We start from the raw sequence: 266,877 nt of genomic DNA on the forward strand, positions 1-266,877 counted from the left end.
ATTAAGCAGCTTGCCCAGAGTCACAAAGTCCGTCAGTGCTGAGGGCAGGATTCACACTCCTGTGACGGGGGCAGGAGCTTCTCTGCCAGATGGAGGACGCGGTTGCAAGGAAGGGTGAGCAGGGGCACTGCCGGGGGCGTGCTGCTCTGAGGTCAGCGGTGGGCATGTACCTGGTGTGGGGCTGCCGTCCGCCCCCTGCGAAGGGCTTCCTCAAGTCCGACCTGAACTCCTCTTCTTGCAGCGGAAGCTCTGCCCATGATCAGGGTAACCGAGACGTGCACCTAAAATTCAGGGGGGCCGAGGTGAGGCCACCAAGCCTCTGGACAAATGGAGGGGTTGGGGTATGGGATGCGCCGTGCACACATACCTTCCTCTCCTCTGAGCCCCCCCTTGGAAACGAGACTCCAGAAAAGGGGGTGTGTGTCTCCTGGTCAAGAAGGGAGTGAAGCCACTGGCAGTGGGTGGAGGCTGGACAGCCCCCTCGCACCTGTGAAGGTGTGTCAGCCCCTTGGTCAGTTCCTGGTCACCACCCAGCTAGCCCACCTGCCCACCTGTTGGTCAGTTGGTTTGTCAGTCCCCAGCTGCTTTTGATCTAGGCCATCGGCTGTGACCCTCCAACACAGGTGTCAGCCAGCACTGGGGACTGGCAGGAACCTCTGGCCGTCACTCGTGGACTGGCAGCTGGAAAAGCATGGTGCATTACCTGTTTGTCTTGAGGGGCTGAGGTGGGAGAAGGCGAAGGAGGAGCGAGTAGGGAAGGGATCGTGGCAAGACAGTGAGGGGGCGAGAGCAAGACGGAGGAGGTGGAGTTGACATCGGTTTGGGGCCGGTAGCAATATTGGTGACAGTGGTGCTGGTGCTGGTAATGATGTAGGTAGTGGTGACACCGGTGGTGACAGTGGTGGCAAGGGTGGTGGTGGGAATAGCAATGGTGGTGACAGTAGTACTGGTGGTGGTGGTGGTGGTGGTAATGGTGGTGGTAGTGGTAGTGGTGGTGGTAGTGGTGGTGGTGGTGGTAAAGGTGGGGTGATGGTGGGGGGTGTGATGGTGGTGGTGTTGTAATGGTGAGGGTAATGGTAGTGGTAATATTGTCGGCAATGGTGGTGGTGGTAGTGGTGGTGGTGATTGATCGTGGTGGTGGGGGTAATGGTGGTGGTGGTGATGGTGGTGGTGATGGTAGTGGTGGCGGTAAAGGTGCAGTAATGGTGGTGGTGATGATGGTGGTAGTAGTGGTATTGCTGGTAATGTGGTGGTGGTAGTGTTGGTACAGGTGGGGTGGTGGTGGGGATAATGGTGACAATGGCAGTGGTGGTGGTGTGGTAATGGTGGGGGTAATGGTAGTGGTAGTGTTGTTGGTAATGGTGGTGGTGGTGGTAGTGGTGGTGATGATGGTGGTAATGGCGGTGGTGATGGTGGCGGTGTGGTAAGGGTAGTGGTAGTGTTATTGGTAAAGATGGTGGTGGTGTGGTGGTAATGGTAGTGGTAGTGTTGGTAAAGGTGGTGGTAGAGGTGGTGGTGGTGGTGCTGGTGGTGGTGGTGGCGGTGTAGTAATGGTAGTGGTAGTGCTGGTAAAGGTGGTGGTAGAGGTGGTGGTGGTGGTGCTGGTGCTGGTGGTGTGGTGGTAATGATAGGTGTGATGGTGGTGATGGTGGTGGTGGTGGTGTGGTAATGGTAGTGGTAGTGTTGGTAGGTGGTGGTGGTGATGGTGGTGGTGGTGCTGGTGGTGTGGTGGTAATGGTAGGTGTGGTGGTGGTGGTGGCGGTGTGGTAATGGTAGTGGTAGTGTTGGTAAAGGTGGTGGTGGTGGTGGAGGCGGTGGTGGTGTGATGGTAATGGTAGGTGTGGTGGTGGTGGTGGTGGTGGAGGCGGTGTTGGTGTGGTGGTAATGGTAGGTGTGGTGGTGGTGGTGGTGGTAGAGGTGCTGGTGGTGTGGTGGTAATGGTAGGTGTGGTGGTGGTGGTGGTGGTAGAGGTGCTGGTGGTGTGGTGGTAATGGTAGGTGTGGTGGTGGTGGTGGTGGTAGAGGTGCTGGTGGTGTGGTGGTAATGGTAGGTGTGGTGGTGGTGGTGGTAGAGGTGGTGGTGGTGTGGTGGTAATGGTAGGTGTGGTGGTGGTGGTGGTGGTGGTAGAGGTGGTGGTGGTGTGGTGGTAATGGTAGGTGTGGTGGTGGTGGTGGTGGTAGTGTGACTGCCTGAGATGGCAGTTGCGAATGCTGCTAACGGTAGTGAGGAGGTGCTGTACCAGTGGGCAGGGCAGCTGCACAGCAACCATGTCCTTCAGTATCCCCAATGACAGATGCACGAGGCCGTGGGGTTCTTGTTGGAGGCCCCTGCACCTGGGCGGGCCCTCGTCCTCCCTCAAGCTCCGTGCCCTGAGCTGCACTCCTGCCACTTCTTGGCACTGTCTTCCCAGCCCCTAGTGGTAGCTGTGGTAGGGGGTAGGGGAGCGTCCAGCAGCGAGCACATGGAAATATACTCCAGCCCTTCCTAGGGGCCCATGGGTATTGGGCCCAGCTGAGACCTGGGGGGGCCACCCAGACTTGAGGCACCCATAGATGCACGCTAAGGAGCAATCGCATCGCACACTTGAAGATACGTACACGTGGCTCCTCACCCAGAAACACGTACACATGCATGTGCACGAACACACCAAGCCCACGTGCCTAATCGCCATGCAAGAATGCACAGACAGTCGCACCCATAAGTACACACACGGCCAGATCGCTAGTGCGAGGACACGAGGGATGCGCCGCCACCAGCCCGCACATGCGCAAAGTTGCATACACTCCTTGGCTAAGTGAAACCAGCAGAATCCAAGTTCGGCCAATTGGAGACTCCCCGGCCCTGGAAGCCCCGGCTGCCGCCGCCAAGAGCCGCGGTCAATTAACTTCTCGCTGCAGCCAGGCTCCCTGACCCGCCCCGGCCGCCCGGCCCCCCTCCCCTCCCCTCCTCCCGCCGCCCCTGCGCCTCCCCCTCCCGCAGCCTCGCACAGCTCAGCTGCTGTAGGATCTGAGGGGCTGTGGCCCCTGCGTGGAGGTCCTGAGGACCACAGACCTGCCCTGGGGGTTCTGAGGGGCCCCCTTAACCCCAGGTGGGTCATGCTCAGGCAGCAGCAGGGCTGGGCATGCGGAGCTCGTCCCCAGGCGGAATGTGGCCTCTGCCCTCCAGTTCCTGCCGAGGCAGGGGAACAGAGCCCCGGACCCTCTCCAGCACCATCGGCCCAGGGTGAGCCGCCCCCCTGCCCCCTGCCTGCCCTGAGGTTGCCTTTTCCTTCCTTAAATGACACGGGTGAATCCCAGTGGGCACTGCCAGTGCCCAGGGGCTGTCAGCCGGAAGGACAGGCCTGCCACAGGGACAGCGGCAGGGCCAGGGGCCCGCCGGGCAGCTGCGCACGGGATGCCTGGTGGACGGAGCTTCTAGAAGAACCCGTGATGGGGGGGCTCAAGGGCGCTCTGCCCAGCCCAGGCCGCCTGCCAGCGCTGCCTCCACTGCCCTGCTCGTGGACCACAGAGCACCGGGAGCTGGCGCAGGGGCCGAGGCTGGGGTGGGGGCGGGAAACCGGGACCCCCAGGGTCCCCGGGGTGCCGGGCCTTGAAGGAATCCAGGCTGAGCCTTTCTCCCCGTGGTTCTCCCCTCCTCAGCCCCCCTCCCCCAGTCAGCAGCCAGGCTCTTGTGAAGATCGATTCTGGAACATTCCATCCCGTTCCCATGTACCTCTGGGGAACGGAGGGAACAGAATCTCAGTGGATGCTGCCTGCAGGGTCACTGGCGGGCAGACAGGGACAGTTCTCTCCCTCCCCCTCCCCGGCCCCGCCTTCTCTGCTGCCCCTGGGCAGGCCCCATCCCTCAGCGCCCCTGCTTCCCATCTGCAAAGTGAGGGCTGCGTAAGGCAGAGTCCCCAGATGCTGGCGTCAGGCCCTTGGCAGGGGGTGATGCTCTGGGAGGTTGGGATGGTTCTGGGACCAGCCTGTTAGGCTGGGCAATCCTGACTGCAGTCTGACCTTGGCCTTCCCAGGTGGATGTGGATGACGTCATGACCAAGGAGGAGCAGATAATCCTGCTGCACCGAGCCCAGGCACAGTGTGAGAAGAGGCTCAAGGAAGTCCTGAGGAGGCCAGGTGGGCTGGGGCCAGGTGCGGAGGGCCTGGGGCACGGTCAGGAGAGGCAGGGCCAGGCCAGGGTGGGAGCTTGGGATGGCAGGTCTGCATCATGTGAGGCCAGGTGACCAGGCCAGGCTAGGGCGGGGCCAGGTAAGGGGGGGCCAGGCCAAAGGGAAGACCAGGCTCAGGGCAGGGCAGAAGGCCAGGGCAGCAAGGCCAGGGCAGTAAGGCAGGCCAGGCGGGCGCAGCAGGCTCTGGCAGCCATTGGGTCATTTGAGGCTTGAGCTCAGGGCTTTGTGCTGCAGGCCACCAGCCCTAAGACACCCCCTGCCCTGCACATGCACATACACGTGCCACTTGATTGGGACAAGGGACGAAAGAGCCATTGGCAGGCTCGGGCCCAGAGACGGCAGGGCCTCCTTTCTAGGGGCAGGATAAGGGGGGTGTGGGGACAGGTAAAGGCCAAATCACACACACCCCCCCATGCTTAGCTGGGGTGGGACAAGCCAGGGCCAGGGAGTGCTGACTCAGGCCCCAGACCCCCGTGGGCAGGGGTAGGCTTCCTGGAGGAAGAGGCATCTAAGCCAAGTCCAGACTGGCTGCAGTAGGACTTTGGAGGAAGCCACTGGGCAGAGGGCAAGGAAGGAGGCAGAGACCTCCAGGGTGGGGAGGATGACAGGCCTGTGGGCTGGGGGGACTGGGGGGACGGTGACCTGTAACTCTGTCCCACTCTCAGGCCCCGGGGTTAAGGAGGGGGCAGAGGTGCCAGACCAGGGTGGGAGGGCTCTGTCCGCCGGCACACCTCCCCCAGGAGACCCCCGCCGCAGGGAGGGCAGGGCACACACCCGGCTTTACTGCTCCTGCGTCCCCTTCACGCCGCACGCCCCTCACCGCCTTCCTGGAGTCCATTTCCTGGAAGCAGAGACGGGCCTCGTTAGCGCCCATTCAGGCCTCCGGTCAGTGTCAATGTCAAGGACTGGAAGAGGCCCAGGCCCCCGGCTGCCCAACGTGCACGTGCAGCTGCTTCCTCTGAGCTGGCCCCTGGGGAGGGTGGAGGGAGGGTGGATGCGCTCACAGCCCCTCCCCCGGGGCGCAGGCACACAGCGTCCAGCGCCCACTCCCAGGAGGCCCTGGCGGCACACACCCCCGCCAGCGGCCCTGGCTGCTGGCTCAGTCACGCCAAGGTCTCGGGGGTCAAGTGGCCCCTCTCTGGGCCCTGAACCCAGCGCTCTTCCTGGTCGTGGAAGCCTGGAGGCGCCTCTCTGTCCCCTCCCCAACCACAGCAGGGCCCCTTTCTTGCCGCTGCCCCCACCCGCGGTGCCCGGGGTGAGCAGGAAGGCAGGAGGTGGGCTTGTGCCCCCGTGCGCGGTCCCCCTACTGCCCGTCCCGCTGCGCCCTGCGCCCCCTGGCGGGGCCTTCGCCTCGGCCTAAGTGCTGCTCTGCCACCCGGGGGCAGGACCCTCCCTGCGTCCCCTCTCCTGGGAAGCCCGTGCTGACCGTCACCGTTCTCTGCTCACTCCCCCACCTGGCGGGTGGCGCAAAGCACCTCCTCACCCATCGTCTCAGGCCTCCCAGCCGCCCTGTGGGCCAGGAGGGCAGGAGAAGAGCACCTTGAGCCGGGGGTCGGGGGGCCGCGCTGGAGGGTGCTAAGGGCTACTGCCTGGGGGTGGTGACGCCACGACTGCCCTGACCTCCCCAGCCGACATAACAGAGCCAGACAAGAGGTGGACGGCGGCGGCGGCTCCAGGGAAGCCCCGGAAAGAGAAGGCGTCTGGGAAGCTGCACCCCGAGTCTGAGGAGGACACGGAGGTGCCCCATGGCAGCGGGCACCGGGGTACGTCGGCACCTCCACCTACAGTGGGCTCAGCCCCCTGTCCCACGCTGCTCCATTCCACGAGGGGTGAGGTGGCGGCCCCCTCCCCAGCGGGCAGGGCCGGGAGGAGCAGAACTGAGGGGGCGAGGTGTGGAGGGGGCCGGGGTGAAGGGGCGCAGGCCGCGGGGAGATGTGGGCCGAGAACCCGGCCCAGCTCCAGCCCCACCCCCCGAGTGGACCCAGTGCCACAGCCCCACCTACGGGAGAAAGAGGCGGCAGCCTGGGAGACAGGGAGAGAGGCGGGGAGAGACAGGCAGGGAGAGACAGAGAGAGAGGTGGGGAGAGACACAGGGGCAGAGAGAGAGACAGAGAGACACAGAGGGGCACAGAGAGAGGCAGAGACAGAGAGAGGCAGGGAGAGACAGAGATAGAGGAGCAAGGAGGGACAGAGGGGTAGGGAAAGAGAGAGAGGCGGGTAGAGATACAGAGACAGAGGGGCAGGGAGAGACACAGAGGGTCAGGGAGAGACAGAGGGGCAGGGAGACACAGAGGCAGGGAGAGACACAGGAGCAGGGAGGGACACAGAGAGAGGGACAGGGAGAGACACAGGCAGGGAGAGGCAGTCACTGAGGCTCCAGGGCTCAGCATGTCTGGGGAGGGGCTCTGAGACCCGGGGGGGGGGGTACCTGGAGACAAAGCCGGGAGGAGGCTGGCCGCAGAGGGGTGGGGCAGGAGGCAGTGGACAACGAGGAGGCGGGGGGAGGGGCTGCAAGGCAGCGGTGTCCCTGGGGAGGTGAGGACGGACAAACATGGAGCCGAGGCTCCGGCCGCAGGGCCAGCTTGAACTGGCTGGGTGGTGGGCAGCAGATTCCAGATGGGCCACATCTGGGAGGCTGTGGTCACCCTGTGGCTCCCCGGGGACCAGAGGGAATTGTGGGCCTGGCCGGGCGGGCCCAGGAACAGAGGGCCTTTCACCAGGCCGGGCGGGTCCAGCCGCCGGGCAGCCCTCCAGGGCGGCTGGAGAGTCCTGTGGTTGGAGACCTGCGAGGGCAGGCAAGAGCTGGGCCCTGCAAGGCCACTCGGCTCCTCGGGCACCCTGCCCTACATGCCACCCTTAGCGCTCAGATCCGGGGGGGGGGCCAGAACCTTCTAGCAGGTGCTTGGGACAGGCCTTGGATGGTGGTGAAAGGGCAGGCTCATCTGGCCAGTGCCCACTGCCCTGCAAGGAAACGGAGGGGCGAAGAGTGGGGCACCTGCTGGGGCCAGGGGGTTTTTGGAGTCTGGCTGGTCCTGGAAACCAGACCTCCAGCATCTTGTCCATGGTCCCTGGGGAAGGGACCCTGCCCTCCTCTAGGGACACCTAAGGTGGGAGCAAGAGCAGAAGGGGAAGGGGGTGGCCTGCCCTGGGCGGCTTGGCCTCAGCACTTGGCTCCCTGGAAAGGGGGCAGGGCTGGAGGGGATTCTCCAGGGAATGGCTGGTACATGGGCTGCCACAGCGAGCCCTTGGGCCTCCCGGGCATGCTCCAAGCATGAATTCTCCGGTCCGGGGCCCGCCCGTCCCTGCAGAAACCAGAGCCCACAGCTGTAGGCCTCCCCGTGGCCACTGCTGTACCTGCTTTCCCCCCTCTGGTCCCCTCACCGCCTGTCTGTCTGTGGGCACAGGGCATCCCTGCATGCCCGAGTGGGACCACATCCTCTGCTGGCCCCTGGGGCCGCCGGGCGAAGTGGTGGCTGTGCCCTGTCCTGACTACATCTACGACTTCAACCACAAAGGTGAGGCCGGCCCCGGGGAGCGTGGGGGGGGCGGGCCGCGCAGGGTGGCCGGGACCCAGCATCGCGGTCGCCCGTGGCCCCTGACCCCCTCGGCCTTCCCGCGCCCTCCCGCGGCCTGCAGGCCATGCCTACCGCCGCTGCGACCGCAACGGCAGCTGGGAGCTGGTGCCCGGGCACAACCGGACGTGGGCCAACTACAGCGAGTGCGTCAAGTTCCTGACCAACGAGACGCGTGAGCGGGTGCGAGCCCCCCTCCCGCCCTGGCCCCTGGCCGCCTCCAGCCCGCTGGTGACCCCGGCCCTGGCCCCTGCCCTCTGCCCTGATGCCCCCCACCCTGGACTCCCGGGGTGCTGACGGAGCCTCCCCGCCGCACAGGAGGTGTTCGACCGCCTGGGCATGATCTACACCGTGGGCTACTCCGTGTCGCTGGCCTCCCTCAGCGTGGCGGTGCTCATCCTGGTCTACTTCAGGTGGGCGGGGCGTGCCGTGGGGGCGGGGCCGGGCGTGAGGCGTGCCGTGGGGGCGGGGCCGGGGAGGCAGAGGGGCTGTAGGAGCAGGATGGCGGTGGGCGGGGCGTCGGGGCAGGACCGTGGGGCGGGGCGTAGGGGCGTAGGGGCAGGGCCGTAGGGCGCGTGCCGTGGGGGCGGGGCCGGCCGGGGCTCCGCCCTGCGCCCCTCACCCCATGGCCCCGCCCCCCAGGCGGCTGCACTGCACGCGCAACTACATCCACCTGCACCTGTTCGCGTCCTTCATGCTGCGCGCCGTGAGCATCTTCGTCAAGGACGCCGTGCTCTACTCGGGCGCCGCGCTCGACGAGGCCGAGCGCCTCACGGAGGAGGAGCTGCGCGCCATCGCCCAGGCGCCCCCGCCACCCACGGTCCCCGCTGCAGGCTACGTGAGTGCCCCGGCCACCACCCCGGCTTCCGGCAGCCCCCACCCTACCTCCCGGCCCTCACCCGCACCCACCTGGCCGCATGGGTGCCTCCCGCCTTACAGGGCGCCGCACACCGCAGCGTGCGCCCCCCCCCCCCATGTCCTGAAACTCTCCTGCCTCAGCCGGGACCCCCCCAAGACCCCACCTCGGCACCTTGTCCCCAGTTACTGCTTTAGCACGTTCCCGTGTGCCCCTGGCATCTTTCCTTTTCCCCTCCCACAGCCCCTGCCCTTGATACAGGAGCCCCCCAGGCAGCTCCCCAGCCAGCACCCCGGTCCCATCCCGCCACCCCCACCCCCACCCCGCCGCTCCTGCTCCCCTCTCCCCAGCCCGCCCCCACCTCCCCAGACCAGGCCCTACCCCTTGCTGACTCCAGCTGGTCTCCTAGGCCGGCTGCCGCGTTGCTGTGACCTTCTTCCTTTACTTCCTGGCCACCAACTACTACTGGATCCTGGTGGAGGGGCTGTACCTGCACAGCCTCATCTTCATGGCCTTCTTCTCAGAGAAGAAGTACCTGTGGGGCTTCACGGTTTTCGGCTGGGGTATGCAGTCAGGGGAGGGCCGCGGGCATCGGGGTCAGAGGGCACCACCAGGGATAGGGGGCCCAGGTAGGGGGGAGCAGGCAGGCAGCCCCGTTGATTTCCCAGCCAGTCCCCTCACCCTGATGGCACTGCCCAGGAGGGGGCTGCCGGCCTGAGGCCGCCACGGGTGGAGGGGTTGCTGGACCTGCGTGGCAGGAGCGCCGGATTCTGGCAGCCCGCCCCTCCCAGCTACCCCCGCCCTCGGCTTCGGGATCAGGTTGCCGATAATCGTCCATTATTGTTGGCAGCTCCAGAGCTTGGCTGGGCTCCGGGGCCGCTGGCCAGGCGGCAGAGGGCGGGCGGGTGGCCGGAGGCTGCCGTCTCCCTGCCCCTTGGCACGCAGCCTGACCCCGAGCCCACCCCTGGCCAGCCCGAGTAGGGGGAGGCCTGGGCCTGGCCCCAGAACTGGGCTCCGGGGCTGGGGAGGCCAGGGTGAGTGGTAATCACACAGATTGTGGCCGCGCAGACCGCGTAGCAGGGAATGTCACAGCTCCTGAGAGTGCACCTGGGCCTGAGCGCAGCGTGTGCTCGTGCCTGTGTGTGCAGGTGCAGTCGCAGGTCTGCCTGCCTGGAGGCTGAACTCACAGGCACCACGTGCCTGCCAAGGGCTCCCCTGAGGCCCCTGCCTGGCCCAGGCGACCCTCCCCACCCGGCCTCATCCTTGGGGGCCAGGACGTTTCAAATGAGGGGTGGGCAGAGGTTGCAGAGGCAGGCAAGTGCTGGCTGTGGGCTTCCCCAGCAGAGCAGCCAGCCTTCCGGTGGAGAAGGGGTAGGTTAGCGGTACCTTGTTTCACACGTGCCCAACAGGTGCCCATGTAAGTGTGTGCGTGTGTATGCAGGTGTAGGACCAAGACGGGGGCCCAGGGTCGAGCCTTGAGGGGAGGCTTGCTGGGGCAGCACGGCCAGCGTGCAGCTCTGTCACCGAGCAGCCCGTGTGCCCGGGGTGGGGTGAGCCGGGGGTCATCAGGCGTGGGGAGGGAGCCACCCCCGGCCGGCAGCCCCGCCCTCACGCCCTGCCTCTGCCCGCAGGTCTGCCCGCCACCTTCGTGGCTGTGTGGGTCGGTGTGAGAGCCGCCACGGCCAACACCGGGTAGGTCCAGGTGGGTGGGAGCTGGGAGGACAGGAACGCCCCAGCCCCCCACACACCCGAGGCGCAGGTGGGGGCCTCCTGCCCCTGGGCTGGGTGGCGCCAGCTTCAGGAGTTCTCTGTGGAGCCTCCAGTGGGGCATGCCACAGGAGACCGCTTCCAGAGACCGTGAGGGTGGCCTCAGACCCAGCCACACCCAGCACCCCGTCCTGTGTCCCTGACAGCTCGGAGCCTCTCTGTGGGCAGGTTCAGGGTGGGGACAGCAAGGGGGCAGGGGACTCATGCCTCGGCCTCCCCAGGTGCTGGGACCTGAGCTCCGGGAACAAGAAGTGGATCATACAAGTGCCCATCCTGGCCTCCATCGTGGTGAGCAGGGTGGACAGCTGGCCAAGGGGTGGGGGTGTGGACCTGGGCCCCGACAGGGACCTAGAGAGGCGTCCCCGGACCCCGGGATCGGCGCCACTGGAGCCTAAGAACCCTCCAATCTCCACCCCCCACAGACACCCAGATGGGGAAACAGAGGGCCCAAGAAGCCACGTAGGGACGCAGGGGCAGATCCCGCGGCATGGCCGTGTCTGCGTCCTTGCCCCGCCCTGAGCAGCCTCGAGAATCAGCCCTTCCTCCCTCCCCCCACAGCTCAACTTCATCCTCTTCCTCAACATTGTCCGGGTGCTTGCCACCAAGCTGCGGGAGACGAACGCCGGCCGGTGCGACACGCGGCAGCAGTACCGGTGAGCCACGCCCACTGCACCCACGCTCCTCGGGTGGCGAGGTGGGGGCGGTTCGGGGGTCTTTGAATCCAAAAGGAACCAGGGCCGCCCCACCGAGGAGCTGGCCTCCTGGTGGCCCAGCCCAGCAGTGATGGGGGCTCAGCCTGTCGGCCTTGGAGACCCCACCCCCTCGGTGCCAGGCCTGGGGCCAGTGGGGGTCTGCAAGGGTGGGACAAACCCGCCACTCTTGTCAGAGCTGGTGGCAAGGAATGCCCCAAGGGACAGGTGGGCAGCGGATGGCCTGAGGAGCCTCCGGCCCCTCGTAGCTTCTGGGTCCCAGGGCTGGCCGGGGTGAGGGGTGGCGCAGTGCCTGCCACGGGGCAAGCGGCTCGGCCCTCGCCCTCCTGCCCAGGAAGCTGCTCAAATCCACGCTGGTGCTGATGCCCCTGTTTGGCGTCCACTACATCGTCTTCATGGCCACGCCATACACCGAGGTCTCAGGGACGCTCTGGCAAGTGCAAATGCACTACGAGATGCTCTTCAACTCCTTCCAGGTGCGCGGCCTGGCGGGGGGCGGGCAAGGCGGGCAGGGGGGCGCCCGACGCGGCTTGGGGCCCTGACGCCACCCGCCTCTCTTGGCAGGGATTCTTCGTCGCCATCATATACTGTTTCTGCAACGGCGAGGTAGGCGGTGGGCGGCGTCAGGGCAGGGAGGGGGCCAGGGGTGCCAGGGGCTTCCCCAAGTCCCATCCCTCCTTTGTCCTGCTCCCCTTCTTCCCCTACTCCTCCGAGAATGTCCCCCGGGACGTCCTGAGGGCAGAGGAGCCTTCCCCGGGACTCAGGCAGCCCGCTAGGCTCTGCGGGCCCTTCAGGCTCAAGCAGCTTTCCGTCCCCGTCGTTTGAATGCCCTGTGAGCCACAGGGAAGGACTCAGCCCCCTCCACGGCCCTTTGAGCCTCGGGGATTCTGGGTGCGCCAGCTGCGTGCAGGCGGGCACCGTGTTCTGAGCGTGGCGGCACTTCACTTGGTCTTGGAATTTTCCAGTAGTCCACCTTTCCTCGGCTTCCACTCAGTGCTGGGGTTTGCAGGGCAGGGATGGGAGCATTGCTGGGGAGAGGCGTGTGACCCCGAAGTCACCCTGACCTCCACCCCACCCCCCCGCTTCCGCCCCAGGTGCAGGCGGAAATCAAGAAGTCCTGGAGCCGCTGGACACTGGCCCTGGACTTCAAGCGCAAGGCGCGCAGCGGGAGCAGCAGCTACAGCTACGGCCCGATGGTGTCCCACACGAGCGTGACCAACGTGGGGCCCCGCGCGGGGCTCGGCCTGCCCCTCAGCCCCCGCCTGCTGCCCGCCGCTGCCACCAATGGCCACCTCCAGCAGCCCAGCCACACCAAGCCGGGGGCCACGGCCCCCGAGACCGCAGCACCTGCCGCGGCCGCGCCCAAGGACGACGGGCTCCTCGGCGGCTCCTGCTCGGGACTGGACGAGGACGCTGCGCCTGAGCGGCCCCCCGCCCTGCTGCAGGAAGAGTGGGAGACGGTCATGTGACTGCAGGCCTGGGGCCTGGACCCGTGGGCACGAGGGATGGGCGGCCGGACCAAGACATGGGTGGTTGGCTGGTTGCCCACTCAGGGCTGGGACCAGAAGGAAAAAAAAAGGAAAACAGGAAGCAGTGCCTGGCTGCCATCCATCTTACCTGGGGACTCACCCTGGGCAGGTGGGCAGGAGCCACAGGAGTCCTCGAGGGCTCACCTCAGGAGGGGGGCATCTGGAACCGCGGGGGTTCTTGGGGGTGGGGACAGAGTCTGGTAGAAGGGACCCCTCAATTCAGAGAAGGCTGGGTTTGTAGGGTCACCGTGTGGCCAGGTGGGCCCATGCAAGACCCTGGACCCAGCCTTTCCCTGCCACCTGCTGCCACCTGGCCTCTTCCCCACTCCACCAGGCCCCACGGGGGACCGGGCTCCTCTGGGCCACCTGGGGCTGAGGGCAGGCCCCTCCAGTTGCTGGCTACACCCCCAAGGCTGAGGCCCTGCCAGTGACCCCTTCCCTGGTGCCACACTGCCCCTCAAAGGCCGAGGCCAGTCGGGGAGCCCCGCACACATGGCCCCCGGCCATCCCGGGCCTGCTCTACTTTGAGCCGCCAGGCGGGGGTGGGGCAGCGCCAGGGGCAGCAAGTGGAAGGCGGGCTGTGGGGCCGTAGTCCCGAGGGCCAGGGCGGGAGCCCACCAGGCCCCCCTCGCCCACCTGCCAGGGGCCTGGCCCTCACCAGGCACAGCCCCTGGACCCCTGCCTGCCGCCGTGCTCACCTCCCTGGGCTCTGTCCCCCCAGCCTGGGCCACTCCTCGTCCTCTAGTACAGTCCCTCAGCTGGACTCGGGCCGAGCTGACTGCGGCCACCGCACGCTCTGCGGGCACGAGCTTGCGCCCGTCTTTGGTGGTCTCACTGTGGGCCGAGGCCCACGCTGGTGCCCGTCCAGCCCTCCCACCCTGTGTCTCCAGCTCAGGCCACCTTGCCCTTCTCCCCAGACATGGCATCCGAGAAGCGCTCCCCCCTGGGGGCGGGGTGAGGGGTCAGAGAGCCCGGCATCAGCCCACGGGCAGCAGCGGCAGCATGGGCACAGGACGGGCAGCCGCGGGCCAGCCCCGCCCACCCTTCCACATGGCCAGCAGGGACCTGCCGCTCACCATGTGGGCCTGCTCAGAGCCTGGGGAGGAGGCACGGGCCGGGGCTGCGGATGCCGGGGCTGCGGGGAGTCCTGAGGGGGAGCGCAGCGGGTTGTGCAGTCGGCAGGGCCCCTGCCCCACGGTGGAAGGGCCGCCCGGTGGCAGGCAGGTGGCGGGGCCTGGAGAGGGGCTGGGAGGGGGCGTACTCCCAGCGGGACGCGTCACCCTGGCCCTCCCCACCACCTAGGCTGACACAGCCTGTTCAGAGCCTCCGGGGCCCGAGTCAGGGGCCTCCAGGACGCCTGTGCCCGCCCACAGGCAGGATCCCGGTCCGCAGCCCGGCCTCGTCCCTATGGAGGTTCTCAAGTCAGGGACCCGGAGGCCTGCGCACCCCGACACCTCGGGTCGGCCCCCCGGGGCTTGGATCCTTAGGCCAGGCGTCCTGCAGGGCAGGGGTGGGCGCCTCGCTCACTCACGCCCCCAGGGCAGGGCTCTGGTTTCCCCACAGACTCGTCACCCCTTCCCTCTTGGGGACATGCTGGGCCTCCCCCGGGTCCAGGACACAGCAGTCCTGAGGGGCACCCATGCTTCTCAGGGCCCGCCTCGTGGCCGTGGGGGCCCCTGGGAGCCGCCCCGGCCCTGCCTGCCCGTCCAGGTGTTGGCGCAGGGAGCCCTCGGAGGGCCTGGCGTGCGGTCAGGGCCCTGTTTGCCTTGAGCAGGGCCTGGAGCCAGGTGGTCACTTCTCCCTTCAGGGCTCCCCGGCCCAGCCAAACCGCAGGGAACACGTAAACACCGGCCGCGCCGGGCCGCGGGCGGGGGGCGCCCAGGGGCCCCGACTCCTCGGCCTCCCGGGCCGCCCGGCACCCTCGGGCGCGTGGACGGGTCCGGGCCCTCTCTGCCTGTTTCCCCGAGCACGGGCAGGCGCAGTGGGAGGGCCTGAGGGAGGCGCTCGCTGCGCAGCCCCTATGCACAGGCCAGGCTGGGTCCAGCTCGTCCCCCAGCCCGCCTCGGCCGCCTCCAGGGGCCATCCCAGCACGAAGCTGCCCAGGCCGGGGCGGCAGGCCTCTGCTGGGGGCCCGGGCAGCCAGGCCCCGTGGGCGCTGGGAGGCCCCAGGCTCGCCACCTTCCCTAGCCTCGCGTGCACCTGCGTGGACAGGACCCCACGCTGGGACTCGGGGCCTGCAGGAGCCACTGCCCTCCCTTGGGCAGATGGAGCGCCTCGGGCCGAGACCAGGCCTTTTCCAAACGACGGGGTCCTTCCGTCCTGGGGGTCGTGGCCCGCGGGGCGCGGAGGCCAAGGGCCGCTGCGCAGGATGCGGGGGTTCTGCAGAGGCCCTCCCGTCCAGGGCTGGGGGCTGCGGGCAGGAGACCTGGAGGGGCCTTGTGAGTCCCGTCAGCATCTGCGGGTGAGGGCGGGTAGGTGCCCCTTAGGGTCACCGCACTAACTACTGCCCAGGCCCCTCCTCCACTCCGGCCTCGGCTGGGTGTGGGCGGGGTGGTCCGGCTCAAAACGCACAGTGACACCCCGACAGGGAGGCGCCCGGATGGGAAGGCGCCGACACGGAGCCACTGGGCATGGGGCATTTCCAGCAGCTCTGGTGGGAAGTTCTGCAGACAGCCACCCCGTGGCCACCTGCTGTGCTTGCTTCCCACCGGTGGGCTCTGGGGCAAAGGGGGTGGGCTCTTGGCCCCTCTCGGCTCCTCCCGCTGTGGCTCCGGTCAAATCCCCACCTGACTGGAGAGGCCAGCCCCGGCCTCTCTCCTCCCACCCAGCGGCCCGGGGCATTGTGTGCCCCCCTGGGCACCCTCTGCTCCAGCCCGCTCTTCTGCTCCAGCGTTTGTAAGGGTCGGGGAAGCCCTGGTGTGGACCACGCCCTGGCCCGCCCGAGGCCACCCCATCAGGTTACTTGTCCCCAAACAGGCGCGCCCCCATCAGTGAGATAGAGGGGTGTGCGGTGTGAGGGCTTGATACGTCTGTCGTTGTGTGTCTGTGTGTCAGTTTGCATTTGTGTGTATATGTGTGTGCTCATTTTGCATCTGTTGGTGTACCTGCGTCTGTCTGCACGGTGCCCATGTGTGTCTGTGTGTGTCTATTTGTGTGTCTGTGGCCTTGACTTCCAGTGTGTGCCGCTGTCTCTATTTGCATGTGTCTGTGTGTCTGAGTGTTTGTGTCTATTTGTGCGCGTCTGTGTGGACTCGAGGTATGAGAACGCCGCCTGGGGCTGGAATTTGGCTCACAGACGTGTTTGGTTTGGCCCTCGCGGTATTTTCAACATCTTGAGCCAACATTTAAAAAGCAGGATATTTCACATAAAAAGTCAGCTTTCCAGCTTCTCTTAAAAATCCAGAAGCCCTGGCAGCCCTGGCCTGCGTTCCCATGAGGCCACTCTCCCCCGAGGCGCGCAGGGCCGCCCGCTGCCCGCGGCCTCCGCCGCCCCCCGTCCGTTTGGCCTACCAGCGTCGTGAGGATGACGGCGTTGGTGACTCCGAGCGTGTGGTCACGGCTGGGTGTGCGCTTGGCTGGTGGGCGTGCACGCGTGTGCCAGGGGAGCCGTGTTGGGGCGAGCACACGCGTACGGACGCGCGTGCATGAGGAGTGAGCCGGGATGGGGATGAGTGTGAACGTGGGTGTGCGTGGGCGCGCTGAGTGTGGGGGTGTGGCCGCGGGGAGCGTGGGGGCCGCTGTGGCCCGGCGCCCTGCGCGCAGGGGCCTCTTCCGGCCTCTGAGGGGGAGCCGGGGGCTGGCTGGCTGCCTTGTGGGATTTATTTCTGTCGCTGGGCCTACCAGAGGTCTGAGTAATGGGAACATTTAAGGGAAACCAGTAAATACCAATAAAAGGGGCAGGCTGGCCGGGAAACCCGGCTGGACGCACCTGCCCGGCCCACGAGGGCAGGCCCGCGCCAGGGCGGGAGTGGCCGGGACCTGGCCCACCCGCCCGCCCCACCGCACAGGCCTGGGTCCACACTGGGCGTCTCAGGCGCTGGGTCCTGAGCAGCATATACCCGGGGCGGGCCCAGGGGTGCCCCCTCAGGCAGACCTAAGGGCCGGCCGTGGGAGCCCGACCCTCCGGGGGCCCCCTCTCCCCACTGACAACAGTGGGGCCACGTCCCCAGGCCCACGCAAACCTCACACACACAGACCCCCCGCCCTGCCCGGCCCCTCTGGGCCCCGCGCAGCCTGGCAGCGAGGAGGACGGCACCTGGTGCTGCTCTCCCCAGGGCGCGGCCCCCACTGCTCTGGTTTCAGGGGAACCGGACCCCACTTCACAAGTGACATGGGGCCTGGGGCACAGGAGGGGGCGCTTCACCCGCGGGGCAACGTGCTTCCCTGAAGGCTGGTGGTGGCCGGCGGTGGTGGGAAAAACACGTGTCCCCATTCCCCTGCAGGGACGCCCGGCTCTGTCTCCTGCTGCCCCCCAGCGGCCGGGAGAGGACAGTGGCGAAGTCAAGGCCACACGAGCGAGCCAACGCGGGTCCCCGCTGTGGGCGCTGCGGGTCCGCCGTCCCCACCGCTCACCACGGCCCACAGGGTGCCTAGCCAGGGGGTCCTGGGGAAGCCGAGCCTTTCAGGCTAGTCTGAGGGAAGAGGCTTGGCTCCAGGCACAGACCCAGAGCTGGAGTCAGCAGCTCAAGAACAAAGTCGCCGTCAGGTTCAGGGGCACCGTTGGCCCCTGGCAGCACCCCAAAGCAGGTGCTCAGCGACGAGCTGAACTAACGAGGGGCGGAGGCCCCCAGCTCCCGGGTGGGAGGCAAGTGCTGCGGGGGGCGGGGGGCATCTGACGGTGAGTGGGCATCTCACCCACCAGCACCCGGAGGGGTTGAGCTGCAGCATGGAGCCTCCGTGGGGACTTAGCCGGGGACGCCTGGTGCTCAAGGCAGGACAGGCAGGGTCCAGCAGACTAGACTTGCCCAAACTGGCCGCCTTCGCGCACTCGGCCTGCAGCCTGCAGGAGCGCGCAATGGTTTTCCCTTGTAACTCTAGGGGCTGTGCTGCTCCCCACTCCAAGCCCACCATTTCTCACGGCTATCAAAGGCCTTGAACTGGCCTTTGGATGTCCGCCTGGCCCCAGGAGGCCTGTCCCTGCGATCCCAGCTGCCATCCCCGCAGGCCTCTTGCTGCCCCCCCTCGGTCCCAGGGACCCTGCCAGGTGGCCCCACGCGCCTGTCCTCAGCGGGGAAGGGGACGCTTGCTGCTGCAGAACATCCGAGCTGAGCCAGGGGCCGGGCATCCTGCAGAACGCTGAGCAGGAGGGGCCTGGCATGCTGCGAGGCCGGGCAGGGCTGGCTTGGAGAAGACACTGGCGAGCTGGGCAGTGGGGGGCACGCTGGGCTCTACCCACAGAGCTGGGCGCTGCCCCTGGCTGGCCCATCTCAACTCTACAACAGGGGGGCCACGGGGGCCTGAGAGCCCGAGCCAAGGCCGGGGCTCAGTCTTCCAAGGGATTGTGGCCCAGACTCCAGACGCTTGTTGTGTCTTATTTTTAAACGCAGAAAGCACACTTTAAAAAAAAATCTTAATTTACTAACAAGTTTTACCAGTTTCTTTGCTCACCATTAAAATCAAATTTTCAAACTTTTTATTTACTGTGAGGTAATCATAGGTTGACAGGAAATTACAAAGAGGTCTCATGTACTCCACCCAGTTTTCCCCAAATCATCACACCCATTTTAACTACAACACAGTATCACAACCAGGAATCTGACATTGGTACGGTGTGTGTGTATAGTTCTATTCCATTTTATTATGTGTGTAGATCAGTGTAACTACCATCTCAGTCAAGACACGAAATATTCCATCAAAACACAGATTTCCCTTGAATTCCCCCTTTATAAACACTCACTGGCACCATCTCTAATGCCTGGCAACCGTAAATCTATCCTCCAGGCTCCATAATTTTGTCATTTCAAGAATGCTATTGGGGAGCCAATGTGCTCAAGTGGTTGAGCACCTGCTTCCCATCTATGAGGTCCCGGGTTCAATCCCCAGAACCTCCTAAATACAAAATTAAAAAAAAAAAAAACACAACTCTCATTGGGGAGCGGATATAGCTCAGTGGTTGAGCGTCTGCTTCCCATGTACAAGGTCCTGGGTTCAATCCCTCTTACCTCCTAATAAAAGAATGCTATGTAATCATGCACCATGTGACCTTTAGATATTCTTTTTTTTTTTACTCAGCACAATGTCCTTGAGATCCATGCAAGCTGTTGCATGTACCAAGAATCCGTTCTTATTTACTGTTGAGCCATTCCGCAGTATGTAACTACTGAATGGCTGCACCGTTCTGTGGCACGGCTGCTCCACAGTTTAACCAGGCACCTGTTGGGGGCCTTTATTCTTCTTCTAGTTTTTTGTTATTACAAAAAAAAAAAAAATGCTGCTATGAACAGTTGTGAACAGATGGTTTTGCATGGATACAACCTTTTACTTCTTTGGATAAGGGGTATGATTGCTGGGTCATATAAGTGTATCTTTACTTTTTTAAGAAACTGCCAGAAGCTCCAGAGTGGCTGGACCATTTTCCAATCCCACCGACAATGTACAAGAGAGATCCAGTTTTTCCACATCCTTGCCAATGCTGGCACGGTCACTATTTTTCATTTTGGCCATTCTCATATGCATATGGTGGTATCTCATTATGGTCTTAATTTGCATTTCCCTAACAGCTAGTGATGTAGAACATCTTTCATGTATTTATTTGCCATCCACATAGCCTCTCTGATGAACTGTCTCTTCACATCTTTTGCCCATTTTCTAATTGGACTGACTTGCTTCTTTAACTTGAGTTGTGAGTTCTTTATATATCTAAATAGAAGATCTCTCAGATAGGTGGAGGTTTGCAAATATTTTCTCAGCCTGTAGCTTGTCATTTCATTCTTTGAAAGGCATCTTTCTCAGAGCAAATGCTTTTAATTTTGATTAAGTCAAATTTATTGATTTTTTTTCTTTGTATGTTTTTAGTCTCATGTCTAAGAACTCTTTATAAAGCCCTAGGTCCCAGAGATTTTCTGCGATGCTTTCTTCTGAGAGTTTTAGTTTACATTTTACATTTAAATCTATGATCCATTTTCCATTTTGGGTTATTGTGGCCTGAGATTTAGGTTGAGGCTTTTTTTTTTTTTTTTTTTTTTTTTTTTGACAAAGGATAGCCAATTGCTTCAGTAACATTTGTTGAAAATCTCTTGGGCATACTTGTGTGGGGCTATTTCTGAGTTCTCTAATCTTTTCCACTGACCTATGTGACTCTCTCTTCACCAGTACCAAACAGTCTAATCTTTTCCACTGACCTATGTGACTCTCTCTTCACCAGTACCACTAGTACAGTAAGTCTTAAAACAGGTGGTGATTTCTCTTGCTTTATTCTTCTAGTTCAAATATGTGTCAGCTATTTCAGTTCCTTGGCTTTTCCATATAAATTTTAGGGATAATCTTGTCTGTATCTGGGGGAAAATCTTAATTGGGATTTTGATAGGAATTGTTTTAAACTGTATATTAATTTGGGAAGAACCAACATTTTTATTATATTGAGTTTTCTAATCCATGAACATGGTATGGCTCTCCATTTATTTAGCTCTTTGATTTCTTTCATCAGCATTTTAGAGTTTTCAGCATACACCTCCTGTACAGACTATATTTAAGTATTACATTTTTGTATCATTATAAATGGTATTGCATTTTTAATTGCAGTTTCCACATATTCACTGGCTAGAATAGACATGCAACTGATTTTTGTATGTTGGTCTTGTATCCTGCAAGACTGCTGAACTTACTTATTTGTTCTAGTTTTTTTCTAGATACCTTGGGATTTCCTACATAGACTATCATCTCATTTTCAAATGGGCAGCATTATTTCTTCCTTTCTGGTCTATATGTCTTTTATTTCTCTTCTTCCCTATTGTGCTGTCTAGGATTTCCAGTATTAAGTAGCAGTGGTGAGAACTTACATTCTTACCTTTTTTTCTATCTCAGGGAAAGCTTTCAGTCCTGTATTATTAAGTTTGATGTTAGCTGTGGATTGTTTTTAATATGTTTTTTATCAAGTTGAAGATGTTTCTCTCTAGTCCTCATTTTCGGAGAGCTTTTATCATGGATATGTGTTGAACTCTGGCAAATGCTTTTCTTGTATCAGTTGGTAAGATCATGTGATTCTTTCCCCCTTCTTTAGCCTGTTAATTTTATGGATTACATTGATGTTTTTTTCACATATTGAACAAACTTTCATGATGAAGTCCTTTGAGGGTCAAAATTGTTAAACTTTGATGAAGTTCTATTAATCTCTTTTCTTCTGTTGTTCATGATTTGGGTTAATATCAGACAAAAATAGAATCAAAGCAAAATATGGACAGTAGTATATAGTAATATAATTTCCCATTAAGTGTTTAAAAAAAAGGTAACTATCCTAAGTGAAAGAAACTAGACAAAAGGTACTAAGGGGTAGAACTTTTTTTACTTATTATTGGAATAATGAAAAATGCTCTAATAACAACTGAAGTGATGAATACACAACTATGTGATTATACCAAATACCTGTGATTGTATATGTTGGATGGATTGTTTTATCAATAAAATAGATCTGAAAATATTTTAAAAAATCATTCCTAGATATTTGATCTTGGGTTGCTATTGTGAATGAATTTTTTTCTTGATTTCCTCCTCAGATTGTTCATTACTAGTGTATAGAAACACAACTGATTTTTAAGTGCCATTTTATTGCCATTTTATTGAAGTTATTAGTTTAGTAGCTTTTTGTGTATGTGTGGGTTGTTTTTTTTGTTTGTTTGTTTTAGGATATTCTATATATGGAATCAGGTGTCTGCAAAGAGGGTACAATTACTTCTTCCTTTCCAATTTGGGTGCCTTTTATTTCTATTGCCTCATTGCTGTGGCTAGAACTTCCAGTACAACGTTGAAAAAACTGTCTGGTTCCCGGTCTTAGGGGGAACACTTTCAGTCTTTCACCTTTGACGGCGATGTTGCTGTGGGTTTTTCATATATGCCGTTTATGGTGTTGAGGATGTTTCCTTCTATTCCTAGTATTCTGAGTATTTTTATCAAAAAGGAGTGCTGGATTTTGTCAAAGGCCTTTTCTGTATCACATGAGATGATTTTGTTTTGTCCCTTTCATTCTTTCCATGTAGTGTTCCATTAATTTTGTGTTAATTCTATTTGATCATGGTGTACAATTCTTTAAATGTGCTGTTGGATTTGGTTTGCTAATATTGTTGAGGATTTTTGCATCTATTTATATCCATAGGGGACATGAGTCTGTAATTTTCTTTTCTAGAGGTCTCTTTCTTTGCAATGAGGGTGAAGTTGGCCTTACTGGATGAGTTAGGGAGTGTTCCCCCCTTTTAAATTTTTTGGAAGTTTGAGCAGGATTGGTGTTTTTCTTGGAATGTTTGGTAGAATTTCCCTGTGAAGCTGTCTGGTCCTGGGCTTTTCCTCCTTGTGAGGTTTTTAGTGACTGATTCAATCTCTATCTCTTTCTTATTGGTCTGTTGAGATTTTCTGTTTCCTCTGGATTCAGTTTAGGTGGTTTGAATGTTTCTAGAAATTTGTCCATTTCACCTAGGTTATCTAATTTGTGGGGTACAGTTGCTCATAGTACCATCTTATAATCTTTCTTATTTCTGTGCAACTGGTAGTAACGTTCCCCATCATTTCCCATTTTAGATATTTGTATCCTGCCTCTTTTGTCCCCCATCAGTTTGGCTAAAGGGTTATTGCTTTTATTGATCTTTTCAAAAAACCAAGTTTTGGTTTCATTGGTTCTATTGCTTTTTGAATTCTCCATGTCATTTATCTCCACTCTAATCTGTTATTTGCTTCTTTCTGCTCACTTGCGATTTAGCTAGCTATTCATCATCTAGTTCCTTTAGGTATGAGGTTTCGAATTTGAGTTTTTTTAGTGTAAACATTTACAGCTATAAATTTCTCTCAGCACTGCCTTTGCTGCACCTCCAAAGTTTTGGTATATTGTGTTTTCCTTTTCATTCCCACCAAGATATTTCCTAATTTCCTTTGTAATTTCTTCTTTGACCCATTGGTTCAGAGTGTGTTGTTTAATTTCCACATATTTGTGAATTCTCCAGTTGTCCCTGTTATTGATTTCTAGCTTCACCCCTTGTGGTCAGAGAAGATATACTGTATGGTTTCTACTTTAAGTTTATTGAGACTTGTTTTATGACCCAACATATGGTCTATCGTGGAGAATGACAGAGGCAATAGAGAAGAACATGTATTCTGCTGCTGTTGGGTGAAGCATCCTACATATTTCTATTAGGTCTAGCTGGTTATTTCCTCACCATTTTTTTACTGCTTCCTGTGGCAGGCACTGCTGGCTGCCTTCCCCGTATCTTTCCTAACCTTCTTTTCTCACAGAGCATGGTATTGTGCCCAGCTTAAAATACAATTTTCCATATCTTTCTAGCCAATACTGGTGGTCCTGGGTGACACAGCAATGGCCAGTCAGACGTGAGAGCAGCCTGGTGGGCAGGGCAGAAAGCGACGGTTTCTCCAGCTGGCCCATCCCTTCTCCCTTTCCCTCTCCTGCCTATAGTTCAGACCCGGGGGCACAGGCCACCGGGAGGGGCTCACGACAGCAGCTGAGGGGAAAGATGGTGTCGAGGAGCCACTGGGCCACTCTGGGCTTGTCAAGACAAGAATGAACCCCTCCTTGAAGTTCCCGTTTGTGGGTACCTGTCCTGAGACCCCCGCAGCCCACGCCCCCCTCTCTACTTACATCGATAGGGTTCTTCTTGCTGCAGACCATTCTTTAGTAGTTCTTTCAGCAGAGATCAGCACGTAATAAACCTGAAGTGCTGAAGCCCAAAAATACCCATTTTGTCCATATTCTTTATAATGAACAGATTGACATTTCCCCATTTAGCACATAGGGAAAAATCATGTATCTCCCACTGTCTATTGCATGTTTCAATAATGTGGGCTCTTAAGTATTTTCATCTGTTCAATCTTCAGGAGGTACCAGGGATTGAACCTGGGACCTTTATATATGGGAAGCAGGAGCTCAACCACTGAGCTATACTCACTCCCCTACCTATTGCTGATGAAAGGTGAAACTCTCATTCCTTTTAGGTAATTTTTTTCATGTAGCATGGATGATTTTTCTCTTTATCATCAATGTTTTAATGTAGAGCACTGTGGTGAAACTACAGATGTGGCCATTTTTAAAAAAGTCCCACTTCATGCCTAGTGAAATTCTGTAAATTTGTTTAAAAACCTGTGAATGAAATACAGCGTATGTACCAAAGTGAATAAAAACAAATGTTTAGAGAATAAAAATAAATTTCCACCGCTCAGGCCAAGAGAAGGAACATTACCAGTACTTTCCAGAGCTCACTGCAAGCTTGATGCTGGTGACGCCTCCTTGCTCTTCTGTGCTAACTTTGACACCCATGTATGTACTGCTAGAGTGCAGTGTTTTACTTTGTTTGGAACATCACACAAATGTGACTCATTTCTTTCGTGATGCATCAATGTTGCACAAGTACTGCTCACTTCACTGCTAGAGTGTTCCACTGTAAGAATTACCATGACTCAGTCAGGTCTACTTTAATGTTTCTGTGTGTGTTATTATGAACAACGTACCCATAAGCATTCCTGGCCCCATCTTGTGCACACATGCGACAGTTCTCTAGGACACTAATGATGGAATTGCTGGATTACACAATGCGCGTATCCATGCGCAACTTCTCCAAAGTAGGCACACCAGTAAACACTCCCACACACCGGTGACCGGCCGCACTGCACCACCACAAGCCAGCCGAGCTAACGGAATAACTGTTCTGTCTGAGTCTCCTTGGTCTAACGTTACTCGTCACCTCAGCTTTTTTATTATGTGCCTGATAGAGGTTTTCCAATGCCTTTACTTTCAATCGTCCTATGTGGCCTTATATTTCCCTTTTAGACAGTAAAAGAAGGAGTTTTAAAAAAAAACAATTTAGTACATTAATTGCAAATGTTTTTATATTTTGATTATTTATCTACCTTTTCTCTTTCCCTTTTTTTGGATATATTTTTTTTCTCAACTAGTTTGGAAGTTGTACACTCAGTTTCTGTTCTTACTCTAGAAATGCCATCCTACCTACATACCACAGTGCTAATCAGTGTTGTTTCCCATTTCCTGAGTAAGCTTCTTAGAGGGCTATGATCCCAATCCCCTCCCAAATCCTTGGGAGTTAAATACTATTGTCATTCTGTATTCTAAGTATCTCTTACTTGTCTTTTACTCCACAAAACATTTTTGCTTTGTAAGGTCAAATTAAATAGACATTGTAAGGTCAATGTCTATGTAAATTTATACTTTCTATCTCCATTCCTTCTTTTTCTCAGACTTTTCCGTCTGGCATTCTGTAGAATTTTTTTTTAAAAGAATGCTAATTTATTTCATTTTTAAAAAAACAGCTTTAATGATATACAACTTACATACCATACAATTCATCTGCTCACCACAATCAATTTTAGAACATTTTCATTACCTCAAAATAGAACTTTTAGTGAGAGTCTGCTGGTGCCAAAATCCTTGGTTTTGTTCATCTAAAAATATCTTGTACTTGAAAGATACTTTGTCTGGATATAGAATTCTAATTTAATAAATTTCTTCCAGCACACGGAAGGTATCATTCCAGTAACACTGGCTGTGGTTGAGATGTGCGCTATCAGTTCAACTGTTGCCTTGAAAGATACTATGTCTTTTCTCTTTAGCTAATTTTAAGATCTTTTCTTGGCCTTTATGTTCTGCAATTTTATTATAATTTGTCTAGGTATGTGGTAGTTTACAAAAATACATCCACACATTTTTTGACGGTCCTCCTGCCAGACGGTGGAGCCAAATTCTTATCCCTTTGAGTGTAGGCTGGATGCAGGGACTACCTTCTAACAAACAGAAAGTGGCAGAATATCACTGCCAAGCAAGATTATCAAAAGGTGCTGCAGGGAGGCACATGTGGCTCAAGTGACTGGGCTCCTATCTGTCATATGGGAGGTCCAGGGTTCGATTCCCAGGGCCTCCTGGTGTAGGCAAGCTGGCCCATGCAGCAAGTTAGCCCAAGCGGAGAGCTGGCACAGCAAGATGACGCAACAAAGAGACACAAAGAGGAGCGACAATATGAGACAGCAGACCAGGGAGCTGAGGTGGCACAAGAGATTGAGTGCCTCTCTTCCACTCCAGAAGGTCCCAGGATTGGTTCCTGGTGCCACCTAAAGAGAAGACAAGCAGACACAGAAGAACGTGCAGCAAATAGACACAGAGAACAAACAGGGGAGTGGGGTGGCAGAAATAAATAAAATAGATAAAATCTTAAAAAAAAAAAAAAAAGGCACTGGAGCTTCTTCTTTGCTTTCCTGGACTGCTCACTCCTGGGGAAGCCACCTGCTGTGCCACGAGAGAGTCCTTCAGAAAGATCTATGTGGCAAGGAATGGAGGCCTCTAGCCAATGGCGATGGAGCAGGCCGTCTCGGAAGCAGATGCTCCAGGCCCAGTCAGGCCTTTAATGACCAGTCCCACTGGACACCTCATGAGACCCTGAAACAGAACCACCCTACTACCCAATTCCTGAATTTCTGACTCACAGAAACTGTGAGACAATAAATACTTGTTTTAAGTCACTGAGTTCTGGGCTAATGTATTATGCTGTAATTGATGACTGATTATTTAATACAAAGTATTAACAAATTTTAAGTAAACTTGCTTACTGAGCTACAATAAACACACACACACATATATATACATATGTATATATTTAAAGATTTACTTAATTTATTTATTTCTCTCCCCTTCCCCCTCTACCCTGGTTGTCTGTTCTCTGTGTCTATTTGCTGCGTCTTCTTTGTCCGCTTCTATTGTTGTCAGTGGCACGGGAATCTATGTTTCTTTTTGTTGTGTCATCTTGTGTCAGCTCTCCATGTGTGCGGCATCACTCCTGGGCAGGATGAACTTTCTTTTGCGCTGGGCGGCTCTCCTTACGGGGCGCACTCCTAGCGCATGGGGCTCCCCTATGCAGGCGACACCCCTGTGTGGCAGGGCACTCCTTGCGCGCATCAGCACTGTGCATGGGCCAGCTCCACACGGGTCAAGGAGGCCCAGGGTTTGAACTACGGACCTCCCATGTGGTAGACGGACGCCCTAACCACTGGGCCGAGTCCGCCGCCCTACAATAAACATATATTAAAAAGCACAGGGAAACGGACTTTGGCCCAGTGGTTAGGGCGTCCGTCTACCATATGGGAGGTCTGCGGTTCAAACCCCGGGCCTCCTTGACCCGTGTGGAGCTGGCCATGTGCAGTGCTGATGCGCGCAAGGAGTGCCGTGCCACACAAGGGTGTCCCCCGCGTGGGGGAGCCCCACGCGCAAGGAGTGCGCCTGTGAGGAAAGCCGCCCAGCGTGAAAAGAAAGTGCAGCCTGCCCAGGAATGGCGCCGCCCACACTTCCTGTGCCGCTGACGACAACAGAAGCGGACAAAGAAACAAAAAAACAGACAAAGAAACAAGACGCAACAAATAGACACCAAGAACAGACAACCAGGGGAGGGGGGGAAATTAAATAAATAAATAAATCTAAAAAAAAAAAAAAAAAAAGCACACAAATCATGTGCGTACAGTCTAATGACTTTATATTCATAAAGTGAATATACCTAACTAATCACTACCAGATCAAGAAACAGAACATTCAGGTACAGATTTCTTTATGTTTGCCCTTCTTGAGATTTGTTGGCTCTCCTGAATGAGTGGACTAGTGATTCCCAGAAGTTCTGGAAAGTTCTCAGTCATCCATTGTTCAACATTGCCTCTGCCTCATTTTTGCCTTTTCTTCTGGAACTCCAATCACCTGTTATGTCGGATCTTCTCATCCCATCCTCCATGTCTCTTGGTCTCTTGTTCATGTTACCGATCTGTTTATTTCCCTGGGCTGCATTCTGGATAATTTCACCAGATCTAGCTTTCCATTCATTAACTGTCATCCCTTCAGTAGTGTCTAATCCACAGGTGCAATGGTTTTCATTTTTATTTTTTATTTCCAGATCAGCTTGGTTCTTTTTCAGATCTACACCTATTTTTAAGCTCCTCTTTTAGTTCTTAAATCATTTTTAAACATATTTACATTCTATGACTGATAACTCTAATGTCTGAAGTCTTTGCAAGTCTGATTCTGCCACCTGTTTTTTTTTTAAGAATTTTTTTCTCTCCCCTTCCCTTGGCCCCCCACCCCCCCAGCCCAGCCCAGTTGTCTGCTCTCTGTGTCCATTTGCTGTGTTCTTCTGTGTCCGCTTGTATTCTTGTGTCAGTGGCACTGGGAAACTGCATCTCTTTTTTGTTGTGTCATTTTGCTGTGTCAGCTCTCTCTGTTCGCAGCCACTCCTGGGAAGGCTGCACTTTTTTTGTTTGGGGCAGCTCTCCTTGCAGGGCGCACTCCTTGTGCATGGGGCTCCCCTACCTGGGGGACATCCCTGTGTGGCATGGCACTCCTTGCATGCATCAGCACTGCATGCGGGCCAGCTCACCACATGGGTCAGGAGACCGTGGGTTTGAACCCTGGACCTCCCATGTGGTAGGTGGATGCTCTATCCGTTGAGCCAAATCCGCTTCTCCACCTGTTATTTTTGATGACCTCTGCTCTTGGTGCTTTGTTGCTTTGTGTAACTGGTGAATTTTTCCCTAAGTTGCTCAGTTTTCTTGGAACTTTATCAATGGGAAGTCTTCAGAACTGGTTTGTCCAAGGAAGATCTGTATTTGCTTCTCTTAGGTATGTGAGACCACCGCCCTTCTGGGACCCCTTGAAATTTTTGGTTTGAGGTTCTTCATGTGAAAACTCACACAAGGGCTGGCTTGTGAATATGAATTTCACTCTAGTAGGTAGCAAGGTCCCACTTTCCACTGGGATCCCAGGAAAACAGATTTCCTATTGGTTCACAGAGAGCACAGTGCTCCGGGGCCTCAGCTTTACGGAGGGCTCTCCTCCGAGGCTTCTCATTTTGCTGTCTTGACCCCAAGACTGAAGGATCCCAAAACCCAATGCCCAAGTTCCTCCGGTTAGTCAAGTATCTCAGGGCAAAGGCCAGGCTTCAGCATTCTGCTGCCTTTCTTATCTTTTCTTGCCAAACTATTCCTTATTTGCTTGCCAATTTATTGCTGCATTTTAAAAGATTTTGTTATTGGTATTTATCTGGTATTTTTAGCTGTTTGCAAAAGGATGATCAGTTTAGGCAACTATTCTCCCAGAATGCCAGAGAGGACGTGATCAGCCACTCCTTCTTGAAGTAGTTTCTCTCTGGCTTTCTTTTCCTAGATGTCCTATCACCTGTAAGGTCAAGGTTTTTAGGCTAATTCCCCTTTTTCTCTCTGCTTTCTATACCTTCTGGATCACCTCCTCAGCTTTCACCTGGATTTCATCAATCCTTTCTTTAACTGTAAGTTATTACTTAACTGTTCTAGTGAGCTTATTTTAACAGCCATATTCTTTATTCTCAAGATTTCTAACCAGTACTTTATTATATCTACTCTGTTTAAGTTGTCGAGGACAACCCCTTTTTTCTTTTCTCTGAGATAAATAAGTACTCATTTCAACTCCTTTTAGAATGTTATTCTTTCAATTTCCCTCAGTATCCGCTCTCCACTTATTGCATTGTTGGCTATGTTTTGAGGGATTCCGTTGTCTCATGTGCGTTATAATTTCTACCTGAGTGCCCATCAGGCATGGTAGTTTTTGCTTTTCTTTTGCCCTGTAGGGCAGTTTTTCTTCCAGGGCACCCATGGTCGTAAGCCCAGAAGCACACTTTTCACCAGCTCTGTGGGCTCTCGTATTGTGGGCTAACCCACCTAGCCCTAGAGCAGGCGCACAATGGGGGTGCAGGTGCACAACGGGGGCGCAGGTGCCGGCCACCAGGAGTCCCGGCCCCTCCTCTACACTAACATCTTGTTTTCAACTAATCTCGGAAGTAGGGGCGAGTCTCTTCATCCTCTATTCCCAAGGAAAGCGGCCAGATGCCGGCTGTGCGGAGGGAGCCTGGGCCAGCCCTGCTGCCCGTGGGCACACTTGGCCCCTGACTTACAGGGACTAGAGACTGGGTCTTTTCACTGCTCACGGCAGCAGCCGACCACTGCGTCAGTGCTCAGCTCGCAGCCACAAGCTTCTGCTCCTTTTCTACCCAGGCGTACCCTCTGTGAGTAACTGCATACTTTTTTCCTTCTCTCTCTCCCCTTCCCACCCCCCAACCCCGTTGTCTGCTCTCTGTGTCCATTCACTGTGTGTTCTTCTGTGTCCACTTGTATTCTTGTCAGCGGCACCAGGAATCTGTCTCTTTTGTTGCATCATCTTGCTGCGTCAGCTCTCCGTGTGTGAGGCGCCAATCCTGGGTGAACTGTTTTTTTCACGTGGGGTGGCTCTCGTGGGGTGCACTCCTTGTGCGTGGGGCTCCCCTACGCGGGGGACACCCCTGCATGGCACAGCACTCCTTGCGCACATCAGCACTGCACATGGGCCAGCTCCACACGGGTCAGGAGGCCCGGGGTTTGAACCCTGGACCTCCCATGTGGTAGGCAGACACTCTATCTGTTGAGCCAAGTCCGCTTTCCATAACTGTGTTCTTTTAACATACAGCACTTTATTCACTACACGAGCGTGCTGGTCTCAGTGGGTCAACTCGCGTTCATTCCACCTCCCTGACCCGAGTCCTTGGCGCCGTCCACGAGAGCTGGGCCACCGTGCTCCTGGACACGCGGGAAGACGGCCCAGCCGACGCGTTCCTTCCACCCCTAAACCCAGGGGATGGCGTGTCCAGGGACGTGCCTGAAGGCTTTCTGGGCTGCAGTGACCAGAGGCAGAAGCTGTGGAAATGGGGGCAGGCACGCCCGCTTCTGGAGCACACAGAGGCTCTGCTGGTGCAGGGGTCGGGTGGGGGGCCCACGAGGCTCAAGGTGACACCCCAAGGTGCAACCATCCCAGAGGAGATAAAATCCCAGTTGGCCACAGTACCTGGGAATGACGGTCAGTCGGTCACCCTGGGGTGTCAGCCCCACAGGGGAGGCTCCCGGGCCTAAAAGCCAGGGTTTGGGGGCCCGAGGTCTGGCAACACACCCTAAAGCAGCCACAACACTCGGGCTCTAGCAGAACGGGCCTCCCCTCCCCATACGGGGCAGCTCTGACAGGGGAGGTGGGGGAAGGGGCTGCCTGGGGCCGGGCAGGGGGGTCGGGGCCAGCGCTCGGGGCCTCAAGTCTGCAGTGGCCGGGAACCGAGGCTTGCCAGGGCACAGCGCACCCGTACCAGGCTGGTCTCTTCCTTCTCTCGCTCCACCACGGGGGACGGGGGAGCCTCTCCTGGATGTCCCACAGACCCGGCAAGGCCTACAGGTTGTTTTCCTTTTTTGTGTGTTTTTTTTCTTTTGTGCATTTTTTTCTTTTCTTTTTTTCCTTCTGGTCTTGAGGTTTTAAGAGCACTCTCCCAGGCCGTCTTTGCCACACAAGGCTCTGAAAAGATCACGGTGGCCTGGGCCAGCACCTGGCCTTCTCCACTCCATGCCTCAACGTCCCAGCCCAGGACCGGCCTTCCTGCAGGAGGCACCACACTGGGCCCAAACCCTCAGCACACCCTAGCACCCAGGAAAAACGTGAATGATTTCAATCACACCCAGGGGTTCACTCGGCTCTATTTCCAGAAGTAGAAAAAGTTCACAATACACACATAAGTATATACACCGGCCCAGTGAGCGCTGCCGCTGGCCCCACCCTGCTTGGTGATGGGGACTGCCAAGAGGCAAGGCGCCAGCCTCGCCCCGTGTGGGTTTCAGGCCTGAAGGAGCAGAGGGTCACTGCCCTGCAGCCAAAGTGGAGGTGGTGGCAAGCCCACCCCACAGCACAGACGGGGGAGGCCGCGGCCCAGCACCGCTCAGTCGGAGTCGCAGGCTTCCTGCTCGGAGGTGGCACCCACTGCCGAGGCCAGGCTGTCCTCCTGGCCTTTCAGCCTCTCACCTGGGGGCGACAGCAGACAGGAGGGGTGGGCAGGGCCCTGTGCGCGCCCCAGGGGCAGAGGCCCCGCCTTGCCACCCACCCTGCACTCACGGATCAGCTCGGCGATGGCCCTCTGGGTCCGCTTCTCCAGCTTCTCCAGCTTCTTGGCGACGTCTCTCTTGAGGTCCCTGGAGCAGGGAAGGGGGGCAGGCGGAGACTACTGCTGGCCCTCTCCACTCGGGGCCCTCTGCCTCGAGGCATCAGCCTCAGCTGTGGGCAGGGGCTGGCCTGGATGTCCCTCCTTTCCACGCGTACCCTCCAGAACCCAGCGTCAGCCACCCTGCTGGCTCCCACTGAGGCAGGGACACCAGGCACCACCCAGTACACGCGTGTGCAGCTAGACGGGTGACAGACGCGACCGCGTGTGTCCTTGGTCTGTCGCCCAGTCCCCGCAGGCGCTCACTCGCCCCCCACGGGAGGCTAGAAGCGAGCACACTCTCAGCCAATCCCCTCTGGCGCTGGGCTTCCCAGGACACGGCCCAGGCTTCCGTTTCATCAAATTCAAACCCCTCAGCCAGGGCTACCCTCGCACACGCTTTTCAGAATGCAGGTCGAGCACCTCCACCCGCCCAGGTGAGTGAAAACCGGCCCTCCCAGCCCACCCGGCCTCCCTCACCCTCCTTTCCAGCTTGGTGGCAGGGGCCCTGGAGAGCCCCCACTTCACAGGTGAGGGACTGGGAGACAGGCGGGCGGGTGCAGCGCTGGGGCGAAGGGCCCCGCCTGCCCTCCCTGCCCCCCCCCACGGCAGCTCTGAGGACAAAGCCCGCCTGGCTGCGGCCTGAGCCTCTCAGGAGCGACGGCCCTTTCCACCTGAGCCTCCCGCCCCTGCCCACCCTGGCGGTGGGCACTGGCCCCCCTGGCCCCCCAGCACCCCCCACCCCAGCGCTCCTGCCCCCCGCTCGGGCTGGCATTCTGCCCCAGCCCGCCCGGCAGCACTCACCAGTCGGGCTTCCGGGGCGCCAGGTTGGCCAGGTCCTGGGGAGGGGGGCGCGTCAGGAGTGGAGGTGGGAGGCGGGGGCAGGGGAGGGGAGGGACGGGGAAGTGGGGAGGTGGAAAGAGAGGAAGGACGGAGGGCAGAGGGCGGGCAGGGAAGGGGCAAAGAGCCCGCGGAAGGGCAACGGGCAAGGCCGAGGGGCCGCGGGGGCCACGCCCGCACGCACCACTTCCTCGATGACGGGCTCCGGCTTGGCGGCCTCCAGCTGCTCCTTGACCTTCTCTTCCACTAGAGGGCGCAAGGCGACAAGGGCGTCGGGAGGGCCCCCCTCCCCCCCCCCCCCCCCCCCCCCCCGCACCCAGCCAGGCCCCCTCCGCCCCCTCGCCCCGCACCCGCAGCCGGAGGCCAGGCCCAGGGGGGCAGCAGCGGGCGCTCGCCCCGCCACCTGGACGCCCAGGTCCTGGCCTCCAGGACCCCTGCGCTCTGGGGCCGTCCTCCGGGACAGCAGGTCAGTCACGGGGGCAAAACTGCTTGGAAAGAGCTGGTCAAAGTAGCAGCTCAACCGGACGGAACGGGCCAGCCGCGGCAGCGGGCGGGCAGCGCCCCCGAGGGGTGGCCCGGGCTCCCGGTGCTCTCCTCCTGGGCTGCCCCCCGCCCAGGTGCCCCCGCCTCCCCGGCAGCCCCCCGCTCCCCTGCACCTTCCCCGAGCCCTCTAGCCCCTCGCACCTGCCCTGCCCTGCTTGCCCCCTCCCCATCGCTGCCTTACTGCCCCCCACGGCTGCCCCACCACAGGGGGCCCCAGACCTTGAAGCCAACTGGGAGGCACTGGGGGTGGAGGTGGAGCAGCAGACGAGGATGGGGCAGGAAGGGCAACCTTCACTCTTTTATAAGATTTATCACGTGTGCATTTCAGGAGTGGTAACAACAAAGAATAAACAGTGGGACGATCTCCTGAAACCTGCACGGTCAGGGAGCCCCCAGCGCCATCAGGGTGCAAGGTCAGAGAAATGCCGGGCTGCTCCCCACCCCTCGGCCCGCACAGCCCCTCGCCCGCGGCCAAGCCCCCCTCCCGCCATCTGCGGGCACAGCTGCCTCGCCGCTAGCCGCCTGGCATCTGCCCGCACGCTGCTCCGCAGGCGCCTGGTGGGCTGGCCCCTCCGCAGGGTCCCTCCTTCTGACCCCCGGGGCCCTCGGGACCTGGCCCTGCCCCGTTTCCTTGGTAGTCCCTGGGAGGCCCCAACTCAGGGCCTGGGCACTGCTGAGCGGCCACCCCAGACCACCTCTCTGCTGTCACCAAAGACCATTCGCATGTGACGTGAGACAGCGAAGGCGGGTCAGGAGGGCCAGGAGGCCCCATGCCCAGCCCTGGCCCTGCTGGCATTGTCCAAGAACGCGGCCGACGACACCACGGGGAGAGGGGCCGGGCGGCCCACCTACCTGCGACTGGCCGGGCCTGGGGCACCCGCCTCCTCTTCAGGTCCTCGTCCTCAGGGACATAGTTCCGCAGCCTCAGGTCCCTGTGGGCAGAGAGCACACGCAGAGGTGGGGCAAGAGCGCTCGAGCCTCCCGCACCCAGCACCACTGCAGGTCAACCCCCGCGAGCCCCACAGGCTGGGAGGGCCACAGCTGGGGGGCCACGGCTGGGGGGCCACGGCTGGGGGGACCACGGCTGGGGAGGGGCACGGCTGCAGGGCCACGGCTGGGGGGCCACGGCTGGGGGGGGCCATGGCTGGGGGGGGCACGGCTGAGGAGACCACGGCTGGGGGGCCACGCCTGGAGGGCCACGGCCGCCCGGCCCGCTGTAAGAACTGGGCAGTCCGAACCGCCGTGAGGGGGGGCGCCCTGGGCCGGGTCACAGGAGCCCCCTCCCAGCCTGGGGCCCGGGCCCGCGACCAGGTTTGTTTTCTTCTCACCTGAGTCTCCTGAGGCTGCACTGAGGGGTCACCGGGGACCTCCCTGTCCCCACAGCCCATCAAATCCTGACCCTCCCTGGGCCCACACAGCCAACAAGGGGTGCCGCCCCGGGGTCAGGACTCGGTGATGCCAACTCGGTCTCCGATGCGTCAGCTCCGCCTGCCCCCCGCCCCAGCACACAGCCCATCTCCTTCCCTCTGCCAGGGGCCCTTTCTGTGCGGGGTGGGGGTGGCGGTGGGGGAGGTGCGGTACCGGCAGCACACTCCCAGGGCTGATTCCATTAGTCCCCCCCTCAGGACTGCCCCAGGGTGGAGGTAACCAAGAGGCACAGGGAGAGAAAGTGGGCCATGATTTGTGACTTTCCTTCTCAAGAGGGTGGGGAGAAAAGAGGAAGAGAAACTGGGTGTGGGAAGAAAGCTGAAGGGATTAGTGAGAAAAAAAAGGTCACTCGCAGAAACTGGCTCCCAGGCTCTGGGGGGAGGGGGGTCTGGAGGGAACTGGGCCCAGATCTCAAAGCAGCCGCCGTCTCCACCCTCCGCCTGCCCTGCTGCCCCTGCTGCCCCTTCCGCCCCGCGCCACCGCCTCCGCGCCCTGCCCTCCTGCCTCAGAAGACCAGCTGGCAGCAGAGAAGAGCCGCGAGAGCGCAACCCCTGCGGCCCTCAGGCAGGGCACGGCGGGCCGTCCACGCCACCTGGCCCACCACGCCAGGATCCCACTGTCCTAGCCTAGCCAGGCAGCAGAGACGGGGAAAGAAGAACGGCAAGGAGGCGGGAGGAAGGGAGGAAAGAGAAAGGCAGTGGCCGTGACCCCCACCCCCTCCACTGCTGCCCATTCTCCTTGACAGCAGCAGGAGGCACCTCCTCCGTCAGGAGACGCTGTTCCCCCGTCAGGTGATGCTGTTCCCTCCTGGCGAGCCTACCCTCTGGACAGCGTGCAGCGCAGGCACTCCCAGAGGCCGGCTCGCTAACCTTTCCTGAAACGGGCTCGGGCGTCCTCTCGCGAAGCCTGCCGGTCTCCCAGAGCCTGGATCGGGGCGACCACCCGCCCCGGTTTTCCCAGGACAGTCCCGCTGACACCCGCTCTCAGCCCTCCCTCTCCTCTCGAGCCCGGCCGGATGGGGCCGACGGAGGACGTGGGCGCCCCACGCGTGAGCCGCGCTGGCCCGAGCGGCCTGCGGCCCCCGGACTGCACAGTCCTGCCGCCCGCCTCTCCACTGCAGGGACCCGGCTGCTCTGCGCCCCCCGACGGCTCTGCGCCTCCCCAGCAGCCCGGCAACTCCCGTAGAGCAACGCTCAGGCTAAGCAGTGCCGCCACTGATGGGACGCCGGCCACGTCCCCAGGGGCTTGCGTTCCTATGCAGCCGTGGTACATGCTCAGGGCAGGCCTGCTGAGTGAATGACCGAACTGAGTAAAAAATGTCATAACTAGCGGCACTGAAATACATATTTGAATATGGTTAGGAGAAATTTTAAGTTATACATATGTTACTAGAAGAAAATTTTTATCTACGTGGAGCAGCAGTGCTCCAAGATGTGTTCACTGAGCGCGATGAGTGGGCCACGATGATGACAGAGGTTGTTGATGTAGGAGGAGTGAGGTACGGGGGTGGGGAATATATAGGAACCTCATATTTTTTAATGTCATGTGTTTTTTTTGTGATTTATATATCTTCAAAAAGTACAATTTACAAAAATGATGGGGTGGAGGAGTGGGGAGTGGGATATACAGGAACCTGTTTTTTATGTTTTTTTAATGTTTTTTAACGTAATATTCTTTGTGATCTATTAACTTTAATTTAAAAAGTGCAAAAAGAAAAAACCACATAGGTAAAAAATAAAAAAATTTTAAAAAACACATAGGACCGTACAACACAACGAACCTTATTTTAAAGGTTATGTATTTACAAGGACAGAAGAAAAGAAGTACAATTTAAAATTACTTTGCAGCTTATTTAAATGTTTTCTTTAATATTGTTTTTGTAATAAAATATTTCCATTTTTGGAAAAAGAACATCTGGGTCCCAATCTCCGTGAGACTGTTCCACGCCAGGCCTCAGTTTCACATCTATAAAAAGGAGGCCACCTGGGCGCGTCCAGCTCGGTGGAGCTGGGCTCGAGCCTCCCCTAAGCAGCTCCTTTCAGGCTGATGAAGAGACTTCCCCTCACTAATGCCCCGTTAACCCCCCTCCCCTTGCTGCAGGGGTAGTGGGCACTGGGCTCTGCTTGGGAGCCTGGCCTTTGGACCCCTCTTCTGCAAACAACTTGAACTTGACAACCTACATATTTAAAAACGGGTTGGCCTGGGAGAAGTACCAAGGTCACAAGGACCTAAGGAGCTAGAATCGCAGAGAGAAGGGGAGTGCCACAGAGTGAGCCTGACATTGGCACCTCCTTCCCTTTAAAGCATTTGTCTGTTTGCAAGCAGGAGCTGAAAGGCTTGGAGACTGAGCAAGGCTTCTGGCAATCTATTGGGGCCAATCTATTGGGGCTGGAGGGACAAAAAGTTATGTTTAGGGCAGCCAAGGAGTAGAGCCCTGCAAAGTCCCCAGGCTTTATGTTGTAAACACCCCTCTACTCTCCTCCATCCTAAGAGGAGGGGTGAACCTGAAAGAGATGACTCTTCACAAGGATCTAAACAAAGCTCTGCGTCAGCACAATTACTGAGCGGTCAACCCTTTGGCAAAAGGAGTGATGTAACTGGGCACTGGTGAGAGACAATCTCTTCATTAGTCCTGAAAGGATGGGTTGGGGCAACCCTAGCCTAACTGCCTTCCAGAAGCTAAAGTAAATTCTCTGTGGAGGAAAACAAATTACCAAGAACTTCAAATTATCTCTAGAATTCTCCATACACAATACCCAGGATTCAATCAAATCATGAAAAAAATAAAACAGAAACATACCCACAAGAGATCCAGATATTAGAATACCAGAAATGAAATCTAAAATAATTGTGGTTACAATGAATACACAACATTGTGATTATACTAAAAGCCACTGATTGTACACTTTCGACAGAATGTGTGGTATATGGCTATATCTCAATAAAACTGCTTTAAAAAATAATTGTGATCAGCAGAAATTCAGGAAATATAGACCACAAGATGAAGAATTTCAGCAGAGAACTGGAAACTATAAAAAAATTTATCAAGTGGAAATTCTAGAACTGAAAAATGTAACAACTGAAAAGTTCAATAAATGTAGTGAAGAAGGATGGTCCATTGATGAGCCCTTGATATTGATAACTATGCTTATGAGACTTGCTCTGAAAATTGCAACTTAGCCTAGTATTGTAGTGTGCCTAAGAGTTACCTCCTGAGATCCTCCCTGTTGCTCAAACGTGGTCATTCTCTAAGCCAAACTCAGCATACAAATGCATTACCTTCCTGCAGCATGGGACATGACTCACAGGAATGAGCCTCCCTGGCACTGAGGGATTGTTACCAAGCACTGGCTGGTGATGCAACCGGAAAAAGACCTTAAGTAAACTGGGGAAATGGTAAAGACAAATGAGTTTATATGGCTTAGAGACTTCAAAAGGAGTTGGGAGGTCATTAGAGAGGTAACGCTTATGCATGTCTCAGCAGGATCTCATAGACAGCCAAAGTAGATACTACCCCAGGTAATGGGGTTCCTGAGGACTCCCAGAGACAGGCAGGTCCTATGGTCATGGCAGACAGCTCTGGAGTTTGGTGCCTTGCCAGTGGGCCCTACTTTGAAGCTCCCGAGTGTGACAGTTGGACTCAGATGACTCTTCTGTCCCTTTTATTGAACCTATAGTTGGCACTGGGGTTGGTAGGTGTATGTCCAAGAGACTTGAATCTCTGGGCTGTCTATGTGCCAACTAGGCCCTGAGTGAGCCTCACTGGAGTTGCAACACCTACTCTCCAGTTCACTTGACTCAGCCAGGACAACTAACAAGGAGGTGAGGATGGGCAATGACCACACCAAGGAACCGAGAGAACCTACAACTGCAGGCAAGAGAGTCCCATCCATCAGACACATGGGATCAAAGTCCTCTCTCAATCAGAGGTGGAGTGGGCATCACCATCCCAGAATCCTCAGGACTGGGGAATAAAATATGGACTAGAGTGGACTTACTTATTGTGATTCTAGCAATGGAAAAATATCAATGATGTGGAGACAGTGGCCACTGGAGGTGCTGAAGTCAGGGAGAAGGAAAAAGAGGTGTTAATATGGGGGCATTTTTGGGACTTGGAGCTGTCCTGAATGACATTGCAAAGACAGATATAGGTCATTATATATCCTGCCATAACCTACAGAATGGAGTGTGGAGTGGGAGAGAGTGTAAACTACAATGGAAACTCTAATCCACGCTGTGTGGCAGCACTCCAAAATGTGTTCATCAATTACAATGAATGTACACACTAATGAAAGAAGTTGTTAACATTGGCAAAAGTGGCAGGTGTGGGGAGTGGGGCATATGGGAATCCCTTATGTTTTTTCACGTAACATTTTATGTCATCTAAGTATCTTTTAAAAATAAAAATAAATTAAAAAAAAAAAAAACTCAATAAATGAGTTCCATTAGATAGAACTCATTGATGAAGAAAGGATTAGTGAATTGGAAGAAAGGTCAGAACAAAATTCCCTGACTGAAGCATAGGGGGAAATGCCGGAAAATAGAGAAAAAAGCATAAGAGACATATGGAAATGGTAAAAAGATCTAGCATACATGTAATTAAGAGTCCTGGAAGCAAAATTTGAAAATGTCTGAAATTTTTACAGAATTAATGAAAGACATCAAGTCATAAAGAAACACCATGAACTCCAAGTAGGATAACTTCAAAGGAAAGTATACCTAGGAAAAACAGTGTTAAATTGCTAAAATCAATGACAAAGAGAAAATCTTAAATCAAATAAAGTACATGACCTTCAAGGGAGAAACTAAGACTGACGACTGACTTTTCAACAAACTATGATGCCCTAATCTTTAATATCTTTGAAGTGCTAAAAGAAAATAAAATGCCAAATCAGAATTCTAAATCTAGTTAAAATAGTCTTCAAAAGAACGACTTTGCCAAACAAACAAAAGTTGGGAGACTTTGCCTTCAGCAGATCTGTGCTTCAAGAAATACTAAAAGGAATGCCTCAGGCTATAGAAAAATGATCTCGGATGGAAGTACAGAACTGCAGAAAGAAATGAAAAGCATCAGTAAGGGTAAATATGTGAGTAAATCTAAATGAGTATAAAATAGTAATAATGTCTTGTGAAATTTAAAATATAGCAATAATAGCACAAAAGGCAGGAAGAGCAACAAACTGAGTTAGTGTTCTGAGGTCCTAACACTTTATGAGAAATAATGAAAGTATTAGTTTTTATCAGATGGTAAGTTAAGGATGCATGTTGTTATTCTGATGGAAACCCCTAACAAAAGTGCAAAAGAATATACAGATCATGAGTTAAAAGAGGAAGGAAGATGGAATGATTTAAAACAAACAAGAAGTGAAGGTGGCTCAAGCCACTGGGCGCCTCCCTCCCACATGGGAGGATCCAGGTTGGATTCCTGGTGTGTCCTAAAAAGAAGACAAGCACAATGAACAGACACAGAGCAGACAGGGAGTGCAAAACAACGGGGGAGACGGGAAGAAATAAGTAAATAAAATAAATCTTTAAACAAACGAGCAAAATCCAAAAGACCAGAACTGAGAGAAAAAAGAAGTCAGAGCAGACAGAAATCAAGAAACAAACAGTAAGACAATGGATTCACCCACAAAGCAGGCTCGGGCTGCTGACCTGGGGACTTATTGCAGCACCTACAGCTGCCCCAACTCTTGGAAACTCTTGGCAGGGTATGACTACACGGTGCCAGCCAGACCAGCAAAGCTGGCCAACACCCAACACCCTCCCAGCAGACCAGGAAGCTCCAGGGCCACCTGCACTCACCAGGCAGGCACTGCCATCTGGGAGCCCACTCTACTTGGGGGCCCTGGAGCCAAACGCCGGTTTCTGTTGCCATCATTTTAGAATGAGGCATCTGTGATGGGGAGAGGCACTAGAACCCTGGCTTCCGACAGGGTGAAGGGGATCCAAATCTTGGCTCTGATGTTTCCAAGATGGGGGGAGGGCCATGCCTTCTTGATCTCCATATGGAAATGAGGGACACTTGCCTCTCGTGAGGCTGTGTGGGGGATGACACAGGTATGGACATTCCCACTGAACAGACCAGGGTGGTGTCCTGCAGGCAACAGAAGCCAAACTATCCAGGGTGCTGCCTTCTCACTCAACACAGCGGCCCCTCGCCAGACCCTAAGAGCTCTGCCCGTTGGGACAGGAACATGGCAGACCTACAGTCCAAGATGGGACAGTCAACTCTCCAAACCCCAGAGAGTGACCCCTAGGCCTAGGCACAGGTGGGGACAAGCAGCCGAGCAGCGACATTCATGCCCCACCAGGCCCTTTGCAATACACTCCCTCCGCAATGTACCAGCGTGCCTGAGTAGATAGAACGTGGTCCGATGTGGCCTGCAGGGTGGCAGGGACACACACCCCCTATTTCTGCATACCCCACTTTGTGATGCACCATCAGCAGTAAAGGCCTAGCTGGAGAAAAGCATCCTCCCTCTTTTCTTTCTCCCCGTCTCCCCAGCCTGTTCTGGTTCCTGCTAGCCTGGCGCCAGTTATTAGCGAGCCTTATAAGCCAGGCCCATAGCCTGGCTTACTCATCTCTCTAGTCTTCAGTGCTCAGAACTGAATATGCAACTGATGTGAACCAAAACCTTCTGATTAGGGGAAGAAGAGAGGATCCAACTCCAAGGGCCCTTCCTGTGCCCGAGGCAATGCCTGGGCAATGGGCCATGGAAGTGTGGGGCAATCCCCAACTCCTTCAGCCAGCCCTTCCCTGCTCTACGTAGGTACTCTGGAGGAGACGGACATGAGAGCCACTTCCTGGGGCTAACCCTCTCCTAGGGGAAAGAGAGCCTATTAAAACGTTCAACCCTCTAACCCAGTAATCCTGCTCTGGGGAAATTATGCCATGGAAATAGCAACAGAACAGGAACAAGCAAAACAAAACGGTCTACAGATATTTCTGGCAATAAAATCTGTAATAGCCATGGGGTAGACACCTCTTCTGGCAGAGTTCCCTAGAGCCCACCAGTGCACCCTTCCAGAGCACAGCCAGGTGTGGAGGAGAGCACAGAGCAGTGCAACACAACACCCGGCTACAAGCACAGAAACCATCTCAACACAGGGAAAAGGGCAGGAACAGGGCGGAGCCGGATGCTGGAAATCCTTGTTTGGTGTTTAGCATTTCCCTTTAGGATTTGTGATGGTGACTTAACAGCAAATGAGGCTTTTAAAGAGCCCACTGGGGGCATTTTCAGGACTTGGAGTTGTCCTGGGTGGTAGTGCAGGGACAGTTGCTGGACATTGTATGTCCTGCCATGGTCCACTGGGTGGACTGGGGGAGAGGTAAACTACAATGTAAACCACTATCTATGTGGTGTAGCAGTGCTCCAAAATGTATTCACCAAATGCAATGAATGTCCCATGATGATGAAAGAGGTTTTTGATATGGGAGGAGTGGGGTGAGGGGGGTGGGGGGCATATGGGGACCTCATATTTTTCTAATGTAACATTAAAAAATAATAATAAAGACAAAAAATAAAAATAACGAGCCCACTGGCTTTCCCAATTGTGGGCAGAAGAGACTGCCCACCAGCTGTCCCCCAGCAGGTGGACAGGGCACACTACAGGGCGGTTTTTAAAAGCTCACTCCCCTTTTCCTAGCCAGTCAGCCTGGCCCACCACAGCCCACTGGGCAAGCGCTCCCTCAGAGGGTTTCAGGAAAGGGGAGCCCCCATATCCTCTGGGCCTTGACTTCCTGCCATCAGCCCAGAGCGCGGTGATGAAGACTGGGGGACAGGGTGCCTCTGAACCACCCCTTGACACGAGGCAGGGGCATTACTGCTATTTTCTAGGCGTGGAAGATACTCCAGAGAGATTCACCGATGTGCCCAAGGACCTTGACGTTAAGGGGAGAGCCAGAATCCAAACCCAAGCCTTGAGGGGCCCGTTCCCTCCTGCCCCAGCCCTGCCCCAGCATCCCCGTGGAGAAGAAAAGGCTGCCTGGCAGACTCACTGGGGTCCTGCCCAGGTGGCCCTCGGGGCTCCTCAGGGGAAAGGCATTGAAGCACCTTCTCCCCCAGCTCCCGTCCTCTGAGCTTCCCCCGGTCTTGCAGAGGCCTGGAGGACACGATGGGCCAAGAGGCAGAAGGAGCCTTAGAAACAATGCCGTGGGGCCTTTGCCTTCACCACGGGAGGCCAGGAGAGCCCAGCGGGGCCGGGGGTGAGACCCACGAGGGCCCACAGGACAGATGTACAGCAATGGCCACACGAGGCTAAAGGCGCCCACGGAGAGGTGCCCACCGGTGGGGAATGGCTCGTAAGTGGCCAGCAGCTATTTAAGGCAACGACTAGAGGGACGTGTCGGCTGAATCAGGCCCTGCCAACGGGGAGCTGCCACAGCATCCGGGTCATGTGCACAGCAGCCACTCCCCCCAAGGCTCTGTGGAGCCCGCTCAGGCCCTCTACATTCCCAGGCCCCACTCTGCATCCTCACAGCTAACAGGTATTTTAAAGAACTAGAAAGAGCCGACATGTCCAAAAACAAGGGACTAAAAAACAGATTATGGCACTCTCAGAAAAATACTAAGCCGCCACTGAGAATTTTATCCAAGTTTATTTATTAAAGGACAGTCATGATATGGTAGGTGGAAAAGGTTCTAAACCAGCAGGACACGCATAAATACAAGTTAGTGTGTACTTTCTAAATTTTCTAAAATTAAAAAAAAAAAATCTATCATTTATATACTTTGTTTTTTTTGTTTTGTTGTTTTTTAAAGATTTTTTTTTTTAATTTCTCTCCTCCTTGGTGAGCCCCTAGGGTAAGTTTAAGAGCCAGTTGGGAGGGTTCACACTGGGGAGGGCCCTGAACACTAGGCTGGGCTGAGGAGTTTGTGGATAATTTGTTAAAGGACTACTTTTGGGTAACAGACAGATTGACTGCAGTTGTACTTAAGAAGATGAATGCAGCTTGAGTGCAGGAGTATAATTGAATAGGAGCTGGAAAGCATGGAGACAAGTTTAAAAACTTAAAAATGAAAATCTTTTTTATTTGTCTTGTTTTTTAAGATACATAGATCACAAAAAAATGTTACATTAAAAAATGTAAGAGGTTCCCATATACCCTACACCCCACCCCACTCCTCCCACATCAACAATCTCTTTCATCATTGTGGCACGTTCATTTCATTTGGTGATACATTTTGGAGCACTGCTGTACCGCATGGATTACAGTTTACATTATAGTTTACACTCTCCTCCAGTCCATTCAATGGGTTATGGCAGGATATGTAATGTCCAGCATCTGTCCCTGCAATATCATTTAGGACAACTCCAAGTCCCAAAAAAACTTTTAAAGTTAATCCGATAAAGAAAGAGTGAGGGCAACTCGGCTGTGGGTAGCAGGAACTCACAGTAGGCAGGGGGCTGATACAAAACCCATCCTAGTGATCTAATCTACAAGACTTGGCAATGGTTAGGGAGAGGGTGATGCAGGAGCAGATTTGGATTTCAAAAGCTGGGGAGAGGCTAAAGGCTTCCGGCAGCTGAGCTGAATGCCACAGGCCACAGGGTGAGAACTGGCCCAGCCACACTGGCCATCTGGGCCCAGAGGTGGGGGCGGGGCAGGGAGGCTGCAGAGTCCACTGCCCCACCCCGCCCCCACCCCACTCCATCCACAGACCACCCCAGGGGGCTGGGGGTGTGCCGTGCTCAACCCACAGGGGGGCCCTGGCTGCAAATTGCCAGTTCCCTGTCCCCACTGCAGGCTGCCAGAGAGGCCCCCCTCTTCTACCTGGCACCCGACACCCACTCCTCTGGCCCTGGCCAAATGGGCACATGGGACTGAGGCCACGGTGCCTCCCCGTCCGGGGGCAGCACTAGGGTGCAGGTGGAGGGCATAAGACGCCAGGTTGGCCCTGGGAGGCAGCGGGCAGGACGGGGTGGCTGCAGCGTGACGGAGCAGGATGCGCTCGGCGTGGTCCCTGGCTGCCCACTGCACAGGAACCAGGTGGGGAGCCCGCAGCAGCCCCCGCTCCTGCTGCTTGAGACTGTGGGCGAGTCTCTTCACCCGCTGAGCGGTGGCCTCCTCACCCCCTGTGGCCAGAACAGGGCTGGGGTGAGCCGAGACGGGCTCGGGCGGCATGGAGCAGGAGGGGCCGAGCCCGGCTCTCCCACGCAGCGGGCGGCGAGCTCCAGCCCCGCTGCCTACACCACAGGGACGTCTGGGCACCCGCCCCGGGTGACTCGCCTTCCCGGGGCACCACCTTCCGCGAACCGGGTGGGTCTCTCTTGAGTCATTCTCCCGCGTTCCCAGGCCGAGTCCCAAGAAACAGGATCAGGACGGATGGGCGACCGCAGGCCCCCGCACTGCCGCCGAAGCACAGCCACGGGGCCACGGCCCATGCCTGGTCCCCCTGCCCACGGCGGCGGCACCCCTGGCCCTGGAGCGGAAGGGAGAGGACTCACGAGGCGTGGGTGGGCATCGCCCCGGCTGCTAGCCAGAGAGTGGAGCAACGTTTGCCGACTCAGGCCGCCATCACCAGCCTCGCAGGACAGGAGGCTGGGCGCTGGGCCAGCCTGGGCCAGCCTCCGCAGGGCGAGGCTGCTCTCCAGAGCGTCACAGGCACGTGGTGCTGGGGAACAGGTTTTCCAACCTCCAAGGGGTTGGAAAACCTCGAAGATCAGGAGCTGAGCTTCTTCACAGCATGTAGCCAGAGACGCCCAGGATGGACCCGTCCCTGAATGGTGACGGGCAGCTCCAGCTGGGTGCGGGCCCCAACCCAAAGCCACGGTGAGGCTGCTGTGTGGGCCGAGGGCTTGGGGTCTGCCTGTTTAGACGCTTCAGGAAACACCCCCTCCCTTCACCTCCCACCTGGCAGCCCCAACCAGGGGGCTCGGTGGCCCACGACTATCAGCCACGAATCCGCCTCCGCGCGCACCTCTGCCCCACAAGAGCCACCCTGAACCTGTGATCAGGAGGAAGCTGGCACGAATGCCCCTCTGTGTGAGCCACGCTTCAAGGCCACAGACCTCATCTTATCTAGGCCCTGAGCCAGGGCGGGGGAAGGCTGAGCTAGAGACGAGCCAGCCCCGTGACTGCAGTGGCCACCAGGAGGCCACAGGAGGCCGCTGGGAGGCGGCAGAGAAGCAGGGCCCTCTGGGGCCTGGGGCCACGTCTTTCTTTCCCACTAAGCCAGGCCTGACTCCCGCCCAGTGGGGGTTTGGTTGTAGGCTGTTGTAGAACTTATTCGAAAAGTATAAAGAAACGTAAAGGACTCTGGTCTACAGAGTCAAAGCAGTGCCAATCAAATTCCCCGTAAGTTGGGGTATTTTGTTTTTTGTAGATAACAAGGTGAGTCTAAAATGTGTAAGGAAAGGCAAAGGAACCAGAAGAGCCAATCATTCTGGAAAAGGCCTCCCTGGGCAGGAGCACGGGCAGAGGGGAAGCTGCACGACTGCCCAGGACGGCTGGGAAGGGACGGGGTTCCGCGGCTCCTGCTTCTGCTGCCACCGGGCAGTCCCACTTCCTCAGCCGCGGCACACCAAGGGGGACAGCCGGATCCGCCAAAAGATGCCACTGAACTGACTTCCCCAGAACTACCTAACATGGCAAGGAAGAGGCTCCTGATGGGGCTCCTAGCCGGTGAGTTCTTAGGCACACGGGTTAGTTTTCACTCCCACCCATCTGCCTCGTTGTTCTTCTCGGCCTTTGCCCTGTTTGCAAAGTCAGTGCACCAAGTGTGCACTGGAGGTCTTCTAGCTCTCGGGAGGGCATCGAGCACCTTCCACTGAGCCCCAGCTCCAGCCAGGAGAGCTGCCCCAGCCCTCCCTTTGGGTCTTCTCTGCACACACACTCTCCCTGGCGCCTTGGTGCCGGCCAGGGCTGAGGAGGAGGGAGGAAAGGCAGAAAGGGGAGGAGAGCAGTCCGCCAGGCTGCCCGGGAGGAGGACTGCTCTTGCCCGCAGCGGCATACCGTCCGGGAGCAGCACCGTCAGGGTGGCGCCGAGTCCGCGGGTGCAGGAAGGCCGTGCGGCCGAGGTGCCAGGAACGCCGGGGCTCGGGAGCGGCCAGCCCCCGCCTCGGCCCTGGGCTCATGCGAGGGGAGAAAGCTGGTTCCCCACGAGACCACGGCCTGGCCCTGCAGGATGCCCTCGCCACCTGGGCGCCACCACGGCTTCGGTTAAAGGACCGGCCCAGAGTCTCCGGAGAGACAGCCCAGAAGCCAAGGTCCTGATGACCAGCCTAGACCCATCCATCACACTCCAATGCCGCAGAGGACAGGGCAGAGGACAGCGGGACAGGACAAGCTGAAGAACTCGGCTCCACACCCAACACGTGCGGCCCGCTGTGAGCAGAGGGACACGCCTCGCACCGGGCCAGCTCAGCAGGCTCAGGATGGGGTCTCCGCAGGGGACGGGAGGGGGCCCACGCTCCACCAAATGAGCTGCCAAGACCAGGACGAGCAGCGCCTTGGCCTGGGTTCATCCAGAGGTCAGGGAGAGGACCTGCAGCTGCTGTGCGCCCCCCACCGCCCCCCACCCTCCCCTTACACTGCTCCTGTCGTGAATGATCTCAGGCACAGCACAGGGCAGAGTGACACGACAGGGTCTCCCTCCCCCCAAGTAACAAAACCACTTGGCCCTACTCGAGACAGGCTTGTCCCTCCCTCTGTCCCCTCCATACCACAGGGAATGAAAGCGCTCCCACCCCCCTCGCCTCCCCAGCCATCGCTAATCCCACCACGCATGCTCGTACGCCTGCTGCTTTCACGGCCTCCGCAGTCCCTGACATCTCGCCACACACTTGGGGTGCTTATGGTCTGTCACCCTCTTGTGAAGGTCAACTCCACGAGGGCGGGGCTGCTTTCTGTCCACCGTGGCTTCCCAGGGCTAGAGGGGTGCCCCGTACAGAGCAGACAAGCCAGGAAGCCAGGAAGTCGGCACGCGTCGGCTCAAGAGCACACGTGTAACAGCGCTCCGGGGGGTCCTGAACTTGACATCGACGGTCCTGCCCTGGATCCCTCAGCTGAAGCCTGCGTCCCTCCGCCCAGCAGCAAGTCTGCGCTCCAACCGCATGGGTCAACAGGCGTGTTTTCTACCGAGGGACCCAACCACCTGCTCGCCGATGAGCCACCTCTTTCTCCTCAAGGAAAGGCAAGATCAAAGGAGGTACCGCTCAGCAAATCCGAGACTCCCGGAAACTGGGGCCCAAGGCTCTAGCCCACAGCTGGCGACATGAGAACCAAGCACCGAGGCCTGAGGGCCTCAGAGCAGGTACCAGCGAATGGGGGAGCATGTGCAGGCACCCACCCCCAAATCACACAAGCCGAGGGTCACTCGGCAAGGGGGCATCTACCTGGCCGCTCTCTCTGTCACCATCTCGGAGGTCCGGTGGCTCAGGCACAGCAAGGAGCACAAAGCCCAGGCCCGAGAGACACGGCGAGGCCCCGGCTCTGCCACCGTGCAGGGCAAACGTCTCTGGGCCCAGGAGAGGCGGCAAGCACCCCGGGCTGCCGGCAGTGGGGTGTGAAAGCACACTGGAGACTCTGAAGGCTCCCGCATCCCTGTGGACTTGACTGCAAAGGCAGAGATGAGGGACCTGCCCTGGGAGAGGCTCCACTCATGCTGGAGTGCTCCAGCCTCCTGTGCTAGGCACCCCCTCCCCTCCTGCTGCACCTCCCCAGAGCACAGCCCACCACGGCCAGGCGTTCTCAGAGCATCCAGATCTACCCCCCACCCGGGTAAGCAGGCGCCTGCGCAGGCCCTGTGCCTGAAGGCGGTCAAGCCCACCTGCTCATACAGACAAAGTCTGATCCCAGGCAGAGAGCCCTTGTGGCCCAGGGATGGGTGTAGGAGGAAGCGCAAGAGAGCCCTGGAAGCTTCGGGAAGTGCCTGAAGACAAGATGTCAGAGGCTGGAAGGGACGATGGGGAGCATCAGGGTGAACCCTGAAACAGCATTCAGGGAGTGCTGAGCCAGCGGGAGGGTGGGCAGGGCCTTACACACCAGGCAACTGCGCAGGCCAAGCGGGCCCACGCTCGAGGCGCTCAGGGAGGAGAGGAACAGGGCCTACTGAGGGTCAGAGAAAAGGCTGGCGTCTGGGCAAGGCTGGCGAAGGGGGAGGGCGCGGGGTGGCCCCACCCGAGAAGGCTGTGATGGTCAGGGCTGAGAGGCGGCCGGGGGTGGAGAGGAAGGGAGGACGCCGAGACGGGCAGGGGTGGGGGCGAGCGCGAGGGGCTGCGCACAGTGTGGGTACGGCATTACCTGTGCTTCTCGCTGCCCTCCTCTTCTCGGAGCTGCTTGGTCTTCGGCTCCCCATCGTCCTTGTCCTGCAAAGAAAGGGGAAAGCCAGGCTCAGACGGGCACGCCTGCTTCCAGCCCACACTCCAGGAGCCAGGAGCCCTGGCAAGGACCACCCTGGCGCTCCGGTCTGCAGCGGGGCACGGGCCCTGGCGGAGTTTAAAACCCACGGCCCGGCCCAGCCCCGGGCAGGCGGCGGTCCTCCCAGAACACCAGGAGGCGCGGCGGGACAGCGGAGGTGGGAGAAGCCGCGCGGGCCCTGGAGGGAGCCGCCCGCTGGGCTGGGGGAGACTGGGCAAGGAGGCACCAGCAGCCAGGATGGGAAGAGGCTCGGGTCTCCCAGCTCCCCAGGCCATGGTCTCTCCAGGAAATACCCAGGTTATCCCTTCCAGGGAGCGTAGCTCAAACGAGGGCCAGGCGTGCACCGAGCCCCGCCGCCCTGGCTGCCAGGCAGCGCACAGGGGCGGGAGTGAGGGGGGCAGCGCTTGACGTCTGTGTGGGAAAAACTTCCTCTGAATCTGGTTCTTTCCTCCCTGCCCCTCCAGCACCCTACACACACCGCACCCTCTTTTTAAGTCCAGAGAGCCCAGGCTCATCTCCACCTTGACAGAGGAAGCTTGTTCTCTGGTTCCACCAGGGGAAAGGACCACACGCCTCGGGCTGTAGCACAAACGTGTTCCTGGGCTCTCCACCCCCCCCCAGCCCCCGACGACCTCGTTACCACTGTGATCAGACCTGCCCTGGGACAGTGACAGCGGCAAGGGGCCTGCATGGCTTCAGTGCCTGCCCCAAGAGCAACCTTCACGGGCATCAGGGCTGACCCCCAGGGCTGGCCCTCCAGGCTGACCCCCCCAGAGCTGACCCCCCAGGGCTGACCCTCCAGGCTGGCCCCCCAGGGCTGACCACCCAGGGCTGACCCCCCAGGGCTGACCCCCAGGGCTGGCCCTCCAGGCTGACCCCCAGGGCTGACCCTCCAGGCTGACCCCCCAGGGCTGATCCTCCAGGGCTGACCCCCCAGGGCTGACCCTCCGGGCTGACCCCCAGGGCTGGCCCCCCAGGACTGACCCCCCAGGGCTGGCCCCCCAGGGCTGACCCTCTAGGTTGGCCCCCCAGGGCTGCTCTGAGCACACTTCACTCCTGGCAGTGGTAGGCCACTCAGCCCCTCTCACTGGCATGTGCCCGAGACATCCGGAAGCCCCTTCCAAAGGGAACCGGCTGGGATGGGTACAAGGACCCTCTGGAGGGGAACGTAAATTATCTGTACAACACTGCAGACAACCACCCAAGCAGCTCTTCTAGAAGCTTGCTCACATCTCTGACAGCCGCCTCCCACAGCGGCGCTGGCTTGTGAGTCACTTCCTGGCAGCGTTCGTGGAGACTGGAGACCTAGGGAATGACCAGAGCCCACCATCCTTGGCCACAAAGCCTGTGGGGGAGGAGACCACCCGAACCAGGAGACATGAGCAGACCGAGGGGTCCCCGCTCCCTCGGCCCAGCCGGCCCGGTCTCGGGGTGAGGCAGCAGGAACAGCAGAGCTGGCCCAGCGTCCGCAGCTACGAGACAGAGGCCAAGACGGTCCTCGGGTTTAGGGGCTGGCCTCCTGCTGAGGGGTGGGCGGGTGTCCCCGGGGGAACACGCCCGAGCAGAGGCAGGGGTGCGGCCTGAAGGACACGCGGGGTGGGAGCAGCAGTCGGTGAAGGCTGTCAAGGCAGGGGGGTGGCGCACAGAGGACCCACGCCGGGGTTCTGGGGCAGCGGGAGCCAGGGGGGACCCTGGGGAGCTGCAGGAGGGCCCGAGGCCCCCCCCCGAGAGCCCGCCGCCGTGCGCTGGGCAGGGCGGGCCCTGAAGCGGAGGCCAGCGCATGACCGCCAGAGAGGAAGGGAGAGAAGAGCACAAAGTCGACTGAGAAATTAGGTGGGACTCTCGAGACGGCTCCCAGACGCGGGCGCCTGGATGGCACCTTCCAAAGACAGAACAGAGGGAGGCGGCGACAGAGCCCCGCGCCCGCCAAGGCTGGTCAGCCAAAGAGGGTGCCCAGGGCTCCCTCCCCGCCACCAGCCACCAGAGCCTGGGGAAGGAAGACCTCTCCCAGAGGAGGCCTGGTGGGGGAAGGTGGAAGAGGAGGGGACGCTGCGGGGAGCAGGGGCGCACCTGGGCAAGCTCCACGCCCTTCCCAGCCCGCGCCGCCACCACAGCACCCTTCTGGAGTCCCAGAGACAAGCAAGTGGCCAAGTCATTCATTAACAAGGAAGACAACACTCGGCTCTCTAGACAGGCTGGGGGTAGGGCCAGCGTCAGCTCTGCAGACAGCACGAGGCAAGAGCCACCCGGGCCCAGGGACTCCGCAAAGAGCAGGCACACGGAGAACGGGCCACCCGAGTGGGGTGCAAGGGGCGCCCTGGCCTTCCCGCTCAACTGCGAATGTAGGCAGGAGGACGAGCATCCAGGAGCGATGCCGTGAGGTCACCAGGCACAAGCGGCATGGGCCCTCGGGCCTGGGATGCAGACCGCCTCCCCGCCCCCCTCACGGAGCCTCAGAACTGGAGGGCTGCAGGGGCGCCACACCCCAGGCCCTCGATCAACCACGGGGATCCTCGGGAAGGAGCTCTGCCCACGGCCGCACAGCCGGCCAGCCGGAGCTGCGGACCGGCTTAAGAGCGCCCTGATCCCTGCTCTGCACGGGCGCCGAGGAACGAAGAGGTCCACACCGAGTGCCACTGAGTTTCTAGAAACGGCTGCCCGCAGCCGCCGCTCCTGCTCTCCACCCTGCCGGACCAGTCCAGTTCTAAGCGCAGGTGGAGACCCCCACAGGGGCTGAAGGTCAAGGTACAGACGTCCCCAGGGAGCCAAGTGGAGACCCCACACACACACACACACAGGGGCTGAAGGTCAAGGTACACAACGTCCCCAGGGAGCCCAGTGGAGACCCTCCCCCTACAGGGGCTGAAGGTCAAGGTACACAACAGCCCCAGGGAGCCCAGAGCCCCTCCACCCATCCTGACTTAGAGTAAGACCTGCCCCAGATTTCTCCACCTTCACCCCTCCTTCCAGTTCCTACTCTGCATCCCCCCCTCTTTGCCACCACTTCCTTAGGGCCCCCCACAACCAGGCAGCCCCAGCCAGCAGCCCCTCTCCTCTGAAGGCCACGCCCTCTCCTGCTGGGCACTGCCCCGCCCCAGCCCCCCAAGCCTCCTTCCCCTTGTGCTCCACATGGCTCTGCCCCTCTGCCCGTCTGCCCCAGCTCTCGCTGGCTTTCCACACCCCCAGGCCAACAGCCAGCCTCCCCAACCCCCCCAGCGGCCCACAGAGGTGTGGCTGCCCAAGGCCCCCCACTCACCCTACATCCCAGTCACGCTGGTCCTTGCCCAGAGCACCCTGACACTGGACACTGCCTCCAGTCCTGAAATGTCCACCTGAGCCCCCAAGAAAACCCTCGTGCGTGTGAGGCAGGCGCTCAACCACCGGTCCAGCTCACGAGCGCCTTCGGGGATACACGAAGGGCGTTCCCACTCCCCTGGGCCTGGAACTCAGCAGGGTCTGCCGTGTCCACAACCAGACCCCGCCACTCCCGCCCCCTTGGTGCAGGCCATCTCCTGGAGCTCCTCAAAGCCTCCCAGAGCCTGGGCTACACGGCCCTCATCACCTCTGCCAAGTTAGTACTACCCTCTTGGCGGAGCGGGTGGAGCACGGGCTGAGCACCTGCTTCGCAGGTACGAGGGTTCAATCCCCGGCTGTCTCCTAATTTTTTACCTGGGTTGCGGGTCTCTCTGTTGTTGAGTTGTATGTGTTGTTTATATGTTCTGGATCTTAAACCATTATCTGATACATGGTTTGAGGCTATTTTCTCCTGAGAGTTTTCTGGATTTCCTCTTTGGACCATTCACTGCTGGTGTGCAGGCCCAGTGGTGTGTGTGCTGGCCTTGTACACTGCCACTTGGCTGAACTCTTTTCTTAGCTCTGGTAGCTTTCATGTAGGTTCTTCAGGATTTTCTATACACAAAATCACGTCACCTGCCAAGAGAGATAGCACTCCTCTTCCTTCCAATTTAGACGCCTTCTACACAACCCTGGTTTATAACAATTGTGTCCCTGGCGAAAGAACTTCAAACGTTAAGACACAGATGGACAGCGTTTGTTTTGGAGGGGGCTATTTCACGACCCCCTGCAGTTCTGCCTGAGAAGCGCCTTCCTTCTGCAGGTTCTGGGGGAGGGCAAGGGCAAGGTGCAGGTGTGGAGGCCTCGGCTGGGGTCCAGGAGCAGGCAGGAAAGCTGTGGGGGCGGCCCCGTCCAGGCCCTGGTGCACCTGCCCTTCAGCCACCAGTGTTGCTGAGCACTTGACCCTTCTAGAATCGACAGAGAGGGCAGCATAAGAAAATCTTACTGTTATTTTTTTAGGAGGTACCAGAGATGTGAGGACTTTGTACATGTGAGGCAGGCACTCAACCACTGGGTTACCCCACTCCCAGAAATCTTCATCAGGTTCAGTTGGTTAATAAATGTTTGTGCTTTTAAGCCACTAATTGGGGTGATGTGTTACACAGCATTAGGTAACTAATACAATATCATTTGTGATCCAGCGCAAATGTCCCCTCCTGGCGAACTCTGCAAGCCCACAGACCAAGGGAACGGATGGGGCCTCTGTCCCAACACCACTTGGGACACCGGGACATGCCCGACCTGCTGCGTGTGTGCGTGCGTGCGTGTGTGTGTGCTGGGGAGGAATCTTGAATCTTTTTTTTTTCCCTTTTTAATTGTTTATTGATTTTGTAAAAATATTACATTAAAAAAAAAATTATATGAGGTCCCATTCAACCCCACCACCCCCACCCCACCACTCCCCCCCCCAGCAACACTCACTCCCTTCATCATGACACATCCATTGCACCTGGTAAGTACATCTTTGGGCACCTCTGCACCTCATGGTCAATGGTCCACATCATGGCCCATACTCTCCCCCATTCCATCCAGTGGGCCCTGGGAGGATTCACAATGTCCGGTGATTGCCCCTGAAGCACCATCTAAGGCAACTACAAGTCTGGGGAGGAATCTTAAGGCCGAAACGGGTCGCTGTGCTGAAGCAAGGGACCTTGAACTAAGGGGCCATTGAACAAACCCCTTCTCCCATCCTAAGGCTCCCCCAGGCCTCGTGCTTCTAGGAGTTGCTGCCAGGGCTCTCCGGCCCAGGAGAGAGGGGGGATAGGGAGGGGTTAGGAGAGGCGCTTGACTTGCCCCCGCGGTTCCTCCCACCCTTAGACCGTTACTGCCACAGCCAACAGGTACTCGTGGGTTCAGAGCCACTTCCGGCGCCCAGGTGAGCAGGCCCCGTTAGCTCTGAGTAAGCCTGGGCACCGCCCACAGGAAGCAGCCATTCTGGGCAACAACCAAGAGAAAACAAGGCCCCCAAGCCCTAGTCCCCTAAGAAGAGGTGATACTGGCCCCAGTTTGAGACTTTCCAGTTCTGTTCTGGGCCCAAAGAGAGATGGGTACACAGCGCCTGAGGGCAGGCGGGGAGAGGCTGGCGATGCCCAGGGCAAATGGCGCAGGCTGCACAATTTCATCCTGTTCTCTGTCTTCAGAGCAGGGCAGCCCAAGCTGGGGCGGAGGGACCTCCTGTCAGGTGTGGCTATGGTGGGAGCGCTGTGGTGGGAGCACTGTGGTGGGAGCGCTGCTCCAAGGGCACTCACTCGGCGGGCAGTGCAGTCACCAGTTCTGCTGACACAGCCTGAAGACGCAGCTGAGGCTGCAGGTGCCTAGAACCAGGAACTGCAGGCTTGCCACCTCTCACCGGGGGCTCGCCACCTCCTGCCGGGGGCTCTCGGCCACCCACTAGGTGCTCTCTGCCACCCACGAGGTGCTCTCTGCCACCCACTAGGTGCTCTCCGCCACCCACTAGGTGCTCTCTGCCACCCACGAAGTACTCTCCAGCTCCCTCCAGATGCTCTCTGCATCCCACCTCCGCCTCCCGCCGGGTGCTCTCTGCCACCCACTGGGTGCTGTCCACACGATGCCCCCAGCCCTCGATTCCCTACTAGGACCACCTGGCCTGTGTGTCCAGTCTGCCCGCCAGACCGAGAGTTCCGTGAGGGCACACTCTTGTCTCACCCGTCTCTGAACCCACAAGCCTGAGGTCTCCTCGACAGGCACACCACAGTGGCAGAGGACAGGCTCCAGGTCAGAAGTGGAGAGGAGAAGCCCGGCTTCATCTCGCCCTGGCTGTGCGGCCCTGGGCAAGCTATGGGACCTGTCTGGCCTTGGTTTCCTCATCTAGGAACACGAGGACAATCAGGCTGACATCACGAGGCTCTTCCGAGACTGAAAGGATAAGGGAGAAGGGAGAAGAGCCTGTGGCCCGGGCACTCAGGGCAGCAGACCCCGAGAGGCGGGGAGAACCGGGCCCGGTGGGGGGGTGGGGGGGCTGAGGGGAGCCACAGCCACAGGCCCGGCCACACGCTCCGCTTTCTCTTTTCGTTGCTGGCATCTGATGTCCTCAGCAGCCCGGAGGAGCCCAGGAGTCGGGGCATGCCAGAGCCCTGCTTACAGACACTGCAAGGCGTGTCCGTCGGGCCGGGGAGACAGGTCTTCTGACTCCCACCCAGGGCCGCCCGAGAGCCAGGCTCAGAATCTGCTGGGGTGGGGGGAGAGTTGGGGGGGGTGACAGTCAAGAGGCCAGGTTGGCTCCCTAAAGGCTTGAGAACAGAGAAGGGACAGAGTGCCGGGAGCTGGAGGCTGAGCCCACAGTAAGGAAGCTGGAGATAAGGACTGAGATAAGGGCTGGAACTGGGTCAGTGACAGGTCCAGGGAGGAGGGGGCTGGGCGCCAGGAGGAGTCAGGGGGAGCCTGGGGGGGGGGAGTCAGGGGGAGCCGGTGGAGCCAGGAGGAGCCGGGGGAGCCGGGGGGAGCCGGGAGGAGCCGGGGGGAGCTGGGGGGCGCCAGGGGAAGCCGGGGGAGCCAGGAGGAGCCGGGGGGAGCTGGGGGGCGCCAGGGGAAGCCGGGGGAGCCAGGGGGAGCCGGGGGAGCCAGGAGGAGCCGGGGGGAGCTGGGGGGTGCCAGGGGAAGCCGGGGGAGCCGGGGGAGCCGGGAGGGCTAAGGGTCCGCCGTGCCCACCGGGAGAAAGAAGGCGCCTTTCAGGGACTAGAGAAGGGGTGCGGAGCTCTCGGCAGCCCAAGCTTGAGGCTTGGTGCAAAGCGGTGCAGACGATGCCCAGGACCCCGAAGGATCAAGGAGTCCTCGCCGCCAGGCAGGCCCCTCCCCGGCCACCCCACTCCGAGGCCCAGGCACCAGCACCCAGAGCCAGCCCTCACCAGGCCCAGACGACCGCTGGCACCCAGGGGTGTGAGGAGGGTGAGGAGCTGGGCTGATTCTGGTCCTGTTCTCACCACGAGTGCAAACCGGCCGTGCTCGTAACCTCAGCAGACGCCGTCTGGCTCCCTCGTGCCGGCTCCCGTACACTGGGTGCCAAGGATGAAAAAGGGCAAGAAGGCGCCCGTGGCCACAGACCAGGACTCCAGAAGTCCATGGCCATCCACACACAGCCATGGTGAGAGGGCACATTTTTCTGGATTAAGAATTCACAGCACTTCAGATTCTCAGAGAGGTAGTGATCCAGGGAAGATTAAAAAGTATTGGGGGGCGGGGGTTGGGGGTATATGGGGACCTCATATTTTTTTAATGTAACATTTTTAAAAAATTAAGAGAGACAGGAAAAAAAAAGAAATAGCCATTTAAAAGAAAAAAACTATTGGAGGGAGCAGATGTGGCTCAAGCGGTTGAGCACCCACCTTCCACATGAAAGGTTCTGGTGCCTCCTGAAAAACCAAAAACAAGCAGCAAGCAAAGCAAACAAAAAAACTACTTCAGGAAAGCCAATGTGGCTCCGTGGTCGAGCACTGGCTCCCCACATACAAGTCCTGGGTTCAGTTTTGTTTAAAAAAAAAAACTACTGGGGAGGGGAAAGGGAACAAAGTCAACAATGGGGGGTGGGGGCTTGGAGGGGGCACAGGAGGTGTGAGGTGCCTGGGAAGGCTCTCCAAGAGTTGTCCTCTGTCCTGCATCCTGAAGGACAAATGGAGCTGGGCGGGGGAGGGCAGCAGAGGAACAACCCCCACAGGGAGAGGCCCAAGCTGGCCAGGGCCCCTCCTACTGCCCTGGGGTTCAGCCCCAGCAGGAAGGAACCGCCTGGAAGGTCCCTTGGAGGGCAGAGCAGAGACCAGTCTCCCTGCTTCCCTTCCCGGGCAGCAGCTGGACGCTCCAACCCCTGCCGGCCCTCCCTGCAGGGGGCGCTGTGGCGTGGAGGAAGCCGCAGGCCGTGGGCTGGGCAGCGCAGGCTCCTCAGCTGACAGTGGTGCACCGCGCGCAAACTGCAGGACTTCTCTGGGCTTCTGTTCCCTCCCCTGGAAGGCGGGGCTGGTGCCACTTCAGCAGGGGCGGGCGAGGGTTAGAGATAACCTGGGCCGCCCCTGGTTACCTGGCACCCTGGGGAGCTCCGAGGCCTGCCGTCCATCGGGACGGGCCTGCCTGAGCCCTGGCTCTGCTGCACCCCCCCTGGGGACCGGAAGGTTCCCTCCGTCCTCCCCTGCCCTGACCCAAGGAAACGGAGAGCCGCCGAGTGCCCGGACAGCAACGGACACAACGGGGACCCAGGCTCTGATCACCCTAGGAAAAGGAGGGAAATCCCTTAGGCCAGCAGGCAGAAGACGCGGCCTAGCCCCGACAGCCTCAAGTGCAGTCCTGCGTCAACGGAAAGCAGAAGCCCTTTCTGAGCGCTTTTCTTTGGCCAAGTTTCCATATGTGACAAACTTTTCATTTTTTTTTTTTTAAAGATTTATTTATTTATTTAATTTCCCCCCTCCCCTGGTTGTCTGTTCTCTGTGTCTATTTGCTGCGTCTTGTTTCTTTGTCCGCTTCTGTTGTTGTCAGCGGCACGGGAAGTGTGGGCGGCGCCATTCCTGGGCAGGCTGCACTTTCTTTCGCGCTGGGCGGCTCTCCCTATGGGTGCACTTCACGCGGGGGACACCCTTGCGTGGCACGGCACTCCTTGCGCGCATCAGCACTGCGCACGGCCAGCTCCACACGGGTCAAGGAGGCCCGGGGTTTGAACCGCGGACCTCCCATGTGGTAGACGGACGCCCTAACCACTGGGCCAAAGTCCGTTTCCTGACTTTTCATTTTTTAAAAGGAGGCTCAGGCTAAGAAAGCCCAGAGTCCCTCAGGAATGAGTGACGAGAGGCCCCGGTGGCAAGAACGGGCATCACGTCTGTGAGGGTTTCCCACCAAGTCCTTCCTTCTGTCCCCAGCACAAAACTCACAGCAGTGGAGTGCCAGCCCTCGGCCCTGGCCATGCGCGCGGAAGGTCACACTGCTATTAGCAGAGAGGAGCGCTGCCAGGCCTCCAACAGCCGTCCCGGACGTTGGATTTCACCTGGATTTTCCCAGGAGCGACTGCACCGGTTGGTGTGGGAGGGGTCTTGGAGAGGCCGGGCCATCACTGTTTCCCACGCTGGGCCCAGAACCGCAGCTGGGCCAGCCAGAGCGAGTGCCCACATGACCGGGGAAGGCACCGCTTGCTGCCGTCTGACACACGAGGATTTCCTCCGCCCCGTCGTCTGAGCTCCAGCAGCGTGCATGCGTTACAGGCTGTCTGAGCTCCAAGAGCACCCATGCATCAGATATCGTCTGAGTTCCCAACAGCACCCATGCATCAGATGTCATCTGAGCTCCAGCAACACATCGATGCACTGGATATTGTCTGAAGTCCCAGCAGCACCCACGCGTTGGATATCATCTGAGCTCCCAGCAGCACCCATGCGTTAGATATCACCGGCACATTTCACAGATGAAGCAACTGAGGCCTGGCGCCCCCTAACGTGGTCTGCATGTGCTAGACCCCACACCTTCCTATCAGGCCGAGCTCATCGCAGTTTGGGGACACAGACAACCAGAAGCCCAGTTCCCCGCTGCCACGTGCTCAGCTCTTTCTGCCACACAACGATCTGCTCATTTATGCCTTAGTTATTTTATCCTCCCCGCCAACAGGGAACTGCACCTCTGGCTTCTTTGTAAAATGAAGGTGAAAGTTCCAATCCCACCACTTCTCGGGGGTATGGTAAGGATCAAATCGAATTACGCTCCACGAAATTCCAAGTTTTCCCAATTAGAAGGTGAGCCCTGGGGAGGGCTGGACCCAAACGTCATTCCTCTCTGTTCTACCTCGTTTTCTAGACTAGAGTGGTCATTTTTACTGAGTAATAGATATGCCAGGAAATTAAATTCAATTAAACTCTAAAGAGGTCGACGCTCCTTTTCCTCCTTTCACGGATGAGAAAAACGGAGGCTCGGTTCAGTTCAGCGAGCTGCCCAGCTCCCACAGCTTGGGACTGGCAGGACCCCAAAGGCCTCCCACCCGGCCGCTCCCCCGCGGAGTCCCCGCCCCCACACACACGGGCGGTCCTGCTGGCATCTGATGGCACCGCTGTGTCGCTGCACAGGGCTGACAACTCCTGGTGCCATTTCCGTGAGCCGGGCTCAAACGCTCAGGGGCCCCAGGCATCACCATTTCTGGGCCAGGAACTTCGGTCCCTAAAACCACCACAAGGAAAGGGGCGGGATGCACGTAGAGCGGGCACAGCCGTGTTTCTCAAAGCGGGGAGCAGGGGGAGCGGGCAGTGTGCCCTTCTGCCCAGCCTCGGCCTCGAGGGAGGCTGGTGCCTGCACTGGCTCCGCGGGCAGCAGGAAATCCTGGCTGGCACCCAGCCTCCGAGGCGTGGAGCCTGCTGACCTCTCCCAAGCGCCCCTGCGGCCTGTGCACGCCCAGGGCCTCTGCAGCCAGCTACCCGAGCAAGGTCTCCGCTACCCAGGGCTCCGAGTTTCGGTGAGGAAATGACTGAGGGCGGACGCGGCACCTCCCGCTTTCCCACCCTGCCCCGCCGGTTCCCTTTTTCTGAAGGGGGAAAGGCCTCCACTGCCACAAAGCAGAACTGACAGCCACCGGGACTTCCTCGCCGAGCCAAGCTTGCAAGAGGGGGACGGAGCGGAGGCAGAGGCAACGTGAGGTCCCTGCAGTGCAGCAGACCCCGCCCGGGGCAGCGCTGGGGGGCTGGCCGGGAGCCCAGAGCCGCCAGGCACAGCAGCCCACGCGGCCAGTTTTGGGGACTGGGAGAGCCACCCACCCAGTGGGGCTGGTGCTTGAGTCCCCTCTCGAGCCCTGAGGGGCTGGTGCCTGAGCCCGCTCTCGAGCCACTGGGCCTGAAGAGCAAACAGGCTTCACGGTGCCACATGGGCTCGGCCGCTGGGCAGGAGGGCGGAAGGAGGCCCCGCCCACTGCACCCAGCCACCCTCAGGTCTGGTGGGAAAGGCGCGCGAGGGCCTGAAAACCTCGGCCAGTGACCATGAGGATGTCTTCCACACAGGCCTGTTTCCGCCAATTTCTGGGTCCCCAAACCAGCCCTCACTTGTGCCGTGCTGCCCTCCACAGCAGCCATGACCTTTCCCCTGGTAGACGGATGCCTGAAGTGGGGTGGCTCGCGGGCCGGACGAGGGCCCTCGAGCAGTGAGGGGAGAGGCACCTCCCAGCTGGCAGGCAGCCCACCGCAGCTGGGGCCACCCAGGGCCCCTGGCGTCCCGGCACACACTGGCTTCCTCGCCTGTGACCACATGGTGCCCACCCTCTCCCACGGGGCCAGCTGTCAGAGCCCGCGGTCCGTGCCTGCACAGCGCAGTGTGGAGACCTCAGCTGCCTCCACGGCACTCGCATGCAGTTCTTCCTGCCCGTATGCCACAGCCCACGTTTAAACAAGCCTCCACCCAGCCAGCTCCCCAGGCCCCGCCAGCACCCCAGGCCCGCAGCTCCCCAGGCCCCGCCAGCTCCCCAGGCCCCGCAGCTCCCCAGGCCCCGCCAGCTCCCCAGGCCCGCAGCTCCCCAGGCCCGCAGCTCCCCAGGCCCCGCCAGCTCCCCAGGCCCGCAGCTCCCCAGGCCCCGCAGCTCCCCAGGCCCCGCCAGCTCCCCAGGCCCCACCAGCTCCCCAGGCCCCGCAGCTCCCCAGGCCCCGCCAGCTCCCCAGGCCCCGCAGTTCCCCAGGACCGCCAGCTCCCCAGGCCCCGCCAGCTCCCCAGGCCCGCCAGTTCCCCAGGCCCACAGCTCCCCAGGCCCGCAGCATCCCAGGCCCCGCAGCTCTCCAGGCTCACTGCTTCATTTCCTCACCTGGTGGTGGGAAGCATGACTAAGGCTAAGGCGTGATGGCTGCCCTCAGGGTGCTCAGGGGAGGTGGGAGGGGAAGCAGGCAGGTGAGCAGTGCTCCCAGGCCCAGGTGCCGTGGAAAGGCTGAGGAGCAGGTGACCAACAGCTGAGATGCCAGCCCGTCACCTGGAGCGGAGCAGGTGGACCAGGGAGGGAAGAGGGGGCAGTGCAGGGAGCACAGGTGGGCCCGGGAGCAGGGAGCACCTGGACGAGGTGGGTGGGATGAGGGGGAAGTGGTGGCGCCAAGTGCAGTGGGAGGGAGCGGCCAGCAGGGAAGGGCCTGCCCAATGGGCCGTGGAAGCTGCCCTTTATCCCACAAGCACCGAGAAGGCAGCCAAAGTCCGCCGTGATGGGGGGCAGCAGAGGGGTGGCACCAACGTGATTGGGGTGTTCAGGGCCAGGAAGGGAGTGGGCGAGGGACAGCAGTTGTGGCCCCCAAAAACCAAGCAGAAGCGGGGCAGGCCCAGCCACCCTCTCAGTCCAAGGACTAGGTCTGTGCCTTCCCACCGCGCAGCGGGTGCCCTGCAGGGCCCACCCATCACACTGGCATATGGCAGGGCCTCTGGCCCCCTCCAGTACCATGGGAGCAGGTCCAAATGGCGAGGTCTGGGTGGCTGGGCGATCTCTGCGGCAGCTCACGGCTAACAAAAGATGGGTCGGGACTCGGAGGTTTTCTGACTGCATCATGCTTTCGAAATTCTTTCAAACAGCCCCCCAAGGCTTGGGTGTGCTTTCTGAACAGCCAGAAAAGCGTGACCATTCTTAGATCAAATGAGAAAAATAAGAAAACCCTAACTATCAGGGCTGCAAAATCTCAGGTATCACCCAGTAGAGGAAGAACCAGGTCCAGGGGCCCAGGGAACATGTTATAAACAGTTCCTGCCAAATCTGAACCTTCCAGGGGAAGACCTGGGAATCTGAATTTTCAGAGTACCACCCATGCCCAGGTCACGACTCGACCACACGGCCCAGTGGGGGAGCCTGAGTCAGACCACATCCCTCCTCTTAGAGGCTGACCTGCCCGGGGCCCCGGTCTGCAGGGTGAGAAGAAACAGAGAAGTCGCTCGTGCAATGCCAACGGCCCAAGGTCCAGGGAAGCATCAGCCAGACAAGGGCGGAAGCTGGCACTGGACCCCTCAACCTGAGCTGCCGACTGGCCTGAATACTTTACCAAGCTGCCTGGAGAGTGGAGTCTGAGCTCCCAGGTCCTAGGGGCTGTCCAGTGCCTGGGCCAAGGCCTGCCCCCGGGAATGCTCCATCCTAGGTTCCGGGGTTGGAAGAGCCCCCCTTGCCCTAGAGACACTGAAAAGTGCCCAACGCTTGCCTTCCCACCTGCCTTGCTGTAGGTCGGTGACCTGCTGATCTAACACCCCACACGAGACGATGAGGCAAGCTGCTGACACAGAGCGGCGCCGAGGAGCGGCAGAGCGAGCTGCAGGGCCCGCTACCTGAGTAGCAGTTTCCTTGCCCAGCCGTTCTTCCTGTGAAAGGGGGGCTTCTGTTCTGGCTGTGTACCTCCAAGGCGTGAGAACTTTGCTTTGGATTTCTGTTGCTTGCAACTCAGTGCCCTGGCATTTATAGCCACACCCTAGTGGCAGAGTATGCAGCGCCTCGGAGGCTTAAGGCCGTCTCAGGGTGCATGGCTCATCTGACCCATGGGGAGGTCCTGGGACCCAGGGAGAGAAGGCTGTGATGACCGCGGTGCAGATGGAGAAGCTGGGACTCGGCAGCGTGATGTGCCCTTTGGAGCTGGTCCCAGCATCCTCAAGTCAGTCTCCCTGACATCACAAGGCCACCGCTGAGGCCAGCAAGCCGCGGCCCCTCCTAGGGAACTTCCATTCCCTTCCTCGCAAGATGGAGATGATTGGAAAACATACGGGGCCTCAATATCAGGAACCAGAGTTTGGAAGCCAATCAGATGCGAGCCAGAGGCTTTTCAGAGCAACAGGGATGCCGGTGCTCCCTGGAGACTAGAAGCTATTTTACCCACTGAGCAGCTGTTTCTCAGCGTCACAGTCTGGTTTTGGTTGTTGTTTTTTTAAGTGTAAATAAGACACCAAGGTAAGACAATTGTCTCCTCTCTGGTGTGATCTACAAGTGATGAAATTCTAATTAAAGCCACATTTAAACTACGAGTCAGAACCGACACACTTATTTGTGCGGGGAAATGCTGCTTAAACAAGTCTCATCCTCACCTACCAGCGTTTCCCTAAGAGGCAAAGCAGATTTTTTTTAAATCCACATGCTCAGCTGAAAGAACAGGAAAGCAGAACCACAAAAGGCCGTGACCCCTGTCCTGACACTACGCGCTGGGGGAGCTGGGAGACCTCCTCAGTTTCTCAGAGCTGCAGGGCCCCCGGCTGCAGCCAGCGTGGAACAAGGCAGCGTATGTGACGAGACGAGTGCGCGCTACGCCCCACGCAGGGGAAGGCTCCACCCGGAGACTGCCCTCCCCATGGCCTCCACATGAGGCCACCGCCATGCCACTGTGCAGGCCGTGACATGTCCCCCAAGGGTCACGGGGCAGATCCCTGCATGCACGCCTCTTCCCGCGGGTCACCCAGAGGACGGCTCGGCCCTGGCCTCCAGCTGACCTCGGCTTCCAAGGGCAGATCCCACCCCCGAGAAGAGAACCTGAGTTCAGGTCAGAGGAGGCCGCCTTTCCTGCAGGGGACAGAGCAGCACAGGCTGGGGGCTGTCCTAGACGGGCTCCCCAGTCCAGGCCGCCTCCACACCTGCCTGCCCTGCTCCTGCCCCTCCTCTGCCTGAGCACTTTCCTCCCCTCCTGTGCCTCAAGATGGCGACGGTTCCTGGCTGTCCCTTCACGCGTGCCTGCGTCCTCAGCGCCGCGCCAGGTCAGGTCCTGTCTTGTAAGCTGCGCGGCCTGGGGCAGAGTCCAAACAGGGACGTGACCTGTAGGCCGACCCTGAGGTCAAGCGGGATCAGCACGGGCATGCTGGGCTCAGAAGGCCCCGACATCCCGCCGCCCGAGCCATGCCAGTGCCAGGCCCCCAGCCTCCGGGGACCCCGCAAGCCCTCCCCGCAGCGTGCTCGGTTCCCGAGCACCCCTCCCCCAGAGCCCCGCACACACCGTGTGAGAACTGGGTCCACCTCCCCACTGGGCCCCAGCCCCCCGCCGGAGGTGCACACCGGCCCCGCGGACCTCACAGCGCCTTCCCAGGGCCTGGCACTCAGCGGTCACTCGGCGATGACGGCGACAGCCAGGTGCGCAGGAGGCTCCGTGACTGGCCCTCACGCCCCTCAAGCCCATTCCCAAGGCCTGGCGCTGGCCTGGCTAAGGCCCCTCAGCAGACGGAGGTCCCGGGCGCCCGGGCGCGTGCTTTCTCCAGAGGGACTGCCTCTCCGGGATCAGAAGCAGGTGCTTTTTCTTCAGGATTCAAATTACCCTACAAGAAATCCAGCCGTGTCCTGCCCAGAAAACAAAGCGGGGGGTGGGGGGCAGCGCACCCTCTTTGTGCTTGGAAAGACTACGGCCGAGCCACTGTCTCTAGACAGAGCAGCCCTTTCGAGTCCTGCATCCAAGCAGCCCAGGAGTGTGGCTTTTACTCCCCCCAGGGCATCGTTACTACAGCAACTGTTTTCCTCTTGGAATTCTTTCAGGAGTACGGGCTGTCCCTTCCCTCCAAGCCAGGCCTCTCCGGCATGGCGGAGGCACGTCTGGACAAGCTGCCCCCCCCCCAGGGCTTGTGTGCAGCAGCACAGAGCGAGCCCTGGGCTCTCCGCAGATCTCTGGACAGCGCCGCCCTGCTGGCCGAATGGCTAGACCTGGGCAGGCAAGGGGCTCGCTGCTCAGAGGCGTGTGTGAAGAGGGGGTGTGGGGGGGAGTCAAAGGCAGGCAGGTGTGTCCAGGTGCGGTGGGCGAGGGGGGGGCGTCGAGGTGTGTAGGGAGCTGTGGTACAGTCCACTGTGGGGGTGGGTTGAGTTGGGGTGCTCTGGGGGCGGGTTGAGTTGGGGTGCTCTGGGGGCAGGTTGAGTTGGGGTGCTCTGTGTGCTCGGAGGTGGACTGGGAATATGTGGGGGAACGTGCTGTTAGGGGCGAGGTGGGCGGTATGTGGGTGTGGGTGGCGGGAGGCATTCCTCAGTATCCCAAGATGGACGCGGACACACCTTCTTCAGAAACAAGAACGCCAACTGTGTCTTCACTCTGCATTACAATTCTTTATTATTTTAAGATTTTTTTTCTCCCCTCCCCCCCTTTGTCTGCTGTGTCCATTTGCTGTGTGTTCTTCTGTGTCCAGCTGCATTCTACTCAGTGGCACAGGGAATCTCTGTCTCTTTTTGTTGCGTCATCTTGCTGCGTCAGCTCTCCGTGTGTGCGATGACACTCCTTGGGCAGGCTGCGCTTTTTTCACATGGGGCAGCTCTCCTTGCGGGGGCGCACTCCTTGCGTGTGGGGCTCCCCTACACGGGGGATACCCTGCATGGCACGGCACTCCTTGTGTGCATCAGCACTGCGCGTGGGCCAGTTCACCACACGGGTCAGGAGGCCCTCAGTTTGAACCCTGGACTTCCCATGTGGTAGGAGGATGCTCTGTCAATTGAGTCAAATCCGCTTCCCTGTATGATAATTCTTAATACTACCTATCAGCCACATCCCAGTCCCATGCCTGCTGAGGGTTGAGGGTAGCCAAGAACTACTTAAAACATACGGTCTTTATTTGCAACAAATGACCCAGAAGCAACTGTTTGGGGCACTGGTATTTACAGTCAGAACACCACTAGGCAGCTGGTTTGGGGCATGGCAAGAACCTGGGTGGCAGGTCAAGGGGGGCCTGGCTCGGGGGTCACTGCCCTCCCTGTAAGTCCGCACAAAGCCTAAAGGGACGAGGGTCACGTGACACAGCGCACCCAGGGCAGTGCCACTGCCCATGGGGCACCAGGAAATGTCTGAGTGTTTGGGTCAAAGGTGCTTAAGAGCTGTCCCAGGCTACCAAGGGGCTAGCAACATCCAAAAATGTTTTTACCTGTTATTATTATAATCACTATCATCATCAAGACGTTGTGGAAGGTTAGCAGTATTATTACAAACACCGCATGCCAACCATTCACAAGGAAAGGTAATTTTGTTCTAAAACACAAAGGCCAAAGAACAAATAGTGCTGGGTCATTGATAGTCCTATGGACAAAAAGTGAGTCCTGACTGCAACACACACCATTCAAAAGTAAATCAATTCCAGATATACTGAAGATCTAAATGTGAAAGGTAAAACAATAAAACTTCTGGAATACAGCATAAAAAAATAGCATCATGACCGAGGAGGAGGAAAACATTTTCTTAAATAGGCCACAAAAAGCATCAGGAAAAAAAATGGATGAATTGGTCTACATTAAGATTGAGAACTTCTGTTCATCAAAGGATGCAATTAAAACAGTAAAATGTCAAGGCCCAGGGCGGGTCAGGGAGAAAGCCGTCATGATACTTGTAGAGAATACAAGACGCATATCCAGGGCCCAAAGGAAGAACTCCTGCAACTCAACAGGACAATGTCAAAGACACACGACATAAAAAGAGGGGACAAAAGACGTGAATGGGAACTTCATACAAACATGTAAAAAGATACTCAACTTCATTCGTTAGCAAGGAAAGTAAAATTTAAACCAAAAAGGGGTACCAGCACATCCCCAGCTGAAAGGCAAACAAGAACGCCACACCACGTGCCGGGAGGGAGCGGAAAGCGCAACAGCCACTCTGGAAAAGTCAGGCAGTCGCGATGCTCCCCGTACCTAGCAATTCTTCCCGGCGCTTTTCCCCGGCAGAAAGGTGAACATCTGTCCACCAAGACACGCGCAAGCCTGGGGACAGCAGCACAAGACCGAAGAGCGCCGGTGTGAAAACCAAGAGTGGAATGGGCACACGGTGGCATATTCAAAGCAGGCAGCACCAGTACAGCAATGAAGACGGACTGACGCCACGGCCAACGCCACGGACTTCCCGCACGGTGAGGCAGAGGAGCAGCAAAGTTCATACGACATGATTCCACCTCCGTCAGGTTCAAAGTCAGAAAAACTTTTGTCTGGAGTTTTGAGGTCTGGGCGGGTGGCCCTCGAAGCACGAGGGGCTGGGAAGGAGCAGGAGGGGCTTCTGGGATGCTGTCCCCCGGGGGTCTCCACCTGAGCTTACATGGATGTGCCCGCTCGGTGAAAATCCTGAGAGCTCAGTTAGGATGGACGCAGTCTTCCGTCCATTACACTGTTACACTTCAATTAAAAGTTGTTTGGTTTTTTTAATGCCACTAGGGAGTCATTAAAAAGAGAACATTTTAAGCCCACTTAGAAACCCAAAATAAAATAAAATCATTAAAACTAAACAGAGGACCCCAGCTCCCTCCCCCAAGCAGCCCCAGCTACGTGGGCATCCAAAAGGCAAGAAAAGCCCCTCACGACCTTTTGGGTCTAGGAGACAGAAGGCAAAAACAACTGAGGGTTCACCATCAAGACCACACAAATTCTTTTGTTGCAAAAACTATGAGAAAGATTTAAAACCAGCTTGAATTTCAAGATTCCTTTGTTTTTCAAGCTGGCCTAGGGAATACCTAACTATGTCTTGTAGTGCTAAAGAAGTCACCCAACAAAGAGGCTTCAATTGTCAGTGGTGGAAAGAGGAAGATGGACCTTGTCTTGAGGCTTCTGCACAGAAGAGCTGGACAGTGAAGGATCCAGAACAGCTCTCTGTCCTATCTGTCTCAACAGCAGCCCTGCCCTCCGGGTGAAACTCAGAAGCTCACCCCTTGCCGGGTGCACACGGGACCAAGCGGAGGAGGTCTCACTTTCCTCCTGTAGCCTACTGCAGAACCCCTCACTGCACAGCTCCAAGGAGGGGTCAGCACCAAGTCTACCCCAACAGGAAGATGGCCACGGAACTCAGCTGACAAGGATGCCCACTGCCACCACTGTTACTCAACATGATGCTGGAGGGTCTATCCAGAGCAATCAGGCAAGAGAAAGAAATTAAAGGCATTCAAGCTGGAAAAGAGAAGTCAAATTATCCCTATTCGCAGACTGAGTGATCCTATATAGAACATCTCAAAGCATCTATTAGAACTAATAAACGAGTACAGCAAAGTTACAGGAGGCAAGATAAACACACAGCAGTCAAATGGGTTTCTACACACTAGTAAAGAATCTGAGAAAGAAATCAAGAAAAGAATTTCATTTACAATGGCATTTAAAAGAATAAAATACCTAGGAATAAATTAAGCCAAGGAAGTGAAAGACTGGTACACTGAAAACCATAAAAGATCGGTGAAACAAAGAAAAGAGGAGCTAAATAAAAAGGAAGAGTCCTGTTTCCTGGATTGGAAGACAATATTGGTAGAATGTCAATATTACCTGAAGCGATCTACAAATCCAATGCAATCCCTATCAAAATTCCAGAAGCCTTTTTTTGCAGAAATGGAAAAGCTGATCCTCAGAGTCATACAGAATTGCAAGGGGCCCTGAAGAGCCAAAAGATTCCTTGGTGGGGGGGGGAGGGGACGACAAGTTTGGAGGACTAACTCTTCCTGATTTCAAAATTTTCAACACAAGCATACAGTAATCAAAACAGTGTGGTACTGGCCTAAGGACAGACACATAGGCCAATGGAATAGAATTGAGAGTCCAGAAATAAAAGCACACATCTATCACAAGTTGATTTTCAACAAAGGTGCCAAGTCCATCCAAGAGGGAAAAAATACTCTCTTCAACAAATGGTGTTTGGACAACCAAACATCCTCATGCAAACCAACGGACCCTGGACACCTACCACTCACCATATACAAAACTTAACTCAAAATGGATCAGTGACCTAAATATAAGAGCAAATGCTGTTAGAAAACATGGGAAAATATCTTCATGACTCTGTATTAGGCAACAGATTCTTAGATTTTACATCAAAAGCACAAGCAACAAAAGACAGATAAAGTAGACCTCATCAAAATTTAAAACATCTGTGCATCAGAGGATACTATCTTCTGATAAAAGACAACCTACAGGGAGAAAATATCTGGAAACCACAAAGCTGATAATGATTTAATATCCAGAATATATGCAGAACACCCACAACTCAACAACAAAAAGACAAACAATCCTATTTTTTAAATGAGTCAAGGATTTTTTTTTTTTTTAAAGATTTATTTATTTATTTAATTTCCCCCCCTCCCCTGGTTGTCTGTTCTTGGTGTCTATTTGCTGCGTCTTGTTTCTTTGTCCGCTTCTGTTGTCGTCAGGGGCACGGGAAGTGTGGGCAGCGCCATTCCTGGGCAGGCTGCTCTTTCTTTTCACGCTGGGCGGCTTTCCTCATGGGCGCACTCCTTGCGCGTGGGGCTCCCCCACGCAGGGGGCACCCTTGCGTGGCACGGCACTCCTTGCGCGCATCAGCACTGCGCATGGCCAGCTCCACACGGGTCAAGGAGGCCCGGGGTTTGAACCGCGGACCTCCCATATGGTAGACGGACGCCCTAACCACTGGGCCAAAGTCCGTTTCCGAGTCAAGGATTTTAATAGCCATTTCTCCAAAGAAGATCTATAAATGGTCAATAAGCACACGAAAAGACGCTCGACATCACTAAACACTAGAGAAATGAAAACTAAAACCACAATGAGATACCACTTCATCCCACTAGGATGGCTATTAATAAACAGACAGAAAATAACACACGTTTGCAAGGATGCGGAGAAAGAGGAACCCTGGTACATTATTGGTAGGAATGTAAAATGGTACAGCCACTGTGGAAAACAGTTGGTATTTCCTCAGAAAGTTAAACCACAGAATTACTATACAACCCGGCCATTTCACTCCTTGGAACATACCCTAAAGTTGAAAGCGGGGACTCTGACAGGTATTTGTACACCAATGTTCACTGCAGCATGATTCACAATAGCCGAAAGGCAACCCAAGTGTCCATCAACAGATGAACAGATAAACAAAATGTGGTATATCCACACCATGGAACCTTATTCAGCTGTAAAAAGAAGTGCTGGTACGAGCCACAACACGGGTGAACACTGACTGAAGACATAGTGTTGACTGAAATAAGGCAGACACAAAAGGACGAATATCGAATCATTCCTCTTATAATGAAATACTGAGAATAGGCAAATTCACAAAAATAGAAAGCAGAACAGCGGTTATCAGGAGAAGGGGGAAATGGCAGTTATTGCTACACCAGCATGAATTTTGGTTTGGGATGATGAAAATAGCTTGGGAATACATAGCTGTGAAAAGTACATGGTATTGCAAATGTACTGACTGCCGAAGAATTTTCCACTCAAAATGGTTAAAATGATTTTTATGTCGTGTAGATTTTATTACAATTAAACTATTTAAAGAAGAGAGAGAGCGAGAACAGCAGCAACCCGCGCAGGCACCCCCTGGTGAAGGGAACCACAGAATGCCACGAGCCCCATGCAGAGGCAGCGTTCTGCTCGTGCGGGGGCAGCGGCGCGTTCACTGCAGGGCACTGCCACCTGACGACCCAAGGGCTGGGGCTCCCCCAGGCGCTGGCGAAGAGGCCCCCAGCTCCACAACCCTGGGAGAGTTTGGGGCCCATGCCTGCTCTCCTAAGACCAGCGGGTCTCACGGTTGGGGTCCAGCAAGGCCTGAAAGCAGCGGAAAGGACGGCCAAGCCACAGCCAGGCTGTGGCACCACGTGGCCGCTCCACCCGCTGGCTTGGACCCCACTGGCACCTTCCCCTCCCACCTACATGTCTCTGGAACAGCTTGACAAAGATCACCCACCACCTCGTCTCACCAAAACCAACTGCCTGTCCTCACCAGGCTTTGCTCACCTCACTGCTCTCCCACCACCCAGAAGCTTCCTCTGCTGACCCCTCCTGTGTAGACACTCCCCAGTCGCCCACCCCCTTCCCACCCCCACACTCCCCCGCCCTTGAATCACCAGACCCTGGCACTGTCCTCCCTCTTCATTTGTTCACTGTCGCCCACCGCCACCAACCCCAAGGAAGCCCCTGGAGGAGGGAGGCTGGGGTGGGCACAGCTGTAGCCCCAGGGCCCAGCCCAAGGCTGAGGCTCACGCCTATCTGTCTAGTGGTTGTCTGTAGAGTTCCTGCATCTGCCGAGGCTACTGCTCCTCGGAAAGGAAGTGCTGGCCTTCCGATAAGAGAATGTCAGGGAGTGATCAGAGATTTCCAGACAAACACAGCATCAAAATCATCTCAGGGGAGTGGATGTGGCTCAAGCAGTTAGGCACCTGTCTCCCACACGGGAGGTCCTGGGTTCAGTTCCCGGAGCCTCCTAAAGAAGACAAGCGCGACAGCGAGCTGGTACAGCAAGGTGGCGCAACAAGAAGACACGATGAGAAGATACAATGAGACACAAAAGCAGAGAATGGATGTGGCTCAAGCAATTGGGCACCTGCCTCCCCTGGGTTTGGTTCCCAGTGCCTCCTAAAAGAAGACGAACAGACAGAAAGCACACAATGAACAGACACAGAGCAGACAACAAGCACAAAGAACAAGGATGGGCGGGATAGATAAATAAATAAATCTTTTTTAAAAAATCATCTCAGGAACTCTATGAATGTATGACTTTCTAAGCTATATATCAAGACCCCAGCTGTGGGGACAGAGAAGAGATTACAAATGGTCTCCCCGAGTGATCCCAATGCACAGGTAGGTCTGAGGCCCTCTGACTGACCCGACACCTTTGTTTTAGAGCAAGCGGAGGTCCTCAGAATAGATGGTGCCATCCATGGTTTCAGTGCTGGATGCTAAATAGGGGTCTGTGTTGGGAGCGCCAAACTTCCCATCCACAAGGTTCTCCTTCTCACTGCCTCAGAAACCCCAAGGAAGAGCTCACTCCTTAGAAAGAATGGGGACTACACACCCCATCTTGGCCGTGGACCTGTAAATCCACTGTCTTCTTCATCTAACATTTCGCACTACAACTGAATTCCTACTTCAAAAAATCAGGGCTAGGATGAGTAACACCAGGAGGCCAGGAGAATGTACTCTTTGCTCCCATCAGATCCGGGGCCAGCCCCACCCACTGTCACCCAGCAAAGAGAGCCAGAGGACCACCTGGCCCCTCCATTTTCAAGGAAGAGAAGAGAAAGGCCACAAGTCCCCATTTATAAAAGGCCTAAGTGCAAAGCCCTGAGCTAGACACTGCAGAGATAGCACCTTTTCCTGGTCTGCCGGCTTCTGATGAGGTCGGGAGCCACATCCCAGTCACTCACAAAGACAGGGAGGCCCAGAGTTTCCAAGAGTTGTTGTCGTCCCACAGATGTAATGACAATACCACTCTGAATCGTGAGCATTTCCTTCACCAGGTGCACACACACAAGAGGCCCTTGATAAGTATCTGCTGGAGACACCAGCCACCAAGACTGAACAACTTCAGAGCCAACTGCCCCAGCTCGAGGCTCACCAAGGTGGAGCTCACAGTCATCTAGGTTTCCACCTCGCCTCTCCCTCTTAGATCTCAATAAATGGGAGTTTAGGACTTTAGGTTTCTTAAGAGTCAGACTAGAGGAAGTAAGTCTTCCAGAGACGTACTGTCAACAAGGTCCGATAAGGCACGTGTGGTTGTTTGAATGTAAATTAAAATTAAATATAATTAATAAAATGTCGCATCATCTATGCTTCAAGGGCTCAAAAACACACATGTTGGGGAGCAGGTGTAGCTCAGTAGTTGAGCACCTGCTTTCCATTACAAGATCCTGAGTTCAATCCCCAGGACCTCCTAGGAAAAAAAAAAGCTACATGTTGCTTACGGCCACCATATTGGACAGTACAAATTACAGAACACCGTCATCACCTCACAAGATTCTACTGAATAGAGCTATTCTAGCCTCTAGAGTCAGGTGAAAAAAGGAATTACTGTGGAACTTGTGTCCTAGTTTGCCAGAGCTGCTGTAACAGATACCATAAACTGGTTGGCTTAAACAACGGGAATTCATTGTCTCATAGTTTGGAGGCTACAAGCTGTGGGCAGATCATGCTTTCTCTTTCTCTGACGTCTGTAGCATGCTGGTGGTGGCCTGCTGGCCATCCATAACTCAAGCTCCGCCTCCACTGCATGGCCATCTTTCTTCTCTGTCTGTGTTCAGATTTCCTCTGAGAATTTGGCTCATCTGATAGAGCATCCACCTACCACATGGAAGGTCCAGGGTTCAAACCTAGGACCTCCTGACCCGTGTGATGAGCTGGCCCATCCACAGTGCTGATGCGCGCAAGGAGTGCCGTGCCATGCAGGGGTGTCCCCTACGTAGGGGAGCCCCATGCGCAAGGAGTGCACCCCATAAGGAGAGCTGCCCAGTGCGAAAAAAGTGTAGCCTGCCCAGGAGTGGTGCTGCACACATGGAGAGCTGACACAGCAAGATGACGCAACAAAAAGAAACACAGATTCCCAGTGCCACTGACAAGAATACAAGCGGAGACAGAAGAACACACAGTGAATGGACACAGAGAGCAGACAACTGGGGTAGGGAGGGGAGAGAAATAATAAATAAATAAATAAAGACAGACAGACTCCGGTCATACTGGTTCAAGACCCACCCTGATTCAGTCTGGCTTCAGCTTAACCAGTAACATCTTCAAGGTCCGACTTACAAATGGGTTCATGTCCACAGGACCAGAGGTTAGGACTTGAACACATCTTTTCGGGGACAAGATTCAATCCATAACAACCTGTAAACTGAGAACCAGACTTTGGCCCTGAGATTGCCTGACCTGAGTGGCTGGCCAGAGGGACAAGCAGCCTCCCTCTCTGGGAGGGCAGCAGGACAAAGCCAAGTCTAGGCCAAATGCTCAGGAAACCCAATAGCCAAGGGCAAAGAGTTTGTGTCAAGTTAATCATCTTTAGGAGTTCCATTTGGCTGCTCCGGAAGAAGTCAGAGGGGAAAGAAGTGGCCTCCTGCTGTCCTACTGGACACCACCAGAGGTGATGCCACAGCGCTTTATTCCCAGAGCCTTGAAATGTTCACCGACTCACAGCCTGGAACTTCTGCACGAGTATCAAGAAATAAGGTTCAAATAAGATACAGAAATCTGTGCCCAGGCTGGCTGCCCTCCCAGCTGGAAAGCCCGGTTCCTGTAAAACTTGGCCACTAAAGCACCCAGCCCAGCATTTTCAGAGCACACCCTTGTCCCAAGCACTGCCAACTGCTCACTATCAAATCCTCTACATCACTCCTCATTGCTGCCTTTGTGCCAACGAAGGGTCCCATGTCTGAACTGCTTTCCTGAAATACTCTACTTTGCACCTACTCCTGCTATGCAGGAGCCTAGATCCTCACATTGGAGAACTGAACTAAAAATATACAGCAACTTCCTCCCTGAAAGAGGAGGCTCCTTGAGTCTTATCTGCGGGTAGCAGGCAGTCCACACTTCCTCCCCAGGACCTTCATCAATTATAGGTCCTACAAGAAAGGGCTGTGGACTGGGGAATTAACTCTAAGTGTAGATCCTCGACTGTCTTTTCCCATGTACCTAATAAAAATATCAATCAAGAACTGTGGGGGCATAAGGCTGCACCAGGAAAAGCAAAGGAAGGTACTGTGAGGAGGGAAAGAAAGCATGGCACTCCCCCTCCCCTATAAGAGATTTCCCGTTATTAAAGTACTTCCGAAGGGAGCCTTGACACAACAGAGGTACAAGAGAAGAGCCTGCAGAGGATGCAGTTTCCGGCCCAGACCTTGGCTTGGCTGGACTGGAGGAACAAGAAAGTCAAGGGCAGACCCCTACTCTTTGCTCTCACGATGGGGTAAGACGGTCACAGCCTGGGGTCTCCCAGGAGCCACCTCGTTGTCAGCAGGACAGAGGGCCTACAGTGAAGTGTTTCTCACCCCACCCTGCATCAGGGCACCCCCTCTAAGTCAGTGCTGAAAGGCAGTCACCACCTGTTTTCACATTGCCTGCTATCTTAAGATCCCCGCCACACCTCCTAGCATATGACCTTGGGCAAACGTCCTACCTTTAACAGCCTTGGGGCTCCCACCTATAAAATAACAGAATCACCCTTGACCTTCCTTTTTCTCAGGGTTGTCACCAGAACCAGATAAGATAAACTCGGTGGGTGGTATCATTCACCACATTAAGTTAAATGTGAAAACTTCATTTTCTTTAAAAAGGATTAAACTGTTGGAGCTACAGAGAAAAATGGGGGAACTATATACTCCTGTCTTCCTTCTTTCCTTTTCTCCGTAGCACCATCCAACACTCTATATTTTGCCTGACCATCCGTCTCCCCAGCGAAATAGAAGCTCCTTGGGCAGACTTCCATCTGACTTGCTCCCTGATGTACCTCCAGTGCCTGAGTGCCTGGAGCACGGTAAGTACTTGGTGTATCACCTCCAAGAACCCCTCTCAAAAGCAAACACTGCTTTATCACCCGCTATGGATCCACCACTGACACCACTGCCTGGAAAAGGAATAGTCAACAAAAAAAATTCTAACTTGCCTTTTCTAAACAGGAAAAGGGCTAAAGAAAGTAAGAAGATCAGGAGCTCCCAGACAGAAGAGGCATGCCAGAAAAAGGAAAAAGCTTCCAAGAGAGTCAAAAATGAAATTTCACAATAACTCCTGTTTCTCAAAGAGAATGCAAGGAAGCTCCAAGAGCCAGGGAACGCTCAATGCCAAAGAAGGCGGCATGTGATTTCCAAACACACGTTTTCCAAAAATGAGTTCAGTCAACGGCTTTCAGAAGCCGTTGAAGCCGGCACTGTGGAGATTTAACTCAGTTACAAGAACAGTCCGTCTCTATTTCCAGCCCATCGAAAATCCCTCTTTCCAAGGCCAGTTCACCTGATTGCCTGGGGCTTCCTTCCCACCTTCCTTCAGCAGTGGGCCTTTCTGCCCCTTACATTCTGACCACAAACCAAGCCTCCATCATCTGGGCCAGCACTTTCAAAAGGCTGAGTAGGAGCTCCCTGGGCCAGGCAATTTGCAGGGAGAACTGTCTGACAGGGCAGCAAGATGCCAAGAGAAGCAAAAGCCAATGCGGCCAGTTTGTACTCCCTGTTACTTCCCGTTTTGCTTTCCAAACACAGGACGGCCAGGCAGCCATGTTGAACGGAAAGCCAGGGCCAGACTCACCTGCCCGTTTTCTGAAAGCTGGAAAGTGAAATCCCTGTTTCTGCCAACGCCCACAAGTCTAGATATTCAAAATTCTTTGCATTTTGTAGAATGCAGAACAGTTTTCAGTTTTCACCCATCCAACAATAGAACCAATACCCTCAGTGCCCCTTAGGCATTAGGGCCTTTCACACATCTCAAAATAACCCAGTGAGATAATGAAAGCCTAGGGGCTGTTATCCCCGTCCGAGACCTGAATCAGCCCGTGCTCAAGGAGATAAACTGATTTGTCCCAAATCCCAAAGCCCCAAGTCAAGAGAGCCAGGTCAGACTTCTTCCTCTCGATTATTTCAGGGAAGTGAGAAAAACAGATACTTAATCAGGCCACTTTGGTGTCAAACGAGAGCAAGGAAAAATGCTTCGAGTTTGGCCACTAATAGGACTATGAGGCCAATATCGAGAGAGAGAGCTGGCGAAAAAACAAAGGGCCCTCCTCTTTCTCCGCGGTCCACCCTGACCAAGAGATGGGTCTTTTCCTTTGGGTTTCTGCACTAAACGATCCCGGTGCACATCCAGGGGACACGGAAGGGCCTGTCAGACCCCAAGACCCGATCAAGACGGTGAGAAGCCAGCCGGGTCAAGGGTTAAACAGGAGATTCAGCGCGCTCAGTCTCGACCGAGTCACGCCTAACGGACCCAAGGAATATCGGAAACTAGAAGATGTCCTGGAACACAAACGAACAACCGTGGGCACGAGCCAAATGGAACGCCCGCTGAACAGAGCCAACGGCCCCCGCGCATGCGCGACGACCGCACCAGCGCCAAGAAATCCCGCGCCGGCTCCGTGGGCGGGCACCGACTCCGCGCGCATGCTCAGGATGCTCGCGCATGCGCGTGCTGGGCAGCTACCCTTTCTTCTCGTGGGCTTCTCTTCCGCCCCTGTTTGGGACCCCGAGCGTGGGCTACCCCAGTCACGGCCCTCAGGCCCCATCCCTTACCTTTCTCCCAGTTTTCTCCCGTAGGGCCTTCAGCCTTTCCTTTCGCCGCAGGGCCTCTTCCTCTAACCGGCCCACTCCGGCACCAGCCGCCGCCATATTGCCCACCAGCCCCCCTCCCCTTTCGCCTGCACTGAGCAGGCCCAAGGAGACGCGAGGAAAGTCTCACGGCCAATCCAGGTGCGAGATTGAGAGCAGGGAGTCCTGAAAGCCAATCAATGCTGAGTCCCTATACGAGGGCCCGCCCCCTTCCTCCCGGCCACTCGCCTAGCGGGCGGGGTCCGGCAAAGAAAAAGATGCTAAGGCTCGATTCGTCCAACGCCAATCGGTGGGAAAGCCGTAAGTAGAGTCAGACCTGAGGCAAGGAGAACAGAGCGCGTCGACCGCTCTGGTGTTGCCTTAACACCAACCACAGCCCGCTCTATGCCGGCCTTACGGAATGCCGCGACCCATCCTTGTGCACTGATCCTGATTCAAGGCTCGAGTGTCTTCAAAAAACCTTCCCTGTCCTCCCCGCTGACCCAGCCCAACATGAGGTCTGCGACTCCCACCGCCCAGCGGTCCGTGGCTCCGGGACCCACCTGTCCCAGTGCCCCCAGGGTTTTCTCGCTCCAAGCTGAGACAGCCTGCGCAGAGCGGGACCTGGCTGGATCCCCATTTCCCTCTGGGTACATGGATGATCCCCTTCCTCTCCCACCCGCAAAAAACCCGAGGATCAGACTACCTCCCCTCGAGAAGGACGAATCCCAATGGGGACGCAGCAGGCCGGCAGGGCTCCCAAGAAACCCACTACGCTTAGGAGGGGTTGGCTTGGCCTTGACTGAAGTAGGGGGCCACGGGGTGTATGGCTCCCCAGCCGGAGCTGCCTGTGTCTTCTTCCCTGGGTTTGTCAGTGTGACAGAGAGATCACTTAGAGTGTGCGCAGGCTAGCTGAAGTCAGGATCTTCTGGCAGCATATTGGGCGTCTCAAAACAATGCGACCTCCCTCGTGGGGATAGGAGGCTGTGCCCCCTCTAGGGGACCCGCCCTTGCCTGCCCTCTCCCAGCTAGACTGTCCTTGACTGGGAGATCCCTTCCCGTACTGGCCCCAGCAGACACTCACTTTTCCCTGCAGAGGGTCCTGTGCTACAGACGCTTCCTGGACCAGCCAGCCCCCTCCGACCCTATCACCCCACATCTAACCCGGGTCCCTCTACATCCTCCATCTTGCAGGAAACGGCAGCGAAGAGCTAAGGAGGGGGGGTAGGGAGGGGGGTATATGAGAACCTCTTATGTTTTTAAATGTAACATTTTGTGTGATCTATTAACTTTACCAAAAAGATAATTACAAAATTAATTTTTTTAAAAAAGAGCTAAGGAGAAAAGGCCAGACTGGAGAGGCCACCCAAGAAACGGAGAGGGCAGAACGAAATCGGGCTGGGGGCAGTCTCTTTTCTCTGGGCCACCGAAGGCCCAGGGGGCTCCAGCCTGACCAGTTCCTACTAAGTGCCAGCCCTGCCTGCCCACTCCCTGCCCTTTGTTTCCCCCACCTTCAGCAATCTTCCCCCAAGCTCCCGGCCCAACCCCTAGGGGCTCCCTCGCCCCGGGGCTGGCCCTGCGGGGTGCTGGGAAAGGAGCCCAAGTATAATGACAGCATGGCTCCTCTCAGACACCCTCTGCCTCTGGCTCCCCAAGTGGTCCTCATTTGGCCAACCTGGGCCTCGGTTTCTCCATCCGTAAAACAGAAGGATGAGGTGCCGCCTCATCTGGTTAAAGGAGAGCAGAGATATGACTCCAGCGCTGGGCTCTGGAGGGGAAGAAGTCTTGGAAGGCTTCCTGGAGAAGGGTACCAGCGGGGATTGTCCAAAGCTCCCAGGCAGCCTGACGGAAGGCACCGCCCCTCCTCACCTCCCCACCCCCCAGGCCTTGCAGGCTTGTCCTGCAGCTCTCGGCTACCCCGACATGCCACTCCCAGAGGGTAGAAACTCAGAAGTGGCTCCTGGGTCGCTCTCTACAGAGCTTAGAGCAGCACCTGGCACGTGGTAAGCGCCTCCTGTGGTTGTCGTGGCGGTGGTGGTGAAGACTTGTTGACATCCCCTGGCGGCCCGCCGACCCTTCCTCAACGCCGCGGGCCCGGAAAGGTCCGGAAGCCCTGCCCGCACCCCTCATCCCCGAGGTCCCGGCGGGGGCTCGGCCTGCGCAGGGCGGAGCTGCGAGGCGCCCTCCGGGTCGCCCTGACCCCAGGCTCCTCCTCCCTCCGGCTCTCCGCCCTCTGCACTGTCTCGGGAGAGGCGGGGCGGCGGCCGCAGCCGGCCGAGAGGAGGAGGAGGAAGAGAGCCGGCTGGGGTGGCTCTGCGCGGCGGGGCAGGAGCCGCGGACTTCCCCCAGTCGTGCGGTCCCTCGCCGCTCCGCCCCGGAGTAACGCCCTCCGCCCATGGGCCTGGCGGGGGGCAGACGGCGGGCGGCGCGGAGGAGGCGGTGGCGGCAGGTGGCGCGCAGAGGGGCCGGAGCCGGGCGATGGCTGCCTCGGAGCGGCTGTACGAGCTGTGGCTGCTCTACCACGCGCAGGTGAGCCCGTCCCCCGGCCCGTCCGGGGGGCCCCAGCGCCTCGCGCCCCACGCCGCTGCACCTGTACCGGGCGCCGCCGGGGCCGCCTCCGTGCGCGCGCGTCGGGCGCGCTCTGGCTGCACACACACGTTTGCGCCCCTGGCCGGCAGGGTGCCTCTGGGACAAACTCCTAGGAGACTATCACCTCACGGGAGCCCCTCCGGTGGGGGCGTCCAACTTGTATCCGAGGAAGGGGGCCTAGGCTGGGACGGCCAGGCACCTCCCCCTTTTACAGATGGGTAAACTGAGGTCCGGGGAAAAGGAGAGATGGGAAAGGGAGATTCCATTTGAGCTGCCCCTTCTGTGGCGTGACCCGACTGGGTGGTCGTGGCCCACGGGCCCTGGCAGGCAGTGGGTGATAAGGTCCTTTTGGTGGCCCCATCCCCCATGCTGAGGATTGGACCAGGGGACCTTCCCCCCCCCCGCCCCCCCCCCCCCAGCCAGGAGAAAAGGTTTTGCCTTAAATGCCAAGGGCAGGGATGGGGATTGGGGCCAGGAAAAATGCCCCAGAGCTCCTGGCTTCCCGTCCCTGTCCCTGACTGCTTCAAGTGACCTCACCCTGGTCTCCCCACAGGGCAAGAACCTCGTGTTGCCCAAATTCTGCCTCTAGACCCCCACTTTCCTTCTGCGCCCCCCCCCCCCCATAGGGAGGGAACCTCGGTCCTGCCCCGCCCTCCCCAGGCTCCTCCAGCACTGACCTGTGTCCCGACACCTGCCTGGCATCTGCTCCTGGCTCAGGTGTGCCTTGGGCACAATGGACCATTGTGCATTGACCGGCTGGTCACTGGGGGGGAGTTCATACTCAGCCCGACTGTCCCGCCGACTGTCTCCCAGGACAGCAGGCCTGGACTGGGGCCCCTGGGGACCTGGAGTCCAGGCCTTCAGAGTCACAGCCTCTTTGGTGGCTCAAGCTGTAAGAGGGAGCAGTGTGTGGAGGAGAGCGCCTCTTCCTTGCCCCAGGACCCGCTCGGTGCACCTCTGCGCCTCTGCTTCCCTGTCTGTAAATCTGGTACAGCGCTGGGTCAGGGGTGGCCTGGGCTCTGCGGAGAAGTAGCTAATGTGGCTGGTCCAAGCCAGAGAAGGCACCTGCTTCCTGGTCCCACTGGGTCCCCTCACCCCATCCTCTCGATCTTCATCTCCAAGAACTGGTCCTTATGAAGGAGCAGAGGGTCCCGGAAAGAAGCCTGACCCTGGCCCTCCTGCCTCTCTCTGCTCCAGTGGCAGTGGGCAGGTCCCTATGACCAGGCAAAGGGGGCTGAGCCAGGTGATGTCTGAGGAATGTTATTGGAGGGGTTCGGGTTGGGTGGCACGCTGCTGGGGGGGCTTGGTTGAGTTCCCTCAGGACTGCCTCCAGCATGGTTGCTTCCTGCTGCCCGTTCTCGCTGGGCCCTGCATCTGGGCAGCCCCTCTGCCCCTCAAGAGGTGCTCTGCACTGATGCCTGTGCTGAGTCCTCCCTCCCAGCCTCACCCCAGCTGCTCACCTTGCAGGGCAGGTATGGAGCACAGGCTGGCCAGTTGCGGCCTTGGAAACCCGGCAGGCGGGGGCAGCCTGGAGCCAGGCAAACAAATCCAGGATGTGAGTGCAAACCCGGGAGCCGGGTGGGGCCGGGCGGCCGTGAGAGGAAGCGCAGCCCGCCTCCCAGCGCTGCCTTCCTGCCCGCCCCGGCCTGCTCCTGGAACTCCCCACCCTCAGAGCCGGGCCCCCCGCGAGGGGTAGCTCGGCCCCACGTTGAGCCCCACTAGGTGCCTTTTGGGGGGAGAATGCAGGGTAAGGAGTAGCATCAAGAGAGTACTGAGACCCCCGGCACCGGCCAGCCAACACCTGCACTCCTCCCTTCCGCCCCAGAGCTGACTTCAGCTGGCAAACCTGTTTCCCCAGTTTGGGCTTGGGCTGGTGGGCGGAGACTCTGGGGAGCCCCGCCCCCTTCCTGCCCTTCCTCTCCCCTCTGGGCTCCCAGGCTCCAGATTCAGACCCGCCCAGCCCCTACCCCTGCCCTCTTGGGCTCAGAAGAGCTGGAAGAACAGGTGCAGGAGTGGGGGGGGTGTTTAGGCACAGGTGAGGCAGGAGCTCTCAGGTATGAAGCTACTAAGCAGGGAAGGGAGGGGCCACAGTGCCCCCTGGACATCACTCTGGGGAGCTCTTTGGTGGGGAAACCAAGGCAGGGACGTGCCAAACTCATCAGATGAGTTTGGGGGCAGAGTCAGCGCTCCAGCCAGCCTGCATCGTGTGTGTTCCTTTGCCTAGGAAAGGTTTTGTCCCGTGGGCAGGAAGTCTCAGGTGGGTCCCCTCCCTGGGATGGCACAGGCCATTTTCTCCGCCTGGGGCCTCCTCCCTCCCCCCACAGCTCAGGCACGTCCCCATTTTCACCCTCACTGTACATGCCACTCTGTTGCCCAGGCACCTGGCATTTAGTAGGTGCTCCTTGGGTATTTGCTGAATGGCTGGATGGAGGAGATGGGCCTTGTGGCGGGGACCAGGCAGTGCCCCCAGAGGAGGCTGGTTTTGATTAGGCCTTGAAGGCTGAGGGGATGGAACAACAAGAGCAAGCACAAGCACCTGGCTGCGGGCAAGACCAGAGGCAAGGTGTGGGGGGGGGGGGCGGCCGGTGAGGCAGTCATGTCCAGAGGACCCTCCGTGCACCAGGACCAGCCCAGGGAGGCTGGGCATGGGGGGCTGAGAGGACAAGGAGCTGGGAAGTGGGCAGCAGGGAAGTTATGCAGAACGGTGAGCAGACGACAGCCCCCTTTCCGGCTGGAGTGGCCGTGTCACTCAACAGCTCCCTGTCAAAGGAAGTCCAGGGCACCACAGAGGGTTGAGGGGTGCCCCAGGTGGACAAGGTGAGGGTGGGGCAAGCACTGAGGGTATGGGTGGAGAGCCCGGGCTGAACTCCCCCACCTCTGCCCGTGTGCCAAGGGCTCAGCACCGCCAAGGACCAGGTCAGCGTGGCTTGACAGCGCCTCTGCCCGCCCCCCACCGCCCCTGCGCCCTTGCCCTTGCCCTTGCCTGCTGAGCTCTGCTGCCACGTGGAAACCTTGGCCAGACCCTCTGCTCCCTCTGGGACTTTACCTCGGTCTTGTGCCCTCTTGGGCCTCAGTTTACCCTCCTGGAATGGGGGGAAGAAGGGTGGAATCGCCTCTGGAGTGCTCAGTCCCCTTCCATCTCTCAGGGGGTTCCACCTCCTGCTTCCACTTCTAAGTCAGCTGCCTCCAGGTGGGACTGAGGTGCTGGGTGACCGGCACAGAGCCCAAGGCTGGGGGAGGGGCTGGTAGCTCCTGGAGTTGTTATGGCAACTGGGGAACTGATGGCGAAGTATGGGTCCCCATGGCAACAGGGTCAGTTACTATGGGGACCCTGGAAGGCAATCCTGTTTCCACAGTGGCAGGACAAGGGGAGGTTAAGCCCTGGGGGTTGTGACGGAGACCAAGAGGTCTTCCCCTTTCATGGCCCCCCTTCCCAGGTGAGTTTGAGGAACTGGCCCTGGGCGCTCAGATGACAGTCCTCGGTGTCCCTGCCCCTGGCAAGGCCCCGTCTTCCTGCCTCTTCCCATAGCTGAGGTCCTCCCAAGTCTGACCTCTAGTCCTCCTAATGTTGCCAGAAACCACCTTGGGCTGGACGTTGCCCTCCCCCTCCTGGTGCTGAGTGGGGACGTCCCCGGGCCTCGGGGAGGCCATCCGGAACGGCCCCCACCCCAGCCTGTCCCATTTCTGCTTGCCTGGCCCTGGAGATGGGGCTCTCACTACTGCCCAGGCAGCTCCGAGTGGGAGGAGCCACCCACTCTGGAGCTGCCACCCATTCTCCCTTCCCCAGCCCTGGCTCCGTCGTGAGGCCCACCCAGGCCCCCTGCCGGGGACAGCTGAGCCAAGGCCTGCCTCTCACTTGTCACTCACAGAGGTGGGTGGGAGGAGATGATGGATGGGCTTGGAGGTGAGAGCCCCTGGCTTTGGGGGTGGAGCTCCTGTCACCTAGCCCTGACCTAGTGCCATGTGGCTGCCACTAGAAAACTTGCACCTTTAAGGAAAGGGATGGGTTTTAAGGGGGCAGCCGGGCCTCCAAGAGGCCGAGCATCAGAACTGGGCCCTCAGCCGGGGATTCCAACCCCTGGCGGCTCCCTGGATGCCAGACAGGGTGGGTCTTGGGAAAGGTGCTGCACGTGATGGGGGAATTTATTTTATTTTTTTAAAGATTTATTTTATTTATTTCTTACTCCTCCCCCCGCCCCAGTTGTCTGTTCTCTGTGTCCATTCGCTGCGCGCTTTTCTTTTTGTCCGCTTCTGCTGTTGTCAGCGGCACGGGAATCTGTGTCTCTTGTTGCGCCATCCCGATCCCCGGGCCGGCTGAAATTTCCTTTGCGCTGGGCAGCTCTCCTTATGGGGCGCACTCCCCGCGCGTGGGGCTCCCCTATGCGGGGGACACCCCAGCGTGGCACGGTACTCCCCATGCACACCAGCGCCGCACATGGGCCAGCTCCACACGGATCAAGGAGGCGCAGGGTTTGAACCACGGACCGTCCATGTGGTAGACAGACGCCCTAACCACTGGGCCAAGTCTGCCTCCCTGATGAGGGGATTTCGGCAGAAGTGACATGGAAAGCAAAGGAGACGCAGGCTGGGTGGGGAGGTGAGGCAAGCAGCAAGTCGTGCCCTTGGCTGGGCCTTCAGGGGGTCGGGGTACCAAGACCGGAGATGAGGGGGAGCACCCATGTGGGGCCTTGTGTGCTAGGGGAAAGCTGTGGGCATGCTCCAAAAATGGGAGCTGGAGGTGGGTCAGGTGTCCACTGTGCCAGGTGCTATTTGAAAGCCTTTCCTGCGCTGCCCCATTGTAAAGCAGGGGTGAGAGGGTGATGAGGTTGGGGTGGGGGCTTAAGGGGAGGCACAGGGCAGGCCAGGGCTGGTGTCGGGTCGAAGTGGGGCAGTTAGGGTCTGGGGGCAGCACGGCCAGGGGCTTCCTGGCCACTAGGTGGTTGGCAGCTCAGTAAACACACGGCCTGGGTCCTCGTCCCTTCCCTCAGCCTGGCCACCCCTGCCTGCCTCTCAGCCTCCCTGGGCTGCCAGGGGAAATGGCAGTCCAGGACCGCTTAGGCCCGGCCTGCCCCTGGCCCCTGGCCCCCTGGTGCCCGTGTCCTCTATGCGGGCTCTCCAGATGGCCTCAGGGTGAGGGGGGCCTGAGTGCAGGGTTCCTCCAGGGGTGACCCCAAGCCCCCACCTGTACCCACAGCTCTCCGCTGACCCATGGGCCAGTGGCTGTGCACAGGGCTTGCCAGGGAGATTTGTTCCTAAGCTGCCCTCGAGGAAGGGGTGGGGCTGGGGCCAGCCGGGCCAGAGCCTCTGCTGGGCGGGTGTGGGGAGCCCAAGCTCCACCGCTGCCCTTCCCAGCCCAGGACTCCACACAACCCTGCCGCGGCACTCGCAGCACCCTGCCCCCACCCCAGCATGGGAGCCTGAAGCCATCAGGCCCAGGTTAGAGCAGAAGAGGCGCGACCACCCACCCCAGCCAATGCCGTGGCCCCTCCCGAGCCCCCAGCGCCTACCTCGATTGCCCCAGCCCTGAACCCAGCCCAGCCTGGTCCTGCTGGAAGTGTGTGGGACAGGACGGGCTGGGGGTGTGGCATGTGCAGAGGGGGTGGGAGGGACAGATCCAGGTACTGGCCACAGAGGTGGGGGATTCCTGCCCACATACAAAAGCCCAAGTCCCGGAAGGGAACGAACGGGTTGGGGGGCAGAGGCCTGGGCCAGAGGGCGTGAATCGCAGGCGGGGAGAGGAGGCTTCAAGTGCCAGGCGCAGCGGCTGAGCCTTATCTCAGGGTGCGGGCAGGAGGGGATATGATGGGATTTAGGCTCCAGATGTTCCGCAAGCGGCAGCTGGCAAAATGGGCCCTCATTTTAGGTGAGAGATGACTGTGGTTGGACTGGGCGTGGTTTTGGGGTAGAGGAGGGGAGGGTGGTGTTGGGACATTCTTGAAGGTAGACGGGTCTTTGGGGGTCACTGAGGCAGGGTCAGTGTGGGCCGGCTGGCAAGCAGGCCTGGCTTTCAGTGAAGCTGTGGTGGGGGAGGAGCCCCTTGGGGCCTCCATTTCCCCATCTGTAATGGGAAGAGTTCCCAGGAAATGGCCCAAGAGCCCTGGCCAGCTCTGGGTTTTCAGCACTGGGCATTTTGGTTTCTGTGATCTTTCGTGGGGAGGAGAGGTGGGGCAGAGGTAGGGGAGCAGGGGGCCTGCCAGCAGCCGAGAGTGGGGGTAGCAAAGAAATGCCATAGTGATGTGGGCTGGCGCCTCGGCCGGCCCAGCCCCTCAGGGTGGCCTGGGCCACGATCTATGCCAAAGGGGCAAGGAAGGTGCCCGCCGCGGGATGGAGGGTTGCGCTGCCCGGGTCTGCTGGGGTTAGACCCCCAGCCCTGGGGCCGTCACGCCTGGCCCTGTGGTTTAGGGCTGGCAGGAGGCAAACATTAGCCACCCACCCAAGGGTATTTCTGAAGGTCTTTGGACCTGAGGGTGGTGACACCCGGGGAGCACTGTCAGATCCTGTTTGGTGCTGACTGTAATTGTCCCTCCCCATCACCCTTCTCCAGCCTAGACCCTGCTCCACCTCACAGAGCCCGGGAAAGAAAGTTGTCATCTGGGCTCATACAGTTGGCCTGGGGCCTCCATGTGGTTCTAGTATGGTGGATAGAGGGATGGAGGGAGAGAGGTGCTCATGTCCAAGCTAGGGCTCACCACATGCCCCAAGAGGGGCTTAGAGGTTAGGGCAGGTTAGGGTCCCTGATCTCCAGGCTCTGCTCTCCAGCTTGCAAGACACACAAATCCCATACAGGGCTTGGCAGCCCCGCCTCATTAGCTCCAGGTCCCGCCTCTCTGCACCATGCCCCGCCTCTTGGATCTCCTGGTCCTGCCCCTCTGCACAGGCCCCACCTCTTTGGCTCCTGGCCCCGCCCCTCTGCACAGGCCCCACCCCTCTGCACAGGCCCCACCTCTTTGGCTCCTGGTCCCGCCCCTCTGCACAGGCCCCTCCTCTCGGAGCACCAAGCTCCTCCCCCAGTGCTGGGTCCTTAACAGCCTCCCTCATGGGGCTCTAAGGGCCTCAGGGGCCCCCCCTCATCCCTGCGGTCTGCCGGGAGGAAGCGGCCCCCCTCCCCCATCGTGACTCTGCGCTTCCTGCCGGGGCCCCGGGCAGGAGGGGACATTTCCCGTTCACACCGAAGTTTTCCTGGCGGCGCCCAGGCTCAGGCGCAGCCGTTGCCCCTCTTGTCCATGGAACCAGCTCTAGGGCCGGGGGTCCAGGTAACCTGCGGAGGCGGGCAGAGGTTCCTGGGGCGGGGCAGGGCGCGGCCGGGATGCTCGGCCTGTGGGTGTGCTTGGGGGTGAGTGGGGGCGCTGCGCGCATGCCGGGCTCTGCCCACCCAGCGATGCGCATGCATCCCAGGGGCTGGAGGCCACGGCTGATGGGCCGGGACAAGGTGGCGGGTGAGGTCCCTGCCCAGGCCTGTGGGTCCAGGGCGCCTGCTGTGTGGGAGACATTATTCAGCGCCAGCGCCAGTGTGGGCACAGCCACGCCCCAGGCAGGGTACACCCGGGCCCCTCCCCCGCCATGTCAGGCCCGCCCGCGTCCCCAGGGGTTAGGGAGGTGAGAGCAGAAGCTGGAAGGTGCAGAGGGGGTGCTGGAAGGAGTGGCCAAGGCATTATCACCATCCTCTGGGCTAACTTTCAGCTTCCTGTCCCTCCCCCAGCCCCTCCGCCCCAGTCCTTGTTGGCCCGTGTCCACCTCCATTCACTCACCACCTCTGCGCACATCTCCCCAACGCTTCTCTCCCACTGCACCCCGCTGCTGCCCTCACCCCATTCCCCGGACCCCTTCTTCCTTGCAGAAGGACCTGGGCTACCTGCAGCAGTGGCTGAAGGCCTTCGTGAGTACCTTCGAGAAGAGCATCTCACTGTCCTCGCTGGAGCCGCGCAGGTGAGGCTGGAACTGCGCGGAGGGGGTCGGCAGGGCGAGGAGACCGGGGGGTCCTCGTGCCCCAGTGACCCCCCTCCCTGCAGGCTGGAGGAGGCAGGCGCTGAGCTGCCGCTGCTGCCCCGTGATGCGCTGCACGCGCTGGCCGAGCAGCTGGACCAGGGGGACCTGGAGCAAGCCCTGCTGCTGCTCAAGCTCTTCATCATCCTGTGCAGGTGGGCATGCAGTCCCCACCGGGGGGCGGGGGAGGGGGGGCACGTCGCGGTGACCTCTCCCGCTATTCCTGCCCCCAGGAACCTGGAGAACGTAGAGGCCGGTTGGGGCCAGGTGCTGCTGCCCCGGGTGCTGGGGCTGCTGACCGGGCTGGTGGACCAGGTGAGTGTGCCCTGCCCTGGGGGGAGGAGGGGGCAGTGGCATGGCCAGGCCACCCACCCCTCCGTCCCCTCTCTCCACGCCTCTAGCTGACGGCAGCTGCGCCACCACCGGGGGGCCGCGGACCCCAGCTGGAGAGCGTGGCCCTGCACGCCCTGCTCCTCTGCGAGGGCCTCTTCGACCCCTACCAGATCTGGCGGCGCCAGCAGAGCGGGTGAGGCTCAGCCTGCCGGCAGGGAGTGCCGGGAAACAGGCCAGGATGGTGGAGGGGTCAGGCCCGGCATCTCCAGCCCACCAGCCTGGCCTCACCCCTGCCCTGCTTCCCCGCCCCCCACCAGGGAAGTCATCAGCTCCAAGGAGAAGAGCAAGTACAAGTTCCCTCCAGCCTCTTTGCCCCATGATTTCAGCGCCTTCTTCAGAGGTCAGGCCTGCCCCGGCCCCACCCCTGAACTTGGGTCCCTCCCTCCCTGATCCCACAAGCAGGTTAGGACCAAGGCATTGGGAGAGCCCCAGAAATTTGAGGGGCTCTTGAAGGTTGAGTAGGAGTTCAGGGACAGAGGAAGGAAAGGGCATGCCTGGACAAGTCAGTCCTCTCCTGGTCTGGAGTGGGGGCCTCCCATTAGATGCAGGGGGCAGGGGAGGGGGCTGTCCCCCTAGCCCTCTTGGGCAGTCTCCATTCCCTATCCCCTCCCCCTGGATTTTCCCAGTGTTCCACTCTGACCTGGGGCCACCTTAAAACCCCGGGGTCCAAACCCCCCGCCGTGCAGCGTCCTCCCCTCTTCAGGACAGTGTCTGCTCTCTAGCTCCCCCTGCCTTTCTCCCCCCCCCCCCCCCCGGCTTCTGGAGGAGCTGACCACCTATTCTCCGGGGTGACGCTCCTCTCTTGGGTCCCCTTCTCTCTCTCCCTCGGGCATCGCCCCTCCTGGAACTGTCACCCAACTCCAGACGCTGGACAGGTCCTGGGCCGTCACCTGCCCACAGCCCTGCCCGCCCCTGCTGGACAGCGTCTGGTCCACTGAGCCCCCTCCGGGGAGGGGCCCAGTTGGCCCCATCCTGAGCATCCTGCCCCCCTCTTCCCCACCGCCTGGAACTTGTCACCCCCACTTTCAGTCCCTCCATGGCCGCCATCGCCCTCAGGCTTGGATCTTGCTCGGCCTCTCTGCCCCGTCCTCTCGGGCCGGCCGCTCTCCTTACGCTCACTGCTATACACAACCAGCCATCCTGCCTCAGGGTCCCTGCCCCTTCTGTGCCCTCCCCGCACAGGCCAACTGCATCCTTGGGCTGCACCTCACAAGCCCCCTCCCCAGGGAGGCTTCCCGCCCTGGCCCGGGTCAGCCCGCCCTGCTCTCAGCGCTCCCCTCCCCGGCGGCCCACAGCTGGGCCCTTGTGCTCTCGGGGCTCCAGCCTGCGGCCTGGCCTCCTGTCCAACTTTGCTGGGGCCCGGCCAGATGTGCCTCCCACATGGGAGGCTGCAAAAGCCCCTAGAAGTCCCCGGCGGGGGCGCAGCTGGGGGAGGGAGGCCATCTGTGCGGGAGACGCAGCAGCGTCCTCAGAACCGGGCACAGGGAGGCTCCAACCGTCGCGGGCAGAGGGGCAAGAGATTTGCATCTGAGAAACTAAACCCTGGTCCCTGGGAAATGGGGAGAGGGGTGGATTCACCCCAGGGGCCCTGCTTTAGGCTTAAAGATGCGGGGAGCTGGCTTGGCACTCAGGCAGAGCCTTTTCTCCCCGAGACCCCCAGAGAAGGGCCGCATTCCCCTTAAACCCACCCCCAAGGGCAAGGCCAGGCCGCCCCTCTCAGACTGGTCTCCTGGCCCATTCCTTGGCCCGGTCATCCCATGCACACCTGGGGTGCCCCCCTCCTATGCACTCCCCGGTCCCACATCCCTACCACCTCGGTGACGTCACCCTGTCCCTCCCTCCTCCCCACACCCCATGCTGCCACCCAGAGCGCCTGCAGGACGCAGACCGCCTGCCTCCCGCCCTGCTCCTGCGCCTCGTCCACCTCTTCGGGGCCACCCTGGCCGGAGGAAAGGTAGGCCGGGAGCGGCCTGCGGGGCGGAGGGTGGCGGCGCTGGGGTCCGCCGGCGAGCCGGTCACCCACTGCCCGGCTCTGCCCCCGCCTGCAGGAGAACGGGCAGGCGGCCGTAAGCGCCGGTTCCGTGCGGGGCCTGCTGGGCGTGGTGCGGGGCTGCAGGCCGGCCCGGGACCCCCGCCTGGTGCCGCTGGCGCTCCAGGCGCTGGTGGGCGCCGTGCACGTCCTGCATGCCAGCCGCACGCCACGCCGGGAGCCCGAGCTCCGCGCCCTGCTCGAGGGCTACTTCCGCGTCCTCAATGCCGACTGGCCGGCGGGCCCGGGCCCCGGGGAGGCCCTCGTCGCCCTGCGGGTCAGCATGCTCGGTGAGCGGGGCTCCAGGGCGGGGGGCAGCAGGCGAAGTCCCCCCCCCCAGAAGGTGCCGGGGCTGGACCGGGCGGCCTGGGGAGGAGGGCTTAGGGCCCATGGGTGCCGGGGTAGGGGGCAGGGGAGGGCCTGACCCTCGGCCCCCTGCAGACGCCATCCCTAGGATGCTGGCGTGCGAGGACCAGCCGGCGCTGCAGGCCACCTTCCTCAGCAACAATTGCTTCGAGCACCTCACGCGCCTCATCCAGAACAGCAAGGTGGGCAGGCCCTGGCAGGGGCGGGGAGCCTGGGACTCGGGGCACCGGGTGTGGGTGCCAAGTCGCCGCAGAGCATGACCAGGTGGAAGTCTGCAGCCGCGGGGATGGTGGGCGCAGCCGGGGCGGGGCGCGGGCCAGGCCTGTCCCCTAGGGCCTGTCCTGTAGGGCCTGGCCCTGGGCTCAGGGTGGCTCTGGACAGCCAGGGAGGCAGGCGTGATGGAAGGAGCAGCGCTGCCCTGGGCCCTTGCTTCCCTTTCCCCCACCCCGAGGACAGGCGCGGGAGAAGGGCACAGCTGCCACTGGTGCCTCACCTGCTCCCGCCTGCCCACCCGCCCCTGCTGGCCCAGAGCTCAGGGCACACGCCTCCCTCTGGGGCAGCGCCCGGGCAGCTGTCCCAGGCCCTGCTCTAACCCACACCCTCCCCCGTCTCCCTCCTGTTCTCTCTCCTCTGTCCCCTCCACCCTGTGCCTCCCCCCACCCCCCACAGCTGTACGTGCAGGCCCGGGCGCCCCCTGAGGGGGACAGTGACCTGGCTACTCGGTTACTGACCGAGCCCGATGTCCAGAAGGTACCACCCTGGGGCTGGCCAGGCACCCCCCTTGCCGCGCTCTTCCTGCACTGTAGCGCAGCGGTGGTCGGCCCGGCCTGGCCAGGCCGTGGACCTCCTTTCCAGGCCTCCTCCTAGGGCCCGGGCAGGAGGGGACTGCTCTCTGCCCGGGGTTAGCGTCGGGGGCCGGGATTTGGCTGCACCCAGCTGGAAGGAACCTTCGAAACCTCAGCCACCCACCCCAGTCCTCAGAAGGGAGCCCAGAGCCCAGGCACCCGGGTTTGGGTGTCGCTGCCCACCGCTTCCTGTGCTGCTCGCACCTGCCCTGAGCAGACCGCCGGGAGCCCCTGCTCCGCAGTCCACCTGCTGCCTCACCCTACGTGGAGGGCAGTTTGGGGCCACCTTCTCTCCCTGGTGCCTCGACTCCTGGGCCCTACACCCCAGGGCCCCTACCCTGACCTTGTCTTCACGACGCACGTGGCCTTTGTTCTGAGAGGCTGTGTGTCCATTCTGTCTGCGCAGGGGTGATGCCCTTTGTTTCTACAAATGAGGAAACTTAGGTCTGGATGGGGAGATGGTAGCTGGTTGAGGTCACTTGGGGAGGCAGGCAGAGCTGGGACCAAAGGCCCCAGGGGGCGAAAATGTGGCCCGGCAGATGCCCACAAACCTTCCTGGCGGTGCGGGTAGGTGAGCCGCACATCCGCACCCCGGCTTAGGGGAAGGGTCGGACTCAAAGGTCTCGAAGGTTCTTCTGGTTCTTCCATCCTGTGATTGATTGCCCCTAAGTTCCCCAAGCCTCTGCCAATCATCGTGGGTGACGGGCACTTGCTGGCCTGTCCGCACAGGCGGGTCGCGTGGGTGGGGATGGGGCCACTGGGAGCCGTAGCCTGCCAGAGAACGGGGGTGTGGCCGGAATGCTCTTCGCTGGTGTGTCCCCTGGAGCCCTTCCCAGCCTCAGTCTCTCCCCTGTCCTTGCTGGCAGAGACCCTGGGTTCAGGGTGAGGCTCTCAGCCACTGGGGCAAGGAGTCAAGGGCCGGTGCCCAGCCGGGTGGCCAGTCTGTCTCCGCACCCCCAAGGATTCCCCGGCAAGCTCCGCTACCTGCACCCCTTTCCCCACGGGGTGCCGTCAGCTCTGTGGCCCTGGCACCCGGCTCTCCTGACCGCCCCTCCCCCCCGCAGGTCCTAGACCAGGACACGGACGCCATCGCGGTCCGCGTGGTCAGGGTGCTGACCTGCATCATGAGCGGCTCCCCCTCGGCCAAGGTGAGGCGGCGGCAGTCTGGCTGTGGGGGTGGGGGGCAGGGCGGGAGGCACGCTGACCGTGCTCGGAACTGGACTGGGCTGGTGCTTGGCCGGTGCGTGGCCGGGCAGGTGACTGTCTTGCCCTTGGGGTGCAGCTCGGTTGGCTGGGCAGGCGGGGGTGTCAGTCCGTCCTGGTCACTGGATAGCCTGGGTCACAGCCAGGAGGAGCAAGGACCCTCGTGTGCAGCCTCTCGAGGGGCACCATCCCATCCCCCGCCCACCCTCACCTCTCACCCCGGAGGCAGAGCCAGGCGAGGGGGCCCTGGAAGGCGATTGCCCCTCCAGTGCTTCTAGGGCGGCACTCACGCCCCCGCTCGCTTCTTCCCCCTGCGACCCTGCTCAGGAGGTGTTTAAGGAGCGCATCGGCTACCCCCACCTGCACGAGGTTCTGCAGAGCCACGGCCCCCCCACCCATCGGCTGCTGCAAGAGCTGCTCAACATGGTGAGGGCAGGGGCTGCGGCAGGGTCGGGGGCAGCGGGCACCAGAACTCGCCACCTTGGGGGACTGCGTGGACTGCGGTCGGTGCCTGTTGGGACCGGTGGCTCGGTCACACGTGCTGGTGTCGTGGGGTGAGGAGTCTGGGCTGGGTGGGGGTCCCGAGAGCTGCTACCTGTGAGCGAGCCCCTGGGCCGTGCCGGGGGGGTGGGGGCCTTAGGCTCCCACTTTCCTGACCTGAGTGTTCCCATGCCTCAAGGCAGGAAGTCCCAGCTGTTGACAGGCTGGCCTGCTGGCACCTGCCTCGCCCGGGGCTGTCACACCATCACGTTCTTTTCACCCACAGGCTGTAGAGGGTGACCACAGCTTATGCCCACCGCCCCCGATCCGCAACGAGCAGCCAGTGCTGGTGCTGATGCAGTGGCTGCCGGCGCTGCCCACGGCCGAGCTGCAGCTCTTCCTCGCGCAGCGCCTCCGGTGGCTCTGCAACAGCTGCCCCTGCCAGCCGTGCCACCTGCGTGCAGGCCGGCCTGGTGGGCTGCCTGCTGGAGACGCTCGGCGTGGGGCAAGCCCTGGGGGCCCGCTGCCAGGAGCAGCTGCTGGCCCTGCTGCAGGTGCTGGGCCGTGTGTCGCTGAGGCCCTCGGAGCTGCGTCGCCTGCTGCGCCCCCCGCCGGGGCTGGACTCAGAGCCAGGCCAGGGTGAGGCAGGGCGCGCCCGGCACGCGGTGTGCCGTCATCCGCGCGCTGTCAGGCATGGCCCGGCGCCGGGGCCCCACGCGGGCGCTGCACTACTTCGACCTCACGCCCGGCATGGCGGGCATCATGGTGCCGCCCGTGCAGCGCTGGCCTGGACCCGGCTTCACCTTCCACGCCTGGCTCTGTCTGCACCCCAGGGCCACGGCACCTGCCCCTCGCCAGCCACTCCAGCGAAAGCAGCTGTACAGGTGGGTGGCCGCTGGGGGGCGGGGGTGCGGTACGGGGGGCACGGAAGATCGGTGGTGGGCGAAACCGGCTCGGCGCCCCCAGCTTCTTCAGCAGCAGCGGCTCGGGGTTCGAGGCCTTCTTCACGGCGACCCGGGACCCTGGTGGTGGCCGTGTGCACCCGGAAGGACTACCTGACCGTGAGCCTGCCCGAGGTCTCCTTCGCCGACTCCGTCTGGGTGAGCCCCCACCCTTCCCTGCGGCCCGGGGGCGGGGGCGCCGCGCCCCAGCTCGCGGCCTGACGCCCTGGCCTCTGCTCCAGCACTCCGTGGCCATCGTCCACGTGTCTGGGCGCCGGCCCCTTCAGCCAGAACCTGCTTCACGTCTACAAGGACGGCTACCTGGTGGAGACGGCGCCCTCCGTTGCCCCTCCCTCGGCGAGGTGTGCTGGGCAGGGCGTGGGGGAGACCCGGGGGGGTCGGTGGGGCGGCCCAGGGCAGAGTGAGCAGGGTGGCACCTGGACCCCCGTGTGCACCCCCCAGGCCTCAGACTCCCGCCTCTGGGGTCTGTGCAGCCACAGGGGTGGCTGGGGGGACCTGGCCGCAGGGGGTGTCCCAGGCTGGGCCAGAACCTGACCCCTCCCCGGCATGCCCCGCAGCCTTTCTCGTCCTGCTGCATCGGCTCCGCCGGGTACCCGCACCACGACCACCACCACGGGGCTGCCCACGCCACCAGCGCCCGCCGCCCTGGCGCACAGCCACCCCCTCGCTCACACCGCTCCCAGTCGGTCCCCGCCTCCGCAAGCCTCGGCTGGGGTCCGGGCCGGTGGCGCCCCTGCAGGAGGGCAGCATCGGCTCCACCCTGGCAGGCACTCAGGACACCCGGTGGGGCAGCCCCACGTCCCTGGAGGGAGAGCTGGGAGCCGTGGCCATCTTCCACGAGGCCCTGCAGGCGGCGCCCCTGCGGGCCCTGTGTTCCCTGGGTAGGCAGCCCCTCCAGCCTGCCCCGCCCCAGCCCCTACCCCACTGGCCCCCGACCCAGGGGGTGGGGAACTCAAGAGGGGCCCGGGGGGAGAAGGAGGTCCTGGGTCTGTCTTCCCGTCGAGCAGGGAAGAGGTGGGCGGGCTCTGGCTGGGGTGTGGCTGGAGGCAAGCCAGGTGGGAGCCCCCTGTCCGCTCCCCAGGGCCCAACGAGATGGCACCCTTCAAGCCCGAGGGAGAGCTGCACGAGCTTGGCGCCAAGCTGCTCCTCCACTACTCGCCCCAGGTACGCGGGCGGTGGGCGGTGGGCTCAGCCCGGCTGCCTCCCCCGGCCTCGCGCTCGGCCTGCCCCCCCACCTCATCCCTGTGGCCCCAACCCCCAGGCCTGCAAGAACAACATCTGCCTGGACCTGTCCCCTGGCCACGGGCTGGATGGCCGCCTGACGGGCCACAGGGTGGAGACCTGGGACGTGAAGGTGTGTGGGCCCACGTGCAGGGCGGGCACCCGCGTGTGCAGGGTGGGCTGTGGAGCGCTGGCGTGCTCTGGAGAGGGCAGGGCCCTCTCTGGGTTCCCGGGCTGGAGGGTCTGCAGGGTGGACAGGAGCCTGCTGGGAGCTGCCCTCCCACCCCTGCCCCCCGCCCCCAGGATGTGGTGAACTGTGTGGGGGGCATGGGTGCCCTGCTGCCCCTCCTGGAGCGAGTGGCTGCGCAGCCCCAAGAGGCCGAGGCGGGTCCAGCCGAGACACACGACCTCGTGGGGCCCGAGCTGACCTCCAGCCGCAACCCCCCGGGCCTGCTCCTGCCTCTGGGCGAGTCCTCGGGTAGGCGTCCTGGGTGCCCGGCGGGGGGCAGTCTTGGCATGGTGGGGGTCTGCAGCGCTTTAGGTCCCTGCGGCCGCCAGCAGCCCCTTACCCCACCTTGTCCCCTCCCTGGCGGTGGGCAGAGGAGCGGATGGAGAAGAACGCGGTGGCTGCCTTTCTGCTGATGCTGCGGAACTTCCTGCAGGGCCACGCCGCCAACCAGGAGAGCCTGGTGCAGTGCCAGGGGCCCGCCATCGTCGGCGCCCTCCTGCGCAAGGTGTGCGGCCCGGCAGGGGCTCCCTGTGCAGCCAAGGGGACGGGGCGGAGGGAGCCAGGAGGGCGAACCCCATGCTGTCCATCGGGGCATCCCAAGAGGCCGGGGAGGCGGGTGGCCCTGGAGTGGAGCCTCGAAATGTGGGGAGGGGTCGTCAGAGAAGCCCTAGGGGAAGAGGCCTTCTGGGCAGGGGTCCCAGCCAGCAAGGGCTTCCCTGCAGGGCGGCGTGGTCGCATCTGCGTCTGTCTGCTGTGCAGGGCAGGGTGGGCGCGGGGAGGCCTGGCGGGCAGGTGGAGCCCTGACGGCTCGTCCCAGCTCCCTCTCCCACGCCAGGTGCCCAGCTGGGCCATGGACATGAACGTGCTCCTGTCGGCCCAGCTGCTGATGGACCAGGTGTCAGCCGAGGGTGGCGGGACCCTCCTCTACCTGCTCTACCAGCACCTGCTCTTCAACTTTCACCTCTGGACCCTCAGCGACTTCGCCGTGCGCCTCGGTGGGGGAGGGGATGGCCGCGGGGGTGGGGAGGCAGTGCAGGTGCTGAGGGACCGCAAGCCCTCCTGGGGGGTCTGAGGGGACCTACCTGCCCCGGGCGGGTGGCAGGAGCGCCGCCCTGCCTGGGGACCTGAGCGCTCTCCCACGCCCGCTCAGGCCACATCCAGTACATGTCAAGCGTGGTCCGCGAGCACCGGCAGAAGCTGCGGAAGAAGTACGGGGTCCAGTTCATCCTGGACTCCCTGCGCGCCCACTACAGGTGAGGGTGGGGGGCAGATGGGGGCTCCCCCGTGGGCGGCGCGCACTCCCCTGGCTCAGCGCCCCGGCTTTTCCCTGGCCTGCCCAGCCCACAGCGGGAGCGCCCCCTCGCAGCCGACGACCTGCGCGCCGTGCAGGCCTCCCTCCTGGGCCTGGCCCGCGAGTTCCTGGTGCGCAGCTTCCAGCCCGAGGACCTGCAGGTGGTGCTGAGCTTCCTGGCGGCCGCGGGTGACGAGGCCCAGGTACCGGGGCGGGTGAGGGCGAGGGCGAGGGCGAGGTGGGGAGGTGGGGGCCGCGCGGGGGGCCAGCCCAGTGTGAGACGCCTGTGTCCCTAGGTGGTGGGCGCGCTCGACCTGCTGCTGGCGCTGCTGCAGGGCTCGGCGGCCCAGGAGCCGGTGGCCGCCTTCCTGCTGGAGCCTGGGAACCTCGAGGTGCTGCTGGCGCTGCTGGCGCGGCCGAGGTCCCTGCCCCTGCTGCCCGACCGAGTCTGCAAGGTACAGCCCCCCGAGCCCCGCAGGCCGCTCCACCCGCCGCAGCCCCTGCTGGAGGTCCCGGGAGGCGCCTCAGGCCAGCGGGCAGAGCTGCCTTCTCAGGCCGGCCCCGGAGCCGCACACCCGCGCAGTGACCACCCCCTGTGCTGACACCCCCCACACACACACAACCCCCACGCAGATCCTGCGCAGACTGCAGCAGAACGAGCGCTTACCCGAGCGGAGCCGCCAGCGGCTGCGGATGCGGGAGTGCGGCCTCCAGGGGCTTGTCGCCTGCCTGCCCGAGGGGGCTGTCTCCCCCCAGCTCTGCCAGGGCCTCAGCAAGCTGTTCCTGGGGGCAGGTACGACCCGGATGGGGCCAAGAGGCCCCAGGTGGGCGGCAACAGGTCTCCAGGAAACAGGGCAGGTGGGGAGAACCAAGGTGGCCGCAGAGGGGCCAGGGCTGAGCCCCGGGGGCCCAGCACCGCCCCGGGGTCAGTCCCTCAGGCCCCTTCTGGCTATCCTCCCAGACTGCCTGAACCTCTCCGATCTGATGGCTGTGCTGCAGCTGTCCCTCCAGTCTGACCTCAGTGTGCGCCTGGACATCTGTCGCCAGGTGAGCCTGGCGTGCAAAAGCTTTGGGGGTGGGCAGCGTCAGCTCCCAGAACCTCCCTTCGACTGCCTGTGAAAAGGGGGACTCTGGAGGGTCCCCCAGAGGTCGGCTGAGCCTGCCCCTCTGTGCCTGGCCCGGCAGCTCTTCCACCTCATCTACGGCCAGCCCGACGTAGTGCGGCTCCTGGCCCGCCAGGCCGGCTGGCAGGACGTGCTGCCACGGCTGTACGTCCTGGAGGCCGCCACGGCTGGCCTTCCGCCGCCCTCCTCCCCGGAGCCACCTTCCTCCCCGGAGCCCGGCCTGGCCAGGCCGCCCACTGAGTCCCCTGAGGAGGCTTCGGACGTCTTCCTGCCCTCAGGGGCCCCCTGCCCCAACCCCGACGCCTTCTACCAGGCCCTGTCCCCGTTCTGCACGCCCTTTGACCTGGGCCTGGAACGGGCTAGTGTGGGCTCAGGCAACACCGCTGGTGGCGGCGGCAGCAGCAGCGGGACTGTCACTCCGGCCAGCCAGCCTGGCACACCCTCCCCGCTGGATGGCCCCCGGCCCTTTCCTGCTGCCCACGGCCACCAGAGTTCCAGCCTCTCCAATGTGCTGGAGGATGGCAGTCTCCCGGAGCCCACCTTCAGCGGCGACGACACCTCCAACGCCAGCAACCCTCAGGTGTGGCAGGCCACCCCCTGCTGCAGGACCCCACACCTGGGCAGGACACCTCAGGGACGCGGGGCTGGCAACATAGCCCCAGTGGTGTGGCGCTGTGGCCACTAGTCGGGCCTGGGGCTGCCCTCCTAGCTCTTATCTGCATCCACATCCCCAAGTGGGTCCGGGAACAGAGCAAGTCACCCTGAGCCAGAAGGGCTCCCAGGAGGGTCTGTGGGCAGCATAGCTCCAAGGGTCCTGGCTTGTCCTCCTGGGTTTGGGGAGGGCCCACTGCTTATTCTATTGGATCCTTCCAGAGAATGCCGAGCCGATTCTCCAGGCCTGTGAGGAGGGCACTGTAATTTTAGGAGCCATCTCATCTCTTCCCGGGAGACTCCAGGATTCTCCCGAGAATCCAGGCAGGGCCGAGGAGCCTACTCCGAGCTCTCGGTCCCTCGGCCCCAGGCAGCAGGTGGCGGAACGCCCTGCCTCCTGTCTCTGCCACTGGGTCATCTGAGGGATGCCGGACGGGGCAGGTGTAGGGGTCGGCCAATGTCCCTCCCACGCCAGCCCACACCCGCCCCCACCCCGTGCCCACAGCAAACCTCCGAGGAGGAGTTGTGCAACCTGCTCACCAACGTGCTGTTCTCGGTGACGTGGCGGGGCGTGGAAGGCAGCGACGAGGCCGCCTGGCGGGAGCGCGGCCAGGTGTTCTCGGTGCTCACCCAGCTAGGGGCCTCAGCCACACTCGTGCGCCCACCGGACTGCATCAAGCGCAGGTGAGAGGGCAACTTGGGAGGGCGAGGGGCATTCAGAGAAGCCCGGGGGCAGGGCGGGCTGCCAGGTAGACACCTGCCTCCCTTGCCGACCCCAGCCTCCTGGAGATGATGCTGGAGTCAGCCCTGACCGATATCAAGGAGGCCCCGCCCGGGGTCCTCGGCAGCCTCACCCAGCAGGCACTTTGGCTGCTGCGCCTGCTGCAGGACTTCCTGTGTGCAGAGGGTCATGGCAACCAAGAGCTGTGGAGTGAGAAGGTACAGCAGCTCAGGGCCCCGGGAGCCGCGTGAGCACGTGTGTGGTCTAGGGTGGCCCGCACGTGTGGTCATGGTGCGCAGGGTCGGGGTGTGCTGTGGGGGTGAGCTCACCTGTGCAAACCCTCCTTGTCCTCCCTGGTCCCAGCCCAAACCCACCCCCTCCTTCCCTGCCCCTGGGCTCCCGGCCTCGCCTGGTGACACCTTCCGGGAATATGTCATGTGTGGCAGCTCTTCGAAGGCGTGTGCGGCCTGCTGGACCGCCTGGGCGCCTGGCCTCACCTGGCCAACGGCACCGCGGATCTGAGGGAGATGGCACAGATCGGCCTGCGCCTCGTGCTTGGCTACATGCTGCTGGAGGACCCGCAGGTCGGCAGGGGCCGGGGCTGAGGGTGGGGAGGCAGGGGGTGGTGGGGCGAGTGTCCCGCGGCACCCACACCCCTCTTCTGGCCCCAGCTGCACGCTCAGGCTTACGTGAAGCTGCACTCGCTGCTGCAGACCTCGGTGCCTGTGCGCCGCGAGGAGGCCTGCTACTTGCTCTCCAAGCTGGAGGCCGCGCTGGCCCGGGCGCTGAGCACCTCCTCCGCCACTTCGGCGCCCCCTGGGGACGCAGAGCCCGCGACGGAGGCCACTACGGCACAGGAGCGCTGCTCGTGGCTGGTGCCGCTGGTGCGCACCCTGCTGGACCGCGCCTACGGGCCGCTGGGGCTGCAGTGGGGGCTGCCCTCCCTGCCGCCCACCAACGGCAGCCCCACCTTCTTCGAGGACTTCCAGGCCTTTTGTGCCACACCCGAATGGCGACATTTCATCGACAAGCAGGTACGCCGAGGTGGGAGCCTGGGAAGGGAAGGGGGAGCCGGGGTGCCCACACCGAGCCCGGGACCCCCCTCCGCCCACTCCCCAGGTGCAGCCCACCATGTCACAGTTCGAGATGGACACGTACGCCAAGAGCCACGACCTCATGTCGGGCTTCTGGAACGCCTGCTACGACATGCTCATGAGCGGCGGGCAGCGGCGCCAGCGGGAACGCGCGCACGGCCGCCGGGCCTTCCAGGTGAGCGCGGGCTCGTGAGCGCAGCCACCAGGCCGGGGTGGAGGAAAGCGCCGACGCGCGGCGGCTCCTCGACTCGCCCCTTCCTCCTCCCGCAGGCGCTGGTGCTGGAGCCTTCGCAGCGCCGGGCGCACCTGGAGGGGCTGCGCTACGCGGCGGCGCTCAAGCAGCAGGCGGCGCAGCACGCGACGGCACTGCTGCACTGGGGGGCGCTGTGGCGCCAGCTCGCCAGCCCCTGCGGGGCCTGGGCCCTGAGGTGGGCGGGGCGGGGGCGGGGGCCGGGCCCAGGTGGGCGGGGCGCCGGGCTTTAGGGGCGGGGCCTCTCCCTGTCACAGAGGTGGGGAGGACTGGGTTGGCCGCAGCCCTCCACCCTCCCGCCCGTGAGCACTACCTGGGACGTGCCCTCAGGGACCCTCCCACCCAGCGCTGGAAGCTGTCCTGCGCCGAGACGTACTCACGCATGCGCCTGAAGCTGGTGCCCAACCACCACTTCGACCCGCACCTGGAAGCCAGCGCCCTCCGCGACAACCTTGGTGTGCACGCTCTGCGCTAGGCCCGCCCCGCCGCCCGCCCCACCCCGCCCCCAACCCCGCCCCCAACCCCGCCCCCCAGTCTCACCGCCCCCAGCCCCGCCCAGCCTCACCGCCCCCAGCCCCGCCCCCCAACCCCGCGCCCCTGCAGGCTCTGATCGCCCGCGTGCCCCCTGCAGGCGAGGTTCCCCTGCCGCCCGCCGAGGAGGCCTCGCTGCCTCTGGCAGTGACCAAGGAGGCCAAGGTCAGCAGTCCACCCGAGGAGCTACAGGAAGACCAGCTGGGCGAGGACGAGCTGGCCGCGCTGGAGACCGCGTGAGTGGGGCTGAAGGTGGGCTCGGGGCCCGCGGCCCGCCGTGCACCACCTTCCGCTGCGGGGCTAAACGCTTGGAGGGGCGCGGGGAGGCAGACGGGGAGCTGGGAGCGCCGCCTGGCGGGGCTGGTAGTTGCCTTTTAAGGTTTGGGCTCCTGGCGAGAAACGCGGGCCAGACTAGGACGAGGGTGAGGGCGTGGGCAGGGGCGGGGGGTTTGCGTCCTGCCCGGGTGCGGTTTTCGGGAGGGAGGGGAACTGGGCCGGCCTGTGCGGGGCCCTGGCACCGCCTCCCTCACCTGCCTGCGGGAGCCAGCCGCTGCCCTGGAGGCGGGAGGGCAGGCCTCGGCCATGCCTGGCGGGGGCTTCAGAGCAGAACCTGAAGTGGTGCTGGCCCCCAGGATGGAGGCGGCGGAGCTGGACAAGCAGCGCGAGAAGCTGGTGCTGTCGGCCGAGTGCCAGCTGGTCACCGTGGTGGCCGTGGTCCCGGGGCTGCTGGAGGTCACTACGCAGCACGTGTACTTCTACGACGGCAGCGCCGAGCGCGTGGAGACCGAGGAGGGTGCGGCCGGCTGGCCTGGGCTGGGGGCGGCAGGGGAAGGCTGGGGGCGGCAGGGGAAGGCTCGGGTCTGGGCGGGGCCGGGCGAGTGCCGCCGGCACCCACCGCCCCTCCCCGCAGGCGTTGGCCACGACTTCCGGCGCCCACTGACGCAGCTGCGGGAGGTCTACCTGCGGCGTTTCAACCTGCGCCGCTCGGCGCTTGAGCTCTTCTTCATCGATCAGGCCAACTACTTCCTCAACTTCCCGTGCAAGGTGCGCAGGCCCCCTCCAGCCCCTGGCCGGGCCCCCGGGCCTGCCACCCGCACCTCAGCCCCAACCCTGGCCGGTCTCACCCCACACCCAGGTGCGCAACCAGGTGTACTCGTGCCTTCTGCGCCTGCGGGCCCCCCTCCCAAGGCTACTTAGGCAGCCGATCACCCCCAGAGATGCTGCGCGCCTCGGGCCTTACCCAGGTGAGCCTGAGAGTAGGAGGCGTGGGGGGGGGGGGGTCACGGCCCTGGGTGGGGAGCGCTGGGCGGCCCAGCTGGCTCACCTTTCACCTGCTCCCGCTCTCCAGAAATGGGTGCAGCGTGAGATATCCAACTTCGAGTACTTAATGCAGCTCAACACCATAGCAGGGCGGACCTACAACGACCTGTCCCAGTACCCTGTGGTGAGGCCCCTGCACACCTCCAGGTGCCCCCCCGCCCCCCCCCAGCCGTCAGCACTGGGGTAGGCTGAGACCCCCCTGTGTGGTCTGGGCCGGGTGTACAGTGCCCAGCCCCACTCCCCGCTCCAGGCCTGTTCTCCCCTGAAGGAATCCTGTCCCCAGATGTCCACCTGGTCCCCCGTGGCCCCTCCAAGTGGTGGTGCTCCCACCCGTGGGCTCTGTGCCCGTCCTGAGGGGGAGGGGCGGGCACGGCAGGGGGCAGGTGGGCCGGCAGGGCCCTCATGAGCCCCCGCCCGGTGGGCGGCCAGTTCCCCTGGGTCCTGCAGGACTACGTGTCCCCCACCCTGGACCTCGGCAACCCCGCCGTCTTCCGGGACCTGTCCAAGCCCATCGGCGTGGTCAACCCCAAGCACGCCAAGCTCGTGAGGGAGAAGTGAGCACGTGGGCGGGCCAGGCTCGCGAGGGGCGGGGTGACGGGGTGGGGGGACAGCCCCATGAAGGCTGCGCTTCCGCTCACTGCCCCCTACCTGTGGCCCCAGGTACGAGAGCTTCGAGGACCCGGCGGGCACCATTGACAAGTTCCACTACGGCACCCACTACTCCAACGCGGCGGGCGTGATGCACTACCTCATCCGCACGGAACCCTTCACCTCCCTGCACGTCCAGCTGCAGAGTGGCCGGTGCGGGCCCGGGAGGGGAGGGGAGGGCGCCCCTTCTTCCCCCACTCTTACTTCCCTTCTGTTCTTCTTTCCCCTTTCATCCTTCTTCCTCCCTTCTCCCTGCCCCCGGCCACCTCTTCTCCCTGTCCGCAGCCATCCCTTTTCCCCTTCTCTCCCCTCAGCCACCCCTTCTCCCCCCGAGCCACCCTTTCCCCCACTGTTAACCCTCCCCCCACCCCATCTCCCCTCTTCACCCCCCAGCCACCCCTTCCCCCACCCTATCTCCCCCCTATGGACACCCCTCCCCTCTGCCACCCCTCCTCCCTCACAGCCACCCCTTCACCCCCATGCCACCCTATCTCCCCCCAGACACCCCTCCCCCTGCCACCCCTCCTCTCTCCCAGCTATCCCTTTACCCCCAGTCACCCCTCCCCATCTCCCCCCACACCCCTCTCCTCCTCCCCCCTGCCATCCCTCTTCCCTCCCCACCACCCCTTCACCCCCAGTCACCACTCCCCCACCTCCCCACACCCCTCCCCCGCCGCCTGGTTCACACCGCACCGCCTCCCCAGCTTCGACTGCTCCGATCGGCAGTTCCACTCGGTGGCCGCCGCCTGGCAGGCCCGCCTGGAGAGCCCCGCCGACGTGAAGGAGCTCATCCCCGAGTTCTTCTACTTCCCTGACTTCCTGGAGAACCAGAACGGTAGGAGCGGGGGGCTGCAGCGGGCGCGGGGGTCTCGGGGACGTGACTGCAGGATCCGGCTGACGCAGTCCCCGGGGCCAGGCTTCGACCTGGGCTGCCTCCAGCTGACCAACGAGAAGGTGGACGACGTGGTGCTGCCCCCGTGGGCCAGCTCCCCCGAGGACTTCATCCGGCAGCACCGCCGGGCCCTGGTGAGGCGGCGGCCGCGGGGGGCAGGGCCGGGGCGGCGCGGGGCTCTCCCTGGACCCACGGCCCCTGCCCCCCCAGGAGTCGGAGCACGTGTCCGCGCACCTGCACGAGTGGATCGACCTCATCTTCGGCTACAAGCAGCGGGGCCCGGCCGCCGAGGAGGCCCTCAACGTCTTCTATTACTGCACCTACGAGGGTGGGCAGGGGCCGGGGGGCGGGCGGGGCGGGCCGAGGGCGGAGGGCACCCGGGAGGCCTGACGGCTCTGCCGCCTGCCCAGGGGCCGTGGACCTGGACCACGTGGCCGACGAGCGCGAGCGGAAGGCCCTGGAGGGCATCATCAGCAACTTCGGGCAGACCCCCTGTCAGCTGCTGAAGGTGAGGCCGGCGCGGTGCGGTGGTCGGGCCCGTGCGGCCACGGTGCTGACCAGCCGCTCGCCCGCAGGAGCCCCATCCAGCCCGGCTCTCGGCCGAGGAGGCAGCCCATCGCCTTGCACGCCTGGACACTAACTCACCTAGCCTTTTCCAGCACCTGGACCAGCTCAAGGCCTTCTTTGCAGAGGTGAGAGGAAGGCCTCAACTTCCCGCTCTGTGAAATGGACTTAACCTTACTCCCCTTACCAATCTCTCTGGGCAGCTGGGAAGCTAAACCAAGGCTGCTGGGTTTCAGGTATCTTGGGAAGAGTTAAACCCAGGCGGCGTTTGGGGGAGGGCGTGCCCTTTTGGCTAGGGTAAGAGCATGGCATCGATCCACCTGCTCATCTTCCAGAACCCTGGGCCTCGGGCACCCTCCCTCGCCTTCCTCCCTGCACCCCAGAACGTGGCCAACAGCCCCGACTGGCTTTTAGGCTCCACTGTCCCCCAGCAGCCGGCTGGGGACACACGGGGCAGTGGGGTAGTTGGAACAGGACCAAGCTCAAGACTCCGAATGGGGCTTCCTTTTTTTTTTTTTAAAGATTTATTTATTTCTCTCCCTTCCCCCCACCCCGGTTGTCTGTTCTCTGTGTCTATTTGCTGCGTCTTCTTTGTCCGCTGCTGTTGTTGTCAGCGGCACAGGAATCTGTGTTTCTTTTTGTTGCGTCATCTTGTGTGTCAGCTCTCCGTGTGCGCGGCACCATTCCTGGGCAGGCTGTTTACTTTCGTGCTGGGCGGCTCTCCTTACGGGGCGCACTCCTTGCACCTGGGGCTCCCCTACGCAGGGGACACCCCTGCGTGGCACAGCACTCCTTGCGCGCATCAGCACTGCGCATGGGCCAGCTCCACACAGGTCAAGGAGGCCCGGGGTTTGAACCGCAGACCTCCCATGTGGTAGACGGACGCCCTAACCACTGGGCCAGGTCCGCCGCCCGAATGGGTCTTCTTTGTCCCATTTCCCACTCACTTCCTGAACGCCCCCAGGCCTCTCCAGCCTGTTTCTTGGGGGAAGCTCTGCCTTCCTGACACCCTGCCTGAGGTCCCTGGGGGCTGAGGGCCGAGAGGGAGCGCTGCCCAGGGAGCAGACAGGGCCGCGCGGCCAGCCCTGCACTGTGCCCTGCAGGTCATCAGCAATGGCGTACCCCTGGTATTGGCCTTGGTCCCCCACCGGCAGCCCCACTCCTTCATCACCCAGGGCTCCCCAGACCTGTTGGTAAGTGCGGTGGGAGGGGCCTGCCCTAGCTCACCCCCTCTGTCTGCCCCAAACCCACCTCTGTGCCCTCCTGCCCACAGGTGACTGTGAGTGCCAGCGGGCTGCTGGGCACCCACACCTGGCTGCCCTACGACCGCAACATAAGCAACTACTTCACCTTCAACAAAGACTCCTCCTTGGACAGCCCCAAGTAGGCCAGAGGGCCATGGGCAGGGGTGGGCTGCACACTGCCCGCACCCCGAGGCATCCCCCACCGCGGCAACCCAAGCACAGGCGGCTGCAGGGGGGAGAGGTCTGGCCAGGGTCCCCGCGGGCCTCTCCTCCGTGGCCCGGCCTCACGTGCCTTCTCCCTCGCGGGGTCAGGACGCAGCGAATGCTGAGCGGCCCGTGGGTGCCAGGCAGCAGGGTGAGCGGGCAGGCACTGGCGGTGGCTCCTGACGGAAAGCTGCTGTTCAGCGGTGGCCACTGGGACGGCAGCCTGCGAGTGACCGAACTACCCCGCGGCAGGCTGTTGAGCCAGCTGAGCCGCCACCTTGGTACGGGCACACTCGACCTGGGCAAGGGTGAGGCATGCAGGCAGGGGGGGCCGGGGAGGGTGTGATTGCCTGTTCTGCCTGCGCCCTCCCCTCCCCATGCAGACATAGTGACTTGCCTTGCATTGGACACCTGTGGCATCTACCTCATCTCCGGCTCCCGGGATGCCACATGCATGGTGTGGCGGCTCCTGCAGCAGGTGTGCCTGGCGGGCAGTGCGTGGGCAGTCCCCAGAGCCTGTCCCTCAGCGGGCCTCCAGGCCTGCCTTCCCGCCCTCCTCTTCCTCGGCCCAGGGCTCCACGGATCCTCCAGCTGCCTGGCCTTGAGCACGGCTTTCACTTTCCTGAGTCTGTGTCTCCTCGCCCAGGGGTCAGGGTAGTGGGGAACCCTCTCCTGAGCCGGCCCTGGCTCTCCACAGGGCGGACTGGCGCCGAAGCCTGTGCAGGTGCTATATGGGCATGAGGCTGCGGTGAGCTGTGTGGCCATCAGCACTGAACTCGACATGGCCGTGTCTGGAGCTGAGGTGCGTGTCCATGCCTGCCCCGGGGAGGGCACATGGGCTGGGTGCTGCCCCTGGGGCCCAGAGGCTCCTGCCCAGCACCCTAAGCTGCCTTCCCGCAGGACGGAACGGTTCTCATCCACACTGTACGCCGTGGCCAGTTTGTGGCAGTGCTGAGGCCCCCGGGTGCCACCTTGCCTGGGCCTGTGTCCCATCTGGGCCTGGGGCCCGAGGGCCAGATTGTGGTACAGAGTTCGGCGCGGGACCGTCCTGGGGCCCAGGTAGGGGGAAGGGGTGTCTGCCAAGGCAGAGGGGCAGTTGGGATCCCGCCTTTGCCGACACCCTGCTTCCTCCAGGTGACCTGCTCCTTGCACCTGTATTCGGTGAACGGGAGGTTGCGGGCGTCCCTGCCCCTGGCAGAGCAGCCCACGGCCCTGACAGTGGCTGAGGACTTCATTCTGCTGGGCACAGCCCAGTGTGCCCTGCACATCCTCCACCTGAACAGGTGAGCCCGCCATTTTTGGCCCCAGGGTGGGGGTCGTGGGCGGGGGACAGGAGGGCGGCCTCCCTGAGAACTCACCCCCACCCCTGGCAAGTCCCTGGGCACCTTCTCCAAGGCCTGTCTGCCGTCTCCATCTGCCGGGGGACCCGCGCCTCCCTTGCGTACACTTGGGGGGGGGGTGCCTGTAGGTATCAGGGTTTCAATGTAGCCACTCCTCAAGTGTGGACAGAGCAGGTGGGCCCCTCGGGCAGGTGGGCCCAGGAAGAGCCAGCCGCCGGCCGAGCGGAAAGCCCCCTGACAGCTGCGCCTTCGTGTCTCCCCTCGGCCCTCCAGGCTGCTCCCCGCCGTGCCGCCCCTGCCCATGAAGGTGCCCATCCGCAGCGTGGCGGTGACCAAGGAGCGCAGCCACGTGCTCGTGGGCCTGGAGGACGGCAAGCTCATCGTGGTGGGCGCCGGGCAGCCCTCCGAGGTGAGGCGCGGGCGCGCGGGCCTCGGGCGGGGCGGGCCCGACAGGCTGGGCCGGCCGCGCTGACCCCGGCCCGCCCCCGCCAGGTGCGCAGCGGGCAGTTCGCGCGGAAGCTGTGGCGGTCCTCGCGGCGCATCTCCCAGGTGTCCTCCGGCGAGACCGAGTACAACCCCGGAGAGGCGCGCTGAGGCGCCGCCCACTGCCCAGGCCCCGCCCACTGCCCTGGCCGCGCCCCCGGCGCGTGCGGCCGGGGAGGCCCCGCCCAGGAGGCGGTGCACGCCGGCGCTCTCAGGGGGTGGGCGGAGCTCCACCCCACGCCCAGCTCAGGGATTGGCCGGGGCCCTTCAGGAGGCCCCGCCCCTCGCCGCGGGGGGGGCCCTGCGGCGCAGCAGCGGTGTTTGCACAGCCGGCCGGGGATGCTCGGGCCGGGCCGTGGCCTGAACCCCCGACGGCCCTTCCCCGCCCCGTTCTCGGAATAAACCAGGCCTCGTTTTGTACCCGCCCGGCCTCCGCGTGGTTCGTGTGCGGCGCCGCGGCCGCCGTCGCAGGGGCCAGGTCTGCTCCCGGGGGCTCGGCCTCTGCGCGTGGCCTCCCCTGGCCTCGGGCCTCAGTTTCCCCAGCCTGCGCTGCCCCGCCCGCCCTCCCAGGTTCCGGGTTTCTTCGCCCCTCAGTCTCCCGGATCACCCGCGCACTCCACCCACGCGGCCCTGCGTGGGACACGGGGGGCCGCCCCTCGGAGGCTGGCGGTGGGGGCGCGGCGGCGACCTGCCTCGCCTCGGCTTCTGTGTCCGGCCTGTGTCCCCGAGTTGTGGGAGAAACAAAATTCGGCGTTCCCAGGGACAACGCACCTCTTCCCGGTCTGTGGAAGGGGTGCCCGGGCCCGCGGGGGGGCGGCATCGCGGGTCGAGAGCCGGTATCGCTAGGCGCAAGGGCCCGGGGCTGCGTGGAGGCCCGCGAGTTGGCCGTGTGGGGCTGCGTGGGGGGAGTCGGGAGAGGAGTGCGTCGTGTGCGCTTGCTTGTTCTGCGGGCCCGGCAGGCTGCAGGGGCGCAGCTCGGGAGGGCCGGGCCGGGAGGGCGCCTGGCCATTCTGAGCTGCGTGTGCCGGGCCCAGGCTGGCCCGCAACCAGGGCCTCGGGAGGGCCCCACATGGGAAGTCACAGAAAACGCCATACCCCGTAGGTGGCAGGGGCCACCATGGCCCAGGGCCCAGACCCATTTGGTGGAGGCACAGGCCTGCTGTGTTTGGCAGCAGGCCTGGCTGGCGGGGGCAAGTGAGGCTGGAGTCCCAAGGTTGGACGTGACCAGTGGGAGGGGGAGCAGTGTCTTTCCAGAAGGTTCTCAGCGTGTTTGGGCTCCTGCTGAGAAGTCTGGGGGTCGGCCTCCCACTGGCCTGTAAGGCTCTGTCCATCTGGGTTTGGGTCTGGCTGAGGTGGGGACCAGAGGGCATGTGTCCCAGGTACCCCAACCCTACCCCGCCCCCCATCCCTGTCCTCAGACCAGGTGTTTGCCCAGGTCTTTGAGGCAGGGCTTCACTCTGGTTCCTCCAGCTTTGGCCAGCTTGGGGGGCGGGGGGAGAGTCTCTGTCAGAGACCTGCTACCCCCATCCCAGTTGACAGAAAAGGAAACTGATCCAGATGGGATGGAGAGAGGAGCACCCAGCTTCCAATGGAGACAGCCAGGAGATGGGACACACCACCCAAGAGACTTCCAGTGTCGGGCCTGAGGCTTTTCCCTCACATCCCTGCACACAGCCCCTTTTGGACTCAAAAGCTACCCAACTCCCTCACCTGAGTGCTGCCCACAAGGCTCCCATTCCTTCTCCAAGAGACAGCCCCAGAGAGTCCTGCCCACCGGCAGAGCCATGCTTTCCAGATTCCGGCCGCTTGGGGACTGGGCAGGCTGGGAGATAACCCCACATGGGTAAGTCACACGAGTCCATCCAGTCAGGCTCTGGGGTCCCCATCCCCACTGTCCTGTTGGCAGTGGTTCAGGTTGGGTGTGTGGTGGTGGGGGGGGGGGCAGCTGGCCCCCAAGCAGAAGAGAGCAGCTGTGTTTACTGCTTTTTCCAGTTTTTAGTTTTGCAAAAGTGTAATGGTTTCCTGTAACAGAAGCCCCCATAAAGGACCACATGAATCAGTGGGTTCTCTCAGCCCAGACCTGGTGGGAGAGGCAAGACACAGTTTAGCACCACGATAGACAGAGAGGAAGGACAGTTGGAGCCCAGAAGGGCAGAGCTCTGGGAGAGATCAAGACTACTTACCAGAGAAGAGAACTCCTGCCAGTTTGTTAGGTGGAGAAGGTAATGGGAACAGCAAGCACAGAAGCCCAGATGCACACGAGACAGGGCACATCCAGGAAGGGCCGGGTGTCCAGAGTGGCAGCACAGGGTGACTGCAGAGCCAGGGTGGAAACGGCTGCTCAACTGGTAAGAGCTTCCGGCTCTGTGTAGCAGGGAATATGGTTCTTAAGCTTTTTTGGCAGCAGGGTCTATGTAGGTGAGGCTGCCCAGGAACCCAAACTTCTATTCCTTGCTTTTCCTCCTTGCTATTCCAGTCCTTTTCCTCCACAGATAAGGCTCTGAGGGAACAGGATTGGGACAGGGAAGGGGTGTGGGTAGAACGGGGAGCCCTGGTCCCCAATATCTCCTCCCCATCCCTCCCTGAGCTCCCAGGTGTCTCAGGCAGCAGCATCTGGTCTCCTGTGCCCCCCTGGCTGCCGCGGTCCTTGGTCTGCTGACCTACGTGGCCTTCAAGTGGTAGGTGGCCTGGGCGCCACCCTGTGGCACTCCCCTCCCTGCCAGAACTCCCTGTCTTGGTGAAGGTGGGAGCAAGTTGGCAGGTCCACCCTGCTCTCCACAGCTGGTGCTCACATGAATGGCAGCAGCTGGCCAAGGTGCGACTGCAGAGCTCCGGGCCCTCAGCGGGGACCAGATGCTTGGACTGACCCGGTGGCCGGGAGGCCTGCACTCCTGCCAAGGTGGGCCCCCTGCCCCAGCCTACAATCATGACCTAGCCCCGCCCCACTGCCCAGGCCCCTTCTGGGCCCCTCCTGTCTCCACCCCAGGACAGACTGTCAGGCAGCAGCAGGAAGCAGAAGGGCTTTTGGAGAGGGGGCCGAGGACCCTGACAAGGGGCCCCCTGGGCTATCAGGCTGAGACTGTGCCCCACGGCCTAGGGCCAGGAAGCAGGGTGCTAGAAGACACGCTGGCAGCCACGGGCCAGGGATATGGGGCTTGGGCCCTGGGCCTCCCAGCTGATGGCTGCTCTGTGGTGAGTGCCGCCGCCACAGCCTGGCCTCTCCTGGGGCCTGCTCTGGAGCTTCCTGTGTCCCCCACCTCCCCATATGCCCTGCCTTTCATGGGCTTTCTGCCATTGCTGGCCTCAGCCTGCTCTGCTCTGAGGGGACACAGAAGATCCAGTCACCAGTCACCTTCCCTTGCTCTGTCCTCCAGGACAGGAACCAGGGTAGTTGGCAGTAAAAAAAAAAAAAGATGGTGGTTCTACCCCCTTGATCCTCACTCTACCTCCTCTTACTCAGCTTCAGCTGTTGCTGTTTCCCCCCCTACTTTTGTATCCTATAGTGAAGGAGATCTTGGACTTCTCTGAGACTTGGACTGGCTCTGAGTCAGTGAAGCAGTTGAGGGCAATGAGTCAGAAACCCAGAAAAGGGTTGGAGTCTCTAGCGTGTGGGAGAGGGCGCAGCAGAGTAAGCATTCCCTCCAAGCTGCACCAGGGATGACAGGCAGTGTGCTCCTGTAGAAGATGCATGAACTTTGGACACAGACCAGATTTCACATCCTGGATCTATTTCACCTTTCTGAGCTTCAGCTTCCTTAGCTGAGAACCATAGATAAAATGGCACATTCAGCAGGTGTACCCCTCCTCCTGAGACTCTCAGGTTGGTGCTGAGGGCTCCTGGGTTTAAGGCCATTTTCTGGGCTTGCCTTGTGCCCAACATCAATGGAAGGCTGTAAGCAGGCAGGCAGGGACAATGGCTACAAGAACCCCTCGTGTCCATCAGGATCAGCAAGTGTAAGACGCACAGTCAACTCAGGAGACACGTGATCCAGTTGTGGTCCAGCGGCTCACTGTGGGATGTGGGGTAGATCCTGTCCCGAGATGTGACTGGGATTGGCTGCTCTGGGAGCCACAGACTCATTGTAGGTGCTGCTACCGGTACTCTCAGAATCAATTTTCCAGGGCTCCTTAACCCTGTAAATCTTATTCTTTTAACAAGAGCAGGAGGTTTATAAGCACCTTTAACCGGAGATGACCCTTTGGATAGTAACCTGAAGGATCAGGATGAGAAGCCAGCCAGAATCAGACCAGCATGCTGGGGACATGAGACCCACGTCAGGAGGGCTGCAGCCAGTGCGGCTGAGGACGATGAGGTGTGAAGCCCTGCATCAGATGCCATGAACAGGTTCCAGATTAACTGGCACCCCTTATCACCACCTAGGGGATTTAGGCCTGAGTGTCAAGGGGTATGAGAAGGGTAAGAGATTGTGAAAAAATGGATGAGGGAGTAAATAACTCAGAATTCCACTTCAAAGATGTGCTGCTTGAAATGTGACAGCTCCCTGGTCTCCACCCTTTAAGGAGAAGCTGCCTTAGAAAATCTGAAACCTGGAGTCTCAGGTCAAAACTATGCATTTGACCTGGTTGCAGGCAGCAGTGAATATAGCTGCACCCCTCCACTGCAAACCCACCAAAAAGGAAACCCTCACTTAATCACATTAATTAAAACACTTGAAAAGACACAACCAGGAAATATTAGAGAATTGAGTAAATTACAATCTGTCTATCTGATATCATGTTAAACAGTTTGAAGACTGTAGTATCAAACTTAGAAATATAAAGTAGTATGTCTAATGATCATGACTTCAAAACAGGGATCTTCTCTTTTAATCCCTTTAACACAAGGATACTGGTATGAGTTGCTGAGCCTCAGGTTCATCCAAACGGTGCCAATTCCTGTATCTGAGGGTTGTTGTGAGGATTAAATAAGCATAAATCCTGGGCTTTAAGTGCTCAGAGCACAGTGCCCAGCAGGCAGAGAGCATTCTAACTGCTGTCGACACACCCAGAGTTTGGGTCAATCACAGCCTAGGCTTGCCTCTTCCCCAAGCCTGGAGAGGAACGGGGGGCTCCACTGAGCCCTGCTTCCTCCAGGATGTTGTCCACACAAGGACTGCAATAAACTCCAACCCCAGGGATTAAGTTCAGATGCCACACACCTCCGGCTCCCCCCTCCCCTTTCTCTCTATAGTGACATCACTGTGCACAAACATGCCTGCACACGAGCACACTAACCCTCCTCCCCCACCCATCCATGCTCAGGTCTTGGCTGAGTAACGTTTCAGGAAAACACATGCCAAGTTCTTTAATTGATTTTATTTTTTACATAAAAAGTTCAGTAAAAATTGGATAAAGTAAAGTGATTTTAAGCAGTAAATCAATCTTATCAACATAGCACAAGGCTGGCCCAAACCACAAGGCAGCCTGCTTTGGAATATTTACATGATAACAAATTAAACCTTGCAGGAGAACTTAAACCATCCTTACAAAGTCTTTCTGTGATCCTAGCACGTAGAAGCTAAAAGCAAAACAAAAACCAGGAAAAACCAAACAAATTATTTTCAATATATTCACATATACATTAAAATATAATACAGACCGTCAGGGTAAGGGGCTGTGGGGTGGGGATGCGCACGGGTCTGTGCGCTGACAGCACCGCCAAGGAGGAGACCCACGTTGGAGAATGGGGGTCAGGCCTGGGCTAGGGCTTAGGGGGAGGGGCCTTCCCTAAGCCCTCGCCTCCGACGGCCTCAAACCACACTTCCAACAGCTCACGACTCAGGATCGCGTCTTGTAGAAGGAGCTCATTTTTGTAGCTTTCCGCTGAAATCCGCAGGGTTTGAACTCCCCAGGGTGATGCTGGGGCCCCAACAGTGGGTAGGGTAGAGAGGGCCCTTAGAATTTCTTTTCCCCAGAGTCTGTTCTATCTGATCGCCGGCCCTTCCACCCTGGCTCCATAAGTCACTCCAATTCAGTGTCCTCTTTGGGTTTGTAAACAGCCCCAAACTTTTGCATGTACTTTTTAATGTACTCCTTAGTTTTGTGTTTCACATTCTCGTTGCACTCCAGGTCCTCAGGGTTCTTACAGTACTTGAGCTCCTTATTCATAACGCCGTGAGTCAGCTGTCCAAGGCATAGGAAGAAAGAGACAGCCACTAATCAGAATGGAACTGATTTGGGTGGGGGGATGATGGGAGAGGGGTGATAACTTGGGCTACTGCCCCAGGGCCTGTCACCAAGATTAGAACTTGAATAGGAGGGTAGATTGGGGAACGCTGGAGCTAAGACCACCAGAAAGGGGAAGCCCAGCTCTGGAATTTTCTTTTCTTTTTTTTTTTAATTTTAAAGATTTATTTTTATTTATTTAATTCCCCCCCCCCTCCCCCGTTGTCTGTTCTGTGTGTCTATTTGCTGCGTCTTGTTTCTTTGTCCGCTTCTGTTGTCGTCAGCGGCACGGGAAGTGTGGGCGGTGCCATTCCTGGGCAGGCTGCACTTTCTTTCGCACTGGGCGGCTCTCCCTACGCGTGGGGCTCCCCTACGTGGGGGACACCCCTGCATGGCACGGCACTCCTTGTGCACATCAGCACTGCGCATGGGCCAGCTCCACACGGGTCAAGGAGGCCCGGGGTTTGAACTGCGGACCTCCCACGTGGTAGAAGGACGCCCTAACCACTGGGCCAAGTCCGTTTCCCAGCTCTGGAATTTTCTTTGAGAACTGACCTCAAGTGAGATGGTGCTCTTCCCCACCCTCACCCCCACCTTCCATCCCAGTTCCTGGGACCTGGGGCAAGGAAAACACACTTTCTGTGATGAAAGGGGCCTTCTTAGAAAGTAGACAGTTTGCACAGAATACTGATAGACCAGAGGCAAGGAGTACCTTGCGAGCCAGGTGTTTGAAGTCTTCAGTTGTGGTAATTCTTCCCACTTTGCAATCAGGTTTCCGGTAAGGATTCAGGCACTGGACGATGAACTGGGACATCTACAAGCCGAGGAAAAAGAACAAGCTGCTCAGCAGTCCAGAGAGGGCAAGCATCTATACTGAGGACATAATTAGGAAAGGCAGCAAAAGGAGAGCCAGGCAATCCTTTCCTTTTTCTCCCCAGGTGACTGGTTTGGACAAAAGAATGCTAGTATGCCAGAAATATAAAAGAAATGGATTCTGATTTCAGCCCTGAGAGGGAAATAGCTCTCTTGGATGGACTGAGCAAGCCTGGGTTAGAGTAGGAGATGGAAGCACCCAGCAGCGGGACTTCACTGCTGAGTCTTAGGGCAGCCCAGGATCTTGTGTCCTCAGAATCAAGAGCTAGGTTCTCTGGCCCCTGGAAGCTGGGCAAAGCAGGCACTGTAGAGCTGCTAGGAGAGGCTCAGCAAACCCAGAAAACCCAGGTTTTGAAGGTGAAGGTTTCACTGTTTCTGTAAGTATTACACTTCATTTGATCCACACCACAGCCATGTGAAGCAGATGGAAGCACAGTATGACCACTGTCAGGAGAAGATCCCGGGTAAGACCCTTTTCAATATCAAAAATTACTCTTACAGCTTCCAAAGTCCTCCAGGGTTGGCGCTGTAGTGTCTGACCTACCAGTGGCTCTCAAGAGACCCCAGGAACAGGACCTCATCTCTGGAAGTATTTGTGATGCTAAGATCCCAGGAAACAAAGGGAATGGCAAGGCTAGTGACAGCCACCTTGTTAGCTGACCTTAAACAGTCTATCTACCCATCCCTGGAACTCAGTGAGCCTTCAGACGTTCAAAGAACAAGGCAATAAATATCACAGGGTAGGCACTAAATAAATAGTGGCTGGTTGGCTGAGCTGAAATACTGATCATTTCACAAAAGAACAGCGAGAAACTCTAGGCTCATCCTCTAATACCCCTCACATACTCTGTCTACAACCCACAGGACTATTCACAACTCCCTGGAAGAGACGACACTTACTCTTGTGTCTCTGTATGTTCTACTGACTGAAGTTTCATCCCTTCCCAATCCATGTAGCCAATTCCAACCTCTCAAGGCCCTTCCTGACACCCTCAGTGGTGGCCTCCAGTCCATGGTTGCATACTCTTCACAAAGGTGTCATCACTTATTTAAAAAAAATTTTTTTTCTATCTGGTTATGTCGTCATATATTTGGTGTGTCACTTCGTAGGGTGGGGGCTGTGCGCCTCTCCATGCTGCGCAGGTTTGGGACACCTTTTTTCCTGTTTTCTTTTTTTTTTTTTTTCCCTCCAACCAGATGGTCTCAGGAACTGAGCCCTGGTCCTCCATATAGTAAATGGGAGCTCAATTGCTTTAGCCATAGCCACTTCCCACTTATTAAAATTTAAAGGTGTATTTCTTCCAACAGACTATGAGCTCCTTCAATCAACGAGTAAAGATTGGAATTCAGAATCTGGATACCACGAGGTAGAGACAGTTCAGCATCCTGATGCTAGAAATACACACTTCCTGCTGCACAAAAGGAAGCTACTCCCCCCCAGTCCACTGAGGATCAGAGAGCCAAATCAAGTATCACAGAAAAAGAACTAGACCTTGAGCCAGAAGGCCAACCTGCCATCTCTGAACCTTAGGGTTCTTCCACTTACATAATAGAAATGGCAATCCCTATCCTGCCGACCTCAAGGGTGATTGTGAGGATGAAATGAGATAATGGATATGGAAGTGTTTACCCAGTTATAAAGGACTGCACAACTATGTCATTACAGAACTACACAATCAAATCATAAAAGCAGGGAAATGCCCAAAGGCAGGGTAGGCTGACATTACGAATAGCTTTCCTTTGCCATGGATGCCAAAGAAAGCCCACAGGGAAAGAGATAAATATGGTCTGCAAAGGAGTTCCTGTCAAGTCACAAGAGATGGCTGAGGAGTCCTCAATAGGAAAAGCAGCTCTTCAGGAAGACATGCAAGCTAAGACATTGTGTTCTTGACTATCTTGGGGTAAGGGAGATGTGCACAGTTAGGACAAGAAAGGGAATGGCTCAGGTTTAAGCCTGAGAAGCTCACTGCCCACAACCCCCAAACTTACCTCTTTTCTAAATACTTCTTTACTTTTTTTGGCCAGCTCACTGGACGTGTCTGCTTCTGCTGTCTTGGGCTTTTTCGAAGTCTAGAAATAGAAGAGAAAACACAACAGTACTGGCATGAGAAGTCAGCTAAGGGATGCTTGCTCTTTTTCTCAACGGGACACCTGACTACTGGAATTGGGATCTACTTAGGAACCCTAGCCCATGGCATGGTCTGGATAGAGTCAACCTGCCAAATGTTACCACGCTTCATGTTTCAATACTGTCAGCTGGCTTTGGCCACCTTTCTATAACCAAGCTCCAATTCTCTATCCTAAGTCAAAACTACATCACTATGTAGCTACATGTTTCCAATTGTTTCAGGGTCACCGTCTCTGCAGAGGAATGTGCTATGTAACCCTGGACCACTCACGTCCTTGGTCTGAGCTTTGGCTCTGTCCACCTGACTGTCAAGTACCTGAGGCCTGGGCTCCATGAGCTCTATGTCCTTGGGTTCTGACATTCTAGGAACCAGGACAGAGAGAAAATACTCTCCTCTGAAGATCATACAAACTGGAAGGTCCAACCACACCATGGCGCATGTCCAAATCCCTCCAGTCCCCTTGGATGCTCATCACATTTCCACCAAAGGTGGAATTGGCTAGACTATGGGAGATAATCTCAGCATGCAGGGAAGGCTCCTTGAAGGTTGGTACCTCCAGTTCTGAAATGGAAAGACTAAAGAGGTATCAAAATATTAGTGGGGAGGAAGAGAGGGTCATCCAAGCCAGTGAGCAGATACACAGATGCTAAGATACAAAAGACACTCTACCCCAAGCAGGCAAGATTCCTCTAACCAGGCACTGCTAGAAGGTGATGGGCCAGCAGCCCTTGCATTTAGAACACCTGCCATGTAGAGCATCTCTCTACACCTTTGCCCCCCACCATCTATTAGCCCCTTGCCAGAAAATGTACTTTTCTATGGAAACGAATAATCATCAGCATTTCCCTTTGAAAACATGTCACTTCAGATGGTTCTAGAAGCTGCAGTTGTAGTTATGCATTCTACTCCCCTGGCCATCTCCTGGTTCTATTTCTTCCATTTCCACAAATAGTACAAAGGTCCTAGTGACAAAGAAGCTGTTCAACTCCCTCTGCCTGGTCTGGCCCCAGAAAAGGTACCACTCCCTTGGTTCAGGGCTGCTACAATTCAGCTTTCTCCGATTTGTTGTAAAAGCTTTATATATTTTCTATTTTTCAACTTTCCTCCCTTAGCTGTGAGAGCAAGGGGGCAGAAGGCATGGTAGGAAGAACATGTAGCTCCACCCTCTGTTTTCAGGAAACAAAAAATAAAAAAACTGCAAATAACTCCATTTTCAAATGGTCTGGCTTGGGATTTTGTGGCTACTTTTTTCTTGTTGCAGACAGTGTGGGTGTGCTTCGCAACAAGACCTCAGGTAGCAATGGTTTAAGAACTGCTTGAATAAGTCAAGGAAACGTCAACACCCCAAGGCTGCTGGTCCTAGGGAAGACTCACAGTAAGGGTACTGTGTAAATAGAAATGTTTTGCTACTCTCTGAATGGGATGTGTGTTCAGAAAGCTAAATAAATCCAGTACATATTTAATTGTGTTTTAATTTAATCCCTGGACCTGGTGAAGTTTGTAGGGCTTTAAAAACACAGCCTTGGAGCATAACCCTCTGCTCTCTGTCTAGGAGTGCTCTTGTTCCTTTTGAGCACTGTGCAACTGGAACTGAGAAATGAAATGTTCAAATGAATGTTCAGACTTACATCATGGAAATCTTGAACCAAAATTAAATACTCTTGGGAGTACTTCATGGGATAGGGAATATCTATCTTCAAGGGTGCAGTAAGTGGCCTCACTGAGATTCTATGATTCCAAGAACCCACCAAGAAAAGGGGATGGTGTTATGTTATATTTAAAAAAGCAAATTGTTCGCAGTTCCTTAATAATACTCAGTTTGCCTTGTTTCTCTGTTTTGGCTCAGATGGGTGTCAGTCAATGGAGGGTTGTGGTGGGTACCTATGCAGCACAGATGTGGTGCACAATGAGATCAGCAGGCAGAAGGCCCTGCAGAAAGCTAGCGCTTACTGTCTTTTACAAGCTGATCCTGTTATCAGCTTTCATCTGTGGCACATTTGGATTCCCAGGGAATCTGGTCCAAACATGACAAGGGAAGCCTAAGTACCTTCACATTCACCAAGGTTAGGTTTGACCCCCATGGCTTAGTAGGGAATGGGCTTAAGTTTGCTGGGTGATTCCAGAAACCACACACTGACTGTGCAGCTAATGCTCCTCTCTCCCTGAATTTAACTAACACCCTTTAGAGTATGAAATCTAAAACATTATTCAATGAGGAACTGTTCTTTTGGGGCAATACAACTCCAGAACCAGGAGAAGAAGCTGAGTCATTAGAAACACTACACACGAGTTAACCTAAATTCTGCAGCACACAAACAGGTATACATCCATGATTGCATATATATCAATTAAATGGTTGAGTAGATGGTTAAGTTGCCCAATAAGCGGAGCCTGGTCATCTGCTGGGAACCAGAGAAAAATCTCCAGGGCCAGATGCATAGGGTAGGATGCCTTCTGCTGGTGCCTACTGATTTCTTTAGGACCTTAGTTCCAGGATTTTTATGAATTCGTTTCCTTCTGAGTGGAGCAGATGGAGCTAGCATATAAACAAAAATCAAGCTTTTGAAACATACCTTATTGGTAGAAAATGCCCTGGAGATAGTTTTGTTCCTGCTTTCCACACCCACTCCCATTCTGTCATTTTTCCCCCAGGAAATAAGTTGCAACTGTGCTTTGTCTAGAACTACACAAGCAACTATACAAGCTTTTGCGCTCCCTGTTACCAAAGGTGGGAGCAACTCAAAAACAGAATATACTGAGTTATTATTATTTTTGAAGATACTTCTTTCTTAACCTTTTAATTATGATGATGCAGTTTGTACCGTACCTCCAAGGGGATTAGAATTTAAATGAAGGCCCTAAAGATGATATTTTTTAAAAAAGGGGAGGAGGGAGAAGAATAAAAACATGTCCTACTGCCATCCTCCTGTCTACTGACTTACCTAGGTGAATGCAATTCTAAAATGGTTAGGAAGGTAAGATGCATAAGTCTCTAGCCATAAGACATACTCAGATTAGGTCCTGCTGGTAGTCTGGAAAAGGGTCCAAGGATTGAACCGCAAACCTTTGAGTTGTGTGCTTCAGGGCAACGTTGTTGGAAGATCAAAGCTCAATTGTTCCTTCATCTACTGTATCCAGAACAAACGGTTAACAGTGAACAGATGACTTTGATTTGGATTTTCTCATCAGAAATACAAAAAAAGGTAAAGCTGACAAATCAGAGATAAAAGCCTAAGATGCTAAGAGTGAACATGGAGATACTATTTTTGCACAAAGCACATAACACTTCTCAAGTATCAAGACCCTTCTACAGAAGCCTCATACACTGCTGGTGGAAAAGTACAATGATGTAGCTTCTTTGGAAAATAGTTTAACAGTTTCTTCAAAAGTTAAACGTAAACTTATAATATGATCCAACAATTCTATTCTTGGATATCTACCCAAGAGAAATGAAAACATGTCTGAAGACGGCATAGTAATGTTCATATAGCATTAATCCTAACAGCCAAAACATGGAAAACACCCTCATGTCCATCAATTGGTGAATACATAAACAAAATATTATATATCTATACAGTAGAATATTAGCCATAAAAAGGAATGAATATGCTATTATATTAATAAGCATTGAAAACATTATGCTAAGTGAAAAATTCTGGTCACAAAAGACTATTCTATGAATCCATTTATATGAAATATCTACAAAAGGTAAATCTCTAGAGAAAGAAAGTAGATTAATGATTGTCTGGCACTGGCATCTTACTGGAGGGGGATGAAATGTTCTAAAATCAGATTATGGTGATGACTGCACAACTTGGTAAATTTAATAAAAGTCACTGAATTGTTATTTTAAAATGTGAATTTTATGGCATGTAAATTATACCTCAATAAGGTTGTTTAAAAAAAAAAAGGCATTCCACAGACTTGTGCTTCTTCTATTCATAACGGGGTAGCTATTACTGGATTAGCCCTCTTAGTATAAAAGCTAGAAAACTGGACAAAATATATGAGCAGCAGTTTTTACAGCAAACAGGCAGCACTTAACTGTGGTCCCTGAGACAAGGGGAAAAAATGAGGTAAGCCCTATGATAACCCTGGCTTTCTGCTTGGAGGCATTTAATAGGTGACAGTGCAGAGAGGAAAACCCAAGCAGAGCATGGTGGTTTCATTGAGCTGAGGAAACAGAGTTCAGGGATTTGGAGATGGTTGGAATTTGTGAGATGGTTGGAATTTGTGAGATAAGAGTAACAGGGAAAAGGAAGCTACACAGCAAAAGAACCCTAGAAATCTCCAAAGGGGTTCCCTTGAGTCTCTGGCTTAATTCCAAGACTCTACTAGGTCAGGCAAAAACTTTTAAATAGGGAAAGAAAAACTACCAGGGAACTATAAGCTAACAATTCTAAGAACTCACGAAAGGCTGGGATACATTTGAACTTTGAATAGCCAGGTTACAGAGACCTTGGTGGGGGATGTAATTGAGAACTCAGGAAAGCCATCCCTCAGGAGTTTCCCTGTAGGAAAGGATTATCCTAAACCCAACCTAACAAAGATTAAAAACAAATCTCTACGCTAGGGATTCTTGCCAGTCTATTAGAGAATGTAGTGGAAACTCCCAGGATGGGAATTCAAATGAGTATGCGGACAGTGCCTAGTGAGGGAGGACAGGTTAATATGCCAGGCCCTTAACAATGATGGTTATATTTATGAACCTTTTTCTTGTGAAACTGAAACTTAACCTAATATTATACATTGCCTAAGAGGTACCTCCTGGGGAAGTGGATGTGGCTCAACTGATAGAGCGTCCGCCTACCAAAGGGAGGTCCAGGGTTCAAACCCAGGGCCTCCTGGCCCATGTGGTGAGCTGGCCCATGTGTAGTGCTGCCGCACACAAGGAGTGCCGTGCCACGCAAGGGTGTCCCCCGCATAGCGGAGCCAGCCCCATGTGCAAGGAGTGTGCCCTGCACTGAGCTGCCTGGCGCAAAAAAAAGCACAGCCCACCCAGGAGGGGTGCCGCACACATGAAGAGTTGATGCAGCAAGATGACATAACCAACACAGACAGAGATTCCTGGTGCTGCCGAGAATGCAAGCGGACACAGAAAGTAGATAACCAGGGGGATGGGGTGGGGGTGGGAAGAGAGGAATAAATAAAATAAATATTAAAAAAAAAAAAAAAAGTTACCTCCAGCAAGCCTCCTTGTTGCTCAAATATATGGCCTCTCTCTAAGCCAAACTCAGCATATAACCTTACTACCTTCCCCCCTTGAATGTGGGACATGACTCCCGGGGATGAGCCTCCCTAGTATTGAGTGATTATTACCAAGTGCATTGCAATGCATCTAGAAAAAGACCTTGACCAAAAGGGGGAAATATTAAATACAAATGAATTTCTATGGCTAAGAGATTTCAAAGTGGGTTGAGAGGTCATTCCACGGGTTACACTTATGCACGTGGCAAGAGGATTTCATTGACTGCCACAGTAAACAGTGCCTCAAGTAAGGGTGGTACTCCCAAGGACTCTAGAGTCATCCAGACACTATAGGCATAGCAGACAATCCAGGAATTCAGCACCCTGTCGGTGGGCTTTACTTTGGAATATATGTTTCCCGATGTAACAGAGTTAGACTATTTTATAATTTCCCTACACATGGCTCTTCTGCCCCTTTTATTTGAACCTATAATTAACACTATATGCATCAAATACATGTACTAGAGACTTAAATCTTCAGTCTGTTCATGTGTCGGTTGAGCTCTGAATCTCAGCAGTGTTGCAACACCTACTCTCCAGTTCACTGGATTTGCCTAGGGCAACTAACAAAGTGATGATGATGGACAATCCCCATCCCAAAAAACAGAAGAGTATCTACAATTGCAAGCAAGACAGTTTTATCAATCTGCCCCATGACATCTAAGCCCCTTCTCAATCAGAAATAGAGTGATCATCACCATTCCAAATATCCTCAAGATTGAAGAATCAACAAACATAACGGGGGATGCAACTATAAACTAAAGTCAACTTATTATTATCCTAGCAATGGAAGATCTTGTAACACTGCTATAAAGGCACTGGTCACCAGAGGCTCTGAGGGGAGGGAGAGGGAAGAATAGGTGCAACATGGGGCATTTTTGGGACACTGGAATTGTTCTGAATGACACTGCAATGACAGATACATGCCATTATACATTTTTTCAAAACCTATAAAAACGTGCAGTACAAAGTAAAACATAATGTAAACTACAGAACATGCTTAGTAGCATGTGTTCATCAATTGTATGTGTTCATCAATTATAACAAATGTACAACACTAATGAAAGATGTTGTTAGTGGGGAGAAGTGTGAGAGAGAGAGGTGGTTAGGGTATATGGGAATCCCCCTATATTTTCAATATATCATTTATGGAATCTAAAGTTACTTAAAAAAAAAGTCTTTAAAGAATCAAATTAATCTACAAGTAACTTAATGAGCTGCCAGAACAAAGCTAAAAATTCTGTAATGGAAAATAAAAAATTCAGAAACTCAACAATATAATAGTCACAATGGCCACTGTTCAACTGAAAACTATTAGACACATGAAACAGGAAAATGTAACTCAATAACCATGAGAAAAATCAGCCAGTAGAAACAGAAGCAATGATAGTAAGTTTGGGATTAGCAGGCAAGTATAAATACTCCAGGATATGAAGGAAAAAATGAACATAGTGAAGAAACTGAAGTTATGAACAAAATAACCAAACTGATATTTTATAGCTGAAAAATAAATATCTTCATCAGGAGATTTAATCTCAAGAAACCACTTTCTTGGCTCATTCATAAGAAGCAACTCTTCATCTGCTGAAATTTTACGAGATTGCAGCAATTTAGTCACATCTTACAAAATTTGTTCCTTAAATGGGCTACATTAGCAGGCATGAAAACAACATTCATTTCATTGTACCTCTCTATCAGAGCTCTCAGGTGACCAGGTATACTGTCAAAGCGCAGGCAAAAAACAGTAACCAGCAATCAGACCACATCCCCCTGGAGGATATGGTCCTTATCGCCCACCTGGGCACCAGCAAGTTGCATTGGGAACATGGACTGCAGTCCCCACAGCTGCCAGCATGGTAGCTGCTATAGGGAAGGTAAAATTCACAATATTTACTGAAATTTCCCAGCTTCTTCATCTTCTCTGGATGCTGCAGGTGTATCACCAGACTTCAAAGTTCCAAAATAGTTGATTCAGACGGTTCATATCAGTTCAATAGTTGTTTTGGTGAAGAAGATAGATTCCTGGATCTCTGTCATTTTCCCACAATCATCCCCCCTCTCCCTTTCTTTCATTCTTGGTAAGCACAGAACCAAAAGAAAAAAAATTACACAATCCTTGTAGGATATTTACTTGTGAATAGCTTCATATATTTTTTATTCTTCTCTGTGAAGAGATTTTGAAGAATCTCTGAAGAACAAGTCTAATACATGGCCCAAAGTGCCCTGCACTAAGTTATGGAAGCATTCCTAAAATTCCCCCCATCACTGTCAACAAAGAAAGCCCGCCATATATATGTAGAGCCTTCTTCTGAGGGGCTTGTCAGTCTTTTCCCAGCTCCCACAGGTCCACAATTGGGGGTTCAAGAATTGAGTGACTCCCTCTTTCAGTTTCTATGTTACTGACCAAACAATATAAAAATCGTGCTCCCCATTCACACTGAAAGATCATCAAAATCACATTTTACCAACCATTATTATTCAAGAGAAATTTCATGAAAGACTTTCAAATCAGAATAATCTGCTTTCCCCCTAGTATCATTCTAAGGCAGAGAAAGATACTGAACTTTACTAAAAAACATCACAGGTTTCCCACCATACACAGAGTAGTTTGTATTCTTTTACAATGTTAAAAAAAAACACACACACACACAAAAAAAAACAAGGATCCAACCCTACTATGCCTTTCGACTTTCATGCTTGGTCACAACTTCTATGGTACCTATGTTTGTCCCACAAATAAACAGATCCATTGCCCAAACATATCCTAAATTTACCCCTTCCTTTCCTTGACCCTAGATTTTCAAACTATGTTTTCTGTACGCGGGAGTTAAGTTACCCTCAGCTCTTCTGAGGTTCACACATTACTCCAGTTATCAGGCCAGCCTTTTTCTACAGCACAGGAAAGTGTTTATGAGTAAGAATAAGGGAGCAAAATTTAGACAAAAGCAAACGACTATAACAAGAAAATCTCTGCTTTTCTTTAGTCTTAATAATACGGCTAGAATGTTTAGAGCTAGGTTTGATTTCCATAAAATCAAAACATTAGGTGTAAAACCTCCCCAAATAGATTTTTGTCATCTGCTCATAAAGATAATAACACAACTACATCATTAACAGATCAAACTTTACTATGCTCAACACTTTTACTTGAGGAACTAAAGTTATAAGCACTGTCATAGTATGATTACCATTCTACTTGAAAGATACCTCTACACCTTTACGTATTTTAACACAACAGGAAATAAATTTGGCAACTCAATTACTTTGTATACTCATTATTAGTATTTGAATTCCAGTAGATTTGTGTACATATACTATGTAAAGAATAATAATGGAAAAGCTTCTCTCTAATCCTCTCTGAAAACAAAATGAAAGCTCATATCTTTGGATCACCAGTAGAAGCCTTACTCTATAAGGTCCCTGAGGCAGATAAGAGCTGGTATTAGAAAGAATGTTTTCTCATCTCATCTTTATACATGTACCCCTCCTCGCAAACATACAAAGACATACCAATGTATCAGTTATTTTTTAATTAGGCAGTGATTTGAATTTATTTTAGTGTTGTTTTTTTCCCTAGGATACACTATATTTGTAGACCTCTGAATGGAGTCCTTATTGTTGCTTAAAATTCCTGAAATATAAATATATATATATATATATATATATGACATAACTGAAACGAATATATATATATATATGATATAACTGAAACGAATATTAGGAGGCTGGTCTTAAACAATAAAGAAAGTGATTTAGTTCAAGAAAATTCTAGTTCTTCAGGTATATAATACAGCAGAAGTCCCTCAGTCATAGGGAATGCAGAATGTGATGTCATTTCAGTTTCATTTTATTGATCTCTTTAATCTTTGTAGCCTGCCCCTATATACCAAGTGAAGCACATAAGCATATCTTGGGGATGTAATAGATACTTACTTATTAAATGGAAAGCAATTACCTATTTTTAAAATATCTCAATCTTTTAGAAGCCCATTTCCAAATTCTAAAAAACAAAACAAAAACAAAAATATTCTGTCATTGTGTCCTTAAAAGAATAAAGTATTAACCCTGATCCTAATTTTGAACTCAATCTGAAATGTTCCGATACATACAGTAGAATAGAATTAAAGAAACCTAATTGGTATGCCTCATGCATTTTTCAATTGTCTTCACTGAGAACATCCTGCTGCTTTAAGGGCACTCCAGGTTTTCAGGAATTCAGTGTAACTATTTATTTTAACTAACTTTAGGGAGGGAGTTGAGAAGCTACAGCCTTGCATCTTCTTTCTGTGTGTTTGTGAACGTGTCTATATACGCAAGCAAAGAAGAATCAATGAAGGGTATCTGATCCAACCCCATTGACAGGGTACTGAGTGCATAACCTGGTCCATGTATATATTCAGGAAATGGTCTGATGGATGAAATAGTCACAGTGCTAACTGGGGCTCAATTCTGTCTGCTTCCTAGGCCCTAACCTAATCTAGATATCAATTCCTAGACATTTCCTTTAGAGCCTTCATTTTCTGCTTATATGTGTTGAAACAGTGTTTCCCAAACCTTTCATAAACCTGTGAAATAAAATAAAAATTGGGGGGAACCAATAATGAATTTTAATTTAAAAAAACAAACAAATACCAAACAACAAACCAAAACCACAAAAACACAATCACAACATAATATTGACATCATTTTAAAATGAGAATATTTTAACTCCAAAAAGTAGGTAAAAAGGCCAAATAAAGTTTAGTTCTTTTAAGATAATAAATCTAGCTTTAAGGAAAACTCACCCTTTTATCCCCTCTTTTCTCTTTTGTTATGGACAAATATTCAGGAAAAACGTGCAAGGAGATGAGCAGATAATCTTTAGTATGTGGAACAAAACAAACTAGGCTGATTGGATCTGAGACAGAAAAGGCCGTGAGAAGGTCCTAGCTCTCATTTAAAGCCCAATTCAAATATTACCTTCACTCTTAAGTTTTCTCTGAATTCCTCTTACCATGTCATCTTCTTCCTCAATGCTTATCTCTGGCACGTAGTTGAATCCAATTTGCCGTTTAACCACATTATTGTATAGCTTTCAAATTGTACAAGGCCCTTGGTAGCAATAACCATGCAACATTTTTTTGCATCCCAAGTCTGGGCACAGTGTTTAGTATTAAATAGGAGCTCAAATTTTGTCTGATAAACAACTAATCTTAACAAAAAAATGTACCACCCCAGACATCTAGCAATGAAAAGGTAAGAAAGGGTAGCAGTAACGTCAAATAGGTATGATTTGAAATGCGTATTTGGATCCAAAGTCCGAACTAATAGACTATGCACTCAAGCATTGCCTTTATGGTTGTAGGACTCCCACCTCCCCCAACACACACACTCTCCATAGCAGCAAAGGGGTAGAGCGGACATAGCCAGATAAACATATTCACTCTAAGTGGGAAGTGTGTGTCTGTGTGCAAGTGTATGTGTTTATATCTGTCTGTCTATCTATCTAGTAAGCTTACAGGATTTTTACTTCTCTTACAGGCAATTGCAAACAGTACCACCTATTACTTAGACTTTAAGATGTATGCAAATTGCCTGGGAATCTTCTTAAAGTTCAGATTGTAATTCAGTAGGTCTAGGGAGGGGACCTGAGATTCTGCCTTTCTAACAGGTGATGCCCAGCAAGAAAAGAAAGAATAACACCTGTGTGTGTGTGTGTGTACATGCATGTATGTGTAAATGCTTAAAAAGGGTGAAGAGCATACAGTGAAGTAGGACTTCTCAGCCTCGGCACTACTAGTCTTTTGGGCTGAACAATTCTTTGTTGTAAGGGTCTATCATGTACACTGGAGGATGGTTAGCAGGCTTCCCTGACCTCTACCCACTAGATGACAGCAGCATCCCCTCAGCTGTAATAACCAAAAATGTTTAAACATTACCAAATGTCACCTGAGGGGCAAAACCGTCCCAGCTTGAAAACCAACGCACTAAAAGGTTAACAAGCAATTATCTCCAGAAAGGGAAGTGGGATGATGAAGGGCTTTTGTATTTTGTTCTACACAATATACTTCTGTATTGTTTGGATGACCACCCCACCATCAAGAATTTACTACACATGCATTTTTTCAGAACAGGAAGGAAGAAGGAATCCTGAGATCATGTGATCATATAGAAAGAACTATAGTACAGACTCCCAAATAACCAGGAAACATGTGTAAGCCACACTCACCTTCATGGGGTTTTCATCATATGTTGGGGTTCCCAGGTCCATCTCAGCTTCATGTTCAAGGCTTGCATCATCTCCTGGGCTTTCCCAAGTAGGAGGATCCCACTGAGTCTGTCTAGAAGGAGGTAAGAACAGCCATGCTGTCATGACAAGACAACAGAGAGCCTTGGGCATAGGTGTGTCTGCTCATACACAAACAACATAAAATACAACATGCAATGAGACATAAACAAGTCAGCTCTGTAAGATAAAGACATTTTTTTTGGTTATGTTCCCAGCAGCAATCATTCTAGCCTAGAGATACATCCCCTCTTTTTTTAGTCCACCATATTTCTTCAGTGATGTGGCAACATTGGCTGGGTATCAGAAGGCAGTAAAAGCAAACATCTTGTCTGACTTTCACAAAGTTCTTAATGTCTTGGAAATAGGATTCTGCAAAACCTAAAAAGTACAAGTAGGTGCCTGCCACCTATGCCACTTCTGCAGATGAAGAGATCCAATGGTTATTGCACCTAGCATGCACTTGGGGCAAAATAAAAGAAATCACAACGCACCCCTTCACAATCCTTTGACCATGTGAGAAAACTGTCCCTTGCTTTAGGAGACTTCTTGTTTGCAGTTCTGCCTCTTTGGTTTAACGACTGACAGCATGGAAAAGATATGAAGGTTAAAAAACTTGAATCCTCTGCTATAATATATTCTCAACTGCAAAAAGAAAGGCTCAGCCATGTTAACTCATTGCATGTTTACAGCTGTTTTGAAAATAAGCAGGCAAAGATTTTTTTTTTTTAAAGCAAGCTATATATGTGGGGATAACAAGTAAAAGTAAGGAAATTCATGTTGAGGAATCCAAAGTCAGCAGCTATACTTATGAGGGGAGTTACTTAAAATGTCAGAAAGTCTCAGGGGCACTGACAACATAACTGGCAGGTCAGTTCTGCCATTACAGTCTTTTGCTTTCCCACCACAGCAATTTTTAGTCAGCAACATTAAAGGTACTCGGGATTCAGTTATGCAGATGACTATAAAAATAAGCTCACCTCTGACCTATGGAATTAAAAAAACAGTTCCAGATTTCTATTGTAATGAAAGAAACACAAGTGGCTGTGTGTTATATTAAATAATAAAGAGACATATAATTACTTTTGCTCCTAGGTGCTAAGGAATACCTAAAAGGGAGATGGGATATGTGTGTATGTGTATAATCTTTAAAATTTTTGGACAAATAGAAAGTATATTAAAAAGCTTACTTTGGTGTTGAAAAACAAAATTCTTGATAAACTACAGAGACACTGATTTTTAAAATCACTAAATTCAGCCAGTAAATATTGAGGGCTTATTTTATAAAGGTATTTTTATGTGCACAAAGAAGGCCTAAGCAGAAATATTTGACTGCATGAAAATTTACTTCTTTAAATCACAAGACATCACAATAAAAAACATTTGCAATAACCTTTGATAAATTAATATCTAACAATGCCAACTGAGTAGGTAATGCCCTAAATAAGCAATTCAAAAATATATAAATGGCCAATAATCTAGGACATTACATCTCAACAATAAAAATCGAAAATGAAAGTAAATATCTCACCTATTAGACTTACTACAACTATTCAACTCTGCAACTGTAGTGTGAAAGAAGCAAGACAATATGTAAAAGAATAGTTGGCTATGTTTCAATGAAACTTTATTTTGCAAAATAAGTGGCCTGTAGGCGTAGTTTGCTGATCTCTGCAATAAAGTACCATCAGGCATTAAAAATAAAGTAGCTCTACATTAACTGATAGGGAAAGTTCTATTAAATAGATTAGGTAAATAAAGCAGATTACAAACATGAAAGAATACTACCAATTTACATGAGATTATATAGTCATGAATATATACACATACAGAAGAAAGCACATGTATGCACAAAAAGCTATCTGTCTAAAAGATATTAAAAAAAAATTAAGTCAGTGGAATCCTGTTTCCAGTATTTATACTTTTCTCTTCATACTCTTCTATTGTATTTGTTTTCTACAAAAAGCATGAATAATTTTTGCCAGAAAAAATAATCTGTTTTCAATTTGAAAAAATATATGCCGTCACCAAAAAAATTATAAGGAAGAAAACAAGCACAGTGGAGAGTCAAGGACAAGTTTACAGATAAATTTCCCACGTATTGGAAAAGATATGCGTGTTAAAAAATGATATGCAGCTTCTTTGACCAACAATACATAGCCCCTCTTACCTTGTGATCACATGGTAGTAATAAATCTTTCCTTCTGGATCTCGGGCTGTCTTCCAATTGGGAGGTAAGACAATGGTTTTTGGTTTGGGAGGAGATGGAGGTGGCAGATCCAGGAGATTGTTTGTCACAACCATTTCAGGCTTAAAAAAAAATTAAGTGTTTTTGATTAGTGATGTCTTCTAATTTTGTCGAATAGGACAAAATATCCCACTTACAAGCTATACATAAAAATATACATCCACTTCCTCTTAAAAAAAGTTAAAGGAAAGGTTCAGTCTAGGAAATGATCACAGAGGCAGTGTATTTGAAGAGCCTTAGGGATTCTACCTATAGAAAATTGACAGTTGTCTTGGATAGTGAATTTGGAACCATTGCATTAAAAAATATTCAGCAGCTCATTATCCAGAGCAGTATTTTTCAATCTTAAAAGAAAAAACAATGCTAAATGACATATACCAACTTCAGAATACTGATTAGGTGAGTGGGCTTTAGATATATCTCCATCTTTTTAAAAAAAGATCTAAAAAGCAAATACAACAGAATGTTAATGTTCACTTATTATTTTTTTTGTACTTCACTGTATCTTTGAAACCTCAGTTATAAAAATTTAATGCTGCATTTTGAGAAACTTAAAATCCTCACAACTCTTGTAAAGATATATATCTGTAACTGTATTTTCCTATGTAAGCTAATTTAAGGAAGACTAATTTTTCAGCATTACCTTTAGTTGAGCAGTTAGAAGAGGAACCCAAGACCCCTGGCTCAGATAAACTGTCCATTTTCATGCAGACATGGGCTTTTGAGCATCCTTGCTTTATGCATTAACTCCTTTTAACCCTACTCAACAAGGTATTGTGGTTTTGTTTTGTTTTTTAAACCTGGCTTAAGTTCTACTTCCTCCATTCTCCTAGTCCTCTATATATTTTGTATAAAGTGATCTCTTTTCCCTAAGTTACTATGTCATTTAAGGATATCCTAAAATCATTTGACACTTGCTAAATTACTAATCGTCCTGGGAATGGTCTTTCCTCTTCAAATCCTCACTTTATTGGTTCCTTTCATGACACTAAACCGTGACTACTTTTAATATTCGGTCTTTTTATTCCATTTCCAGTGATTGTCCCACCTGTCAAAATCTACCATCACTTGCCCAGATTGCTATAAGAGCCCTCTCCAGAATTGTCGGGGCCCTAAATCGTTAATCTTATCATGTTACTCTCCTGTTTAGAATCTCATTAGCTTCCCATCCCAGACTACTTCCATTTCATCAAAAAACGAAACAGAACAAAACACTCCATTAAGACTTCAACATGGATTGCTCTACATGTTGTAGAATAACCAAAGCTTCTCTCCATATTATACATTTTGTATGACATGTAGCATGAAGTATATCATTCAATTCCATATCCCTATTCCATGGTGCCTCGTATAGTATCATAGTCTAGTTAGTGCCCAGTAATACTAATAAATGGCTCATCTAGAAAATTATTATTTCAAATAGTCATAGCAAAGTATAAAAACACAAGGTGAGTCAGGGTATAAATAAATAAAAAGGGTCCTAGGAACAAAGTATTTTTCAACACAGCTGTAAATTTCATAGAATTAAAAACACAAAAAGCAAAAAACCCGATAAATGGTGAGTAGAGCTCCCCTTAGGGTGTCCAGGCACTTGGCTGAAATTGGTGACTACATAAATTAAAAAAACAACAGAGTAAAAAAAATAAAAAATAATAACCCCAAACCAAAGGAAATAAAAAAGAAAACCTTCTCAAGACAAGGTAGACAGCCAATCAGTTTTAACAACCAAAATAGTTCTTACTGGCTGTAAGGGCTGAGGCTGCCCTGGTGCAACTATTGCAGTCACGGCCGCGGTTGGCTGTACCACCACTCCTTGTGGGTGAGCTGTGAAAATCTGCTGCCCCTGGATATATTGAAGACTTGGCTGAGCATAACTCTAAAACAAAGATAAAAAATGAGGAAATTCATAACTTATACTTTTCTAACTCTAATAAAGCAGTAATTGACTTCCAAGTTGGCAAAATCTTATTAGAATATATGTTCATTAATTTTTTTTTGCTTTTAGTATGTATATTTGTATACAATGCTCAAAAGAATTGTATTTCAAACATTCAAACATAAAAGCTCCTTTTTAAAAATAATTCCCTAGTCATTTATTTACTTTGCTTTTGCTTTATCATAAGAAGAGAGAAAAGTTTTTTTGTTATTGTTCATGGAAGCTGTCCAATAGTTTAGTTCCCAATGAGGCTGGAGTGAGAAAGGAAGTGCTGATCCTAGGGTATCTAAGAAACAGCTCTAACAACACTAACAGGTTGTTCTGACTAGAAAAGGTAAAAAGGTGTGATTCACAGCAGGGGACGTAAGATGGCAATCAAATTTTAAAAATACTTTTCTAACTTTTTGTGATCCTCCATGATACAACCCTCCCTAGAAGAACAGAATGCAGAACACCTAAAATTCTTACCATATACTGATTTGTACAGTGCTTTATGATTTAGAAAGCCCTTTCACACATTAATCATCTCAGTTCGTCCTGACCACTGGCAGAGAAAAGTCCATACATGGCGTTACATAAGAACCTTAGTTTCATGGCAAGGGCTTAAACCTATTCTGGAATTATGAATTATCAATAAAGAAAAACTCCTTAAAGAAAAAGAGGTACTAGGAATCTGAAAAATAATCTTGTTGTTTTATGAGGTGGTAACTGCCAAGGTGCAAGAGAGATATGTATCCTGTACCTAAGAACAGATTTTGAATGAAGGAATGATCCTGAGCTCAGATTCTAAAACGTAAAAGGACTCAGAAGCATTAATTTATCAATACTCAAAATACAAAATGCTAACAGCTACAACTGATACCAAAACAGAAAAAAAGTGCCAAAGGAATCGAATAAGCCAATGTAGCTACCTAGGAGATTTCTGGATGAGTAATTATTGAGAGGACACAGTGAAAAGGAAAAGGAGAAGAAGAAGAAAAGAATACAATATTTGATCCAGTATTCTAGGACAGCTTAATGTGTACATAATAAACCAGACAATATTAGTTAAGGCAGAATTATCAGAATAGTTTTGCAAAGCCTGAGAAAAAAATGTACATATCAGAATTACTTTCATCTCTAGGTATTTAGATACAAGATGGGAATTTTGAGAAGCAAATATTATCTCTTCACCTAATTCCTGCCCTTCAGTCTGAGATTTGACTAAACCCCAACTGCTTTAAAAAACAAAAACGAAAATAAAAACAAACAACCCACAAAACAAAACATCTATTGGGTTGTATGATTCTATAATGATTTACTAAGGAATGTGAGTTTCCAAGGACCTTGAACCTCAGAAAGCAACCTGAAGTGTGAATGTAAGAGGCAAGTTATTGTCTATATAAGAGGTTAATACATATGTCTTATAATCCTCCTGACTCAGCAAAAAGTTTCTTGTGAAGAACAGAATAAACTGATAAATTGGAATGTTCCTAAACCAAAAAACTGAGCATCAGATACTGTAATGAATCCCAAACTATTTCTTTTTCTGACCGTACTCTCCCCACATCTAAACCATCAACAAATTCTATTGGCTTTACCTTTGAAATCAATCTATCTATCCATTTATCCATCTACCTACCTACCTACCTATCTACCTACCTACCTACCTACCTACCAACTCTACTCCTCCGTTTCTATTGCAAGCCATGATGTTCTCTTGCCTGGATTATTTAATATCCTTTTGACTGGCTTCTCTACTTTTAACCCTGATTCCCACATTCTCTTGTCCCAAAGCAACCAGGGATCCTCTTGATGTGTAAGATGATGCCTCTCTGTTCAAATTGCTCCAGTGGATTTCCATGTTATTCAGACAAGTAAAAAACCTGACACGGTGCTACACCATACTGTTCTTCATTTATTTTCTCATATATAAACACAAAGTAAATTCTCTGACCTCATTTCCTACTACTGTCAGCTTTACTCATTTGGAATAGGAAGGGTTTCACAATTTTATCACACATTTTGATTGATAAAACTTACTATCCTGATTCTGTTTATAAAAAAAAAAAAAAAAAAAAAGCTTGAGGGGAACAGGTGTAGCTCAGTGTTTTGAATGTCTGCTTTCCACGTACCAAGTCCCAGGTTCAATCCCCAGTACCTCCTAAAAAAGATTGAAATAAACACATTGGAAAAAGCCGTTACCAGAATATCTCGACAGTGACCAGAAGTCAAGCATCCAAATCCACAACAGAAAAATGCTACTATTTTGGAAGCTAAAATTCCTTTAACCCTCTACATTATGTTCATGAATAATTTAATTTGTCCAACAAGATCCAATAAGGCTCACCATGCAGACATTTTAAAGGATTTGATTGGTGTGAAGCAAAAGTTGTGGTTTCTTTAGCTTGAAGGCTCTGGCTCCAAATGCTAGCTATGACACAACTTTTGAACTGAAATGGAATTATCCAGCTTGGTTATTGCCTTTGTTTACCAGAACAGGATCCAGGCAAGTTGTAACTATTTCTAACATGTAAAATATATATTTAAAGGATGATAATTTGCCACCAGGAAGAAATGTGAAACACACAAGGGAAACAGAACCTAAAGGAGAAGCCAAAAATATCTGAAAAATATCAGCACTGCTGGACTAAATAATCACCCTATATAGCAATATTCATTTGAAGGCATGGTGTTTAAAAATCAAACTGTCAAAAAGAAAAGGAAGTGCTCACTTTGGCAGCACATTTACTAAAATCGCAATGACATAGAGCAGATTAGCATGGCCCCTGCACAAGAAAGACACAAAGATTTGTGAAGCATTTCCTATTTTTGATTTTTAATAATCAGGACTGTTGGCTTCAGTTGGATGTTGGGGCAAATGGTGACTGTTCACAAATTTTTTTTAATTTAAAAAAAGAAAATGGACATTTTCCAGAGTTCTATAATATCTTTCCCTATCTAAAATGGCTGACGATCTTACGTCAATGTCATAACTAATATCATCAATAACTACTTATAAAGAAATACTTCAGGAAGTGGATATAGTTCAGTGGGAGTCAGAGCCTGCTTCCCATGTACAAGGTCCCAGGCTCAATCCCGGGTACCTCCTAAAAAACAAAAAACAAACAAATAATAAAAATAAAAAACCCCACAACTCTCACTGTGGAACGGATGTAGTTCAGAGGTTAAGTACCTGCTTCCCATGTACAAGGTCCTGGGTTCAATCCCTGGTACCTCCTAAAAGACTCCCTATGCATTAATTAGATTTTATGTCAACCCAAAAGGGGAAACTGGTTTGCAGTTCATCTGGAACAGAAAATACATATACTTGTGAGACATATCTAAATACCACGAACCTGTTAAAAATCTATTTGCTGAGGAAAACCCTGTAGAAGAATGGGTCTCTTCTTTTTTTTGAGGGGGGGGCGGGTGTCTCTTCTTAAAGTGACTTGAAATTATGCAAAAGTAATTTTCTCAAAGATAAACCCAGTCAAGAAATATCTTTAAAATGACTTCCAATAGGAATCACAAGAGAAATCTAAGAGGGTGTAATATGTTACAGAGTGAAAAACATAATTGTTCTAGAGGGAAAAATTACTATTACTGTGTATCTGAGTCACTTCATAAAGTAAAAAAGTATCACCTAAGCACTAAAATTTTAAGATGTGATTTAGTATAATTTTTTCCAAGAATAGGTCATTCTTTGATGTTACAAGATCACAATAAATCATATAACCTCATTGAAAATTCAGCATTTGTTTCATATGCAGTTGTGGTAAAAACAAAGAAACAAGAGCCATCTCTGGATAATACCTTTGCCCCAAGCGACAAAAGAATCACAAACATATACATTTATATGTATACACATATATGAATTTTCATGTGTTACATATTACTTTATTGTCAAAGGTATCTTATCTTGCAAGTTTCAAATAGCACATGTTGGTATGATTGATAGTGGGCTTGATTGACATAAGACTTGAAGGCCTCCTCCTGAAGGTGACCATCTTTGAGCCATACACCAGATGGTTGATCTTGATTAGTTTTATTTCATAGCCTATTAATGTCAATACTCCTTCAATATTATTAAGGTATCTGAAAAATAACTATAATTGCACCTTCAAGGTTTATGGTACTTTAAATCTATCATCAAATCCTCTATCTCATACAAACCTCAACCACCCTGAGGTATTCTGCTCATTTTTTAGAGGAAAACATTAAGACTTTTTTTTTTAATGTAGTTAAGTGCTTTAAAAAAAAAAAAAAGATTTATTTATTTATTTATTTCTCTCCCCTTCCTTCCTCCCAACCCCGGCTGTCTGTTCTCTGTGTCTATTTGCTGCGTCTATCTTCTTTGTCTGCTTCTGTTGTTGTCAGCGGCATGGGAATCTGTTTCTCTTTGTTGTGTCATCTTGTTGTGTCACTTCTCCGTGTGTGCAGCACCATTCCTGGGCAGGCTGCACTTTCTTTCATGCTGGGCGGCTCTCCTCATGGGGCGCACTCTTTGCACATGGGGCTCCCTATGCGGGGGACACCCCTGCGTGGCAGGGCACTCCTTGCATGCATCAGCACTGCACATGGGCCAGCTCCACACGGGTCAAGGAGGTCCAGGGTTTGAACCGCAGACCTCCCATCTGGCAGGCAGATGCCCTAACCACTGGGCCAAGTCCACCGCCGACACTAAGACTTAAGACCAAGACTAACACCAAAGACACATTAGGACACATTCATTCACACTGTGCTCTATGCTTCTCATTACCCAAAGTCCAAACATCATCCTTGATCAATTAATCTCATAGAGAGGGGAAGGGAAGGATAGTCTGAACCCACCCTAAGTGAACATATCTACTAATCTAGCACACATAAAATGGAATAAAAAAATCAATAAAAGACTTCTCTGTAGGTACAAACTGGAAAATTGGAAACAAATAAAATTGTGATGCTAGAGTCTTAAAGCTCTAAACCCCAGAGAAATATTTTGCTCAATGGGATGGAAAAAATGGATTCTGTTTTACAAGAACAATATATCATCACTGAACTCTCTACTGAAGAGTCGTAAATGAACATCTTTCACTGCTGTTACTTCTGAGGCGTTAACATCTAGATTAAGATCATACTCCAGGAATCAGGAATAGGAATAGGACAGAGATTAACCACTTCTCTTATGTTTGTACATTCTCAGGAAAAAACTCAAAACTAAGGTCTTGATTCAAAAAGAGTAGAAAAATAGAGCAAGGCACAGTAGGTGGTTAGGACCTAAGCAATTTTTTTTCTGCAGGAGGCAAAATTAAACACACATCCTCTTTCCCCAAAAATCATACACTAAACAAATCCATACCTGATGATCAACAGTGCCCATTTTCCTATTAGCCTTATTTAGCACTGTAACATTCATTTTAAGCCAAATATCAAAGGGAAAAAAATGTAAGTATATGAATGTTCAATGCAATGCTTTTTATAATTATGAAAAAAAGAACATTCAATTTAAATGACTATGCCAGGAGAACAGTGACCCAAGTGGGATATTATACAGCTATCAACACACACTAACACATACACACATAATGGAAAACCTGTTAAAAGCTATATTAAGTGGTTAAAAACATGATATAAATATTTTAAGTCTTCAAGATAACAAGTACATTATACACACACACACGTAGCTAAAGAGAGTATAAAAAAAATGAAAGTAGCTAATACAATTAGAGTTTTGGGAATTAAAGCAGAACATTTTGTTTTGACCATTTAAAAAATTTTCTGATACAGCTTCACCACACAAATACTAACAGAAGTAAAAATTACTGTTTATCAATAAGTAAAGTGCATAGGAAACAACTCTGGAAGTCTTTGCCATCAAAAATACTCACCTTTAAGGGTAAATGAACAGTGAAGGAAAAGATATAAGAATGTATAAGTGGATGTTGCTTTGTACATTTCATTTTTTAAAAAAGTTTAAACTGTATACTTCGTTTTAGCAAAAAAAAAAAAAAAAGAGGGAACTCGCTTAAAAAAAAAAACACTTTGAAAAATGAAATCATTATACTCTTAGCTTTTAAACATAACATTATTTCCTACCAATGTAATATCCTCAGGTTTGCCTCAGTCACTCTGGCAAATTTCATGATGATAACCATCCAGGTCATAAAAAAATTAATACATGAGTTGGGTAGAGGAAGAAAACAGAAAGATTCCTCCTAACTGTATTACCATGACAAAGGGTTCTCTCTTGGCAAGAATATAAAAGAATAAACAGTAAATGACCGCCTATAGGCAAAAAAGGAGAGTAACCCAAAAGACATTCACATTAATACTGTATTATTCTCATTGTATAATGTGGTAGCCAATCCTCCAAGATGGGTCCCTCATGATCACTAGTTCCTAGTATTCACAGCCTTGGTGTTAGTCTCTCCTCTCTCACTAAGCCACGGGTTATCTGTTACCTTGAAGATTAGGCTACAAAAGACACTGTAGCTTCTGTCTTGAGGTCCTTCCCCCTCTGTCTCTCTCTGATCACTTCCTCTGGAGAAAGTTAGCTGGCATGTTTTGAGCAGCCCAACTGAGAGGCCCACATAGCAAGGAACTGACACCTGCTAAGAACCATGTGAATGAGATGGGAAGTCAATTCTCCCCCAGTCTAGCTTTCAAATGACTACAAGCCCAGGCTAATAGCTAGACCAACTTCATCAAAGACCCTGAGCCATAAACACTCATCTAAGCTGCTTCTGAATTCCTGACCCATGAAATCTGTGGTTAATAGTTATTTACTGTTTTAAGCTGCTAAGTTTGGGGTAATGTGTTACACAGCAGTAAATAATATACATATAAAACTGATCAATGTGTAAAAGCTGCATCACATTTAAAGTCCAAAGACAGACGGCAAGACAGACAAAACAGGCTGTAGAATTAGTTACCTGTACAATTGGAGGAGTAGTCTGTGAGTAAGGTGATGTCACACCATAGACAGTTGGACATGTCTGTCCTTGATAATATATAGTTGCTTGAGACTGTGCAGGAGAGTATTGTTGCTGCACACTCACAGACTGTTGGTTTGAATCCCAAACACCATAATTCTGTCCCTGGACTGGGCCTGGGGCTGGCACTGGCAAGACGGAGACAGCTGAGTCTTGGTGTACCACACCATCACTTTGGGACACATACTGTGAACTAGAAACTTCCACAGGAGCTGCCACATGTGGCACCACTGGCACCGGTGGAGGGGCAGCAAGAGGTTCTGCAGAATGTCCCACCAAAGGCTGAGCATGATCGTAAGGAGCAGGAGAACACACAGGGTCCATGTTAGGTGTGGGCAAAAGCACTTTTCCAGCATTAGGATTGCTGGGATCCACATAGGCCTGCATGGGATAACCCGGTGGGTAGCCAGCAAAAGGATGATGAGGGGCACTGTACCCAAGAGAGTCATAAGGCAAGGGAGACGTCATTCCCAGGTTCTGCATCTGCTGCTGTTGTTTCTGAGCCTCCCGCTGAGCTACCTCTTGCTCAAATAACTTTCGGCGCTCCTCTGTAGAAAGTTTACTGCGGTCTTTAATTCGTACTTTCTTTTTAGAAGTTGGTGTATCATACCTATAAAGAAAAGAGGATCACAAAAAGTTTCTTCCTAAATCATAGCCATAATTAAGGTATGAATAAGTGTTATGTGGTCCATAAGAAATTCATAACTTCATCTTTTGTGCTCAGATTCTAGAACTTCACATTAAAAATACATATAACAGCCTAAACAGATTATTCATTATAACAGGATAGTTCCATAATTATAAACTCTGAAATTAAAACAAAAACCAAAATATACTAACAAAAGCAAGAGAGTCTGATGTACGTCTGATGACATGTATTTATAACAAATATCAACAAGGGATAGTTAAGTGAAAGGTGATCAAGCACATTCAAAGTAATGGAGTTTTATTCAGATACTCTTCTCTGTGTACTACCAAGTACAGTAACATGCTGCTAATGTAGTATCCTGGGATGGTTCTGACAATTATTCCCAGTAGGTCCACAAGAAAGAGTCAGCTCTAACATTCACAAGAAGAGTTTTGAGGGATTAAAAGTTTCTTTTATAAACTTCTATGAAATGACTCAAACTGCTCAGAATGTATCATTAAATAAAAATTAAAAATGAAAACTGATTTCAAGTGTTTCACTGCCAATATGTAAACTATAATAGCAGCTTCACAAAGAAGGGCATAACATTTATCCAAACCTGAAAAAAAAAAAAGGGATGGTCTAAAAACCCCCAAGGAAATTTAAAATTTCTTTAAAGTGTTAGATGCTTGACAGAAATAAATCCAAGTAGCTTATGGAAGAGAACAATGAATTCTCACAGGTAAAATTCTAAGGAACTTGAGTTCATTAAAAAACAAACTTATTTTATATGTATGTACAACAAATGAATACAAGTAAAGCGAAAACGAAATTATCTAAGACAACCAGAAAACAATTTTATTCAATATGCTTAATGAAATAAAAGAGGCTATTAAAAACATGACTATGGAACAAAAAATCATCAAATATTATCAGCACAGATTTGAAAAAGAATCCCATGAAAAACCTAGAAATAAAAAATGGAAATTAAAACTTAATTATTAAAAAAAACAATTATCAAACTATATAATCCGTATTCAATAAATATTTGCTGATCAGCAACAACAAAAATTCAATTATCAAAAGGACATCAACAAGATGGTAACAGATGTTCCAGTGTTCCACACCCCACAGAATTTTGAAACAACCAAAAATTAGCAAAATCATCTTTATCAGAGCTCCAGAAAACAGTCAAAAGGTTGCACTGCAGTAAGTAGTGAGTACTGAATCAATAAAAAGGAAACAGAAAAAAGGTAGGAAAACCTCATGGAACCATTACTGGTATTCCCCTGCCCACACCCCAGCATGGTGTACAGCCAGCCCAGTGCGATCCCTGGTCCCAGCTACCGTGGGAGCAGAGAAAACCCTTGTTGTAAGACAGTGGCATGAGACCAAAGATTACTGGTTATTGGTTATAAGACAAATAGAGCACAAAGGATGGGGAGAGAGTTTTCAAGGGATAAGAGAGGACATTTATATTCCTGTATATGGGGGTATTCCTAAAGTCAAGAGGACATGCCCAGGATAAGACACGTGCTCAGGAAAGACTGCAAAGGACACTATGCTTTTGTCTCAGGTTGTTCCTCAGCTCATTGTTAAGATGGTTTAACTCAGAAGGTGAACACCACTCAACACAGAGCCAATGTGCCAATCTGCAAAATGTGAAAGGTGTCATTCATTCATTCATTCATTCATTCATGTTTGGTTGGACTTCACTGTTAGTTCCTGCCTGGCATCCAAGGAAATCTCTGGCATAACACAAGCTGAACACAAGCTTAAGAAACAGACACCTCAGGAACTCAGTTCCAGAGATAACACATTAAAACAGGGGTTCTTAACCTTTTTTGTTACATAGACACCTTTGCCAGTCAGGTGAAAACCATGGACCCCTTACTTAGCTGTACTATATTGTGTATTATTTAATAAATATACCATACCCACACTAGCATGTCCCCACAAGAATTTTTTAAAATTTTTTAAAAAATTATTTGTATCCCCTCCCACCCTTCCTCCAGATAGCTCCCTTGTCTGCTTGTCTTCTTTAGCAGGTACTAGGAACTGAACCTAGGTCCCATGTGGGAGGTGAGTGCCCAACTGCTTGAGCCACTTCCGCTCCCTGCTGGTTGTGACACCTGCTGGTTGTAAAGGTTGTGGTGTCTACTTGTCTTCTTTAGGAAGAACTGGAACCAAACCTGGGACCTCCCATGTGGGAGGTGGGTGCCCAATTGCTTGGGCCACATCCCCAGAATATTGTTTGTTTTTTTAATTTAGATTCAAACTCACTGACTCCTTGTTAAGAACCCCTACATTAAAACATCACATTGTCCAGTATGTAACAAAAGATTACAAGGCATACAAAGAAAAACGACGATGTATCCAAAGGCGCAAGACACAACATCAGAAACCATAAACAAAGAAGACCAAACTTTGGACTTAGCATACAAAAATTTTTAAAAATAGTCTTAAATATGCCAAATGAGATAAAGGAAAATGCACACAAAGACCTAAAGGATATACATAAGACCATATATAAGAAAATGAGAATTTCAATTAAGAGACAGAAATCATAGAAGGAACCAAAAATAAATAAATAAATAGTGGAACTGAAGAACACAGACCACAATAACTTCAGTAAGATATTTCCTTAAAGGGATTTAACAACAGATTGGAGCTGGCAGAAGAAAGAATTGGTTGGGAAGGTGACTTGGTTAGGGCATCCGTCTACCACATGGGAGGTCCACGGTTTAAACCTCGGGCCTCCTTGACCCGTGTGGAGCTGGCTCACGTGCAGTGCTGATGCGCACAAGGAGTGCCCTGCCACACAGGGGTGCCCCCTGCACAGGGGAGCCCCACTCACAAAGAGTGTGCCCCGTAAGGAGAGTCGCCCAGCGCGAAAGAAAGTGCAGCCTGCCTAAGAATGGCGCCGCCCATACGGAGAGCTGACACAACAAGATGACGCAACAAAAAGAAACACAGATTCCCGTGCTGCTGACAACAACAGAAGCGGACAAAGACGACGACGCAGCAAAAGAGACACAGAGAACAGACAACCGGGGTGGGGGTGAGGGGGAGAGAAATAAATAAATAAATCTTAAAAAAAAAAAAATACACAGATTCCTGGTGCTGCTGATAAGGATAGAAGCAGTCACAGAAGAATATACAGCGAATGAACACAGAGCAGACAACTGCGGGGGGGAGGGAGGGGAGGGAAACAAATAAATAAAAAGTTTAAGGTCATGTACATTAACAGAAGGAAAGTTAAAAACTAACATGGGGGGACTATATAAGATAGTAAAACCTAATGTAGAACACGAATATGGGTGGTATTGCATATATAAGACTGTTTTCACAAAATTTACATACAAATATACAAGAGAGAAGGAAAAAGAACAGCAGCTATGTATGGGAAGGGAAACAGACTGAGAAGTGATGAGTTTTTTGTTTTTTATTTTTATGATTATTGTAATAATAAAAGTGCTCTAAGAATGACTTAAGTGATGAATGCACAAATATGTGATTATACCAAATCACTGACTGCACACTTTGGATGGATTTATGCTTTATTTATAGGTATCGATAAAATTTTTTTAAAAAAGCAATTTTTAAAAGAAAGTGAAAAAATCTACAGAATGGGAGAAAATATTTGGAAACTATATCTGATAAGGTTGAATAACCAGAATACATAAAGAACTCCTAAAACTCAACAATAAAAAGACAACACCATTAAAAAGTAGGCAAAAGACTTGAGCAGACATTTCTCTAAAGAAGATATACGAATGGCCAATAAGGACATGAAAAAATACTCAACATCATTAGCCATTAGAGAAGGGAAAATCAAAACCACAATGGGATACCACTTCATACATATTAGGATGGTTATTATAAAAACAACAACAACAACAACAACAACAACAACAACAACAACAAAAAGTGGAAAATCTCAAGTGTCAATGAGGATGTAGAGAAACAGGAACCTTTGTGCACTGGTGGGGTGGGAATGCAAAATGGTATAGCTGATGTAGAAAATAGCTTGGTGGTTTTTGATAAAGTTAAATAAAGGATTACAATTACCTGAACAGATATTTGTAGATCTGTGTTCAAAGCATCATTATTGGCAATAACCAAGAGGTGGAGGCAACCCTAGTTTTCATCAACAGATGAATGCGTAAACAAAAGGTAGAATATACATAAAACAGAATACTATGCAGTCCTAAAAGAGAATGAAGTTGATACATACTACAGCATGAATGAACCTTGAAGACATGTTATTGAAATAAGCCAGACACAAAAGGATATTGTATGAGTTCACGTGTATGAAATAACTAGAATATGCAAATTATCAGAGATAGAAAGTAGATGACAGGTTACCAGGGGTGGGGGGTGGGGAATTATTGCTTAGTAGATACAGTTTTTGTTTAGAGTGATGGAAATGTTTTGATATTGGCTGGGTGGAAATGGTACCACAACATTCTAAATGTAATTAATACCACTAAATTGTATTTTTGATAGTAGGGTTAAAATGGAAAATTGTATACTGTTTCTACATTACCAAAATAAAAATTTTTTAAAAAAACTATTTTCACATAAAATTGACCATTCACACCCAACAATCAAGCAATTCTACTCACATACATACAACCAGAAAAACTCTTGCACACAAACACCAAAAGTCTACATAAGAACATTCATAGAAGCACTATATATAATAGCAAAAATGAGAAAATCTGAATGCTCACCAACAGAAGAGTAGAAGCATCAACTTATACCAGAGTATAAGATGGTGCTATTTCAGGTGTAAAAGGTAAACGTGGGGATAGGTAGGAATGATACTGGTTGGTTTATAAAATTGTTGGGATCCTAACTCTTGTACTGAGATTTCCAGTACTCAATACATTATAGTAAATAAATTACTAAGTATTTCACTAATAAATAGGCCATGCATAGACTAATGATACATGAACCAAAGAATTCAATCCAATCCAATTCAGGGCCCCAAGTTTTCAGTCTAAGATTAAGCAGATTGACTATGAAGAGAATTAACAAACTTGTGAGGTGATCTTCACATCTTCAAAAACCTCAATGAATTTCAACCAGGTAAAAGAAAAATAAATCTCCATTTAAACATACAGTAATAAAACTGCATAACACCATAAACAAAGAGAACATCTTAGTAGACCAAGAGAAAAGCCAAATTGCTTTGTAGCAACTTAAACAACAAATTTAATATCAAAAAAAGCAACTTTTGCAAGAGCAACAGTAGAAGACAGAAGACTGAAGAATAACTTCTTAAAAGAGAAACAATTAACCCAGGAAAATTATCTTTCAAAAACAGGGGTAAATATTTACATCAATACTTGTAAATAGCAGAAACATTCATAATAGACAAAAGTGGAAATGGTCCAAATGCCCATCAACTGATAAATTTATAAATAAACTGTGGGACATCTATACAATGGGCAAACTACTGAGAAATAAAAAAGAAGTGAGACATTATGAATGAATTTCAAATACACGAAACTAAATGGAAGGAGATAAAGTCAAATGTTACATACTGTATGATACTGCTTATATAACATTCTGGAAAAGTCAAAAGTTGAGAGTCAGAGAGCAGATCAGTGGTATCTAGGAGCTGGGGTAGGGGGGTGAGGATGGGGAAGAAGAGAGGGGACGACAGACAGGGACAAAGGGACTGACTACAAAAGGAATTTTTTGAGATAATGGATGTTTTCTATATCATCTGAGTTGACCAGTATACAACTACATACATTTGACAAAACTCATTGAATTATATGTTTAAAATGGTGAATTTCACTGCAAGTAATTTGCTGGAAAAAATCTGCAAAGGTGAAGGAGGAATTTGATCTTTTGTTTAAAAAACTCAATTTTCACAGTGTATCTTTAGCCATATTAAGCTTCGTCTCAAATAACAACAGAAAAGAAAGTTTCTGTTCAAGATCCTCACTCCAGCACACTCAGCCAGGTGCTCAGGATCTTGTGGCAAGATACCATGTTCCCTGGGCTGAGGCTCACAGTAAAGCCTCTCACCCAAGTGGAATGTCACCTTTTCCCCAGACACACACATACAGCAGGTCTTACAAACACACATTCTTAATCGTAACCCATATCCCTATGGGTGTGAACCTAGTGTAAATAGGATCTTTTGAAGTTATTTTTAGTTAAGTTGTGGCCAAATGAATCAGAGTGGGTCTTGATACACAATACTGAAGGCCTTAACAAGAAAACTCAGAAGTCACAGAAGCTAGAAAGAAGAGGGTATCGCAATGGGATACATGTCAAGGAGTACCCAAGGACTGCCAACAGCTACCACCAGATGCTACAGACTTTGGGAAGAAAACAGGCCTTGCTAATTTCTTGATTTTGGATTTCTTCTACCCTTCAAACAATGAGGCAATAAATTCCTGTCGTTTAAGTCCAAACCAATTTCTGGTATTTGTCATAGCAGTCTCACAAACTGAGACACTTGGGTAAATATGAACTGAAAACGCTTGTTTGTGCATGTGTGTATATTAACAACAACAGATAATGGGGGATGGGGGTGATTTAAGAAGGAATTATAATACCTGACAACAAGAGCATATAAAGTGGGAAGGCTAAGTGAACAGAGTTATTGTTCTGAAGTCCTGATGTTTCTAGTAACTTTAGACTTTATTAAATTGAATGAAAGGACTAATTAAAAGATTAGCATGAGCTTAAAAAACAATAAGCTATAAACAATTTCTCAAACACAGAATGATTAAAAGTAAAAGGAAGGAAAAGGTATACTAGTTATACGCATATCAACAGAAAGTTAGCATATCTCTACTCATACCAAACACAGGAGATTGTAAGGAACTTTTTTATTCTCAACAAAATCCCAAGAACTAGTAACACACAGACCCATTAATGGCAATTAAGTTGAAAACTTAAAAATAAATGTAAACACACTTATCATAATGGAAATTTAAAAGTATTTAGAAATAGACGATGAATCTGCATTATTAAAGGTGTAATTCAAGTGGTACTTATGGGGAACTTTATATCCCTAAACCCTTTTATTAGGCGAGTAAAAGAAATGTTGAAGATTAATAAGCTAAGCAACCCAACTAAGAAGTTTTTAAAAATCCCAACAATACAATAAGCTTTTAAAAAATGGACGGAAAATACAAACAAGTAGAAATCAACCATCAGGATAAGAAATATTAACATTCTGAGATTTGAACTAGAGTTCTTTTGTTAGCAAAATAAAATAGAACAAGGCATAGGATTAGAAAGGAAAATCAAAATAAATTCATATGATATGGATTGTAGACACAGAAAAAGTTGTGTTCCCCTTCTACCTCCCAAAAAATGCAGAAGAAAAACCAAATGTACAAATTGACTTAATAACAATTTTGCATGGTTGCCAAACATTAGTGCTCAACATACAAAAGTTAAACTGTATCTCTAAACACCAGCAGCAAAAATTTTTTTAACAAAACATTAAGGTTCCCAGAAATAAATACACCTGCAGCAGTTTAGCAATGTTTATGAATTCCAAAAATAGATACTGGATTATGTTTATAAGCTGGTCTTTTCCTCTGGGCATATTAGAGTGTACTAGACTGAGAGGTTTTACTTTCACTTGATTAAATAATGATTAAGACTTTGATAGGGCCATGTCAGAGAAACCCCACTGAAGAGAAGGGAAGTTGAACTTTGAGCTGGAGCCCGGGAAGTCAACACACAGGAAAAGAATCCAAAGGTCAGAGATGGCTCCTTAGACAGGGCAGAAGCCATGGTCAGAAAAGACAGAGCCATTCACCTGATAGTCTACAGCTGGCCTTGTGGAGAGAGCACACACAGCAAGTGAGCCGAGAGAGAAATGGACCTGGGGAAGAGAGGAACCCAAGAAGCCTGAACTCTTGGCAGATGATGGCAGACATCTTGCCCTAACATGGCAATAGACTTTGGTGAGAGAAGTAATTTCTGTTTTATGGCCTGGTAACTATAAGCTTCTATGCCAAATTAATATCCTTTATAAAAGCCAAAAGATTTCTGGTATTTTGCATTAGCACCCCTTTGGCTGACTAATACAATAAAAGATGTATTCATCTTTTTGGGGAAAAATTTAAAGAGATTAAAGGAGGTCTTTATCTTTATTAAAATATTAAATAAATAAGACCGAACTAAACAGATATAGATATACCCACTACTGAAAGATGTGAAGTAGAATCATCTGGGGGGGGGGGGGGAGAGGGGAAGGACAAGCAGGAAAGAAGGGGAGAAACTTGAGAAACGGACTTTAAGGAAGAACAAAAGTCTGAGAAGGACAAGACATCCCAGGAAAAAAAAAATCAAGAATAAAGAATGGGTAGGAGGTAGCAGATTTGGCTCAATGGATAGAGCATCTGCCTACCATATGAGAGGTCCAGTGTTCGATATCCAGGTCCTCCTGACCCGTTTGGTAAGCTGGCCCATGCACAGTGCTGAGACACGCAAAGAGCGTCGTGCAGCGCAGGGGTGTCCCCCATGTAGGGATGCCCCAAGTGCAAGGAGAGCCGCCCCATACAAAAAAAGCACAGCCTGCCCAGGAGTGGCACCGCACACATGGAGAGTTGAAACAGCAAGATGACACAACAAAAAGAGACACAGATTCCGAGGCTGCTGACAAGAATAAACATGGACACAGAAGAACACACAGCAAATGGACACAGAGAGCAGACAACTGGGCGGGAGGCAGGGGAGGAAGGGGAGAAAAATTTAAAAAAAAAAAAAAAAAAAAAGCCTTAATATATAAGCTACAGTCTGGGTCTGTGGGACCCAGAAACATTCTTTATGAAAACTTGTCAGAGAGAGGGGCACTGGAGATAAAGGGGAAAAAGGATGGCTTTCAATTAAACGGGGCTGGGACAATTGAGTATTCACAAGAAAAAAACAAAACCTGGATCACTATACAACATATACAAAAATTAATTCCAAATGGATTAAGGGCTTAAATGTGAAAAGCAAAACTTTAACTCTTAGAAAAAAACATAAAAACTTGTCATCTTATGGACGGGGTAGGGAAAGATTTTCTAAAATACAAAAAAGCACTAACCATAAAGTAAAGATGGATACATTCATTCAATTACACCATAATTAGTAATTTCCTGTTTATCAAAAGGCATAGAGTCAAAAGACAAATCATAAACTGGGGAGAAAATATTTGCAAAAATTATTACTAAATCAGAATTACATCTATAATAAATTTTAAAACTCATAAAACAAACAAACAAAAAAAAAACAAATGAGCAAGACTATAAAAATACACTTAATAGAAGTGGAACAAGAATGGCCAATAAATACAAATGTATGCCAAGATATTCAATCTATTTAGTAATTAGGGGAATACAAATTAAAAATCACTATGAGATACCATTACAGACTGCACAAAATTAAAAATGCTGACAAGTACATTATATGAATGCTATATTTCAATGTTTTAAAGGGCAAATTTAATTTAAAAAGTTTCTCTAGAATAAATATTTTCTATCCCCTAATCGGTGATTATGTGGCCTGTTATTCTACCAGCATGACAACAGAGCCTCTGACCCAAAGATCAGCATTTTCACTGGTATGTCACAATCAGCAGCATGGCAAAAGATTCACTAGAAAACAACTCCCCTTCCCCTGTGAGGTACAAAGCTTTAGTTCCCCAAAAAGCATTTAAATGTGATCAAGTAGAAACCACTCAAGTATCAAAAATCTATGAAGGTCTTCATGGCTAATATTAATGTGAAAGGAGAATCTGTCTTAAGATTTATCAGTAAAATTTTGTACTCCCTCATTAAGAGAAAATACTAATTCCAAAAGCCTATGGTGTCTAAGATCAGAAAAGGACCTGAGTACTTTACGACCTGCTCAGAAGAGAGTAGCTCACATAGGCCACTTACCTGTCATCTGGCCTTTTTGTTCCTCGCTCATAGGCAGAAGAGGGTGGTGAAAGGGAACCCCTTCGTTTCCTTTTTTCCTTATTTTGAGCTTGCTTGTCTGGGTCTCTCTCTCGAGACCTGTTAGGAGTCTTCGGGACAGCTGTTTGATCTCTGAAGCCAACAGCATCCCTTCCTCGTTCAGATACTAAGGGGAAAGGTTTATAAAAAAGTTTATTTGGTAGACTTTTCTCCATTGTGATACTTGTCAACTGTATAATATATTTTCTCTTCAACAAATGGATATATTTCCCTCATCTACCCAGTCCTGAATTTGGATGCAACAACATTTCTAACAAGTTCTCTGGAAAAATATGCATGCAAGATGCTCCTGTTACCTTAGCAAGGTAGTCTGCTTGTCTGTTTAAAATGCAAGCCTCCATTCCAATATATATTGACTGGTATTATATGCTATTGCTTTGAGTGTATTAGTACTACAACCTGATTAATCTGATTGCTCTCTTCTTGAGGAGAATTTTTATAAATTATCTTTCATAACACAAAGCAATTCTAAATAAATATTTACTAGATTTTCCTTTTCTTATTTAAAAAAAAAAGCTATCAGGTGGTGGGAAACCTCCCCAAGCAGTATGGTTAGGTTTGAACGTGCCATTATTTTTGCAGTTCTCCTTTTAGTTGGTCAACAACCCAATATATCGTAAAAGAGTTACTAATTTACAGTCATTTATGAGGATATGTTGAAGAGAGGCTAACATTAACAGTTGTCTCAGAAGGTATTTGTTGATTTCCTGACATAAAATGAGGGAGGAGCTTGACTATTTTTCAAGGTGCCTAATATTTCATAACTCTTCCAAAAAAAATAAGGTTTTTCAAAAATTCTCTTTAACTGGTTGACATGGAGGGATAACATGATATAACACAGAAGACAGGCTTGAAATATATGCCTTTTCCTTATTCTAAAAACTCAAGACAGAGATGGGGGTTGGGGGGTATACTATATGTGAAGGAGAGACTACTATAGTTGACAATAATTCCCTACATCTCTTGGAGGGTCACACCAGCCTAGATTTTTGTGAAATATCAGGGGGAAACCTTAATGGATATTTAAGATTTGTCCATCTTGTTAATGGTTTAAACTCGGTAAGCTCAACTATAGTGGTATCACTGGTTTTTTGTCAACAGGGACTGCCCAGACCTGCCTTCATTCTTATGGGAAGAATTTCGTAAGTAGGATGTCACTAGGAAGAGAATAAACCTGTTGATTTTAAAAAATATCTAAAAGATACAACAATGGAAGCAAAGGACAATTCATGGGTCTAAATCAACAAACTAAGATCATAAAAAAAAAACTTTTCACTTCAAAAGTAAAGGAAAAAGCCAAAACAAAAACAAAAACAAAAACAAAGACATACTGTATCCTGTACTCTATTTATATTAAGTCAGTGCTGCCGGGGCTTAAGAAACCAATGACAGTACTTTAACTGACCTCCTCGTTCGAATCCTCAAGAAATACGTTGGAAACAAGCCTACTAAAGCTTCCCTATTACTATTCTTTACAGGGGTCACTGACATTCTGAAAAGCTGATAAAAATTTTGAACTTTCCCCAGAAAAATTAATACATACATAGGATTTTGCATATATAAAGTCCCTTCCACAGGCCTCTAGGAAATAGGTTTAAGAACGTCTGCTCTAGAGCAACAGATAAATGGAAGAAAAGCTACTAAAGGCCATGACTTCAAGGGAAGCCACAACACAGGCAGTAGTAAAAGGAACATCTCCTTTGGGAAAAAGTCACTAAGAAAGAATAAAACAGGGGAGCAGATGAGGCTCAAGCGGTTGAATGCCTATTTCCCACATGGGAAGTCCCCAGGTTTGGTTCCTGGTGTTTCCTAAAACAACAACAAAATAAACAATAAGCAAACAACAACAAAAAAACAACTCAGGAGAGCTGATGTGGTTTAGTGGTTGAGCGGGCTCAATCACCCGCCCCCATACCTCAAAAAAAAAAAAAAAAAAAGTTATGTGCCTACAAACTTTTACACCAAATATTTTATTTACTTCATTACATATTATCTAGCTTTCCCTGGTGCCAAAAGGCTAAAGTTCTTATCAGTTACCTCTGCATATTTCCAAAAAAGTATCTGTAAAGCCATATATATACAGAGTATATCTGAATACCTACCTGTGTTCTCCTTTTCAGTCTGACTTTTCTTTGGAATTCGATATACCTCCTGCAAAAAATAAACCAAAGGAAGGGTTATTAGAGTAGAATAGAAGTGGTGATTGTTTTAAAGATGAACGATTTTACATGGCAAGAAAAAAATGGGAAGGAACATGCTGAAATTTAATTGTCTCCATAATCTGACTTGTATTTGGATTTTAAAAGAGGTATAAACATATAGGACATATATCTTAAAAACAAGATACACACACGTATATACATATATACCTATATACATGTGTGCGTGTATAAATATCTACTATAGCTTGTATCTTACTGGCAAAGCAGCCATCTAAGTGAATGGGGGCATACTATTTCTGGCAGTATTATGCCTTCTGATAATCCTAATTTCTGTATGCCTTCTTCATATGCATTCTTACATATAAACTGAAATCACCTATAGTTCCTTTACTGGGAGTATTCGTATGAATAATTCTAAAGTCTCACTCCCCATCCTTTCTTACAAGAAGAAAAGGTTGGTAATAACTCAGCTATATAAAACCACAAGGAAAATTACATGTGTAAGCCAATTCTTGCTATCAGCATATTTTTCTACAAATGCAAAATCAACTTCATTAATGGTCAAATAAATGTAACATTTATTTTCATGGGTATTGTTACAAAAATAGAAAAGATAAACATAAAGTCACGGTTGCTCTTCAAAAGGCATCGAATACTATACCAAAAAATATTTTGAGAAATGTGTTTTTAAGCATTAAGGTACCTTTACTTGATGTGTGAGTCTGAGGCCTAGAACCCATTTTATTCCAAGACAACCCATCACTATTCTAGGCCATCAAGTTAACTCTTGAGCACAAAAATTCTTTACCCAATTACCCTTAGCATAATTTCGTAACACCATACCTTTGTAACTCAGTAATCCCACTTATAGCAGAGTACCCCAAGAAAAGCAAAGAATTCCTCTTTCTACATGATTGTTGGTTCTAATAATATTTGTAGAAAATGAGAACCCAAATGTCACCAAGGAAGGGTCAAGATGTATAATATTCAGTTGTCATTAAAAATGACAAATGTAGACTATTTAGATATAAGGCAATCTCTATGAATGCAGATTTTTAAAAACCTTCAATACTATATACAAATTATCTAATAAAGATGATTATCAATATTTATTGTCTACTTATCCTATGAATCAAATACCATGCTAAGCATTTCAAATATATTACCTTATTTGAGCTTCAAAACAATCCTGTGAGGTAAGTACTATTAACCCCATTTTACAAAATGGGAAAACTTCCTTTAAAAAGCTTAACATGTTGAGTGAAATAAGCCATATACAAAAGGACAAATATTGTATGACCTCACTGATTTCAAACAGAATAAGCAAACTTAGAGTCAGAATCTAGAATACAGGTTGCCAGGGCATGGGGTGGTGATAGGGAACAGGAAGCTAAGGCTTAAAAGGTACAAGATACCTGTTTGGAATGATGGAAATGTTTGGATAACACATGGTGGTGATGGTAGCACAACATTGTGAAAGCAATTAACAGCACTGAAATATATAACTGAATATGGTTAAAAGGGGAACTGTTAAATTATATATATGATAAAAAAATTTAAAAATTCCATGAAACTACAATATATGAACAATAAACCCTAAGTTACAGTATGAACTTTCATTAATAGCACAATTATAAAAAAATGTGCTATCATCAATTTTAACAAATGTTCCAGACCAATGCAAGGTGTTGGTGGTGGGGTAGTATATGGGAATCCTGTATTTTATGCATGATTGTTCTATAAACCCACGACTTACCTAATAATAGAAAAGAAAAAGCTTAGCAACCTGCCCAAGGTTATACTATCAGATGGTCTGACTCTACAGCATGTTTATATTCTGTACTAGATGATACAAGGTATGGTTAACAGCATTATTTTGGAAAGGAGTACCACTTTAGGGACTTATACAAAAGGTAGGTGACATCTCTATCCCCTTAGGCTCTTTTTCCTACATAGAAGGCCTTTCACTAAAGCTATGATTCTAAACCCTGGCTGTACAATTAGACTGCCCTAGGAAACTTATAGAAACCCCACCAGACAAAATGAATCTAAATCCCATGCATCACTGTTTTTTAAAGAAGCTCTGTAGGTCATTCTGACACACAGAATCACTAGTTCTGATTTTTATTCACAGCCATTGCTCACTTTTTAACAACCATTACTCACTTTTCTTAACCACTACTGATTTTTCATAACAGCTGTTACTCATTCCTCCCCACAAGGGAAAATTTGGGAGAAAGAACTGTGTATGCCTGCCCATAGTGCCCATCTATCTGGGCTCTCTCCCCTCTTGGTCTCCTATTACCTGTACAAAGGAAAAATTCTAGTCAGTTCCTGGGGTGGTCCACCTGTCAATATCGGGCTATGAGAAAAACTGAAAACAGATAAAGACAGGTAGGACAAAGCTGATAGTCTTCTCTGTCTGGACTCCTCCTGTCCATCTCTCAGAGGGGTTATCAAACTTGGGAAGGAGTAAGAGTGACATTTATCAGCACTTACACACATTATAAGGGGAAAAAACGTATACTAATTTTTAAAAGTTTTAAATGTCTGTTGCATTAAGGTACTAAAAATCTAGGCACACCAAAAGATAACAGGTTCATTTACAAAAGGGTGTGTGTGCTTAAAACAGCTATATTGAGGGTTCAACTAAGGATAAAACACAATTCACAATTCTAATCTATTTAGGGTTTTGGGTTTTTTTGCATATGCTCTTGGCATCACAAGTGTTCATTACAAATGATTAAAGTAATTTATTACAATGACCTCAAATTGGGGAGCTATTTTGTGGTAGCAGTTATGTACCATAGAAAATGCTTCTGGAAGATAAATTCTTAGTTTGATTTAAAAGTTTAGAGCTGGCAGGAAGCAGACTTGGCTCAATGGACAGAGCATCTGCCTACCACATAGGAGGTCCGCCTACCACATGGGAAGTCCAGGGTTCAAACCCAGGGCCTCCTAACCTGTGTGATGAGCTGGCCCACGCATGGTGCTGATGAGTGCAAGGAGAGCCGCCCAGCGTGAAAAAAGTACAGCCTGCCCAGGAGTGGCACCACTTACATGGAGAGCTGACACAGCAAGATGACGCCAACAAAAAGACACACAGATTCCTGGTGCCACTGACAAGGATGTAAGGACACAGAAGAACACACAGTGAATGGACACAGAGAGCAGGCAACGGGGGGGGGGGGGGGGGCAGGGAAGGGGAAATAAATAAAAAATAAATCTTAAAAAGAAAAAAATAATCTAATTGTTAAGGATTGAAGCTGTCTTATTCTTTGCTCTATCTCTAGCATCAAAAACAGTGCCTAGGGGATGACAGGAGGAGAAAGAAAGAAGAAAGGAGAAAGGAAAATAAGAAAGAACGTGCCTGGCACATATTCAACACTCAAATGCTGGCTGGATGGACCAACAAGTGTAATTCTACCTCTCATTTGAAGAATTCAAGCACACAGTGTTACATAAACTCAATGTATTGCATGCTTCTTTATCACTAAATCCATATACCAGCAATCTCTTTCATTCCTGGTAAGAATGTTATTCATAGGCCTCACTTATAACCACAAACATTCTGTGTTTTCAGGGTTTTCTCTGCAACGTTTTGTACACTCTTTTCAATGCATATAATAGCTTGCCCCCCTTTTTAAAATTTATTTCTCTCCCCTTCCCCCTGCCAGTTGTCTGCTCTCTGTGTCCATTCGCTGTATGTTCATAGCTTGCCCTTGATCAAACACTATCCTTTAGTCAAAGGCTCAAATCAATCTTCAGAAATTGTCTGATAAACACTGAATAGCTGATAAACCCAAGTAGCACCAATGCAGCCAAAAATTAGAGTGTGTTTGGGGGTGGGGGTGTATTTTTAGTATGTGTTTTTCTATTTCATGCATTATCTGTTTCTCTCATGTTCCTTTTCTGTTTGGTTTTTCAAAAGAAAAAAATAATGTATATATGAAATAAAAATATGATATATATTTTTTAAAACCCAGATAAAAGAGCAAATTCTCGCTAAGTGAAAATATAATAGAAAAAGAGGTTTAAGAGTTTCCCAGAAAGTCGACCAATACATCTAAAATGAAAATGAGAGATATGAATCAAAATGACATCAGACCATAAGCCAGAAAGTGATGTAGTGGTATCTTGACCATTATGAAGAATAACTTATTTCCAAATGATCTACCAAACAAGTACTCATTCGAAGTTTGCTGAAAAAGCAGGAATAGAATAAAAGCATTTTTCAGATCTACGAGGCCTTAATTTTATCTACAAGAAGAGAATGCTAAGGACCAAGAATATGTTTCTGAGGTTTAAAAATCAAGATTTCTAAATTCTGTATCACAAATCTCATATACACTGCACCATCCTATGTACCTAAAAAAACAACAAAGAACAAAAAAATACATAACTTAATTACTCAGTGATGGAAGAGTGATGGAAAAGCTATGGAAAGTTAATGCAAATAGATTATCCAGCACCGAGTACAAACGTGTACATAAATTCAATCACTGGGAATTCAAATATAAAGCTTTCAAAAGCTTTACCAGTTATGGAAACAACTAGGTATTAGTGGTTACTTTTTTTAAAACCCTGCAAAAGACCTGAAGAAGTCTTTCAAACTTGTCATAATCTTGGAAAACGTTGTTTCTCAACAATACTATCCCTAAAAGAAAAGCTTAGTTATCTTGAAACAACATTTTCAGAGAAATTTCTATAATTAGCAAGAGCAATTTTTTTAAATTAAAAAGGGGTCGATTTTTGAATATGAAAAATATGGAAAAATAATGAAGCTATCAATACAGAAAAGAACATCACAAGATGAAAAGATTGTAAAAGTAGATTATGAGCTTGAATCTGAAGGGTAAGTGAAGGAGAGAGCCAAGAGAAAGCTGAGAATATAAGATAGATGTGAAATTCAAGGCTAAGACAAGAAATCCACAAATTTGAGAAAATCTTAAGAAATGATCATCAGCATTGTGGTTCTACAGGACTCAGGAGACTGTCAAGAGAGTAAGTATAATAAAAAGCAGGTTGATTTAAAGGAAAATAAAATTAAAAGGTAGAGAAGAAAGTCTTACACTTAAAGTCATCTACTAACACCAAATTATTACCAAATCTGAAATGTTTTCTTGCAGAAGTCTCATTCCAATATTATTCAAAGTTTGTTCACAAAGTACTGCAGCAATTTATAAATACATCTCAAATGAACTGTTACAACTCTATTGTAGAAATAGGATTAAAATCAAATTATGAAACAATTTTATAAGAAATCTTTTTCTGGAAAGGATAAAAATTTTAGATTGTTACTGCATCTCAGATGATAATCATCTTAAGCTACAGTCATTTCTGGATCATTGTTTTATAAATACTTTAAGAATAAAATAGTTTACCATTGAAGATAAATTTTCTGCTTTTAATATATAGAATACATTATACATTCTGTAATAACAGATTTATTTTTTAAAAACTAAAACTAGATTTTCTTTGTTATCAAGTACACATCAAATACTCTATGTGCCAACCAAACCTGTTTCCCTAAATATTTTTCTAGATGACAGTATGACTGAGAACAAGAAGAAGAAAAAAAAGATTGTAAGCAAGGTGCCACTTTCACAGCTGGAAAAGCATACTAAAGGAAGCAGGAGAGATAATAAATTATGAAAGAGATAAGAATTATGAAAGTAAAGCAATGAGATAAGGAGGCTAGAAGTTCAAATGCCAACTTCAGGTAAAGGGATTCCCTGGAGAGAAGGAAATATTTTAAGATACAATGAAGGCAATCTTCCCAGAATTAAGACATATCAACTACTTCTGATTGAAAAGGCTAAGGGCCAAACAGGATAAGAAAGGCACATGAGAGTGACAAGAGCAAAGATAAATAGAAAAATTTAATGCTTCAAAAGAGAAAGACCACCTCCAGAGGAAGAAGAATTAGACTGATAAGATTTCAATAGCAACAGTAATGCAAAAATTTTATAGCTGACCAAACTGTTATTCCAAAGTTGGCATGAGGGCTACAAAGTTTTACCATACAAAGACTCACTGGTAACACTCTTTGGAGTGTTACTCTTATGTAAATAAGAGTAACAATCCAGGAGAATCCTGTGAGATGGTAGGCAGTAAACATAAATGCTTAGTAAAATGTACTACTGTGTTAACTGTAAAACATAACATACCAGAACAACAGAAAATAAAGAATAGTCTATTATGTTAAGCAAATTAATTCATATGTGATTAGTAAACAGAGCTATATGATTATAATGTAAAGATTAGATGGCTATATGTATGAATTTCTCTACCATGTTAATATTTTGTATTACTACTCAAAGCAACATAAGAAGGATAGATGAAGGGAGTGGATGTAGTCTAGTGGCCTCCCACATACGTGGTCAGGTTCAATCCCCAGCACCGCCTTAAAAAAAAAAAAAAAAAAAAAGGGAAGAACTGATGGATGGAAAGAGAGATGGGTAGCTATGGGATAAAGCAATAAAGCAAGTACAAAAGAATGTTTATGGTAGACTCTAGGTGATGGAATACATACGTTCACTGTAAAATCCTTTCAGCTTTGCTGTATATGACCATTTTCATAATAAAATGTTGGAGGGGAAGGAGTATAGCACAGTGGTTGAGTGCCTGCTTCTTATGTATGAGGTCCCAGGTACCTCCTTTAAAAAAAAATCTAGGAAGCAGATATGGCTCAAGTGATAAGGCCTCCCCTACCATATGGGAGGACCCAGATTCAATCTCTGAGATCTCCTGGTGAAAAAGAAGAGAAAGTGTGCCTGGAGTGTCCGCATGGCAAGCCAAGTGCCTGTGCAGCGAGGTGAGTGCCTATGTGGGTGCCTGTGTGGCGAGCCAAGTGCCCATGTGGTGAGTCGAATGCCCACATGACTGCCCGTGTGGCAAGCCAGTTGCCCACACAAGTGAGTCACGCAGCAAGATGATGAGGCAATAAAAGAGAGACGAAGGAGAGAGTCAAGGTGAAGCATAGCAGAGACCAGGAACTGAGGTAGTGTAATTGATAGGGAACCTCTCTTCACATCAGAGGTCCCAGGATCAAATCTCAGTGAATCCTAGAGGAGAAAGATTAGAAGAGAAGACCAAAAGAGAAATAGATACAGAAGACCACACAGCGAACAGACCCAGACAGCAAAAACATCAGGGTGGGGGAGGAGCAGAGGAGGGGAAGAAAAACATCTAAAATGCTGAGGGAAAAGGTATCAGAGCTAAGAAGAGTAAAATGGAAACTTGCAATATTTTGAAACCATCTGCGGTCTTTTATAATACCACTAAAAATGTAAATCACAGAATCTATTTTTTGGTAATCTAGTACTCATAATCATTATAAAACCATTCATATAACTATAATCCTGAACACAAAACTCTTCCAAAACTAATATATAAGCTATCCTATTGGATGTAGACAGAGATATTAATAAGCTTAAGAAACCAAGTAGGGAGGCAGCAGACTTGGCCCAGTGGTTAGGGCGTCCGTCTACCACATGGGAGGTCCAAAGTTCAAACCCCGGGACCCGTGTGGAGCTGGCCCATGCGCAGTGCTGATGCGTGCAAGGAGTGCTGTGCCATGCAGGGGTGTCCCCCACGTAGGGGAGCCCCACGCGCAAGGAGTGCGCCCCATAAGGGGAGCCGCCCAGCGCGAAAGAAAGTGCAGCCTGCCCAGGAATGGCGCCACACACACGGAGAGCTGACACAACAAGATGACGCAACAAAAAGAGACACAGATTCCCATGCTGCTGACAACAGAAGTGGACAAAGAAGCCACAGCAAATAGACACAGAGAACAGACAACCGGGGGTGGGGGGAGGTGGATAAAAATTAAAAAATAAATCTTAAAAAACAGAAACAAAAACTCGGGGAGGTGATGTGGCTCAGTGGTTGAGCACCAGCTTCCCACATATGAAGTTCCCAGTTCAATCCCTGACCCCCTGTGGAAAAAGAGAGGGAAGTAGGGAGGAAGGAAAGAACCCAACCCAAACATAATGAAGAAATGTTCAAATTTATTACTAATCAGATAAATGTCGATTAAAATAGTAAGACACTACTTTATACTTATCAGAGTAGCAAAAATTAGAAAACCATGGGAAACGAACTTTGGCCCAGTGGTTAGGGCGTCCGTCTACCATATGGGAGGTCCGCGGTTCAAACCCCGGGCCTCCTTGACCCGTGTGGAGCTGGCCATGCGCAGCGCTGATGTGCGCAAGGAGTGCCGTGCCACGCAAGGGTGTCCCCCGCGTGGGGGAGCCCCACGCGCAAGGAGTGCGCCCATGAGGAAAGCCGCCCAGCGCGAAAAGAAAGAGCAGCCTGCCCAGGAATGGCGCCGCCCACACTTCCCGTGCCGCTGATGACAACAGAAGCGGACAAAGAAACAAGACGCAGCAAATAGACACCAAGAACAGACAACCAGGGGAAGGGGGGAAATTAAATAAAATAAATAAATCTTAAAAAAAAAAAAAAAAAATTAGAAAACCAGATAGGATAATACAAGTTTGGTAAGGATGTTTAGCTCTAAGTATCCTCACGCAGTGCTGGTAGAAGTCCTCTTCAGAAAGGCTGTGTCTGCCTATACTGTGACTACTCATGGTACCCTTGGACCTAGGTAGCTGGCAAATCTACACCTGGTAGGTATCCCAAGGAAATCTCAAACTGTTTCATACAGAGAGAATATGTAGAGAATGTTCATCATTACAACATCTGTGGTGAAATGGAGGCTAAGACATTATGGGTGTCCATCATTAGGGAAAGGATAGATAAAATACAGTAGATGTACATCAGGAAACAGCCATTAAGAAGCAAACGACTAGAAAAAACACAAAGCAATGTGAATGGAGCTTAAAGACACAGTGCTGAATTAAAAAACAAAATTGGAAACAGAATAACACAGTATATTATGTATGTTAAAAATACATGTGTATAATGTTCATTTCAATTGGTGCAGAAAAAGCATCTGACAAAATCCAGCACCCTTTAATGATAAAATCTAAATTAGGAACAGAAGGGAACTTCCTCAACCTGATAAAGGGCATCTATGAAAAATCCATCACTAATATCAAATTGGTCAAAGACTCAAAATTGTTCCCCTAAAATCAGAACAAAACAAGAACGACTGTTTTCACCACTTCTATTCAAAAGTATTGAAGTTTTAGTCAGGGTAATTTGAAAACTTGTAAAGGAAAAAGTAAAACTATCTCTACTAACAGATGACATGATTTTAATACAGAAAAATCTAAAGAATCCACGCAAAAAATATGAGAAGTAATACATGAATTCAGCAAAGATGCCAGATACAAGTTCAACATACAAAAGCCGGTTATATTTTCTATACACTAGCAACAAACAATCCAAAAGTGAAATTAACAATTCCATTTACATTAACATCAAAAGAATAAAATATAAAAAGATAAAATAATAAAATATTTGGGAATAAGTTTAACCAAGGAGATGCAGGATCTGTAAGCTCAAAACTACAAAACATGTTGAAAGAAATTAAAGATCTAAATAAATGGAAAGACATCCTACATTCATGGATTAGAAAACTTAATATTATTAGGATGGCAACACTCAACGAACATTTCAACAAATCGTACTGGGACAACTGAATACTCACAAGCAAAAGAATAAAGTTGAACCTACTCGCCAGTTCACTGGACTCACCCAGAACAACTCATGAAAAGGATGATGATAGACAAAGCCCATCCCAGAAGCAGAGAGGGTCTGCAACAGCAAGCAATACAGTTCTGCCCACCTGCCCCATGGGATCTAAGACCTCCCTTAATCACAGACAGGGTAGGCATTACCATCCCCAAATTCTCAAGATTGAGGAATAAACAAACATAGTGTGGAAAGCAATTACAGACTAAAGTAGACTTATGATTAGTCTAGCAATGAAAGAACTTCTACTACTAAAATAAAGGCAGAGGCCACTAGAGGTTCTGAGGGGAGAGAGAGGGAAGAAAAGGTACAACATGGGGGCATTTTTGGGACACTGGAATTGTCCTGCATGACACTGCAATGATGGATATAGGCCATCATACATTTTGTCAAAACCTGTAAAATTGTACAGGGCAAAGTATAAACTATAGTCCTTGGCTACAATGCTTCAATATGTGTTCATCAATTGTAACAAATGTACCACACTAATGAAAGATGTTAATGTGGGCAAGTGTGGGAGGGGGAGGGGTGAGGTATATGGGAATCCCCTATAAACAAACAAACAAATATATTTTTAGGTATCAGGGATGGGCATCAAGCCCCGGGCCTCAATATGGGGGAAGCCCACACTCAACCACTGAGCCACATTGCCTCCCCTGACTTGGTTTTCCTTTTTCCCCATTTGTTTTGCCTGTTGTTTGTGGGGTTTTTTGTTTGTTCTTTAAGGAGGCACCGGCCATCGAACCTGAGGCCTCCCATGTGAGAAACAGGTGCTCAACTGCTTGAGCCACATCCGCTCCCCAATTCCCTATATTTTTGATATAACATTGATATAATCTAAAGCTTCTTTAAAAATAAAAAAATATATATATAAAAAGAATAAAGTTGGAACCCTTACTTCACACTATATAAAAAGTAACTCAAAATGGATCAAAGACCTAAATATAAGAGATAAAATTATAAAACTCTTAGAAGAAAACATAGGGATAAATCCTTATGTCTTGATTTTTGGCATTAGATTCTTAGATATGACAGTAAAAGCACATGTAACAAAATAAAAAATAGAGATGACTTCATCAAAATGTAGAACTTTGTGTTTCAAAGAACACTACCAAGAAAATGAAAGATAACCCACAGGATGGGAGAAGGTATTTGCAAATCATGTATGTGATAAGGGTCTAGTATAGCTCAAATGTCCATTAACTGATAAACGGATAGACAAAATGTGGTATATCCATACAATAGAATATTATTCTGACATTAAAAGGAATAAAGTTCTGAAATATACTAAAACATGGATAAACTTTCAAAAAATTATGCTAAGTGGAAGAAGCCAGACACAAAATGCCACATATTTTACAAAAGCAAATAACCAAACATACAACACAACCTCAATGTCTATGGTCCTACACCACTCAATAACACAGAAGAACTGAGCCAACGGTGATATTTTCTGATGCTCCTTTCTTCATTCAGCATAAATTTTGTGAAGCACTTCCAGTGGTAATGGTTCTATACCCAGGATTTATTTTCCTTTAAGAGAAGAACTGTTTAAGTCCTACATCCTGCCTCATGTAAAGTATAAGTCTGTGGTTTAACCTCATAAACTGTAATACAAATGGGGGAGTGGGTGAAGGGGGGAACTTTGCTAGCTCAGACAGGTCCTAAAGTTTGGAGAAAAAATAAATGTCTGGAGATTCTGAGAAATCACATACATGAGAGGGGAAGAGGAAGAGAGGGGAAAAGAAAGGAAAAGAAGGAGAGGCAGGGAGTGGGGGCAGGCAGAACAATTTCAAGCCTCTAGAGACAATCCTTTTTTAAACTTCAGACAGGTGGGTGCCCAAGAAATGAAAGGTATTAAAATCTGTTTTCAGTTTTTAGCCACTCAGAAAAAACGGGCAAATGATAGGGGAACAGTTCTCAAAATAGAAGTACAAATGGAAAGATCTTCAATACCTCATGCATAAAAAAATGCAACTTAAAACTACAATGGACAGAACCAGCAAGATGGTGGCAGAGTAAGGTGCTCCTGCTACAGGGCAGTTAGTAAACACCCAGAGCACTATGGAGCCAGCTGAAGCACCAGTTTGGGGGCTCCAGGAGGGCAGAAGAGCATCCTACCACATCCTTGAAGGAATGGAAGGAGAAGACTGCCCTTCTGCAGAGAAGACTCATAAGTAGAGCACTCCACACCACAGAGGCCAGTGCCCATCCTCCACTGGAGGCACAAACTGCCTCACGAGCTGTTCTGCTGCTGGAATTGAAAGCTCCACTTCCCAAAAATGGGGGAGAAGAGACGGCTGGCCACCAATTTCAGCTACTGATGAGTAAATTCAGCAGGCTAAAAACTATAATCCTGAGAAGAGCTAAAGTTTGAGCCTGTCCAAGCCAGAAAGAAGCCGGGAGCTGCCATCTTAACCCTGCGCCTGGCACAGGGGAAACAGGGTGGACTGAACATCCTAGCGCTGGGGGGACTGGCTTCTTTCCATCCAGGTCAGATTGCAGCTCTAGCCTAGGCCCCAGTACCACCTCCAGCAGGGAGGAAGCTGTGGGGATCTGCACCAGCCTCTCCAGAAAATTACCGGCCAAGCTGTGGAGGCCGGTGATTATCCTACTCTGGCAGCACGAACCACCCCAGGAGCTATTCTGTGGCTGGAATTGGAAGCTCCATTTCCCAAAAACAGGGGAGGAGGAGATGGTTGGCTGCTGATTTCACCTACTGATTGGTAGACTCGGATGCCTAAGAAATAACCCTGGGAACAGCTGGGGTGTGAATATTAGCCCAAATCGGAAAGAGGCCAGTAGCTGCCATTTTGACTCTGCCCCCAGCCTGACGGGAAACCAAGCTGACTAAAAGTCTTAGTGATGGTAGCAACCAGTTTCTTTCACCCAAATCGGCTTGCAGCGCTAGCCTAGGCATCAGCCCCGCCTCTGGAAGGGAGGAAGCTGGCAGGCCCTGCACCAGCCTATTCAGGTAACTGCAGGTTACTTTGGCTAGCACAGACTGGAAATCAGAAGTCTATCAGGGCAACCGCGGTCATCTTGGACCTGCACTGCATAGATTGCTGCCCACACCTGCAGCTCCATCCCTGCCCCAGGCAGGGGAGACAGAAGCATGAAGCTTCATCAGTCTTTCTGGGCAACTACAGTCTAGGCCTGCACCTAACCCTGGCAAAGGAGAAAGTTGGAAGAAGCTTCATTGGTCCCTAGTGCAATGAGGGCAGCTTGAGCCTCCACAGCTTACAGCACCAACTACATGCCTGGCTCCTACTGCACAACCAGCAAGGGAGAAAGGGCAAGAAGCCCTAAACTAAAGAGAAAAACTACACCCAGAATAAATACTCTAGCAAGCCAGATGCCAAGACACCAACAAAAAATTATAATCCACACCAAGAAAGAGGAAGCTATGGCCCAGTTAAAGGAACAAGATAAGCCTCCAGATGACATAAAGGAATTAAGACAACTAATCATAGATGTTCAAACAAATCTCCTTAATAAATTCAATGAGATGGCTAAAGAGATTAAAGATATTAAGAAGACACTGGATGAGCACATGAAGAATTTGAAAGCATACATAGAAAAATAGATCTTATGGGAATGAAAGGTGCAATAAATCAAATTAAAAAAAACACTGGAATCATAAAATAGCAGATTAGAGGAGGCAGAAGGAAGGATTGATGAGCTTGAGGAAATGGCCTCTGAAAGTGAACATACAAAAAAACAGATGAAGAATGGAAAAAATTCAACAAGGTCTCAGGGAACTAAATGATAGCAAAAGGCGTGCAAACATATGTGTCATGGGTGTCCTAGAAAGAGAAGAGACGGGAAAAGGGGCAGAAGGAATATCGAAGAGACAATGATAGAAAATTTCCCAACCCTATTGAAGGACACATATATCCCTACCCAAGAAGCACAACGTACTCCCATCTGAAAAAATCCAAAAAGACCAACTCCGAGACACATACTCATCAGAATGTCAAAGGTCAAAGATAAAGAGAGAATTCTGAGAGCAGCAAAAGAAAAGCAATGCATAACACAGAAGGGATATTAGTGATTTCTCACCAGAAACCATGGAGGAAAGAAGACAGTGGTCTGATATATTTAAGATACTACAAGAGAAAAACTTCCAGCCAATAATCTTATATCCAACAAGACAGTCTTTCAAAAATGAGGGCGAAATTAGAATATTCACAAGTAAACAGAAACAGAGAATTTCTAAGCAAGAGAACAGAATTTCAGGAAATACTAAAGGGAGTGCTACAGCCTGAAAAGACAGGAGAGAGAGTCCTGGAAGAGATTCTAGAAATGAAGATTATATCAATAAAAGTAACTAAAAGTGTCAAAAGAGTGGTGAAAATATGACAGATAAAACTCAAACAGGAATAAACTTAACCAACGATGTAAAGCACTTGTATTCAGAAAACTGCAACTCAATGTTAAAAGAAATTTAAAAAAGGCCTAAATAACTGGAAGAACGTTCCATACTCATGAATTAGAAGATAAATATCATTAAGATTTCAAATCTACTCATATTGATATAAAGATTTAATGCAATGCTGATAAAAATTCTACCAGCACTAAAGAAAAAATTGAAAACACCATCAACTAATTTATTTGGAAGGGTAAGGGGTCCTGAACAGCCAGAAACATCATAAAAAGGAAAAGCAAACCCTTATATCCAGACTTTAAATCATATTACCTAGCTACTGTGGTAAAAACAGTATGGTACTGGCCTAAAGACAGACACAATAGACCAATGGAACCAAATTTATGGCTCAGAAACAGACCCTCACATGTACGGTCAGTGATTTTTGACTAGCTTGTCAAACTCACACAGCTCAAGCAGAACAATTCATTCAACAAATGGTGCTGAAAGAATTGGATATCCACAGAAGGAAAGAGGACTCCTATCTTACACCTTATCCTAAATTTAACTCAAAATGGATGAAAAACCTAAAAATAAAAAGCAAGAACCATAAAACTTCTAGAAGAAATTATAGAAAAATATCTTCAAGACCTGGTGGTAGATGGTGGATTCTTAAAGGAGATAAGAGAAGGACTGAGCAGACTACTGATGTTTAATGTATATAGAAGTTTTAATTAGCTTTACTGTAAAAGTGTGGAAATGTATAGAGTGGCTGTAACACAGAGTGAGTAAAAGCTAGTTCATAAATGGGGATGTGACCGAAAACGGTAGTCTAGGTATGTAAATGTCAAATGACAGAACACTAGAGAATAATCTAGGAACTGAACAGCACAGTAAACCAAGAGGTGGATGAGACTTGTGGTTGATGGCACAGATGCAAGAGTGTCCTTTGTGAGCTAGAGCAAATGTACATCACTACTGCAGGGTGTTGGGAATGTGGAGAAGCATGGGAAAACTACAGCTGGAGTGACCTATGAACTGTGGTTAGTAGTAATAATATAATATTCTTTTATCTATGAGAAAGATGTACTGTGTTGATAATGACACAGTACGGAAAATGTGAGCCAAAGTACACTGTGGACATGGTAACAATAAGATATTATCTTATCTGCAGCAAATGTTTGACGAGTGTGGTGTGTTGATGAAGGGATGTTGTATGGGAATTCTGCACATGTGCATGATTGCTTTATAAGTTTACAACTTTTATCATAAAAATATATTTAAAAATAGTAATAGGGTATTCTGGGGGAAAAACACACCAAATGAAAGATAAGGACTATGATTAGTAGTAAGATTTTGACAATATTCTTTCATAACTTGTACCAAATGTCTCACGACAATGCAAGGTGTTGGTGGAGGGTTGAAGTATGGGACCTCTGTATGATATTATGCATGTTTGCTTTGCAAGTTCACAACTTTTACTATACACTTAATTGTTTATGTACCTTCATATATAAGTGATATAAAGATAATAATAATAGGGTTGGTTGGGGGAAAAATACTTTGGTTACTCGTAATATTTTAACAATGCTCTTTAATCATAAGTTAAAAAAGTTTAACAACAATGCAAGTGACTGGTGGCAGGGTGAGTTATGAGAGTCCTGTATGACATTACATATGTTTGTTTTTTAAGTTCACAACTATTATTACATACTTATTGTTTATGTATGTTTATGTATAAGTGCTATACTTCAATAAATTAATTTAAAAAAAACCCTACAATGCTGGGAAGCGGATGTCGTTCAAGTGACTGTGCTCCTGTCTACCATATAGGAGCTTCCAGGTTCAATTCCCAGGGCTTCCTGATGAAGGCAAGCTGCCTACGCAGAGCCCGTGTGGAGAGCTGGCACAGCAAGACGATGCAACAAAAAAAGATACAGAGGAGAGAGAATAAGACGCAGCAGACCAGGGAGCTGAGGTGGCGCAAGAGACTGAGTGCCTCTTTTCCACTCCAGAAGGCCCCAGGATCAGTTCACGGTGTCACCTAAAGAGAAGACAAGCAGACACAGAAGAACACACAACGAATGGACACTGAAAGCAGAGAGCAAGTGCAAAAACAATGAGGTGTGGGGGGTTAAATAAATAAATCTTTAAAAAAACAAAAAAACAAAAAACTACAATGGCATACCATTTTTGCCTACCAGTCTGACAAGATAATGTTTGATAATACTTGTATCAGCCAGGGTGTGATGGAAGTACACTCTTATGCAAATACATTAATGATAGGAGCTATATTTAACAACATTGAAGAGCAATTTGGCAATGCCTACAAATATTGTACTGTATATTTCCACATGTGCAACAATTAGTTTTTGTAGTACTGCTATAACCAAAGATTGGACTCAATCTGAATGGCCATAATAGGGAACTAGTCAAATAAATTATGGCCTATCTATACAATAAAATACTATGCAGTTAGGAAAAACAAGGAAATTCTTTATATACAGATAGGGAAATCTTCCCAATATAAGGCAAAATATAATCACAAAACATGCACAAATTATCTCTGGAATGCAATAGAAGAAACAGGTTGTACTGGTTGCCTTCAGGGAACACGATGGGAGGAGGCAGGAGTAGGAAGGAAATGTTTCACTGTATGTCTTTTAAATTTTGCATATCATAAACAGGAATATCTTACTTTTGAAACTAAATTAGGAGGAAAAGGAAGAAGAAAAGGGAGGGATGAGGAAATGCAGCAGCAGCAGCAGCAACCCCATCATCACCCCAAACATGATACCAAAAAGACTCTTACACTTCGCAACTGTATTCCTGGTGATGACCATCACCTAGGTGCTACGAAATCTTAAGCAAAAGCCTAATAATCTGGGAACTCCCAAAGCAACTTCTAAAAATACTACTCTTCAGTAAGTATCATACCTAAAAAAGCCCTCCTAGTCCACTGCTCTCTCCCAGAATTCAATGCATTGAATCTGCCTTAGCAACGTTCAGTTTTATTTCACACACTAAGTATGGAAGCACAAAGGTAAACATCTGAAAGGGTCCATACTTTCTAGCCCCTCCACCCCCCACTCCAGTGGCAGAAATAAACACAGAAAAATAAAATCTCTTTTATGTTGATTAATAATCACTGAGGAATAACAGAGGTCATGATTAAATGTTTTTTATGCAAATTAATTCCTCATGTAATATTTTTCTTCACTTTTAAAATGTAACTAACTCTTCTACAATTCCTCTAAATAAAACAATCACCATAGCACTTTAAGTGGCTTCACTAAAGTTACACGTTGCACTAATCAACCCAATGCAGTTTAGAGCAGGGCCCTCCTTTGCAATAGAGAAGAAACCTGGCAGACACTATCTTAACCAAGTAATCAATGCCAGTAATGGGACAAATCAACATCATGTTAAGAACACTACACTGTAATATTCCTGACAGAAATGCAGAACCTGAATCAAAACAAGAAGAAACTTCAGACAAACCCAAATTGAGGGATATTCTACAAAATAGTGGTCTGTATTTTTAAAAAATGTGAAGTTTATAAAAGACAAACGCTAAGGAACTATACTAAAGAATACTAAAGAGATATAATGCAACCTAACACTTGATCCCAGATCAGATTCTGTACCAGGATAACAAGAAAACTCCCCCCCCCCCCCCTTTTGCTGTAAGGGACATTATGTGAACAACTGGCAGTATCTGAATAAGGTTTGCTGGTTAGAGAGTAGTACTTGTCTTACCATAATTTGCCAATTTTGACAAGTACACTGTGGTTACAGAGAAAAATATCCTTGTTTTTTAGGAAAAGCATATTAAAATATTTAGAAGTATTATGTCTATAACTTGCTCTTACAAAGTTCAAAAGAAAGCAAGAGAATGATAAAGCAAATTTAGTAAAATGTTAACATTTGCAGAATCACGATGAAGAATTTTTCTGTAAGTCTGAAATTACTTCAAAATTAAGTTAAATTTATGTAATCTTATTATGATTAGATGTAAGACTAAATTATACCACCACCATCTATACTGAAGAAGTCTAACTGACATGATCTTGGTTCTGGGGGAAGTAGTACATTCCTTAAAGTTCTTGTGCAGTCCAGTGATTCTATAACGTATATACACTGCTACTTCTCAGAAAGTCTCACACACAATCACTTAAAGTATCTTTTCCTAAACAAAGTCAAGACTGTTTTTGCTCTTTTTTTTAAACCAACTTCACTGGCAACAGAAACATGATCATTATATCTTTACAGAAAGAGAATTAAGAGTTCACCCAGGAGAGAAAGCAAAGTGTCAAAATGACTGCATCTAAAACCAGAATCATAAGAGCAGTCACATTCTCCACTTATCATTTAGATCAGGTGTTCGCATACACTTTCTGTAAAGGACAAGATAGTAAATAACTTAGGTTTTATGGGCCATCTAGTCCCCGTTGCAACTACTCAACTGTTGTTATACTGCAAAGACAGCCAAAGATAATATGTAAATGAATCAACACGGCTATATTTCAGTAATACTGTATTTACAAAAGTAGGCAATGGGTCAGATTGGCTGACTCCTAATTTAGATGAAAGTATTAATCAAATAATAAAGAAAACAACTGTTAATAAATTTTAGACCATTTTATCTTTTACCAGGTGAGATACTTATTTTAAAAAGACACTTCAACAAGGCCGTAACTAAAATAGCATTCTTTGGGGGCAATTCTTAATTACAAAAAAAAAAAAAAAAAAAAAAAGGATAAGCAGCATTGATCCTCAAGGATACAAAACAGTCTTTTTTTGTACTAAGCATTTTAAAATTTATCACAGAAATCCCGGGCACCTAATTTCAGTCTGAAATGTTGCAGAGAAGATTTCACATAAGTATTAGTGACAGACTGAACTTCTTTCAGTGACTCAACCTTTCAGACGGGTAAATCTTTGTTTTAATTCAACTTTCTGTAAAGAGTTTAAGGGTTGGATTTCTAGGCAAACAAATTTGTTGGATTAAAGATAATGTCTTGAGATAAAGATGAAATGAGAAGAAAAAAGTTATCATTGAGAATCAGAGCTCAATTTATCACACATAGGGAATGCTTTCCCTATATCATCTAATCCAGGTGCAAATGGAAGCTAACCACACTTCATTATAAGGAAAGATGCACAACCTTCTCATCTAATGTTCAAGAGAGGCTCTGGAATCACCAAACCATCACAACCTCTTATTTTTAACTATAATTGAAACTGCCAAGTTCACAGAAACCTTACCTCCTCTTCTCATGATCCAAATGAATGAAGATTTTCAAGTCAAGTTATAATTAATTATGACTTGTAACCCACTGTTTTGCCCTATGATGTCTGGGGTATATTTTCAGCATGCAGGGCGATGTACAATAATTCTTTTTGCAAACAGAAATATATGCACATATCCCTGCTGAAAATGTAGCCCAATAAATTTACACATGACTATGAAATGCATGCTCATGTGTGGCTATGTGCTAGGTTATGTTTCTTGTTGTGGTCTACTTAAGGAGTCAAAATGTGTATGTCTTGGGGAGCCAGGGCAGTGGTCCTGTGTATATAGGTATAGAAAAAGTAGCTCACTTAATCCTTTCTCGCCAGGAGTCGGGATTTTCCCAGAACGACATCCATTGTCGGCAATGGACGCACCAAATTAACGCCGGCGCCAGTGAGTTAACCACCTCTGTCCTCTTTTCACCTATTATATTTTTCATGCATCATCCAGCTTCCCAACCATCTTCCTGTTTCTTCACAGAATGCACGCTAGGTTCTTGTTTTTCTTCAGCACGAAGTTGAAAATGGAGTTGAGAAAAGGAGACACATGGTCAGCTGGTGATGTTAACAAGCTCCTTGCTGCCCTGAGAAGCTAGATGGAAATGGTTCAAGTTACAAGGGGGATCATCATCAGATCTGGGAGGACAAAGAGTAATTCATGAAGCTTCATTCCCTTCCCTCCCACCCTCTTTCATTTACTGATGATCCCTATAGTTTGCCTTCACAGCAAAACCAAGATAAATGATTCTGAAGCAACCTTTCAAATCTTCACTCCAGTGAGTAGAAAGGCCAAGTAGAACACATGCCCAGCAATGTAATGGTGATCCAAGAAGATCAGGGAGGCTTGGAGCAGCTAACATAACCACAATCTTTTATCAATGCTTTTTAGTATGATCTTGAAATTAAAGACCAGCAACTAGCACAGTACTTAGCAACAGGTACTTAATAAAGGTTGGTTGAATAAGACATTTTCTTTTCAGCCAAAGTCTGCTTGAACACATAGGTGGAAGTCAGACAGAAGTAGTTAACTCTTTCAATGCCGGGATAGTACAGATATATAGTAATCACATTAGGTTAATGGGTTTCTCTGAAACATGTTCAAATTATGGGTTCTTGATTTCAGACTTCTGGTAAAATGACATCTAAAGTATCTTTTAAAAAGTACAACCATAATCAAAGTTTTGAGATCAGAGCCATGGTGAATGTTAATTAGAATGATAGATAAATAAAGAACTCAAGGACCAAAGTATAACAAAAGATCACAGGTCAGTTAAGTAGACATTTCTCAGGAATGCAATTCTAGATGGGTAATGATTCCAGAGTAAACTGAAGTATGAAAAAGAAAGGAGGATTTTATTTAATGGTTCTTTCAACACTAAGAATCAGAATAAACCCAAAGTATGAACATTAAAAAGGATACACTTTAAGTAAAAATAAAATTTTAAACTGCAAACACCGAACTACATTATACTGTGAAAGTGCTTTGATCTTTCATGCCTGAGTGGGGAGGATAAGAAGAGGAAGATAAAATTTTGTATGCCTCAAAGTGTGTATCCACAGTGTGAGTTTAAATTACCACAGGTATATTCAACTGGGTTAAGGATATCCCGGAGAGTAAATCATATTATTACAATTACAAAAACAAACTCTTATAGAGAAACAAAAATATATACTTTTTTCTAGATTATAAAGAAGTTTTTAAGAAATTATGATGATTACATCTTAGCAATTTTTAAAAATTACGTCAACCAGATATCTTCTTGGGCAAAAGTGAACCACTAGACTCTACAACCCCACTCTCTCTCTCTACAACTACGGCAATAAGGCTTTTCTATACCCACCTGTGCACTTGCTTCCATCTCCACCCTCCTTACTGAGCCATGCTCATTGTTCAGGCTCTACCACCAACTACCAAACACAAGGGGGCTTTCTTCTAGGGACTCCTGTACCCTCACAAAGCAGGCCCTAGATTAATTAAAAGTTCACCATTTGATCATCTTTCAAATTAACTATAATTCTATTCCTGCAGTTCACACATTGTATCATAAATAGATTTACTATGAATCCTTCCTTTTATATTTACAAAAAGGTCATATTTCATAAACCTTCATAAGGCTAAGTTTATGGTGAATTTTAAGTGATGAAAGAGCAGCATGAGTAAGAGCTGAAAACAGGTAAACCAGAGCTGAAACCACACCATATTTAAAGAAGGGCCTCAATACGGCAAATTAGGAATGCCAGAAATAAGCATAATACATAAACCACCAACTACTCATTTTGTTTCTTATCAGGCCAGTTCTATCTGGCCAAATCTCAGGATTAAGCTTTGTAATCATAACTGGGGGCAGGGAGAATCAGGTGCTCATCTTGCTACAAGGAAATCTGGAGATCTAGTTTACTTCACCTCTAGTAAAAGAAAAGACAGGCAGAGAAAGAGAAACTAGGAAGTAACCTGTTCCCACAGGATCATCTAGACCTGAAGCTCAGGTCCAGATGACTTACAATCAAAATGAATCACCTCTCCTAGGTTCATCTTTTTTTTACTCTTGTGTTTATCCGAGACCCAAATTGGGTTTAGAAATACTGCAAAGCAAACCCTGAACGTCTTGCTTATATTTTCCAACTAACTCCATAATTTTAGGATCTGTGTCTGTAGGACAGAAATTTATTTTCTATCATTTTTTATAAAAAGTTGAATTACCTTGGTTTTCCTTAAATTCATATTAATGATAATTTCCAGTACAAAAGAAAATAAGCTTGTTTTTGTTTTTTTAAAAAAATATGAACAGCACCTGAATGACTGAATTCATTGTTGCAAAAGCTTTTCTAAACAAGGAAAAGGGATAATCTATTATTTTGGGTGGTTTATCTCTTGCCAATGTTCAAAGGATGTTGGAGACATTTATAATTAGCTGACACAAGAGAGATGGCATTCCACTCTTCCAGAAATATGCAGAGCTAAGAGAAATAGGTAATTCAACTTAGGTTTGTGGAACTCTAAACCTAACCAACACAGGTTAAAATGAATTCATTCAGGTTAAAAGGTTTTCTTACCTTTAGGTCTTTCCAACTGTCTAGGAGCTTGGTGGCCAAATCACTTATATCCACTGTTTTGTCTGGCTGTTCCTGGCTCCTCTCACTTTCTACATCAGACATACCCTCCTCTTCATCTTGGGATGCTGTTTCCTCAGCAATGGGTTCTTCTAATTTTGTGCCGTTGCTCTCTCTGGGCTCTATTTCAGCATCAACCTCTGGTTCAGCAGTGGGTAGCTTACTGCCATCCACAGCAGTTTCATTATCAATTCTGCATTCAGGCAGATGTTGTGTAAGTACCTGTTGTGGCTGTAACTCTTCCTCTTCTTCTACAGGGACATTTTCTAACTGGTCAAGGTCTTCTTTGCCATCCTTGCCTTCTAGCTCGCTAGTAGCATCAGAGATTGCACTGTCCATGCTATTTTCACTTATAATTTTAAGTCTGGGAAACATTAGCTTCTTGGGGGTATCTGTGTCAGCTTCCGTAATCATCTTGGTGGAAGGATCGGGTGTGTTGAGTGGTGTGTGAGCACGTGATGTATTCTCACTAGAGTACCCATCTCCTTCACTCAACTGAGGGACAGCAATCTTGGTCTGAGACCAACGCTGAATAATAGGAAGTACTTTACTTTCCTCCAACATATTTTTAGTAGGAATAGGTAAGTGTTCCAAAGTCTTTATAATCTGATTAAACACAATAAGAAAAAAAAACAAAAAACACATTATATCACTTTTAATGGTTAATTTTTCAAACCTCTTAAAGTGACTCGAATTATTTCTGCAGGAGAAAAATTAAGTTAGATGAAAACCTAAGGCCCTGCAAATAATGAAAAATATAAATGTCATAATATTATTTTCCTCTATAAAGAAAACTGTCAAAAAGAAATTGACCAGAAAAAATAAAATGTGGGCCAAGTAACTATTCACACTTCCCCAATGTAGTTCTATGGGAACTTCTCAAGGTTCCCCAAACTATTCCTAATGCCAAATTGCCTGGGAGAGGGATAAAGGCAAGAACAATTACCACTCCCATGTTTTAAAAGTGCTTTATTAAATGATTTTGGGCTTATACTAGAAATTACGATATAAGAAACGACATATAAGCCAAGTTAGGAAAGAAGATGAAGTTGAGGAGTAGGTATAAACATAACTCCACTAACAAAGCTGCCAATTAACTTTTAATTCGATCTTTTAAAACATTTACTTAATGCTCAAAATGCTCTTACCCTTGTCATCCAGAATTCAGCTCTTCACCAACTTTTTAGAACCCCAGATTTCAAGTCCTATATGTTATTTCACCTTAATTAAACTATGGTTTTGGCAATAAACTGGATCCTTCACAGAACTATGATTATCTCTGCTCTTGCAGTTTCTGGCTTTATAGTACCAACCTTATACTCGTAGACACTAAGATGATTAAATTATTTAATTACTTTAAATACAACTGCTAAATTCCTAACTGTTGACATTATCACATATGTTGAATCTTAAGCAATTAATATAGTGATCTTACACTCTTAAGAAACAATGAGCTGAATGTGGACTGACCTCTTCCTGAAGCTTCTGGTTACTTTCCCGGCCGTCCCCTAGCTCTGCCATCCAAATCCACAGCAAAGATAATCCATGGCGTTCAAGGAAGGACTTCAGACAGGACTGTGAGTGTGTGTTCTTTCATGGGGGAAGGTAGGCAGGATGCAGGATTTCGGGGGGGAAGGAGAGATGGTGACAATATCAGTCAAAGAATTATAGAAACTGTTTTTTTTTTTACTGACCTAACTAGAATAATACAATTAACAAATGTTTCACAGTAAAGAGATTGCAAACTTTTCTTGATACCTAAAATGTATCCAGTTAACTAAGACTTTACTAAAGTAAATTTATAAATATTAATGGATCATTAGCAATGAAATTCAATTCTGATGGACTAAGAAACAAATTGCATCTGTCATTTTTACTGAAATAAAAAAACTAATGAAATTTATCTTTAAATCATTTTCTTTTCTCTCTCCTTTTCAGAAGTTTATCCAAAGACTTTTTAAATCTTAGATTTTAAATAAATCATCCATATTTATTTTCCAATTTCTGTGGCACACTTAATAAACTGAAGTAAATGAGATTTCTGTTAAAAATCTTGCTTTGAAATCATGTAGAAAAATGGCCTTGGCATGCTAATAATCAGAAATAAATACTGTTAAAAAGAGTGCCATGATTTATAATACAAAAAACCCCACAATATTCTTTGACTAGAGAGAGAACAAAACAGGTCTACTAACAGATGAACTGATAATGGGGTCTTTAGCCATTTTTAAGAGTACAAGCTTTTACTTATACCCATTTTAAAAATGAGATAAACTCTTCTCATCAGAATTAATCCTTCTTTAGACACCATTCTGGGCTGTAGTTTAATAAATATTCTACCCCAAACTCAAAAATAAGAAATTGATATTAAAATGTTCACCTGTATGAGCTTGAGACAGGTAAGTTTCTGCTCCAAAGTCTCAATTCTAACCATTAGCCGGGATAAACTGAGCACCTGGTTTTTATCAGAGAGACCCTCACCATTTTCCATCAGAGCTTCTAGCTCTCCATCCACCTACCACAGCAAAGAAAAAATAGTAGGTTATATATATATATATATATATATAAAAAAACAAAACAAAAAAAACACTAATTTATGAATCAAACAACTGAAAAGATGCCCAACTTCACCAGTAACTATAAATATGTAGCTTAAGACCATAGTGAGAAACCATGTTACACTGTCAATATCGCAGGAAAATAAAGTCTAATAATATCAAGTCTAATGAAAGATGTGGATGAAAAGGAACTTTTATACACTATTGATGAAAATATAAATTGATATGATCAACTTGAAAAATATTTTATTTACTTAGCAAATATTACTGAGCACTTACAATAATTGTCAAATACAATTCAAGGTGCTAGAGACAATGCAATAAACCCAAACAGAGAAATATGCTCTTACGCAACACAAAGAACAAATTATATCGGGTGAAAACTCCTTCAGAAAAAAATAAAGCATTATCTTGAAAATTAAATATTTGGGTACCCCACACCCAACAATTCCAATCCTTAAGAATACACTCTACCAAAAACTCCTACAACATGTATACCAGGGGAGTCATAAGATGCTCAATGAAGCACCATTTTTAATTGCAAACAACTGCCAGCAAGTATCTGCAGACAGGCTGGAAAAATTGTTATACCACGGTGAAAAGGAATTAAGTGCAGCTAAATGCAACAACATTCATCAACCTTACAAACATTATATTGTGTGAAAAAAGTTCCAGAAAATTACATATTGTATGAATCCACTTTTATGTACTTCAAAAACAAATTTTTTAAGAGATACATATCTGAAAAATTGATTTTAAAAAGGAAAGGGAATAAAGACAAAATTCAAAACAGTGGAATCCTCTGGTGTTACAGACAAAAGGAAAAAAGCTCACAGATATAATGGCAACTTACTAGCTCTGAAGGTATGTTTACAAGGATTTATTTTATAATTATACTTTATGACATATACTCTATGTTTTTCATAGGACATTTAAATAATTGGGGGGGAAAATTAACCTACTAAAGGTTTGAGAACAGTTTCTAGCTCTGTACTGGAGCATTATAAGAGATATAAAGATGTCCTCACAGAACTTACTTTAGAGTGATTAATGCTAAAAAATCTAAGACGCCTACAGAAGGAAAGGAATGATTAGAATGAGAGTAATCAGAAGTGAATTTATAGTGGGATTAGAAATAGCTAAGATTGGTAAATGGATGTGGCTCAAGTGACTGGGCTCCCATCCACCATATGGGAGATCCAGGGTTCAATTCCCAGGGCCTTCTGGTGAGGGTGAGCTGGCCTGAACAGAGAGCTGGCACAGCAAGATGACACAACAAAAAGAAGAGAGGCATTAAGAGATGCAGCAGACCAAGGAGTGGAGGTGGCACAAGAGATTAAGCTCCTCTCCCCCACTATGGAAGGTCCCAGGATCAGTTCCCCTGAGGGAACTGAATAACTGTTTAAAAAAAAAAAAGAAAAGAAAAGAAATAGCTAAGATTAAAGACAAGAGGAGGGGTGGGGAAGGGGTGGAGAGAAGTGGAGAGAGGGAAATAAATAAATCTTAAAAAAAAAAAAGACAAGAGGAGGGGATGAGCAAAGGGGAATGGGAAATCAGAATACAGCACAGAGTTCAGTTTGGCTGGAGTAGATAATGTATGGTGGGGAACAGAGAAAAAATGTATCAAATGGAAGACTGCTGCAAGATTAGAAGACTTCAATGTAATATAGAAGAATCTGGTACCTCCTGCGAGCCCCCTTGTTGCTCAAATGTGGTCTCTTTCTAAGCCAACTCAGCATATAAACGCATTGCCTCCCCACCCCCACGCCCTGGCATGGGACGTGACTCCTGGGGATGAGCCTTCCTGGCATCAAGGAATTACCATCAAGCACCAACTGGCAAAGCACCTGGAAAAAGACCATGACCAAAAGAAGGAAGGAATAAGAGACTTCAAAGTGAGTCGGGAGGTCATTCCGGAGGTCCCGTTTATACACATCTCAGCAGGAGCTCATTGCTTTAATAAATACTGCCTCAAATAGTGGGGCTCCTGAGGTCTCTGGAAACATCCAGGCACTAAAAGGCAGGGCTGACCACTCAGGAATTTGGCACCCTGTCAGTAGGCCCTACTTTTGAATTTATGCTCCCCACTGTGACAGAGTTGGACTCATTTATGGTTTCCATACACATGGCTCTTTTGCCCCTTCTATTTGAACCTATAGTTAATACTATACTTGACAGGTTTATGTCCAAGAGACTTAAATCCTTGGGCTCTCCATGTGCTAGTCAGGCCCTGAATCTCAACAGAGTTGCAACACCTACTCTCCAGTTCATTGGACTTACCCAGGGCAACTAACAAGGAAACGATGATGGACAACAACCATCCCAAGAAACAGAGTCCACAACTGCAAGCAAGACAGTCCCATCCATCTGCCCCATGGGATCTAAGTCCCCTCTCAATTAGAGGCAGATTTGGGCATCACCAATTCAGAATCCTCAGGATTGGGGAATAAACGATGGACTAGAGTAGACTTACAGTTATTCTACTATAATTGTCATACTAGTAATGGAAGAACTTTTATCACTGATGTGGAGTCAATGGCCAATGGCGGTTCTGGGGGGATGGAGAGGGAATAAATAGGTATAATATAGGGACATTTTCAGGACATTGGAATAGTCCTGAATGACACTGCAATGACAGATACAGGCCATTATACATATTGTCATAGCTTACAAAATTGTGTGGGACAGAGTTTAAACTATAATGTAAACTATAATCCATACTTAGTGGCAAGGCTCCAATATGTGTTCATCAATTGTAACAAACGCACCAAACTAATGAAGGATGTTGTTAATGTGGAAAAGTGCGGGAGAGATAGGGTGTGGGGCATATGGGAATCCTGTACGTTTTTTACATAACATTTAATGATGTAGTCAAAGTATCTTTAAAAAAAAAAAAAAGAAAGAATCTGGGTCTGACATGACTAAGCAAGACAGCTCTATCACAGAATCCTGTATGGGGAATAATATAATTAAAGTAGAATTTGAGAACAATTCATTTGGCAACAATAGTTAGAATGAAATCTAGACAAAACAGAACCCTAAACAGATGTTTTTTTAAAAGTTAGCATTAAATGAACTTGATATGAAAGAAACATTTTAACGAAGTTTTCTGTTATTTAACTGGTTAACTATCCTTTCACAAATATACTTTTAGGCAAGACAATGAATATCACTATTTCAGATAATACCCCAGAACTCACACTCTGGAAAATAACAAAAATAAATGAAAAAAAAAAAAAAAAAGAAATTGTTGTCTGAAGGTTCTTTCTTTTTCATGTTCAACATGACTTAAGTTTTGAATATATTAAATACATGAATAGAAATACCAGTTTATAGCTAAATTTTGAGCGCAGATGAACAATTTCCATATATTTTTCTTGCATATGTTAAATGTAAAACTTCTTGCATCCCAAATTCTAGGAAATTAGAACAGGAAAGAGCAACGGTTTTGAAATTCCTTCCTCCCTTTCCCAAATGTAACAGCCAGAATTTTGCTTTAGAGTTTTGAGATATGTTTTCATTGGCCTAAGAAATGAAGTATTTTCTTTTTACAATAAGGAATGTAATGATTCTATAACTTAGAAAACTCAGATATAACTGTTTTTATGTTTCTTTCATTCACTCAAGAGATGACACTAGGATATTAAAATAATAGGACTCTACATTTTTAAACAGTAAAAAGGCAGAAACTTTATAAATAAAATTTTGTAAACAAAACACAAAAGATGAACTATCTTTGAACATTCCTACTCTAATGACAGCTTAAATGGTTGTACAGTACTACCTATTCATTTTCTAAAATAGGCTTGCCAATCCCAATGGTAATATAACACAGCCTCTGTAATCTTGGCCACCTACCACATGGGAGGTCTAAGGTTCAAACCCAGGGCTTCCTGACCCACGTGGTGAGCTGGCCCACGCGCAGTGCTGATGCAGTGTCGCCTGCATAGGGGAGCCCCACGTGCAAGGAATGTGCCCCATAAGGAGAGCCGCCCAGCACAAAAAAAGTGCAGCCTGCCCAGGAGTGGCGCTGCATACACGGAGAGTGGACACAAGAAAAAGAGACACAGATCCCCGGTGCTGCTGACAAGAATACAAGCGGACACAGAAGAACACACAGTGAATGGACACAGAGAGCTGATGGGGGGGGGGGAGGGCAGAAATAAATAGGAAAAAAATCTGAGTTTAATTCCTTTCACTAATGCATATGTACTAAATATATACATATATTTACAAAAAAAAAATATATATATTATTTATGGGTCACCAAGTTCCAAAAAGAATTTGAGGTAACTGAAAGTTTATATAAAAATATAATAATGTAAGATGTATTTTAATGAAGTACTGATAACTGAAAATAAACATAATTTTCAATACTTTCTGATGAAATATAACATACATACAGAAAAGCATATAAACATTTAATAGGTTTAATACACAAACAGGTGAGCAACACCCATGAAACAAACATCTAGGTTTAAAAAAAAACAGACCACTTAGTATTAAGTGTCCCATGTATTCCTTTCTAGTTCTAATTCTACTCCCCCCAGTCCTTCCTCTGCTCTAGAGAAAATCTATCTTCCTTCCTAATTTTTTGGATAATTAAAAAAATTTTTCTTTGTAGATATACCACCTACATATAAAGCCCAAATAATTAAGATAAATTTTACTTTTTAATTTTATGAAAATGAAATCCTTTGTGTTGTCCATCTTTTGCTCAACCTTACATTTTAAGCCATTCACATTGTTTCATAACTACTATTTCTTCATTATATAACTTACTGATTCTAATTTTAATGGATATTTGAGTATTTTCTGTTTTTTTCTGCCATGACTCCTAATGCACATTGCCACCAGTTTCTCTCTGGTTATATATCCAGAAGTGCAACTGCTGAATCAGATGGTTCACGTTCATTCACCTTCAATAAATAATGGCAAACTTTTCAAAAGTTTGAGTTGTATCCATTTGCACCTCCACTGGCAGTGTATTAGATTTCCTGTTGGACTTAGACTTAATTGCTATCAATCTGGTGAGTGTGAAAATGGTATCTGATAGTTTTAATTTGCAGTTGCACTATAACTAATGAAGATGAACACCATTCCATATGTTTATGGGCTATTTGGATTCAAGTATTCATTAAGTTGTTTAATTTTCTTTTGTGCTGTTTTCTTCCTTTTGATAGCTCTCTCTATATATTTGATATTAATGCTTGTTACGTGTTGAAAACTGTTCACGTGACTTTTCACCCACTTTTTATTATGTAAATGTGCTATTAATAATGTTTAACAAACTCAACAAAGAGTTTAAGGGAAGTTTCAGACTACTTCCTATTTGTTGTGTCATAAATTACAAATAGCATCAGGTCATATAACATGCTTCCATCAAACACGTACTTAATTAAGTAACAAGTGTGACATAACTAAGGACAATCACCCGTCTGGGAAGAGCTCAAAATTTTCTTAAGGAGATAAGCTTTACGAAGATGCAATTATAAGGGCAAAAGTACAAAAAAATATTACCAACCAGGAATGCAAACTACTGTGCAATTACTATTAACATATCTTTATTATTAACATATCATTATTAACATACAAAATTGTATTCTAATCTGCTGCTGTCTTATCCATGGCATCTCCCACCCAAAAGGATTCCCAAGGTTCACTATTGAGAATTTAACAAGAGGTGCTACTTCTGTGATTCTGCTCGACTCTGAACTCAGAACTTGGCATGAAAAAGGGAATTTCAGTAGGAGACGATTCAAGTAAAACTGAGCTAGAGTTAAACTCTTCATTAGACTCAAGGGCAAATAACTCTTCATATCATTCTAGAAACCTAGATTGAATTTAGGTCATGCCTTTGTCTTGTTACAGAATAATTTTAAATTCTCATCTGGAGCAACCCATAATATTACTTCAGCCCATGGAATGTCTGGATACATGTTACTTCTAATTCAGTCCTTTAACACCAAGGTTTAACAAAGAAACAAATAAAACAAGGGAATACTTAGGCCTTGGTCCCCTGGGTTCTCCTTAAGTCAATCAACATTCTTATCAGGAAGGTAGAAAGCCATGTGATACTGGAATGATAGGCATAATGGCCCAAGAATCCATCATATTACAAGGACACTCCTCACCAAGAAAGTAGTTTTAAAAATCTGTTTACGGGGAGAGGATGTGGCTCAAGCAGTTGAGCACCTGCTTCCCAAAAACAAACAAGAAGCAAAACAAATGAAAAAAATCAACTCAGGAGCCGATGTGGCTCAATGGTTGAGTACCAACTTCCCACATATGAGGTCCTAGGTTCAATCTCCTGTCCCTGGCACCTCAAAAAAAAGTTTACTCTATAAATTTTAAGAATAAGAAATTGCCATTGAGAAGTTTTAATGGAGATTTTACTTTAGGTCAACATGTTTAGTGACTTCTATGGCAGTCCTGGCATCAATTATAGGAAATAAGAGTTAACAACAAAAGCAATGCAAAAGAAAAATTTCCAGAAAAGTCAAGTCAAGAAGGCTAATAAACTATGACCCAGCAACTCTACTTCCATGGATATACCTTAAAGAAACTCAACCACGTGCAGATAAAGAAACATGTGCAAAGATATTCACTTTGATTTTATGAGCAAAAACTGGAAACACAAGTGTCCACCAGCAGGAAATATGTAAACTGTTTTATATGATGAAAAACTTTACAGCAGTTAATGTTTACTTATTTGTATCAATATAGCTCAAACTCAAAAATAAGAGTAAAAATATTAATTGCACGAAAATACATACATGCCATTTCTAAAAAAACATCTAAAACTACACAAAACAACCCAATGTATTTTAGAATGTAGAAACATTGATTGTTATGACCATAGTTGCCTGAGAGCCATAGGAGGGGATAGGACTGCTCACTACAGTGCTGCATAATGTAGCGCAGCATAATGGTTAAGAACAGAGGCAAGAGTCAGACTGGAGCTCATTTCCATCACCTATTAGGTAAAACTTGTAACCTCTGTGCCGTAAGTATTCTCATCTGTAAAAGAGAAAATCTGTACGTAACTTATGGGGATGAGTTAATGTGTGAAGTGCTTAGAAGAGGGCCTGGCACACAGTTACACTATATACATGTTACCTATTGCTATCATTATCAGCAGAATCTAAAAAGAGAGCTGAAGCAAACAACAAAAGAAAATAAGTTCATCTTGGTGGTAGGAACATGAATGTTTGTTTTAAATTGTCCTTTTTTACATTTTAAAAATAGCCCTATCCAATGCTTTTGCCAAGCTGGTCATCTTATGATTCAGACCCTCCGTAAGTGACCTGAAGTTAATTTGGGCTAACTGACATCACCTTGTTAGTATTACACTTTTACCCCTCCCCTGCCAGTTGTTTTCTGCCTCCCTATGTAAATAATAAGATTGCTGTCATTTATATTTCTTAACAGTGTTGGTTCCTGAAAAGCCCAGGAATGAGCTAAGTGAAAAGAATCATAGGGGGGGCGTTCCCAGTGTAAAGCCCCTATCCCCTTCCCTAACTCCTACATCAAGATTCACAGGTTTGGGGAAGGGCCTAGAAATACGTTCTCTGCCATATGGTTCTGAGGCAGTTGATCCAAGGATTACACTTTGAGAAACACTATTCTACTGAAGTGATCCTCAGAGAAATTTAATTATTTAAAAAAAAGGGGGGGGGGGGGGCGGGCAGTGCTGATGGTTTTAAATTACACAAAGTACTTGTTGCAATTGAGATTCCCTTTAGTAACTGAATAGCCCCTTCCCTGACAGTAGTTACTCAGGTGAGCAAGGGTAGAAAAGAGCTATTAAGTACTGTTTTTTTTAAATTGTATTAAGAAATTAATGTAGTTTAATCACAACCAATTTACTTTCTAGGTTTAACTAAGTAATATGTAGAGGTGATAATTTTTCTTTGAAACTTACAAGTATGATCTGCATATACATGATATTGAGAATTTAATATATTAACTTGAACATATAACTATATTCTAAATAACGAAAAAAAACTCAAACAAAACAAAACAAAAACACCACACTATATTCTAATGTCCTTATTTTAAATGTAAAGAAATTGTTCCTTATAAGACTAAAATAACCCACAGGCCATGATGTTGATTTTTCCTTTTTTTTTTTTCTTTAAACAAATGTGCATCACGATGTTTCAACAAGTAAGGCAAACGCTAATATATTAATGTGAAAGCTGTAGTTTGCGTTATACCACATCTAGAATCTAGGGATGTGAATTACACAGAAGTGGTATTTATTCTAACTGAACAATCAGGTAACATTATGACACGTTAGTCTGCAGCATCCAAACTGTCCACTTAAGTTTCTTTTTTCTTGATGATCAGAGGTCCCATGTTGTCTCTGGTCTCTTCATTGTGTTTTGTGTGAGACCCATCACAGAGTGGGAACTTTTTGGATCTCCAACAATGGCAGTACACAGCTTTATCTCCCAAATCCTCCATGTCAAAAGACAACCTTGGGGTTGTCTTTCAGGATGTGAAGGTTCATTATAGCTTTGTTGAGATGATCTTTAACATACAATCTTTTGTAAGCTAGACAACCAATTGCAGCTGTTCCAGCAGCAATGGTAACTGCTGCAATCCATTCAACTCTTATGCTGGAACTGGAAGTCAGACTCACGGCGTTGTAGCTTTCAAGACACAGGAAGGATACTGAGCACTAACTTAAGTACTGTTTTAATGTACTAAACGCAAAGACCATCTGACACTAAACCTCTTTTTACTTGTAGGTTGCCTGTTGCCTCTCAAAACTCACCTTATACTTCAAAAAGGGTTTTCAGGGATTTTAAAAATACACCCAAAGTTTAGAGTCCCAAACAGAAGCCAAATCAATATTGAAAGATTAGGAATGTAGATCAAATTTAATTGAGCGAGCAGAGGAAAGATGAACTTTGTATTTGCACTTAGGCTCTGAAAAACTATAGCCCAGATGTTTTCAAGATGACTTCAATAGTTCTCAGTACCTGATTCTAATCTCTATGAACCTGAAATAAAAACAGCAAATTTTTTTCTAGTAATATCTCATCTGATTCTTTTTTTTTTTCCTTACCCCCTCACCCCCATTTCCCCCATTGTCTGCTCTCTGTGTCCATTAGCTGTGTGTTCTTCTGTGTCTGCTTGTATATTCTCATTAGGCAGCTCCAGGAATTGATCCTGGGACCTTCCAGAGTGGGAGAGAGGTGATTACTCTCTTGCACCACCCCATCTCCCTGTTCTGCTACGTCTTCTTATTTTCTCTTCTCTGTGTCTCTTGTTGCATCATCTTCCTGCGCCAGCTCTACACATCGGCCAGCACTCCTGTGCAGGCAACTTTCCTGCGCTGGGTGGCATTCCCACGCAGGGTGTCACGCCTGCGTGCAGTGGCATTCCCACATGGGCCAGCTTACCCTCACCAAGAGGCCCTGGGCACCAAATCCTGGACGTCCTTTATGGTAGACGGAAACCCAATTGGTTGAGACACATCCGTTTCCCTATCTCATCTGATTCTGAATTTCTGTGATAGTACCCTGACTTTTAAAACTTCAATCAGGGAAGTGTCTGCTTACCACATGGGAAGTCCCCAGTTAGGTTCCCAGTGCCTCCTAAAGAAGACAAGTAAGACAATGAGCTAACGCAGCAAGCTGACACAAGATGACACAATGAGGAAACACAATGAGATACACCAAGCGGGAAGTGGATGTGGCTCAAGCCAATGGGCACCTCCCTCCCACATGGGAGGTCCTGGGTTCAATTCCTAGTGCTTCCTAAAAAGATGAGCACACAATGAACAGACACAGAGAGCGACAGCGAGTACAAGCAGCAATGGTTGGGGGAGGAGAAATAAATAAAATTAACCTTAAAAAAAAATTCAATCAAAGAAGCTACTTTTCTTCTTAAGATGCATATTGTGAAAGCTGAAAGGATATAAGATTTAACACTTACTGAATCCTTCTTACGGGATCGCTCCTTCTTCATCTTCCCTCCTGCTGCTCTGATGCTGACTCTGTTCTCTCCTCCCAGATAACCCCGGCAATTAGCCGACCCACAGAAACATTTCTGAGCCTCTTTTCTGTTCAAGGAGCATAGGAAAGAAGTCAGTTATTTGGAAGTAAACTATACAAAAATGTCAACAATATAACAAAACATATAAGAAATGTTATTCCTGCCTAAAAAAAAAAGAAAGAAAAAAAAAAACACCACCACAATAAATGACTCCAAAAAACCTGATATGATCTAATGGAAATGACTAAAAACTGCCCCTAAAAAGATACTATTTTTCCAATCTTCCTTCATTGGCTAGACAAAACTAGTTAAGTAAATGAAGCAGAGCAAATATAGCTCAGTGGTTGAGCACCTACTTTGCATCTATGAAGAAGGTACTGGGTTCAATCCCTGTTACCTCTTAAAAAAAAAAGTCAAGGAGTATTTTCATACTGTCATATCTACTCACGAATGGAACTAAGATTATATACATACATGGGCTAAGAACAAAATTGCTTAACTAGCTTGTGTCTATTACTTCTATGCAAATGTTAAACTGGCACAAAGAACAAAATACTTTACCATAAACAAATACAGCAGATATAAGCCAATATAAAATGCATTATTAGTACAGGATACTTTAGGAAACATGGTTATCAAAAGCTATCATCATGTAAGGAAAAATTACTGTAGTAATAAATATTGTAATAAATAAAAGTAACCATGGAGGCAAAGGGGAGTAGTGGAAAGAACACAGGTCTAAGTCTAAGACTGTGGGCCTAGGTAGAAATCATCTCCACTAGTTAAAACTCTGTGACTACAGCTACCTGAGGAAAGAATGAAGGACTGTTCCAAAAGTAAACTGATTTAGTATACAATAACAGCAAATCAAGAGGCACAAAAAATAAACTAGTCAATAAACAGAGCAAGAAATCATCAACAGCAATTGATTTCCAGTTTCCCTCCCTCCAGAAAGGACAGTAGACAGTGGTAAAAAAAAAAAAAAAAAAAAAAGTGGTGCCTTAAACATCCTACACAAAACCTGGTCTGCATTCACCCCCTGAATGCCTGACAAGAGAAGAGGTAGTCAGAATGGAAATTAACCATTTGGCATTTGCCCTGGATTATAATCTGATAATTTCAGAGTTGGAACAGCCTCAGAATTCACTAAATTCTCAAACATGAAACATGAAACATTTGAAGGAATATCTGCAACAGCTTTGCTCTCAGAATATCAATGGTGAGTACTAGACTCTGGACATAGTATTGTCATTAGATAGCATTAAATGGATTAAAATATCCAGGAAATTCTATATTTGTGGGTTTTTGGGTATAAATACCAGAAGCTACCAAATCACACAGGTATAATATGAAAAAAAAAACTTAGAATTTTTTGCCTTACTTTAAATTTTCACCCTTTTAACTATATTGTTTTATTTTCAAGATTTATTATTTATTTATCCCCAACCCCCACCCCCATCTGCTCCATGTCCATTCGCTGTGTGTTCTTCTGTGTCCGCTTTGATTCTTGTCAGAGGCACTGGGAATCTGTGTCTCTTTTTGTTGTGTCATCTTGCTGCGTCAGCTCTCCGTGTGTGCAGCGCCACTCCTGGGCAGGCTGCACTTTCCTTGCGCGGGGCAGCTCTTCTTCAGGGCACACTCCTTGCATCTGGGGCTCCCCTATGAGGGGGACAGACACCCCTGCATGGCAGAGCACTCCCTGCACACATCAGCACTGTGAGTGGGCCAGCTCACCACACAGGTCAGAAGACCTGGGGTTTGAATCCTGGACCTCCCATGTGGTAGGCAGATGCTCTATCAGTTGAGCCAAATCTGCTTCCCACTATATTGGTTTGTGAATGAGAAATCATCTTGTACACCGCACTGGCCCTTCAGACCCAGAGTTGATAGAAAACTAATTGAAGAAAAAGGAAATTACTTATTGTACCATTTTATTGTCAACTTTAACTTAAATGTGGCCCAAACAAAGGAATGGGTATGAGGCTGGGGAGGGAAAGGCAGTGACACAAGGCTACTTATAGTTAAGATTATAAGAGATGGGGGTAGAGCTCATTGACAAGAGCTTAAAAAAACCACCTATGCTGAAAAGGAAAACAGAATTAGATCAAGTATTTGCATATGAACACATAACATTTTTATTTCTTTTTTTCAAACATTTTAATATGGAAAATTTCAACCATATTAAAAAATAGAACAGTATGATAACTCCATCATTGAGTCTCAAAAATTATCAATTTATGACCAATCCTTTTTCATCTTATACTACTATCCATTGTCTACCGCCACACTGGATTTTGAAGCAAATCCCAGATATATCAATTCATCTATAAATATTTCAAGATGCATCTTTAGATTGATTTTTTTAAAACCTAACCACAATATTATATTAAAATTACTACTTAATAACATTTAATATCAACTAAATGCTCAAAATTTCTTTAGTATCTCAAATACTTTTTAACCAATTAATTTATTCCAAGTAAGGTCTGCAGTTTCACCTTCCATCTTTGTTTCTCTTGCAATTATTTAAAAAACCAAGTCATTTGTCCTACACGGTTTCCCAAAGCCTGTATTTTGTTGACTGCATCCCTGTAAGTATCATTTAATTTGTTCCTTGGTTTCCTGTATCTCCTATGAATTAGTAGTTAAATCTAGAGACTTGATCTAATTCAAATTCAATTTCTTTTGCCCAGACTATTACAAAGGAAATATTACATTCTTCTATCAGGAAGCACACACTGGTTGTCATTTTTTGTGTGATGTTGGCAGTCACTGATAACCATTGTCTAGATCCATTAATTTACCAGGGGTTGTAAAATGATGATACTATTAAAACCTTATCTACTAACTGTGGTATCTCTATAAAGAACTTCCTCTCATCAACCATCTGATTTACTCTGAAGTAAAAATCACATTGGAAAGGCAAGATAATTACGTGATTATTTTTGTTTAGATTTTCAATATCATGAGTTGGTTCCCATCAATTATGACTAATGCAGTTTTCTTTTTAAATTACCATTAAAACTCATGGGTTTTACATAAAGTGCTTTAAACCACTGCAGTTATTATCCTTACTGATACTTAAATGTTAATAATTTTGAACTGTCTCACTTTTGTCTGGTGAGAACTTATTCAAGCTAGTTCCTGGATCCCTTTAATGTGAATCTCCTAACCTCTTTAAATGGTTTTGTGGTATGAAAGATATTTCAGGATCATCATGTTCAATTCCTGCCTCAAACTTGAAATCAGCCCTTTCTCCATTCCTTTTAGTGGGAAACCAAAATGTAAGTATTAACAGTGTTCATTGGTACTGCATCAGTCATTGGTTTTGGTGGATAGAACTATAAAATAAATTATTTTTAAGACTATAATACTGTATAAAGGAAACAAGATTAGTCATCAGTTGATAACTGTTTATGTTGAACAACTGATACACAGGGAGTTACATTATTTTTTCTACACACACGTGACATATCAATAATAAAATGTTTTTTAAAATTATATTAGAAGTATGATTATATAAATTATATAAGCAGGAAGTTCAGAGGAAAATTAGGTAGTTTCTGTGCAATATCCCTTAGTAGACAGGAGTATAAGACAGTAGGAAAAACACAAAGCTAGAACAGTACACTATAGGTTAAATATAACTTCTAAGCAATTCACATCAAAATTTTCTATCTAGGGGAAAAGGTGTAGCTCTGGGGTTGAGTGCTTGCTTCATATATAAGATGTCATGGTTTCAATTCGCAGTACCTCTTTTCTATAAAAAGTGTGTGTGTGTGCGTGCACGCGCGCGCCTAGCCTATTTCTCCATCAGGAGCTGTAAAATAAGTAGAAACATTACTTACCCATATCTTTGGAACTGATAATCAAATGTTAACTCTGAGCCTGAAGGAACCAGTTTGGTGGTAAAAAAACCAACCCGTAGTTGTCCATTCACAGTCCACTGAGATGTTTTTGAAAGAAAAGAAAAGAAATAAGAAACTTTTTCTTAGTAAGGATCATTATCATCTGCCTTAATTATACATGTGTCTCTTCAGGCAATATGGTTTTTTCCAAATAACAAATGGAAATTTATTTAAATAAACATATTTAAGCGATACTCTTATAGCTGACTACCAAGACTACCAATGAGATGTAACTATATCTGTAAGTAATGTGTCTCTAATAAAAATAACTGCTACTTTATGTTTTGTTAATACACATTTCCATACAGTAAAGATTCATTTGTACTAAGAACAGACAACTGGGGAATGCTTATTACCACAAGCAAATTTCTATTACCTTTACTATCTTAACTCAGGTGTTGAGTAATCATTTTCTAGCTACCCATTCTAATGGAAAGAAAAGGTAAGAGGGGTCTGGAACGATATACTGATGCCAGAAGTTTACTTTCATGAAGCAGTGGTTATACAGCTGAATGTATAAAAAGGGAGGGAGGCATCAGACAGATGCATAAAATTCCTGAATTAAAACTGGGGCAGATACAACAGAGTTATCATTCCAGAATGTGGAAGCAAGTCAAGTACTAGAGAGGCCCAATCCAAACCATTCGCATCTGGAATTGACAAAAAAAACTCAGCCTTAGGGAGATGAAGGGACACAGTACAGCTGGACATGTGACCACTAGCTGTAGGTAGACTAGAACCAGAACTTGGGTTAAACAATTACAGTCTGGGTTCACCTAATAATTATACTGCTTGGCCACACATAAAATCTATTAATGCACAGATGAAAGGGCAAAAAATATCCAGAAATCAAAATCACTATTTCAATATGAGAGAGAATCATAAATATGTACTTTTCTGGGGGGTGGATTCAAAGTAAGAACCACTTTTCTAATATATATATTACACATATTAAAAAACTCAAAACACAAATTAGGAGGTAATAAGAATATTATCTCAAAATGTTACATCAAAGGCAACAAATGGAATTATCAAGTGTCAACATGTGCCAGGCAGAGTGACACAAAGATAAGGAAGACCCAAAACCTGGCCTTGAGGAAAAGCACTGTACCCACATATAGGCCACACACCCAATTAATTCCTCTCATTTGTGGCCGTTCAGTTCCTTATTAGTGTTACTAAAACAGTCAGATTTGGCACCTAGGATAGGAACTGTTAGACTCTGAATATAACAGTATACACCGAACTTTATCAAAGTTATATTGTCACTTTAGCACTTTTGAAATAATATCTAAAATTAATGGGAAAGGAGATGTGACAAATAAATGAAATGTGGATTCCTGAACTGGATTCTGGACCAGAAAAATGAATTAAGGGGACAGCTGAAACATCTGAATAAAGTCTTCAGATAAGTTAATATTATTTCATGGATTTAATAATTGTATTATGGTTATGTAAGATTTTAACATTTGAGGAAGCTAGGTGTGAGAACTCTGCTGTTTCTGTAATTTTTAATTAATCTAAACTCATTTCAAAGTAAATTTTTAAAAAAATAAAGAATTGAAAAAAATTGATTAAAAAATAAAATCCATAGGTACCTTTAATATAAGATCTAAAATTAATGGTCAGAACAGCAATCCTGAACAAATATCCCAAATTCTAAAACTACCTCTACTTACTTTTTGAGTCTCACAGTTTGGTTCACAGCTATGATTCATGAAACGAGAGCAATTTCCTTTCTGAGTGGCATCTATTATCTGGGTAAAAGGGGATAATTTAAGAGTTAAAAAAACAAAAAAGGAGACTTAAAATAGTCATCTATTTTTGCAAAGAAAAGGCATTAAGGCGAATTTAATACTCCTTGCCTCTTCCTGATTTAGAGAACTCAATCATATACATCAAAGTGACAAATATATGAATACTATCTCTGTTAAGATCTGCTAGCTATAAACATTTTACCCATAGACAAAATTATCAATGTCTCTCCCATTTATTTTAACTATTTCTTACATCATTTACATTCCAATCTCACTTTGTGTGTGTAAAACTTCATTTTAACGTGCATGCTACACCACACTGCAGTAGCTCTCTCAAACTTGAGCAGGTAATCCAAATCCCTTGGAGAACTTGTTACAACTCTTGCTGGGTGATCCCCAGAGTTAGATGCAGCAGGTCTTGGTGTAGGTCCCTAGAATTTGCATTTCTAACAAGTTCCCAGGGGATGCTGATGCTGCAGGTCAGGGAAACCACACTGAGAGCCAGGGCCAGAGATTGTTGTTTTGCAGTTCAAATGTCATCTTTCTCAATATATAATGGAGAGAATATTAAGAGGCTGTCGAATGTATCCAATTCCATCCATCTGGATTTTACAAAGGAGTAGCACATTGTTTACATGGATAATTTCTCCTCCTTACTCTTTTCTCTTTTAAAACAGGAACTTTCTTTTCAATTTCATTAAATTTGACCATTTCTCAAGATAACCTTTCATACTTCCTTTTCCATCCATTTAACAGGAAAAGGAGTGAAGACAGCAGAACTTTTCCAAAAGGTTTCTCACTTAACTATGTATCTTTATATAAAAATCTCAGCTGAGTGTAGCACACAGCAGGCCTTTAACAAATATCACTATTTAAGAACTGTTTCCAATCAATTTGTGGTAATTACATAAGAACTTAAAGTGTCAAACATCCACCTCAAGAAGGTATTGCATGTTCCAACATTTTCCAATAGTAAAAAACTTTCTGACTGAAAAGAGATTATAAGTTTTCTGGATAATTTCCAGAAGAATTATTAAATCTTATAAATATGCAAATGTGTTATCTGTTCCAAGAAAAGAGTTGAGTTTAATAAATGGCTGTATTCTTTATGTAATATGACTCAATCTCTGATTTATATTTTCATGCAGTCAAATATGGAAAAATATATGAGCTAACCTTGGCTAAAACACTCATTTTTACATCTATAACCAAGAAAAATATTTCAACACACACTTACAGAACATTTCCTGTAGTAAGCATTCATTATTAATCTCTGCTACATTCTCTACCTAATTCCTAATAAACAATATCCCATCATCACCTTTCAAAGATTCATACTGTTTTTAAAAGAAATTCCCCTTGTTTTTTACCCTTCCACTTTTATTATATTACCAAAGGTATTCTTAATAGTCAATTTTTTTCATTGAAGTAGTGCATTCAATTAAAAAAAAAAAAAATCTATGCTTCCCCTGCCATACACAGCTGCTCTTCTGTTTCCATCTCTCTACTTGTAGTCTTATACATGCAGTATCACCCATATTTGTATTTTACACTAGGTTTCACTATGTTATACAGCCTTATGTTACATTTTTTAGTCAAACAGTTCAATAGGGTAAATTAAGGGAAAATATATACCCAGTGACTCCAGGCCCACAGTGATCCTTCCCCCTAGGTTCTTCAAGATCGCAGTGACTCCTAGACCCTTTCGGGATATCCATAAAGTTAGAACTATTTTCATCACAATATTAAGACATTATTTGCCCTTTTCACTCTTATTCTCTACTAAGCGCATGGTGCAGTCTTCCAGTAGCTACATGATGTATGGTATCCTCACAGATTGAATGCAAAAGCAAATGAGAACCCAACTAAATTCTATTAAGCCAGACACCAAAGGATATTTGTAAAAATCTAAAATAGTGCCACAGTTATCACCAAAAGAAAAATTTGGGGGTGGGAATGATTATTTTTAAAAATGACTTAGGCATTTTCAAAATTTCTCAGTTTCAATTTTTTTTAAATTTGTTTTTATTTATCAAGCCCCCCCCCCCCCCGCCTTTGCGGTTTGCTTGCTGTCTGTTCTGTGTCCATTTACTATGCATTCTTCTGTGTCTGCTTGTCTTCTTTTGTTGCATCACTTTACTGCACCAACTCTCCACAATCAGCTCTCTACCTTCAGCTCTCTGCAGGTGCGGGCCAGCTTGCCTTTATAAGGAGGCCCTGGAACGTGAACCCAGGGTCTCTCCCATATGGTAGATGGGAGCCCAATCAATTAAGCCACAGCCGCTTCCCTCAGTTTCAATTTTTAATACAGAAAATATTGTTAAATATAATCTGCTGAAACAAAAAACTCTTTGGAAGCACTCAGTAATTTTTAAACATTTTAAAGGAGTCCTGAGATATAAAAATTTGAGAAACTCTGTTCTGTGCATTTAAGAAGCAGGTAAGTTTATGCTTACATGAATACCTATACCTCCCTCTCCCATCCTTTTTGTAAACAAATAGAAACAATACATACTTTTCTGCCCCTAATTTTAATAGTTTAACCCTTAATCTGTATCAATGATCCTTTTAAATGGAACAATTTCCAGATCTGTGTCAAAGCAGTTGCACCCATGCTGCTCACCTCATCATTCTTCAGGGCCATGAAATAGTAGTGGATGTTTTTGTTTCTTGCATATTCTTTCACACGGGCTTTAAACTCTTTATGATCAAGTACCTCTCCACAATATTCTAGGACAAAGGTGTTCCTGAAAACAAAATGAAAAAATAAATAAATAGCATTTCCTACCTAGGAGGTATAAGGAAAATATATACATCCAGACATAAATAATGCATTTTTCAAAATATTGGAAAGAGCATAAATTTGATATTATCCAAAATATGTATATAAAATACCTAGCATCTAACCAAAGTTAATTTCCTTCTCTTAACACTTTCCAAGACTGTTGATTCCAAGTTTGTATGATTTATACACAACACCCAAATACATATGCTTGCTCTAACTAGGTTTTTATTTTCTTTAAAGATTTATTTATTTATTCCTCCCCTCATTCTCTGTTCTCTAGGTCCATTCGTTGTGCATTCTTCTGTGTTAGCTTGTCTTCTCTTTATGCAGTACCGGGAACCAATCCCAGGACCCTCCGGAATGGGAGAGAGGTGCTTAACCTCTTGTACCACCTCAGCTCCCTGGTCTGCTATGTCTCTTAATCATCTTTTCTCCGTGTCTCTTCTTGTTGCTGTGCCAGCTCTCCACACAGGACAGTCCATTGTGCAGGCCAACACTCCTGTGAGAGCCAGCATTCTGCTTGGGCCACCTTGCCTTCATCAGGAGGCCCAAGGATTCAAACCCTGAACCTCCCACATGGTAGATGGGAGCCCAATGGCTTGAGCCACATTAACTTACCTAGCTAATTTTACAAACAAACATTCAAGTTATGTTTAAAATATCATGAAAACAGTGATTCAGGGCTAAGAAACATCTCTGAAGAAGTTTGGACACACTGAAAAAGAAGAGGGTTTTTTAAAGTTCTAGGGAGAGGGAAGTAGATTTGGCTCAAGGGATACAGCATCTGCCTACCACATAGGAGGTCCAGAGTTCAAAACCAGGGCCTCCTGATCCATGTGACGAGCTGGCCCACGCACAGTGCTGACGCATGTAAGGAGTGCCGTGCCACGCAGGGGTGTCCCCTGCATAGGGGAACCACACAGGCAAGGAATGCACCCCATAAGGAGAGCTCCCCCATGCAAAAAAAGTGCAGCCTGACCAGGAGTGACACAGCACACACGGAGAGCTGACGCAGCAAGATGACACAACAAAAAGAGACACAGATTCCTGGTGCTGCTGACAAGGATACAAGTGGACACAGAAGAACACACAGCGAATGGACACAGAGAGCAGACAACTGGGGGGGAAGGGTAGGCAGGGAAGGGGAGAGGAAAAATAAATCTTTAAAAAAAAAAAAGTTCTAGGGGGAAAAAAAACAAGAAATAAACATAGCGACCTTTTGTCTTCCTTATTCTCAAAGGTCTCTAAGGATGTTAAAGGTCAAATCTAATACCCTTTCTCTGACCAAATTCTCTATTACTTCTTTCTAGCATTTATCACTAATCGCAATTAAACCTTCCCCTCAGCTTCTTTCCCTACTGGATACCCTTAATTATTCTTTCCTTGGTTATTTACCTATTCTTCTTCATTGAAGAAATTAAATTCTCAGTCCTCTTCTTCTCTCTTTAGTCTCTAAAAGCTTACTCTCACCAATGATTTCTACTGTTATCTCAACGTAGACAAATGCCTCACTCTACTCTTCCCGATGTTCTGACCTGAAATAGCCTGCCTGGCAGTCTTGTCTTCTCCCCTCAAAGTAAACATGTCCTAATTCTAAAGGCATAAAGAGATTTCTTTTAAATGTAAAAGTATAAATCATTTGCATTTGTTCACAACATACTGACACAGTCAATATACTTACTCATTAAAGGACTAAACTATCCAACTGAAAAAATGTAAACTCGCTTTGTTTAGAAAATAAAGCAGTAAAAACCAAATGAACAGGGGAGCGGGTAGCTCAGCGGTTGAGCGTCTGTAACCTATGTACAAGGGTCCAGGTTTAAGCCTGGTGCCTCCAAAAAAAAAAAAAAAAAAAGAGCAAAGAACAGTTAAATAGCCAAACTCGAAACAGGATTAGAGATAATTTGTAGTGGATAGTCATACATTATGCAGCCATCTATATTTTAATAATCAAAATCTGATTATTCATGGATAATCTGAAAAGTCAAATTACTATCTTAATAACCAATATTTAATTTTCCTTTTTAATCCCTGAGGCTTAATATCTTCTATGTAATTGTAGAAGAAGGATCATAGGATTTGAGGTCCAACAAAAGTCACAACTGACAAATAGCTGGTCTTTGTACACATAGAAGAGTTAGTTGTTTTTTTTAAGTTCCTTTAAGAAGTGGAATTTTTCTTTTAAGAATCTGGCTATCAAATGTCATTCTGCACAAGCATTATTAAAGCTCAGTGTAACAGAAAATTATTTTCATACAAAGTATCTAACCAAGTTCAATGGCAAAATGAAGTAAAAGGTGACTGAAACAACTTACGAAGGAAGGTCTCTGGCAGCTCTTAAGCCCCAGCCTTTCTTTTCTGTGAGTATGACTTCCACATCTGCATGCTGTTTTCTCTGAAACCGTCTATTAGAACAATAATCCCCATTTGGACACCGAGAAGAACTGAAATGAAAAATGGAAAAAAATTAATTCTTTAAAGTGGAAAAGGACAAAAAATATCTCTAGAACTATTTATTCTCATATCTTTACAGCATAATCAGCATATGTCTAGTTTACCCCCAAAAGAGCCTTCCTCAATTTATTTCTTTCCATCAAGATGGGATTCCTGATAACTGAGTATCTATATTGTTATTTTGAGAGATGATAATATCCACAATTCAGCCTTGTCATCTGGTCATCACAAGAAAGAAAGGCTTGTCTCCCAGGGTATCTAGGACACACTTCCCAGGCTGCTTGAAGTACTCAGAACTCTGCAGGTAATTTATTTTTTTTTCAGTGCACTTTTCCTTATATTCCACTCCAGTCAACATTACTTTGGTCTTTTGAATGTAGCTAACATTTCAAATCTACATTTGAGAGAAACTAAAGTCATTAAACATGTCCTTGTTGGGAATAAATGCAAGATAAAATAGAAAGACTCTTTTCCCATGGACCCTATAGTATATAATAAATCTGACAATTAATTCTTAATATTCCAAAACTGGCAGATACAAAACAAAGGGTTTTAATATCAATTATGACAACACTAGATATTACACGTTTATTTCTAATACATTATTATTTATTGCCAAACCAGAAGTAAATAACATTTTTATAGATATTCAAAGGACAGAGGATTCACTTTAGTATCAGGTAGTCAAGGAAAGCATTTAGGAGGGAGTGGGATTAAAGTAGAATCTCTAAGATTACATAGGATATACATAAATAAGAGAGCTGGAGATACACCAGACCGTGTCTATGTGTAGAAATAGGAAACAAGGTCTATATGGGAAAGGAGAAAAAAGGAGGTAAGGAAAACTAATAAGAAAAGAAGACAGTTGGAAGATGGAAAGGCAGGCTGATGCTATCCCCATGAAGGGCTCTGAATACCAGGCTAAATTCAAAAATAATGCTGAGGTCAGAGAACTACTAAAAGTTTGAGGGTAGGAATAACATGAAGAGGGAAATTCTGTACTTCAGATTTGTTTAGCAAGGTTGGCAGGAAAAGCCAGAAGATTGCAGACAGGAGGAATAGCAGTAGTAAATTAGGAGATTAGTTCTAATCCTAAATCTCCTCTTCTCACGTGTCGTACACTGTCATCTCTACTTTTAGTCTGGATAGAGGAATATCAAAAATGTTTTCTCTTTTTTATTGTTTGAGGTATATATACTACACTTTTCCAACACTAAAACATAAACAAAACTGAGCTTTGAAAAAGATTATTAATATTAAAAATAAGGTACCTATACTATAAATTACCTTAATACTCGTCCCACGTTAAACATAAGGATATAAATTTTCATTAAACAAACTGGTAAAATAATCTATCAAATATTTTTAAATGTAAGGATGCTTACTATTTATAATAAAAAATATGGAAGCAAATGTAGCTCTGAATAGGTCTTTGAAACATTTAATTAAACTAGGAGAAAGGCAAAGGCCAAATATACATATAGGAAGAGTCTATTTCTATATATAAAAATAGGAAATATCTACCTATATTAGTATATGCACTACAATTTTTCTGAAACAATACTAGAAATAGAGGGTTTGAAATTTAGGAAAGAAGACATTTTACTTTTTGACTTTCTGAAATCTTAGGGCTATCACATTTTATAGTGAAACCAAAAATAGCAATATTTGCCGCCCAGAATACAAATGTTACAGGAGAGAAATGGAAGGAAACTGGAAAAAAATTAATATTGCTATGTTAGCATTAATAATAAGGTTACTTTACAGCACACTTACGTTGTGCCAGCCACTATCATCTAAGCAAGTGAAATTTGTCTCCTTATAAACACCTGTTTATTATATAGCCAGACATTTTATTGCTTATACTTATCCATAAGTAGGAGAAAGGTTAAGTTTTACTCTTTGTTAATTATTCTTTTAATATTTATAAATATTGAACAGAAGGGTTGAACAAAAGCAAAGCATTCTAATTTACTTACCATTCAATCATTAGGAGACGATTAAGGCAATCTTCCCCGCATGCTATTTCACCTTGTGCTCTTTCATCTTTAGAAAGAGGGGTACACTCACACTGCATTCGTTTAATGTCCCGATGGGATTTATTCTTCTTTCTATTGGGTAAAATTTTATAAATACTGGTTAAATAAATCTTGTGGCCAGGATACAATATATATCACTAAATATGTGCTAAATCTTTATTAGTTTCATAGTTAATGATTTTTGTTAAGTCATCTATTCAAAAGGAAAAAAATATCTAATCACTAGCACTTGTAGAAACTGAAAATATAAAGAACTGCACTGTAAAAAAGAGGAGAGAATCAATCTTATCTCTGGTAGTTGGGAGGATGAGATGAGTTCAAGTCTATCATTTTGTATCTCAGGCCTTACCTCCTAGTACAGGTCAATTAAACCTTGGATTCTGAACAATTTCAAGTCCTAATAGTCATTTGGGCTCACAAGAAAATAGGAAAACTCAAAAATTTCAAACAATGATGTAGCTGGCTAAAGTAAGTTAAATTTTAGAACCTGAGTTTGCATGCATAACAAATAATAGGTGAGGTACAAGGCTGATGATGAAAAGGCTAAAAAAAAAGAAGTTTTTAATTAAGAGTTTTAACTCAGCCTAATCTTTTAGAGAATCATTCAGTAACATATCACACTTATGTAAACCACATTTAAAAGAAAATAGAATGATTTAAAAACAGGAGGGAGAGGGGGAAGGAGGGGAAGCAGGGAAATGTTTCAGAGGACTCATCTTTCCCAATGCAGACAAACTGATTTTGGAGAAGGGAAATTATTCAAATAGGATTCGTAAAAACTTAAGTCAGAGTTTGCAAAGCAAAAGTGAACCTGTTGATTATTTATTGGTCTTTTGTGTTGAACTCTATTTTTTAACACTGATCTAAATAAATAAAGGATGGTCAAATAAGATCTTTTTTTTAAGCCTAGGGAACTATAATTCACTCTTCAACTATCTAATAATGAACACAACTGCAATAGGTGACTGTCTTTATCTCCTAATTCTAATCTGCTTTAATCTTCAACATACGCTCTATTCTAGGCCAAATTTTGCAAAGTACCTAAATAGTGTCATGACTAGTTTCAACGAGTTTTGAGTAAAAAGAATAATTCATCTGGAGATGTGCTTTAGCCTCAAGAAAGAGAACTTAAGGGATAGAGGTGGAGTGGACATCACCATCCCAGGGTCCACAGAATGGAGGCATAAAATATGGATTAGAGTGGATTTGCTGATATTCTATTGTAAAACTACTGTGACTAGTAAAAAGAAGAAATCGGAGCACTGAGGTGGAGAAGTGGCCACAGTAGTTGCTGAGGGCAGGGAGAGGGAAGAAGAGATGTGATGTGGGGGTCTTTTTGGGACTTGGAGTTGTTGTAAATGATATTTCAGGGTCAGAGGCTGGACTTTATATATCTTGTCATAACCCACTGAATTGTACTGGGAGCAGAGTGTGAACTACAAGGTACATTATTATCCATGTGGTGCAGCACTGCTCCAAAATGTGTTTACCAAGTGCGATGAGTGGCCACAATAATAGGGAAGGTTGTTGGTGTGGGAGGAGTGGGGGGGGGTGGTAGGGAGTATAAGGAACTTCTTATATTTTTTTAACATAATATGTTTTTTGTGATGTATCTATCTTCAAAAAATACACAATTTACAAAAATGATGGGGTGGGGGTGGGGAGTGAGGTATATGGGAACCTCATTTTTTTTTTTTTTAATGTAACATTCTTTGTGATCTATTAACTTTAAAGTGTTAAAAAAAAAAAAAAGAGTACTTAAGGGAACAAAATATCTATTTACAAGTACTTAAACAGCTATAATTTTGAGGCATCAGCAGATTTATTCTGAATTACTCCAGGTCAGAAAAGAACTAATGGGTTCAGAGTTTCATAGGTAAGCCTATTTTTGTTAAAACACAAAAAAATATTTTTTCACTATACTCATACTCTTACAATAATTCATCTATTGTAAATTATAATTTATAGTGACTCTAATGCCATCCACATAATAGGCACCAAAAATGTTGAATATATAAAAAATGTTTCTCATTCTACAAAGGCCCTTCAATGCCTCCACCAATCAAATCTATGTGCAAATAGTCATATATATCTGAATCTCACTACTCAATAAAACCCAGAGGGATGTGTTGATTAGTTTATATTGTTTTACAAAGACCTCTAAATTCCATCAATCTATACACACATTCCTACTTAAAATTTCCAATTTTTCATCTAAACCTAATTCACAATTAGATATCAATGACAAAAGCTACAAAAGAGTCTCTATCATAAAATTTAACTTTTTTTTTTTTTTTTTAAAGGAAAAGCTTCTGCTGGGATTAAATATTTACGATGAAATCTGCCTTATTCAGTGTGGAAAATTTCTTCATTTCACAAAATTTTGAATGCTTAAAAGTATGATAGCTAAGTTAATTCTCAAATGGGGGAGAAATTTTCAAAAGGAGAGTGTGAATGGGTAGTAGAGTGTAGATTTTAAAAAAACAGTACATTCAAATTATACTTCTATTAGGAAAATGAGAAGACTATCAAAGAAAGGTGAAAGCTGAAGAAAATTGAGAAGAATTGCTCTATGGGAATATGTTTTCATTTCTCTTACTTCCATTATACCTTGTTTCATGTTAGGAATTTGTGATAAACCACATTACTATTTCATTTTTAAAATAATTGTTACATTACTGCCAAATTTAATCTATTAGCAATACTCTAAAAGAAAAAACAATGTTCTAGTCTACTTCCAGCTTTTATAACATACCTAGACATTTCGCCCTGTATATATTTTTTTAAATAAGAGGAAAAACTACAGTGAATATTACCAGAATTATCTTTGGAGAGGTTTTGGATCACAAAAGGGTCACAATTGTGACAGGGGAAGATTCACTGATGCATGGTGCCGGTAATAGGGGGATGCATGGGAGGAGTTCATCTGGGGCATGCCTCTAAGGTATATGAACATGCTCAATTGTTCATGAGGACAGATCATTGAACCCTTGATACTGATGATTGTACTTAATGAACCTTTTCTTTTGAAATTCAAACTTAGCCTAGTATTATATGTTTCCTAGGAGTTACCTCCTGAGGGCCTCCTTGTTGCTCAAATGTGGGCTCTCTCTAAGCCAAACTCAGCATATAAATGCATTATCTTTCCCCCAGCATAGGATATTACTCCCAGGGATGAGCCTCCCTGGCAGTGAGGGATTATTTACCAAGCACTACCTAAAAATGCACCTGAAAAAAGACCCTGACTATAAGGAGGAAATGATAAATACAAATGAGTTTTTATGGCTAAAAGATGTCAAAATGAGTCAGGAGATCATTCCAGAGGTTACACTTAGGCACGTCTCAGCAGGATCTAATTGACTGCACCACAGTAAATAATGCCTCAAATAGTGGGACTCATGAGGGTTCTAGAGACGTCCAGATACTATAGGCAGGGCAGACAGAGATAGCTCAGGAGCTTGGCGCCCTGCCAGTGGGCCTTACCTTAGAATTTATGCTTCCCAGTGTGACAGAGTTGGACTCATTTGTGGTTTCCCTACACAAGGCTCTTCAGCCCCTTCTATTTGAACCTATTGTTAGTACTATACTTGACAGCTGTATGCCCAAGAGACTTAAATCTTTGGTCCATCCATGTGCCAACTGGGCCCTGAATCTCAGGAGAATTGCAACACCTACTCTCCAGTTCACTGGACTCACCTTGGACAACTAAAAAGGTGATGATGATGGACAACGCCCATTCCAAGGAACAGAAAGAGTCTGCAACTGCAAGCAAGATAGTTTCATCTGCCTCATGGGATCTAAGCCTCCTCTCAATAAGAGGCAGAGTAGGCATCACCAACCCAAAATTCTCACGATTAGGGAATGAATAATGGACTAAAGTAGACTTACTATTACTCTACTACAGACTTGTTATTCTAGCAATAGAAGAACTTGTATCACTGATATAAAGGCAGTGGCCACCTGAGGCTCTGAGAAGAGGGAGAGTAAAATATTGGTGTAATACGGGGGCATTTTTGGGATATTGGAAATGCCCTGCATGATGCTGTAATGACGGAAACAGGTTGTTATATATTTTGTCATAATTTATAAAAATGCATAGGACAGAGTGTAAATTATAATGTAAACTATAATTCATGGTTAGTGGCAATGCTTCAATATGTATTCAATTGTAACAAATGTACCACACTAATGTAGGATGTTGTTAATGTGGGAAAGTATAGGAGGGAGAGGGAGGGGGCATATGGGAATCCCCTGTATTTTTAATATAACATTTATATAATCTAAAGTTTCTTTAAAATAAATAACTTTTTGAAAAAGAAAAGAGTAAATTTTTTATTTATTATTATTATTTTTACTGCATGTAGCCACCCTTTTCTTCTTTAAAAGCAAGTCTTGCTGGGGATTGTTATTTTCTATATTCTTTCACTAAAGAAAAACTGAACTGGTCTAAATTTTACTTTAAGAATCGAAGAGGTAATGAGACAGAAAACAGACAACTCTTCCCTGAAAACAAAAAACTGGGGAGAGAATCCATGCTATCAAATCTAAATAGTAAATATGCTTTTCAGATTTTTAAATTTACCTTTTATCACACAACTATATTTCATATGGTTAGGCTCACAGTTTCATCAGTTAAAAAGCTAGTATTAAAAGAGGTTAAATATTTGTCAAGCATGTAGGAATTAAGACTTACCTTTCCGTTAAATAAACATTTTCTTCAATAAGATCAAAGTAACAAGGCATCTTCCCCTGCTTGGCACATTCCTTCCATCGCTGTGGGTCCCTGAAGTCATCCATCACACAGGAAGGCCCAAGCAGCACTGAGCCTGGGGGTGCTATCGTCTCTCTCTGCTCCACCTCCACTCTAACTTTCTTTCTGTCCTGAAGCTCCCCATCACTTTCAGAATCACTCTCCAGTTCCTGTCGCCTTTTTTTAGGAGGCCCTCTATCTTTCATATCATTTTTTTCTAAGTTTTTAGAAAGATCTTTCTTTTCATTCATAGCTAAAGAGTCCTTAATGGAATTGCTGCTTATTTCAGGTGCTTGCACTGACCCAATGTCCTTCTGAAGGGATAGAGGAAACTTACTGGACTGGTTTGAAAAGACGGATCCACCACGTTGATCCCAATTCTCCTCCTCTCCACGGTCATCTGTTAAAGAATCTGGTACCTGTCCTTGAATCCGCTCATACACAACCCCAGTTCCAGGAGGTCTACCTGCTGATCTTGGATCCCAATAGCCATTGCCCTGCCAGTAATTACATACCCCACCATACTGTTCTGCATTTTGCTGATACTTGTGTCCACCACAGACTCCGTAGCTGCTGTCAGGTTGCTGATAGGTGGTAGTAGGCTTTTCTGGTTGAGAGAAGTCCCACTCTAAATTTCTGAGCTTTTCTGATGAGTGGAAGCCATCCACTCGAGAGATCTCACAAGAGGAAGAAAAAGTCAACTCTGTTTTTCCCAGTCTACTATCCGGTCTATTAGGGAAAGTAGTCTGTTGCCAAGACTTATTTGGGACATCTTCAAAATCATCAGAAGAATAAATTGGTAGCTCCTCCTGCTGCCTAAAAGCTATCTTGACTTTCACTGTTTCCTCCGAATTTGGATGACCTAGAATGTCAGATTTTACATCTGTATGACTTGTACTATCAACCCCATCACTCTGAGAATGAGCAATTTCAGACAGGTGGTTATCCACTTGTTTTCTGCTGGACTGTGTAAAAGAAATTTCTGGGTTCTTCTCCATTCCTTTATGAAGGAACAACTTCTCAGTTTGAGGACATGTTTTGCTTATTATGCCCTCAAATTTTTCTTCATATGAATGTCTCCTTGACTCAGGTCTCTCATCTTCCCAGTGGTCAGAATAGTGTCTATAACTCTGACTGCTCCGAGAAGAACAAGGACTTGTTTCTTCCATAGGCAAAGTAGAATTCTTTGGCACAACCACAACAGACTGAAGACGGTTTTTTGGAATACTGCTATCATCAGAATCTGTATCTTCTGAATCACTTTCATCACTTGAACTTTCAGAAGAACCAGAATAATCTTCGTGAATAGTAGACACAATTTCTGAGGTATGGCCACTACTGTCACATTTTAAGGTATAAGTTACACCATCACTGTCTTCCATGGTTAAATTCAAATCACAGGAAGAAAATACAACTTCTGAGTCATCAGAAGTATGCACATGGCCTCTTCCTCCTTCTTCATCTAAAGAGATTTCTGGTCTACCCCTTCTATCAGGCAAATTGGAATTCCCTTCTTCTTGAGTCTCTTGCAAACATTTCCTAGATAGCCCATTATTATTCCTATTTTCCCAGGAAGCAAATCCCCTTCCTGAATCAGGAAGGCCACTATCCATTTCGACTATGGTTTCCTTCCCTGCATGTTTTAAAAACCCTGTTGTATTTTTACCCTTCAGCACAGCATCCAAAACTGGAGATGTGTTTTCTCCACATTGCAAGAGAGTTAAACTGTCCACTTTTATTCCTGGTGGAAGACTCTGAAGAGATGAACCAATACCTGAACTCCCTGTAGGTTTATATAAATCATCAAAGTGATTAATAGAGGCTGAACTGGTGCTACCAACACTCTGCTTATATTCTTCACATGCAAACTTTGAATGCTGATCTGTCAGACTTCTATTTTCACATATAACTGTTTTTGATTCCAAATGATCATTCATAAAGCTATTTGAAGAAATCTTCGTAAGTGAAGTTTCAATATTTTCAGCTTCGGAATGACACAAAGAAGGGATGCTGTCATTTGAAGTACAGTATGTATCTGAATCTTTGGTTTTGCAGCTAGAAACTCTTGTTTCATCTGGTTCTTTAACCACTGTTTTGGAATAACTGGGAAAATCATAACTGCCAGTCATAACTGACAAGGTAAGTTTATCTTGGTGTGGTGACACTGGAGGTTCTGTTTCTCTAAATGGGCTTTCTGACTTACTATGCTGCATGCATGTATCATCCAAGTCTTTTTCTTTACATCTACTAATATTCTGAAATCCATTTGATGAAAGTATGCATGCACTGACCAAAGGGGATACCTCCGATCCAGTCACACTATCATCAGAAGACATTAAAACAGCCTCAGTTTTAGAAGTGCAAAATGTTGCCAAATTGGACTCTGCCTCAGGAGATCCATTTATATTAACTTCTATTGGACAGTAAGTTCTTAACTGGTCATGTTTTCCTTTAGATAAAGAGTCTAATTCCTTAATACTATCGTGGCTTTCATGTCCTATAAATTCAGACTTAAAAGGAGGTGATTCATCTAGCTTTTTAAAAGTAGGTGAATCATTTAGTTGATTTGATGGAGATGGAGACCCAGTCTTTTCTCTTTCAGGAATTTTACTAATCAGTCTTAATCCACTACCTTTTGAACAAGGAGTCGGTAAACTAAAAGAATGAGACTGTTTGGTTTCCTCATTTAATTCTGTACAACAGAAAGAATTTTTAAATTTATCAGACTTGGGTATAGGTTTTGAAGGTGCAGATTTATAACGGGAAGCACTGTTATCATGCTTAGAATAAGATGACCCCCGTCGGAATCCCAGTTCATTAGGGGGAGAACAACATCTTTTCATTACTTCATTTTCTGAAGTCCTTCTGGATTCTCTTTCTAGTTTCGAGGAATACTTTCCTCTTTTCTCAGTCTCTAAATAAGAGGACTCAGTCTTGCAGTCTCTATCAGATTTAGAATAGGATGACATCCTTAGGTCTCTGTAAGAGGTGGAATGAGATGAGGTGCGTCTGGAGTATGTCTTCTTATACTCATCTTCTGACTCGGAACTCTCTCGTGCCCTATTATCTGCATATGTCCGAGAATAGCGCACTCTCTCTCGGTAAGGGGAGCCTCTATGGTAGCGACGATCACAGTCATAGTAATGGGATCGTTCAGATCGAGAATAAGATAAACTAGTTCTAGAGCTTCTGTCAGATCTAGAATGAGACCTGCTCCGCCTTCGCTCTCTCTCTGATCTACATCGGGAAGATATATACCGAGTATCTCTTTCAAGTTTTGAGTGGCTAAAATATTTGTCATCTCTCTCAGTTTTAGATCGTGATGATTTCCCTAAATCCTCACTTTTTAAAGGTGCCAAGCTCTTTTTTGAATCTCTTTCCTTTTCAATGCCTGCTGAAAATTTTAAATCATGTGATCTTTGACTTGAAGAAGTCTGTACAGAATCTTCATCAGATTCTGAACCGAGAAAGGTCCCTTCAGATTGTGAGGATTTCTTTTTAGAACCTGTCTTTTTAGAGCCCAGACTGGTCTTAGAACTATCTGGAATTTCTTCTTCCCTCCCAATATGGGAATCTTCTTTTTGTGAGGGAATATCTGCTTGCTCATTCAAATGCTGAGTTATGTGTTCTTCTGAACTATTAAATACAATGTCCTGCTTAGTGTCCACTTCTAAAGATTCTGGTATGATTGTAACTGGTGGCTCTTTCAGGGCTCTAACTGCTACATCTACTACTGAAGGTACTGGTGCTGCCATCAGAAATGGTGTATGTGGCAAGGCCACTGCCTCCGTTACTGATGCTGGTGGTGAGGGTATTATGGCCTGGGGAGGTGGAGGAGGTGGAGGAGGAGATGAGGGTGGTGAGTCTGCAGTTGTTGATTCTGCTATGACCGCTGGTAATGTTATTGTGGGAGGAGTTGGAGATGCTACCACTGTGGTAGTAGCCAGCAGTGGTCTAGATGTTACATGAAGGAGATGTTTCTTAAAATGAATTTTGCCCAATTCCACCCTTGATTTTGGGGGTGAAGATTCTTCTGTAGTAGATAAAGTATCTCCAATGTCCATTTTAGGGGTTGAGTCTGCTTGAGGTGGTACAGCTGGGGAGTTTGGAGCATCATTTTGCTTTTCATTTCCAAGAGCAGTCAGAAACCTGTTCTGCAAAGTTTTCTTTGTAAGGCTGAAGCTAAATGACACCTTCTGTCGCCCCTGTTCCTCCAAATTAACTTTTGTCTTGGTGCCTTTGGGCAAAAATCTACTAGAAGCAACACCTTTGAACATTGGTCCTTTGATGAAACCTGTTTTCTGCACATTTTCAATCTTTGCCTATAAATGAACAAAACAAGCAGTTACTACTACAATCAATAGTTACTTTCAAATGTCCAGCATCATAATTTAAAATATCAGTCAGGAAAATGAAAAGCCCTTTTAATGACAAATAATATGAATTTCACTGAGCTACATAAGGAGTTTTTTATTATGGGAATTTTCCAACATGTTCAAAAATATTGGATAGAATAATAAATTGCTATGTTCCTATACAAGCTTCATCAATTATTAGTATTCTTCCATTCTAGTTTTCTTTTACATAAATGGTTTATCCAGTTTTATGTGTTTTCCAGGTAAAATTCTTAACAAGAATTTAAAAAAAAAAAAACTTGTGTATTTAAGATACAATAACATAAGGACATCTTTATAAAGGGTAGCACCTAACTAACCATCATAGGTTCTGAAAGTAGTTTATTTTTGTGTTCTGTCTGAGAAGAAACAGAAGTCACCAAAACCAGAGGTTTTTTGGCATCACACAGAATCATTTGGGAAACTGTCAAAAATACAGATCTGTGATCCATACTCGGGAACAGAAAATCAATAGGTCTAAGGTGAAGCAAGAAAGAATTTTTTTTTTTTTTTTGATAAATAAGTTCTCTAGGCAATTCTGATAGATTATCCAGGTTTGGGAAAACCTTAGTATAGAGCAGTCTCCCATCTCGCTCCTTTAACAGATAAGGTAATCATAAGGGAACTAGGACTTCTACCTTTCTGGAAGGTATTCTGTCCTGGCACACTGCCACTATTTCTTCCTGGGTCCCATATACTCAGGGATTGCCAATTTATAGTCTAACACCACTGCATGGGCAACAATTACAAAGTATATATCTAAGAAAATGACTACCTGCTTTATTATTTGCCATGCCATCAAAGGAAATAGTGGGTTTTAGAAGCTAAAAGCATAGCCTAGATTACAGAGAGAACGTCAGAAAAATCTACGGCAACGAACTCAAGCCTAATTGAAGACAGTACATCTATAAGATTTTTCTAATTGATGATCTTTAATCAACTTTGGATATTAAAGAGAATTGTTTTCCCATTCAACACTGTAAAATCTGAAATCAGTTTTCAAAAATACACAGTAACTATTCAACAGGGAAAATAAATGCTTTCACATGCATTTTCTTAGAGCAGTGGTTTTCAAATATGTTTAAGAAACAAAATCCACTTTTCAATTAAATTTTACATGGAAGCTCAATACATAAAAACATAAAAACAAGTATAAGCTGTCTTGCCAGGGAAGCCAGTTTCTTCTATCTTTCCTAAAGTTCTTAAAGCTCCAAAGCGATCACCCAATATCCCTCACTGGAATAAATTACTGTAGATCTAACAGCAAATAAGCAAAAATAAAAATAAAATAAAATTACTTCATTTCTATTTCAACTTCAAAATAGCTAAAAATTTGAATGTTTTCAGAATTTACCCAATCTCTAAAATGTATTCAGAAGCCAATCACCAAATAATTATACTTACCTCATTTTCTTCTTCTCTATTGCCATTCAGCCAAGAAAACATGCAAAAAAAAAAATAAAAAGAAATAGTAAGCACTTAAAAACTGATTGAAATGAAAGTTGTTTTTCATGAAAATTTTAGGATATCTACTAACTACACGTATATTCAATATGGACTGTCCATTCCTTCAAAGCCTCAGTTACACTTACTTACTTTAATATTTATAGAAGATAGTGCCATAACTATGCTAGGTACTAGAAACCAAAAGTGAATAAGGTAGAGTCCCTGCCTTTAGAAGCTTAGTGTTTCTTTTAAGTTACAAAATACAATTTTGTTACAAAAATAATTTCAACATAATGGAGTACAGACAAGGATAGAGGTAAGCACAGAATACTAGCAAAGAGGAAGAAAAGTAACTCAGCCTAGTGGTTGGATAGGAGCATAAGCAATCCTTCCTAAAAGAGAGGATAAGTTTGGGAATGATATACTTGTTGGGAGTTCCCAGGTACGAAGATTAAAACATAGAAAAATATGTGCAAGGAAACCATAAACAATTCAATATTACCTGCGTAGGAAGTGTAAGGCACAAGTAGCCAATTAACTAGGGGGAGTAGTGGCCATGTTTCTCATGAGGAGAAGCTATTTTATATGATGGATCGGTGTTTCTCAATCATCTTTAGTATGCCCTCGACAGTTCCTTTACAGTATACAAGGTATAAACTATTCCATACCACATACAGTCTGTGGCCCTCTGAGCTCACTTTATGTTCCAACAAAGGTAACCACACAGTTTCCTGGCTTTGAGGAAGCAAAGCCAAAAGTCTGGTGTACACCAGTGTACTGAGGTATACTGGGGACTATCTGCCAGGGGAAAAGGAAGTCATAAAAGGGCTTTAGACAGTGAGAGTTAGATCTGTATTTTAAGCAGGTCTCTCTATAGTTTAGGTGGCAAGACTGGAGCACAACAATCTGTTTTAAATTCCCCTTAAAACAAATGTACCAAAACCCTTTCCCTAAATATAGGCCTGACTCGATCATAATTCAATTCATTCACCAGTGCCCTGCTTTGCACCCAGAACCAAGTAATGAATGAGGAGGAGGGGGAGTTGGCAATACATGTATGAGACACGAAACCATGTCAAGGTTAAATACCCATTCACTACAAAACCACTAAAAACCGCACAGATGTAATATTAGATCTACTGTATTTCACTGTGTCCATAAGGTGCATTTTCCCCATATACAACAATTCTAAAATCAGAATGTGTTACACTATCAATAGCATCACAGTTTAACTGGCAGAGTTTTTCCCTTTCTTAGTGGATCATAAAATAATGGTGTCTTACACCCTTATGGCATATTAGATTTGACTTACATTAGTACCATGTGAAATTTCTGAAGAACAGAAAGGGTGCCAGATGATTTCCAAGCATTTAGGTTAAAGGTCATTTATGTCTGTACTCTTCAATGGATATTTGAGAGCACTTATGTTTGACTGCACAGAGGTGCTAGAAATACGAAGATGACCAGAACACATTCCTAAGCCTCAGCAGTTTTATTCTGGACAGGAAGATGAATGAAGAATAATTCTGACAAATTGTAATGAAAGTCATCAATTGGTCAAAGGGCTAAAGAAACATAATTTGTGAGGTATTTTGGGGAGGTGGGGGGAATGAAGGTGCAGTTTAGAAATCAGAAAATTGCTTGACAGAGATGGCAAGACATTTTCTAGAATACAATAATGAAAAGAACATAACCACGTAACAGAAAATTTGGAGTAAATACCAAATTTTTCTCATCATAAAAGCATTTCATGTTAATAGGGAAAAATCAAATTACAAACAAGCAAAAGGAAAAGTTCACAGTCCATCTCATCTAGAGATAAGAGGAGGAGGAGAAATGGGAAAACAGTAAGCATTTAACTCAAGATGAGATCATGTTGAAACAGCTTTGGGAAGTGCACTTGGCCCAATGGATAGGGCATCCGTCTACCACATGGGAGGTCCACGGTTCAAACCCCGGGCCTCCTTGACCCGTGTGTAGCTGGCCCATGCACACTGCTGATACGCACAGGAAGTGTCGTGCCATGCAGGGCCCTGTAAGGAGAGCCACACAGGATGAAAGAAAGGGCAGCCTGCCCAAGAATGGCACCGCACACACGGAGAGATGACACAACAAAAAGAAACAGATTCCCAGTGCCACTGATCAGGATAGAAGCAGTCACAGAGCAACACACAGCGAATAGACACAGAAAGCAGACAACTGGGGGAAGGAGGGGGGGGAAGGGGAGAGAAATGAATTAAAAAATAAATCTTAAAAAAAACAGATTTCTTTTTTTTATTTTGAAAAGTTACTTGGGAAAAAAAGTCAGAGGAATACTGAAACCAATCGTCTGCCAAAAAAAGATAAGAGCAGGCAGAACTATAACTTTCTGAAGAACTGTATTTAAAGAATACTCACTAGTCCATGTCAACAAGAAGACAATTCTCTATTAGGTCACAGGACATATGTGGAAAAAGATTCAATTAAGAGTTTTAGTCATAGCAAACTCAGGAAACCAAAGAATGACATGACTATTAAAACCAACCCAAAGGAGGGGCAAGATGGTGGCAGAGCAGGGAACCGCAAGAGTCAGCATGTCCTACAGGTGTCCCTACAGTATGGTTATTAACTATCCAGAGCTATCTAAAGCACCTGTTTGTGGAGGCCCCAGGAGACCAGAAGCGCATCCTGCAACATCTTTCAAAGAATAGGAGGAGGAGACTGCCGATCAGCAGTGAAGCCTTGTGAATAGAGCTCTGCATGCCCCAGAAGCCAGTGCCCATTCCCTGCTGGCAGCTCAAGACACCTTGGAAGCTATTTCCTGGTTGTAGTTGAAAGCTCCATTTCCCAAAAACAGGGGAGGAAGAGACAGTCAGGTGCTGACTTCAGCTACTGACTAGTAAATTCAGGCGGCTAAAGTTTAATCCTAAAAACAGCTAAAATTTGAACCTGTCCAAGCTAGAAAGAAGCCAGTAGCCTCCACTATAACTCCACCTCTAGCATGAGGGGAAGTGGGGCTGACTGAAAATCACAGTGATGGTAACGGCTGGCTTCTTTACACCCAGGTCAGATTGCTGTCCCAGCCTGGGCTCCAGCCCTGCTGGGGGGACCCGCACCAGCTTTTTTGGGCAACTGTAGTCACTTGTGGCCTGCAAAGACTAGCTTGTTGGGCACCCACGACTAGATTGTTGGGCACCCACATGGCTAATCCCTACCCCAATAGGACATGGTGGGTGGTGTTTCCTCAGTTTCAATTGCAGGTGCTTTCGGCCCACATGGACTAGCTGGTTGGGTACATAAGTGGTTCCATACCCACTGCACAGAGCAGGAAGGACAGTGCTCCTTCGGCCTCTCTGAGCAACGGCAGCCACTTTCAGCCTATACAGACAAGATTGTTACACACACCTGTGGCTCCATAGCGCCCCTGGCAGGGTAGAAAGGAGGCCAGGGCTTTGTCAGGCTATCTGGGCAACTGCAGACAATTTTTAGCCACATGGCTTACCTTACTACCCACACCTATGGCTCCATCCCCACCCCAGGTAGGAAAGGAAAGGGCACAGAGATTCATCAGTTTCTCCAGGCAACTACCGACAGCCTTGGCCTGTATGGCTTGGATTACTGCACACAGCTGTGGCTCCATATCTACCCCTGGCAGAGGAAAAAGGTGGGAGAAGCTTCACAGTTCCTGGGCAATACCAGCAGCTTCACCCTCCACAGCTTGCAGTCCAACTGCATCCTCCACTCCTAATCCACAACCTGCAAAGGATAAAGAGCGAGAAAATTCAGATTGGCTAAACACAAGCCACTATAAACTGGATATCCATAGCCAGAAGAAAAAGAGAGGTTCCCCTAGCTCACAACTTATAAAAAAATTAACTGAAAATGGATCCAAGACCAATAATATAAAAGCTAGAATCATAAACTCCTAGAAAAAAGTGTAGGGAACATCTTCAAGACCTGCTGATAGGTAGTAGTTTCTTAAACCTTCACTGAAAGCATGAGCAATGAAAAGAAAAAAAATGGATAACTGGGACCTCCTCAAACTTACACGTTTTTCCTTCAAAAGACTTTGTCAAGAAGGTGAAAAAGCAACCCACTCAATGGGAGAAAATATTTGAAAACAATATCCAATAAGGGTTTTATTTCCATTCTATATAAAGAGATCATACAACTCAACAATAAAAGAGCAAGCTTTTATTAATTAAAAAGTCCGATTTTAAAATGAGCAAAAGACTTAAAGACATTTCTACAAAGACAAAATACAAATGGCAAAAAACAACACAGGAAAAAAAGTTAAATATATATCACTAGCTATTAAAGAATGCAAATTGAAACAACAATGAGATATCTCACATCTCATAGAATGGCCATTTTTTAAAAAACAGAAAATAAGTGCTGGAGAAGATGTGGAAAAATAGGAACACTCCTTCACAGTTGGTGGAATGTAGATGGTACAGCTTCTGTGAAAGACTGGAAGTTCTTCAAGAAGCTAAATAAAGAACTGTCATATGATCCAACAATCCCTCTACTAGGAATACATCCAGAAGAACTGAAAACAGTACTATGCTGCTGTAAGAAATGAAATTGGGATACATATGGTAACATGTATGAACTTTGAGAACATTATGCTGAGTGAAATAAGACAGATACAAAAAGAAAAATATTGCATGGTCTCCCTAATATGAACTAAACACAAAGAATAAGCACATGGAGTTAAAACCTTAAGTACCGGTTACTAGGAGATAGGATGAGGACTGAGAAGGGGTACTGACGCTTGATGTTCGTAGAAGTTTTAACTAGTATGGAAATGGATTGAGTTAACATTATAGTGAGTATAACAATTCTTGTTTATAATTGGGATTGTAACTAACTGAAAGGGATAATTTAGGGATATAAATGTCAATTGGGGAAGCGGACTTGGCCCAGTGGTTAGGGCATCAGTCTACCTCATGGGAGGTCCGCGGTTCAAACCCCAGGCCTCCTTGACCCGTGTGGAGCTGGCCCACGCACAGTGCTGATGCGCGCACGGAGTGTCGTGCCACCCAGGGGTGTCCCGCCGCAGGGGAGCCCCACGTGCAAGGAGTGCACCCCATAAGGAGAGCCGCCCAGCGTGAAAAAAGTGCAGCCTGCCCAAGAATGGCGCTGCACACACGGAGAGTTGACGCAGCAAGATGATGCAACAAAAAGAAATACAGATTCCCGTGCTGCTGACAACAACAGAAGCGGACAAAGAAGACACACAGCGAATAGACACAGAGAACAGACAACTGGGGCGGGGAGGTGGGGAGAGGAGAGAAATAAATAAATCTTAAAAAAAAAAACAAAAAAACCTGGGGACTGAGTAACATAGTGAAGCCGGAATTTAATGAATTGTGCTTAACAGTACAAATACAAGAATGTTCTATGAACTAGATAGAACAAATGTATGTCACTACAATCAGGTGGTAAGAAGATAATGATACATGAGAATACAATTAATGTAACTTGTACTTATATTTACAACTAATGGACTATAGTTAATAATGTCATATTCTTGCATCAGTGTCAAAGAAGGTACTATATCAATGCTAAGGGTCAAGAATAGGGGGTATGGTAGTTTTTCTTTTGGACTAAGGAAAGCGTTCAAAAATTTACTAAGGCTTTGACTGCAGAACTCAAAGTGGAAGCCACTGAGCGTATGGTTTGGATAAACTGTACAGGGCACGGGACTGTACAACAGTGAAAGTGGTGGAAGATGGACTGTGGTTAACAGTACAAATAAGAGTGTTCTCTCACGAACTATAACAAAAGTAAAATACTAATACATGGTGTTACTAATAGGGGCTATATAGAAAAAATATTAACAAATGTAAGCTATGGCCCATAGTTGGTGATAACAGGCTGATGATATTCTTTCATAATCTGTAACAGAGTTCCTCTACAATGCAAGGTGTTGGTGGAGGAGTGATGTGTGGGAATTCTACACATTATGCATAATCGTTTTATAAGCTCACAACTTCTTTAACTAAAGTATATATTAAAATTTTTTTAAACAATCAACCAACCAATCTCTTAGGCTAGAACACTAGAAATAAGATTTCCAAAGGGAAAGCCTGAGATAATAAAAGATTTTGGCTATATCAAGAAAATTCATAAAACAGTTGAATAATAAGGGAATCTATTGTGGATGATATGTCACACAAGAAATATTTAAAGTTAAGTGAAAGTATTTTTATTTACTGTGAAAAAGAGAATCCTTACAGGATCGTAGGGCTGATTTCAAATATCAGAAAGCTTTCTTCCAAGAATGAAATACTTATTTTGTGTAATTCCAAAAGTCAGAAGTGTGTCCAATAGACAGAAATTAAAGAATGGTGGTTTTAGATCATTTTAAGTTGGAATTTTTAATTAGTTTTCTTTTTCATTTGAAAAGTACAGTGCACCCAGGGGAAATTTTAATAATACAAAGAGATAAACAACTAAAATTGGACTATCTCCACAGGAACTATTAAATTTGCATATCCTTTAAAAATGTTTGTGTACATATACATCTCTTTAAAGAGAACACACAAGTAAAAACACTTTTCTGTACCTTATTTCTTCTCTATTTAAAGATCTTGGAAATCAATCCATTATCAGTGTATAAAGATGCAGTTCCAATTATAGTAACACCAGAATAATAGCTTTTCATGTTTACAAGTCACTGGTATTTTCTATTTCTGGGAAGTGTTTTTTCAGATCCACTGCCCATCAATTAGCTATTGGATTGCTGATCTTTCCTACTGATTTATAAATGTTAGGTGGGAGCTTTGACAACTAGAATGAGTTACCATGAAGAGTTACCTAAGTTTTCTTGTCAATAGACCTAGATGATAGGAAGCGGATGTGGCTCAACTGATAGTGTCTACCTACCATATAGGAGGTCCAGCGTTCAAACCTAGGGCCTCCTCGCCCATGTGATGAGGTGACCCACATGCTGTGCTGCCACACTCAAGAAGTGCCATGCCACGCATGGGTGTCCCCTGCATAGGGGAGCTCCACATGCAAGGAGTGCACCCCTCGAGGAGAGCCACCCGTGTGAAAAAAAGCACAGCCTACCCAGGAGTGGCGCTGCACCCACGGAGAGCGGACACAGCAAAGATGACTCAACAAAAAGAGACAGATTCCTGGTGCCTCCGAGAATGCAAGCGGACACAGAAGAACACACAGCAAATGGATACAAGAGATCTGACAACAGCAATGGGTAGGGAAATAAATAAATCTTAAAAAAATATAAAAAATAAAAAATAAGGACCTAGGTAAGAACTTATCTAAAAAGAGATAAAATTCCTGTCCTAGGGGAAGCGGACTTGGCCCAGTGGATAGGGCATCTGTCTACCACATGGGAGGGTTGCAGTTCAAATCCCGGGCCTCCTTGACCCGTGTGGGCTGGCCCATGCGCAGTGTTGATGCGCACAAGGAGTGTTGTGCCACCCAGGGGTATCCCTGCATAGGGGAGCCCCACGCGCAAGGAGTGCACCCCGTAAGGAGAGCCGCCCAGTGCGAAAGAAAGCGCAGCCTGCCCAGGAATGGCACTGCACACACGGAAAGCTGACACACAAGATGATGCAACAAAAAGAAACACAGATTCCCGTGCCGCTGACAACAACAGAAGTGGACAAAGAAGAACACGCAGCAAATGGACACAGAGAGCAGACAACAGGGTCGGGGGAGGGGGAGGAAGAGAAATAAATAAAAAATAAATCTTAAAAAAAAAAAAAAAATTCCTGTCCTAGATGGAAAGCTAAAAGTGAAGCTAGGGGAGCGGCTGTTCCTCAAGTGGTTGAGTGCCTGCTTCCCATGTACAAGGTCCTAGAATTGATTTCTGGCACCTCCTTAAGAAAAAAAAAAGAAAAAACTAAAAGTGAGGAATTTGAGACTATAGGAGTGGGGGTACTGTAAAAAGGAGAAAACTTAGAGATAAAGGAAAGGAAAACAGGTTGATAACTGAAGGAAGCTATCAATAACAAACTGAAAACTATTTCATATCTTTCTTTATAACACCTCCTAGCCGAGAGGTAGACTCAAGTAGTAATACCCTGGCCCCAGTAAGAAGAGGTCATGGAGAAATGCTGGCAGATAATCTTCCTCAAGTACTAAGTGATTATCTCCATCATTAGGAAAGAAGTGGAATTTCACAGCTCTAGCCACCTGTATCTTGTTCCCATTTTAGGTTTCTAAATTCTTGACCTGCTCCCTAGCAAGCCCACATGAAAATATCTATTGTGGGGGCAAAATCAAGAACAAATGTGAAGTCATACGTGTTTTGACATCTGATTTAGGGGCCTACAGAATCATACATTCAAAACTTAAAATGGCTGAGATGTTCAATGGCATGGAAATGTACATCAGGAAGCACTTTTATCACAAAAGCTTACCTAGCTCACTGCTTGGCTTTCAGTTACAAACATTTGCAAATTCCTTTTAAACAAAATTAGTAAACTCTTCTGCAGGCCAGATTTTGGTCTCACAGCTAACTGCCAAGAGTGAGCTGGACTTCAAGTGAATGTGGAAACCACATCAGAACATACCTTTCAAGGGACTTCTGGGAAGATGGCGAATAGAAAGACAGTACTCTCTTCTCTCCCAGAAAAAACAGCTAGAGGATAGGTTAAAATGGCCTGGAAAAAGATCTTCTAGAGTTTAGGACAGGCAAAAGCTGGACACCGGCCAGAAGAGAGAGGGACAAAGGAGGGAAACACAAGCACAGCAAAACTGTCAGTTGAAACTAGTGGCTACTACTGCCGACACCCTCCCACACACTAAAGACACTTTAGAATTCTAGGGCCTCTGAGCCAGCTATAGAGAAAGGGGGCTCCAAGGATTCACTGCCTCAAGAAACAGGAGAGAGAGGGACAAAGCCTAAGGCTGACTCAGCTTCTGACCCACAAATTTGGTCTGCTGTGCCCCACCAGCCCTTCCAGGCCCGGTGGGGCCATGCCATTCTTTGCCTTGGGAGGCCACAGGGGACTAAAAAGATCCGGAACTAAAACAGATCCAACCTTCCCAATCTCCCTCTCTACTAACCGGGACTGATTGTTGAACATGCAGAGGGGAGTGGAATTATTTCCTAACTGGAAAAAGGGAGGGGGCTGTCAGAGAAGACTGGAGAACTGTCTATGAGAAAGTCTGAATTACAAGGCTCTTAGCCTCCAGGCAGAAACCTCTATCAAATTGATCAGGTCTCTACTGCAGCAAACACACTCAGACACACTCAGACCAGGAACTGAACTGAGGGCTGCTAAAGGGTGCCATCTGCTAACAGACCAAGGAAGTGTATGAGAAAATTAAAAGTAAAAAAGTAAGAGGCTTTATCTGTCCTTTATATACCCCCCTCCCCGAGGCCCAAGGAAGTAGGAGGTTCCAGGTTTGGTTCCCAGTGCCTCCTAGAGAAGAGGAGCAAGACAGCAAACTGATCTGATGGGCTGGCGCAGTGAGCTGATGCAACAAGATTATGCAACAGGAGACACAGAGGAAACACAATCAGAGACACAACAAAGTGGGGAGTGGAGGTGGCTCAAGTGATTGAGTGCCTCTCTCCCACATGGGAGGTCCTGGGTTCAGTTCCTGGTGCCTCCTAAAGAGAAGACAAGCAGACAAAGAGTACGCACAATGAATGGACACAGAGAGTAGACAACGGGGGAGGGGTGTGTGTGTGAAAAATAAATAATAAATTGCTTTAAAAAAACCCAAAAACACGAACCATCCATATGCTGCTTAAAAGAGACTCACCCTGTCTCAGGGATACAAACTGGGTGAAAGTAAGCAGTTGGAAGAAGATATTCCATGCAAATAGTAACCAAACAAGAGCATGAGACAAAACAAACTTTAAACACAAAAAAAGTTATGAGATACAGAAAGCCATTATATATTAATAAAAGGGACAACCCACCAGGAAGATGTGAACAGTCATAAATATCTATGTACCTAACCAGTGTGCCCCAAAATACACGAGAAAAACTCTGGGAAAACTAAAGGAAGAAATTAACATCTCTGCAATAATAGTTGGAGACTTCAACACACCATTCACATCATTAGATAGAACTAGACAGAAGATCAATAGGGAAAACAGAGAATTTCAACAATATAATAAATGAGTTAGACCTAACAGACATACACAGAACACAGCATCCAAACTCAGGGTGTTAAACATTCTTCTCAAGTGCACATGGATCTTTCTCCGAGATAGACCACATGTTAGGGCACAGCTCTCAATAAATATAAACAGACTGAAATTATTCAAAGTACCTTCTCAGATCATAATGGATTAAAACTGGAAAGCAATAATAACAGGAAAGAGGTAAATTCACAAATATGTGGACGCTGAACACACTCCTAAATCATCAGTGGGTCGAAGAAGAAATTTCAAGTGAAATCACTACATGTATTGAGAAAAATGAAAATGAGAACACAATTTATGAAAACTTATGGGATACAGTGAAGGTAGTTTTGAAAGGGAAATTTATAGCCCTAAATGCCTATATTGAAAAAGAAGAGCTAAACTCAAAGATTTAACTGAACAACTAGAGAAACTAGAAAAAAGAATGGAAAGCCAATCCCAAAGCAAAAAGAAGGAAAGAAATAATAAAGACTAGAGCAGAAATTAATGAAGTAGAGAACAAAAATATAATACAAAAAATCAGCAAAACCAAAAGCTGATTCTTTGAGAAGATCAATAAAATTGACAAAACCTTAGCTAGACTAACAAAGAAAAAAAAAGAGAAGATGCAAATAAATACAATCAGAAATGAAAGGGGTCAAGTTATGACTGACCTCACAGAAATAAGAAGAATCATAAAAGGATATTATGAAAACTATATGCCAACAAACTAGACAACCTAGATGAAATGGATAAGTCCTAGAAATGCACAAAGAACTTATACTGAGGCTACAAGGAATACAAGAACTTAACAAACAAATCACATTTATAGTGATTGAATCCGTCATCAAAAATCTCCTAACAAAGTCCAAGACCAGATGGCTTCACAGGTGAATTCTACAAAGCATTTTGAACAGAATTAACACCAATCCTGCTTAAACTCTTCCAAAAAAGTGAGGAAAAGGAAAAATTACCCAACATGTTTTATGGCGCCAACATCATTCTAATGCCAAAGCCAGATAAAAACACACAAGAAAAGGAAATTACAGATCTCTCTAATGAATATAGATGCAAAAATTCTCAACAGAATACTTATAAATTGAATCCAACAGCATTATCAAAAGACTTATACATCATGACCAAGTGGGATTTATTCCTGGTATGCAAGGCTGGTTCAAAATAAGAAAATCAATCAACATAATATACCACATTAACGAACTCAAGTGAAAAAAAACCACATGATCATCTCAGTCAACGCAGGAAGGCATGTGATAAAATTCAGCAGCATTTTTTTGATAAACACTTCAAAAGACAGAAATAGAAAATTTCTCAATATGAAAAACAGCATACATGAAAAACCCAAAGCCAACATCGTACTCAATGGGGAATGGTTGAAAAGTTTTGCCTTTAAGATCCGGAACAAGACAAGGATGCCCACTGTCACCATTCGGCATTGTACGAAAAGTTCTAGCTAGGGCAATTAGACAGGACAAAAAAAATAAAAGGCACTCAAATAAGAAAAGAGAAAGTAAAATGCTCATTATTTGTAGATGACATGATCTGAATATTCAGAAAATTCTGAAATGTCTACAACAAAGCTAACTGAGCTAATGAGTTCAGCAAAGTAGCAGGATACAAGATCAACATACAAAAATCAGTAATGTTTTTGTACACTAGTATTAAAGAATTTGAGGAGGAAATTGGGGAAAATTCCTTTTACAGTAGCAACGTAAAGAGTCAAATATTTAGGAATCAACTTAATCAAAGAAGTATAGGACCTATATGCAGAAAACTACAAAACAATGCTAAAAGAAATTACTGAATAGAGGAGAGTATGGGCCATGATGTGAACCAATGTATATGAGGTGCAGAGGTGCCCAAAGATGTACTTACCAAATCCAATGGATGTGTCACGATGATGGGAACGAGTGTTGTTGGGGGGGGGGAGAGGGGGAGTGGGGGGGTGGGGTTGAATGGGACCTCACATATATATTTTTAATGTAATATTATTACAAAGTCAATAAAAAATAAAAAAATTAATAAAAAATAAAAATAAAAAAATAAAAAAAAAAAAGAAATTACTGAAGACCTAAACAAATGGAAAGACATTCCGTGATCATGGACTGGAACTCTATATATCCTGAAGATGTTAATCATACCCAAACTGAGTTATAGATTCCATGCAATATCAATCAAAATTCCGCTAGCTTACTTTACAGAAATAGAAAAGGCAATTACCAATTCATTTGGAAGGGAAAAGGCACCCGAATAGCCAAAAGCATTCTAAAAAAGAAGACCAACATGACAGGAATTTCACTGCTGAACCTTGAAATATATTATGCAAAGCTACAATGGTCAAAACAGCATGGTCGGGGCATATGGGAATCCCTCTATTTTTTGTGTAACTTTTATGTAATCTAAGTTTCTTTAAAAAAAATTGAAAAAGTATATTAAAAAAAAAAATAACACTACTTTATCCAGGGTTGTAACTGAGACCACATATATTAAATAACAACAAAGTAGAATGCAAGAAAGTTTGCCTGACACAAACTGAGAACTCGACAAGTAAAATCTTCAAGAGGGAAGGAACTTTGCTCTGTGTACTACTGTACTGGTACCTTGAATGTAGCAGAAACTCAATAAATAAATGTTCAATGTATAAAATGTTAATTAAAACAGAAAACAAAAAACAACAGCATGGTACTGGCATAAAGAGAGACACATTCATCAAGAGAATAGAATTGAGAGTCCAGAAATAAACCCTAACCTCTATGGCCAACTGGTTTTTGACAAAACTACCAAGTACATATTAATAGGACAAAACAGTCTCTTCAACAAATGGTGCTGGGAGAACTGGATATCTATAACTAACCAAAAGAATGAAAGAAGACCCTTATCTCACTTCCTATACAAGAATTAACTCATGGGAAAAAATATTTAGAAATCACATGTCCAGTAAGGGTTTAATATTCATGATACATGGATGTTACAATGCAACAATAAAAAGACAAATGACTAAATTAAAATTCCATTTATATATAATATAATATAAATAAATTTATAAAGATGAAATTAGATTAATGATTATGTAGATCTGAGGAAGGAATGCTAAGGGTATGGAGTCTTTCTTTTTGGAATAATGAAATTGTTCTAAAATTTTTGAAATAATGAATGTACAACATTGTGATTATAATAAAAGCCATTGATTATATACTTTGCATAGATCATATGGTATGTGAATATGGCTCAATAAAACTGCTTATTGAACAATTAAATAATTGTGCAAGAATAGCCAGAAACAGGAGCTATTTTTTACCACAGGGGAAACAGAGAGACACTGAAAGGTGAGGAATTTTCTTGTTCATTTATTATTATTGAAATAAATGCTCTAATAATGATTGATGCGATAAACACACATCTATGCAATTATACCAAATACCACTTCTTGTATACTTTGGATGAACTGTATATACTTTATTAATATTATCAATAAAATTGGAAGAAAAAACACCGTATCTTTTGGTAGAACACAACCACACTGATAAACTGCCAATGACATATTTCAGAAAGGCAATATTTAAGTATAAATGAGTTCTCATACCAATCACAAGGCTATTTATTCAATTATCTGTCATAGATTCAACCCTCTGAAGGGTAGTGCAAGGTTGGTAAAGGCAAGATGTCAAATTCACAGTCCTTAACCCACCAAGAATTTTATATTTTAGTTGAAGTAAATATGGTATAGAGGTATACCAAATAACTATAACACAGGATAGTAATAATTCCCATAAATGAAAATGCCAATACGGGGCATTCTTTTTAATTTTCCTTCTTTGGCTTAATCTATTCTTATTCTCTCGATTCTCCTTCCTGAAAGCACATCTTTTTTTTTTAAAGATTTATTTATTTATTTATTTATTTAATCCCCCCCCCCCCCCCAATTGTCTGTTCTCTGTGTCTATTTGCTGCGTCTTGTTTCTTTGTCCGCTTCTGTTGTCCTCAGCGGCATGGGAAGTGTGGGCGGCGCCGGAAGTGTGGGCGGCGCCATTCCTGGGCAGGCTGCACTTTCTTTCGCACTGGGCGGCTCTCCTACGAGGCACACTCCTTGCACGTGGGGCTCCCCTACGCGGGGACACCCCTGCGTGGCAGGGCACTCCTTGCACGCATCAGCACTGCGCATGGGCCAGCTCCACACGGGTCAAGGAGGCCCGGGGTTTGAACCGCGGACCTCCCATGTGGTAGACGGACGCCCTAACCACTGGGCCAAGTCCGTTTCCCGAAAGCACATCTTGTTTAGTATTTATTACTTTGTTAGGGTGGCAACATACCACATAAAAGATCAAATTTTGAAGACGTCTTGAAAATCTTTCTTTGCCATTTACTAATTTTATGACTTATACCACTCAATCCCCTTTCTTATTCTCCCAGATGACAACTTCACACACATTCCCCAGGTCTCCATCACCACCATTTCCCTCACCACTCTTAACTGATGATCTACCGCTTGTACTCACTGTGCTATCCTTTTTTTTTTTAAAGATTTATTTTTATTTATTTAATTCCCCTCCCCTCCCCCGGTTGTCTGTTTTCTGTGTCTTTTTGCTGCGTCTTGTTTCTTTGTCCGCTTCTGTTGTCGTCAGCGGCATGGGAAGTGTGGGTGGCTCTCCTTATGGGTGCACTCCTTGCGCGTGGGGCTCCCCTACGCGGGGGACAACCCTGTGTAGCAGGGCACTCCTTGCTCGCATGAGCACTGCGCATGGGCCAACTCCACACGGGTCAAGGAGGCCCCGGGGCTGGAACCGCCGACCTCCCATGTGGTAGACGGACGCCCTAACCACTGGGCCAAAGTCCGTTTCCCTGTGCTATGCTCTTGCCTTTTCAAGGCCTTCTATGTCCTATGTGTTCCCTCTCCTCTCTCATTAGTCACTCCCTCTCTGCTGGTTCATTTGCCTAAGTCAGACAGTTCTTAATATCCTTCACTTTAAAAAGAGGGTGGTGGGGTAAGACTACTGGGAATGCAGTCTGACAATCACATGGCCCTGACTTGCATTATTTGTTTCTGCCTTCCCAACTAGTTTAAATTAAAGAGACAAAGGGAACATCTTGCCCTTATTGTACAATTTTCTCCTGGGCCTAACACTCTCCCTATCATAAAGTTTTCATTACTTATTGAGTCAAAGAAATTCCTTAACAACAGTACCAGGTTTTAGCGTCCCCTTTTCAAGCCATTCTCAGATGAGGGAAACACCCCAAAACTAACCTGAAGAAAATGCATAGTACTGATACATTAAATTAATTCATACCATTTTGTCAGGCTCTCATCCCAGAAATATGACCCAGGAGGGCAAGTAAATTAAAATCTGGATGAGGAATATATGTGATTTGTTTGCACAACAAAGCCATAAATACAACATTGCTATTTATCAAAGAACTTAAAGCTTCAGGAAAAGTACTCTGGGATAAGTATGCTTACCTAAAATAGTGCCAAGACTACTGATATGATTTTTAAAAAACCACTATTCTCCCTTGCTTTAAGTCCACATTGTCAACTAGCATAGTGTCTCAACAAAGAGCTCCTACTGACAAAGGCTATTAAACCTATGAAAAAAATTAATTTGATAATAAAAAGAGATGTCATTAAAATGAGTTTTTAAAAGGCAAGAATATTCTCACAATTAGCTTGACCAAAGCACTATTTCTAATAGAACATGGGTCAAAATAGCAGCACTCTCCTGCAATATCATACCCATCAACATTCTTATACCCCAAAACAGCTAAAACTTTATTTTAATGTGGAGTTATTATACACTATAAGTAAAACTAAGTTTCTTTAAATAAGAACTACTACATAAACAAAGAAAATCTGAAACAGATCACTGTAGAAATCCAAAGTCAGTGAGAAAAGGTTAAGAATAGCATCCCAAAAGATAATTATATTTACACCTGGTATCTTCTAACTAATTTCTTCTAAATTATCTTTTTAAATTTGTCTTCCCAATGAGTTTGCAAGAACACTTAGATAAAGTGAACTATTTTCTTGTTAAAGCATTTTACTTTCTCTAAAACACATAAACTGGGATGTTAATTTAATGTGAAGATTTTAGGACTCAGTGTTAAAGACTTAAACACTATTTTCCTATAATTCCAATTACTAGAGATCCACCACCATTACAGCTAACATAAAATATTTGTACTTTTCAGGTACTGGGTTAAATGCTTTACATACATTTAGCTCATTTGATACCGAAACCTACAAAGGGTATACTATTTTTATTCCCACTTTACAAAGAAGAAACCTAAGATAATAGCTAATGAAGTGGCAGAGCCAAGTAGGTGTTATCCAGGCTGTTTGACTACAGTCCCTTATTCCTTAAATCAAAAATTTATTAGCAATTACACAGATCTGGGATGAAAGCGTAAAAAGTTTCAGAGAAACATTTTGATTCAGTGTAACAGTAAATAGTTCTTTCTAGCAAGAAGGGGCTGTATAATGAAATAAAGAATAAGTGTTAAAACACTGTGATTAGGGAAGCAGACTTGGCCCAATGGACAGGGAATCTGCCTACCACATGGGAGGTCAGCGGTTCAAACCCCGGGCCTCCTTGATCCGTGTGGAGCTGGCCCATGCACAGTGCTGATGCGCGCAAGGAGTGCCCTGCCACACAGGGGTGTGCCCCGCGTAGGGGAGCCCCACACGCAAGGAGTGCGCCCCGCCCCGTGAGGAGAGCCGCCCAGCTCGAAAGAAAGTGCAGCCTGCCCGAGAATGGCGCAGCACACACGGAAAGCTAACGCAACAAAAAGAAACACAGATTCCTGGTGTTGACGATAAGGATAGAAGTGGTTACATAAGAACACACTGCAAATGGACACAGAGAGCAGACAACTGGAGGGGGGGGGACAGAGAAAAAAACAAATAAAATGAATAAATCTTTAAAAACAAAACAAAACACTGTGATTATACTAAAAGCCACTGATTATACACTTTGGATAGCTCATATGGTAATGTGAATATATCCCAGGAATACTGCCTTTATAAAAACTAAAGTATGTACACTTACAAATTAATTATATTTTTAAAAAGTGAAACAAAACAAAATAAAACAAAGTCCCAATGATTGTGTGCCTGTATTACAGAAGAAATTCTTAAACAGGATATAAGAAATCATTGGTACCCCCTACCCCTAATTTAGGACTAGATTCTTTCATGTATAAGTTACCACATTGGAAAACAGTATGAAATACAAAGAAACAAAATAAAACCTTGACTTAAAGTATCTAAAATCTATTAAAAAATATTTCAGGCAACAAGATACTCATACACATATATGGTGTTATTATAGTTGCCAAGTGATCAATGAAACAAATGCAACCATCACCAGAAGTGTGAGGGAGATGGTAGGTAGGACTCAAACTCACCTAGTTAATGGTTAAGCTGTACCTACCCTGTAGTTTACCAGACTAAGTACTCAGAGCAGCCTTTCAGTCTGACTCTTAGTTAACCACATTAAACAGGAGCATAAAAACGATGGTAGCTTTCTTCATGTTGTTATAGTCTTTCTTGCAAATTAGCTCTTAAAAATCCGCCTTATAAATAAAAACAATGGAATAAAACCTGCAAAACCCTAAACACATCTTTTTTATACACGAAGAGAATAATTCAAGATCTCTTTCCTTCACAAATATCTGCTTGGTGTTAATATTAAAAATCTTCTGGGAAGCGGACCTGGCCCAATGGATAGAGCATCCACTACCACATGGGAGGTCCCCGGAGTATGCCCCATAAGGAGAGCTGCCCCACGTGAAAAAAGTGCAGCCTGCCCAGGAATAGCGCCGCACACATGGAGAGCTGACACAGCAAGATGACGCAACAAAAGAAACACAGATTCCCAGTGCTGCTGGTAAGGATAGAAGCGGTCATAGCATGCAGTGAATAGACACAGAGAGCAGACAATGGGGGAGTTGGAGAGAAATAAATAAAAATAAATCTTTAAAAAACAAACAAAAAAGACCTTCTGAAAACAAATGTATTCCTTCATGTTTCAAAGGCAATTTTTTTCCGTTATAAAGGAAAGAAAAACTGAAAATATAAACATATACATGGGCTGCTTTCTATTTTAGTAACACAGTAAATACAGTAACTCAAAGTTTCTAGCATAATAGATCACCAACAGACCCAAGTCAAAACACACTGAAAAGAAATTAAATTCAGTTCTCGAGGGACAAAAGCTTAAACACATTCAAAATAGCCATCATTTATTTCCCTATTTTTGTTTGTAAAAATTTCAAGCGTTCCGCCCCTCTGTGCCGCAACTCCCCCCCCCCCATTGTGAATTAACATTTGGGGTGGGGAAGAGACAGGTTCAAGTCAACAACACAAGTACAAGAAGGGCATAGGGCACCCGTGCCTTTAAAAAGCAAACAAAAAAACCCTGAAACACTTATTCTTACAAAGCAAAGCCAATGATAATGTGGGAGCACCATGAATTACAATGCCTTGTATACACCATCACTCATCATTTCATACAGGGAAAATAAGGGTAAATAAAGTTCAAAAGCTATCCATAAATTACAAAAGATTGGAAGATAGCTGAATAACTCCTCTATATCCATTCAAATAGTATGCAGCTCTAAAGAAAGTAATGAAGATGATCTCCAATATATAAAGTGAAAAAAGCAAAACACAGAACAGTATATTTAATATGCCACCTTTTGTGAAAAAACATATATATTTGCTTATATTTTCAAAATGGAAGGTTCAACCCAAAACTAGTTACAATGGTTTCATATTAAAGGGAATGGGGAGGCGAGAACAGGGATGGAAGCTATACCTCTCTGAACATTCTTTCATTGTGCTGACTTTTGGAATCACGTAAAATGTTGTACATAATTCTTTTCATGAGAAGGAAACCAATTTCTAAAAACTGTAATCAAATTAAAGAATCAAGTTGGTGACTGGCATAACCATACACATTAAAAAAAAGTTAAAATAAAACTATTTTGACTATATATCTTTATTGGACTATATCCTACCGAGGATCCAAAAGAACCATAAGGAAATCTTTTTTTTTTTTTTTTTTTTTAATTTCCTCCCCTCCCCTGGTTGTCTGTTCTTGGTGTCTATTTGTTGCATCTTGTTTCTTTGTCCGCTTCTGTTGTCGTCAGCGGCACAGGAAGTGTGGGCGGCGCCATTCCTGGGCAGGCTGCACTTTCTTTTTTTTTTTCACGCTGGGCGGCTTTCCTCACGGGCGCACTCCCTGCGCGTGGGGGCTCCCCCACGCGGGGGACACCCTTGCGTGGCACGGCACTCCTTGCGTGCATCAGCACTGCGCATGGCCAGCTCCACACGGGTCAAGGAGGCCCGGGGTTTGAACCGCGGACCTCCCATATGGTAGACGGACACCCTAACCACTGGGCCAAAGTCCGTTTCCCCATAAGGAAATCTTAAACTGTATTCAGTTTAAGTCTTATCGTTCTAATAATATAACTGTCATATATAAAGTAAATAAATTATTCTTTTAATGTCACTAGAAACCAAAATTTTCAGTATGAAAGAGATGTAAGGACACAAAAAATATAAAATAAAAACTCTGTATACTTATTATGAATTGGAAAAATTAGTGTGAATTTGAATTTTCTTTTTCCAAGAAAGAGAAAAAATACATACATCCTGACTGTCCAGTGAAAATGCCTAAAAGCAATGACAGCCTGGTGCAATAAAAGGTATCACTAGCGTCTATACTGCAGTCTCTAAACACTATTTCCCACTAAAAGGAACCAAGGCTCCCAAGAAAAATGGTTTATTACAGTAAGAGGCAGGAAATATATAAATTAACTGTGACCAAGAAAGTTATCAAAGAGTATCAGGGTCATGGCAAAAGGACAAAGAAGCCAACCTGAAAGCATCCACTGGTCAAAGTTGAGGCAATGTGGGTAATAACAAAAAAAATGACTGTGATGTATGGAAACAGAGCAAATAAATAAAAATGAATTTCATTTTTTAAAAAAGTTCATATTGGTCACCTTTAAGGTTAAACTGTCAGCAGAACATGACTATTCTAAAAATTGATAATGGGAAAGAATCCAAAATTTTTCCTATCTTTCCTGTATGAACTGTATTTTGAGGCAACCAAAGAGTTAATGAGTAATAGTTCGTCTTATAGAAGAATTCCAGCTAATAAATACAGAAGGAATAATGGCGCTAGGTAACATTCATCAATAGTAGTTAAAACGATTAGGTGAAAGGTTGATGGGGAACTTTGTAATTGACAAATCAGGCAGTCTATGCCAAAACTCAGTGATCAATTTTGACATCACTAAAAGTAAGGGAACCTAATCTGTGCCCCTGATATGCAATAAGTAACCTATTACTGTTAGGACAGTGATTCTCTTGGGAGGGGAAAAAAACATAGGAAACAGAAAAGATATTAACTGACACCATAAAGGTGCATACAGCCAAACACAGAATGTGGAAATTTCTACAAGACAAATGATCTATTTTTTCTAAGAGATAAAATGATATGAGGGAACTATTTAAACGAAGAGAGATTTGAAATCTGGTAATCCTGATTTTGAAAGAAAATTGGACAGGGGCTGAGTATTATGTAACATTAAGGCATTATTACTAATTATATTAGGTATGATAAAGTCATGTGGTTACATTTTTTAAAAGTCTTCATCCTTAGAGATATATACTAAAGTATACAAGGATGAAATGATAACACATGTGGGATGATTTTAAATATTGCAGTAATAACAAAAAGTGGTGGATAGATGAAACTTGAATGGCAAAACAATAACTGTTGAAGCTAAATGAGTAATGGAGGGGAGGGAAGAGAAGGGTATTCATTATACTATCCTTTCAACTTTCGTGAATATTTGAAATTTTTCATAATAAAACATTTATAATGTTTAATTACAGTATGAAAGAGGCTAACAAATCCCCAAACAAGGACAGACCATGTGTGCACATGAGCAGGCAAGGGGGATGGGGATGGGAATGGGAATTGAGATGGGGTGTATGGATGGTGGTGAGTGATTACAAGTATGATGGCAAAATGTATGTATCCCTGCTGCCACCCAATTTCTCCTTCTTCTCTCCCCACCCCCAAACTAGGGCTCATTCACCTGGTTGTGGCTAAGCATCCTTTTACCTAAACAGAAGTACTCACCAGGATTCACCCATTTGATTTACATTTATTTCTACTATTCCAAGAATTTCGCTGTCCAACAATAAACATAAATATGCACCCACAGTAGACATGAGGAAAAAACTCTGTATAAAATTATCTGTGCTGAGTATCTACTTTAGCGACATTTAATTTGAAAAGATGTAAGATGAGAAAATTTAATTTTATATTTGGGAAGGTAAGAAATATTAAAATTCTGAATATTTAAATCTATTTTCCATCCACTTTCCAATATTAAAAAATAAGGTACCAGAGTGCTAAGTTTTCCTTTCTGTGAAAATTAGCTCTTGAGTTCTTAAGGTAAACAGAAAAACAAAAAAGTATTTTGTACAACATTTTGTAGATTAAAAACCTGATTCCAATTTCCACTTCCAGGTACCAAATTTCACTTACAAAAAAAAAAAGCCAACGCAGCAAGGAACTGATAGCCGGCCTACTGATCTTTCATTTAGCTTCTCTAAGTTTCCTCATTATTAAATAATATAGTCTATAATAGTGCACTTGTGGGAAACGGACTTTGGCCCAGTGGTTAGGGCGTCCGTCTACCACATGGGAGGCCCGAGGTTCAAGCCCCGGGCCTCCTTGACCCATGTGGAGCTGGCCCATGCGCAGTGCTGATGCGCGCAAGGAGTGCCGTGCCACACAGGGGTGTCCCCCGCGTAGGGGAGCCCCACGCGCAAGGAGTGCACCCATAAGGAGAGCCGCCTAGCGAAAAGGAGGGAGCAGCCTGCCCAGGAATGGCGCCACCCACACTTCCCGTGCCGCTGACGACAACAGAAGCGGACAAAAGAAAACAAGACGCAGCAAAAAGACACAGAAAACAGACAACCAGGGGAGGGGAGGGGAATTAAATAAATAAAAATAAATCTTTAAAAAAAAAAAAAATAGTGCACTTGTGTAAATTAAAGCTAGTTGATATATAAAACAGAATTTTATTTTAAAAATGCTGTCCTATGGTTTGTTTGTATTGTATCTCAAATGTCAAGTTATATTACAACAGGATTTAGGAAAAGATAATTGGTACACAACTCCAACAGTCAAGTCCCTAGCTACTTAATCGCAGAGGGAAGTTAAGTACCATCAATAGCTTACTAGAAACCAAATCTAAAATGCTCTATGAAACAACAAAGGGTAAAATGATAGAAGGAGCCATGTCTTGGAATTAACAACAGTAGCTAATATCATATCCAAAAGTCAAACTAGTTAGCTGGTTTCCAGCCTAACCTACGCTAGTAAAAACACGGAAAATTTGTAAACACCATTAACTAGAATGATAAGAAAGAATTACTCAGCCTAGATTTTCTGTCCTAGGGCCTTTCCAGTGCATTCCGTCCATAAGGCATGCCCCAATTGCTCTTCTCTCTCATTATGTGCTTTCAAAACACTTGATGGGGAGGCACCACAGTATGAGAATAAAAGATTAAAAAATAGAGATTAAAAGCAAGAGCTTGAAAGTTTATTAGCCTGGATTAGAATACCAACTCCAAAATTTTTTAACCTAAGTTACTAAGGGAAATGGAGGCCAGAGACATTATCTATACAACTGAAATATTAGTACTGTATTAGATTCAAAGACAGGATGAAAGGAGAGCATCTATTTTAAATTATTCAGATAATACCTCGCACAGCACTCAATAAGTAGAAACTGTTAGCAATCTGAATTACATATTTGTAAGATACTTTCATTAATAATAGTCTCCACTATTAGAAAATAAATTCCACAGTAGCAAGGGTCTTGCTCACCTGTTTATCTCCAGGGTCTTATAGAGAAGTAGAGGTAGGAGATGAAAGGTAGCAAGAGACTGAGGAGAATGGCAAAATTATAGAACAGCCACAAAGGAAAAGGTAAAAGGCAGTTAACACTCAAGTGTAGTCTGCAGGCCAGTGCCAGTCAGCTAACAGTTTGTTTCTTATCCACAAGTAGAGAATGCAAGACTAATAGTTTAGAATTTTTTATAGCAATTTCACCTTGAGCAGTAATCAGTAGGTTTGTATTTTTTTTTCAAACTTTTTGAAATAATTTCAGATTCACTAGAAGTTGCACAAACAGTACAGAGTACCATGTACCCGTTACCCTTCACCAGCTCTCCAACAATCTTATATAGCTGTAGTACAATAATGTAACCAGGAAATTGACATTGTTATGTTACTGTTAAGTGAACTACAGACCTTACTCAATTTTCACCATTCTTCTTTAACCTGCATTCATATCCATTTGTGTGTGTAACTCTATGCAATTTTATCCCATGTATAGTTTCGGTGTAACCATCACCACAGACAAGATATGTAACTTTTTCATCAATGGGCTTATGTTTTTAATGTCTTGGGTTTTTCCACTTCCTTTTTCCGGTAATTCATTTTTTTTATTGTTACAAAACCAGTCCATGAAAGACTGAAAATTAAGGGGGCAAGGGTGGGGGTTACAGGGAAGTCTGATCCTTCACCACAGATAGTCTGAGAAGCATTTAACTACCATGTGCACTAACTTCATCCTATTTGGAATCCCTGACTTCCTAAATAATTGATAATTGGATTTTATTTTTCTTTTACGGGGTAGTAGGCAATCCTGAATGAAACACATACATACAAATAGTCCCCACTTTTTGTAGGACAGGGTTTTTACTGCTGCCTAAAGTTCTATTCTTCACCTCAGTCTTCTACTCCCATGGTTCACAGAAGACTAAGGCAGACAAAAGCCAGCATTTTATTTTAAAACATGGTCTTCAGAAACTTACTAAGTTCATGGACAAATAAATGGTATCAAATAATTTAATTTGTTCACTACTTACCCAACATTCTTTCACAAGAATTTCATCATCTTTCCAAATTCCTAAAAACATATTAGAATTACTTCTTATCCAGAGCTTTGAGAATTTTTTCAATGGTTGGACCATGTGTCATTTATTAATATATTTTCTTTCAGCTCCTAACCCACCTGTTCTATGCTCTTATTTGTGAAGGTATGACCTGATCATTCAGGAACCTGCAAACTACCTTTCTCCTTTGGAATCAATAACAAGTACTGGAGGGAGACTAAAAAGCTGGAAGAGGAAAAATTAACTTGATCCTTCCTGTTGGTCACAGTTCTTTTGTATACTGACCCATCAACACACTTTACTCTGGTAAGAGCAGTAGATTCTGGATTTCCACCTTTTTTCCACAATTCCAGAACAAGCCTCACTGCAAACCCTCACAAAAACTAGTACCAGTTGACCAATATCCCATCCCCTCTCAGAGGTCCCAGCTCCAAGTGGCCCTATTCTAATCTTCTAGGTTCTTATAACCATACCTTCCTTCCTGTTTTCTCCGAGTAGGTGGGAAGCTACTTCCTGCATTTCTTTCTCTGTTACCTCAGTGTCCCATTCTCATTTTTCGGTTCTCCAAAACCCATTACATAATTCCTCACATAAAATTTTGTTTTCCTGACTGGACCCTGATAGATATAGACCAAAACAAGTGACCTGAAACCTTAAAGCACTTTTCTTAAAAGTTTATAACAAAGGAGAAACATAAAATAGAAGAAATTATTTGAAGATGGAATAACCATTACTCTAATGCCAAATAGTTACTGTGAGTTTCTCATTAACCCACTCTAAAGAGCATGAAACTGGAATGGTCATGCTTTCCTGAAAACTTAAAACATTTAAAAACTACACACAAGCAGTCTTCGTAATTATTCTCTCAATGTATGACTTTTCATTAGTGTTCTGGAGCAGATGGCAGCAAATTTTTTGCACAGAGGTCTAGATAATAAATATTTTAGGCTTTATATGCCATACAGTCTCCGTCACAATTACTCAGCTCTGCCACTGAATGAAAAGGGCCATAGACAATACTTAAATGAGCATGGCTGTGTTCCAATAACTATTTATAGGGACAGAGAAATTTGAATTTCATAACATTTTCAGGTAATACAATTATTATTCTTTCAGATTCCCCCCTCCCACCATTTAAAAATGTTAAAATCATAAGTAATAAGACAATATTAGCTATCAGGAAATTAAAATGATAAGTATGAAGAATTAGGTCTATTCGAACATTTACTAAACACATACTACGACATATCACCGCTTAGACTCCTCCATTTTAAAAAGTTAAGTCCCTATAACATAGTCACCATGGTCTTTTGTTTTTCTAGTACATGAGACTACAAAATCTCTTAGTCAAAGCAACAGAACCAAACAAGTTAAGTCAAGCCAAGAAAGTGGATGAATGCCGTAATAGTCAGGCTCCAGTGAAATTGTTAGCCTATCTTGATGCTTCCAATTAGTAACCACCTAAAGCATCTTAAAAATAGACAAATTATTAAAATATATATGCATACACATAACTGTTAAAATATTATGTGGAGAAAATAATAATGCTGATGAAAATAAAAATGTTTATGCAATGGGTACATTTCACAAAAGCACACAGCTAACAAAACATTCGGCAGCAGGCATATGCACAGCTGAAAAAAACATCCTATCACAGCCAGGTTCCAACCCCTAGCTCCATTTCTGTATTCTCTGACACCATCATTAACTTCTCTGAAAAGAAAGAAAAGTACTCAGGAAGAAGAGCACCAAGCATTTCTTGGTAATCTCATTGTCCCCCTTCTGCACATGAGCAATGCTATGTAGGGTAATATTCTTTTTATATTCCACCACTATTTGCTGTGTTCTACACGAACAGCTAGTAACATTACTCTTCCTTACACAAATTGCTGTTAATCTGCCAATTTTTGAGTCTCTTAACTAAACTAACCATTTTTGCCATCCAGCATATGACTATTCTAACTTCTCACAAAAACTGATGGTGCTTTTATTAGTTTCCAGGCTGTTAAAAAACAAACAAACATATAATGGGTTGACTTAAACAATGAGATTTTATTGGCTCATGGTTCTGAGGCCACAAGTCCAAAACTGAGGCCTCAGCAAGGTGATACTTTCTCCCACAGACTGTGGTGTTCTTGGTTGGCTGCCAGCAATCCCTGGATTTTCTGTCACATGGCATTGCACATGGTGGCGTCTTTTCCTTTTTCTTCCAGGTTCTGCTGACTTGCAGCTTCTGGGTGCTCCCTTTGGCTTCTCTTTGTCCATGTCCAATTTCCTTTGCTTCTAAGAACTTCAGCCATATTGGATTAAGGCCCATCCTCATTCAGTTTGGGCATAGCTTAACTAATAACATCTTCCAAGGTCCTATTTACAGATAGGCTCACACCACAGGACCAGGAGTTAGGACCTGAATATGCCTTTACTGGGGGACTTGATTCAATCCCCAACAGTGCTCATGGAGCAACATGGAATAGCAGGGTCAAGAAAAATTATTACAAATATCTATTAAAGAATTGTGATGCATTTCATAAAAAAATTTAAGGAAATAGATGAAATGAGTCAGTACAGTGCAAAATGGCAGAGACGATTTGGGAACACCAAAGTCCCATAAGGAAACAAGGAAATCGTGATTTTAGGTAGAGAGTGAAGGAGAATCTTATATGTCTGAATCGCGGCTTGCCAGTCTGAGACATATCAGGAAAATATGACTATATCACAGTAGCTCGATAACTTTCTAAAGACATAATATGACAACAGAAGGAGAATGACACGTCTGAAATCCAGAAAAGGCAAGAGCAAAGCGGAAACATGAATACTGAAAAGATATACCCTATCATAAGCACTGGTGATAGGTCATCAGGCTTTACATATTCACCATGAAACCCTCAGAATACTAATTAGGCCTTGCATATACCTCAGTGGGCCAAAGAAGGTATAGTACTCTGGCCTGCGGAAGCACACCTCAATCACTACACAGCACTCTCCCCCATGTAAAATAACAAAAATTATGATTCATAAACTGGTTGCAAGGCTATTAAATGTCCAGACCATGTGTGACCACAATATGATACTTTCTCAGTTGACTTTGTATGACATCTCTATTTCCACCATAAGGTGAATTACAAGAGTGTGACTATCCTTGCTGCTTCATATTTTACTTGAACATGTTTAAGTATTTTTATCCTAGTTAATAAACTTTATTTTTGCAAAATTCACTATGATTTCACATCACTGTGTAAGTTCTGTTCTTTCTGGCTGCATCTTTCCATCCAGTACTAACAATAACAGCTAGCATTGTCCTCTTTTTCCTTTTTTGCACATTGTCTTTCATCACCTAAGATCTGTTATCTTTTATGTACAGTGACAATTTGTTTTTTTTCCCCCCACTTTATTTTCAAAGAAGATTTAGATTATAGGAAAGTCACATAGAAAATATAGGGGATTCCAATAACCCCACCCATTCCACCCTCACATTTTTCCCTATTAATAACATTGTACATGAGTATATTTGTTACAACTGACAAACAAATATTGAAGCATTGCCACAAACCATGATCAATGGTTTACATTATAGTTTACATTCTGCACCGTAAACTTCTACAGGTTCTGACAAAATGCATAATGGCCTATATCCACCATTGCAAGATCATGCAGAACAATTCCAATCTCCTAAAGCCCCATGTTCCATCCATTCTTCCCTCCCTCTCCCCTCAGAACCCAAATGTCCTCATTCTTAAATCCTGATAATGCTCTTTGCAGAAAATACTATTATGATCTCCATTTTATAGATAAGAACACCAAGGCAGAGAGACATTAAGAATCTTGTCCAGGTTCATACAGCTAGTAGGCCAAAAAGGTAAGACTCTAAACCAAGAATTCTGGCACCAGAGCTCAGAGACTTAACGTTTTCTCATGTGCCTTAGACCGTCTGATGAAGTCTGTGGATTCCTTCTCAGCCTAATATTTATAAATCATTATAATACATATGATTACAAAGGAAACCAATTATATTGGGAGAAAAAAAATCTTAAATGTGGAATATAGTAATATATGAATAGCAGGTCTCCTATCTACTGTAATTTCAATGTAATGAGATATCTTTGACAACCATAATAAAAATATCTGTGATTTCCACTGGTAAAATCACGGTACTGCTACTACTACTGTAGTTGCTTCAATTACACTTGTAAATGAAGACATGCTAACTTCCAGTTAGAGGTTAGTGAAGATACACTCTTCTCTCCAGGTTCATGGATGCCATCCATGTGAAGAACCCTAAACTGCACACTAAAACAATTCTCTTAACATAGGAATTTAAAAGGACCAATTCTTGGCCCTCTTTCTACCCTGGATCCCTTGGCGATCACATTCAGTCTCATAGTTTTGAATGCTACCTAAGTTGATGACTATAAAATTTATCCCTAGTCCAGACACCTTTCTCCTGAACTCCAGATTTATAACTGGATCTTCTCATAGTCACCCCTACCTTAGTTAATGACAAGTCCCATTTTTCCAACTGCTCAGACCAAAAACCATGGACTCACCCTTGACTCATCTCTCACACTCCACATCTGATCTATCAACAAATCCTACTGGCTTGATCTTCAAAACATATCCTCAACCCCACCATTTCTCACCATCTCCCAATACCACCTTGTTACAAGTCACCTGCATCTCTTTCCTGGATTCTAGCTTCCTTATAAGTCTCCCAAGTTCTGCTGCTGTTTCCTCTCTGCAAATTGAGTGATCCTTCTGAAACTGAAAGCAAACCATGTCACTTCTCTGTTCAAATCTCCAGGCAGAGTCCTTACAAGGACTCTACAAGACACTACAAAATCTGACCCCACCCTCCTATCCTGCCCCATTACCTCTCTGACTCAACTTACTATTACTCTTTCTTATTCACTTCATCCTAACCATTCTGGGCAAAAAGCACTAGATAAGGGCCTTGGCACTAACTGATCCCTTTCTTGTTATGCTTTCCCCCCAAAGAGTAGCATATTAACATAATTTCCTCTCCTTTAAGTCTTTGCCTAAATATCACCTTCTCAAAAGGGCTTACCCTGTCTGCCCTAATTTAAATTGCAACCTTTCCCCCAGCAATTCTGGGTGCCCCTTACCCTGTTCTATTTTCTGTAATACTTACCTTTGAAAATTCTATATAATTTATTATCTACTACCCTTCACTAGGATGTAAGCACAAGGGCAAAATTTTGTTTTGTTCACCAATCACCCCTAGTGTGCTTGTTTAGGACACTACAGACATGTAATATGTTCAAAGAACAGCACGTCTTATTGCTGTAAAGTACTTACCTGTCTCCTTCATTAGAAGGAAATTTCCTTGAAGACTGTGATTGGATCTAATTCAGTGCCCTCAACACCACCTGGCCCTGGGCCTGCTCAATAGTGGACACCTAATACACAGATCCTGGATACCAGGTGATTATAGCCATTTTCACCTGAAAAATAAATGTTCTATATGCTGCAGGAAAAAACCTGGTCCTACAGCTGTGTCTAATTAAAGAGAAAAATACAGAACCACAGACCCCAAATGTTACTTTATTCAAACAATTTACATCTTGTATTTCAATTCTCCATGTCTAAGACCCATTTCAAACCATCTAAAGTTTAAAAAGGACACTTGGTCAATTACTCCCCCAGCCACATTACCTCCTTTCATACCTACCTAATCTTCTCATGCTTGACTTAAATCCTGTATCTTAAGTTTTCGCTGAAGCCCCAGCTAGAAGCACTTACCACATGTCACACTTCACCAGTAGATTATCTCATTTACTTTTCTCAAAAGCCCTATTAGGATGCTATTATTACAGTACCTATTTCAAAGCTGAGAAAATCCAAGCTCAGAGAAATGAAGTCACCTGCCCAAAGTTAAACTAGTGTTCAAACCCAGGTCTACTTGACTCTGAAACCCAAGTTCTTAACCCTACACTATACTGCCTCTCTCTCTCCAGAGGTATAAACACACTACTAACTAGTTTATACAATCTTGTGGCTGTCACTTTGCTTCTCTAGGCTTCAGTTTTCTCATTTGTAAAAATAGGTGATATTGTTTGGGATGACTACCCAGAGCCATTCCAGTTATTACAGTATTATGACAGAAAATGGTTTATTATTCTTTATATACCCCATGCAGGTTAAAGCACAGAAAAAATATATATATTGGAATTTAGACAATTGTTAGAAATCGGAAGCAATGGAGGCAGAAAACATTAAAAATAAAAACTCCAAGACTTCCAGTCTTGTCCTTCCCCACTTGTATCCAAAGATGCACTGAGTCCATTTTCATACACACATTATGAAAAATTTTGTTTACCCCCAAGAAGTGTTAAGGATGTGATCTTTAAAGCTGTCTGTACTTCAATGAACAACCTGTTAAAAGAACCTGAAAACAGGCACTTAGCCCATTTAGGAGCTAGCAAGTTACTTTGTATAGGACAAGTGATTAGTGTTTATTGACTCCTGATACAGAATTTCTTTCTTTCTTTTTTTTAAGTTTGCCAAGTCTCCAACCAGAAACCTGTAACATGAGCTTTATAATTGGACTGATCGTGCAGCAAAAATCAAAACAATCTAATTATGGTAATATTAGTTATCTTAAGCAAGAACTCATTAAATGAAAAGCCATGTTTAGTTAACTTATTTTTGCAAGGGTTGAGTTTTGTTTTAAAAAGATGAAACGAATAAGTTCTCTTTTCAAGCAGAGATGATCATCAACACCCAAGAGAATCCTTTTGTGTTGCAATCGCACTTAAGAACTATGAAGATCTTAATCCAGACATTTCTGGACCAAAATGAAAGGAGTTCAACATAGAGCCAAAGGAGATCTAAGCTAAAATTTGTTGAAAGAGCAAAGATCTCAGAATCATTCGGCCATAAAAGTTGACAGTCTCATTTGACAACTTCCGTTTGCAATGAATCCTATATTCTTAGGTCTAGACCTCAATACTAGCAAATGGAGTTTAAGAATGGCTTTTTAAAAACAACGGAATGGTGAGGGATATGGAAAGTGACCCCAGGCTCCAGAGTGAAGTGGAGGTATGGGATACAGTAGCGGATACAGCACTCAACAGAAATGTAAAAATGTTCTGGACTGAGAAATATATATATAATTGGACAAACCTGTACTTCGATTTTCTACAACACTGTCTCTTTAAAGAATTCTCAAACAATTCTTGGTTTTCACTAAGTCTTCCACAAGAAGTAAAAAGTCATCCATTTAGAATAAGAGGTTCCCGTTACCAAGAAAGCCGTATTCGAAAGTCCGCAAATCCCATAATCTGGAAGTGAATGTCCCTCCGAAGGCTTTCGTTTTCCAGCGGAAAAACAAACCCGGTGTCACCTCAACATCGAGGCCACACAAACCTCCGCCACCATTACAAAGCCGAAGTGCCAAAGGGGCAGAATTCGAAGCCGCAGGCACTAAGAGGCCAAGATCGAGTTTCTGGGAGGAAAAGTCAAAGCGAGAGTGCAGCGCGGGCCCCTCCACGGTCCCAGACCCCGTCAGGCGCGCGAGGCCCTTCCGGTCCCAGCCGCCGCGCCGAGCGACCGCGCAACGGGCTGGACTTCCACCCGAGCCCGGGGATTCGCGGCCTACTCTCGCCGGCGCCCTACTGCCGGCCCCGCGCCGGAGCTCCAACGACCCGGCTCCTCCGTGGGCCGCGGCGCCCGCGCGCACGCCGGGGAGCCCACGGGGCCCGCCTCGCTCGGGGCCCGCCGGCCGCTGCGGACGCGGCGGCAGCAGGAGCGGAGGCCGCGGCCGCCCCTCCCCCACGGCCGGGCCCAGCCGTCGCGCCAACGCCGGGCCCAACCGCCGCGCAGAGGCGGCCCGGGCCAGGGCGGCCCCCGGCGGCGGCGCGGGCCCGCTCCCCACGCCCGCCGCGCGAGGCCCCGCGGCCCGCTACTCCTCGCGCCGGCCCGCGCCGCCGCCAGTCAGGACGCGCCGCCCTCGGCCCAGACTGCGGCGGCCGACGGCAGCGGGAGACCAGAGCCGAGACTTACTCAGGGGTAGGATGCTCGGGGTCGTAGAAATCCCCCATCTTCGGAGACGGCGGCGGCGGCAGCTGCTTCATCGGGAGGCGGCGCGGCGAGCCCCCTCCCCGCAGCAGGGCGACGCGGGGGAGGGGAGGGGAGGGGAGGGGTGGAGGCCGCTGGTCCGACCGCGGGAGCGGCAGGGGCGGCCCGCGTCGCTCGCTGGCTCCCTCCCTCCGGCGCCCGCCGCCGCTCTCTCCCTCACACACGCACCCAGAGCGCGACGCGCACCCCGCCCGCCCCCCGGCCGCCCAGGCCCGGCCCCTTAAAGAGACACGCACTGCCCGCCGCCAGCCGGCGAGCCCGCCGCTGCCGGCCGAGCCGCGTTCGGAGCCGGCGGGGCGGGGAGCGGCCCGGCTCGGGCCTGCGGGCGGTTTCTCGGAACTAGACGCCGACGGGCGGGCGCCGCGGCGGACTCGTTCCCGGCCCTAGAGGGGGGTGCCGCGACCCCTGACTCCGGCTCTCCGAGGCGGCCCGGAGCCGGCGCGCGCGCCCCCGGCCCGCCGGCTCGGGGCTGGTGGGCGGAGGCCGCTGAGGGAGAAGCCTGCGCCCGCCAGGACACCAGCGTTCCCGCCCCGCGGCCCGCGAGGACCCGCGGCGGCGTCGAGGGCCCCTCCCCCGGGCCCCCGGCCCCGAGGTAGCGCGGCCGCCGCTCCGCCCGCGCCTCTCACCCCACTCGCCCCTCTCTGCTTTATTCCTCCTCCTCGCGCCCTCGCCCCCCGGCCTCTTCATCTCGCCCCCTCGGCAAGTCTGAAAACGAAGCTGGCGCCGGGGACGAGCGGCGAGGCGGAGCTCGGGGGCCGCCCCTCCTCCTCCCGCCTCCCGCGGGGCCCCGGCCCCCACCGCCCGCCTCGGGGCGGGGTCGCGCCCACCCCCAAACCCGCAGGCGGCGCCTCCCGCCCTCTCCGTGGTTGCTGAGACTGTGGGGACCATGTCCGGGGCGGGGGGGGGTGGAGTGGGGGGGGAGGGGCAGGTATTATTAATCACTTTCCTGCTAAAATGACGAGGTGAGATTAAGTAGGATTACTTGAAAGAGCTGATGGGTTTTTAGTGTTTGGGGAAGAAGGAACAGGAATGCATAAAGCCGTTGACGGTTGATCATTTTGAATCTGGGAGTTCTTAGGGTCAGCTTTTTGGTTTGTTGGGGATTTGTTTTTCACTCTATTGGATGGAGGTATGTGTCATGGTTATTGAAATGTAATCTAAGAGAACAGACATCCTTCAGCAGCTAACTTATTTTTTAATCCTTAAATTCTTTACAGATAGAGGATCATCCTCATTTTTTCTCACGCAGGGGCTGTTGTGGTATTTTTTCCGGTACCTTCAAGGATGGATCGCATGGAGTTCTAGGGTCTGTCGGACTCCTTAGATTCAAATCTCCCACGGACACTTCTATACCGCGCGTGAACAAATTACCTAATTTCTCTGTGCTTTTTCTCAACTGTAAAATGAAAATACTGATTTGGACAGATCCTCCCTCTCACTACCGTGAGATTTAATTGAGATATTTGTAAAACTCTAAATCTTCAATCAATGTTAGCACTTCTTCAGACATTATAGTGCAGTGGTTAAGAGTGACCTCTACCTGGCATTGTACGCCAGCCCTGTCACTTTCTAGCCATGTCTCTTTGGACTTGGTTACTTTTCATGCTTCCATGTAAAATGGGGGCATCTTCCACTGCGCGTGGAATGATGTGTGGAGTATGCTTGCATGTGCCCCTCACTGAATAAGTGCCCAGCTTTTAGGCTTTGAAAAAATAGGTTGGCTCCCTGTGCCTTAGACTCCACACAGGCTATTGGAAGTCCCTTGGTGTTGGACAAGCAGAAAAGGACTATGGAGATAGATGAAACAATGTAAGTATGAGGTAATAAGGACCTAAACTGAGGTGACTGAGAAAAGAGCAGTCATGTCGGTACAGTTGTCCTATTTCCTTAATAACAAAGGTAAGTATTTCTATTGCAGGAGGGACAACTGGAGCTGTTCTATCTAGTCTTATGTTAGCATTAGTCTAGCCAGAACGCAATGCAGAAAACATGTCAAACCATAGGAAACAGTGGGAAATACTAAGCCCCTACCATAAATAAATGAACCGAGTTTTTACAGGCAAGACTCTTGTAAGGTTGAATAAGAGTCCTCATCTGTGTGGGGGTGGAGTGGGGTATATGGGAACCTCTTATGTTTTTTATTTAACGATTTATGTGATCTATTTTTAAGACAATAAAAAAGGAGTCCTCATCTGTGATTGTACTAGGGATTCTTTTTTTTTTAATATTTATTTATTATTATTATTTTTTTAATTACATTAAAAAAAATATATGAGGTCCCATTCAACCCCACCGCCCCCGCCCCCCACTCCCCCCACAGCAACACTCTCTCCCATCATCGTGATACATCCATTGCACCTGGTAAGTTCATCTCTGAGCATCACTGCACCCCATAGTCAATGGTCCACATCATAGCCCAGACTCACGTTCCATCCAGTGGGCCCTGGGGGGATCTACAGTGTCCCGTAATTGTCCGTGAAGCACTATCCAGGACAACTCCATGTCCCGAAAATGCCTCCACATCTCATCTCTTCCTCCCGTTCCCCACACCCAGCAGCCCCCATGGCTACCGTTCCCACACCCATTCCACATTTTCTCTGTGGACATTGGATTGGTTGTGTCCATTGCACACCTATGTCAAGTGAGGGCTTAGATTCCACATGGGTACTGGATGCACTCTTCCTGCTTCTAGTTGTAGACACTCTAGGCTCCATGTTGTGGTGGTTGACCTTCTTCAACTCCATGTTAGCTGAGTGGAGTAAGTCCAATAAGTCAAAGTGTAGGAGCTGAAGTCTGTTGAGGCTTTGGGCCTGGGTGTCATATTATCAGTCCAGAGATTCAAATCCCCTACATATATCTTAAACCCAGCACCAACTACAATTCCAATAAAGTAGCATGCAAGTCTTGTGAAAAGAGATCCCCTCTGAGTCCATTTCCATCACGCAGAGACACCAGCTCCAAAGAAGGGCCATCTGTCATGGCAGTGAACCCCTTCTGCCATGACCATAGAACCCGTGGGTCTCTTTATCCCTCAAAAGAACCAATACCTGGGGTTGTATCTACCTTATCTGTCTCTTAGACTCTGTTCAGTTGTACATAGGGCTATTCCTTCTGACAACCTCCAGACTCTTTTTTAGAGACTCACAGCCTTATAATCTCATTTCTCCTTTCCATTTCCCCCTTACATTAGGTCAAACTGCTTCCCGAAGTCATGTTATTATATGTAGACAGGTATATTCTGCTGTTCCGCATTGAATCTTTAATTCAAGGTCATTTTCTAGTTGCTTCTTCAGCTGGTATGTGGTAGTGATCCCTCGGTGCCAGGGAGGCTCATCCCCAGGTGTCGTGTCCCACGCTGGGGGGAATGCATCACATCTACACGCTGAGTTTGGCTGTGAGAGTGGCCACATTTGAGTAACATGAAGGCTGTCAGGAGGAAACCCCCAGGCACAATGCTACTCTAGGCCTTGTTCTTATTGCAGGTGCAAAGGCTCAAAAGTATAGCCATTAGTATCAAGAGCCCACTGTTGGGCCCTCCTTCCTTCCTGGTTCTTGCCGTTGCACCTGGAGGATTGCCGCTGCTCTCCCAGGGCCCACAACAGTGACCCCCCGGCCAGGAGCCCAGTACCCCCCCAGCTGTTGTTTTTAATTGTTTCCACTATGAGTATATATAGACATTACCATATACCCTGGGCATATGCCCTGTATAACTCCCTGTCAACCATATATATCCTGTCAATAATATCCCATATCAGTATTCCTCCGCTGCCATTGTTGAACCATTCTGTGATCCAAAACTTCCCGTAAAGTGAATCCCAACATAATGTCAGCTTCAAAAGAGTCTTAGATCACCAAAATTCATATATACAATATACAGTATTTCCCCAGATCCACCATAAAACCTTTTGCCTTCCACAGCAATAATCTTTTAACTTATTCATATCATATTTCCTGAAACTGATGTACAGATTCCGAAACTATAGTTTTCAAACAAGGTAACATTTGTGCTTACTATGTGGTCCATACTTTAGGTTGTACAGTTTTCTAAATTTTTTAGTTATCCTATGTTTTGTCTTATGGTTTTCATTATTAGTCTGTTGTCCCCTATATGTTTTTGGTGTAATATTAGCTGTTTTATATTCATCCTCGTGTACTCTCACATAACTCCTCTTTTGCCCCCTTATTTACCTTTGCTCCATCCATTGCACGTCCATTTTCCCCTCCCCTTAGGGCCCACAACGCCTGCCAATCTAATACCCTGGGAGCCGTCCTTTCTCACGAGAGATACAGTTCTCTCTATTCGACGGCATTAGTCTTCCCCAGGATATGGGTCCACCCCACCCAATGGTAGAACCCACCTTGGCAAAATGAGCCTTCAGCTATTCATGTACTAGGGATTCTTTTGACACATTTGTAAGTCAAATAGAATGCCTCCTCTGAACTGTAAGAAATAAAGATTAGTTTTCACATAAAGGAAGAAAATGTTGATTAATATAACCAGGCAGCCTCCCGGGTTAAGCAGGAACAAGGGAAACCAGCTTAAGCCAGTCCTATAGGCAGTAAAAAAGATGCCCAAGAAAGAGCTAAGTCAATACCAATTCAGCTCTAAATTCCATTCCTTATTTAGCAAAGGGGAGCAGGTAAAAAACTAAAATGGTTGGAACGTGATGGGGGCAGCAGTTAATCACAAACTTTTGCATGGGAAAGTTAGATCTTCTTGGATAGGCTGTAACTTCTGAAGTATCCAGTCTATGGAGAAACAGAGGAAAGGCTTGCGTGCTAGGCTTAAGGGTATAAATTGTGTCATTTTTCTTTGTTCGGGGCGCCAGCCACGTTTTCTGGTTGTGCGCCCCTTTTTGCAAGATTGAGAATAAATTCTTTATTTCTCCACGATTGGGTGAGCCTTATTTTCTTCCAGAAGAAGATTTCTTTCTAACTTGAACACATACTTGGGCCTGTCCTCCTGATCAAAGCTATGAAATTATTGGTTTTTAGCAATATCAAATACCAACTATTTCCTCCATTTACATTAAGCCTCTGCAAATGTGTTTGAAAGAAAAACGCCTAAAAGTCTTACAGGGAAACATTAAGAGGCATCTCATTCCTAGAGTGTTAAAAACCATATAAATCTTAATCATTTCTCCTGCTGTTGTTGCCTCCTGTGTGCCCAGACCACTCAATCCCAGGGGACCCTGGGATAGCCAGTGGCAACCCTGAAACAAAGTTGATACGACTTTAGGGACAGAAGGCCAAAGACTGGACAGTCCCCACTTGAGGTTCCAGGTACCTGGTAAATGGGTAGGGGAAAGAAGAAATGTAGTTAGGAGGGTGCAAAGGGAGCACCAATTGATCCCTTAAGAACAGTCTCCAAAACTGCTACTTGTAAACAAAATTTTTAGGTAATATATTAACAAGAGTTTTTTGGACTGACACGACATAGAAGCAGCAGTAAAATCATGGCAATGAGTTGCTCTGAGATGTCACTGGGTGGTGCCTTTTTCACTGTGTCCAGACCAAAGCTCTCTTCCCTCAAATGGGAACCTATCTAAGACACTACAAGAGAGAAAAGATCTTTTTCCCTCGAACCCACAGCTGGAGCTGAATTAGGGAAGTGAACCCTATCCACTTACTTACCCGTCCCACTCTTCCTTCACAGAATCCTCCCCACAAGTAAGGATTGTCAGAAGTTATGCTCCTCAAGAGGTACATTACCAACTTTGGAAGCACAGGGAAGCTCCAGGCCATTACCTTGCAAAGAGCAGAGAGGGGTGGCAGCAGCAAGGTGGACCTGTTTTCAATAGGACAGTGTAGGAACCCTCATCTCTAAACATGTGCACCCTCACTTTAACAGAGTCAGACCCATTCTGGTGACCATAGCCTGTGGTTAACAGTGATCTGCTGATATGTGAAAGGTTGAATTTAGCATCATAGAGGCACTTTGGGAAATGTACATGAATAATATTCACAAGGATGAGTTGTATCAAGGTCAAGTATTTGAAAGTTGAGACCTGCCAGTACAAGAGTTTATGAAGATCACAGCAGTTTGTAAGATACTTAATGTTCTTAGTGATTTAAACACTATTTGGAATCTGTTCCTTGTCCGGTTTGATTTTTGCTCCCTAAAGTTTTCTTTTGAATAAAGGAATAGTCTGTTACATATCCCATTTTTTTATTCTGTAGAAGACCAAAATTATCAGTCACTGTAGTTATGTATAAACCATAAAATCATGAGTATAAATGGTCCATCGTAGCATTAGAATAGAAACATGATTTGGGTATCTTTAAATAGGAATCTGCCATATCCAGTTTTATGATTATCATCTACTTAGTTTTAATGATTACATTATTCTATTGTAACTGAAGCTAATTCCTTTCCATTAATTAAATATATCCTGAGAGGCCCCACTCTGATCAGATAGTGTAGTAATTCACTTCAGGCTCTGTCCCCCCACAGAAACTTTGAGCAATCAATAAGACTGGCAGAAACTTCTTTCTCAGGGTTGTTCCAGAAAAGAGTTAAAGGACTGTAGGAACAGTGCAAGCACTGAATCAAGAAAAAACTTCTTAAGAGCGGTTGAGATCATAGTGGTAATAAATAGTCTGATCATGTTCTTTCATAATTTGTAACAGGTGTTCCACAACAATGTAAGGTGTTGGTGGAGGGGTGATATATGGGAGTTCTACACATTATGTATGATTGTTTTGTAAGCTCATAACTTCCATGAGTAAATAATAAATAAGTAAAAATGGTAGAATCTCCTGACTGGCAACTCCACTCCTCACTGGCTAGGTGTGGAGCTGATCTGCACTCCCAGTCCTGGTTCTGAGTAAAGCATTCAGAGGGCACATGCTGGGACACATGTGTCTGGCCCATCTTGCCTAGTGTGACCTGAGGGACTCGCTATCTTAGAATTTGCCCTGCATATGGAAGGTATTTAGAGAGCTTCTCCTACAGAATGCTGGGAGAGCAGTCAAGTTGTACTAACTAGGGCAAGGGATAGTTGGCTATAGGACCTACTGTACAGTGCAGTGCCTATGATCATAAGGAAACTGTTTACTAGGGAAGAAGAGGTATTCATAGCTATGTAAATAGGGGACTCTCTAGGGCCACACACGGGCATGCCCCAGACAAGATACATGTACAGAAAGGAACAGGGAATTCCCTATGCTCTGGCCTGTAATTATTCTCATTCAAACCATTGTATGAATAAGCTCTGAAAGAAGAGCACTTGCACAGGTCAATCTGCAAAGACTGGGAAATCTGGTTTTGATGTTTTTGTTTTTTGGGTTTCATTTTTGTTTTTGTTTTTGTTAGCTCCTGGTATTCAAGGAAAACCCAGTCATAGCTGTAGCTGGATACACTTAATGAACAGATGCCTCAGAATATAAAAATTTCCAGTTTTCAACAAAAAGTTACAAAACATACAAAGAAACAGGAAGTGATGGCCTAGGCAAGGAGAAGAATAAAGCATTAGAAGCTATCAACAAGAGGACCAGATCTGGGATATACCAGACAGACTTATTAAAAATGGTCCTATAAATACGCTCAAAGAGCTAAAGGACAGTATGGACATAGAATGAAAGAAACTCAGGAAAACAATAGATGAACACAACCAGAATATAAATAGAATGATGGAAATTATGAAAAGTAAAGAAACAGAGCTGAAGACAACTGTAAAATAATTTTAAAATTCCCTAGAGAGATTCAACAGCAGGTTGAGACTAGCAGAAGAAAGAATCAGTGAACTTAAAGATAAGACCATTGAAGTCATTCCAACTGAGGAAAGAAGAATGAAGAAAAAGAAACAGAGCCTGAGGAACTTGGAGGAAACCATCAAGCTTGCCAGTAAACATATATGGGAGCCCCAGAAGGAGAAGGAAGAGGGAAAGGGGCAGAGAGAATATTCAAGGAAATAACAGGTGAAAAGTTCCCCAGTTTAACGAATGATGTAAAGATACACATCTAAGATTCTCAATGAACTCCAAAAAGGATAAATCCAAATAGACCTAAGCCACAGTATATTATAATCAGACAATCCAATGCCAAAGATAAGGAGAGAATTCTGAAAGCCACAAGAGAGAAGCAACATGTCATGTCCAATCAATAAGATTAAATGCCAATTTCTCATTGGATATCATGGAGACAAGAAGATAGTAGGATGATGTATTTAGAGTGCTGAAAGCAAAAAAATTGCCAACAAGACTTCTATATCCAGCAAAATTGTCTTTCAAAAATGAGGGAGAGGGAAGCGGACTTGGCCCAGGGGTTAGGGTGTCCATCTACCACATGGGAGGTCAGCGGTTCAAACTCCCGGCCTCCTTGACCCATGTAGAGCTGGCCCATGCACAGTGCTGATGCGCACAAGGAGTGCCATGCCACAGCCATGCCACACAGTGGTGTCCCCACGTAGAGGAGACCCATGCACAAGAAGTGTGCCTCATAAGGAGAGCCGCCCAGTGCAAAAGAAAGTGCAGCCTGCCCAGGAATGGTGCCGCACACACGGAGAGCTGATGCAGCAAGATGACACAACAAAAAGAAACACAGATTCCCATGCCACTGACAAAAACAGAAGCAGACAAAGAAAGAACACACAGCAAATAGACACAGAGAACAGACAACTGGGGCGGGGGGGGAGGGGAGAGAAATAAATAAATCTTTTTTAAAAAAATGAAGGAGAGGGCAGTGGATGTGACTCAACTGATAGAGCATCCGCCTACCATATAGGAGGTCCAGGGTTTGATACCCAGGGCCTTCTGGCCCATATAGTGAGCTGGCCCACATGCAGTGTTTCCATGTGCAAGGAGTGCTGTGCCATACAGGGGTATCCCCCATGTAGGGGAGCCCCATCGAAAGGAGTGCACCCCACAAGGAGAGTCGCCCCATGTGAAAAAAAAAAAAGCGCAGCCTGCTGAGGAGTGGCGTTGCACACATGGAGAGATGATGTAGCAAGATGATGCAACAAAAAGAGACACACTTTTCCAGTGCCGCCTGATAATACAAGCGGATGCAGAAGAACACACAGTAATGGACACAGAGCAGACAACAGGGGGAAGGGGAGAGAAATAAAATAAAATTTTTTTAAAAATTAGGGAGAGATTAGGACATCCCCAGATAAACAAAAGCTGAGGGAATTCATCACCTCTAGACTGGCCATACAAGAGATGCTAGGGTTCTACAGGTCAACAGGAAAGGACAATAGATAATAGATCACAGCTGCATGAAGAAATAAAAAAGCTCTGGTGAGAGTAATGACATGAGTAAATATAAATGCCAATACTATTATATTTTTGGATCATAGCACCACTGTTTACTTCCTACAGGATCTAAAAGGCAAATGCATAAAATGTAATGATAAATCAGAGGTTTGGGACTCATACTGTATATACATGTAACATGACAAGAACTAAATAAATCTAGGGGGATGAAGGAGTATAGGAACATAGTTTGCATACACTATTGAAGTTAAGTTGATATCAAAATAAACAAGATCATTACAGATTTAAGGTGTTAAATTTAAGCCCTATGTTAACTACAAATAAAATACCAGAGAATATGCAAGCTCACGGAGACAGAAGTACAGGTTGCCAGGGGCAGCTGGAGTGGGGAGTTAATGCATAAAGGATGTGGGCTTTCTATTTGAGAAGATGGTAAAGTTTTAGTAGTGGATGGTGGTGACAGAGAATACCACAATAACTGGAATGTGATTATTCCCATTGAATGGTATGCTTGGGAGTGGTTGAGATGGGAAAGTTTAAAATGTATATATGTTATCACAATTTAAAAGAGAGAGCGAGACAATGATGAATGTAATACATGATCCTGGATGAGATCTAGCAAGGGGGGAGAAAAGGCTCAAAAGCACATTACTGGGACATATGAAAATATTGGAATATAGACTAAGTTTTTATATCAATATTAAATTGCTTGAACTTGATAACTGCACTTAGGTGGTTACATAAGTGAATATCCTTGTTCTTTGGAAATTTACATTACAGTATTAAGTATTCAAGGAGCATGATATATACTACCTACATTCAAGTGTTCAGAAAAGGATGGATGCATGGATGCAGAGATGAAAAGAGAGAGTAGAAGGAAGGGGAGGGAGCTAGGAAGGGAGAGAGGGAAGAAGGAAGGAAGGCAAAGTTGACAGAGGGTTAAAATTGGTGGATATGGGTATTTGGTGTGGGGGGTAATGTTGGAGTTCTCTGTATAGGGTTTGTATTATTTTAAAGATTTATTTACTTTTTAATTTATTTCTCTCCCTTTCCTTCCCCACCCCCTGTTGTCTGCTCTCTGTGTCCTTTCACTGTGTGTTCTTTTCTGTTCACTTGTATTCTTGTCAGCGGCACCAGGAATCTGTCTCTTTTTGTTGCATCATCTCGCTGTGTCAGCTCTCCATATGTGTGGTGTGACTCCTGGGCAGGCTGTGCTTTTCTTGTGCTGGGCGGCTCTCCTTATGGGGCGCATTCCTTGCGCATGGGGCTCCCCTATGTGGCACTGCACTCCTTGCACTCATTAGCACTGCACGTGGGCCAGCTCACCACATGGGTCAGGAGGCCTGGGTTTGAACCTTGGACCTCCCATGTGGTAGGTGGACGCTCTATCAGCTGAGGCAAATCCACTTCCCTGGATTATTTTAGTACAATCCTTTAAGTTTGAATGTATTTCAAAATTAAAAATTAAAAAACATATATAGTGGGAAAGAGTTTTTCAAAGTAAAGTATATTCTACAAATGAAAGGTTAGAGACAAATATTTAAATTTTTGTGCACACACTCCTTTGTAACAGAAACGTACTATCATTGTGGATATATATGTGGAGCATTGTACTATCTCCACTTTCACTGTGGAGAGCATGAAATGAGATGATATTTGAGAAAGTACCTATCTCATTGTCCTGGTTTGAGTCTTTTGTGGACCCCAGAAAATTATGCTCTTAAGTTAACCTATTCCTGTGCATGTAAACCTATTGTGTGTGAGACCTTTTGGTTAGATTTAGTTAAGGGACATTTTGATTAGATCACTTCTGATTGGATTGAATTATGTTGGGGGTCTTTGATTGGAGTACTTCAGTAGGTATAACCCAGAGTGGGTCTTGGCCCTCTTGCTGAAGTCTTATATAAATGGGAGAAACATGCAGAGACCCACAAAGAAAGAAAGTTGCCATTTTACCCTGCTCTGTGAGAGAGGACTCCAGGATGACCTGTAGCCATAGAAAGACAGATAAACCCCAAGAGGCTGAGAGAGTGGCCGGAGGCTGAAATCAGTGGAACAACCAAAGCCAAAGCAACAAAGCCCAAAAGAGAAAGGGGAGAAATGAGCCATATGCCTGGTCACCCACAGCTGAGCTTGGGGAGAAAGTGAGCCTGGAAGAGAAGGCAGTGACTAGCCACCATTTTGCCTTGCCACATGTCAGAAGTTCAAGATCACCAGGCACCTGACCTTTGGTGAGACAGCATCTCTGATGATACCTTGATTTGGACATTTTCACAGCCTCAGAACTGTATACTCTTACCCTAATAAAGTACCATTATAAAAGCCAACCTGAGTTGCAGATGAGGTTCAAGCAATTGAGTGTTGCTTCCCACATGGGAGGTACCAGGTTCTGTTCCTGGTGCCGCCTAAAAAAAAAACAACAAGCAAAATAAATAAATAAACAAACTCAGGATTCAACCCCTGGCCCTGTACCTTAAAAAAACAAAACTATTTCTAGTATTTCACATTGGCAGCCTTTGGCAAACTAAGACACATGTAAACTAATAGCCATGTTAAAAAAAAATTTTTTTTAACTACCTTACAAATTTATATAGCTACATAAGGCTCAACAGAACTGAGAACTGAAGGTTATTTTAGATTTAATTACTATGCAAAAGAAAGGCAGCATCATTTAGGGAAATGATTCTTTTTTAAGTGTAACACACAAAGCTATCATACTCTTTGGCCCTGGAATTCCTTGGGGAATAAAAGTTAATTATGGTATGGATTAGAATGAACGTACTGGTATTCTACTATAGAACTATTATGACTAGTAATGGAAGAAACTGTAGCATTGATCTGCAGAAAGTGGCCAAGGTAGCTGCTGAGGGCAGGGAGAGGGAAGTAGAGATGAGATGTGGGGGCATCTTCGGAACTTGGAGTTGTCCTAAATGGTATCGCAGGGACAGATGCTGGACATTATATATCCTGCCATAACCCAGTGAATGGACTGCAGGAGAGTGTAAACTATAATGTAAACTATAATCCATGTGGTTCAGTAGTGCTCCAAAATGTATTCAAATGCAATGAATATGCCACATGATGAGGGAGGTTGTTGATATGGGAGGAGTGGGAGGGTGGAGTGGGGTATGTGGGAACCTCATATTTTTTAATGTAACATTTTTTGTGATTTATGTCTCTTAAAAAAAAGACAATTTAATTAAAAATATATATATATATAAAATTAATTATGAGAGGGAAGGGGATGTGGCTCAAGTGATAGATCTTCTGCCTACCATATGGGAGGACCCAGGTTTGATCCCTGGGGCCTCCTCGTGAAAAGAAGAGAAAGCATGCCCATGCAGCAAGCCAGTGCCCACGCAAGTGCCTGCATGGTGAGCCAGTGCCTCCACAAGTGAGTTACGCAGCAAGATGATGACACATCAAAAGAGAGACAAAGGGAGAGTCAAAGTGAAGCACAGCAGAAACCAGGAGGTGGCACAATTGACAGGGAACCTCTCTCCCCATCAGAGGTCTCCAGGATTGAATCCCAGTGAATCCCAGAGGAGAGAAAATGACAAAACAACACAGACAGCAAAAACAGCATGGCTGGAGGAGAGGAAGGGGGGAATAAATAAATAAATTTTGAAAACAAAACAAAAGTTAATTATGGGAAGCAGATGTGGCTCAACTAGTTGGGTGCCCACCTACCACATGGGAGGTCCCAGATTTGGGTCCCACTGCCTCTTAAAGAAGATGAGTACATGCCATACCCACTGCAACAAGCTAGACACCACACCTGCCTCAAGTGAGCAGATGCCACAAGCCAGCAGATGCCACAGTCCATGGGGAGTGGAATTGGCTCAGGCTGTTGGGCACTGGCCTCCCATGTGGGAGGTCCCAGGTTCAGTTTCTGGTACCTACTGGAGAAGGCAAGCAAACAATGAGCAGACAGACAAGAAAACCATCTGAGGGAGAAGGGAGATAAAAAGTAAATCTTTTTTTAAAAAGCATATAAAAAAAGTTAAATACAATTCATTTTTATTCATGTTCATTCTGCACATCCTAACACAAGGTAAGAGATTAAAAATTAGGAATCTAGAAAACAATGCATAACTAACATTGAGCCTACCTCCTATAACTTCTATTACATACATTATCTGTATTGAGTCAGCACCTTGCAATATATTATTATACTCTATAGTTGTCTGTATTATACAACCAAGCTTTCCATTCCACACAGCTTTATTAACTGAATTTCATTACATAATATGTCTATTTTCCCTACTTTGTATAGTTTATTGTAGGCAGAAGCATTATTTTTCATATTTTATCATGTCTGACCTTGTATGTACCAGATGTTTAAAGAATAATTGTTTTGCCGGTTTTTAGAAAATCTTACCTTTTTACCAGCTTTTTTTTCTAGAAATTCTTAAAAGTGTTCACATTGGATTTTTTTGTTGAGACTGGATTGCTGAAGTCTGCTAATAAGCTGCTGTCATCCAGGCAAACACTTCTGTAAAGTCTTCTTTGTAAGTTCCTATAAGGCAGCCATTTCATTGGGCTTAAAAGTAGTGACTAAAAAGAAACACACTTTAACCCTCAAGTATACAGGAATATTGTTATTAGATAACTCTTTTCAGTATATATTAACCTTATCTTCTCTACTAGAATATCAAACATTCAGGGAAGTGATTGTAGTATTTGCTTATTTTTTTCTTTATTTTATTCTGTTTTGTTTTTGGATCTTAGCACCTGTTTTAGTTTCCTAGGCTGCTCAAGCTAATACCATGAAAGAGTAGGGTTAAACATTGGGAATTTGTTTGCCCCCAGTTTTGAGGCTAAAAGAAAATCCAAATCAAGGCTACATCAAGGTGGTGCTTTCCTCCTGAAGACTGGTGTACTAGGCTGTTCTTGGCTCCTCTATCGTGTGGTAAGGCATGTAGCAGCCTCTCCTGGCCTCTCCATTCCTTTCCAGGTTCTGATGAATTTCAACCTCTGGTGTCCGTGGCTTTTTTTTTTTTTTCTGTCTGTTTGAATTTCATTTCACTTATAAGACTCTAGTAATAGGATTAAAATCCATCCTAACTGAGGTGGGCCACACCTTAACTAAAGTAATTTCATCAAAAGGTCCTACTACAGTGGGTTCACACTGACAGGAATAGATTAAATTTAAGAACAGGTTTTTTTTTGGAATACATACAGCTTCAAACCACTACAAAACCCTTCTGAGGAGGACTCAGGAGCATTTCCTTGCATCCTCCCTCCCAGGAATTTGTCTCTCCCAGCAGAGGATGAAAGTACTCAAGATTATCCCAGTTTTAAAGATGAGTAAGTCAATGATTCTACTAACAAAGGAATAGTAGCGCCACCATTTGTACCAGGTTATCTGATTTCAGAACATACACACTCTATATCGCATTAGAAACATGGGTTCCAGCCATCACCTTGAACTTTAAAATGAAGGTTTCTTTCTTGAGGTGCCTTTCAGGAGAGAACTGGATGGAGCAACTTTTGCTACAGGCCTACTATTTGCCAAATACTTTCACAATCATTATCTTATTGAATCTTTTTTACATTTTTATTGGAAGTAATATATATACAATATAAAGTTACCATTTTAAACACTTTCAAGTATTCATTTAATCTTTACAAGAGCCCAGTGAGGTAGGTTTAGCCCATGATAAAATGAGGCTCAGAGAATCTTACCAAAGATCTAAAGCATAACCTGATCAAAAGAGAAGTCTTATAGTTTTCCCAACCTCAGAAAATGGTACCATAATCAGTCTTGTTGCTGATGCCAAATACATGAGTGATTCTTGATTCTCCTGTTTCCAGAACTAGGAAAAAATGTAATCAAAATTAAGAACTTAGTGAATTGATTTATAAGCAGATGCTACACATCTGCAGAGAGATATAGTGATCTGTAAAATAAGTTGGAATAAAATACTCAATACACAGAGAGATGAAAGGATGGAAACTACAGAAGATTATGTGAGAAGATTTAATGTACATACAGTTGAAGTCCCAGTAGGAGAGAGAAAGAATGGAACTGTAGCAATAATTGAAATAATGGCTAAAAAATTTCCCACAACTAATGAAAAATACCAGGCTGCAGATTCAAGAAACCCTAGCAGGGTAAATAAAAAGAAAATCACACCTAGGCACATCAAGGTAAACTGCTTTTTTAAAAAGGAAAAAATACATTTTAAAAGCTGCCAGAGAAAAAAGCCACAGTACCTTTAAAGGGGCACCAATTATACTGACAGCTGACTTCTCAATAGAAATGATGAAAACCAAAATAATCCACATTTACAAATGACTAAATGATTCAAGCGGTTATGTCACTTAGATACTTATCTAGGATCAAAAGTCCCAAAAACACCCAAAAATTTCTGTGACAGTTTGAAGTTTTGTGAATCCCAGAAAAGATCATATTCTTTGAACGAATACATATCTTGTGAGTGTATTGTCCTTTGATTGCATGAGATTCAGTTAAGGGAATTTTTTATTAGATCATTTCAATGAGATCACTTTAGGGCCTCTGACTACTTCAGCGAGGCATGACAGAGTTTAGGTCTCCTCCCTCTTACTGGAATCTTCTATAAACTGAGAACAGAAAGCAGAAACACACAGAGAAAGGAAGCTGCCTTTTTTACCTTGCTGTGTGAAAAAAGACTCCAGGATCACCTACAGTCAACCGAAAGACCAAGAAACCCCAAAAGGCTGAGAGAGAGGCTAGAGGCTGGAATCAGCAAAGCACCGAGCATGGCAGGAGGCCCCTGAGAGGCTGGGCCCACAGAGCAGCTCAAAACCGAAGAGATGAGCCCTGCTTGATCCCCCGTGTCTGAGCTTGGGGAAAAAGCAGAGACCCAGAGAGGCACCATTTTGTTTCACCACGCGGCAGGAGTCCAGGATACAGCAACCGAATTTTGGTGAGAAAGCATCTCTGATGATGCCTTGATCTGGACGTTTTCACAGCTTCAGAACTGTAAGCTTTTGTCCTAAAAATTCCCTTTATAAAAGCCAACCCATTTCTGGTGTTTTGCACTGGCAGCTTTGGAAAACTAAAACAAGTGCCAACCTAGAATTCTCTACCCAGAAAAATGTCCTTCAAGCATAATGGTGAAATAAATACATCTTCAAAACAACTTACTTCAGCAGACCTGCACTGAAGCAAATACTGATTCTTAAGCAGGAGGAATAGCAGGAAATGAAAACTATTAATGTATAAAATAGGGGTAAATCCAAATGATTATATATATATAATAGCTATATAAAAGCAATAATAAAGGTTTTTATTATATAGAATATTAAATACAATGCATGTAATGTATTTTATTATTCCACTTATATAAAATGTAAATATAAATCAATTTATAAAAATGAAATTTGATTAGTAGCTATGTAGGGCTAGGAAAGCCTTGCTATGGAGTGTGGTTTTTTTTTTTTGGAGTAATGAAATATTCTAAAATTTTTTGTGATGATGAATGTACAACATTGTGATTATACTAAAAGTCATTGAGGGCGGCGGTCTTGGCCCAGTGGTTAGGGCCTCCGTCTACCACATGGGAGGTCCACGGTTCAAACCCCAGGCCTCCTTGACCCGTGTGCAGGGGCCCATGCACAGTGCTGATGCGCGCAAGGAGTGCCCTGCCACACAGGGGTGTCCCCCACGTAGGGGAGCCCCACGTACAAAGTGTGCGCCCCGTAAGGAGAGCCACCTAGAGCGAAAGAAAGTGCAGCCTGCCCAGGAATGGTGCCGCACACACGGAGAGCTAACACAATAAGATGAGGCAACAACAACAAGATGATGCAACAAGAAAAGAAACACAGATTCCCATGCCCCTGAAGACAACAGAAGTGGACAAAGAAGATGCAGCAAATAGACACAGAGAACAGACAACCAGGGTGGGGGGGAAGGGGAGAGAAATAAATAAAAGGCATTGATTATATACTTTAGATACATCATATGGTATGTGAATATATCTAAATAAAACTGCTTAATAAATAACTGCACAAGAATAGCCAGAAATAGCAGCTAAATACAGCAGGGGAAACATAGATTGAGAGGTAAAGAATTTTCTTGTTTTTTTTGCCTGTTTTTTGTTTATAAGTATTATTATTGAAATAATGAAAATGCTCTAATAATTATTTAAGTGACGAATGCACAACAATGCGATTATACCAGATACAATTGATTGTACACCTTGGATGAATTGTATGCTTTATTGAAATTGATTTGTTAAAAAAAAACACAATGTGAGTTCCGGGAAGATGGAGGACTAGAAAGATACACAAGTCTCTTTCTCCTCCAGAAAAATAGCTGGAGGACAGGCTGAAACAGCCTAGAAAAAGATCTTCTACAGTTTAGGACACCAGGAAAAGGCAGACCACCACCCAGAGGAGAGAGGACAAAGGAGGGGAATCGCGACAACAGAACTGTGGGTTGAAACCAGCAGCTGCTGCTGTCGGCGCCATCCCCCACACTAAAGACACTTTAGAAATCTCGGGCCTCTGGGCCTGTGACTACAGACAAAGGGGCTCCAGGGATCCACCACCCCAGGAAAGAGGAGAGAGAGGGACACAGCTTAAGGTTGACACAGCTTTTGACCCACAGATTTGGACTGCTGTGTCCCATGAACGCTACCCGGCCAGGTGGGGCTCACCATTGCTTGCTATGGGAGTCTGCAAGGGGCTAAAGACATACAACCCTCCCCAATCTCCTCCTCTACTAACAGGGACTCATTTTTTGAGGACTCAGAAGGAAATGGAAATATTTCCAACCAGGATAAAGGGAGGGGGCTGCCCAAGAAGGCTGGAGAACTGTCTCAGAGAAAATTTGAATTACAAGGCTCATAGCCTCCAGACAGGAAGCTCTATCACACTGATCCCATCTGTGTCACAACTTATATAGTGAACTGAGAAATGCCAAAGAGCGCCATCTGCTGGTGGGCCAAGGAAGTGCACACACAAAATCAGAAATAAGGATTTTTCTGGCCTCTATAACCTTCCTCCCCAAGGCTCTAAGAAGTGACTTTACTACCAATTACTGGGTCCAGTGCCCAGTTTTGAGCAAACAGCAGGACAATCCTAACAATTCCGGTTGAGCCAAGAATCAAAGAGCATGGTAACACACAGCCACCTGCCACTAAATCCCTACAAAAGAGAAAGAAATTGACCATCTGCGTAAACTACATCCTAATCAGATGCCTAGATATCAGCAAAAAATCACAAGGCATACTTAGAAAATAGAAGACATGGCCCAAGAAAAGGAAGATATTAAAGTCCCAGAAGAGATGCAGAATTTGAGAGAACTAATCAGCAAGATGATCACAAATTTCCAAAACCAAATTAATGAGTTGAAAGATAATATGGTTAAAAAGATAAATGACATCAAGAAGACATTGAGCAAGCACAAAGAAGAATATGAAATCTTGAAGAGAAAAGTAACAGAGTTCATGGGAATGAAAGACACAATGGGTGAAATCAAAAACATATTTGAGGCATACAATAGCAGACTCGAAATGATATAAGAAAGCATGTGACACCCAAGACAGAAGAGCTAAAAGTGAGAAAGAGGGGAAGCAGACTTGGCCCAGTGGTTAGGGCGTCTGTCTACCACATGGGAGGTCCGCGGTTCAAACCCCAGGCCTCCTTGACCCGTGTGGAGCTGGCCCATGCACAGCGCTGATGCGTACAAGGAGTGTCATTCCACACAGGGGTATCCCCTGTGTAGGGGAGCCCCACGCGCAAGGAGTGCGCCCCGTAAGGAGAGCCGCCCCATGCAAAAGAAGGTGTAGCCTGCCCAAGAATGGCACCGCACACACGGAGAGCTGACACAACAAGATGATGCAACAAAAAGAAACACAGATTCCCGTGCCGCTGACAACAACAGAAGCAGACAAAGAAGATGCAGCAAATAGACACAGAGAACAGACAACCAGTGTGGGGGGGAAGGGGAAATAAATAAATAAATAAATCTTTAAAAAATAAAATAAAAGTGAAGAAAGAAAAGAACAGAGAGAGAAATGAATGTAAAAAATTTAGCAGGGGCTCAGAGAGTTGAATGACAACACAAAATACAAACAACATATGTGTCATGGGAGTCCCAGAAGAAGAGGGGAAGGGAAAAGGGGCAGAAAGAGTATTTGATAAAATTAGAGCTGAAAATTTCCCAACTCTCATGAAGGAAATGAACTTACATGTCCAAGAAGCACACTGTACCCCAAACAGAATAAATCAAAGTAGACCTACTCCAAGATACACACTACTCAGAATGTCAAATGCTTAAAAGAAAATTCTCAGAGCAACAGAGAAGCAAAACATCACATACAAGGGATGCCCAGTAAGATTTAGTGCAGATTTCTCTTCAGAAACCATGGAGGTGAGAAGACAGTGGTATGATACAATTAGGATACAGAAAGAGAAAAACTGCCAGCCAAGAATTCTTTATCCAGCAAAATTATCCTTCAAATATGAAGGCGAGTATAAAATATTCACAAACAAAAACTAAGATAGTTTGCAAAAAAGAATCCACCTTTGCAGGAAATATTAAAGGAAGTCTTAGAACATAAAAGAAAAAGACAGGAGAGACAGGTTTGGAAGAGAGGATAGAAGAAAGAATAGCAGAAAGGATAACCAAAACAGTAAAAACACAGATAAAAATAAAATATGGCATATGAAAACTAAAAAATAAAATGAAGAGTGCATTTACAGTAATGTAATTGAATGTGAATGGATTAAACTCCCTGATAAAATGATACAGGCTGATAAAAGGGATTTAAAAAAATATGAGCCATCCATATGCTGCTTACAAGGAACTCACCTTAGACCCAGGGATACAAACTGGCTGAAAGTGAAAGGTTGGAAAAAGATACTCCATGCAAAGAGTAACCAGAAAAGAGCAGGGGTAGCTATACTAATATCAGACAAAACAGACTTTAAATGCAAAAAAGTTATAAGAGATACAGAAGGCCATTATATATTAATAAAAGGGACAATCCACCAGGAAGATATAACAGTCATAAATATCTATGCACCCAGGGTGCCCCAAAATACATGAGACAAACTCTGGGAAAACTGAAAGGAGAAATAGACATCTCTACAATAATCACTGGAGACTTCAACACCCACTCACATCATGAGAACAGCTAGACAGAAGATCAACAAGGAACAGAGACCTTGAGCGATATGATAAAGAGTTAGACCTAACAGACACATACAGAACACTGCGTCCAAACTCAGCGGGTTAAACGTTCTTCTCAAGTGCCCATGGATCTTTCTCCAGGATAGATCACAAGTTAGGGCACAATGCAGCTCTTGGTAAATATAAAAAGATTGAAATTATACAAAACACCTTCTCTGATCATAATGGAATGAAACTTGAAATAAATAATAGACAGGAAAAAAGTAAATTTGCAAATGTGTGGAGGCTAAGCAACACACTCTTAAATAATCAGTGGGTCAAAGAAGAAATTGCAAGTGAAATCTGTAAATATATTGAGACAAATGAAAATGAGAACAAAACTTACCAGATTTATGGGATACAGCAAAGACAGTCTTGAGAGGGAAATTTATAGTCCTAAATGCCTATATTAAAAAAGAAAAAAGAGCTAAATAAAGATTTGACTGAACAACTAGAGAAACTAGAAAAAGAACAGGAAGCCAATCCCAAAACAAGGAGAAGGAAAGAAATAGTAAAGATTAGTGCAGAAATAGTGTATTAGTCAGTCAACTGATGCAAAATACCAGAAATCAGTTGGTTTTTATAAAGGGTATTTATTTGGGGTAGGAGCTTACAGATACCAGGCCATAAAGCATAAGATTCTTCCCTCACCAAAGTCTATTTTCATGTGTTGGAGCAAGATGGCTGCCAGTGTCTGTGAGGGTTCAGGCTTCCTGGGTTCCTCTGGGCTCAGCTCCTCTGTTTTCTCCACAATGTCAGCTGTAGATTATGAGGCTCTCTAGGCTTTGCCTCTCTCCACAAGATCAGCTGTAGACTATCAGGCGAATGGCTCTGTCTCTCTTCCTGGGGCTCTGGCTTTAGCATGAAACTTCAACATCAAAACCCCAACATTAAAATCCGTCAACTCTGTCCTTTGCCATGCCTTTTATTTGTGAGTCTCCACCCACCAAGGGGTGGGGACCCAACGTGTTAATGATGGGACCCAATCAAAGCCCTAATCATAACTTAATCACACCCAGGTACAGATCAGATTACAAACATAATTCAATATCTATTTTTGGAATTCGTGACTATATCAAACTGCTACATAAAGGAAATTGAGGGGAAAAAAAACAATAGAGAAAGTAACAAAACCAAAAGCTGGTTCTTTGGGAAGATTAATAAAATTGACAAACCCCTATCTAGACTAACAAAGAAAAAAGAGAGAAGATGCAAATAAACACAATCAGAAATGAAAGGGGGAAGTTACAACTGAACCTGCAGAAATAAAAAGAATCATAAGAGAAACTACCTGCCAACAAACTAGACAACCTAGATGAAATGGGCAAATTTCTATAAATGCAAAACCAACCTACACTGATGCTACAAGAAATACAAGAATTTAACAAACCAATCATATTTAAGAAAATTGAATCCATCATCAAAAATCTCTCAGCAAAGAAAAGTTCAGGTGAATTCACAAGTGAATTCTACCAAGCATTTTGAAAAGCATTAATACCAACCCTGTTTAAACTCTTCCAAAAAAATTGAAGAGGAGGGGAAATTACCCAACACATTTTGTGAAGCCAACATCACCCTAATACCAAAGCCAGGTTATAAGAAAATTACAGACCAATCTCTCTAATGAATATAGATGCAAAAATTCTCAACAAAATACTTGCAAATTGAATCTAATAGCATAGCAAAAGACTTATACATCACGACCAAGTGGGATTTATTCCTGGTATGTAAGGCTGGTTCAACATAAGAAAATCAACATAATACACCACATTAACAAATTGAAGGGAAAAAACCACGATCATCTCAATCAACGCAGCAAAGGCACTCAACAAAATCCAGCATCATTTTTTAATATAAAAACACTTCAAAATAAAGGAATCGAAGGAAATTCCTCAATATGATAAAAGGCAAATATGAAAAACCCACAGTCAACATCATTCTCAACGTGGAACGGCTGAAAGCTTCCCCTCTAAGATCAGGAACAAGGCAAGGATGCCCACTGTCACCATTGTACTAGAAGTTCTAGCTAGGGCAATTAGACAAGGAAAAAAAATAAAGGCATCCAAATAGGAAAAGAGGAACTAAAACTCTCACTGTTTGTAGATGTCATGATTCTGTACTTAGGAATTTCTGAAGTATCCAAGACAAAGCTACTGGAGCTAGTAAATAAATGAGTTCAGCAAAGAGGCAGATACAAGATCATGCAAAAATCAGTAATGTTTTTGAATACTAGTACTGATCAATCTGAGGAGGAAATCAGGGGGAAATTCCATTTTGAATAGCAACAAAAAAATCTCAAATACCTAGGAATTAATTTAACCAAAGGAGTACAGGACCTATACACAGAAAACTACAAAACAATGCTAAAAAGAAATTTTAAAAGACCTAAAAAAATGGAAAGACATTCCATGTTCATGGATTGGAAGAATAAATATCATGAAGATGTCACTCTTATCCAAACTGATTTATAGATTCAATGCAATACTAATCAAAATCCCACAGCTTACTTTACAGAATTAGAAAAGGCAATACCCAAATTCATTTGGAAGGGAAAGTGCACCCAAATAGCCAAAAGCATTCTAAAAAAAGAAGAGTGATGTAGGAGGAATTTCAATGCCTGAACTTGCAATATATTACAAAGCTACAGTGGTCAAAACAGCATGGTACTGGCATAAAGATAGACACACTGATCAGTGAAATAGAATTGAGAACCCAGAAATAAATCCTCACCCATACAGTCAACTGGTTTTTGACAAACCTACCAAGACCTTGTTAACAGGTCAAAGCAGTCTTTTCAATAAATGGTGCTGGGAAAACTAGATATCTACAACCAAAAGGATGAAAGAGGACCCCTATCTCACTTCCTAGACAAGAATCAACTCAAAATTGATCAAAGACCTAAATCTAAAAGCCAGGACCGTAAAACTACTAGAAGAAAATGTAGGGAAACATCTTCAAGACCTTGTTGCAGGTGGTGGTTTCTTGGACCTTACACCCGAAGTATGTGCAGCAAAAGAAAAACTAGATAAATGGGGCCTCCTCAAAATTAAACACATTTTTTTTATAATGCTGCATTTTTTTAAAGATTTATTTTTATTTATTTCTCTCCCCTTTTCCCCCGCAAGTAGTCTGCTCTCTGTGTCTACTCGCTGTGTGTGCTTTTGTGACCTCTTCTATCCTTATCAGCGGCACCAGGAATCTGTGTTTTCTTTTTGTTGCATCATCTTGTTGTGTCAGCTCTCCATGTGTGCAGCACCATTCTTGGGCAGGCTGCACTTTCTTTTGCGCTGGGCAGCTCTCCTTACGGGGCACACTCCTTGCGCATGG

At 47.6% G+C, this 266,877-nt stretch overlaps 4 protein-coding genes and 1 non-coding gene across 10 annotated transcripts in view; 3 read left to right on the top strand and 2 right to left on the bottom strand.

Annotated features, from left to right (window-relative positions):
- Positions 1-12,668, top strand: part of PTH1R (parathyroid hormone 1 receptor) — a 23,220-nt gene extending 10,552 nt beyond the window's left edge. For 3 of the 4 annotated variants that reach the window (XM_058288975.2, XM_058288979.2, XM_058288976.2), the window contains 13 exons: positions 4,013-4,115; positions 5,797-5,997; positions 7,573-7,683; positions 7,805-7,923; positions 8,059-8,153; positions 8,383-8,578; positions 9,006-9,159; positions 10,228-10,288; positions 10,585-10,651; positions 10,922-11,016; positions 11,408-11,549; positions 11,638-11,679; positions 12,168-12,668. In XM_058288975.2, coding sequence (XP_058144958.1) covers positions 4,013-4,115; positions 5,797-5,997; positions 7,573-7,683; positions 7,805-7,923; positions 8,059-8,153; positions 8,383-8,578; positions 9,006-9,159; positions 10,228-10,288; positions 10,585-10,651; positions 10,922-11,016; positions 11,408-11,549; positions 11,638-11,679; positions 12,168-12,542 — 1,761 coding nt within the window. In that variant the 3' untranslated portion in view covers positions 12,543-12,668. The remainder of the gene's footprint in view (positions 1-4,012; positions 4,116-5,796; positions 5,998-7,572; positions 7,684-7,804; positions 7,924-8,058; positions 8,154-8,382; positions 8,579-9,005; positions 9,160-10,227; positions 10,289-10,584; positions 10,652-10,921; positions 11,017-11,407; positions 11,550-11,637; positions 11,680-12,167) is intronic. The other variant, XM_058288977.2, reaches the window with a different exon arrangement.
- Positions 12,669-31,298: 18,630 nt separating this feature from the next.
- CCDC12 (coiled-coil domain containing 12) lies at positions 31,299-81,309 on the bottom strand. 3 transcript variants are annotated; one of them, XM_058288788.2, is made up of 9 exons: positions 81,239-81,309; positions 80,456-80,668; positions 48,873-48,937; positions 47,966-48,185; positions 34,049-34,128; positions 32,838-32,899; positions 32,618-32,652; positions 31,729-31,805; positions 31,299-31,638 (listed from the first exon to the last, which is right to left on the bottom strand). In XM_058288788.2, the coding sequence occupies exons 2-9, from the start codon at positions 80,518-80,520 to the stop codon at positions 31,556-31,558; spliced, it is 687 nt and encodes a 228-aa protein (XP_058144771.1). In that variant the 5' UTR covers positions 80,521-80,668; positions 81,239-81,309; the 3' UTR covers positions 31,299-31,555. The 3 variants fall into 3 exon arrangements, with proteins under 3 accessions (XP_058144771.1, XP_058144772.1, XP_058144773.1); XM_058288789.2 differs by lacking the exons at positions 80,456-80,668; positions 81,239-81,309 and adding an exon at positions 77,175-77,328; XM_058288790.2 differs by lacking the exons at positions 47,966-48,185; positions 80,456-80,668; positions 81,239-81,309 and adding an exon at positions 77,175-77,328.
- NBEAL2 (neurobeachin like 2) lies at positions 79,488-108,266 on the top strand. The gene is given in 64 exon segments (XM_058288787.2): positions 79,488-79,718; positions 87,616-87,704; positions 87,788-87,916; positions 87,995-88,076; positions 88,163-88,287; positions 88,412-88,494; positions 90,023-90,108; positions 90,203-90,473; positions 90,625-90,731; positions 91,219-91,299; positions 92,459-92,542; positions 92,925-93,023; positions 93,364-93,513; positions 93,515-93,742; positions 93,744-93,961; positions 94,044-94,092; positions 94,094-94,177; positions 94,261-94,296; positions 94,298-94,355; positions 94,358-94,380; positions 94,597-94,632; positions 94,634-94,699; positions 94,702-94,762; positions 94,765-94,920; positions 95,121-95,203; positions 95,301-95,393; positions 95,564-95,738; positions 95,861-95,994; positions 96,325-96,484; positions 96,640-96,742; positions 96,830-96,983; positions 97,077-97,235; positions 97,414-97,573; positions 97,742-97,827; positions 97,966-98,484; positions 99,061-99,239; positions 99,335-99,494; positions 99,723-99,860; positions 99,948-100,310; positions 100,396-100,545; positions 100,641-100,798; positions 100,951-101,075; positions 101,252-101,387; positions 101,784-101,944; positions 102,062-102,195; positions 102,287-102,331; positions 102,333-102,395; positions 102,500-102,595; positions 102,901-103,025; positions 103,132-103,272; positions 103,824-103,954; positions 104,036-104,145; positions 104,222-104,339; positions 104,422-104,519; positions 104,587-104,703; positions 105,679-105,768; positions 105,849-105,958; positions 106,132-106,304; positions 106,407-106,501; positions 106,721-106,825; positions 106,924-107,082; positions 107,158-107,306; positions 107,637-107,772; positions 107,856-108,266. Coding segments are annotated over 64 exon segments (8,145 nt in total). The 5' UTR covers positions 79,488-79,667; the 3' UTR covers positions 107,958-108,266.
- A 4,877-nt stretch (positions 108,267-113,143) lies between these two features.
- Positions 113,144-243,358, bottom strand: SETD2 (SET domain containing 2, histone lysine methyltransferase). Its single transcript, XM_071212047.1, has 21 exons — positions 243,093-243,358; positions 210,934-210,949; positions 205,079-209,457; positions 200,326-200,457; positions 198,208-198,336; positions 195,731-195,854; positions 193,030-193,107; positions 191,291-191,388; positions 187,383-187,509; positions 177,257-177,391; positions 176,347-176,466; positions 174,820-175,482; positions 152,382-152,430; positions 150,202-150,385; positions 139,603-140,272; positions 132,515-132,649; positions 130,696-130,835; positions 128,469-128,580; positions 116,874-116,954; positions 114,724-114,825; positions 113,144-113,969 (listed from the first exon to the last, which is right to left on the bottom strand). Exons 1-21 carry the CDS (start codon positions 243,161-243,163, stop codon positions 113,808-113,810), a joined length of 7,707 nt encoding a protein of 2,568 aa, XP_071068148.1. The 5' UTR covers positions 243,164-243,358; the 3' UTR covers positions 113,144-113,807.
- LOC111761065 (U6 spliceosomal RNA) lies at positions 135,416-135,522 on the top strand. Its single transcript, XR_002794534.1, has one exon. It is a non-coding gene; the product is annotated as a U6 spliceosomal RNA (small nuclear RNA).
- Positions 243,359-266,877: the final 23,519 nt, after the last annotated feature.

This window comes from Dasypus novemcinctus, chromosome 26, assembly GCF_030445035.2.
Source record: "Dasypus novemcinctus isolate mDasNov1 chromosome 26, mDasNov1.1.hap2, whole genome shotgun sequence".
Classification (NCBI taxonomy): Eukaryota; Metazoa; Chordata; class Mammalia; order Cingulata; family Dasypodidae; genus Dasypus; species Dasypus novemcinctus.

Bases quoted from the DNA above. Each gene is read 5' to 3' on its own strand.
- CCDC12 (XM_058288788.2), bottom strand. From the start codon at position 80,520: ATGGTCCATTGTGCCCAAGGCACACCTGAGCCAGGAGCAGATGCCAGG. The intron at 34,129-47,965 runs GTAGATGCCCCC...CTCTGCCCACAG, and splicing joins GTGACAGAGAGAGCGGCCAG to GGACCTGAGGCTGCGGAACT. The intron at 32,653-32,837 runs GTGCGTGCGGGC...CCCCCTCCCCAG, and splicing joins AGCCCGTCATCGAGGAAGTG to GACCTGGCCAACCTGGCGCC.
- SETD2 (XM_071212047.1), bottom strand. From the start codon at position 243,163: ATGAAGCAGCTGCCGCCGCCGCCGTCTCCGAAGATGGGGGATTTCTAC. The intron at 200,458-205,078 runs GTAAGTCTTAAT...TTTACCCAATAG, and splicing joins AATGTTTATTTAACGGAAAG to AAAGAAGAATAAATCCCATC. The intron at 140,273-150,201 runs GTAAGTGGCCTA...TTTTCTTTATAG, and splicing joins ACAAAAAGGCCAGATGACAG to GTATGATACACCAACTTCTA.